A 288,358-nucleotide genomic window follows, 5' to 3' on the forward strand; every position below is an offset into this window, starting at 1 on the left:
ATTGTATCTTTTTTAGGAATAAAAAAAGTGAAGCCCCAGCAGATGACACGGATTCTCGGATGAGACCATTAGCCAGATTCTGGCGTAAGTATTCCTTTAAAGCATCTTTCTACAGAGGGGTAAGTTGGGACATCCGGTTAAATGGCACTGGGGTGTTGGGAAGAAGAGATATGGCACAGTCACATTCGTTCTCCCACTCCAAGGAACTTCGGAGGATCGACGACGTGGAGGCCATCCATTTGCCTCACCCTGCTTGCTGCTTTCCCTCCACTATCTGGGGTAAGCATGATGCATGATCGCACAGGGGTGCGGTAAGTTTTACAAGAACCAAACTATTTTGGTTTTTTGTTAAACTGAAAACTTGCAAAAACGCACGTCGGAGAATTGCATCTCCGAAACAATGCATTTCCTCCCTGCATTTTGACATCCTTGTGCCTGTTCCTTGGCACCCCTCAGCCCTTCTTCATGGTTTCAGGCCTTCCAAAATGGCCTCCTTCTTTTCTCATGTCTTGCTGCCTGGCCTGGCCCGGCTCCCCCTCCCATTGGTGGCCACTCCGCTTGGTAAACCAATCGCGGCAACCGGGAGGCGGGAGCTGGCCCATTCACCTAGGGCCCACATCAAGGCCCCCACATTCATTCTCTCACTCCAAGGAATCTCGGAGGATCAACGACATGGAGGCCATCCACCTGCCTCACCATGCTTGCTGGTTTCCTTCCACTCTCTGGGGTAAGCATGGTGCATTTTGCACGATCGCACAGTGATGCAGTAACTTTTACAAGAACTGAACTATTTTGCTTTTGAAATACTGCCCTCCTTCTTTTCTCATGTATTGCTGCCTGGCCTGGCCTGGCTGCTTCTTCCATTAGCTGCTACTCGGCTTGGTAAGCCAATCGCAGCATCCAGGAAGTGGGAGCCAGCCCATTCACCTAAGGCCCACATCAAAGGCCCTGTCTGCTCCCTGTCCCCTTCAGGTATGCTTCCTGGCCCCCTGTTCGTCTCAAAGTGTCCCCCCCATTCACCTCTGGCCCCCTGTTCGTCTCACAGTGTCCCCCCACTCCCCTCTGGCCCCCCATTTGTCTCATAGTGTCCACCCATACCCCTCTGACCCCCGTTTGTCTCATGGTGCCCCCCCTACCCCCTCTGTCCCCCCGTTTGTCTCACACTGTCTCCCCATCCTCCTATGGCCCCCCTTATTGTCTCACAGTATACCCTCTCCCTCCCTCTTGACCCCTTGCTGTTCCTCTGCCCCCCCCTTCTGCAGGAGTTGTCTTGTCACTTTTTTGTTCACCTCATCCGACTTGTGGCCAATACCAGGACTCTTTCTCATGTACTTAAGGTGTTTCACTCTTTCAACTTTCATGCTGCACTTCCACTGCATCTCATGCTCATGGTGACCCATAATCATGTTATGACCTTCCTCCTCTTGTATCCTGGTGTGCACTTGACTGCTCTCTTGCTACATGATGTGGGTTTTCTTAATCCTGCAACAGTTTTTCTCTCTCCCCTCTTTTTCCCTACTCCTCTCCACCCACTCCTCTGGTCCCCTGTGATGTCCTTATGCTCCACACCTCCCCCTCCCTGGTCCCTTAGTCTTGAGAGGCTTGCCTACCTACATTTGTCCTCATACTGTCCCACCTCTCTCCCCCCTTCTCCCCTCCCTTTATCCTTAACACTTACTCTTTCAGATATGTTGTCTGACCTGTTTGATAGCTGTTTGTTTGTCTCTCCTCCCCCACCTCATTTGTTTCTCTTCTACTCCCTCTCCAGCACTACCTGAATCGTGATCACGGCCTAGTGCGTTAGTCGCTTGATTTGTTCTTCTTCCTCCCCTTGCACACCTACCTCCACATCCCGGCTCCGCTACCGCATGTTAAATTCCTGTACTACCTCAATTGTCGTCAGACATAGTAATGTAGCCACCTGTCTGTCTCATTCTCCTGCCCTCTCCTACTTGTCACTGTCAATAGCTCTTACCCTATCACTTATGTCTCCTGACCTGTTTGATAGCAGTTTGTTCATCTTTCCTCCCCCCTGCACTGAAATGTCTTCAGGCCTAATATGATAGTCGCTTGTTTTGTTCTTCTCCTTCTCCCTTACTACTACCCTCTTACCCGCCAGCCCCCACCACTTGTCATATTCCGGAACAACCTCAATTGTCGTCAGGCATAGTAATGTAGCCGCTTGTCTGTCTCATTCTCCCTCCCACCCCCACTCTTCTCCTCATCTTTGTCTATAGCACTTGCACTATCTGAAACGTCGCCAGGCTGATTATGATAGTTAAATTTCACATTCTGAATGTATCAAGGGCTGTAAGAATGCCACTGTATTTTTCCCTTGTTCCCTCCATGCCTTGAAGCGCTTTGTAATCAATCAATCAATCAATCAATCAATCAATCACAGTCATTCGGTCAATGTGGAGGTAAAGTTTGGACAAGGTCATTCTGAAAGACTGTATCGAAATCTCTGTAATGTCCTGGTATAGTGGTGAGTCGTCTGGGCAGTTTTCTCATGTAAAGATGCAGGTACTGCAACAATGGAGACCGTTTTTTCTCTCTGATACAATTGGACATGCAATGTTCTGAACCTAGGAAGACTGTATGAGCCCTCCAATCAATATAGGGATTATGTGTAGTAAGCTAAGGTATGCCAAGAATGAGAGGAAAATGTCAGCCTGTATTATGCCAAATTATTATTATTATTATTATGTCAAAAACAATGGTCTCAGAATGATGATTTATCCACATGATGATGGGGGAAGTGTTGTGTACAATGGGTCCACTTGCCAACTCTCTGCCATCAACAGTTCACAGATATAGGCATCGATTTGTTAGACAAGGTTATTTGTTTTTTTGTCACCCAATTAGCACCAAAGAAGAGACCTGCTGCTCCAGAATCAATAAGAGCCAGAACCTGGATGTATCGATCTCCATGCAATTGTCAGGACACAGTGAGGACCAATAAAGGGCTTAAATCGATCTTGGTGGAACGTATGGAAGTTAATTCGGGCTGTTTGAGACACGTTGATTGCTCCTGGCTCCGAGTGCCATCTAGGGCCGGGATGTGAAGTTTTCCTTCTTCCTGGGAGGCGCAAGAAGACAATTCCTGAGGAGATGTAATGGAGAACCACAGTACATGCATAAACCCTGTGTACGCCAACAGGTTCTTTCTTCAGGAGTAAGTGGACCCCTGGCAGCACCGATTTGCATGCGTTCTGTGAGCTCATGGACAGGTTCTTGGATCGGAGGGGATAGTAGTATCGGACGGGGATTTGCAGTTCAGGCTATCCTCCTTTTAGCATTGCCCTCCTGCAAGCAAAAGTCGATCTGAACAACTAACTGAATCAAAGCCTCCAATGTAGGAGGCCTTGGAACCCGGGACACTTCATCTTTTAATTCCTCCGAGAGACCATGTCGATAAAGCATCATGCAAGCTTTGTTTGACCATGTAGCTTGATAAGCCAAATGTAAAAAATTATGTAGTATAGGCCCGGATATCCATCACACCCTGGTGGAAATGCAAAAGGTCTTCTTGTACGCTATAGAGATCTGGTCTGTCACAGATTATCTTGAATGCACGTAGAAAGACATCCAGTGAGTTCAACACAGGGTCATCGTTTAGCACCAGATGGGTGGGCCAAGCTAAGATGCTTCCAGATAGATGGGTCATGAAAAAAACGACTTTGGCCCTTTCTGTCTGGAATGAGGCTTGGCGAAAGGTGAAGTGGAGGGTAAAGGCGTCCAAAAACTCTCTGAACCTCTTAGGGTCCCCATTGAACTTGTCCAACATAGGAGCTGTCATCGAAGAACAGGAACCACGTCCCTTAACTGTAAAGCCTGTCTCAAGACAAGATTCACATCTTTCAATGTCTGTACTTCCACTGAAAGGTTCTGTACTGCTGCCATTAATTTCTGTAGTTGAGCGATGTTAGGCTTATTAAGACGGCGTTGTAAGCTTTTAGTCTTTGACTTACCCGACTCTTTGACAGCATATTTTCTGTGATGCAGGTAAGGTCTCTCCTCTCCCAATACCAGGGTTGTCTTGATAGAAAAGACCAGCCTGGCAAAAGGGAAGGAAAAAACCCAAGGAAAAACTTGCACTGGAGTAAAAAAACCTTGGTAGTCCCGAGTAGATGAGTTGTCTAGAGCAAACAGCGGATTGACAATACCAACATGGCCAAAGTCAAAGGGCCCACAAATTAAGGTAAGTGAAAAACAAGGCTGTAGCAGAGAGCAGTTGGCAGGAGCATTGATCAGAAAAGGAAGGAAAAGGAGGCCAAGAGCAGCAATGAAGAGGGTGCTCGATTACAGAGTTCAAGCAAGCAAGGGAACAGGAACGGGAACAAGGAAGGGAGTGGAGCAAACAAATAACAGAAGAGAGAGTTACTGGCAACAAGGAAGTTGCAACGCAATGTGTTGAGTTCCTTTGATTGTCTTGAATGGCCGGGTATGAGTTAGGTCTTCCCTCGTGCGTAATAATGCGTGATGAACATCACGTTTCAGCTTGGATGGCAAGTCTGGTATGTTGGTTGGCAAAAAGTGGAAGGCGCGATGTTGTGGTTGGCAAAAGCATACACTAGAGTGAGTGCCATGTTGTGGTTGGAATATTGAACTCCAACGATTGTAGAGACCAGGAACTGGAGGACGTTCTAACACTAGTGTCCATTCCCAAGCCTTCTTCAGCTGGCACCTCTGACCACACAAATTGCTTGTCCCCCATCATTACTACAATGAAATGTCTATACCTTTTATGACATTTGTAATGAAAACCCTTGGATTGTCTGCAAGACTCAGTGTGTTTCTGTGACACCTATGACACAGAAAAGAATAAGTTGAAAACTAGAAAACTCCAGGAGAAGTGGACCGAGGGATACACAAGGAAGGTTTCAGCTGAAACATTTGACCAAAGGCATGTTTTTGTGGCTGGAGGAGGAACTAGTGGCTGTCATGGATAGGATCAGAATAGAATAGAATTAGCAGAGAAGAAGAGAGACCCTAGCCCAGGTTCTGGAATGTAGCATACCCTCATCTGTGTCTATCCTATCACCAGACTCTCACAGTTCCCAGGGTCCTGGAGAGGGTGACGAATCCTATGATGTCACCCCTTCTCCCTGAGGGGGAGACCCTTTGGATGAGGCCAGGGAGGTGAGCCTTCTACCTGATAGTCCCCCTCGAGTGGTACTCAGTGGTTGGATCTCATGGGCAGGGATACCCCTCTGGGATACAGGGAGGAGGTCATGGGATAACGCAGTATAGTACACCCTCACCCACCTTTTTCCCTCACCTTCTTTTCCTTCCTCTGATCACCTCATGTATTTATGCGATAGCAATAGTAACACTAGTACTGAGACGGAGAAGATTAGGGCCAACTCCAATGAACTATTCCCTCAATATACTGGGACGAGGAAGATCGGGCTTGACTCCACTGAATTGTCACATCAATGTACCGAGATGATGAAGAAGTTCTTCACCAGAAAGATCTCGAAAGACCATCTCATTGAGCAGTCTAGCTTTTGTGGAACCTAAAAAGGGAAGAAGGACTAATAGCATGTTCAGTCGCTTCGCGGAGGCACAGCGAGCAAGGCAACCACTGTGTAGATGGAAGAGCTGAACCTGCAGCTGCTGACCGGGGCATGGCGGAAGGCGAGATGGCATGGCTACCTGCTTCGAAGAGGACCGAGGACCGAAGGCTGGAAGATGCTGATGCTCCCCACTCGGAAGAGTGCAGAGGAGGACGGTACAGCAGGTACATGCAGCCGGGCTCCCAGGAAGTGCTGGAGAGCCACATACGGTAATGCACGAACAGGAAAGAAGGCAGAAGAACTGTTGGAAGATGTGAGGAGGCCAGAGACCGAGTTGAGAGACGGGGAGCCCATACAGAAGGTGCAGGAGCGGCACAGGGAACTCGAGGGCATTCGAGAAGCCAATATGAAGGGGTCTGGGACTTGAGAAAGAGAAACACAGATACAGGGGTCTGGGACCTGGAAAACCAGTGTGAAGGGTTCAAGGATCCGAGAAAGAGAAACCAATGTTAAGGGGTTTGGGACCCAGGAATAAGAAATCATAATAATAGGGTCAAGGTCCCTCTGAAAGAGAGACAGTATTCCTGGCAGGGCAGTATACCAGGGATACTGTGAAGAACCAACCAAGTATACACAGTATACAGTATATAGTATACCGTGCATGAGAGTTCCTTCAACAACCCCTCTTCTTCGTCGCAGTATCTGGTAAGGTTGAATACAGGACTGTCCAAGTGAATCACTGAAGAGGCTCTTCATGGACATTAGAAAGACCAGGGGAAGGGAGAAAATCCCCCTGCTTTGTGGAACTGTGAGAACAAGCCTGAGAACGGACAGGGGAAGGGAAGCATTCCCCCTACTTTGTGTAACTGTGAAAACCAGCCTGAGAAAGGCCAGGGGAAGGAAAACATTCCCCCTACTTCATTGAACTGCCAAATATATACACCTGTACGTGTCCAGAGGAAGGGAGTAATTCTTCTGGACCAAGACAACAGTAAACCACTTTAGCTTGCTTTCAGGTGTAAGGGATAGAAGTAGTATTTTGACACTGGACGGTGGACTCTTTATTTCCAGACATTTTGACATTTTCCTTAGTGTTTTCTTTGAGGCATGGAAAACCCTCTAAGAGTTAGGGAACAATAGGGTTTTCCCTTTACTCTCTTTAAAGAATAAAAGTCTGTGCCCACAACAATGCCACATGTTTGTCGGTCTCCTTCTTCCACACCCTTTGGAAAGCTAATGACAAAGACAGGTAAACAAAGATAGGGGAGGTGCAAGAATAATAGATTACAAAAATGACGGGTTCGAATCCCCTGAAAACTCTGCAATGGAAGTCACAAGAAAAAGGGTCTGGGATGGCTGAAAAACCTGCAACAGACAGCGCGAGAAGAAGGGTTTGGGACATCCAAAAACTTGAGGGAGAGAGTCAGAAGGGTTAAGAAGCCACCAGAGAATTTGAAAAGTGAAATGTGTTGGGAATCACACAAACCCACAACGGTGGGCCAATGGACCCCACTCTCAAGAAAAGGAGAGGGAAAAAACTGTGTATCAGAGTTGTGGGAAACCTGAGCGTGTTCTCACGGATAGACCCTGAGGATCTTTTGTTCAGGTGGCCAGGGCATGGCCATCCCCTTTGGAACCAGACGCTAGGGGTGGACCAGTGTGGGAGGATCACCTGGATATGGCGTCCTTGGGGACTGCGGGAGGGATGCCCTCGGGAGAGACACAGTATTCCCCCCCTTTCTGACACACCCCTACCTAACATCCCCTCCGTCTACAGTGGATATGTTAAACCCAATGTTCCCATAATTACCAGAAAACACTGACTTCCCAACTCACCCCTCCCCTCGTTCTATACAAACACTGAGAAAAAGAATAGAGGGATTGAGAGAATGAAGATCACTGAGAAGACACACACTCAGACACAGAAGACAGACTCTTCCCTTTTTTACAACAGACTGTCCCCTTAACAAGGACAGGCAATGTCACGCCTACCTTGACAATCCGTCTCACTTGAGACCTATTAAGTTCCCCCTCACTATAAAAGGCAGAGCACACAGGCACACTTTGAGTGAGCTGGGGATGCTGGATGGTGCATGGAAGCCAGAGGAAGAGAATATACGAGCTGGAGTTGCCCTGGAAGCCCTCGAGGAAGAAGGGCTGTCTGATTGCTGGGCATGTGAGTACAGGGGAGGCTGCAGTGTGGAAAGGGAACTGTACCTCCAGGAAGCCAAACCAGGGGCAGCTGGGGTTACCTGGCGGTGTTCACACCAGAGATCCTCCCCTGGGCAAAACAGGCAAGCCCAGGCCTTTGAGGAACAGGTGGTGAGACCCTGACCTCAACAGGAATTCCCATAAACTCCTGCAGCTCCCAAAACTGCCAGAGTGCCAAAAAGGGGAGCTAGCAAAGTGGGAACAAAAGCAGAATGAAGGATTCTGGCACTGGAAGTCCAAGGACATTTATTTTGTGAACTTAAAGAGGGGTGCAAGCCTGACTGAGGGAGTCCCATCTGTGAACTGGTACAGGGGTCCGAGCCCAACTGAGGTAGACACATCTGTGAACTTTTGGAGGGGTCCGAGCCCGGCTGAGGGAGACCCGTGTGTGAAATTTAAGGAGGGGGTCAATCCTGATTGAGGGAGACCCCTGGAGAAAACAAGGAAACAGAATTGTGCTTCAAGGATGCCAGCGATGCTCCCGGGTGAACGGCAGAGTTGGGGAGGCATGCCCAAGCCTGTGGTGTTAACCTTGCTGTGGAAGACTGCAGATACAAGAAGGAAGATGCACACAGCCGGTGAGTTGGCAAGCGACCTGAGAGTGTGTGCTAAGAAAGATTGAAGTTTGCAACAATATATTGCAAGTGAAGGCTGCATGTGTGTGGATGAGACGCGAGGAAAGGCAGACCTGCGAATTAAGTTTAAAGCAAGAACAGCTGTAGAATCAGCGATACTGAGTAACAGAGTGGTCTAGCGAAGGGGAGTAGCCCACTCGAAAGTCTCTGTGAAAGACACATTGTTTGCAATGATAAAATTGAATGAACAGTAAAAGTGAAAGTGAACAAAGTTAACTCAGAGAGAAGGAGAAAGGAAAAGCTGAACATTGAATTCTGAGTTGAAGTGGTCCTGCGGTGGTCTGTAAAGAAGCCACGCCCATTTAAAAGCCTTCAACATCCAATAAGTGGTCTGAGCCCGACTGTGGGGGACCTGAAGTGTAAAAGGCTTGGGGAAGAGAGCCCCGCAAGTGTTGTTGAACTGTGAGGTCTGAACCTGACAGAGGGGGATCCACTTGAACTTTGTACTTTGAAAAGCCCAAGCCCGACAGAGGGAGACTTACCTGAACTTTGTGTTTTCGAAATGGTCCGAGCCCGACTGAGGGAGACTGGCATGAACTTTGTGTTTTGAAACGGTCCGGCCCGAACAAGGGAGACCAGTGTGAACTTTTTTTGAACTATATATTGAAGCCAGAAAGAGAGACTTTAGCGTGGAAGGCCAGGTGGGCCTCAATCCATGTTATGAACTGCCTTTCATTTTGAAGAACCTGAGCCAGAGTATGTCATCATGTCTACTGGGGCTGTCTTTGTCCTTGCGGTCCAATATGGGGTGGAAAGCTGACTCAGCCACATTGATTCTTTATAGTGTTGCACATTATTCCTTTTGCATACACATTTTTTTCCCACACACATTTTGTTACACTAGAGTAAGGGCTGGAATTAGGTTTTGTTAGCATAGGCCATCTTGTTTTAACAGACTCCACTAGGACTGTGTTATTTACTTTTTGATGGTTGAGCGTGCACCCAACCTAGACGTAGGGCAGCATAGGCATTCTTCCAACCACTTTTTCCAAGAACATTTTTCCAAACATATCTTTTGTGTCTGTCTTGCTTTTGATATCATGCTTCCCTTACAGAGTCCAAATCCTTAAGAGTGCATCCGGGAGGCGAAGCATGGAAATTGAATTAAGTCTTTATTCCCCCTGATTTATTATTTTGACCCATCCTGTACAGAATCACAAAATAAAATGGCATGTAACCACTAGTATACAGACTTGGTGAATTCTTGATCCATTGTTACTATATGACAGCAATGGATGAAATCCTAAGGGCACCAGATGAGGGTACCTTGTAGGAGAGTCCATGAAGACCAAAACCGAATCCTGACAATGACAGCAGCAGCCAATAAAGACGCAGCGATGGCCAGGAAAAAGGTGGGGACACTAAATCTGTCAGTGACTGTCATCTGCCAAGGAGGCAGATTGCAACCAAAAGGGGGCGACTGGAGGATGAAAAGATAATGATCGTAAGGAGGGATGGGAGGGCCCAGAATGTGAAACAAGCAGATAGTGATCTGTTTGATTGTAAATCTCAGAAACCACACTGAACTTTTACATAGTCTCAAGGCCTCTGTTGGTCCCATGTCCATGACCGGCATCAAATTATTGCATGCTACACAGTCACAATCAAAAGGATAATAAACAGTGGAGACTGGCAAAATTTGGTGGTTTGCAAATGTTTTTCCATCAACCCGGCGCAAGTAAAATGAGGGAGCCTGAAACATGGATAAGTCATCTGTTTACACAATTGATGCTGATTGATCACCATCCACTTGTATAAAAGAAGCACTTGTTACTTACAACAGTTGTGGTAGGTCAGGCATAGCAGACGGACAATACATGTTTTCAGGTTCTCAAGTTCATTAAGTCTGAAGCCCTTTAGTGGCCTCTCACCTCACTGAACTCTTCAACCTGTCCTTCTTCTCTGCTTGCTTTCCTTCTATTTTCAAAACAAAGACAGTAATCCCTCTTCTTCTAAAAAATGAAGGAGTTGACCCAAGCCTACCAGCTGACTTTTGCCCTTTGTGTCTCCTTCCACACTACTATAAAGTTCTCAAAAGTGTTGTGTTCAACCGTCTTCCAAATCCCCATACATGCACAACCTTTGAGACCTAATACAGGCAGGTTTCTGTTTCAGTCACTTCACTGAAACTGCTCTCATGAATGTCTCCAACTTCATCGCCTCTGCTAAGCACTCCAATCTATCCTCTATCCTAATTCTCCCTGACCTATCCACTGCCTCCTCACCTACCCTCTTAACCTGCCTCTCATCTGCCTTCCTACTAACATTATTCTCTTGCCTCTATGCTGCCTCAGTCCCCCACTTTCTCTGCCTCCACTCTAGCACTACATCCATCGTGGTCACATCTTTAACAAAGCGGGCTCTACCACCTACCTGCACGTAAACATTTCTAATGTTGGTTCTCCTTAATCTGTTTATGTTCACCATGTATTGTCCCCGGTAACTGTTCCAATTATTCCCCTCCACAACCAGGTCTGAATGTCACACAAACTCACCGTACTGTAAGAAGCGCAGTGCTTAGCGTGAAATTTGATTTCTTATCTATTGTAAATATTTTTTGATCAAATATTGTTCCTCCCCGTATGTGAATAAAGAAAGAAAAGAAATGAAAGAAAATAAATCAATACATTACTACTACAATTAAGGTAAAGAAAAGGCCTCCACTAACCCCGCTTCTATGATGATGAAAGTTCCCTATCCTATAAAATAACAAAAGAGTGCTTGTCAGTACGTCTTACACATATGAACCTTGTCCTCTGTCCAAACCTATGCTACTCTATGAACTGACTGTGCCACTAATAACAAAAACATTATGTAGATATATGTTCTTTAGTCCCCTTTTTCTTTTGGCTTGTGCTGCTGGTGCGTGACTGCCTCCAAATGTCTCGCTAATTCACCTTGTGGTCTTTCGGCCTTTACATTCTCATACAGTTCAAAACAAGCTCTTTGGATTTCTAAACAAAAGGGGCCTCCTGACCCCCTCAACAAAGTCTTGATTAACTGGGAAAGTCCATTCCTTAAATGCAACACTTGAACTTCTAGATTCTTCACTGTGTTGCAACCTGGTGGCCAGGAATATTCCAAACATAGTTAGAGGAATGTGTCTGTGCTTCTGAAAAGGAAGCACAGAGTATAAGACCTCTTTAGTTTGTGGACAATATGTGTTACTTAAAATTGGTAGTTTTTTTTATATCCTTGTTAGAGCAGGACAACTTCTCAAATGTGACCCAATTAATTCTTGACCATTCATAAATTTATATAAAACAGATATTTATTCATATTAGAAACAAAAATATTAAATTTCAATCTAGCCCAACGCGTTTCGAGTATTGCTTTCACTCTTCATCATGGGCAAAGTATTCTTGAATCTTACAAAAAAATTCTAAAGAAAAAGAAATTAATAATCCAATATTAATGATATATTGATAATTCATTTCAATACATATTGGTTTACATATGTAGTTTAAACATGACTTAATCTACAAGATTCCATGTAAAGAAAAACTTAGGCAACAAAGAGGAAGCAGCATTTCTATTGCTGTTAGAATCCTATTCAGTAAAGGTCGTCTAAAAATGTTATCATCCTCGTGACGCCAGGTGATTATAAAAACCACGGGAAAACACAATCACTATGTAAAAGTAATAAGTACCTTGTTGGCTGAATAACCACCAAATCTCCCTTTTTTTAGTATGAAAAAGTATGCAATACGAATTGTCAAGTGACTTCAACCTGCTATAGTACAGTGATTGGACTAATAACCAAGCTGTAAAAGGGTTGAACAAAGACTACTAGCCCCGTATGTAATGACAGAATGTAGTATACTTACTTAAACATAGGGAACAGAAGAAGTGTTCCCCAAGGAAATGCTCCTAAGTGTGCAAATACCCACCAGTAAGTTTGTTGGCGAAATAGCGGGAATACGTGATCCATGCTAGTGAAAAATAAATATTCAAGATAAGAATCTCAGCTTGGAGAGCATAACAAAAGAATGTAAGTTGTGACTCAAAGATAGTCCACTTACTTGAATGCATTACAATGCACCAGCAGGAAAGATGTGGATGTGGAGTTAAGTAGAGTCTAGGTTACAAATGAAAAAAAAACCTAATCAGAAAGGAAATATAGAGGGGGAATTAGACGTGATCTAAAGATACTAGTTAGTATTCTTATCTTGAATATTTATGTCCTGTTTTGTCCTGTTTTGTGCTGCATTGAGTACATTCTAGCTGGTGAACTATTGTTGTGCAGGTTGCTTTGTTCATGCTCATCAATTCTTTGTTACATAGGCTTTTCATCAATGCATGCTTCAATGAAAGCACTTCTGTCTGTGTTTCTGCTAAAAGCAAAACACACCATTCAGACAAAATCTCTTTCCTTGCATGAATAAGTCAATCACTGCCACCGTTTGCCAGTTTTATGTTGATACCAATTGTTTCCTATTGAAAGGAATTGGAAGTTCATCTAGTTGACATGGATGACATTTCAAAAAATCACGTAGGGTTTTTGATGATGGCCTGATAAACCACTGTCCTTCCTCAACATTTTCAGCTGACTCTACTTCCTCAGCTTGTACTTCAAGGAAACCTTCAAAAGTGGAAGCATCTGTTTCAGTTCTTTCATCACCCTGGGCCTCATTCCGAGTATGGAGGTAGTCATGGCGCTATTTGCGCCATGAATACCTCCCATACCGGGGTATCAGGTAATAATATCGCCAGATATATGGTCGCCGTAAATAATATCGCCGGGAAAATGTTGTGGCGATATTATTTGGGTGACCATATATATGGCGACAGGGGCAAAAACAAAAAATGTAAAAAAATAAATAAATTGGAGGTTGCGGGGGTGTCCCCCCCATGTTCCATGCAATAATGTCGCCACAAAAAACAACAATTTTTCGGCGATATTTTTGTATGGCGATATTTTTGTGGCGACATTATTACATGGAATCCATACCGGTACCGACTCCGCCCTGGTTCAATGGGGACTTCCGGTCTAGTCCGACCTTTGAAGGACCGGTAAGTCCCCATTGAAAAATCCATTCCCCATTCCCATTTGAGCCCTCGTAGGGCTCAATGGGAATGTTGAAGTAGCTACTAACGGTACCTCAAATTGTGGTACCGTTATTAGCTCCGAAGTCCCTTAACAGGTCCCATCCACAACGCCTGTTAAAAAAAGGATGGACCCGCTAAGGGACCTCGGAATAGGGCGCAAAGGGATTACCGGCACTGGTGTTCTTACCGGTGCCGTAATCCCTTTGCGCCCATCTCGGAATGAGGCCCCCTGTCCAGTCCCGCCAACTTCAGTTCCAGTACTGGTGGCAGAACAGCTGCTTTCTGGTGTCAGATCTTCATGAGGATGAACATGTTTTGTTGACATAAACATGTCACTTACTTTTTGATATTGGCTTGACACTTTTTCAAATTTTTTCTTCTTCTTCTCATTTCATTTCTCAGCCCCTCCTTTAAATTGATTTCTCTTCCCGTCGTCATCACCTTTTTTTTATCATTGATGAAATCTACAAATGTAAAAGAACATTTGTTTGGTCAAAAAGCTTCCATCTTTTGGTTACTTATACCAAAATCCAATCAGGTTTGTTGCACCTCATTTATGGGCATGCAGTCTTACAAACAACTGAAAACACAGCCCAATTTGTTTGCAAATGATATGATATGATCGTTTATTTATATAGCGCCTATACACAATGTGTTTCAAAACGCTTCAAGGCAAGGGAGGGAACAAGGGAAAATACAACCACATTCTTACAGGCCATGAACAGTAAGGATGTGAAATTAACTATTGTACTCGGCCTGACGACATTTCAGATAGTGCAAGAGCTAAGACATAGCTAAGGAAGGGAGGGGGAGAGTGGGAAGGAATTGGAAACAGACAGGCGACTACCGTACTACTCCTGACGAAATTTCTGGTAGAACCAGAGAAAAACACAAAAGGTGAGGGAGAGGGGTGCAGAAAGGGAGGGGAGGAACAAAACAAGCTAGGCCTGACGACATTTCAAAATGTTGTACTTAAAGTGGAGGTATTGTGTTTGAAAACTTGGAAAACAAACTGTTGATCGTTCTGCCATGCCAAATGTGTGTTTTGGGGATATAAAAGCATTTTGGTCAGATTCAGCAGAAGTTTCATTGAGAGTAGCAGGTAAGAAAAAACACTCGGACAATGCTGTTGATCAAGGATGACCACAATTGAATTTAAAGAGTATGATCAAACAGTCTGTGTGAGCCAGGCTGGAATAACCTGCATGGGAGGAAGAAGAGAATACTAGTACACAATCCAAGTGTGTCCCAGGGTTACACAAATCATCTCTTGACACCCAGGAATAGTCCATACGGTGTGAGACTAGAGCAGCTATTGCATGTTTCCAATGATGCTAGCCATAAAAAAGGAAACAAATGACAGACTGACATTAAGGGGAAACAAGATAGAAAGGTGTTTCCAGCCGCTATTCTAGCCTGATCATTATTGTTAACGGAAATGATGATGTGTTCAAGCTCAATACAGTGTTTTGCCAATATGGTAACAATCTGAGTTATCCGCTGTTCTATGCACTACTAGTTCTAAGAAACTTCTGAATTGTAGGTGGATATGCTCTCTGGGTATGCTGCTTATTGTAGGTGTGGTCTGGCAGTAGAGTATAATGAATTTTGTAGAGCACCGAAGCCAGAGGTTCAAATCCTGAAGGGGCCCACACAGACATTCAAAGTTGAAACATTTAGTACCGTTAAACTGGAAATTAATAACACCAATTACAAGAAGCACTTTCTAAAAACATTAGGGTGATATATATGTTCTCTGTTGCAGCAAAATATATTGGGCCCCCTCACTAGCATATCTACTTCCATAATCAAAAGTAATGTCATAATTAGAAAACAACAGTAATATTGTCACAGTCTTAATACTCAAGACCATTGCGGAATGTGACATTACAAGAAGTTACAATGAGTACTTATATAGTCACAAAGAGTTCTACCACAAATAAGGACATGTGCAGCCTTAAGCTCTGCCAGTGCAGGAAGGGAAATAAATAGGCCACAGGCCTCCTCTGTCTGCGCCTGAAGGCTCTGGAAACCCCCTTCCCATGAACATCCAACTTGCCCCCTGGCTTGTACAGTTCAGGAAGCATCTCAAGACCATCCTATTCAAGGAATGGTTCCTCCTTTACAGGTAAATCCAGTGACAAATCTAGCAATATCATCACTGACTCTCTGGCGAGAAACTGCTCTTATGTGGCCAGGGAAAGGCAGAAGCTACCTGACTCTGACCCTGGGAGTGGCTATCTGTGGGAGAACCAAGTAGGGGAAGACCAACTATAGAAAGGTAGGAAAACACTGAACCAAAATAACCTTACAGCCATAAGTCCATACGATACCCATGTACATTTACAACATACATGTATGGCCTATTGTGACATAGATATTCATTTCCCAAGTTTTCCCAACCGATCACCCTATTTACCCCCCACCCCCATTTCATTACTGAGACGAGGAAGAGGGATGGAGCAATGAAGATGACCAGAAGCGGCAAGTCAACACCACGTTCTAGTCTTTGGAAAATATGGACCAGTGCTGGGAATTTTAAAACTGCCACAGGTGACAGGGATCTGAGAGAGAGGCAGTGTCAGGTGCTGTTTGCAACTTGTTCTGACTCCAGTCAGGATGCCAGAGACAAGCCAATTGTAAGGAGCAGCACAGAGGCTGACACGAACTGTGTGTGGGGAGAGCGAGCCAAAAGAAGCTTACCGTTTTATGACTGTGAGCAGCTGGAGCCACCCGGAGCGAAGTAAAGCAACGCAGGAGCTGACCGGCTGACGGGACGCATGCCTAGTAGGCGGAGCGGGAGAGAGCAGAAGAAGAGATGCGAGACCCACCAAAGTTGCCCAGTAAGATGAGGCAGAGTGAATGGGTTACCGGAGCGCTGGAAGGCAAATGCTGCATCGCAGTGACAACGCGGGAGAGGCCAATTGAGTATATTAAAGAAACTGACATCGATGAGAACATTGTTAAGAATGGGGCGATGACCCAATATTTCAAAGAAGGGATTAATACATATGGGAAACACTTGCACTCTTTTGATTCTAATATTGCAACGTGGAAAAAGGCCATGCACACTCAAATTAAACTTAACAGGATGCTCAGCCCTCATCATATGTTTGTGCAAATTGAAAAAAGTTATACAAACATTTAAAACGGAGTGAGGGGAACCCGTGCATTACAATATCAAAGTGATGCCGAGTGTATGTTATCTGTCCTTTAAAATAAGGACACACGCTCATTTTGGTATCCAATGAATGATATGGACTGTTCCCAGCCCAAAATTAGAATCTCATCAGTCTCCGAGGACCAGTGGGTTTCCCACTTTGGGAATGTGTTTTCCTATCAGAAAGAAGTGGGTGACACTATTCTTCCACCACTAACATCTGAAAATTGTCATTGGAGTCTGGATGTGGAGAAAGATCTAATCTTGGAAGTTATCTTAAAAACCAGTTCTTCGCAGTTGCCAGGCCCAATAATCTATCAAACATATTATTTAAAGGGGATCCGGCTACCTGGGCATCAATCTTGGCAGCCCTTTTTAAGAACATTGGGGTGAGCTGTACATTTCCCATAACTTGGTCTACTGCCTACATTCTCCTGATTTTTAGAAGAAGCTCACATGCTGATCCTTTGAATTATCAGCCCATAGCGATCCTGGACGCAGATAGCAAAATGTTCTCGTCCATGCTCTTGCTGCACTTGGAGGCTTGGCAGAATACAACTGGCAGACTCCCCCAATGGCAGACACGTTTCCGTAGGCATCACTGCACTTCATTGAACGGGTTTATATTTAAGGCCACACTTTCACTAGAGACACTTTCTTGGTAAACCAATGCTTTAAAAGTCCAATCCCTAACTATAAGAAAAGTCAGTGTAGGAGTGGATTGAAAGACTTACGAAGCAGTAGAACAGCAAATGTTCCTCAGGAAAAGATACTTGGTAGAATTAGAGAAACGAGGGGGACCCTGCAAATGGACTCACTAAAGGACACAAACTGGCAGCTTGGGTCAGAGGTAGAGTGGAGACCAGGGGCACCTCTTCACGCACTCTAACACTCTGGAGCGACTTCTTGGTTCAAGGTAAGAAAAATACCTTTCACCCCACAGTATCTTAGGTTAGAAGAAATTCTCATAGCTAATTGACCTCTGTGCAGCAGCGACAGACCCAGTCTCCTGATTCCTTGGTCTGGTGATGAAAGGAAGGACTCTGAATGGGATGTCTCAGCAGCAGTCTCGAGGGAGGACCGTTGACACAGATTTCTTCATTCCCCTGGGTCAGTGAGTGGTTCTGGCGCCTTTTTCCCAGCACCAACAAAGGACGGCATTCGCCCGGTTGATCTTTTTCGATTCCGGAGTCCTGCACTCTGGTGAGGGGACCTAGATGAGTCAGATCGTGTCTCTGGAGGTTCACCTAGAGCTCAGCTGTCATGAACACTCCCTTCTGGAAGATATGGCATGCATGGAGGCTCCACCATTGATCTTCCCTTCACGTTCATTTTATAACGTGCTTCAGCGGTCCAGTTTTCTCCCTCCACTTGCGTTCTCCCGTTGATTTAAGATGTCTGGCTCCACCTCTTCTTCCCATTGCAACCCTCATCTACTGTGGACAGACGCTGTGCTTCTCTCCTGTTTCTTCTGTGCATTCCTGGTTTACATCACCCCCTCCAACCCTCCTCCCAGCAGGAAGTTTTCTGCTTCCCCCAGTTCTGCCTTGATTCTGCTCTGCTTCTCTTCTCCTAAGTTCAATAGCTGTTACTCTTCAGCTTTTCCATTCCCTGCTGCTATGAGACATTGGCTCAGCTGCCTTCTTTGATTCCTTTGGAGGTGGATTTTTTATGCCTAGCGGCTTTTTCCCCAACACAGGTTGTTTCCTGGAGGAACACTGCTCTACCCAGATTGTTAAGCGTAATCACTGGGCATAGTGGCGACATCCCGGAACAGACCCTTCCTCTTCGAAAATAAATGTTCTCAGAGCACACGAACACCTGCACCTTCACCTTCACCCGGACAATCAGCCCTCCTTGCCTCATCAGACTCCTCAGCTGAGCCAGAAGACTAACTTTCTGAGTGATTGCAATGCCATTCAGAGATGGCTACGGCTGAGCAGGTTCAATAACTGCTAACAGCAGTACAAGGATTATCTTTAGAGGTACAAGGGTTGAAAGCAGGGACACCCGCCATACTGATGTATCCCCTTTGGGACTAGACTTTGAGATCAGCAAAGACTTGGATGGATTTGGCCTCTAAAAGACATTGCATTGCAAATGGGTCGGAGGTCTCCGGGAATTACCGGTCTGCAGCTCTGGAAAGGCACTGCACCTCGGGAGATGGCTCAAATTGTAGTTAATTTCAGGGCTGGTTGGTCCCACCAGCCAAAGGGAAGGAGTTGTCCTCTTCGGAGCTCCTTTGTCGAATGGAAAACAGGGTCAGGACAGCAGTGGCCGTGTCACAGTGATGCAAACGGTCTGGAGGCGTCTCTGTTCTTCTTCAGCTTCGGTTACTTCAGTTTCCAGTGGTTGACTTGCCTTTCACCTCAGGAACCTCACCTTCAATTCAATGTATTCCGTTTCACCACACACTCGCCACACACTCCTCTGCAATCTCTCTCAGTAGCAGTTTTCAGAAAGGGGTCGGGTGGCTGCCCAATCACGGGAGATTGTCAATTTTGCGATTGTTGGCTCCACCCTCACAACAGTTGGTGCGCTGAAGTTTGGGCCTGAGGTTGGCATAGCAGTCTGGGTGTACTGGCGACAGTGAAATCTGACCAGTAGAGGCAATTTTCGGGAGACTGCCCATTTTGTGACTTATTCAAATATAGAAAGTTAGGGCACAAGGTCTGCCTACCAGTCTGGGGTGTACTGGCGATGGTGACATTTGACAAACTCCATCCATTTGCCCTGCACAACGAGGTCCAGCCCTGTGCTATCAGTATAGGCGATTTTAGGAGATTGCAGAATTAGCAATTTTTCAAAAATAGGAAGCTACGACACAATAAAACATACACAAGTCTATAGCAGACCCCCACGTGCATGTCAGCTACAGATCTGTGCAACGATGGGTGGTACCGCTAGTCTCTCATAATTTAACGTTTTAGGAGGGATACAAAGTATCGCTCTATCCTTAAAAACTGTAGTTAATAAGGCTACCCAAACGCAAACCCAAAGAGTTCCCAGCAACACTGCCCATAAGAAGCTGTGTGCTGCAAAAGTTAAACACAGATGCCTTTAAAGAGATATGGAGAAAAGTAGACTCCATAGTAAAGGTAAAACACAGAGAATAGAGTTCTAAAAGTCAGACCAAAGAGAATGAATGAGTGGAAAAAGGCTCCACTCTTTCAGGATAGAATTAAAAAGGTCCAGAAGTCCATCAACAAGTGCTGGCGGTCGCACTAGGAGAGGGGATGATGCATAAAAATGATAAATCTCCCTACCAGGTTGCAGAGCCAAGAATGAGAATCGGACACAAAGCACTGTGGTTGTAAACTTTTATTCAAATCAAGAAGGGGTTGGAAAATGCCTCACTATCCCTAACCAAGGAAGTATTTCCCTACCTCAACAAAAAACAAAGGGGTCTCTCCTTTATGAAGATGTCCAAAGCAAAATATTTCCTGTTTCTGTAATCCTATTCTGGCCCTCACATGCTAAACTAACTCTAAGGTGCAAAGGATATTGACTCTGATTATCAATAGTGTTGAAATCCAACATAACGGTATGATTCAGACCAAAACATTCCAAATGGACAAGGATTATAGCTCTAGGGAATGGCTCCCTTCCCCAGTTTATTTTTTAACAATATGTAAAAGTTAAAACAACGAATGAGCAAGTTCCTTGTAACACAAGGGGGCAACTACCTCCTCTTGGTGTGCTGTAAGGAAGGCATGGTATTAAACGGTAAGACAAACACAAGTGATCACAGTTCAAGGGTGCTGATTGAACTTCAATCGGGTTTGAAAAACGCCTAGCTAATCCTAAATCTAAAGATGGGAGCAAGCTACGACCATCAAATAATAATAACAAAGTCCTAGTGGTGTCTTGTCAAAATAAAAGGGCCTATACTAATAAACCTTTTGCCAATCCTTACTTCTAAATACAAATAGTGTAGGAAACAATGTTATGCAAAAGAAAAGTGTTCAATAAATGACCTGTCAGGATATTCAAGCCACTGGCGTCCCTTCCCTGCGTTTTCAGCACGGGACAATGCGGCACACTCGATCTTAGCACAGCCTCTGGCTTCTCTAGCACAAAGGTGCAGTTCAGAACTTCAACATCATGGCCTTCTTTGCCAAAGTCTCTTTGCCATTCAAAGTCTCTTTTTCAGAGGGCCTGATGCAACACAACAAATATCAAAGTTCCTCTCTTCATAGGATTTCACATGTAAAAAAATTCTTGGGTGATTTTCTGTTCACCCCGGGCCACTCTCTGCTTGGCTCAGACACACTTCAACACAAAGCCTACTCGGGTGATTTTTGCTTCACCCTGGTTCCTCCTCTGCCAGGTGCAGAGCGACTTTAAGACAAAGCTTTCAGTTGATCTCCCTCTGTCGGACTCGAACCAACTTTATCTACTTTGCCACAAACTTTCTTTACTGTATCAACATTGAAGACTTTCGACTGTGTGCAGGATTGTAGGACCACGTTGATTCACAATTCTCTACAACTCTTTCACTTTTCAGTTGGATACCTTACAGAGGCCTTCGTTTGAGCACACATGCGTGCCAGATCACTCTGTCAAAGGTATCGTGTCTTGATTTCAAAGTAAAACAACTCATCAGCAGTTCAACTTAACTTGCGTCTTTTATCACACGTATTTCAAACAATGTTCATTCCAACGCTCACCATACAATGTTGCCGCTTGCAACCTTGGCTTCAACACAGATCGGTCTTGTATCGGTCTCCCCAACTCACTCGCTGTGTTGATTTCACTGATGCTGCTTTGTTCTTGGAGCCAAGTGGCTGGTGATTCTCCGTGCCTTGATTATTGACACGGGACGGCCCTGGGTATCTCCGACACACAATGCAGGACTCTTCAGCCTGTTTTCCTGGTTTTACGCTTTCCAATCTTGAGGGTTCATGAAAGCAATGGTTCATTGTCGAAAAGGTCAATGGAACTTCCCTCCTTGCGATCCCCTTCTGTTTTGCCATCTTTCTACTCTCGTTAAACTGGCATCTTGGAACTGCTGTTTCCTTGCGCGTTTTGCCGCATTTTATCTGTGTGGGGAAGCTTAATGGAAGTCAGGTGTGTGTGATGGTCAGTAATTGCCTGACCTTGCCTGACCATTGTCTTGGCCCATGTCAGGTAAACGGCTCAGGTGTTAGTCTGTTTTATCTCATAGCGGGCTGTCCATGATAAAGTGTTTGTGTTGTAAAGGGGGGTGGCGGAGTAGAGTTCCTAAATATTGTACTTGGTAGGATAGGGTAAAGGTGTTATAGGGAAGGGGATATTGTGTCTCACCATCCAGTGTCCCACTCCCACTCCCTGAAAACCCCTCACCCAGGTGATCCTCCCGCACTGGTCCAGCCCCAGGAACTGGATCCAAAAGCGATGGCCGTGTCCTGGCCACCTGGATGACAGATCCCCGGGGACTAGTGGGTGCGATACCTTCTGGTTTCACACAGTGCTCACAGTTCCAGGGAATGTCTCCCTTCCCCAGATTCCTCCTTATATTCAAGACAACTCAAAATCCCAAAGACATGAATCCTTCTTGGGTTTCTCTTTCCAATATTTGCAATTTGGGTCCGGGTCCCAGCTTCCAGGTCACCTGGTATACTCCCCTGCCAGGTTTTCTCTCCACCTCGAAAACAACCACAATCCCAAGGGCATGGGTCTTCCTTGAGATTCTCTTCCACTGCAGTTTATTACGCACCTTTTGACTTTGCCTGGTGTACGCTGCGGCCAGGTCTTGGATGCAAACTTTCAAACATTTAACTTTCCCTGGTATACTCTCCTGCCAGGGTTTCAACACTTGACTTTGCCATGTTATACTCTCCTGCCAAGAATTCTATGCAATCTTTCAACCACTTGACATGCAGTCTCTCTCAAATGCGTTTCTTTGCCTGGTATACTCTCCAGCCAGGACTTATATGCAGTTATCTTTCCTTTTGCTCACAAAGTGATGTTTGCCCACTGTTGGTTTATCATCACCGTTTTCACAAAGTTTGTTTCAACATTCATAGTTGTATTTGTTGTATTTCCTCTTTTCATGTATGGTCCAAGCAACCTGTTCACAGTATAGTTTAAGACCATGCTAAACCCTTCACAGGTATCATTCAGCGTTTCTCTCGTTACTTTCATGGAGCAGCATGCATGCTTAAGCACCCAGGTAACCCGTCCGTCTTCCCTGGGCTTACCGGGTGCTTTAAATGCTTCTTGCGCCTCTTTGTTTCTTCTGTGTGCGGCTTGTTGGCTCAGCGTGTGTTCCGTCAGCTGCTGTAGCTTTGCTGCATTCGGTTCCACTCTCTGCGGCTCCCGCTGCCTCCCCGACACAGGGAGTGGGCCCTCTGTCACTCAGTTTCTTCTCACGCTGTCTGGGTTTGCTTCGGTTTCACTTCCATGGCGTGCTCTCTCGTAGCGTGTTGTCCGGTCGCTGCAGCATTTCCCAGCATCTGCACTTCTCCCTCACTCTGTCTGTCAGCTGACGTGAATTTAAACTTAACGGCAGAATGGAGCAACTTTCAAAGACTAGACCGCTGAGTTTGCTTATCGGTTCGAGTCATCTTCATTACTCTATTCCTCTTTCTCGTCTCTGATGTGGTCACTGTGTCTTTAGTATAATGTTGAGGAAGTTGGCAATGGATCTCACTGGGAGTAGTCTCTACTGCTCCCTGCCTCTTCCTCCTCTCAGTTATTATCATATCACTCTCTGTCTGATGTTGGGTACTGTATGAAGTAGACCTGGCAAGAGTTTGAGGGAGAGTGTTGCAATATGCCATTAAGGCATAGAAGCACTTATGTACAGGCGTGTTATAAATGCCACATCATATCATATCATGAGAAAGAGAAGGAACATCCCTAAAAATTAAGGGGTGGTATGTGTCTTTATCTAATGATGTCTTGTAATCCCCCTTAGGGTTACCTCCCCCCATGTGGTCCTCCCTCATATAGCTGCCACCAGGGTCAGGATCAGGTAGCAGCTGCCGTACCCTGGCCACAAAGGAAGAGACTATCCCAGGGAAAGGAGTGATGACATCATCAGATTCATCACAGAGGTTAATTGTCATACCGCGTTCCACAGGGGGGATTCCTCCCCATGAGATCCACCCCCAGGGGACTGTTGGGTAGTGGCCTCACCTCCCTGGCCCCATGAGAAGGGGCTCATGCTAAGGGAGAAGGGATGACATCCAAGGATTTATCACACCCCACACAGCTCAACGTACCTACCAAATCTGTTTCCGATTCTAAGACCGATTAACCAGCAAAATAAAATTCCATTTTAAAGATGAGTTTATATTTATTATATCTATTACTTTAACATGCAACAAAGTGTTGGTCTTTGTGTGGATGGTCAAATGTTCTAAATATCATACATAACAGTAAGCTAAATGTTTGTGACGAACAATCTTTATACCCAGGTGTCCAAATTACCCAATTTCTTTTATTATGTGTATTAAAGTGTTGGAAGTACAGTGGTGTGTAGCAAGACATTTTTCAGGCTTGCATTATTTTTCATTCTGGGACTAGGGAAGTTTTCTGTTCAGTTGCCCTCATTACAAGTCAGGCGGTGGACCATGGTGCTATTAGCACCATGGTCCATGCCGGATTCCGCCATGGTGGATGGCGGAATTACCGCCCCATTCCAAGGTGAGTGGGTGGTAATTCCCCATTCACCATTTGCCCTTCCCCATTCCCATTTTTGCCCCATAGGGCATAATGGGGATGGGGAAGGCGCTAATTACGGCAGCGTAAATTACGGTGCCGTAATTAGCACCAAGGTCGCTTAGCGCCTTGGACTTTAGCGCCTGCAAAAAGCAGGCGTTAAAGTGTGAATAAGGCGTTAAGGGTTAACGGCGCTGACGGCGCCATTAAAACCTTAACGCCTGACTTGTAATGAGGGCCAGTATGTGGAAAATAAAGCGACAATGCTTCCCCCATATCACCTGTGTAGACCCTATCCCACTCAACTGGTCTGACCATGCTGGCATTGCATTCGACTACGGCCCACAAAGGTCAGGCTTAATGCCCCCTCACTCAAGCTGCTAATTCAAAACCTTCATGGTCAATGAGCTAGAGTCTCCACCACAGGGAATGCCTTGGGCCTGCTAGAATCAATGAACAGATCTGCTATGAAACTGGTGAACCCGCATGCCCCCTAAAAACAAGCTGCGCTAAGACCAAACCATCTGCCCATTGGTGCATTCCTGAACTCGCTTCCAACAAACACTCAATCAGACCCTTAGAGAAATGAAGTAGCAAAGCACTGTACCAAACACTCCCCCGTCCCAGAGGTACCAGCAACTCAGGAAAAATGTGACTGAATCAACACATTTTTATTGAAAAACAGACCAAATCTGCGAGACCATAGAAACAACCTGCCACAGCATTAGTTCCCCCTGCTAAATGACTATCAGTCAGGGTTCCTCCCCAAGTGTAGCATTGAGACAGACACCATCCAGGTGGTGGATGATCCCCTCCAAATCATGGATAAGGGCGACTCATGCCTCCATGTTGTCCAAGACCTCTTGGTTGCATTCAACACCGCCAACCACTGCATCCTCCTCTGCCTCCTTGCTGACCAGATGGGATTCTCTGGCAGAAATGTTCGAGTTAGCAGAAGAGAAAACAAACCTGCAAGGGCTGGGAGCTGAAATTCTTCATAAACGTAAGCAAAGACAATCCATTTTACGGTCCCCAAACACGTGATCTGAACCTGGGGAACAAGGCCCATTCATCTGAGGCAGACAGGAACTGTTGTTCCCATCAAACTGAAGACAGACGATGCAAAAATGTAACACAGCATGAAGTTGGAGAGTGAAGTGTCCTTGCCCAGTGCCAGCAGAGTAGGAGAAGTGGTAGCGTTAGTGGGAAACAGGCGGTACTCTGAGGCTACTTTCCCAACCCATCATTTTTGCTCACATACTGGTAAATTTCCAAATTGAAAAGGCTCACACTACCCTCCTGGGGGTGGTAGCAGGCGGAGCTATCAGATATGGCCAGGCAAATCAGATTGTCTGTCCCCTATAGGAGGTAAATGTGTCTGTACTGTTCACCCAATCCCATCTCACCTAGAGCCCATGAATGTAACTTTTAGTTGTAATGTCACATCCGCTTAAAACCTCACTACCAGCCTGTAATGAGTTGAGAATGCATTTGGACGCTACAGAAATCTGTGTGCTTATCCCTGCTTTGGATGAATAAAAGTCGTATTTTTTCACATTTCTAGACTCCTCTGTTTCTCAGTGACCATGGATTTCCCTCAAGCCAACCTCTGGTTTTTAATTCCGCTTCAGTCCTGAATTGGTTTACCCTCTCGGGCAGACACCAGGCCATTCATATGAACTTGTTTCATTCTAACCGACTCCAGGTCTCCCAAGGCTCCATCCTCTCGACAATCTTTTTTAACCTTTACATGGAGCCTCTTGGCACTCTCCTCAACGATCCCAATATAGTCATCCACCAATACGCGGATGATACTCAGTTGTACATGAGTGTAAATAGCGTGCAGGACATCACTGATCTCAGCGATTACATGGTCATCATCCAGTCCTGGATGTGGACTGCCTACCTTAAATTAAACCCACCCAAGATTCATTGCTTCTCCTGCTAAACAACAACTTGCCCAACAATGTCTCAATGATATTTTCCTAGAAGGATTTGATCCACAACTCTCTGACTCAGCAAAATCCTTAGACTTCACCACTGACTGTTTTTCCAGAAACACATTATGAATACAGCCCAAACCGCCTGGTTCTGAATCTCCACCCTTTACAAAATCACACCCTCCACCCTGCGACAGGACTTCCGGACCCCAGTACAGGCCCTTCTGGTCTTGCATATCAATGGGGGAGATGCCCTCCTGACGGGGCTCTCAGCTTCTCACTTGGCTCCCCTAAAAGTCATCCACCACGCTGCAGGATGTCCTATTACGGCTGCATGGAAATTTGACCAAATCACCCACATCCTAGGCAAACTACATTAACTTCCTCTCTGGGCCAGGATACTGTTCAAGACTGCATGTATCATCTACAAAGCAGTCACGAGTTTCACACCAGTGTATCTGGTAGTACACGCTCCTCGTGCAGCAAATTGGCCAACCAGCTTGAATCACAACTCGTCCGCAAAGAGAGGACCTGCAAACAATCCTTCTCTTGTCACGCACCCACTCTCTGAAACTCGATCCCGGTGTCAGCTCGGAATGCAACCACAATTCTAAAATTTTGCAGATCTCTCAAACCATGGCTTTTTCAGCAACACCTGACCAAGGACTAAATTCAATGGATGTGCATACCGACACAAAGACCTCAACACACAGTACTGTGCTACTGTTAACAGATGTCAGCCCAAATGCTAATTAACAACACTCTGTACAGCGCTCTGCTACCTTCGAGCTAGTTCTGTGCTTAAAAATGTCAAATCAAAAATCAAAAATATTCTTTTGGTTTAACATGTTTCTATAAGGATTCACATATTGTCAGATTTTATTGCTGTGTGATGTGTGTATTTTGAAAGTAAATTCTATAAGCAAAGATGCTTATAGTCCTTAAAATCCAAAACTTTGATATTTACATCAAGTACAGCTTGCAAGGTATGTGGTCAAGTGACTACATTTCAGAGTGTATTAAAATCCCAGCTTTGCAGCTTAACTAAAGTGTGTGATCCTGGGAAAAGTATTTAATATCACTGTGACAGCTGCAATCATGTAAGACCTTGGCAGTGATTAAGTTTACATTATTTGAGAAAAGGCTTCCTTACAATGGAGCAGATGTATTGATTTCAGGGACAAAACAATGTCCTCTTGTGCTTCTAATTTAGTTGCCCCTTTGGTCGTCACCTAGAACTGTGGCCGTCGCTCAATCCCGAATCACTTAATTTTAAAAGAAGATTTCTAGTCTCACCAGCCAGTTAGTGCACCAGACATTGTAGTATAGTGGGCTGACAGCAGCAGAATTAACATAAGGTTCCTCCCTGTTGCTGCCAGCCACTCAACGTTCCTAGGCCATCCAGACTACTGCCCAACAGGAGAATAATTGTACCTCTTTTCTATGGCCTGTTATGCTATGCCATTGAGTCTTGTAGGGCACACCTTCAGACACTTTCAGGGTTGCTCTGAACTTCAGGATCTGCAAGAGGTGGAATTGGCTGCTAATACAAGAGCAGGGGGGGGCTGCTTTGCTGTAATGTAGATGTGTGCAGATCTGAAACACAATACAGATGTGGTATGTACATTTTAGATATTTTGGGAGTTGCCTGGTACAGTGTTTAATGCACACTTCAGGTTGCTAATGTAAACTGTGTGGTTGTCTGTCATGTTTGTCAGAGTGGTGTTTAAGTAATGTTGAAAGTTGTATAGGTGTATCTCTGTTGGGTTCGTGTGTTGTTTGGGGAAATGTAATGTAGGCAATTGTCTTCAGGCGGCGTACATTCCTTTATGTAACCATGCTGGAACTGTGTGTCAAGATGTGTAGTCGGTTATACATAGAATAATTTTGTTGTGTTTATTGTTAGCATATCTTGCTCAAAAGAGTACCTATAAACAACTGAGGACAATATTTGTTACTTTGGAAACATTCCAGTTGGTAGCATTTGTTTGTTGATATCCATACAAAATATTCTTTCTTAAGCTTGTATCATGCCTTTTCTTGTGAAGATACACTAAGTAATGCTATGTCATGTGGCCCCATGACATGACACAAAGTAGGGGCCCATAGTTTCTAGTTAGTTGCTTCGGGACTCCCTTTTAACTTCCCAATGACAATGCAAAGACATGGCAACTGTAGCACCAATCAGGCTTACAGGGATAATGGTACAATACAGCTGGACATGCACCAGGAACTAGAAACTGACAAAGTTAGCCATTCAGCACATGTCAACCACAGCAATACCATGCTGGGAGGTACCATTACAAATGTTCATTTGGTCTTTAAATATATAATGTTTTCGAGCAAAGTAAGTGGCACAGTGCTAAGGACAAGTATGCTCGTCCTACTTGCCTAGGCTGGCACAGAGCTCAGCATTTAAGGGGTTACATGGAATCATTTGGGGCTAATTAGACATTAGTTCCAACAACATTGATTGGTGGGAACTTGAAGGAGGCCCCACACAATTTAGTTTTCAACACTCACACAAACTCTCAAAAGTTGCTCCTGCCACACGTTTTGGATCTAGCTCTCCCACTCTCCCAATGGTCTGTCATAGAAAGGTCTACATCATTTTAAAATTAAAAATAAAAGAACATTCATCTTTATAAATGATCTGCAAGCATTTTCCCATTTCATCAAAGAATACCTTCCTAGTAATGATTAACAATGTTTGATTTCCCATCATCAATCTTACACCCACAAATCGTTATATAACTTTATTTCATCATGAACAAACTTCCCTTCAATTGCAAAAATTAGAACAACGTGAAAACTAAATACCTAAGTGATTGTTCTTTTTCCAAATGTTTACAAACACGAAAAACCCTTTTATCTATTTGCTTGTCCGCTTTAATTTCTAAAACGTCGTTCGTGGGCAGTATATTATATCGAAAACGCATATCAAAATTAACACCCTGATTAATGCTATATTTGTAATGGAAGTGAAACTACATTTCCCATAATGCACAGTCATTCACGTGGCTTGAAAACTAGTACTTTAACACTATTGTCTTATTAGTGCGGACTCTTTATTGTATTGTGTTTAAAAGCTCCACAGATTACCAGGTTCAAGCCAGGGCCGATTCTCCACCGGGCTGTCGCTCCATGCAGTGCAACTTGCCAAACATTGAATATGTGTAGTCCTATTTACTTGGCTCCTACCGTATAATAAAAAGATTTACAATTTGAGTAAGAATAAAGATTTATAAAATGAATTGGGTAAACAAGACAATTATTTCTAAAGGGGCGTACACATTCATATTTTTCAGTTTGCAAAGGAGATCGAGTTTCTGCCATGGGGAGAGGTCTGTGAATGCCGCACTGATTTAACCCACCTGGCCACAGCGACAGGAGACTAGTCTGATGTTTAGGGCGGGGCGAGGACCACTTCAAAGCTTATAAGAGGCCTAAAGGAAGTTGTGTCGAAATTTCTTCCCGTCTTGACCACAATGCCGTCAAAGCATAGCAAAACAAATGGACGCCGAGATCAGGCTAGCGGCAGTTCCGGGGTGGGCAGCTCGGGCAAATGTAACATTGCACAGGAGCAAAAACGCGACAAGATTGAGTTTTTTATGCGTGATTTTATTCAGCAAGGTGAGCGAACTTACTCGTAGCTGCGCGCGGGGAGCTCACGAACACAGAGGCATCCGAATAGTGTAGAGTTTTGTATTGCAAATGTTCAGGGAAGCTGTGGGTGGGAGGTAGGCGCTTCGTCTCGCGATGTTTGTGGCAGAGGCGTGTGATGCACTTGTTTGGGGGGCGCACTGTTGAGAATGTTGTATTTTGGGGACCGTTTCAATGCCTGTCATTTAGAATGCACGGTTTGTGTGGTGGAGTGTGTAATTAGCTCAAGGCTGGTTTGGGGGCGCTATTGCGATTGATGCAGTGTTTTTGGCCGTCTTAATGGACCTGTTAATGGGGGGGGGGGGAGTGGCGGGGGTACTAGTGGAGCTGTGAAAGTATACTGTGTTATGTAATATATAATGTATGGGATACCAAATATTTGCATGACTTGGTGGAGCGGTGGGCCATTACAAAAGTTCCATACACTATTTCACTATTTGATGTGGATGTTGCAAAGTGGTGTGGCTATGTTGAACCGTCGAAGAGTTCCTGCCATATATCCACGTACTGTCCATTTTAAGTAAGAGTTGGCAGAACCCACTCTAGTACTCTTTATGGTGTTGCATACACTAGCTTGGTTACTTAACTATAAACTTAGACTGCATCGGATGAATGTCCTGTCCTGCTAGCCACCTGGGAATGCAATGGAATGTTGGTGCATGGCGTGGTTGACTGCTAAGGAGAATGTTCAGTGTTTGCCTGTGAGTGTTCTGAATTTGTCAGTTGGAGAGCAAGAAGGCAGGTGGGCGTCCAGGGCTCAAGTCCTAATTAAAAAGGTGGGGGGGGGGGACTCACTAACATACCACACCAATGGCATGTGATGTCAACCGAAATTAGCATATCAAGGTGAAATATGCACATTTCATTCAATTGGCTTTGCAGAACCATACAAATTTCACAGGACGAATGTTTTGACTTTCATAAAATCAACACACAAAAAAACCAAGGGGGGATATCTTTGAACAGTGTTTAGAAAATGTTAAAAAGGTGTGAATGTTTTAAATTCCAAATGCCAATGTTTTCCCTGGAACATGCAGTCCCGAAATGTGACATTTCACCTTTAGTTTTGTGCTGCATTTCGTCAGGTTATGTGGTTAAGTGCCTGGCCTGCGAAGTTCGAGTCCCGAGGTTGTAAAAAAGACGGTCCATGTTTTTCACTTTACACATGGCTCTCAAATACGGAGGGGAGGGGGCCCGTCCACCCTCTGAAAAAGGTGAGGGACTCCGTCCACCCACGTGTACCCTCGACTTGTAACTCGATCAATACACCAACTGTACGTGTATATAATCATAACTGGTCTTTGGAACAAAGTGGCTCGCGGCTGGTGTCTGGGCTACCATTGAGGCCCACCAGGACACAACCGTGACATGCTTCACAAGCCCCCCTCGCCCCATAATGGAACATTCTGGTTGTCCCATTTTTGTTCCTTATTTTTTCTTTGATTACTGCAAGTTCGTCCCCAGAGCTAGGTACACTAGCAACTGATTTGCCGAGGAGTCCTTTTCGAATTCAGTTGACAACCACAGTGGGTCTTGGGAGGTATCTTAAGGACTGGGACTAGGAAGATGGGCCTCGGGGTAATGAAGATTACCAGTACATATTTAAGCCTTTAATTTCCTCTATCGAGCCTTAATTTTGAGGATGAAGCAAGTTAGTGCTTGAATTCACATTTTTTCAGATGCAGCCATGCATGTACATACAGGCCGTGCTATGGCAATTGTTTTGAGAACTTATATCCATGTATTTCAGTCAAGAGACACTGGGCTTATAACTTTGTCATGGGTATTTTTGGAAATAACCAAGATCTGCAGAGGCACTTAAAGTCACTACCTGAAATGTCGAGGCAAGCCGGAGGAAAGCCTGATCTGTCATCGAGGGGCATAACCCGTTTATGCCAAGTAGGTGGGCACAACTAAATATAAATATGAAACTAAATTTCAAAGATACAGTAAAGAATAGATTGCTTAAAGGAGATGCCTGGTATTAAGGATCGTGTGACACAGGGTTCGAAATACACATGAAAAAAAGACTGAAACCAGTTCCCAGTGCTCACAGAATGCTCTTGCAATAAAGCTGCAATATTCGTCAGATTGGTTTTCCATTAGTTGGAAGATTATGAAACCAGTACATGAGTGCTTTTGATAAAATGCCCAAATAGATATGTAATCCTTGTTCTAGAAGGCAAAAAGCATTCTCGGCAGTGTTGGCCCCTAAGCCAACAATGCATTTTGGAAAAAGATTCCATGTACAGGGCTGAGCTCTTTGTGATAACTGCACGTCAATTACAAATATGGTGCACATCATAGCATGCGCAATATATACGACATTCAGATGTTCAATACAAAATATATATATCACAATTTGAGCAATTGGAATTGACAAAGTGAGAAAAGTAAAGAAACATGCACAACATTAATGATTGGTTAAGTTGCATACATGTTGGTAATGGTCTAATGGGAAATGGTCAAAATACCTTAGCTGATGCATCTGTAAACATAATGGGATGGGTTGTGTTTTTTAGAATAAGCAGTTATATTAAAGGGAAAGGCAGGCCCTTACCTGTGCTGCTTTGTTTGTGGTACACAGTTAAGTTTTACAGAGATCCGAATCTGAGGAATTGTCTAATGATAAAACTTGTCTCCTCATTCCAAACGAGCACAGTACGTGAAGTAGTACTCGCCCTATAAGGCTTTTGGGCGGTTCGCAGGAGAGGGGACCTCTCGTGTGGACACCCTTTAAATTTGGAGTGTTGAGTGGAAGACCTGGGGCATTGCCACGTCACGCACAGTGTAGCATGATGGTCATCAGCCCCTTGCTACCAGTACTCTGTGGGAGCAGAGAGGCTGGGATGGTGGCAGTGCCTGATGGAGAAATGATGGAGAAATGGCATGGGGGTGTGTAACATAATAATCTGTCAATGCATTGATGCATTTCATAGTCCAATTAATAACGGCACATGCAAATTTCAAAAAGTAGATTTATTTTTTTTTAGGATTAAACACTACCCTGCATGTGATGCTAAATTAATCAAGTATGTTATATCAGCACATGTGGGGCAATAAACTTGATGGTAAACAGTGCATGTGATAATCGTGTATAAGAGTCTTGTAAAAGGAAAAAAAAGTTGTGAGAAAATAGTTATATGCAGTCAAGCGCACGGTAGATGTACATATATTGTGGCACAAAAGTTGCTCCAGCTCGCATAGTTTAGTAATTGAAAAAATACATAGTGCACAACCGATGCAAAAAAAGTCCATCGCTGAGTTGAGTAGTCTCTGTAGTTGGTGAGCAAATGGTTGAGATGCAATACAATGAATCTCTGAGATGAAGAGTTTCTGTAACTGGGGAGCAAATATATGTAAATCGCCATATGAAGCACATATAGTTGATCTCTTCGTTGATGCCATTGGGTGTCGATGCGCCAAGAAGTTTCTAATGTTTTCGTGTTGGTTATGCTTAGTCACTGTTTCAACAATTTGAAATCGTATCTGAGATGTTATGTTTCATTTCATATCAATGTCTTGCTACTGCCAAATTGGGATTCTGGTTTCTAATGCATGATCGAAGTTCATTCCATCTTAGTTTAGCTGGTCGTTTAGATTGTCCAATGTAATATAGCCCACATGGTCATTTGATGGAGTATATTTTATTAGAAGTGTAGCATGTGGCGTAATCTCGCAATTTGATTTTCTCGCCTTTGCGAGGATGGTTAATTGTGCTGCCTTTGGTGACGAACCCGCAATTGGTGCAGTGAAGGCATGGAAATGTACTGATGTGTCGTGCTCTGGTTCTGTATGGGAAGTCTGGTGATGACTAGTTGGTCCCTGAAGTTTTCTACTTTGATATGCAAACAGAGGTGGTTATTTGGAGAGATGTTCAACCCTGAGGTCGCAGATGAGTGTCTTCCAATTTCTTTTGATGGTAGAATTGATCCCGTTGCTTTGGATAGAGGATTTGGATACATACACTAATGGAGGTGTACTTGATGATTCTTTTATCTGTGAGTAAATCGTTTTTGTCAGCCTTGATGGTGGCTGCCTCAACCTCGTGTTATATCCACGGGCAATACATTTCTTCCCCATTTCGTTAATCTTGCTGGTGTAGTTTTCTGGATTACTCACAATTTGTTTCACTTGCAGCATTTCGCTATATGGCAATTTTTTTATGAGACTTGGTTGGTGGAAGCTAAGTCTATGCATTAAATTGTGATCAGTTTCTTTGCAGTGAATGTTTGTGAACCCATTGTCTTCTGTCTTAATTGCAACATCTAGAAAGTCGTTCACATTTTCTTCTGTTCCTCATATCCCGACGATGTCGTCAATGTACCTTATCCATAGACTGATATTTGTCATACGGCGCGTTTGAGTACATAATCTGTTTCATACTTGTACATAAAGCGATTTGCATATGTGGGGGAGGTAATAGCGCCTATAGATGTTCCTGACACTTGAAGATAATACTGGTCCTTAAATTGGAAGTAAGAATTCTCAGCAAAAAATTGTAACAGCGCCAGGATGAACTTTGTGGGCTCTGATATCCTTCATTCAGTAGCATCCACTCAATGGCTTCCATGCCAAGGTTGCGGTATGGATGTATATAGTCTCTTGACATCCACTTTGAACATGTTGCCAGGATCAAATATTGTGCCATTAAGATTTGTAAGACATGGGTGCTGACTTTAACGTATGTCTTGGTCCTAAAAAAGGTGCTTTTGATGTGGATGTGCTTGCTTCTGTTCCTTTCTACGGGTGTGGGGTTAGTTGAACCTCTGCATGGGTTAGCTGGTCTTCTAGTTTTGGATTCAGTGCTGGATGTGTTACTTGAATTATCTTGTCGTGGTTTTCTTTTGGAGAGGTCCGTATTTGTCCATCCACATGTACACTTCTTAATTCAAATCATACGTGTTGTGCTTGAATTTCCTCACTTTCTTAGCTTATGAGGACATAGAATCATTGACTACCAAATGAGCTGAAACCTTAGGTTTCACCCTTGAAGAGGGCAGATAGTCTTAGGCCTTACAAGCAGTAGCACACTCAATTCAGCCATTTTAACTAATCTAGATCTCTCGATGGATCAAGCGACCTGATCTGTAAGGAGATTGCACGCAATAACCCTTGGCAGATACTACAAAAACCAGCGAATCCCCAGAGGTCTTAGGATAGAACTACGACCCACCTTATGCAAAGTGAGGAAAGAATTTGTCCGTAAATGGGAAGCTATCCTTAATGCTCATTAGACTTGATCTTGCTGATATCCAAGAATTCGAAAAAACATTGAGAATTCACTGAGACCTAATCCTAACAGACATTAATGTGAAAGAGAGCTACAAGATGGAGCCTGAAGCTAAGAAAGTGAGGAAATTCAAGCGTGACACGTATGATTATTTGAATGAAGAAGTCTACACGTGGATGGACAAATACCAGACCTCCCCAAAGAAAACCACGACCAGATAATTCAAATAACACATCCAGCTCTGAATCCAAAACTGGAGAATAGCTAACCCACGCAGAGGTTCAACTAACCCCACGTCCGGAGAAAGAGTAACTGAAGCAAGCGCCTCCACATCAAAAGTACCTTTTTTTAGGACTAAGACAAAAAACAAGGAGGGGAATAGGAAATGAGAATGGATTACCAGGCAACAGAAGAGAACTTAGTAGTTGACCACTCACTGATTCGGGAAAATACACCCTACAAAAAGGTTTGATGTTTGAGACTAAAGTTGAATTATTCCGATATGTCATGAAACACTAAACAATTATTTTCCCCAATGAAAGAGTGCACCATGAGATCTAATGTAGGAGAAGAAGAAACAGAATTGAAAGAATTCAAAAGCAAGAGTACCTTCATGCCACCCATTCATGTGCCATCCGTAGACCTTTTCCACAAACCAGTGTTAAAAGATCTCAAAGCCATCACATTCAAACGCCCACAATATGAGAATCTTAAACCACATGAAGTGACAATTATTAGGAATCTCCAACAAGAACATAATGATTAGATTGGCTCATAAAGGTGGAGCCCTCGTAATAATGAATGAAAGATTACATGGAATGCAGAAGACAACTAAGTGATGCCAGCGTGTACGCAAAATTGGACTGCAATCCCACTGTTGCGATAATGAAAACTTTAGATAAATTACTCCGAAGCGTAAGAGCTAGGTTGGATCAACCACCACACGCGCAAGTTTCTACACACTGAACATCCGAGGATCCCTAATTTTTACATGCTCCCGAATATACATAAACACCCCGCCAGACCACCAGGAAGACCCCATGGTGGCAGGCATGGACAGGATTTTACAGTCTCTAGGCAAATACATCGACTATTTCCTGCAACCCCTGGTGCAAAACCAAAGCAGACACCACACATTTCTTATAACACCTTAATGGCACCATATGTAATCCTGACAACATCCTGTTCAGTGGATATCAAGAGCCTATATACAACAATACCCCACGACCTTGGCATGGAAGCCATTGATTGGATTCTACTCAATGAAGGCATCGGCTGGCATTGTTACAATTCATTTCTGAGAATTCTTACTATGGCATTTATAATCTGCCTATACCCAAGTGTTTCAAGGCGCGACGAGGCAAGGGGGGGAAACGGGGAAGACAGAACGATCCTACTAGGCCGGGTGACATTGAGATCACGCAAGTGCGGGGGGAGAGGTGTCAGTGCAGTACATAGGATGACAGTAAAATAAATGAGTGCGGCCAGCTGGTGGCAAGTGCAAGGGTAAGTGCAGGCATCAGGTGTGAAGTGCTGGTAGGGGCTGTAGGGATACAGAACAGTCCTGTGCAAGGGTTGCTAGGGGGGCAGTGCAGGTGTTCAACTGGTGGGGAGGGGATCTGGGCCCTGAGATCAGAGCGTAGCCAGGTAACCAGTGCAATTACAGATTCAGCCAGGAAATCATCAGCGGAGAGGAGGTGAGAAAGCAGAAGCAAAGAGGAAGGTCTTGAACCGGAGATGGTTCTCAAGTTTCAGAGAGGCAGGGAGGCTGTTCCAGAGGGAGGCACCAGCAGAAGAAAGATCTACCACCAACTCGCTGCTTGGAGAAGCGATTGACCCTAAATGAGTTGGAGGCGGCTGAGCGAAGAGCTCAAGAAGGAAGATATTTAGGAAGAGAGTTGAAGGTATTGAGGTCCCAGGCCCCAGAAGGCCTTGGGGACAATGATTTCAGTCCTGGAGAGATCCGATCCCTGGACTTGAGGCCAAGGACAAGATTTGCAGTTTTGTTTTGGATGAGTTGCAGAGGGCGGAGAGTAGAGGCCGGCAGATTTAGAAAGAGGCTGTTGCAGTAGTCCAGCCTAGAGAGAACCAGAGCTCTGGAGATATTGAGCTTCTGGGGGAAGGAGAGGAACAGAAGAATACCTGAGGTGCAGCTGGTAGTGTGACTTCTTAGAGACATCGGAGATGTGAGGAGAGGAGGAAAGTGTGGAGTCGAAGATGACCCTGAAGGTTTTTAGCCTCACAGTTGGGAACCGAAAGAGGGCCAAGAGAGGCCAGCCTTAGTGACAGGAAAGGAGGGAGCAGGTGTGTGCCGGTAGGAAAGGTGGGAACAGGTGTGCTGATGAGAAGAATCTCAGTCTTGCTGGCATTAAGGCAGAGATCATTGCCGGCACACTACTCCTGGATGGTGGACAGTTGGAGATAAGAGGTGGCGGAAGGGAGCCTAAAAATAAGTCTGTCATCAGCATAGCACTTCCAATTTAAGGACCAATATTATCTCCAGTGTCGGGAACATCTATGGCCCCCACATATGCAAATTTCTTTATAATTTCTCTCATACATTTCGGTCTACCATCACTGATGTCATTGTTTGCATTTGACTTTCTTGGACTCATTGACTCATGGTGCTCACCCCTCTCAATTCTCATGCTGGACTTTGCATCTCGTGCTCAGGGTGGCCCTGAGCCATGTTGTGCCCATCTGCATCTTGAATCCAAGTCTGCATTGCTGTTCTCTTGCAACATTGTGTTATTGACTTCTGCAACTGTTTTTGCCCTCCCCTCCTGCTTCTCCAATCTTTCTCTCCTCCTCCCCCACTTTACTTTTTTCTATGCACCTACTCTATCAGTATTGTCATTGGACCTTGTATGATAGCAACAATGTTTGTCTCCTCCCTTCCCTTCCCACACTATCTGAAATGTTGTCAGGCCTAGTAGGATAGTTACATGTTTTGCTACTCTCCTTCCTTCTCCCTCACCTCTTATAATTCCTCGGCTTTACCAGAAATGGCGTCAGGCCTAGTACGGTAGTCACCAGTCTGTTCCCATTCTTTCCCCCCTCCCCCCTCCCCCTTCCTTATGTGTCTTAGCTCTTGCACTATCTGTAATGTCGCCTTTGGTCATGGCCTGTAAGAATGTCATTGTATTTTCCCTTGCTCCCACCCTTGCCTAAAGTGCTTTGAAACACATTGTGTATAGGCGCTATATAAATTAATAAACTCCTATCATATGGATAAGGTAAATTGAAGACATCTTCAGGCTATGGAGAGGAACAGAAAATGTTAGCGACTTTTTTGCATATCTCAATTCGATTGATCCTCGGATACGTTCACCCATGAAACATCACACGAAGTAATAAACTTCTAGATGTTGCAATTAAGGCAGAAGACAATGGGTTCACTACTAACATTTACGGCAAACAAACTGATGGCAACAATTCAATTTACTGCATAGATGGCTTCCACCAACCAAGTCTTGTTAAAACGTGCCATATAGCCAAATGCAGTGAGTGAAACAAATTGCAAGTAATCCAGAAGACTACACCCGCAAGAGAAATGAAATGGGAAGAAATGTATTGCCAGTGGATAAAAGACACGAGGTTGAGGCAGCCACCATCAAGCGTAACGATTTACTTGCACAGATAAAAATATCAAGTACACCAATTATTGTATGTATCCGAATTCTCCATCCAGAGCAACAGGATCAAATCTATCAAAAGAAATTGACACTTACCTGCCACCTCAGGGTTAAACATCTCTTCAAAGAACCACTTGTTTGCATATCAAAGAAGAACTTGAGAGACCAACTAGTCACCACCAGACCTCCCATACAGAACCAGAGCACGACACATCCAGCACGATTAACCACCCTGTAATGGAGCCTCTGTGAAGTGAACAGAACTGCAGTCGGGGCTGGCTCTGGCAATGCCAAGATACAGGATAAGTGGGGCAACAAAGGGTTAATTTCATCTGTCTAGTGGAGGGAGTAATTGACCGTTGTGTAGCCAATCACCGGCAGGGATTCCAGTGTTTTGACTTCTCTTTGTTGTTCCCGGTTGCTAGGAGACGGAAGGTCAGAAGAGTGAAAGCGACGGTTACGCTTGGGCATACTAAAAAAGCTCCGGATGAAGCGGAACTGAAACGGAAAGAAATATATATGAATATAGAAGAGAGAAAAGTTGCATTGTTTTCCCAAGTTATGTTCCCGCTGTAAGAGCTTGAATTAGCGGTTTCCCGACTGAGTGCCGGGACGTCGGCACAGGTGGAAGTACCGGAGGTCCGTCATGGCCGTGTGAAGGAGAGGCAGAGTTCAGCCATTTACAGCTGTGCCGACGTCGTACCGAGTCTTCCGCATTGTCTGATCGGCGGATTGTCAAAACGGAAGAGGTGAGGGGCGGAGTTTACTCGGGAGTCGCCGAGTCAAAGGGAGAAAACAGCTGAGAGGAGAGGCAGGGTTCCTTCGAAGCCACCGACCTAAGTGAGAGGCTGGAGTGAGGGGCGGAGCTCAAACCTGCGAAGCCGATGCAGGGCTCAGCTGAGCAGAGTGAGAAACGCTTCATAACTGTCGAGGTAAGAAGAATGGTTGCGACGAAGAGCAAGGATCGCTGAAACATTGACTGTATGTACGGTCTGATCAATGATACTCAGGAAGATGATTTAGAGTCCAGAATGCAACCGAAATTGAAAGTCCACGAACGTGTCTGAGAGAGCTGGAGAGAGTGCAAACAAAGGCTGAGAAGGGAAGTACAAATAATTAAAAGGACAAAGCAAGAGTCAAGAGCCAAGTCAAGAATAAACTTAAGGCATACAGAAAGTATTAAACAGCAAACTAAAGACTTATTTGCTTGAAAATAAGAGTTGATTAAAGAGAACGAAGTAAATAGTCAACATAAAGAAAGTTACCAAAGAGAGAGTAAACAAGACTAAGGAGTTTTCGTGCTACCAGAGACTGTAAGGAAACCTTTAAGAACTTGAGAGCGTGGTTTTGAGTGACTTACCTGAAACCTCCAACGGCAATCCCTGATGTAATTTCAAGACATAGACCCCCCTATAAGCAGAGAATTAAAGTTAATAAAAGTTGTTTCTGAAACAGAATAACCCCTACTTTCAGTCTCAGCGTATTACATAGCTTGCAGAGTACCAGTTTACACACCCTTGCTCAGGAGAGAAAATCAGATTGTGATATCACGCCACATGCAACACTTCTAATAGAAACGGTTGGTTGGAGTTTGGAGAACAAGTGGGACCCTGCGCTAACTGGTGGGTGACAGATTTGTTAACTGTAATGACACCTGCAGCCTAACACATGGTCTGTCTAGGAACCAAAACTCAGATTCCCAATGAACGAGTTTAGAGAGGGTTGGTTGGTAAACCTTGTTGAGTAGAGGTGCTGGTGGATGGTTTTAACCAATGGTTATACCCATGGATTAATTGAGTCTTGGTTATTTAAATAATGGAGCAACTCCTAACTAGTTGTCGTGGGTGAAGGCTTTAATGTTTCACAAATAAAACCAAGGACCAAGCATAAGATGCTAGGTGCATGTGAAAGGGGAGCTAACGCATGTTTCGACCGTAGTCTTTGTCCAGGCTGTAATGGGTAATGGGGTGAAGTGACAATGTGGGGGCATATCTGCGCATCATTTGGAGATCATCCATATTGTAAAACTGCATACAGTATTTTAGGTCACGCAGAACACAAGTAGTTGGTGGTGTGTGAAGTGTGGTGATGGTGACGGGGCAAGTTGACGTTTGGAAGCAACAAAATATACATGTACAATATACATTTTACATTTAAACAATCCATGTCAGCGTACCAAGGAGAGAAGAGCGGCGTAGGGCAGAGGGGGGAGAAAGCAAGGTGGACAAGGTTGGTGTAGGGAAGAGCTGAAATGGCTATGCTGCGTTCATGGTTATGGCTGGTGCTTATGTGCAATGGTTGGTGGTCCTGTTGAGGAGTTATAGCATCTGGTGAGTGGATCACAGTTCCTGCTCGGCGGTGGGCTGATTAGCCAATCTGGGGGGTAGAGGGATAAGGAATTGATCTGTACTGGGTAGGAGTTCCTGGGAGGCCAGGTCTAATGAGGTTAGTAAGTGTAGTGAGTTGACAGAACAATGATGTTGGTGAATGGCAGTCAATTGGCCTGGCAGTCTTGCTGGAAGTGCCGGTGGTTGTGCTGGCGGCACATGCATGATGGCTGGGGGATTGGCAGGTTGTGGTTGGGATTGGTGGATCCGGGCTTGACACCTGGGCTGTTATGTTGGCATGCATTCGTGGGGGCGCATGCATGGAATGCCTGTTCTGGAATGTAGAGACCAGTTTTAACAATAGGCTCAATTCCTCATAGATTCAGATCTTCATAGAATTTAGCTGTGGACCGCACACAACGCAGCACAGGTAAGGGCTTCCCAATCCTCTAATGTAACTGTTTATTGTAAAAAAACACATTACCCATACCATTACGTTTACTAATACACAGATTCATCAGTTAAGGTATTTTGACAATTTCCCTTTGGACCATTACCATCATGTACACAATCTACCCAATCCTTAATGTTCACGTTTCTTTTCTCACTTTTTGTTGCTTCCAATTGCCCAAATTGCAGTATATATATTCTGTATTGAACATCTGAATGTCGTTTATATATTGTGCATTTTATCATGTACATGTACACCATATTTGTAATTTACGTGCTGTTTTCACAAAGAGCTCAGCCCTGAAGATCTTTTCCCGAAATGCATTGGCTTATGAGCTTACACAGCCGAGAATGCTTTTTGCCTTCTAGAACAATGATTAAATATCTATTTGGGCAGATTATCAAAAGCACTCATGTACTGATTTCAAAATCTTCCAACTAATGGAAAACAAATCTGATGAATATTGCAGCTTTATTGCAAGAGCTTTTTTTGACCACCTGGCCTACAAAGTGGTTTCATTCCATTTTCTGTTCATAAACAAAGTTGCCATGGCTACAACTTAAACATAGCGCAATAGGGTGAACATAACTGATATATATCTATCAGTGAAAAACTTTGTTAAAGGGATGTTATGGTTTTAAGTAAAACTGAAAAAACCCTAGAAATTCACCAGTTATAGTAAGCTAAGCAACCATCACTCGCGCAACCACCATGCACTGGTAAGACTAATACCCATGACATGACAAATGTCATTCATGACATCACTGATAACATTACATACCTTATTACCCCTTCTTTGTTGTTCACGAACATATCTAGGCCAGGTGGTTTTTCCAGTAACAGCCAGGAAGTAAAAATGCAAAAGATACTATATTTCTATACCTTACGCTTCTTTTATGTACTTGCACTACTTAACTTAGAATTCACTCACATTAGACAACACAAACATAAGGGAATAAGAAGCGTTGAGATAGAGCAATGTCTGTGCATGAACTTAAATAGGCAGGTTATGAACACTTTCTGGTAATGCTGCTGTTTTTTTGCTCATTTTCCTTGTATATACTCATATTTCTATGCATTGTGGTCTTTTTATATTTTGTGTACTACTATCATTATGCAGTAAAGAAGGCATTGTTAGGTACTTGGTGTATGTGTCACAGTGCACAAAATGCAGAAATGAAAGGATTCATCATTTTACTATCCAACATAAGGTATTGAATATTGCAGCTCTGACGCATGCTGCAGAGAGTGCCGACCTTTCTATAAAAGTTCATTCATGTACTGGAAAGACGTCAGTAACACAATGATGTTTATAGCAATCTATCACCTAATGAAACTATTTGGCACATGATAATTCTTCCAATGTTTTTTGAATTTTTTATGCCGATATTATAAAAATCCCTTGTAGAGGCTGCGCATAAAAACTAAATGCATATGTAATGTCATCTTTGTCATGGGTATTCGTTTTAGCAGTGCATGGTGGTGCGAGTTATGGTTGCTTAGCTTACCATAACTGGGGAATTTCTCGGGTTTTTCGGTTTTACTTAAAACCATAACGCCTGTTTACCGTTTTCCACTGGATTTCATATTTTTTGTAGCGCAACCTAACCATAACATCCTCTTAAAGATTTTTTCACTGATTATAGATATCATGAATTTGATAGGTTTTTAGTAGGATTCCCTTAGTTTATATACAAATACGATTGAACCCCCTGTCCTACCTAGTGTTTCTGATGTCCACGGACCGTGCGCATGTCCGCGGACGGACTGTCAACATCAACACTATCCAAAAATTCAGGGGTATCTTACATTGTTGTATCACGGAATAAACACACTGAACATGTTCAAAGAGCAGCATATAAATAAATGACAACTGTATGTGCAAGACACCAACAGTCCAATTGCATATGAACCATAATGGAACAAACCAAAATAAAATAACATGCTTCCAACTGAATTACTTCACTGATGCTTTATACAGAAACTGCACAACAAATAAAACACCTACATAGCAGCAACAGGAAAACTAAAAAAACAAACTGGTAAGTACACTACATTAATTCCTCCATTTCTAAAGTTTCTGTAGTAGGATACACTGAAATTTTCTTGAAATGTCTAGTACTTTGGAATGGCTAGAATACAATTTTCATCGGGACGAAATGAGTGATAATAGTAATACTAATGGTAGACACTACACTTTTCTAAATAAGCCAATTAATGAATATTATTTGTGTACTTGACACATTTTTTAACAGAACATACAGATAATAATACTGAAACAGACACTTTGTAAAATCATCTGCAACGTTTAGAGCAAACAATTGATCAATGAGCAATTTCATTATTTTGAAAAACTTTGTAGAGAACCATATCATGGAAAAAATATCACTGTCCCACATGTACCTGTACCCCTTCTCCATGTCCCAGCCGACCATCCCCAAAAAATCCCCATCACAAAGACTTCAATCCCTTCCTCCCCTAACATCCAACATGTAGAAACCCCTAGTTCCCCTGTATTTGTATCAATTTCTTCTTCCCCTTTCATAATTTCTATATTTTTATATAATATATTATGTATGCTGTTATTATATTCCTCCTTTTTTTTAATGGCTGTTAGGTTGTCCATGGACAGTGCAGGTGTCTGTGATGTCTGCAAACAAAATGGAGGTGTCTGCAGGACACAATCTGTCCGCATGTCCGCTCTTATTCAACATAAGGTGTCTGAAGAACACCCCCCTCCCCCTGTTTGCATTGTTCGCAATCAGAATGAATGTCCGTAGAACACATAGCCTGTCCGCAAAGTTGATTTAATTAGTTCGGGGACCTGAACACTGTCTGTAGAACACCCGCAGGAATGCATATCACACCCTTGGGTCATACAAACATTGCGCCTGTCCGTAACTGTCCGCTGCACGTGTATCGCACTTTTAATTCGGGGACACGAACACTGTCCGTAGAACGCACGCATGTGTACACCCGACCCCGCGCTTTTGTTATCCTACAGACTCCCGTACCATTCGCAAACTTGTCCACGACGTCATCGTGTGACCGCACCCACGCTAATTGTGGGTCCTTGTTCGCGAACACAGTCCGGACACCAAGTGCGTTTTTTTATTTTTAAGCAATCCAAGGTATTTTCCTGTGAAACTTCACCCTTGCACATATCCCAGACCATGTCCCTGGCTATCTGCGTACTTTTTTGAAACTTTTTGAGCCCTCTTTGATGTTCGAAGTGTTCGCGGACAGCCGTGCTGTCCGCGAAGTGCGCACCAGCACCCCTATAAAAGGCCACACCCCAGAGCTGCTCCTCATTCTGCTTGTGGATTTCCAAGACGGAGCATTTACAACAGGACAATTGGTGCAGGTTGCTGTTCTTGGTTCCTAGTTCTTCATACCCTTCCAGATGGAATCCCAAGTTGCTTCTGCTGCTACTGCCTCAGCTTCAGCACCACTACCACCTTCCCAAGGGCCTGGTGAGGCGAACAGGCATGAGGACGCAGAGGATGCGGAGGATGAGGAAGTCCCTACTGCTAGCAGTCACCGTGAATCTTGGATGTGGTGGTTGTTTCCACTCTTGATGGAGTACTGAAAGCTCGTGCAAACAAGGTGCGCTGCACTCAGTGCCAGTTGGTGCCGAGTCGTGGCAAACCAGGTTTGTAAAGCTACGGTACTACCTCAATGAAGTGACACCTAAAGTTGTTCCTCGGTGAGGCTATTCGTAAGGTTGTACCCTGAGATAAACATAGTAGGTTGAGTTCCTCTGCAGCATCCTCCGTTTCTGCGACCACAAGAGGCACTCCTGTGGGGCAGCGCACCCCTCCAACTGCCTTGCAAGCCATACGTGATGCTGTAGTCCCTTAATTTCAGAAGGTCACAGTATTGTATATGTACTGCGACGCAGTACTCTGCAGGGGGGCGACTCTTCGAAGTGCTTTCAAGGCTGCGGTCCCAGAGGATGGACTGCACCTACCTGATTAAGGCCCACCCTACATCTTCCACTCCCCACCTGCCCTTTCTAATCCCTGTGGTTGGTGCCCCTTCCTTACCCTCCCTTACTTTCCTTATGTGTCATGTAAGAAAAAACAAAAAAATACAAAACAAATAAAAGGCTCTTTACAGAGCCGCATTTCACAGTTAAAAAGTGCCAATGAAATGTTGTAGGGCCTGTGCATTTTTAGAAGTCTGCAAACATTTAAAACTTTTGGGGTGCTGCCCTATCAAAACCATTGCACTCTTCTCCAGAAGGAAGTGGTGGTTCTGAAAAGATCCTTTTTGTGGTGTTTTTGTTTCGAAAACTTATTGGTGAACACCTACTGGAAAAAGAATTGCTATAATTCCAAAAAGGGTCGCAATGCATTTTGTATATTTCGCAGAAAAATCTGATTCCCAGCATAAGTAAGATGTACTCCATCTCTGCAAAACATGTGTGTACTACGAAACATAATATTTTCATTGTGAAAAGACATGCCAACATTTCTCAAAGGCACAAACAGCCTTGTTGACATTACGCCCCGCTTTGTCCATTTGTGGACCAAATGAAGATGGCAGCCACATTCGTCTGTGCAATACGAGAAAAAATTACTTTAGTCCTTCTTTCATTGCAAATTGCAAGGAGATTTCAGACACATGTCCTGAACTTTAATGAATAATAATGATAATGTCTGGATGACACTGTCACCAAAGTAACACAAAGAGAAAATCCTGCTACTTCACTCCATGCTAGTGCACATCCACATGAGGGAATCCAAGATGTGCAGCCACTCCACAGCGATCTGCATGCACCACCAACCAATTTATCCACTAGTCACCCAAAATCCAGACAATCTGCCTTCTGAAAGACGCAGCCAAAGCTATCTGCTCTCCTCTCAGAAACCGACTTTCTGCCAAGTCTCTCCTTACACATCACATCCAGTAAACTGACCAATCCCTCTCTGCAGTCTCATTTGCATGCCTCTCAGCCTCAAAATCCCTGTATGTAATACACGCTGTCCGTGTACAACCGCGATGTCCGCAGACAGATCGAAAAATCTGAGTGGGGAATGAAAATTTAAATAGTGTGCCCCACTTCCCCTTTGAGGTTGGCTCTGAGGTGCCTTTTTTTGTTTTGTAAAGTGCTTATAAAAAAAACAGCTTTTGTTTGGTTTTCCACTCATTTTGATGATGTCTTCACATTATCCCCTGTAGAGCACTCCTTATATTTTGAAATAACATATCATTTCCCAATGTAGATAGAAATGCCATCTGATTTTAAAATAGTCACCATTAACAATGTCATTCTTACAAGACAACATTCCATTTCTCAACAAAGCAGACATCCCTCTGTTCACCAAATACATTGCACCATTTGCTGGGGACAGAAAACATTAGAATTGTCCCATAGTGCCCTAAGCAGTATTCAGAAAAAAAACTTTCCCATTTTGGAACAACCTCCATCACTGCCTGAACCAAGTTTTCAAGAGTACTCAACAAAGTAGGAGCACTCGTATCCCAAATGGACACCACCCCAATGCAGTACCCCTACATCTGGACTAAGTTTTACACTCTCCAACCACTCCCTGAATATTGCTACCAGGCACAGTTGACCAGTAAACTTCCACTCCTTCAAAACCAAAACTGCCAGCCTTCTGTTTAAACATAGCATACATCTCTAAACCATATACAAACAAATCTCACCCTCACTTTCTTCACATCTGCCATCTTCACTGCCCACACCCTCTCTTCCTGCAAAGAACTTCAACACCTGATTGGCTAATCCCTACGGTACCCTTTCCATGCTGGATTTGCTGAGAAACCCCAGATGTATTACGCCCTGTCCAGACAGCTGCAGTGTCCGAGCAGCACTTAACACTGGGGCAACCCTTCTACCCTTTCCACTTCACTCTCTGCACCATTCCCTCATTGGCTACTGTTAAGCAGTCACACAACCATCCACAAATCATATCTAACAGCTCTACATAGAACTCCATCACAGTTCAGCAATTTAGATGTACTGTTGATCACTCTGTAACATTCTGCTGTGATTGCAAAGCACCTACAACTACCGTAGCTATCCAAGAGTTCTGCTTGCAGATTCACGCACGCCCACATGTATGAATAGTTTCTGCACAGTACATGTACAGCTCTTGTATAAATGCATATAAACATGGTAACTGCCACTTACCCTTTATAACCTGTAAAAAAAACTTACTTGATCATACCAGATGGGAGAAATTACAGTGTCACTTGCAAAGCTGTCTGCTCTCCAAATTTGTATTTACCCATATTACTAATTGTAATGTGCAAACCGTTATTGTCTTCATTCACCACTGCCACCTATTTATCCACATTTCAAGCATAATAGCATTGCATGCATTATAGTGCATAGTATGTACATACAATTTCCTTTTTATACATTCTGGGCATTTTACGTCTATCATTTGAACTTCCTTTTAGAAATGATTACATCAGACACACCACACGGCTGTCTAACAAAGTGTCATATCATATTACAAGATGGGAGAAATAACGGTATGATTGTAAATGGCAGCAACCATATTCAAATGCATGCAATGAATGGTTTCCTGTTCTGTGTTCTGATATGGGTAAATGAAAACGTGTAAAACACCCTTCAGCAGTTGCACACTTTGTATTGTCATCTGAACACCAGTATAGTAACACAAATATGAGAATAGCCTTCCCAACCTGAAGTAACGGCCCATTGCACAATCACACACTTCGACATACATGCCTACCATCATACTCACATTAATGCACACATACATTGCACACGGTCCCAACCCACACTTTCTTTTTTCTCCAACAGACCCCAAAGAATGCCTACCAAAAAGCAACTCCATAGAAAACAATGCAGTACAACAAATCAAAATGAGCATTCACCTCAGGAGGAATTTATACAGAAAGTTCAAACAAGAGCCAATGCAGTCACTAAGCGAAACAAAAGCAGCTTCCAGTAAAGAAATGTTACCTCTTTCAAAATGTAAAACTAAACAAAGTTATTAAAGATTGCAGCTAACACTAGTGTTAACACTGCACCTATAAATCTCGATGTAGCCACAAGTAAGCATACCAAAACAATTATTTTACAAAAAATGTTCCGCCACAGTCCTTCAGAAATCATGCTAAACCCTTAAAACCTACCACAGAAAACTAATCCTGGAATCTCTCATGGACAGTGCAATCCTTCTCAAAATGAATTTTTTTTATTTTAGTTTTAAACCGAATGAAACTACTAACAAAACTAACTACTAAACTACAAAAAAGACTTCTCAATAAACGGAATATCAACAAAGATAGCTTTGCAAACATCTGTGGAGTACCACCACCAGCACAGAACCATATTTCAATGAAGCATACAAACAAAAGCAAGGAAAACCAATTGGCATACATATAAGTGGACGAGGGTATGAAAAATGTAATACAATTATGGAACAAGAAACACTGCTCACAAAAATATCCCCAGAAAACTTAGTATCAACTCCCCATTCCACTGAAGGAATGTGTCCAGTCTACAAATGGCTGTGCACATCAATGTTTAACATAAGCAAACAATCTTTCACATCTTTACTCCAGTTCCTCAATCAGTATGTGAAAGGCAAAGACAAATTGAAAATAAAACTATTACAAAATATGGACTCCTGTCCAGTGCGAAAATACACAGGACTACAAGGACATTCATAAGCCTGCATTTCTGGACCTATTTGCAAAAGTACCTTCCACCATATCAAAATTATACCAACACACCAACTATAAGAAATCTGGTTCATAAACTGTACTATGCCAAAAGTCCTGATTTAGCACTAGCCAAAAATCTTCTACATGGTACAGCCAAAGAACTACTTGAAGAAATGGAGCATATCCAGAGAAAATATTTTGGAAGTGAAAGCCACCTAAAAAATTCAATAGCTTTAAAAAATCCAATAGCTTTACAACCGACTAGCAACAACTTTACAGATGGCAACCTTCTACTACACGCATACAAATAAATACTAAAGTTTAAAAGCACATCTGCTGAAGTACCAAACCGTGTGTTGCTGCAGGACAGAATAGCACAAACTGTAGACAAAATGTACCAAATAGAAGACGCTAAAGATTCCAAATGGTTCCAATTAGCTCTCTATCTTGTAGCAGAAAACAAATACGAAATTACTGACCACTTAATGCTTGCAGTTACTGCACTGCAAAACTTAACCACCTTCACGTGCTATCACAAATAACTTGGAATTATTCCCACTACCAAAACCCCTGCAGCAACTTAACCTGTATGAGAGCATCATAATTCAAACCCATTTCAAGCAATAATACACCTTCAACCAAAAACAGTAAAACTAGCTCCCTCTGAATTGCTGAAAGGCATTTGTGGCAAAGTAGTTTATTTGCCATTAGATCTCAAAGAAAATGTACACTCTAGGAGTGCAACGTCCAATAGATCAATCTTTGATTATCTTAGTAAATGTTGTACCTACACAAAACAATTTGGCAACAACTTGTGGACTTGCATAAAGTTAGACAAGCCCTGCAATATCTAAAAGACAACAATGACTACTACAAAGAAATATTGAAGAAAACCGAGGGAATCCACCAAAATAATTCAAGACTGGTCAATTTCAACTTCTAGATCCTGCTACAGAATCCAGTATTTTAGAACATTATAAAATTCACCCATTACACTCTAAAGACACCATAGATAATGCACTGGAAACTTACCAAATGCGACATGCCAAAGGATCTCCAATCACCATATGGGAAAAAAGTATAGAAGCACAAGCCTTTCCTCTACCCTTTCCTACTGAAAAAGGAGGAAGGTACGATAAAGACCCACACAAATGACCGCATCAGAATACCACTCTTTACAAATGTATTCTGAAGACCCCAGATTCAGACAAAACGTGGAATACATATTCCACCTTCTCTTTCAAAGTGAACTAGCAACTCTATGCTACTGAGTTGCACACATTAAAATCGGGTACCAATTTTCAAAACGTCAGCTATGCAATTCTTACAAAAAGTGCAAGAAAAAGATGAGGTTTTACAGTCAAGCATTACAAATCTTTTAGCAAACCTGCGTGGTACAAAAGAATACTGGTTCCGACGTCATGCAGATGTACGCTGTATAAGAGAACTTGGCCCACCCACTTGGTTTGTGACATTAAGTTGTGCAGAATATGCATGGGAAGATTTACATGATTTTCTAGGCATAGCAAACAAATATAGATATAAAAACACCAGGAGGGGACTGCTAGGGGGCGCAGCGCAAGATGGCAGCAGGCTAGAGGAGCTCCTGAGTGACATGGGACAGAGCCGCAAAAGAGATGCAGAATGCAGCAGCTAAGCTAGAAATCAAATGAAGATCGAATGAGCCCATAAAATTAGGATCCAGCAGAACTTCATCACATGCAAATTGGTGTAGGACTTGCAAAGAAGCAGAACGGCGAAGGCACTGCACCGCTAAAAGCCTGCCAGATTCCTTGCTTCTCAGTTGACACCAGTGCTACAGAGATGCGCAGCTCCTTTACAGCCGTGAACAGTCTCGGAAAGGCACTACTTACATCCCCACTAACTTGCGGGTGCTGGACAGGGGGATGCACGCAGACGTGCAATGCTACTGACCTGCTGGAGGTTGGGAGCTACCCAGACACTGACTCTGGGGGCCACGGGCAGGAACAGCCGGATAGCACAAAGCAACGGGAGCACCCATGGCGAGCTCCACACACCAGATTTGCAACTCTGGGAGGAGCATCGATCGCCCGCCGAAGCGCCTGTGCCACACAACAGAAGGGAACCACGACAGCTCACCACAAGTAAGAGGGGCTGGTGGGGTGAGACCTGGCACACGGGAGCTGCATCAAACACAAAGCTGCATATAAGGAACAAATATTGGCGGCCCCTGGAGCTGCCTGTCCCCCACCCACCTTCCCTACACCCCTCCACACATCCAGCGGTAATGTGCCACTTCCCGGAGCAGCGCATCCCAGTGAAAGGGAGAACACCTGCTTGATCTACCCCGGTCTGACCCAGAAAAACCCACTGGGGCGAGAGGCTATGGGCAGAAAACCCTGTCAAGGGCCCCCAAACATAAAAAAGGTGAGTCTTGCGCTTGATCACACAGCGGGGCACCCAGCAGAGAGGGGCACACGGAGGCTATGGCTAACTGAAACACAGCATAAGAGGGGGGGGTGCGGCCCCTGCCAGAAGACCGGCGCACACCCCAGCCCCTGGCAAATGCTCAACTCAACCGAAAGGGCACTTCCCAATAAAGCACATGCTGCTGGCCCCAGGTCGGCTCCCCACACGCTGCCCAGGACTCACGGCGGGCAGACACCAACCTCACCCCATAACGAGGCCCAGCAGTCACCTACTGACCTTGCAGGATTTGGCCCGACCACCCTGCTAGGGGGCATACGTACCTCACCCCTGCAGCACCTTCTGGACGCAGGCCACAACCATAGCACAAACCGAAAAGGACCACCCAAAAGCAGCAACAAGCACCAACAGCCCGGTGTGTGGCTGGGACTCTTCCCCATTCAGGTTTACCCCCACTCTTGTAAATACAACCAGCAAGCCTAACAAGTTGGCACCCCTCCATACAGCACAGACCCAAGATGACAAAACTCTTTGCGTGGGGTGGGCCTGTGAGAAGGGCCAGACATGCAGGGTCGAACGGGCATGCAAAGAGGAACCCGGGCCCTGGCGACAGGTGAGCCCCCAGCACCACATACACCCAACCAACCCCGGATGTCAAACCGAAACAGGACAGAGATGGACGTTCAAACACAACTACAGACCATCCTGGCTGAGATGCAAATTATTGGGCAAAGGACGCAAGAAACAAACAATAGTCCTGGACATCAAGCGGGACTTGCAGGAAGCCCAGACCCGCCTAACTTCGCAGGCTGAACGCATCACTGACAACTAGCAGCGGATCAGCGCATTGGAGGACAATTATACAACTACTGGAGAAGACCTTGACGGGGTCATTGGGGAGGTTCAGAGTCTTGGTGACAAAATAGACCAAGAAAATCGCTCCTGCTGGAACAACCCGACTGGTCGGGCTGCCTGGAAACGTGAAGAGGGCGTACCTCGAGTCAGACATGCAAGGCTTCTTACACAATACCCTCAAAATAGAGAACCCCCAAGACCTCACAATCGAGAGGATCCACAGGGTACCTATACCCAAACCTCCACCGGATCAGCGACCTCAGCTCGTGACCATGCATCTGTTCAATTATCAGCATAAAATGCAGATCCTCAAAGCATATAGGGAGGTAGGACCCATCAAAATAGGAACTGCGGACATATGAATCTACAATGACTACTCGCTGGAAGTCTCAAGAAGCTGTAAAGAATTCAGCCCGCTCTTCGAAGCCATGAAGGACTCGGATCACCGCCATTATTTAGAAAAAACCCAACTACTTGGTGTCCAAATTGATAAACAATGGCATAGCTTTGAGGACCCAGAGGCAGCATGGCATTTCCTCCAGCAACTGGAAATAGTAACGGCAGACTTTTACCGACCTCCAACCAAGCCCCTGCGCCCGGACCCCCGATAGCCATCCAACCTGGAAGGGACGCAGACATCCGGGAAATGGCACAAGATCAACAGACGCCCGAGAGGCCGGGGGCCGAAGCGATGAATGCCTAACCTTGCACGACGGACCACACAGAACCCTCGCACTCACGAATAATGCCTGTGGGCCCCAATCTTGGACTTAACTTACTAAGGAAATCTGTATCCTATAGACAAATGCACCCACCGCAGATCCAACATCCTGCTTAAGCAACCATGCACCACGCGCTGCAACAGCCGCCCCCGACAATGATTCACCAACTGCCCCGTTATGCCTCTATGGTAGAAACTAACGGCATCGGGTGGGGCAGAAAGGGGGGTTGGCACACAAGGTAGTGTCACCCCGTTACATGTGCCATCTGTTGGGGCTAGGCCGCAAGTTGGGTCGACCCAATGTTTGAAACTTATGGTTTGATTAAGAGTTAAAGACATGTGGGAGTCATTTTGAGTTGCTAGCTCCCAGGGCAAACCAGCCACGCCCTCCTGCACTGACTCATGATGCCACATGCGGGGGCATGGTCCAAACACAAAACATCGAGACTGCTTGCACGCCCTCACATGAACCATGGCACTCCATTAACCTACTGACACTAAAGATCCAGTGCCTGGGCCATCCTGTCAAGCGCAGGAGAATGCTCAACACCTTGAGGGACCTCCAAGGGGACATAATCTTCCTCCAGGAAACACATCTGGGGCGCATTGAATCCGCACAACTATGGTGGGGCTGGGTAGGCACAGCGATCCACTCCCCATGCCGTGCAAAAAGGGGAGTATCCATACTAGTCAACAAAAGGGTCCCATTCCAGATCAAACAGTTGCAGACAAGGAGGGTCAGTACATTCTCACCCAAGGCCAGTTATACCAACACATCGCCACTCTCCTAAAAGTATGTGCCCACATCAGATAAGCCGCATTTCTTCACAAAGATGTTCGCGAGCTGCGCGCAGTTCTTGGGGAACCTCATGTTCATAGGGGGTTACCTCAACTTAGCACTTGACCCTCACTTGGACCACCTCAGGAACCACCTACCCATCCAAAAAGCAGATCACCCTACAGACACTAATGCATGACCTCCGCCTGGTGGACATCTGGAGAGACGCACACGAGCAAAAACAGGACTTCACGTTCTACTCACACCCTCATGACACCAACTGCAGGCTAGATTACTGGTTGATCCCAGCCAGCGCATGCTACCTAGTGAAAGAATGCATGACCTCCCGAACACCATATCTGATCATGCACCCGTCAGCCCGAAGATCTCTCTCCCAGACACACAGTGCCAGCCTCCCCCGTGGCGGCTTAACCTACGCATGCTTCAATAGCCTGACCTAGTGGACCAATTAGCCCAAGAAACAGAGCGATTCTGGGAATGCAACCTAACCCAAGACTACTTGGCCAATAAATATTCGCATACAAATCGTACATAAGGGGCCAATGCATATCGCGCTGGGAGCACAAACGAGAAACTTGGGGGCAGAAGCTGCCTGTCTAACGGAGGAATTGGGCAAAACCGAGTGAATCCACAAAAACCAGGAATAAACTCCTGAAACCCACACTACACAAACTGTGCACCACAATCACCCACTGTCGACCGACAGGGTCCAAAAATCATGCACCAGCTGGACCCATTCGTACTATGTCGAAAACAATCAACCCCTTTAGGTCAATGGACTTAGCCCGGAAGCAAAGGCAAGCAGCACAAACAAGTCTCAATTCAAGACAAGGAGGGGAAACAAATGCTCGGACGCTCAGATCGATGCCAGATTCAACTACCAAGAATTATACACTGCCTCTGAAACCACCTAGCCCGGGATATTGATGCCTTCTTGGACTAGATCCCCAAAATCCCACCAGACCATGAGCCAACCCTGGGAGCACCAATCACAGCGGCCGAAATATCTAAAGAAATAATGGCACCGTCAGTGGGCAAAGCCGCAGGTCCAGACTGGATCCCCATAGACTTATGTAAGGGATTTATGACCTGGCACCCGACTTGAAGTGTTTAACGAGGCAATTTCCCAAGGCCACCTACCCCAATCGATGCTCACCGCTAATAGTCTTCCACAAGGGGGAGGGACCCTACATTATGCGGCTCCTACAAGCCTATTTCTCTTATAAACGCATACACCAAGATCATTGCAAAATGCCTATCGAAACGCATCAAAAACGGCCTCCTGAATATCATACACAGATCAAACTGGCTTTATTCGGAATAGACACTAAAACGACAATATCAGAAGGCTGCCAATAGTGGGGGCATGGGACCCAGAGCATCTTATACTGGCTGATGCCGAAAAGGCCTTGGACAAGGTACAATGGGGATTCAGGTTTAGAGTCCTACCTCGTTAGAGCTTCCCTCACCTCATCCGACTGGTCAAGCTTCTGTACACTAGCCCCAGAGCCGCTGTAGTAACGAATGGCGTTACCTCATCTTTCGAGCTACAATCGGGCACACCATTGCTTTACTTTGCAAAACAGAGTGGGCCATATACTATTTTTGCAAAGTTTGGTGAGGATTCGTCCAGTGGGAGCAAGTTATAAGCCACACAAAGTGCTCTTACTATGGGTTTAGCAACTTGACCATGACTACATGGCCACTACCGCAGGCCATGTAATGTATATAATCACCTAACACATTTGTACGTTACCAGCCACATACAACACCTAAGGTAACTTGTCAGATGTTACATTGAGCCAATTGTAGCCCAAAAAGCCTGCCTAGACAATGGGGGAAATTAGCCCTGATTGCCAGTATAAAAGGCAAAAAAAACACATTTCTCAGCCATTTGTAGTTTGAGAAGACTGCTGAGATGTATAAAAGTGAAAGATGAAGCTAGAGGGCTTCAACAGTTGATCTGGGGGAATACAAATTAAATTGTCACCATAAAGAGTAGAACCAAACCCTTACCGAACAGGAATGTAGACCCTGAGAAATAAAATCCTATTTCCTACATGCTTCAGAGTGAGGAAGACTGAGGACCTTTTCATCTCACAATGAAAAGGTTTAGAGAAGTGACATGTAGCAGCGGAACAAGGTTGGACTGGAGTTTATGGTATGTACCAGTTCCGTCCGTATCTATTGTGCATGAGGAGGTTTTGGAAAATATAAATTTCTCTGCAAAATACTAGTCAGTAGAATGAGTCGAAGCCTGACCAGTTGTGACCACCTTAAACCCAGCAATGCCAGCACTCCCACACCATAGCACAAAATGTGGGTGCCTCCAACAAATCATGGTTTCGTGCCACACTCTGGGCCGGCCTAGATTAGCATGCTTGCACAATATGCACAAAGGTGCTGTCTAAGGAGTATGCCGCAAACTGTACTAGGAGAAACATATAAATGTGTTTTTAATGCAATATAAAGCACTTTCTGAGACATTGGCTAAAAAGCCAGTGTTTGCAATTGTTTTGTTAAGGTAACACCAATCCAATACATGGAAGTCACCAACAGTGCACAGGAACAGTCGTTCTTTGCTATTAAAAATGCCATGCCACATTGAAAACCTGTCCCACTGGCTGCACAATGTAGGCACATAATATTACAGTAAAGCATGCCAGGCCACATTTGGACATACCTAGACTGGTTGCAACAAAATGTCAGCCGAAGCAATAACCTGTCAAGAGCACAAATTCAAGCCGGGTCTCTGCGACCTCGAACACGGCCAAACTCTTAAGGAACTGGTCAATCCTGTTGGGTCTCTACCTCTCCTGTTCCCTTCCAGGCCCTCTGTATGGCTCTGGCCTCTCACTTCTCCACTAAAATCCAGGACATCCTGTCCTCCATCTCCTCTTCCTCTCCCTCTTCTCCCCCCCCCCCCCCTTGGCCATCTCTACCTCTCCTCCTCCTTTCTCTCTGACAATCCCTGATAAGGTTTCTCGACAAGTTTGATCTATGAAAGTATCATCCAAAGAAGTGCTCCCCCACTCCTCCAAAACCATCAAGGACCATATTGACACCCTCGCTCCAGCCTTGGGCGATTTCTGTCGTCATCACTCTTTCGACACAGGAATGTCCACCCTCTCCCCTTAAGCACTACCTTGTGGACTTGTTCCTCAAGAAGCCATCTGCCGATCCTACCTGCCCGCAAAACTATCGCCCCATCACCCCTTTCCTGGGCAAACTCTTGGAAAAGCTGGCCATCTCCCAGCTTACTCTCCACACTGAATCTGTTTGTCTCAATGACCATCAGTCTGGCTTCAGAGCTGCCAGAGGCATGGAAACTTCTTTCCTGAACACTCGTGAAGATCTGCTCTCTAACCTAGATTCCAGCATTCCTTCTGTCCTAATCCTCTTTCCTCTACTTTTGACAGTCAACCACGCCATCCTGATCAATCGACTACTTGAGAACTTGGGCATCATGGATCAGATCCTGGAGTGGCTGACCATCTTCCTCTTGGACTGCCCCTCCCAGGTCTAACGTGGTCCCTTTCTCTCCACTGCCTGTCTCTACCTGTGGCGTTCCCCCAGTCTCCATCCTCTCACCCTGGTTTTTCAACATCTACTTGGCCCCTTTGGCCCACCTGATCTCTACCTTCTCTAGCTTTGTTATGCTGATACTAGGCTTTCTTTCAGGCTCTTCGACTCTCTCTCGCTCATTCCTGACTGTCTATCCGTGATTCAGGATTGATGCACCTCCAACAATCTGCATTAATGCCAGTAAAACGGAGAACCTTCTCATTGGGACCCCTGCTTTCCCTCACTCTGGCCATCCACCTTGGGCCCTCTTCCTTCGCCTTGCTGCGAGGCAAAACCTTGATGTCCTCAGAGTCCACTTTCTCTCCTCACATCTCAAACGTCGCCAAGAAGTCCCACTACCAGCTGCTCCTCCTCAAAGGGACTCTTCCCTTTCTTACTTTCCCCCAGAAGCTCACTGTCTCCAGAGCTCTTTTTCTCTCTAGGCTGGACTACTGCAACAACCTTCTCAATCTTCCTTGCTTTACTCTAGGCCCTCTACAAGTAATACAGAACGGGACTGCAAGACTTATACTTGGCCTCAAGCCCAGGGAACTTATCTCTCCAGCCCTGCTCTCCACTGGCTCCCGGTGGCTGCAAGGATCAAGTTAAAGACCCTTGGCATTGTCCACAAGGCTTTCTGGGGTCGGGGCCCAATGGTGGTCAGGTTCTGATTACTACTATTGGTCTTTGAAAATACATGAAGAATCCATTGAAGTTTCGCTGGTTCTTCTCTTGTTTTAATGGCTGATAACAAGATTAAAAGAATGCTCTTCCAAAATACCTTCCTTCTCGAGCTTTTCCCCCAGCTACCTCCAACTCTCTAAGGGTTAGGTGCTTCTCCAGCCAGAGAGTGGGGGGGGGGAATGGGCTCCCTGCCCCCCTCAAACTTGAGCGGACCACCTGAAGTACCCAAAGCAGCTCAAAATAGTACTCTTCTCTGCTTTCTCTCATTCCCCTGCGACCTACCTGTCTGCTGTACCGACTGGTTGTTTGGCTACCCTCAGTTTCAGAGTCCAGGCTAGTTCTTGATCAGTCACCCTTGCACTGCCTCCGTGCCTACCACACACATTTGGGCTGTAACGCTACAGTACCTTTTTTCTCCTTGCACTACCCAGATCTGCGCTGCCCTGGCTGCACTTACTCAAAGCGTTACTGCCCTGTTTTCTCTTCCCCCTCCCTTCCCCTTGCATTTCTCATTCTCGCACTTGCACAATCTGAATGACACAAGGCCTAGTAAGATTGTTTGTCTTGGCCTCCCTCTATCTTCCCTCCCTTGTCTTGTTACGCCTAGAAACACTTGTGTACAGGCACATGTTATAAATTACTGGTAGCACATCATTTTAGCACAGATGCCCAGAAAAATATACAATGCTACAGTAAAACTGCCCGACTGGCAGCACTCAAATGCCAGTCTAGCCGTGTAATTACACTTGGCTGGACTGCTTTATCAGAAATGCAAAGTTAAAGTTCACCACTGAAGGAGCAGGAGCTCCCCACAATGTGCCCAGGATGCAGAGGTAGGCCACCAGCATATTACCAGCTGCTGTGTGCCCCTCGTGCATAATTCCACTTCACTTTATCTAAATTCTGGAGTCCGCCGTGGGAAGCTGTCTCTTTTCATTCAGTGTGCCATCCAGATTCGATTCTTGTGCAGGTGCCCATATTCCAGGGAAATCTGCACCCCCACCATTGGAACACACGAGGGGTTCCAATCTCTAAGATGGCTGCTGCCACCAAGGCACCCTGTCCTTTCTTCTGCCTGCTTCCCCACAGCTCGTAGGCGTAAACTGATTGGCCAGGTACCTCGTCTCATACCTGCCACGATTCGCCAGCAGGCGAGAGAGCCGGCCCTCGAGGTAAGGCTCTCGTGAGAAGGCTCTGACTGAGCTGACCGAGCGCTACCAGCGCCAGGCGATGTCCCTATCTTCAAATTGCTGCAACCACGTTTCCAGTGCCCTTCCTGTCCGCCAACCAGCGGTGTCTGTCTACGTGCATTGCCAGGTAATCCTGCAAGCGCCATTAACCTATACTATTAACTTTGTATTACGGCGTTCTTTCTATGCATCCACAGTGCACGACTTTCATCCGTAGCACCTAATGCTTTAAGGCCTCACTGCGTGCGTCCAGCCGAGCAGAAAACACGCCATGCGTGTTGTGCCTCATAACTTGAACTTGAGTCTCTTCGTCCACAATTGCTACCAGCCTTAGCACATAGGTATTGCCTAATTTTGCACCTACTAGCTTGTGCTTTTAGATTGCCTCATACATGACACTCTAGCTTTGCAGCGTTAGGCTCAATCCTATACTCCGTGGCCGTCCTTTGGCTTATTGGTTGCTCTCCGAACCCAGGCGTTGCCTAATCCTGCCATGTACTATAGATGCTGCCACACTGCACCCTGTGCTGCACCTCAGGATCACTAACAGACTACACTTGCCTTGTGTTGTGCCTTATGGTAGCTAATAGACCACATTTGATTTGTGCTGTGGCTATGGTCGCCAATAGACCACATTTGATATGTGCTGTGCCTTACGGTCGTTAATAGACCACATTTGACTTGTGTTGTGCCTTATGGTCGCTAATAGACCACTTTTGATTTGTGTTGTGCTTATGGTCGCCAATAGACCACATTTGACTTGTGTTGTGCCTTATGGTCGTTAATAGACCACTTTTGAATTGTGTTGTGCCTTATGGTCGCTAAAAGACCACTTTTGATTTGCGCTATGTCCTAGCCTCCCACGCTATGCATTATAGTCACCGTTTGATTGCCACATCTATCTTGGCACTGTTGGACCAGGCGTATTTAGGTGCCTCCCATGCTATCTACCCTAGACACTGCCCATTCATGCAACATATATTTATGCCCCTACTAGTGAATGGTGCCTAGACCTTACAGATCTAGCCTCACAGTTACTGACATTTAGTACCTTGACGACCAGTTATCCAGTCCACACACACCAAGTGGCATTACTAGCTAATAGGAATAGCTCTGCACTATGTCTAGCTCACTCAACATTTACCTTCTTATGATTATGGCCATACTGCACGCCTCCCCTAAGAACAGCCACACTGAAGTTCCCCCTTGCAAGCCAGCTTTCGCGCCTCCTCTCCTACTCACCATACCCAAGACACCTAACTACCCTGGCCACATCAGCCCCGTGCACCAGGCCATGCCAGGCCAACTAGTCTACACCTCTCAGCCTACCCCAACTCACGCGAGAAACCTTAAATTACGCGCCAGACTTAATAAACTCTATGAACCTCTTAGAAGATCCCTCCCCACTATAAAATGCACAACGAAAGACCAACACATTAGAATATGCACTGCACTCCCTCAATCCCCCCATCAGTGAATGTAAACATGCTTAAGACAAATACCAACTCATCCAACTCGGCCATAACCAAAATGGACCCTAAAGGACACTCCCTCAAGGGAGCACTCCTTAATGTAAGATCCCTAGCGGCACACGCCATTGACCTAGCTGACTTAATCACAGAAGCCAATCTAGACTTTATTGCTATAACTGAGACCTGGCTACACAATGCGGCAGGCCCATCGCTCATGTTGGCCATTCCTGACGGTTGGACCATATCTAGGCAGGACCGAGAAGGCTCCCGCGGAGGTGGAATCGCCATTATATCCAAAATAAACGCCTAGTCCCTACCACAACTATGCAATCCTGTGAAACTCTCACTGCCAAAATTCCCATAAACACCCAAACTCTCTCAATTCACCTAATTTACAGACCACCGGGTCCACTTGGAACCTTCGAGGAGGACCTGCACAGCCTTCTGTCCAACAATACCAAAACTACTTCCCAATTGCTGATATTAGGGGACTTTAACCTTGGCTTCAATGACCAAGCAGATGCCTATGCTTCTACTATTGCCAATACCCTTCACACCTTGGGACTTACCCAAAAAGTTAGCACCCCCACACATGCAAAGGGTAGAATACTTGACTGGATCGCTGATTCCAACTGTTCAGCCACAGTATCCTCTATTACGCCCCTCTCCTGGACAGACCACTCCTTGGTGTCCTTTAATTTACTAACCACCAAACCACCAAGCCCTGCCCCACAGGAGCTCCACCATGCCCTACAAGAAACAAAAAGAATATTACAGCGGATATTATTCCCCTGATCCTTCCTACCTTAAATGCACTGCCAGACAACCTCGACCCTAGTGCATTGGTCAACGAATTCAACATCATGCGCACCACTATGGACAAAGTCGCCCCTCCTCAAATTGCGAACAAGCAAACCCAAGGCACACTTAAAGAAGTGGTTCACGCCAGAACTTAAGGCCTTGCGACTAAACAATTTCCAGTTGGATTCGCATTTTCTTTTATGTCCAACCGAAGAAAATAAAGCTAACTTAACTAATCTCTCGGCATTATAAAAATGAAATCTGTCTAGCGAAATGTAATTCCTACAATGTTCGCATTGCCAATGCCAACTCAAGTATGAAGGAACTCTTCTCCATCTTGAAAGAACTTGAGTCCCCCATTGCCACACCTGATACCTGCATCAAAGACCAGACCTGGTGCTCAGATATCCAAACAGCCCTAGCAAATAAAATCACCACACTGCAAAACAAAATCCAACTAAAAAAAGATTCCCTAAACCTCACAAACAAGCCGCCACTTAACACCATTAACGACCCAACCAACAAATTCTCCTTCACAATCATCCTAGAGGTAGAGAAAATCATCCTTTCCCTCAAACCGTCGAACTGCAAAGGTGACATCTGCCCAGCACAACTAATAAAAGACGCTGCCAGAGACCTTTCACCGTTCATTTCAAATTGATCAACTCCTCCTTCGCCACAGGTAATATCCCGGCGAACTTAAAACAATCATGGGTGCTCCCACTTCTCAAGGAGCACACTCTTGACCCCCTCATCCCCACTAATTGTCAGCCCATCACTACCGTACCTTTCCTAATGAAGATACTAGACAAGGTTGCCTATACACAAATTCAAAGACACCTTGAATTAAACAATCTACTGGGAGCCAGACAATCTGGTTTCCGTCCACTCCACGGTACTGAAACTGCACTTATTGATCTAAAGACCCAAATAGACGAACTGAGAGATCAAGGTTAAGACCAAGGCACTCCTCCTCTTACTTGATCTCTCAGCTGCTTTCGATCTGGTGGATCACAGGGTCCTCTGCAAACACTTAGACACTGCTGCCCACTTCTCCACGCTGCACACTTCTCCACGCATACCACCAAATGGATTGAATACTTTGACTGAGAGAACAATGAGTCTTCTCCCCCTCGGCAGCAGCCGACCCTCTTCCAATCACGTGCGGCGTCCCTCAAGGCTCCTGTGTTTCACCAACCCTGTACAACATATTCACTAAACCCCTTTTCGATGATCTGGACCTTCTAGGTATCACCTACACTAACTATGCAGATGATACAGATTCTCCTCCCACTTTCTGGGGATCACAGCAAGGACGGAGTTGGTGAATAGGGTGTACTTCATTATTCAGGCATGGATGGCATCACATGGCTTCTGCCTGAATGATAAGACTGAGCTGATCATTCTGGGCACGCAGGCCAATATCAACAAACTAGGCAAGGACTATTCCACTTTTAACATAGATGGCAATTGCATGAAGGTTTCGAGTGAAGTAAAAACACTAGGCTTCTATCTCGCCTCCACTATGTCTTTTGCCAAACAAAACTCCTTAGCTTCCACGACAGCCTATACCTGCAAATTAATAAGAGCAGGTATACCTTTCTTATCTAATGGTTGCATGATCCTAGCGAGAGCCTTAATACTATCACGACTTGATTATTGCAATGCCCTTTACAGCAGCGCCAACAAAACTATCACCAAAAGGCTACAAATCCTACAAAATAACGCCCTAGAGCCGCCTTAGGCATAAACAAAAGGGAACATATCTCCTCCACTAGACAACAATACAAATGGCTCTCCACCGACAATAAAATTCACCTAAAAATGCTCTCCTTGACGCACAAAGCCCTCAACAACGCTGCCCCATTTACCTGATGGACAAAATAAGAAGAAAAATCTCTAGCAGACCTACAAGAACTCCCAACTCCAACTGTCTGGAAATTCCAAGATTTAAACTTGCCAAAATTGGCGGCACAAGCTTCCCTGTGCTAGCCGCTAAATGGTGGAATGCCCTGCCACACAACCTTAGATCAGACCAACCTTTCCCTCACTTTAGAACGAATCTTATCAAACACCTCAATGACAACATGTAAGGTTTGAAAGACTTTAATTTGTGTTATGTTACTTATCTGAATGTACATATGTACTATCAAAGACTTATCACTATTGTACATTTTTAATTATGTAACATTGTAATTTGCTGTAACACTGTAATCTCTATGCAACATTGTAAGTTTCGTATATTCTGTTCACTGTGCCCGGTTACCCTTGGGTCTGGCGCGCAATCCAAATAAATAAATAGTCATAAACGGAGGAATGACTAGACTGGCTGCACCAAAATACCCCTCTAGCCACTAATGCCTGCTTAGCCTGGACTTGGACAACCATTGTGATTTATCACACAATTTCCCCCCACCACATCCTCCAAAATCAGCTCCTTGGCACAGAATTACCTTAATGTCCCTCTTCTTTGTCCCAGAGCTTACATATAAGTCTCCTTGTCCGATAGGTAAGTACTGGGATGAGGATGAGTGGGACTAGGGGTAATGAAGATACAGGTAGCTCAGTCAGGCATTACCTTCATGTACCTCTACCTCATCCCAGAACTTGTGTATGAGGCAGAGTGCCTCATACACACGTACTGCCTCATACACAAGCACAGGGAGGAGGAAGAATAGGGCTAGGAGTAATGTTGATTACCAATAAGTAATCAAGGTATTAAACACAAGTAGTGGTGTAACACCATGGAGTTGACTGCGCTTCAGCACTCCCCACCCCCCTGAACACTCCTGAAATGTTGGCCTATGTTGACTCCACATGGCTGACCTTTGGAGGAGTTGCTGGACAGATCAGGACACGGATGTTCAACTGCACCTCAGTTTTGCTGTTAACAAGGGCCCAGATATTACTAGTGTAAAACAGATTTTTGGTACTTGGTGTGATGCTAATCACGCTCAGCTAAATAGTCCAATGGTTGTCGGGTTCTGATTACTACTATTGGTCCTTGGAAATACAGGAACAAAGTCCATTGATGTTTTGCTGGTTCTTCTCTTGTTTTAATGGCTGTTAACAAGATTAAAAGAACCAGCAAAACGTTCAATGTACTTTGTTCATGTATTCAAGGACAAATGGTAGTAAACAGAACCTGACCACCATTGGACTATTTGGCTGAACGTGATTAAAAGTTCCAAAAATATGCAATTTAGGGTGGGTGGGGGCTTGGCCACCCTGTGACAGCTACGCAGCAAGCCTTCAACAGACTCAAGGGCCTGAGCGCACCAACCCCAGGGTCCAAACCCTTTTCTATATTTTGTAACTAACGTAAATCATTTCACTGTTAGTCCCTGCATTCAAATGCCAAGTCAGCCAATTTAAATTGTGATGTCGGTTTAGTACTTGTGATAAGAGTGTCAGAAAAGGCCAAATTGCCCTCTAACTGGCATTTGTCGAAAAAGACAACACAGAGTAGTTGTGGTATGTTATATGCAAGGCAGATAGTTTATTGCAGTATACTGGGGGAAAAAGCAAGATAAAAGCCAAGCTCTCACTCCAACAGTCTCCAATGTTAGAACAGACAACAGTATATATAGTACAAAGGAGTCTGTGATGCCACGACCCTCGCCCAAAACCCCCTCTGGCAAACCCATTGGCCAGGTGGAGTCAGGACTCGGGCCTCTAGAGCCTGGCATCCTCTTCAAAAGCCCTCATGGGGCCAGTCCTGGCGCCTATGGCGCCAGGCTCATACACCATGAAAAACAATGTGCTTGGGAACTACTTTATTGTATTGTCAGCCAACCTGGAGGCAACCACATAACTTGGTTCCTAAGAACCAAGCTATCTGGTCTAGTGTTTTGGGTGTGGCAGCCTAGGGACTACTTTACCTGGACTATTTTGTTGGGGCTATTTAAACCACACCCGAGCAAGACAACACGCTTTGCGTTATTTTGCAGCTTGCAACGTGACACTCACCGTGTCCAGCTATTACCTCGGAGAAGCAGAACCTGCAAGGAGACAAAAGGAACATCATTAGCAGCAGCATCTTACCTGCAGTCTTTATCTTTAAACACTCACAGCTACTAAGAACATATTCCTCGAATCTGCACACCTCCCGGACAGAACGACCTGAAAGAGGAAGATGGAGGCAACATTAAAGAAAGCAGTAGAGACATTTAGAAATTAAGAACTCCTCAAAAGGCTTACCTGGCTGGTTGCCTCTCGGCTGGCACCACTTCGGACATTCCACTCGCGCTGAAGAACACTGTGACCTACAAGGAAGGAAAACACAGGTTAGCAAAGGCAAGACTTTGCAGCACTGCGCATAGCGCTTACTTACCGCATCATAGCGCTCTTAATGTGCCATCATTTACCAGTGGGGCTCAACCAAGCCAGTTCACTGCGCTGAAGCTCCACATACCTAAGGGAGAAAAAATACATTTTAAACAAAGAAAGGCATGCAGGATAGCAACAAAACTAAAGAACAGCAATAAGACCTACCTGAACAATATCAAACGGGCCGGCGTCAGTGGAGTAACTGGACTGCATTCGCCCATGAAAGACAACGCGCCCCTGCAAAGAAGGCAGGATGGAGAGCATGCCTAATTCTACCACAAGGTGAGGAGAGGGCGCCAGAGGGACTAGCATACAGGGGTGGAGGGAGGATACTTATCCCAGTCGGTCAGTCTTGAACACAGTCCTCATGTATTTTCAGGCAGAACCTTCCCCGCAGACCACATCAGGGCAAAGCTGAGAAGCATACAAGCGAGTAACCCAGCTGGGTGGCGTCCTTGTGGATACCAGATGAGCATAACGAGTGTCAGTTGTGGAAACCTATCGCTCCTGGTAATTGGCTCCCTCTACTAAGCTACATATGAAACCTATGTGTGCACCTAGGGATTGGGCAATCCTTATCCTAAAGCCCACCATGGACCTTCCCCCTAAAAAAGTGCTACCTCCTCATATCTGGAAATTATTGGTAGGCCCTAAATTAGTTCTGCGGTGGAAAGACATGTGCTAATCGGGTACAATGCAGTTACACTATGCATGAACTGGCTGCATGATGACTTATTTATGAGAGTGAGAGACAAGCGTGTCGCCTCATTTTAATTAAATCAAATGGCCCCTGTTTACCTCCCATGCCGCGAGGGCCGAGGCTCAAGGCCTTGTTCGCAATCTGTAATCGCCATACTGCTCTTGACAGATTTATGAATTATCTTCCTGATAAGATTTCATTGCTGCATTTTAGATTTTTCTTCAGCCGCTTCTTGCGTCTTCCCTTCACGCCTAGCCGGGCGCAGAATACATTAATCTGTCTCCTCCTGATTTCCTGGGATGTTATAAACTTGAAACGGTTTGCTGTGTCTTTGCAACTTGATTTAGCGGACAGCTGATTGAACACAATCTTACTCCACCATGTACACTTCCTGTAAAGGCTCGGCCTTGTCATTCCTTTGGCTAGTCCTCATCCAGCTGGCTACAGCTTTTGCCCTGATTTGTTCAAGTGTGCTCACTGAGCTTTTCTTAAAGCAGCAAGCTGAATTCTCTGCTGGTGGAATTTTAACATGTCACATTTGTTTCTTCTGCAGGACATATTTCCTCTATTTGCTGCCTACCGAGAACCTGATGCATGTCTGGTACATCAGTTCTACATGCTGCAACCTCATCCCTAGCTATAGAAATACTGCCCTACTAGTGTCGTGAGTCCTTATCTTGGTACACGCTTTCCTTCCACCTAGTGTATTCTGTTTAAAAGGACACACTAATTGTGCAAACTAATGCCTCCTCTGTCCCTGCTTGTTTGGCAAAACTTACTATTCTTTGTGCCAGCTGCATTTCCATGATTAAGTGCAGGTTAAAATGTGTTCTTGCTGATTTTATAATTCTGTGTTTTCTGGGGAAGGCAGGGGGGCACCTGCTTTCTAGCCAACCATTGCCCCCCTACACTTGCATGCAGGGGAGTGATTGGAGGGGTGGAGAGGTAACAGGAGATGGCTCATTCTCTCAACAGTCCATAAGTGGGTGCTTTCGGACTTGTAACCTTGAAGCTACTCTAGAATAGTCTCATTAAAATGCGTAAAGAAGTTAGATGCCCCACACAAATAGATTTGCCCTTCCCCACCACCCGTGAAGTTGATGCCATTCCCAACATTTGAAGGATTAGCCCCCCAAAATGTAGGTTTAGTGGCGTCCCTGAACACAAGCACACATTCCCCATACACACAGCCATCCATACATTTAAGTCTGCACCCTTTCACCATGCAGGCACACTCTGGCAGCCACCCATACATTTGTGTGACCCTTTCACCATACCCGCACAGGCAGCCACCTACACATTTAAGTGTACACCCTTTCAAAATACACACACGTACGTCATGAGTTGAAGGGAACCCCATTACTTCAAAAAGAAATTTCTTTATGAAGTCCCTCTGACTTCATAAACAAATTATTTCCATTAAGGACTGAACTATAACGGACATTTCTTTATGAATGCAGAGTGAATAAAAAACATTCTCCAAGTAGGGCCCCCTCCCAGGACATGTGCTAGTGGGGGCCCCTGTTCCACAAGTGCACCATAGCCAACCAGACAAAGGGTCTATGGACGTGACCTGAACAGTGTCTGGCAGTACCTGACACAACACATTTCCAAAATGACAGCCCTAATAGTCGATCATTGCTATTTCCATCTGACGGCAAAGTAGGAGAACGTTGGCCAACCGGGTAATGGATGATCCAGGAGTAAATTCACTCTGGACAAGGGACCTATAGACCAGAAATTACACATGTGAACGAGTTTCAGAGATGGCCCTACATGACACGATTTGGAATTCAAGAGTTCTCTATAAAATCAAGAAAGCTACTTTTTCCAAATAGGATGGGAGTTGCTCTACACTAGCTTAGACCTGAAAGGTCTGAGTCCCAAGATGTAAACCTTGGATACATTAATTTTGAAGTAGAAACCATGCCAAAGGTACTGCAAAAAGAAAACTGTAGCAGATGCCCAAATTGTGCAGTGTCCGTATCCTGCCCCAATATATAGTCCAACTGACAATAGTATTTGAAGAGGCTCTGCAGCAGTTTGCTTTTGTGTAGGCATGGGATAGGATTTTATCAGGGACTGCTATAAATGCATCATCAGACCATAACCAACAGCTGGAAAATGGAGTGATTACCTGGGCATCTGATATTGGCACACTGCAATCGAATTCCCGTACACAAGCCAAAACTGTTGGTTTTGTGAATGCCTGTATTTAACATTACTTGAGGGCAAGGAGCATATATAAATGAGACATAAAATGAGCAACCATACAGCAGTTTTGTGTACCGCTGAAGTAAGACATTAGTGAGATGAGCAGGCCTTGTCAATTCTTTGAAATTCTGTAAGACCTGCAGGTCGAGTAACTTGGTTTACTTAACTTGGTTTACTTAACCTAAGAGAAATGTATTCAACCCATGGCAACGGGTTACAAATAATAAAAAATGCTTTCTGTAAAATGGTGCATGTCACAACAAACCCACTTTGTTTTGCACACTGCTGCCTTCCAGACAGAGGCCAGCCACGCACAGGGAAACCTTTATTTAAAATGTACTGCAGACACATTAAATGTTTAGTTTAAAAACATCCCCCGAAAATGGTACTCACCCTTCATGAAATCTACTCCATTATGCGAGTGGGTGAGAAGACTTTGGATGAATGTCTAAACTGTAACACTAAATAGATATGATGAAAAGGCCCCGACTACAGCTCTCTCCTGCAGGTACATAATTATAATGCAATCATAATTGTAGAGCAAAGAGAGGGAGGCTAACTACAGTGTATATGGTAGTGTAGTAGATCTGCTGACTGGATGGAACTATTGATCACTACTTTGTGTAAACATCCAGTTAGCTTTGTGTGTGCCTTTTGTAAGAGGAAAGAAAGTGACTAAGAGTGGAGGCAATGCAGGCAGAGAACTGTGCAAACCAGGTGAAATATTGTAGTTTGTGGCCATCTTAAATTCAGGGTAGCTGGTATAAAGCAAAAGGGTGATGAGATAAAATGTCATGGAGTATGGGATCAGCTCGTGGGTCGAGTACCAGTTGCACAGTTGTACGCAACAATCAGATTACTAGGTTTGCCATCAAAAGCATTTGGCAATGTGTATATTTTCAAACGTGTTAACTGATATGATGCATCTTCCCAACATTTAAATTTAGTTGACACCGTTTTTAGGTTAGTTTACCTAAATCTCAGAGACCATGCAGTGTTTTATAGTAGCAATATTGTAATTATGGATTATGTAGAAACAAACTTTTAAGAATGTAAATGTAGGGCTGTCTTTTAAAAATAATAGTTACACATGCTGGTCTTTGGATAGGATATAGTAAGCTTAATAATAGTATCCCGATTTACTGGGTTTGCAATTATTTGAAAAAGAAACCTTGCCCACACAGGTCTTTGGCACTTTGTGGAGAGAATTAAAGTTGCACTCTCATTATCCCCTGTGAACCTGCAGTGAGCAGAGAATGGATAGTGGCAAGAGCCCTGAGGACAAGAGAAATGCAGGGTGAACTGTGATTTCATTGAACAGGATAACCTAAGTAGCTGACTTTGCTAAATAGAAGTGTCAATTTAAATGGCAAACCTACAGAATTGCATAGCAAATTGCTATGGAACACTGCTTATTTTATGCCTTGTTGTATCATAACATTTTATCATTGCTCACTATCGGGGTGGGAATAATACTTTGCCTCTGTCTTTAATAGAATTATGACTTTCTATTTTATGTCAAGACCATGAGTCTTAGATTATGCTAGTTCAAAGCTCACTTACCACCAACGTTGTCACCTTTCTTTGACTGGTTTGAAAGATAATGTTTGTTGCTTCATTTGACCAGTCTGCCTCCTTCATGATGTCCTCCAGTCGAGCTCCCACATTAAATGCCTTGGATGCCTTGTGGAGTGGTCACCATAGCACGTAACATAAATACCTGATTGGCTCATTACCCATCTCGTCCATCTTGCCAGGGTTGCAGGATCTACTGCCCCGAAGGTCTCCTCCGCACAATGAGCAGTTGATACCGCTGGAGGTCGTATGTCCTTGTCATGTCTTCGTATGTGTGTAACATAGGGCCGGACATAGTTGGCCCGGGAATGAGTCATTTATTGTTCTCAGATTTGTTTTTGTTCTCTTCATTATATAAAACGTTACCCCTGAGGGCGTAAAGGATGTTTAACTTCTAATGCTCACATCCGATACTAGATTGCGTGACAAACATAATGGCATTGTCACTTTTGCCGATGGCTTTTCTGGATATATTACTGTTGCTAAAGCAACCATGTTGTAAACACTGTCTACATCCCACAATTGGTCATATTTCACTTCAGGTCTGATCAGTCTGACACCAACAGGTGTTCCCTGACTGCCATGACTTCTATCTGTGTATGTTGCCAAGCAGGCTGTAGTAATAGCCCTGTATGCTTTGCCCTGCGCTATGAATTTTTCTGTGTGTAATACTTCTGTTCTAGCTGGATGAACGTTTCTCTCCACACACCAGCTATGCCACTTTTTCCATGCTTACCTGGAAGCTTTCTTGGTCCCGGGGGCACAGGACTACTCGATGTGTTCTCGATATGTTCAGCCTCTGGCCTAGACCAGGATCCCATGCGATTGCCCACAAAATGAGGGTGTGACTGCCAGACCTCACCACAGGATGACTGTCCCCCCGCAGGGTCCCAAATTATCACGTTGAATCTCGGAAGGGCAATCTGATTGTCGTACGCCATCTCCAGCAGATATGGGAACCATGCTTGGCCCCTCCATGCCGGTGTTATCAGAATTATTGACACCTGTTGTCTCCTCAGCTGGGCCAGCATTCTCGCTATCGTAGAAAATGGCGGGAATGCATGCTTCAAGAAGAGGCCCCACGTCTTCAGAAATGCATCCATCACCTTTGGCTTGGGATGCGGCCCCAATTGAAAAAATTATCTGTCGGTTCAACCTCGATGCAAATGGGTCTCTGAAATGGACCCCATCTTGCCATAAAGATTTAGAACAATTTCGTCCAGCTTCAAATCGCTATCATCTGAGGAACCTGGAGTTCCAGTCGGCTACTTCGTTTTGGCGCCCGGTAGGTGTTCTGCCATCAGACCTTCTCCTCTGGAGGCATAGGTACCATGTGTTTTGCCAGTTCTGCCAACATCCTGGATTTCATGCTGCCCATCCTGTTTACTGCGGACAAGTTGTCCATCTTGAGGAGAATGCAACATTGAGCTCTCTCCTGTGTCCAGCATTTCACTGCAAACGAGCCCACAGGTAGCTCTAGGCAGTTGATGTGTAGATCTAACCCGTTCTCTGACCATCTTCCTCCTGTCGTAAAATCTCCACATCGGGCTCCCCAGCCCCATCTGCTGGCATCACTCTACTGCCAGGTCCGGATACGAGCCAAATATTGCTGTCCCGTTTCATGCCTCCATGTGATGTAGCCTCCACTCCAGCTCTTCTCTCGCCTCCTGTAATAGGGGCACCTTTTGCTCGTAAGATGAGTCCCTCCTGAGAAGTTGCATCTTTAATCTCTGCAGGGCTCTGTAGTGGTCCTGGGAAGATCTCTTGGATTGAAGACGCCAAGCGTCCCACCATTCTGGCCAGCTCCCTCATTAACGTGTTCCTGATTTCTTTTGTCTTTCACCTTATGTAAATATAGGCCCAGTGTCCGCTATGAACCCCCAGAAACTCCATGGTCTGCTCATGTTGTAAGAGGGTTTTTTCCCAGTTCACCAGGAAACCCAACCGGCGTAGCAGGTCTGTCTACCTGTTTCTTATCTTTGTCTTGACACATTATGCAAATAACATCTAGGTAGATGATCAAGTGTATCCCCTGCTCCCTTAAATACATCACCCCTGGTTTCATCAACTTCGTAAAGCACCATGGGGCTGATGCTAGGCGAAGGGGAAACATGTGAATTACCATATCTGCTCCTTCCATCGGAATCTTTGAAATGTCCTCTGTTCTACTGCAGCTTGCACTGTCTGGTCTATCCTGGCAAGCCAGTCCCCTTGCTGTAATATGTATCTTGGGAGGTGAATTCCCTCCATCTTGAAATGTCTGTAGAGCACAAAGCTCTTCAACTCTTAGATTTATAACCGGTATGTTTGTATTTCCCCCTTACAAGAAACATATTACTTACGAAGCTCTGTCGGATCTGACACTCGCGCTATCGCCTCTAATTCTGTCAGATTTTGTGATTTGTCCGCTGCACAGTCTATCTGAAAACTTTGTACTCTGTTAATAATCCAAGCTTCTGATAAATCGTACCAGTGTTTTACGCATTGCGCTATGTGAGCAGTCTCCCGCACACTGCGTTTGCACTTCTGCCCTCACCTGATTTAGGATGTTGGCGATCTGTCTGTCTTAAGCCCCTTCCTCTTGATGGGGAAGAATGGGTTGGGATTTCGCTAGTCTTGCCTTCAGTGACTTCTGTCACTAAAGGACCCGTTGAATGTATAACTGCTGGCTGAGTGGCACCTTCCTCTGCCAGCCTGTCAACAATTCCCACCTTTTTCAGGGACTCCTGTGCCTTATCGATGGCGGCATACGAATGTGCACTTTGCTCTTATATGAAGGAGTTGCCAAATAGTTCTGCTGCCTCAAATGTGGCAAACTCGCTGAGTTTAGGGTCTGTCTTTACGAGGACTGATCTGTCTCTCCATTGTTAATGCACTGTTGGTGTTGCCTAATGGGCAGATTGCTCTGTGCCCAGCTTGTCAGTGTTGTTGGATCTATAGCCTTGTCCTGATCTTTAGCCTCACCTCATCAGCCATCTGTAGTAGCTTGGTAAGAGGCCTGACAACATCTAGCATCTTGTCCTGGCAGGAAGCCAGGACCTATCCAGACTCTTTATATCCTTTACATATTCGCTCATAAATGTTACAATTTTGTCATCAATCTCCAGAGTCTGAACTATTCCCTCCAGAAGATGGGGCCTCTGGCATTCTGGCCTGTCAGTTCCTGGCCTCCTTCGTTAGTAGTGTCCTGAAACGCTTCTTTAAATTAGGCTATTTTAGCCAGTCGTTTCCAATTCGCAGATCCCGGGTGGATTAGAGCCTCTCTGGCATCTTCCTCTCTGGATTTCTTTTTCTTGGCTGTTCTTTCTTACTCTCCTCATAGGAGGATATCACTTCTACCTACCTCTGAGGAGTGATCTTGCCGATCCTCTGCCAAACTCTCAGATGACTTTTTTTGCCACCTGCTCTCCTTTCTCCTGGATATCACTGCCTTTCTCTTTCACTCTTCTGTGGCATGCCTTTGGAGGGTTAGGGGGGGCTTGTAGAGGTTTGGCACCATGTACCTTGCAGACCCTTTTTCTTCCCCCTTTCTGTCTCCCATGTCCACCTGCTCCTCTGAGGTCTTCATACCTTGCGAGAACTTCAGCCAGTCATCCATAATGGACAATTGATGGGATCTCCCCCCTAGCCCCCCAAACTGGCCCCTAGGGCCTTCTGAATGATCCAGCCCCGTACTGGGATGGACCCCTCTTGTGGCTCACATGAGCGCTATCCTAACTGGAGCTGGACATGCTCTGCATTTTCTCTATGGGAGTTGCACATGCATATGATGACAAATACAGGAGTCTTGGGCCTGTACCCGTCCATATGAGAACACTATTAGTGTGTGCAGTGATCCAGAATATGGCTTACCTTGCCAAACCGTTTTTACCTGGGACTGTGCCAGTCAATTGCTTTTGTGAAATTTATAAATGTTAGCCTGCAGGTGGCGCTGTTATGCTCTGTCGATCGATCTTGAATGAAGCTAAAGGCTTTGTTTTGTTCAGCGCTTTGCTCTTAATGTGTTGCCTGTAACCAGTGTTAGCTGAATATGCTATCAGCTGTTGAAGTTGTATTCATTTAAATATGCAAACTCTAAGCTCTCTCTCCGACTGGTGAGAGCAGTGTCCACAGAACTCTCAGCAGAGTAGAGGTGCAACGGAACTACATCTTGATGGCCCAACATTTGCGCTGCTGAAATCAGTTTAAACACAAATTACTACAATCTCATACCGATAAGCAAATGTATACTTATCTGGCTGCCCGAGCAACAAAGAAAGTGGAATCATTAAAATGGTGGCCCGTGTTTGTGCAGTTGGCCTATTGGTGTAAGGTCACGTGAGTATTTTAAAGACCAATAACAATGAACTACTAAAGACTTGAACTATGTTGGGATTTGTAGCCTTTTTGCTTTGTTTCATTTGATATTGTTTGCTGCTAGAGAAAGTAAAGATAAGAGGCATTATCCGAACCGCCAGGTCTTGACAGAATTGCCGTGGAGATGATCATGGCCCTGGACTGTCGGTGTGTAAACCACTACACGTTTTTGCATCCTTCTCCTGTACTCAAATGCAATAGTTTTGGCTTGTAGGTGATGGTTGAGCGCTACTTACAAGCCCTAAAATAGTTTCCCTGCTCAGATCTGAAATTGTGATCAAACCCCCATCACAAGGCTGTCCCGATTGCGAAATAATTTATCCGGGTGAAGGGTTACAACACGCAAAGTGAAAAAGAAACTAACTTTATCATGGGAACCTTCTCCCTGTAGTCGCCTTAGAAGACGAGCCCAACTGAAATATGCCGGTTGCATGAACTTTGCCATTTGTTTAAAGAAACCAAAACTATCTGGTAAAGCCACAAAGAACTCCACTCCACCAGGGGTGGACTGGCCTATAGGAACTCTGCAGATTTTCCAGTAGGCTTCTGAACCCTGGGCCTCTTTTGTGTTGTGTACCCTTTTATTTCTAAATGTTTGCATAGGAAAATGGTTGGGCTTGCTGAAAAGGTGTAATATGGGGTCACTTTTATTTCAAGGGCCTCTTTTGGTTCCCAGTCCACCGCTGATTTGGGGACGGGGTCAACGGGTAAGTGCCCACAAAAGTAACTTTAGATGCATTTACAAGGGTGTAAACTTTCAAACTTAAATTACATCTGATTGATCTAGTGCTAAGCGATGGATAAGGGACGTGAAATTGTGGAAGTGTGAGAAGAAAGGATGTGCAATGGAGATTTTTGGGCGGCAGAAGTGTTTGGGCCTATGTAATGTCTTATAAAACATATTTACATACGATATCACCCAACCGAAGTTGGTAATCCATGTCAGACTATCAATTTGGGGTGTAAGTGAGGATCCAGGATCTCCTGGGCCCCCGGGTAAGCCTCTACCTGCACTGCCAGCTGCCTTCTCCGTCCGTCCCCCTCCCACTCCAACCACTGACTCGCACAGCCCTTGCTAACCTTCACCTCCATCTCTATCAACTTGTACATCCTTACTCCTGTCATGAGGATCTGCATGAAGCCAGCCTTAAAGCGCAACACCTGGTCTGACTCTGACCTAGCCTCTCTGAAACTCTATTGCAGAGTTGCTGAATAAAATGGCTGGCTTCAAGCAAATCCACTGACTGGCCTGCCGCCTGCTCCAAAGGCAATAGTCTCAGCTCCAAGAGGGCCCATATCCAAGCCTGCATCTCCGAGGCCACCAACAACACAGCTGATCTGTTCAAAATCTGCAAGGAATTCACCAATCCGACTGCAGTTTTACTCCTCCTCTTCCATCCCAGGCTCTCTGCACTGCACTGGCCTCCTACTTCACAACCAAAACGCTGAACATCCTGCCCCTGCTCACCTACTCCCCTCCCTCTTGGACTCCTTGGCCCCCCTCTTCTACTCTCCTAGTTTTCACCCATCGCACCAGATGAGGTTTCTAAACTAGTCCTCTATGAAAGTCTCATCCAAACAGGGGCTACCCTGCTCCTCCAGAACTATCAAAGACAACATTGCCTCCCTTGATCCATCCTTGGCCTTGTTCTGCAATCGCCCTTTTGTCACATGCTCCTTTTGCCACATGCCACCTTGATTGCACCTTGGTGCACAAGGTGCAATCTCACCTTGTGCACCATCTCCTTAAAAAGCCTTCTGCCTGGCCAACTACTGCCCGATCTCCATTACCCCCTTCTTGGACAAGATGTTTATCTCCCAACTGATCTACCACACTGAATCTGTTGACTGTCTCCACGACCACAAGTCTGACTTCAGAGCAGCCAGAGGCATGGAAACTCCTCTCCTTAACACCCGTGAAGACCTGCTCTCTAATCTCCTTCTGTTCTCGCTCTTCCTCTGATCTGGTAAACCATGCCACCCTTCTTAATCGGCTCTGTGATACCATTGTCATCACAGACCTGGTACTGGACTGGTTGACCTCCTTACTATCTGACTGATTTTCCCGGGTTCAACTAGGCCCCTCCCTCTCCTTCACACTCCACCTGCAGTGTCTATCAGGGCTCTATCCTCTTGCTGTGGCTCTTCAACATCTACCTTACCCCTCTGGCCCGATTGATCTCCACCTTTTCTCCTCACTTCCAGTGTTATGCAGACATGCAGCTCTCCTTCAAGCTTCCCTCCACTGCCTATCGTTCTTCCGCTCTCATTCCTGACTGCTATTCAGGCTTGTTGTGCTGCTAACTCGCTGCCTTAATGCCAGAAAGACTGCGATCCTTCTCATTGGGACCCCTGCTCCCGCCTTCCCTCCCACACTGGCTGCCCTACTTTGGTCCCTGCCCCTCACCCTTCTGAGGCTACAAATCTTGGCGTTCTCTTGCCTCACATCGCAGACATTGCCAAGAAGGCCCACTTTCAGAGACATTCTCTTTCCTCGCCTTCCCCCAGAAATACAATGTCTTCATAGCTCTGGTCCTCTCTAGGCTGCACTACTGCAATAGCCTTTTCCTCAATCTACCCTTATCCTCCCTTTCAACAAATCCAGAATAGGACTGCGAGACTTGTCCTTGGCCTCAAGCCCAGGGACCACACCTCTCCAGCTTTAAAATCTCTTAACTGTCTCCCGGTGGCTGAGAGGATCAAGTTCAAGACCCTCTGCAACATCCACAAGGCTTTCTGGGGCCTGGCACCCAGCTACGTCACCTCTTGCCGTAAATACCCCCCCTGCTAGAGCCCTTTGGTCTTCTAGCTCCAACTCTGAAGGTCAGACGCTTTGCCAAGCAGAACGTGGAGTGGTAGATTCCTCTTCAGCAGGAACCTCCCTCTGGAATGGCCTCTCTGCCCCGCTTCGGTATGAGCCAGATCTCCGTAAGTTAAGGAAGCTTATCAAGACCTTCCTTCCCTCACCCCCTCTCCTGCTAATGTCCCCTCGCAGCATTGACCGGCTGCCTGGTTACCTTCTGAGTCCTACAGGGCACCTGGCTCTCCGCACTGTACCACAGCACCCCCCATAACCTGCACTTGCCCTTCTGGGCCCCTCCCAGGTCTATCCTGGCGGGGTGTGCATCCCTACAGTCTGGTCCACCCCCCTCTTTGCACTTTGCATGTGGTCCTCACTCCCTGCATCCCGTGGCACCTGCCCTCCCCCTTAGCAATTGCCTAGCCCCAGGGTCCCCTTTCCTCCTTTTCTACCCCCTGCACTTATGCCTCTCTGACCACATGTGATGAAGCCAATGTGGAAAAGCACGTAGTTAAATCAGGCTCTGTCAATACTAGGCTGAACAGCTTAGTAAAGGGTTAAGACAGCAATTCTCGAAGCAATGATTGACAATATTAATAGCCAATCACAGTTCAGTCCAGGTCCTTTATTCTGACATCTGTTTTCTTTTTCACTTTATGTGGTTGCTAGGAGACTGAAGGAGACGAACTGCAAAGTGGCGGTTATGAGTGGGCTTATTAGATCGTTTTAATGAAGATTTCTGAAGATACAAAAGTAAAGTTGCGCTGTTGCGCCTGTATGAGACATTCCGCTTCAAGTTGAAGAGGACGTCTTATCGTTGTGTAGGCAGACGTTCAGTGTTGTCAGTTTCATCCAATGGAGAGCCGCGTTCGAGGCAATTCCTTCGGAGTTTAATAGATCGTCTTCCCGTTGTGTAAATAGATGATTATTGTGGTCAGTTTCAGCAAGAGGAGAGCCGCGCTCCACTCGATAAACTCTCGTTGAGTGAGAGGGCGTGTTGTACGTGTGAGATGGATTCCTGCGAATCGACCGAGGAAGCGTTGAATCCAATTACTGATCGGCGTCTGAAAGGGAGAGAGCAGCGCTCCGGCGGCTGTGCTGAGCCGCAGTAACAGCTGGGCTGGGAAAGCTACGGAGACGCTGTATGTGCTCAGACATCCAGGAGAGGAAGATTGAATAAGGCAAGGTACGTGGAAGTTCAAGGCCCACTGAAGGGGGCATAAGATCAGAGCATAAAGGGCTTAACTTTTGATGTGAAAGCAAGGAAAATAGACAGTTTGTCACAAGGAGAGTAAAAGAGTGAAGGGTAACGTTTGGAACAGTTACTACGCCCACATTATAGAGAGTGCATGTAGCTGACAAATGTGGTCTTAAATTGGCTACATAAAGAGAATTTGAGAACAATCAACACACAGAGAAAGTCATTAAGGAATGAGAAATACAGAGACTTAACAGTTTGAAGTAAATAAAAAGACGAGTGTATAAAAAACTATAAAAGATAGGATATACAAGAAGAAAGGAAGAAACTAATACATTTGAATAGTTGAGCCAAACTTAGAAGAAAGTAAGACCCTGAGAATTATAGAGACTTATTTGAACAGAAAGAACAGACACTTAACTGAGCCTGCTCCAAGAGTAATACATGAACTGAAATCACAAGAAGTCCGATGCAGAAAACGTATCCTTTTATCTAAGAGAAAAGAAACAAACGTTACAATAAATAAGTTGTTTCTGTAACAAAATACCACCTACTGTCTCAGTGTATTTTATTCATTACCCTACAAGGAAACCTTTACACCGCACTTCCCTCACACCCCAGCATCTCTTCTGCTCCAACCTGCACTCCTCCATCCCTTCTCCCACCCACTCATCCCTTCTCCCCCTGCACTTCTTGTTCCTGCACTTGCATGATCTGAATGACACAAGGCCTGGTAGGACCGTTATTCATCTTCCCTGCCCCACCCCCTTTTTTCTTGTGGTGCCTTGAAACACAATTTGCTGTATAGGCGCCTTACAAATACCCAATAAAATAACGTGCACACAATTTCTGATGCACCTGAAAACCTGTGTGCAAAGAAATCTGCTCTACTGTCCAACTGTGGCTTGCACATTACGTAGGTTATTGCCAAATCTGACTTGACCCTTGGTGTCCTAATACAAATGAGTTGCTTGCATATGATTAAATGGCAAATAGGAGTAAAAGACCCCTCCCAAGTATGCTCAACCCCTTTTCACTGCTGTACATTCAATATGTCTTTATTCCAATCTTGAGAGCTCTGAAAAGGAGCAATGTCAACGTCATTCCCATTTGTTTTTTCTGGAATGTGTAGTCCTGTAATGCTGAAAGCTAAACCACTATCTGAATGCAATGCATACATCTGGAATGTATGGCCTTCTGTGAGGAAAGGGCTCCTGCCCCGCAGGAAAGTAGTCCTAAACCGCTTTCTCTGCCATCACACACGAATGATACCAATCATAAAGGTGAAACGGGCACATTTAAGGGGATGCCTCCTCCGCCTTTTGTGGTAATGTGTACCTAGGGAAGGATTTAAACTGTGATCAAATAGCAACCCAAACAGCCAAGTACAGCAGTCCAAAATAAAAGCAATGCCCAAGGGTTTATAACAATATCAATACTTGTACATCCGAATGTACAAAACCCACCCCACTAAATATGCGAAAGGAAAAATGCAGCACTCTGGGTAATGAAACCAGGATGAAAAAGCATTAAGCAACCTAAAATTTAAAAGGATGTCCTTCAGTAAAAAATGGTGCTAGGTGATCTAACCGGGATTATCCCAAAATAGAAGAGGGGTGGGGGGAGTTGAATAAACAATTAGTGCGCATGGTTGTCCTCGGCATATATTAGATGCCGAGTGGAGGAATTTGAGCTTTTGTATTCAGATTTGTTAAAAAAAAGAATCCAACCAGCCTCCAAGGGCCCAAAGTTGGACCAGGGGCAGGTAGGAGGCAATGGTACATTCTGACTGTTCTTGGTGGTTTAACAATGTAGCTGGCTTTGAGCTGTTGTACAAATGGTTCAGGTGCAGTGACTTTGTTTTGTTCCAAGTGGCGACCAGGTGTTGAGTTGGTCCAAATAAAGTGGTTCAGAGCAGTTTGAAGGTGGCATTTGAGCAATGCTGGTCGGAATGCTCACCAGGATCCGTTGGGAGTTGAGCTGATTTGAGACATGTGGAAGCTGCTCATGGGGGTCAGCAAGTGGCACTCCTGGGGTTTGACTAGAGGACTGTGATGGTTTGAAGCTGTGATCCTTATGTTTCTGTGAGTTTCGACAAAGTAGCAATTTAAGTTTGTGCCAGTTTGGTCATTCAGTAATTGGTGCTAAGCGTTAGCAAGTGACGTTCCAGTAGTTGAGCAGTTTATTTGAGCAGGTGACGGGCTCTGCAAGATGAAATGTTGTCGAACTAGTTCGAAGTTACCAGCACGCTGGTTTGAATCGTTTGGTTACCAAAAGCAACACCAGCAGTCTGCTGCAAAAACTGTTTAAAGGCAGTTTTATTGGTTCTAGTTGGAGACCAACTGGGGTCCGTGCGGTTTTGGCTCTCGGGTGCGGGAGTCCTTATCGAGGGGCCATAAGTTCATGTTTTGTCTCCCAACACCAGAGACTGGCAAACACCTGCAGAAGTTATTCACTTTTGTGAGGTACTCTGTACCAGTGTAGCTGGCAGAGGCAGGGTTTTCTCCAGGAGCAGGTCACTCCCAATGTGCCCTGGGGATGCTCGGTGAGCCTAGCTTGCTTCTGCCTTGTACACCATCTGCAACTCACCAGCAGAGGGCTCTGGAAAAGAACTCACCTAAAAGTGGTGCATGCAAATTATTCCTTCTGCCTGGATGGTCCAAAAGAGAATCAAAGGAGTGGGTAAACCCAAGTCCACCGGTTACGAAACAAAAGCAAGCCTTTTTTTAATCATGGTCTTTAAGGCGGTGTTTTCCGTCTGACATCTATACATGGTGCTCTGTGCTAAAGGAAGCGGAGCTGACGGGAAGCAAAAGGGTACAGAGATACAAGCTGGTGGAACCTTCCCCCAATTGTGCTGAGCTCCTTCCGACTACACTAAGCCTGCCGTCTTCTCAGACCCATATCAAATTCCTTTGGTATGGAACACCATGTTGTTGAACTAGTTTTTTCTATAGGATGTCCCAAGACGAGCCTGCTGAGTCGAAAAAGGTATCGGACCTCACACAAGATCATTGGAGAGGTAGTCTCATAGTGCTGACACGTATGATAAAATCAGATGTGGCTTCTTATATTTATGGAAATTAGCATCGCCATACCCTGAATTTGGGAATGGCTATACATTTAAAGATTAAATTGCCACCCAAATAGTCATTGTTCATTAGTGTTTTTTAAAATATGTGCAGACTAAACTCAGCCTCTGCATTTAAGTGACAGTAGCTGTCTGAAGGGCACCTGTGACATCTGATGCGTTTCTGTGCCACTGGAGAGCAGGCACTACATATTGGGAGACTGATGCAGCAGGGCACATGTCCTACCCTTTGGCATATTAACGGGGATCTGGTTAGCAGGTCGCTCTTTAGTAAATGGAATTACCTGCTTAACTATGATTAATAAACAAAAAAAGCCAGGGTTGGTGCATCCTTGCCAGATGGACATTTCTCACAGCATCTCATACATACCATAGATATAATCTTACATGTTTGAAATGAATAAAGCTGTATGTAACACATAAAGCAACTTTGAGCTCTGGACATTCCACAGAGGACTCTTGCCTCCTAGAGTTTTGAAAATGGGGATATTCGGGAAGACACTTTTAGACTTCCGTTGTAACGTGCTGGAGTGCATACTCGTGCACCAGCGTCCAATTTACAGGAACTGGTCGTTATTAAAAATGGTGTCCATTTGCAAAAGGAGACCAATGTAAACGGCAGAAGTTTTGCTTGGAAGATGTTAAGGGGCATGTCGCTAAGATGGATGCAGGCCCACGTGATGAGAGCACGTGTGCCATGACCTGGGAGGAGGAAGGTGGCAAGGGAAGTTAGTTTCACTTTACTGTTAGGACCGAAATAAAGCAGTCCTTATCTGTCCTGGTGTGTCCTTAATTTCCTGGGGCCAAAGGCCCGTAACAACTGGCGACAAGGCTATTGCCCACGCACCAGGTTCCTCCTCCAGCACTCGAGTGATCCCGCTGCGCTGTGCATATCCAAAGTGGGCCGTGTCCTCAGCTGATGCCTACGCCAGCAATGAAAGCCCCAATCCCAGGCCCTGCCGCCTCCTGCTGAAGCTGTGTCCCCCGGTGGGACGGCGCATTTGAGAAGTGCTCCATCCCCCTCACCGCGCGGCCGTCCGCCAGCAGTTTTTGGGCCTGCATAGAAGGACCACGTGTGCTCACAGGTGGGTAGCCCCCTCCCCCACTGTTCTCGCCGCGGCGCCACAGCTGCTTGCACATGGTCCAGCCCATCACCTCAGCTTGGAGCCAGCCTCCCCGAAACACCCCCAGAGCCTCCAGAGGTTATCCTGCCGCCCCGGCTCCCTTGCCTGGGCCTTAGCTGCACTGTGCAGGATCTCACAGGTGTCCATACCCGTTAACAGCCACCAGGGGCGAGTTGCCCTTCACGAACTGCAGAGAGAAAGTTATTAAAAGTGCCAAATACATGGCCCAGTTGAGGTCATCACCACAGTGGTTCATCCAGAAGCCACCACCCACCTGCAGCTATTTGCAGGGCGTGTTGCCCATTACTGACTTTGAAGAGGTGCAAAGCAAGTGGCACAGGTGACATCACATACCCAGTGGCATATTCGTCACTTGCCACCAAAATGAACTCGCCCCCTGGTCAAGCTGTACAACCCCAGGCGATCCCGGTCCCTCCCATGAGGGCCACAGCCACTGCGTGGTGCATGCTGCCTCTGTTCTTGTTGACCCCGCAAGGTGACAAGGGCCTGTGGTGGGTAGAATGGTTGGAGGACTTTGCAGCTGCGGGGGAAGAAATCTCCCCGAAACTACGCAGCATGTTCCTCAGTATTGCCGGCAATGAAATCCAGACACTAATAGACCATTCCGGCGGCCCAACACCCGGAACTTGCATCCCTACTCACAGCCCTCAATAAGGGACTTGTTATTGAGCCCAATATAGACTAAAAACGGTACATCTTCAATCAGTGTACCCAGAGGATTAAAGGGACAGTGGACAAATTAAAACACGTCTGTGAATTAAAGGAGCCCACTGCCAGTTTCACACCTTCTCGCTGGACGAAGCCATTCGCCTGCGGGTGTTTGAAGGGTGCGTATCAGACGTTCAAACAGCTCAAACCACTCACCATTGATTAGGTCAGTGAAGTGGCCAGGATCTTAGAAAGAGTTGACATACAAGCAACCCAGATGGCAGGTACCACCACGTCCAAACAAGACAAAGGTGAGCTGATTGCGGTGATCCAACCCAGCAACGCAAGAGTGGGGGACAAGGGCGCTGGTGATGGATTTCTGATGACCCCGAGGATGCAGCAGTAGTGCTACTGATGCGGGATGGCATTTCCCCATTCGGGAACATGCGCTGCACTCACCCAGAGGTGTGGTAACTGCGGCAGAGAGGGCCACTTCCAGGCGGTCTGCAGAGAGGGCAGATCCACCCCCCCCCACACCGTGCATCCCATCAGCGTCACAGGACATGCACTGCTATTCAGGGAGCTGGGCTGACCCTCAATATTGACAAGTGCCGATTCAGAAAGACAACGTTTTTCAGACATATCTTCTCCGCTGAAGGAATGACCCCCAACAAAGTCTCCACGATATTTCACCTTCAAGAGCCAGGTCAGTCAGCTGATGTCAGATCATTTCTGGGTATGACAGGCTATTGTGCCAGATATATCCCACACTACGCCACCATCACGGATACGTTAAGGCGTTTGCTACAGAAAGATGTCCCATTTGCAACAGAGTGCCAAATGACATTTGACACCATCAAACAAGCCGAAGCCAGGAAGCTTGCCTATTTCGACCCAGACTGGCAAACGGAAATCGTTGTGGATGCAAGTCCAGTGGGGCTAGGGGCCATACTAGCACAAACTGGATAGACTCCCACCTGAGACACATCGTAGCCTATGCCAGCCGGGCGTTGGCCCCACCAGAGTCGGCCTACTCACAAGCTGAGAAAGTAAGTCTGGCGGACGTGTGGGAATGCGAACACTGCCACAACTTTGTGATAGGGAAAAGGTTCACCCTCATCACGGACCATCAGGCTCTGTCTCTGAGAACCCCAGGACCAAGATGCACCCCAGGATTGAGTGATGGGGCATCAGGCTCCAGGAATACAATTTTGAAATCTTCCATCAACCTGGGGGTGAGAACAACCCTGCTGACTATCTGTCGAGACACCCTACGGGCAAGCCTGTGCCCTGACCTGGTGACCCCAAATACATCCGCTATGTGACAATGCACTTCCCCCGACTTGTCGTCCACGGCAGCGGACCCATCCATGTCCCTGGCGATCAGCCTCACACAGAACGGATGGAAGGACTACCACTGTGCGGTGCTGACACACCCGGGGGCATGCAGAGACGAATTGGAGAAACTAGCCAAGGTGCACGCTGAGCTTGCTGTGAAGGACAAAACAATCCTCCTCAGGGTGCAGGCTCATTATCCCAGCGACCCTTCGGGCCGAAGTCGTCAATCAAGACAGCACATGGGGCATCGGGGTGCGGACAACAGACAGCTCAGGTGTCATGTGTGGTTCCCATTCTTGGATGCCCTGGTGGACTGGTGGTTAAGAAACTGCATAGCGTTCCAATGCACGGCCAGAGTAGACGCACTGATCCCACTCCAACCAACACAGCTCCCAGAGCATACCTGCAAGAAGGTCGCTGTGGACTTCTATGGCCCCCTCGAATCAGGAGAGTATCTTACTGTTCATTGATGAACACTCGTGATTTCCAATCGTAAAGAGGTCAACGTCCACAGCGTTTGCTGAGGTGGCAGCGATTTTCAATGAGGTCATAAGCAAGTGGGGAATCACGGACAATGGTCCACCCTTCAGCGGTTATGAGTTTGCAGCTTTTGCAAGACACAAACGCCACGGTGGCCGCAAGCCAACAGGATGGCAGAGAGGTTCATGGCCTCGATCAGAAGAAAACCCTACAGAGGGCCCGCATTGAAGGAAATGACCCGAACCAAGCACTGTCGACTTTTACGGGACTACCGGACACGCCTCATGAAGCCCCAAACAAGACCCCTGCAGAGTTGATGAATGGCCGTCAAAGGAACCATGGGGACTGCTGTGAACTCCGACAAGGCGATAAGACGGAACAGTTTGTTTAAACATGTTAAAGAAGAGGAAGGAAGACCTCCGCCTAATGATCCAGACCCAACACCTCGGGAGTCAAGGGATAACCTGTGGATTCCCTTTGGGTCCTTGTCTCGACAGCTGTCCGAGTTGGCTGATGACTCAGGCTAGTCCACAGGCTGGCCTCGGTGTTGGGGGAGTTACTGGCGCCCCCCAGCGCTGTCCGCAAGCCCAGACTTCCCCAAGGACTCAGCCGCACACGTCCTTGTGGTTCGTGCTTCCCGGTCGATATGCGCGGCCGGGAAATGCCCCGTTTATTTATACTGCACGCGGCGGCATGCAACGGCACGCTGCCGCGTATGCGCCCCATCATCGGGCAGCGCCACACTCCTCCTTTTTCGGGAGGACAAACAAACATTAAACAACTATACACTGCAAACCAAAACACTAACACTTCACATGTCCCGTTCTGGAAACCCCTTTATTAACATCCACCTGGGTCCCATTACTTCACCGTTCCCATTGTCAGGATGATCAAATACCTGTCCCAGAACGTAATTGCGGAGGTGAGCAGGTTTCCCTCGCCCAGTCCTCTGGGGGTACCTCCTGCTCACCTCCGGCACGGGTGATCGGTTCACAGGCATTCCCCGGACCGGGGACTCTGGCAGACATGGTGATTCTCCTTCATCCTCAGGGACGACCTCCAGGTCCGGATCAGGGGGTGGATCAGTCCTGGGATCCTGCAGCTTCTTAAAGAAACTCACGTTGTGAGTTACCTCAGACCGGCCATCCGATGCAATCACCATGGCTCCCTTGACTGCAACAACGTCCAACGGCTCTGGCTTGTACGGTAGGGAGAGCTTCCCATGGGGATGTCTATTTCGAATGCAAACCTCATCGCCAGGCTCCAGCTGCTGTGGGCGAAGTCCCCTCCGAAGGTTCTCTTGCTCAATCCTTATTTGCCGGTCAGCCTTGACCTGTTGATTGTCAATCACCCCCGGTTCTTTCTCTCCCACCTCAGGTAGTAGCCCCCGAGGACACCGCTTGAACAACGCCTCTGCTGGGGCCACTCCCGTGGATGCATGCTGTGTGGTACGATACACCCTCAAGAACTGAGGGCTCTTTGGAGGGACTGTCCTTGGCCCTGGGCGATCCGAAATGTCTTATTCAAGGTTCTCATTATCCGTTCTGCCTCACCATTTGCTCTTGGCCAGCAAGGCGAGATCTTCCTGTGCACCACCCAGTAGCTCGCCTTCAGTTCGGCTAACTGTTCACTCTGGAACGGCGCCCCGTTGTCCGAGCACACCGTATGTGGGAAACCATGGGCCGCGAACACCTTTTCCACGGCCACCACGACATGCTGAAACGCCACTGACTCTACGAACTCCACCTTGGGGTACCTCGAGTATTAGTCAACCAGTACGAGGAAGTGGGTGCCCATCGTGGTGGATCCAAAGTCTGCATGAACGACCTCCCACGGGTGCGTCCCTCGAGGCATCGCCTCTGACAGGTTCCCGATGCAGGGGTGACGCCACCTGACACCAGACGCAGGCTGCCACGAAATCGTCCACCTTCCGCTCCAATTCTGGGAACCGCACTTTCAGCCTTAAGCGTGCTTTGGTCTTGGCCGCGCCCTGGTGACCACAGTGTGCAAGGGCAATCACCTCCGCCACCTTTGACTGGGGCACCATGATTCGATCTCCCCGGAGTAGGAGGCTGGATGTTGAGAATGACATCTCCTCCCAGACCTTCCAAAACTGCTCCAGTCCAGTTCTGGCCTCCTGGGTGCGCCCCACTAGGCCCTCCAGCACCGACTTCCAGGTTCCCTGCTGCATGGATGGCCTCAGTATCCTGAAACACTCGTCATCTGCTGCAGCTGTCTCGAGTTCCTTTAAGGGCATGGCATTCAGGGTGGCTGCCTCCGCCACCACCCGGACATGCTCTTCGGCCTCCTCCGCACAGGTGTCATAGTCCTCTGCTCCAGGCGCCCCGGGTGTCTAGAGCGATAGTCTGCTGCATTGTTCGCCCCGGCCGATACACCAGGGTGACTCCATATTCCAAAAGGGCGAGCATCCATCTCTCAATTCGTGCTGGCGGCTTGGAGGATGAACCCGCCAGGATGCGAATCAACGTTTTATGATCCGTCGCCACCGTCACTGGGCGTCCAAGAACGTAGAGCCGGAAGTGCCTGCAGCCCCAGAGTACGGCCAGTGCCTCGTGCTCAATCTGCGAGTATCGCTGCTCCGCCTCCGAAAGCACCTTGCTGGCGTATGCCACCGGGCGGACACCCCCATCATGGTCGATCTGTGTCAGCACGGCGCCCAAACCAAATGGACTGGCGTCGACCATGATCTCTGATGGCAACACAAGATCAAAGAAGGCCATGGTGTCTTCAGCTGCCAGGGCGCCCGTGATGTCGTCAAAGGCCGCTTGTTCAAGCGGGCCCCAGTTCCAAATGGTGTCTTTTCTTGTCAGCTCCCTGAGCAGTTCCGACCTGGAGGCAAGGTTCTGGATGAATCGTCCACAGTAGGTAACCATGCCTAGGAAGCTCCTCACATCCGACACGGATTCTGGAGGCTGCGCCTTTCTGATGTCCTGGACCTTCTGATCAGGTGACACCCATCCCCTCCTTAAACACAAAGCCAAAGAATTCTATTGATGGTCGCAGAAATTCACACTTCTCCTTGTGGAGGGTGAGGCCCAGGGACTGCAGTCTCTCAAACGTCTTTGCCAGGCGTCTCAGATGGTCTACCTCCGTTCTGGCAAACACCAAGATGTCATCGCTGATATTCAGGACGCCCTCCAGGTCTGCTAGGGCACCCCTGATGATGTTTTGAAACACCTCTGCCGCCGAGGACACCCCGAAGCTCAGTCTTTTGTAACGGTGCAGACCTCGGTGGGTGGTAAAGCTAGTAATGTACCTCGACTCAGGGTCTACGACGACCTGGTGATAGCCCGCTCGGAGGTCCAACTTCGAGAAGAAGCGAGCGCCTTGTACCTCGGCAATGATGTCATATATCGTCGGGGTGAGGTGTCGTTCTCTTTTGATTGCTTTGTTCGGCAACCTCATGTCCACACAGATCCGGACGGCATCAGGTTTGGGTTTTCGTGCCACCACGATTGGGGATACCCAGGGAGTTGGACCCTCCACCTTCTCTATGATGTCGAGATTGACCAAGTTGTCCAGCTCCTTATCGACATGTTCACGAAGGTGAAACGGTACCCTGCGATGTTTCAGGGCGATGGGCTGCACAGATTCGTCAATGTGCAGCCTTACTGGATCGCCAGCCATCTGTCCAATCCCTTTGAATAGTGCGGCATATTTCTCCAGCAAGTCATTGATGTCCTCTAGATAGACGGAGTATGCAAAGCTGACGATGCCAAGGGCCTCTGCCGCAGCACAACTCAGCAAGGTGTTGTTGCTCACTGGTGTCACATAGAACCGTGCAGTGATTTGGGATCCATCGTGCTCCACCTTCGCCACGAAGACGGCGCCTAATGGGATGGGGTCAACGCCGCCAAACGCGAAGATGCGGGCCTTGAGTGCGACCAATTTGGGAGGCTGGTCCATGGCGTCAGTGTCCACGGGCCATCACGTTTAGACGCCCCCGGGTCTACCAGGACCGGGATTGGAGAATGGTTTACCTCCACCACACATCGTGGCTGTCTCCGGTTCTTTCCTTTCAGGACCTCCACACTTGAGACAAAAAAGATGTTCTCTTCCTCATCTTCGTCAGCCTCCTCTGCCTGAACAGCCTCTTCGCCCTGGTCTACTTGAGCGACGATGGGCGGTCGACCCTGGCGATTGAAGATGGGCCGGGCGGGGCCTCGCGGCACCAGCACAGGCTTCGCCGCCTTGCACACTCTTGAAAAATGGTCTGGTAGCCCACACCGTCCACAAGTCTTTCCGGCCGCAGGGCATTCCGTTGGGTGGGGCAGGTCGTAGCCACACTTCTGGCAAGACTCACCCGCCCTCCCGGCTCTGTCTCGGGGGCCACCGCCAGGTCTTCTGGTGCCCCTGCCACCGCGCCACATCGCACACACCTCGGTTTTGATGGGGCGCGACCCAGCCTCCATTCTCGCTGCTCTCGCCTCGGACACCTCATGGCACCTATCCAGTTCAAGGATGCGTGGGAGTGTGATTCCAGGCTCCCGTCGCCTGAGTGAAGAACACGCGTGTATGAGCATGGTCCTGATCATATCTTCAGCATCACCCCACGCGCAGGCCATCCACAGGCGCCTCAGGCGTCCATAAAAAGTGTCCAGAGTCTCGTCGTCCTTCTGTTTGGCGGATAGCATCACAAAGCGCTCATAGTCTGCGTTGGCTAGAGGTAGAAAATGCGCTTGAAGGGCGGCCTTCGCCTGACCATAGGCCCCATCCCCCGGCGGAAGAGGCTCAAAAATTTCCTGAACTGAGGGCCCTGCTGAATATAACATGGTCGCCAGTCTGGAGCCATCAGTGACTTGAGCGGCTCGGAAGTACATGTCCAGGCGGTCAACCCACCTCTTCCATCTGGGCTCCAAGCTGGAAGGTGGGCCAGATGCATCAAATTCCGGAATGGGCTGCAGGGCTTCCTGTGCACGAGGTTGGGCCATGGCTGGAGGAATTTGCTGGAGTACGGGTACGACCACTGGCTGCACAGGAGGTAGCGGACGTGGAGGACCTGCCTGCCCACCCAGAGGCTGCTGCACCTGCAGTCCTGCTGCTGCTGGTGCACCGTCTTGATCCTCAGTGTCACTCATGAACTCGAGCGCACAGGCACCCCCAGTGTGGAAGATGGGACCCGTAACTCTGACTCAAACACACCACCAGGGAGGAAAAACAGTCACTGCCACACACCTCTGTGACGAAGAGGATGAAGATGGTTCCAGCCTGATGAAGAAGCATTAATTGCACTGCAGCGCACTCCTCTGTGATGAAGGCTCCAGCCCTCGACTGTTCCAAAAATTGAGGCAAGAAGAACAATGGGCTATGCAGGGCCAGCCATGTTAGCCCTCTTCCTTGCTTGCACTCGACATAGGAGACCCAAGAAAATGAAGAAATCAACAACTGGGCACGTGTGTAGGTATAGCTGCCTGCTACCATAGATTCCAAAAATTAGGTCTGGATTCACTTCAGAGCTCAAACCGGAGCCTCGTGAAGTTCCACGGCCTGAAGGACAAAATGGCCGCCAGCCGCGTGGGTGATGCGCTACCCGTGGCCTCAAACGAAGTCGTGATCCGACCTCGTTTCGGTGAGAAAAATTGATCAAAAATGATCACCGCCGGGCCTGGGCATCGTCTTCCCCCACTCGTCGCCACTGTTGGATGGGGGGGGGTTACTGGCGCCCCCCAGCGCTGTCCACAAGCCCAGACTCCCCCAAGGACTCAGCCGCACACGTCCTTGTGGTTCGGGCTTCCCGGTCACTGTACTGCACGTGGCGGCGTGCAACGTCACGCCGCCGCATGCACGCCCCGTCGCCGCATGCGCGCCCCGTCATCGGGCACCGCCACACTCGGCATCCCCCACAACAAACCATCAGGAAGCCACGTCTTGTAGAACAGTGCTGAGAAGGAAGCAAGGACATTTTGTCCGGGGGTGTTAAGGGGCATGTTTCTTTAGGATACAGGCCCACGTGATGAGAGCCCGTGGGCCATGACGTGGGAGGAGGGAGGTGGCAAGCGAAGTTGGTTTCACTTTAGTGTTAGGACCGTAATGAAGACTTCCTTATCTGTCCTGGTGTGCATTATTTCCTCGTAACAGAAGAATTTTCAGCTTTTCCCACGTGTTTCCATAAATGAATGCTACTGACTGCAAACATGTTGCTGTGGGCACAAATGGCATTTGAAGAGTGACTTCATCTTAATGTAGTTTCTTTATATGGCAGATGCAAAAGTTAAAAGCATGCAATGCTTAACACTAGTTCTGGCTTCATACATTTAATAAAACATATTTGACATAAAATACAAGCAATGTGAATCGATACGTTTGGTTTTTTTTTTTAGACCTGCAAGTCAGCATGTTGAAGTCGGATTTCGGATTGGATGTTTACAATTGAAGTTGAACCTTCCGCAAGGATACCCTTTGTTTAGACCCCTACCACTTTTGATGAAGTGCTTCGATTCTACCCCTGCAAACTGTCCACTACTCATCAGTCCGTGCTGGCTTATTCTTCTCGAAAGAACGTCACTCATTTTTCTCCCAAACTGTTTTTTTTATCGTTATACAGCATACCGATAGCCTCTTCTGTCTAACCTGACACCTTCGTCTCTCACTTGTACTCTATCTAACGCCCTTCCACCCCCATCTGATTAATGTGCACCTGTTATTTGACGGTCAACCCATCCGGTCTCCTTATGAAACCATGTAATCAAGGCAGTAAAGCAAGAGGTGAGGTCTGGAAGGGTTAGAATTGATCTCCACCTCTGGCATTGCTCTAGGCAACCCTCCAGACAATCGTTCTTCGCCTTACAGAAAGGGGGAAAACCCATATGCAATATCAGGCTTCATCCCTCCCCCAAGGTGGCAATCCAGTCCGAACTGCCAAGTTACATCCCCCTGCCCAATCCAGGCAGTGGCAACGATTTCCTGCTCCGAACTCTACTCCCCCCATTAACCTCTCTCACCAATGATCTTCTGTCTGCTCCGTGATGCCCCAATACTACCCATCCTCAGCCCTCCACTGACCCAACAACCCAGCTAAATCTAGTCTGGTCTCGCTCACCCCCACCACACCAGTCCTTGAAATGGTGATCTTAACCCCGGTTATCAGTTACTTTGGGGAGAGCCCTGCATGGACTTGTGTACAGAAATAGCAGAGGGGTAGGGCCTGAGGGGCAAGGCGCACCCAAAATCTGTAAATGCCCACTCCGCAGCGCTGTGTGGGCATTTACCAATATTTTTGTCAGTGCCGTGGGTCCAACTACATTAGCACCAGCATTTACTAGACTATCCTGGCTACGCCTCTGAGAAATGGCACTGCACCACTGTGGGAATTGAACTTTACTGTGGCATCCTACCCACAGTGGGGGGGTGGGCGATTGCTCTCAGCCCAACACCCCAAATGTGCTTGATGTTTGCGGCAGTATGCATCATCACTGCTGCTAATCACTTGTATTCTTTTGACGGACAGTCCTTGCCACGTCAGTCCACTAATGACCTGATGCTGTACCCATAATATCAGACGTTCACGTGGTCTTCAGGGTTTATGTCCTGACCCTGGTCCAAACTTCCCTGGTGTGAACCCTGGCAGTTTAAACCACTCCAAGCACTAAAGGGGTTACAGCGTTTGCTCTCTGGAAATGGTGTCTGAACGCTGTCCACTTGTGTGTTATATACGTGTCCATTGTACACCCATGAAGATAAAGGCTCGCCTCTGGCTCACATTACCCACACTTGCAGAGCACCTGCACCTCAGCCGCATTTGCAGACCTGCACACTTGCATGGTTTTAGTTTCCAACTTCTATCTTTTCAGTCCCATCTGCTTCCTCTCCCACGGTACTGTGCACAAGATCACACGCTGCTGGAAATAGTCATGTTTAAGCACCGAGTATGAAAAGTGTGCATTCCGCGGCCTTGCTCTCAAATGGGACGCTCCTGCAATTCGAATATGGCTTTCAACCCATTAGCGGGGGCAGACGTGGATGGGTAATGGCATGCCAGGGCAAGTTAGGCCCGATTGAAGCGAGGGCTGTGGGCCGTTACCAGCTCCACCAAGGAGTAGAACAACCCAGGGTTTATCGGGCATGCAATTTCTTTTTTTTCCATATTTCTTTAAAAATATGATGGCCGCCATAAGGATAAGGGACTATGTTCCTTTTCCTTTTCTATGCCGGTGGCCGGGATTCGGAGCATGGTGACCGGACCTCAAAACTCTGGTCCTGCAGGTATTTTGAAAGTGGAGGGGATTGAGGGTTGGGGGGACGGGTTTGGTTGGTCTTGGGGGTCGAGGGTGGTGGGGAAGAAACTGGGAGAAGCTCCTTGTTGCCTACGCACATAAAATAAAATGGCGCCCCCAGGGAAGAGCTTTGGGTGGCTGCAACAGCAGGCGGAGAATGTATTCTCTGCCCACTGTTCCAGCCACCTGATTGGCTAATGGCCCTTCACCGGGTGCGAACGCTGTAGTCGCAGTGTTCATAGATGGCTGGAATAGGAATTTCTTTCTCTCCAAGTTCTGCGTTCAGGGGAGACCTTTTTTTTGACAGATCCTAGATTTGAGAAGATCTGGCCCAATTCAGCACTTCACTGAAGCACGTCTTTGTCTCTGCTTCATCACACCACTCAACTCTGTTCTAATCCATCACCATTGGAGTTAAATCTTGGAGTTAACATAGACTTGAGTGTGGCAATAAAATCACTTTCCAAGTTCATAACTTTATTTCTACCCTTAAAGGTAACACAATCTGTTCCACTTAACTTCACTCACTAAAGGTAGGTTATGGATGGGTGAGGGGCGAGGGTATTAAGGACAGCGGAAACAAACCTATCAAGTCCGGCAGTGAGCACTAACCCAGTCTGCAAACTCCTGCCCCCCCCCCCTATAAAACAGGACATGGTTAACTCCATCCTTTGGAGAAGCCCACAACTCCAAATCAACATCTGGGGTTATAGGTTATAGTATCGACTTAAAAGGGTCGAGTCAATTCGACCGAAAAAAAGATTATTTTTTTTTTTTTTTGGGGGTCCCCCCAAACCCCTGTTTTTGGTGTAAAAACCTTTTTTAAGCTAAACTAGCGCATTTTTTTCGATCCTTTTGTTTTCGGTCGAATGCACTCTCACCTTTGGCATTCGATCCTTTTGTTTTCGAAACTTTAACTGGACACCATCTGGCACCACCAAGGATCTCCAATTGGAAAGGCCTTATTCTTGTCGGGTTCTCTTCCAAGGAAATTCTCCCTGCTTTGAATTGCATGAAGCCTGAGGCCTTTACCCAGGGAAGCTTTTCTTGAGGAGAGAGGACTGAAACCTGAAGGCCTATGAGAGTTATTTGCACACTATAGGCATCTCTTTTCTTTAGCCATTCCTGACTAGAGTCCAGGAAATTCGGGTTCTGGTCACTCTACTAAATGTTTCTTCCAGGTTGCCAATGTCATGACCTCTGGGACCTCATAGGTCTTAATCTTGTAGTGTGGATACCACTGTACCTACTTTGCCACTGCCCTCTGGTGCCTTCAGTCGAAGATCACCACCAAGGAGCCTGGCTCCAACACCTCTAGCTTGTACAGAAGCAACTTCTAAATGGTTCCCCACTGCCACATGGGCTATCCCCAGGATTCTCAAGATTCTGACACTCCTCTCTGTACATGGTGGATCTTTCTGGAAGCCTATGCAGTATTCCTGGGTGGGCTTCCCTAGTTAGTTTATTCAATCGGTACCCGTCGCCACCTTCTTTCCACCGTTGTCAACTGCACCGAAGAACCCTTTGTAAACTCCATAGAATGCATTCCTACATCGCAGCATTTGACTTCTTTCCAGCATTTTAAAAGAGGAACTGCCATGGCACGTGTTTCATTTTACTCCACCTGGTAATGCCGGACTACTGGCACATCAGGCAGCACAATACTTGGCCACAAGTGAGTGCGTTTAATGTTGAGCGTGCTGTGCTGTTGCTGCCAGGGATGACCTGCTCTGTAGTGGAAGTGTTGGCTAAAACGACTGTTGGCATGTAAAAAAAATAGCCTGTTTCCATTAGAATCTTAACAGCATCCGCTATCTCTACTGAGCTTGCGCTAGCAAATGGTCAGTACACTGATTGGCTGACCCGGTCACACCACAGGATGCTAATGCCTTTTAGTAACTATTATGCCCAGTTGCCATAGGTAGAGATCTACTTTTATAGGCCAAGTGGAGGCAAATTCTGAAGTACTGCCATGATGTGGCTTGGTAGAGCGCCAGATGTTTGCTAGCGCTCATGTGAGGCTGTACATTTCACGCCTTTTCCCAGTGTTACTTTACAGATGTACCCCCATGCCCACTTTTTCTTTTTTTTCTCTTTAAGGGAAAGAGAGGATAGCTGAAATCAAGAGGGAAGAGGAAGTGCTGATCGCATGGGCGGAGAAGATCTGCGCACTTACGATACTGCAGATGCCCATGGCCATGCGAAAGATGACCGTGGGAGACGTCATTGGTATATTCATTCTATTGTCACTTACACAGGACAAGTTTACTTTGACTTTCATGGTTTGCATTTGTCTTCTAGTAAATGAGTTGCCTGGTAGGGAATCTTTGTGCGCGGACTAATCGAGCTTGTGATCCATAAACTTATTTATACTTTACTTGGTTTGCCTTCAGTTTTGAACGCTCCTCCGTGCTCTGGCTGTGTTACTGGTTCCTCCTTATGGTGCCTCTAGTGATGGATGGTTGCCTGACCATCTGGAAGCCTCGAGTGAACTTCCTTTCCAAAAGCAAACTTTTGATTGCAAGTTTCCTAAACATGCACAGTAGCCATTGGGACCAGCTGCACGTGAAAGGGCTAGTTTAAAAATCGTATCTATAGATATTGAAACTTTAAAAAAAATTGTTTTGACAATTTTCCATATGGCAATTAGTCCTCATCAAAATTCTAAATGTCCATGGCCTGTCCTTTCTGGCAATGGACTGCTAGGAGACCTAGAGGCTGCTTCTAATGTGTAGATTTCACAAGGCGTAGAAAACAATCAGGCTATTGTTTAGGTAGTTTTGTTCTAATTGCTTCATTCTTGCCAGCCTCAACTGTTGAAGGGCTGGAATTTGGCTACTTGGGCTCTCGGACATTAGTTTACGACCTGGAAAGATGTAATTTATCTTTAAGTACTCTGGTAATCTACAGGTCCATGTAATATGTTGAACACACAGGTATTGTTGCTATGGTGAAGCCAACCCCCCCACAAAGGCCTACCACTAAGGCCTCTACCTCCTGGCTGGCCCTGTCCGGCCTTGGCACACATATGCAATCTCGCTCCGTCTTACGACCTTTATCCTCAGCAATCTCCACCATCACCACAACAAGGCTGCCTATGAAGCTGCCCGACTCCTGATTAGTTGCTTTCACTGGTGCCAAGCCCTCCCAGCCATGCAGCACCTGGCAAGGCATCAGATGTTACCGCGACATGTCGCCCTCTCCCCAACCCACGATTATTTGCCTATGATGAGGCCACCATGTGTGCAGTGCTTGTTACATGCACATCTGCTGCATGTTATCCCGACACCACCTGTGGCTCCCCTAGCACCCAGTCCGCTCATGCAGTGACTGCCACAAACCAGCTCCTTTTACTATCCGCTCCCTGCCTTACGCAACAACCCACTAGCGTCTCCCCTCTCCCCAGGCGAACGATCCCTCCGTCAACTCCACTGTGACTGCCCAACTGTTATGTGACTGCTTATTGAAAACTTTAACATCCGCATCACTGTCTTGCAAATTGCTCATTGTTACAGCTCCCATTTGCGATAACTGACACTATATTGGCCACCACCCCACCCAATTTCTGCCACCTGTCTGCCCTAGCGATTTTACAGCCAACTCTACTGCACAACTGCCTTGTGAATGTCTACTGAAGACTTTGCTATTGCACAACCGCCCTGCAATTGCTCATTGATGGCATTGCCTTCTGTGAATACTGGCACACTATACTGCCCTCTAGTACCCCATGCCACCTGCCTTGCCCAGCCTGACACTGAATGCAAAACTTGTCATGCCCCTCATCCTATGCCATGCGCAGTGTCACGGAACGCTGTCTGTCAACTCCCTGGCGCATCTCATCAGTTTACACAAACCCCGCCCTCTTCCCCCCCCCCCCCAATCTACTTCTCCATTGTGACCTTAACCTGCCCAGCCCTCCCGCTCACACCGCAAACAAGGATCCTCCACTCCACACTGCTGTTGCTCCCTACCAGTGGGCGCACTTCCATCACCATTGCTATTGCTTTGTCCTTTTCTTTCGTTGAAACCCTACACGCCAGTGCCTGGGCACTGAATGCCTAAAGAGACTCTGATCCAGAACCTACCTGCACCACATCTAGCATTTGGCCCCTTCTACCACATCTCCTGAGCAGCTAGGAATTATAAATACTCCTCCTGTACCAATCCCCACACCACCTCTCCCACGCTGCTGAATGCTCCCCCAGATGCCCCCTTCACCTTGTTCAATTCCGGCTCCCTTTGGTGCTCATGCCATTGACCTACATGATCTACTCCTCAACCTCGACATGCTTGCCATCTCCGAATCCTGGCTCCACAGTGCATTAGGGCTGCTTCTGTCGCTTGCCATCATTCCTGATTACTCAATTTTCAGAGCTAACTGCCCTGGTGCCCCAGGAGGGGGCGTCGCCCTCATTGCCACATCATCCCTCCCCCATTAGAATCTCCTAGACTCCACTACTGTTGGAGAACGAACACTTCTTACACTTTCCATCAACCCCAAACGACCCACACTATCCTGCTCATTTATCAATCTCCCAATTCTACTAGCCAACCTGAGTCCGACACCCCCCCTACTGATTAATCTGCTTTTTAAACCCACCAAAAAAATGTATCATCCTTGATGACCTCCACCTGGGCTTTAATGACCCAAGCAATGGCAAAGCTGCCCGACTCGCCCAATCCTTACATGAGATTAACTTCACTCAACTAGTTGTATTCCCAACTCGCGTGGATGGACGCATGTTGGATTGGATTCTCAACTAATGCTACCATTGATATCTGCTCCATTTCCCCAAATTCCTCATAGAATGCGTCCTCACACGCATATCTCCCTTCTACCACAGGTTGTCTCCTAAATCCTAGTTCGCAACACATGCAAATGTACACATGATTTGCTCAAGCCAACACTCGCCCCCTACTTGCCCACTCTACTGGTCAACAAAAGCACAGATGACCTAGCAACCACTACCATCAATGCCTTCTCTGCACAATGGACCATTGCGCACCTCTTAAATCCAATTCCTAAACCACACAAACCGGCCAACCCCTATTTTCTGACCAGCTTGAAGCTGAACAAAGATCCCTAGAGCACCTCTACAAAAACGCCCCTCTGAAATTGACTCCCTCAATTTTTCTACTGCTACCAAGCTATACAAGAAAGCGGTTTTCGCCCGGAAAGCCAATTTGTACGATACCAGAATCACCAATGCTAGCTCTAATTCTAAAGAATTGCTCTCTATCCTTAAAGAATTAGAAAACCCTGCCCGCTCTAATGTCCATAGAGCGGACAAAGCATGGTGTACCACCATTCAAGATGCCCTCGCCAACAAAACAATTGCCAAAAAGACCCAGCAAGCAACCAACTACTCCACTGGCCATCCTATTATCACCAGAGCACCCCAATCTCATATTCACCACCCCTTTTTCCTTCTCACAAGTTTCTCCAGACTATCCTGGAGACGTCTCCTCAAACCCTCTAATTGTAAGGGTGACTCCTGCCCAGCTCCTCTAGTTAAGCTCTGTGCGACTACTCTTCCCCCATCAATTTGTGAACGCCTCGTTCAAGACCAGTTCTGTCCAGAACAGCGTTAAATCTGCATGCATCTCCCCACTCCTTTAACAAGAAATCCCTTGATCCTGCACTGCCCACTAACTACAGACCTATAACCTCTGCCCCTTTCCTACCAAAAATCCTAGATCGCATCGCCCACTCCCAAGTCCAACCTCTCCTAGAAACCCGCCATCTCTTAGGAGTTAGGCAATCAGGATTTTGACCAAAACACAGCACCGAAACTGCCCTGCTGAACCTTAAAATGCAGCTTGACAAGATCAGATACTCTGGCAATCTTGCTATCCTCCTTCTCGACTTGTCGGTAGCATTTAATTTGATTGACCAACATACCCTCTGCCAACACCTAACCACAGTTTGTTCTCCGCTGAAGCCAAGACCTGGGTTAAACCCTTCCTTGAACGTACCTCTAGAATTTTCATTGGTTATTCTCCTGCAGATCCCATCCCTGTCCCGTTGGGTGTTCACCCAAGGTTCTTGCTTATCGCCCGCATTATACAACCACCTACACAAACCACTATTTGGCAATCTTGACTCTTGATATCTCATATACCAACTTGGCAGAAGACACGCAAATCCTCATCCCTCTCACTGCTACACCAATGACACCATCCTTAATGACTTGCAGTACCATCCAAAACTGGATGGCCAACCATAATCTTACTTATTGTGGGATCCCCGTTCTGCCTTAATAAACTCAAGGCAGCCTACTCTTCCTTCTCCATTGAGGGCACTGTTATCCCAGTTCTCAAACATGTTAAAACCCTGGGTGTCTACTTGGATGCAGAGCTGACTACGACCAAGCACATCAACGCATCAACCTCTTCCACAGCCTACACCACAAACTCCTTTCCCGGAGTAGACCATTACTGTCACCAACTAGCTGTCTAACGTTGGCAAGAGCAATCATTATCCGTAAACTTGACTATTGCAATGTGCTCCTCCTTGGCACCTCAGCAACCAACCTAGCCAAACTGTACAATGGAGAACAGATCAAGGTGATGAGAAACTGGTACATGTGATAATTGCAAACAGTGTGATACCCTTGGGTTTGGGCGTTACACAAATGTTCTAAAAAAAAAAAAAAAGTCAAGTTTTCTGTTGGTCTTTTTCTTCCCAAAAGATGTGACTTTGGCAGTGTGAGCCTCCCCTGTTGCTGCTTGTAACTTTTGTTCCTGATCTTTGCAGGTACATCTGGCGTGGAGGAGGCTGCTGTGGCGTATGTGGTAGGCATCTAGAAGGCCCACCACCGGGCATTGCTAATGGAAGCAATAGTGGGTTCCTAAAGCTATGCATCTATACATCTTGCTTTGGGAGAGGAAGTCTGTTCAAGTGTTGCATTTTTGTAGCTAAGTGTAAATTGCTGCACGTGTTTTAAGAACTAATTTTATTACATCTGTCCTTGTATTTAGTATTTTCTCCCTTCCCTATAGCAATTCAAGCAGGCTATCTTGCAGAGTTTGAAACCTAGGTGCGCGAGGCACATGGATGGTTGAAAATAATTAGGGCAACATAGTGGTCTTGATCGATAGACGCTGTAGAGACCTTGTCAGAAAGTTCTTAAGGGACATTTTCCCTGGGTGTAGACTCCAGGCCCCTTCACTTAACCAGAAAATCTACCAGATTCTACTACAGGATCCTAAACGGAAAGTGTTCCCATGCTCTTGCTTTTTCTCTCCAACACCTGTAGTTGGTTTTAGTGTCAGAGAAGCCTCTGAACTCCATTGGAGATGCATTGCCTGCCACCATTTGTGCAGGGGCCAGGAGTTGCTAAGGTTTCTTTTCAAACTTGGAATATGTTAGCATTGCTCTTTCCTTGGTGCCATCTGACTTCTGGCTGGCAGGATTTATGCACAGCTGTAAAGTTATGGAAGACCCCACTTTATTTACTTGCTCATCAACTGCCTGTTTCAGATAACTCGATCACTTTTCAAAGTGAATTGTTTTTAAACTGAACATTCTACCCTCACTGGGTAGAATGATCAAATCGCAGTAATGCCCCCGTGTGCCATTATTTACTGGCCCTCGTCACAAGGCCATGATTTTCTTGGGAGTAAACTGTTGCTGAGGGCAGTTACCACCCGCTAATGGCCCTCTGAATTGTTTTAATAGCATGCTCAGCTGGTAGTCCGTACCCCAATGTTTCAGATTTTGCTTCCATTGACTATACATCTATTTAGTCTTTAGAAATAACTGTCCGGAGACTGACCCCACCTATCGTTACATGCATGTTCCAGGGGGTGCACATGATTTTTGTCAAGGTGTTTAGATAAGTGCTGGTTTGTGTAAACCTGTTTTTCAGTGGAAAGCCGCATTTCTCGAAGTGTTGAATTAAGGTTATCACAGGGCCTTCACATAACTGGGGCTGCTGATGTGGGAGCCCACTTATGCATGTGGATTGTTCCCTTTTGAGGAAGGGCAACCTGTGTGAGATTGGAGCTCCAATAAGTAAGGATACCCTTCAGGATTGCCAATTGGGGGTTTATAGAACATAGTATGCGAGAACAAGGTTTGTTCTGAGGGCTACTGCGTTTTCATTTGGAATAGGGGTAGATTTCATTTCTTGTGAGGTTTTATAAAAGGTATGTCCCTATTCTTAGTGTTGCTTGGGTGCTGCTCCTCCCCATATAAACCTGCTTTTCTTTGGAAATGATGCATACAAATTGAGAACCACAAAAGGAGGCAACACTACTCCAGCTAGATGGTACTGAAAATGCTGGAGAAGGCTGGAACTGTGGGTGAACAGTTCACGTGTATCCAGCCCAACAAACTGACACGGGATGCCAGTGGACCCTGTGAATCATGGCAACATATTCTAAAATAATTCCTCCCCCCACCCTCGGGTGGTGAAGGACAAGACCTTGAGGTCCTGGAAGAGGTGGATAGAGTACAATTTCACCCAGAAATGCTTCAACTAGAGATCTGTGCTAGTGTATCCAAACGAAGAGGCCAACCCGAGGACTTGGGGGGGAAAAGGGGGAGGATTAAACTGCAAAGGCCTGCATGAAGGATTTCTTGTGATAACAAAGGGGTAAGTTATGCAACGGAGTATAGATGTTGCCCCTTCATTCTACACTGTTGCCTCCTCTCCACCTCTCAGAGCCTGGTTTGACTGGCTGCCTCCAGGAAGGAGTTGGAGCAGGTAAGATTTACCTGCTTTTGCCACCAGATGAAGAAAGATGTAATCCCTTCTTCCCCGGTGCCCACTCAATAGAGGCTAACGGTCAGAAGAATATTGCTTCACCTCATGTCTCATGCCAGATTGACAGAGCTGGACCATAAAAGATGCATGCTAGAATGTGGGTTAGTGCTTGGTTAATTTCTCTGGGCGAAGTTGTGATGGTGATCGTGTGGCACTGGTGGGATAACATGTATTTGAAATGTTTAGCATTCACTGCTTTTTGGATTAGTGTTCTTAATTATTGATTACAAAGTGCCGTTTAGTACATGTGTAAACCATGCAGTGGTCTGGTGCGATTTTGTTGGTTTCTGAGCGGTATTGTTGACCAGATTTTGAAAGAATGGAAATTCATTGGGGTTTCATCCCACACACAGACTCCAGCAACCGTCGTCTTGGGTAATCGATATTACCTATAATTTGGGCAAGTACTTGACCAGTTTCCCATATGCGGATCATGTGGGTGGTTTTATGGTGAGGTTTGCCCAGACTTCTGCCGGAGTAGCTACATACTGTTGAATTCTGACCATTTTAAAATGTCTAAGGTTTACATAGGATTCTTTTTCAAGCCACTGCAGACCCCTGGGCTGCCTTTATTAAAGATGGAGTGGCATTTGGTGCCCAGTGCATGGAAAGATGCCCCGATCCCGTCATGCCAGTAGTAGCCCATTACTAATGGACGTCAACACTACTTCAGAAGCCTGGCAGGTGTTTTTTCTCGCAGAAATGTAGAATGTGCACTAATTAATGATGCAGCTGTTTTTCGTCGCAACACGTGGGGCTGGAAATTGTAGCAGGTCTGTCCCTCGGGAAGCCTTGGAGGCATAGAATAGAATTTAGAGACATTTTGTGGCGTCTGTTACTTTTCAGTGATCTAGAAATCGCAAACTGGGCACTGAAGGTTAAGCATGTCATTCTTTAAGATAATCTGAGGTGATTTTATTGAAATTGAGTGAGTTTGACCGGACATTGCTCAATGCTGGAGGTGTGCAGGGTCAATGCACCGGCTAGGATTATGGGTCGGTGCTTTGTTGCAAAGTCAAACAATTTACTGCACAATGCTTGGCTTTTTGATCAATCCTTGTTGTGGGACGACAAATGTGAGAATGAACAGGATGCCTATATCATTGATCAAGACTATGGTTTCAATGTACTGGGAAAATCTATAGGCATAGGTTTATTGGAGCATTACGGAAGTAGGGTAGGCTTACTAAAAACTGGACCAGTAGTGGAATCTCAAATGTTCTACTTGCAGTAACAGAATGAAAAAGAACACTGGCCTAACTTGCTAAACATGGATTTTTTTGGATGAATTATTTATTGTGATATGGTTTCCATCAAACCTTACACAAAATACAAATTAGAAATATATAAAACTACATACAGCCCTTATGTCACTTGTGTTAAAACTTAAAACAACATTTAAAAAATGATATAATGCAAGAATCTGAAACATTTTTACCCCACATCGACCTCGCCTAGAGCAGATTCAGAATGAAAATGATCAACTTCTTTAAACTGCCTTAAATGGACAACCTGAAAGGGAAGACACTGTTACCAGTGTTGCAATATTTGCAGACAGTCGAGTTACAGAAATGACAATTTGTAGAGGCTCCCAAGACCTTGAAAGAGCTCCAATGTTTCTGTTCTCTTGTATTTAACTGATTTAATCTAAAATGCATATGAAGTGCATGTGCCTTACTGTATGGAAAACGTATCAAATACATTAAAAGTTGTTCCCTCTTAGGCCAACATTGAGCATATTCCCTATACAGATTGTTTTGATTAAATCAATGGTCAACGACCAATCAGTCTCTAAAAAGTTTGAATTTGGCAGCACATGGATGGATGTTTAGTTCTTCCTCTGAAGAACCTATAACGTGCAAAAGAACCTGCATCTTATGTTTGTATAAATTAATAGAATTTGAAGATTCCTGAACCATTTTGCTGAAATCACAATAGAGTTCCCCAGTGGATGGCTGATTCTACCAAATTCATTAACTGTCTCCATGAATCCCAGGCATGTAGTGATGCAAGGCCCAGCTCATGTCGAATTGCATTGGGTAAGGAAAGGGAGAGACCAAACGCCACTTTGCAACCTTGACCCTGAAAGGTATTAAGGCAATCGCCTAGATCGATGACCTGTCGAGTCCAAATTGCAAAACTAGCTTTATCTTCATTTGATAGTACTTTAGAATTTGTAGAATGAAAAATGTACTCTATTAAACATTTCATATGGGAAGAAAGAGGCCGAAGCTTATCTTTCAAAGCAGCTTTCCACATTAAAATGAAGCAGTTAGTGAGGTTATAGCCTAGGTACCTTACAGCCGTTGAACGTTCCACTACTCTGTTTTTCACTTTGAGTTTGAAAATAACCATCTTTGATTTGGCCCCATTGGTATGCAAGTTAAGAGGCATATTGCAGAAAGACTTAATTTGTTTTACAGCCCACACAGGGTCCTGTCAAAGAAAGAGGCTAGCCAATGCAGCCTCAAATGGCCGAGCCTCACCGGTGAGATGTTAGTGGCCTTCCACAATTCATCAATATCACTGTATGAGTGTGGGTGCAAATATACATCCTTTCTTTACCCCGACAAAGGATACAATGGATCTAGAGTGTGCCTTCCTGTGACAATCTGATTTTTAAGGAGGTGTTCTGATGGAGCAACGCCAAAAGCTGTAAAAGTTTAGATGGAACTTCAATAGTTTGGGCCACAAAATTGATCAAATCACACAAGCTGACGACCTGTGCAAAGATGCCATTAAAAATAGGGGAAGATTGATTTGTGTTTCTCTGTATATAGAGGTGGTGAGCCAAACCCGTGGCATTCAAAGATGTTCCCATTCTTTTTCTAAACCCTATTTGAAAACGGGACAACAAAATTGCATAGAAGTCTAGCACCTTTTTTAAAAGGTGCAAAAACCTTACTAGAAGCATCAATTAAGGCAATGTTGCATATAATAGGAGGGATTGGATGGATCAGTTTATCAGGATCGGAATAATCAGTGATTGGGACCAACTAGGTGGAATTTGTTGCGTCTCAAATATAGTCCTGTTGTATTTTGAGAATTAATGACAAAACATGGGAACTTTTTCATAATGAATGCAGTAATGCCATGGGGCCCAGGGGCCCTAGACTATTTTAGTTTGGAAATGGCCCATGCTTGATCTTCCTCCTTGCAAGGACATAAAGCTGAAATCGGAGGACCCTATCACAAATCTAAAATTGTCCTAAATGGTTTCGGCAGCTGATATTGGTACACAGAATAATTGACCGATGCATCTTCTGTAGCCAGGGAATCCATAGTGGGGTGAGGTGCTCCAGTAGTTTTATTTATAATGGCCCAAAATGTACCCACCTTATCACAAAGGAGTTTTAGCATATATTGATTGGCCTTTGTATATAGTTCTATTTTTGTAAAGATTTAACCACGTTCTTATGTATTTGACAAACCGTTTTCGTTGCAATCGCAGACTCTGGTGATTGAAGCCCCTTTTTCTGTAGATGTTTAATGCACTTTTTTTAGCCTTTTTGAAGCAGATATTCTAGCGTCAGAAGCACACGAGCAGGTTTTATGTTGGCTGTAGCCGGGTTCCGGGAAATACGTTTTAAGGATAAAATATAGATCATGTACAATTTTGCTACCCTCTCGCAGGGTGACCACACGATTCCACAGCAAACTGTAAATGTGGAGTTGATGTTTCTGTATCCGGTTGGACAAATTCAAGACTTCTGTTCATTTAATTGTTAGGATTGCTGGGGCGGCATGTTGGTGAATTGAGTGGGGCATGTTCCTCTTTGGGGGGGGGGGGGGGAGGGCCACAGGGGGTCTAATGAGCTGTGGGAGGTGGCCACTGCAAACGTCTATTCACCAATCCAATGAAAAATAACAGGTTATTGATGCTAGCTTTTAAAAAGATCATGTGATTCGGCTAACCTTGACCACAAACTAGCCAACTACAATGTTTGCTGTTTCAATTCACTCTAGGAAAGAAAAGTGAGTATTTTGGAGCATTTTGGGATTTATTTTAGTATTTGCTGCTACACCGACATTTAAGGAAAATGTACTCCATACCCATACATTTCACAATATAGTAACATTTGTACAGGGGGGGCAGGGGATTTTGTGTGGTCACGTTATGCTGTGGTCACTCGATTACAAATTAGCCACTTCAAATGAGTTCCCACTGTATTTTTCCAAAACGCCCTCTGAGCGCAGTATAACCACCCAGTATAACGCCTTATTGCCGAATGCATCTTATACTGCCACGATGAACTACCTATAGGAATTGTGATTTTGTATTTCGTTTATCATTTTAGAAGGTCTACTTTGTAAAAAAAAAGGCATTACAGTAAGGTTTTAATGGCCTTCGTTCTGCACAAAACATTTTCCATGACTGAAGTCTTAAACGGTTTCTTGCTTTTTGTATATTTTTTTTTTCTTGGCCACTTCCTGCTTTGTAGAGGATCCTGTGCACCATCTGAGAGGTCCGGCCTACAAAACTAAGCTCCCTGGGCCTACAACACCCAGGACTCTGCCAGTCTGAAAGCCATCTGGATCATTAACTGGTCCTCAGAGGAACATGCAACACCCTGCCTTCATCCCTCCCGTCTTCCATGGGTGTCCAGCCTGGGTGTTTGCAGCGAAGGGCAGCTCCCCGTTGGGCCTGCTGGGTCTGGAAAGGGCCTCTGGCCAGAACCCGGACTTCACCAAGCCCACCCTAAACCGGACTTCTGCTTCCACACTTGGGGAATCCTTCCACCCATTGACATCCATTCACCACAGAGCGTCTGTCGCATCAGAGGACCAAGGAACATTGATGTTTTGGGTCTTAACTCTCATTTGATTAGCTGTAGCACCATTATAGACCACCCAAGAACCTACACCAACTTTCTCAGCCAGCCATCCTCCCCTTCCCTTTCTGCTCACCCACCTACCCTACTCTTTTGGGCTGCACCCTTTCTTCATTGTCTTCTCTTGCCCATTTCATCTATCCTCCATCGTGCATCTTGATTTTGCCCTATTCTTCCTGTTCATCCTTCACCTTGTTCCCTTCTCTCGTAGCCTTCAGCCTCAACTTGGTGTAACTTCTACATCAGTCTCTGGCCTGCCGATCTTCCTGCTTCCCCTGCACCCCACAAATAAAATGCTGCCAGGATGTCCAGCCTCTTTTATCCCCCCATCGCCAAAACACCTGCTCTACCCACCCAAATGTATCACTTTTATTTGGATTTTGGAATGCACAATTCCTCTGCAACAGTCTTCCTCATCCCTGAGCACTTCGACTCCATCACCCTCCACTTTCTGTTCTTGCTATCGCAGCTATCACAGCAACCTGCAGTTTCCCCTCATGACTCTGCTACACTAGAAACTCAACAATAACTCAGATACCTTCTCCCACACCTGTTGGGAAGGGCATCCGTGTGAGGTTCTTCATAAAGAAGGCCTTCAACACTGCCCCTTCCCTCTGACATCCACTTTTTTTCCTCTTTTGAATATGCCACTATGCAACTACTCCCACTGTTCTGGCTCTCTATCGAGTCTTCTTAACACATTCCCTGATCTGACCCTTCTCCTTTAGTCACTTCCTACCAACATCCCCATTGTCATGTTGTGGGACTTTAACCTGCCCAAGCCCTCCACCTGCCTTAGACTTAAATCCCTCCTATTTGACATCTCACTCTAATACCGCTATAGCCAGACTACCCACTTTGGTGGGAACTCCCTTGACCTTTTGTTTTTCTCTAACTCTCTTCCTCTGGCCACTCGATTGACCCTTCTCCCTCACTCGATTGTTCACTTTAACCTCTGTCCCCTCGCCTTCTACTCCTCCTCTCCACTTCAATGAATAAGAGGAAATTCAGTAAGGACTCTCCTGCCCCTTATTTTGATATGAGGACCTCTCCCCTATTCATGCCGTTTGTATTGATTGTGCTTTGCCTTTCACCATGCACTTATGACTCCATTTGACCAACACTATCCTGCTTGCATATTCACACCTTGCTGGCCTTGGATGACCTCTGAAAATCAGACCCCCAGAGCAAACCGTGCCGTGACCTATGCCCCAACGTCTGCACTTGACTCTGACAAATCCTCCAACTTCACAAACCTAAATTCACCCCTTCACCATCACCCCCACAAACCTTAATCTACCATCCAATCTTTATCTTTGCTCACACCTTCGAAGTCCATATCCATATCTTCCTCCCTTTCTTCTAATGGCTTTGCTCACTGCTTTTCTTTTAAAACGTGACTCGCAGCCCTGCTCTCCCTTCCGAAACTCTCCTGTCCCCCTCTTCCACACTCAACTACTTGTCCCCTACATCTTATCGAATTAACACTATCCTTCGCAGTGCATTCCCATCATATGCTCCTATCTAGCCTTTTGCCCCGACAAATGGTCTAACATTCGGGGGAGCAAAATGGTCCAAAACCTAGCCACAATGCTTGCCCTTGTCTCGGAGCTCTTTAACCTCTCTGCTGGACTCTTCCCTGCCTCCTTCAAATCTGCAATTGTCTTACCCCTACTGAAGGAACTCTGACTTAAATGCCCCAGAAAAACATTGCATCGAGTTTCTCTCCTTCCCCCATTAATCTAGATTGGGTGGTCTTCAACCGGATCACTAAGTACCTTGAGGATCGTGACCTTGGAGATCTGGTTGCCATAGTAAACACTCTGCACTGGTTCAGGCCTCCAACTTTCTCTCATGCTCATGCCTTTGGCAGTTAACCACTCCTCTTTCAGGACCTTGGGTTTCGGTAATCTGCTCTTGCCAGGCTTGCCTCCTACCTGGAAGGTTGATCCTTTATAATCCCTTGGAACTGAGAAACCCTTGACCATCCCATTCCCTGCCAGCGACCCCCAAAGATCACTTATTGGACCTCTGCTCTTCAACCTTGTATAATTTTGTGTAACTAAGCTTTGCATATTCTTGTATCTGCTGCGCACTGTTACCCCCGGGTATGACGCGCATTATAAATAACCAACAAACCTCTGTGCCTCTGCCTAAGACTAATCTCATTCTTTGGCTTTCTCTATCACTTTATCCGTTCCCTACTTCACCCCAGTCATCTTAGAACAGATTACAAAGTCTTACTACAATTAGTCACTTGATGGCTTTCTGCTGCCTCATGCTGAAATCTACAAAAATGGACGTCCTCTTTCCCCAGTTTTCAATGCCATCTCTTCCTCTCCCCTGTCCTAGCTCCTTCCGCCTGACAACATTGCTCCCTCACCCAAGACTTGCAATCTTGGGGTCCTCAGATGGTGACCTACGACTGAAACAATTCATCATTACCGCTGTCTCTGCTGCTCGTATTATCCTCCAACATTTGGAAAAGTCATCCTTTTCTTACTAACCACTCTACATAAACTCTAATCTCCTTGTGCTCAGCAAACTGGATTACTGTTCAGCTCTACTCCTTGGCCTTCCTCCCTCTAGACAAAGTCCTTTGCTACCCACACTCTCTACACCCTACCCAGATCCCCCTACCCCCCGCATGTTTGGCTCTCCATGCACAATCAATCTTTAAAGTTCCTTCTCCTGGTCTACAAAGCTGTCCATGGTCTTGCTCCTCAGTACCTGTCTGAATCTGTTTACCCGCCATCTCGCTCCCTCTTATCCTTCTGTGCACTGAACCTCAGTCCCTTACCCTCCCTGTGCACCTCCACTTTTGCCATTTCTCCCTGCTTGTCACTGGAACCCACTGCCCATAACAAAGGCTGTCCCAAATGTGGATCTTTTCAAAACGCTGCCTACCCTTCACTTGCTAGAGTGGAATCCCCATGATCTTCCTGTCCCACCCTCTCTACCTGATCCCACCACTGCCTCCAGCTTCGGTAGATTTAATTAGTAATTGTTAGTTTGAAACACTTGCACACTTATATACATTGTTGTGTCCCTGCTATGTCGTAATTTCTTTACACCCTCAAACTGGCTCACTGCTATGCAATTGTAGAGGCACCCTGTGTGGGAATGCTTTTGCCATATGAAAAAGTGTTACTGCAAGTCATTTCTGATCGAAATTGTCATCCCTGTTCTTCAAATAAATACAATTTAAGACATACTGCATGACCAGTGTTTTTCCTATTCTAAGCACTTCCTTTTGGGCAGACCAAAACTGTCCATTTGGTTACGTAGTGGTAATCATTCCAACTGGATATAATATCCTGGCCCTCGCCAACTCGCTGCAATTGGTCCTTTTCCCAAGGCCGTATGTCCACTTAATGGTTGGCACACCATGTGTGCTCACATTGGAGGATTTCCTTGGCCTGCTCATCCATTTGCTGGTGGGACAGTGGTGCGCTGAGGAAGGTGTAGCATCACAAATGGTAGCTGAATCCTGACTAGTGGAGCAGTCTGCTTGCCATGTGCATGTTCTACACTTTGGATTGTCTGCATGCAGATGTAATGGGGGCGATCCAACAAATTGCCAGGTGTACCCTTTTTAATCCCATGCTCTTGTTTTCTTCCTAGCATGCCCTTTCCCTTGATGATACGATGGAACCAAAACTGGTGCGAAAGAAAAGTAAAAAGGGTAAGGCATGGGAGTCGAATGGTGATTTTTCTGGGTTTTGCGGGAAACCTGATGGCGTCCTCAAATTTACTTCCCTAGGATCCTTTGGCCAGGTAAGGGCCATTTCCTTTGCATCCAGACCTTGGGGGCAGACCAGCGAGGGAGGTTCACCTGAGTGCAGGGTCCTTGGAGTGGGGAAGAGGGTGCTTAAGGACGAGACATGGTATCCCCCTTTACCAATTGTGATTTACCTTACCGTCCCTCAGCTTTCGTAGAATACTTGTTGTCCCTTGCGAACCTTTCCCCTTGAAATCCGACCAAGTACTGAGAAGAGGAAGACCACACCTAGAGTAATGCAGATTACACATAGAAAACACCACTTTAGTACTTGGATGAAGAGGGGTCCTAACACCTGAACACTACAGAGCTGCAGGGCAGGCATCCCCCAATAATTGGTGCACTAGGCAGGCGGCCAAGGACTCGCACTTCACACCTGTTGATGGGGCCCATGTGTGTGAAAAGGTGGCGCCCACAACAGTCAGCAATTAGAGCAATAGGGAGGCTGCATGGCGAGTCTAGCAGATCCCTTTTTGAGTGGAGGCATCCGTGTTGGGACTGGGATGAGAGCCAGGACGCCAGCAGATCCCAGTAGCCTTGTGGGGCCCAAGTCAAGTGGGCAATATTGTGGTCACAGGTGTGGGAACCTCAGCACAGTGAACTGAAGAGAAAGGAGCAGAAGGCTCAGCACAACCTCAGTGAGACTTGCTGCAGCAGAGTGCCTTTGTGTAGCGAGGGAGCCGTGTCTCCAGGGAGTAGGAGAGTGAGGAAGAAGGGAGCATTGGAAGTAGGCCGTCCCTTTTCTGTGACAGACAGATGCTCTTCCCCCTGACAGCAACAGTCTAAGTGTGTCTGCGGGGCAGATGGCAGCAAGGAAGAATGAATGATGAACGCTGCTACCACTGAGTTTCAAAGTCTGAGAGAAACCCGGTGCACGTGTGAAAGGATCTAATGCAGAGTGGTCGCATGCAGGTGGCACATTTTCAAAAGCCTTTGAACATAGAAAAGAATGAAAAGTGTTTAAGAATCCAGAGGGAGCCAGTGAAAAGTGTGCAAAAACGCAGAATGGGCAATATTGAAAAGGGTGAAAGTTGGAAGCCATAGGGTTAAGAAGATAACCCTGTGACTGAACTTGTGAATAGTTAAATTGCCAAGAGGGCAGGAAGCGTGATGAAGGGAAACCCTGATCTCCTTTTTGAACATCGATTTTATTTTTTTTGTATCGGAATATTTGACACTTGGGCAAGGAAGCCCCTCAGCCTCGGTGGAATATTGTTTCATAACCTGATACTTCAAGAAGGGACACTTGAAAGGGTGAAATCGAGAAAATGTATGGGGGCTAGATTTATGGAGGACACTATTTTAGTTAGGACATCCCTACACAACATTTACATATTAGCAGTGAGGGCAAGCATAAGTTTTGACACTTTTGTTTTGGACTTTCAGACTTAATTCATTGGTTTATTTAGGTAGGGCAATCCCCACCATAGATATAGGGCACAATAGTAGTTGCACCACCCTGACAATTTAACGGTTTTGCAAACTATACTTCAAATGGATTGTGACCTCCCACGTATTGCTCATCTTTAGATATCGTTCCTACCTGCTTTAGCTGCTACGGAAAAATTCTGCAGAGGGTGCTGTGCGTCGATGGGGTTGAAGTCTCTCATGGGCTTCCATCTCAGGGTCGACATGTCGATGTATATCGCGTGCAGCGCCCGATGGCTTCAGTTGTGATAGCTAATGGTATTAGTATATTTGTTTGGTTTTATTTTACCGAATTTGGCTAGTAACATTCAATAGAATAAACCCATCAGTTAGGCTAATACGTGCAGCACATTTGGAGCAGGGATTGCAGGGTGTCCCCACTACCTATGTTTGGCACGTATTAGCCTTTGAGGGTTGCAAGAGTGTCCCTGCTTCCTCAAAATTGGAGGCGGGACTGAAAAAATCTAAAGGACCCTGCGACGTCGGATCTGACCCGTGTTGAAGGGATGGATCTGACGCCGCAGGGCAGAAGTCGACCAGGTGGCGAGATGTAACGGGTAAGTGGGGGTTGGTCAGTAGGGAATTTTTTTCAAAACCTGCAAAGCTGACCGCATGCAACATCATACGGTATGATGTTGCATGCAGTCAGTTTTTTGATCTATTTGTTTTGAACTTTTTTAAACATACCCAAACCTAGTTAACACTTTGCAATACGGTGCGCTTTCTTTTTTTTTCACTAAACTGCAACCATATCGAGATCAGTGACCTCATCAACAGTCCACCCCAAAGACAGGATTCAAAAAGTGTCACAAATGCAGTGCCAAAATGTCACTCACGGAAACTCATTGGGTGTCTGTGGTGCGTTGACTAGGAGCACTAAATCCCCTATGACCCCATCAAGAAACTATCATCCGAGTTGAGAGGAGACTCTCCTTGAAGGAAAAGATCAGTGGTCACGCTCCAGGAGGGAGTCTCTCCATTCCTCATCTTCAAAGGCGAAGAAAAGGTGCGATCGGTCGCCTTTGAGAGATACCTCTCCAGACAAGTATATCCTGTCTGAAATCTTCCACTCCTGCACAATGGGAGGAGTTGAGGCAGAAATGATAAACATTTTCCAGAAGGAGGCCCTGTCCCCCTTGAAGGAAAGCAGCCATGCTCCTGTCGTGCTGCATAAAGCCAACAAGGAAAGGGTTAAGGCCATGTACTTCCTTTTCATGTCTCCCTCCAGAAAAGGGTTCAGTAGAGAATAAAAACCTCACCAAAAAATACAGGCCTCAAAGTAGTGACCCAGACTAAAGTAGTGACCCAGACTACCAGTCCAAGCACACAACACGAGAAAGCCTTGCGGTTCAGGCAGCGATGTCCACATCCAAACCGGCTGCATACCCAACCATCCCACCAGATTGGGGTAAGTGTTTTAATGCATGGGCAGGAAGGTATTTTATGACGGGAGCATGGCTCTTAAATCTGCGAATGCCACTTGGGCCTTAGCAAAATTTACATTCAACCTGTGGAACTGCATAGCTATGGCGGCTGACCATATTCCCGAAGGGGAAGAGATGGCTTCCTGAATATTGTAATAGACGGTGCGGAGGCTGTATGACTCTTTGCAGTCTGGACTCTGGTGATTGCATGAGCAGAGCCATGGTGGCAAGCACAGCAATATGCAGGTTTGTGTGGTTGAAGTTTGGATTTGCACCGACGTGCAGTCCAGGCTCCACAACATGCCCTTTGACAGCACTCGGCTGTTTGGCAGCAAGGCTGACGAAAGCCTAAAGTATCTGCGGACCTTAAAGGTGGCAGACAAATCCCTAGGTGCCGCGATCAGAGCCAAAACCATCTCACCCCAGGGGATCATCTTGGAGGGGATACATCCTTTCGCTTTCACTCAGTTGAGTGAATGGACTGCCTACTCAAAGGGGCCAAAGACTATTCCCTCGTGGTGGATGAGGAGTGGCGTGAAGCCTGCCAAAGCAACGGCTACCTTACCATCGGCCGCCTTCAAACCTCTCTAGACCCTGGTGGGAGGCAGACTCTCTCTCTGCAGCTGTAAGAATGGCAAGGTATTACTTCAAATGCGTGGGTGCTGTCGGCGTTCTGGGAAGGTGGGGTACCAGAGCTAGACTGGGCATGAGAACATCCAGGTGCAATAGTTCAGTCAGTGGCAGGTTGGTGGAGACAAAGGAAAATGTTTCCAATCTTCACTATTCTTTCCAGAGATCAGCAGGTGATGGCTCACAAGATGAAGGCTTGGGCTGTAACCCAGGACAAAATGGTGGCTTGCCACAGTAACATTCCACAATAGAAGGATGTGCACACCGTTCCCAACTGCCTTTCCTCAGTTATGTGAAGACAGTCCTGTTTCAGCGAGCTCCACTGAGGCCTACCTTTGAGAATCATCTAGGATAGGAAAGAAGAAACCGGAAAGTCGGCTGCAGTTACAATTTACTGGTGGGAGCGCAGCGTCTTGAAAGTAATTGGCTCATTTTAAAAATAATTGATTTTTCTTTTTGGTAATTCTAAAGACTGCCTACAGTTGGAGATTATTTCAATATGTAAATGTTTGCTTTGGTAAGAGAAGGAACATTTGTGTTAGGTTTTTAAAGCAGAGCATTGTAAAGGTCTTGAGGGAAGCTATTAAACTAATTGCCTTGAACAGTCTATGCATCGCCACACACACACCCCAGGACCCTCCCTACCCCACCCCCCTACAAATATAGGAACAGTAAAACCGCTCCTGCCCACTTCGACCACTGGTTCTTGAGTTTCATGCCCTTTTTGTAAGGCATTAGGGTAGTTGTAGTTTTTTTAGGATGCACATCGAGGTACATGTAATACTAATTTAATTTTTGAACAGGGAGCCCCGCAATGAAGAGCGCCAGTGTCTCTAATTTTCTTCAGAGTAACCAAGGTTCGCCGTTGGCGGTGCTCATTTCGCGTTCTGCCAGCCTGACCGCCATCTCTACCCGAATCTAGACGATTGGCTGATCAAGGCTTGTTTTCCCTAACGGGCCCTATAACATCTCTACATAACCAGCCACTCTCTCCAGAAACTGGGCTTCTCTCTCAATTTCAAGAAGTCCAACATCATCCCATCTCAGACTCCAGTTCATCGGAGCAGTTCTGGATGCACCCACACGAGGTGAGGCTAATCACATTCTGCAGATGGTCTCCAAATCCCAGAGTGCCCAGTGTCTTCTGGACTTTGACTTTTTGAGGTTGCTGAGCGTCATGGCATCCTGAGTTTTTCTGGTGCCAGAGGCTCGTCTGAGAATTAGATCCCTCCAATGGGCTCTTGGGGCTCGGTCTCAATTATCAGGCAAGATGTCAGACCTTCAGGTTCCGGGCAGTCGTGCAGGATCCTCTGTGGTGGGCCTGCGAGGACCACATTCTGAAGGGAGAAACTTGGCCAGAGAAACCCGTAGTGACAGATGCCTCACTCTCTGGGTGGGGATTCCACGCCAACAAATGAGTCAGCGGACGTTGATCTCCATCGGAGTCCAAACACATCAATCTTTTTATAGCTGAGGCCAATCAGACTAGCGCTGAAGGCTTTTCTGCCCTCTGTAAGGGGAAAGAAATGTCCCAATCATGAGACACCACAGTGGCCATGTTCTACCTCAAACAAGAGGAGGCGTAGTTTCACTACCAGCAATGTAGCTCTGGTTCTTGACAATTCAACATGGAATCGCCTCATCAGTGGTTCACCTAGCTGGGGACGCTCTGAGCAGGCAGAACAGTCTCCCACAAGTTAGAACTAGCTCATGAAGTTCTTCACCCTTTGGGGAACCCCTCAAGTGGATCTATTTGCGATCAGTATCAACCGGAAGTGCTAACTGTTCTGCTCCAGGGAATTTCCCCCCAAAAGGAGCTCTAGGAGGTGCGGTCGTAGTGACTGAGTTTCTACTCCCATACAAGTTTCCTCCAGTCCCCATCATTCCTCATTTGATCAGGAGGTTGAGAAAGTTCAGGAAATCCATCATCCTAATTGTTCTGGATTGGGCCAGGACGAGGCACCCAGACCTTCTGTCCATGTCCATCTGCCATCCAATACATCTTACGCAAAAAGGACCTTCTCTCGATAGAGGGTCAGGTTCTCCATACAGAAGTCAAGACACTCCCTTCACACATGGTTTCTGAGGAGTTGAGATGTAAGGATTGGGACCTCCCGGATTATATGGCAATCTTGCTTGTGGCCAGGAGGCCAGCAACGAAATCCTTGTACCGCTGCTTTTGGAATACATTCTGCAGCTGGTGTAGGGAAAATTATGTTGACCATTTTCAGTGCAGTACACCTATATTTTTGTTGCATTTAGCAAATCTGGTGCTCCAGTTTGGAACTATTAAAGTCTCTTTAGCAGTGCTTTCAATCTTCAAGCACACATCGTACAAGGTATCATATTTTAAGATGCCATTAATTATCCAATTTCTTAAAGGGGCTCACTAACGTGTTCCCTCCTGCACCATTTCAAGTGCCTACTTGGGACCTGAATCTTTCTTATAGTTTCAAATGTGCTCCTTTTGAGCCTCTACATTCGTGTCCTTTGATACTATTAACATTTAAAACCATTCTGTTTGCTTTGATGTCAGCCCGCAGGGTGAGTGAGTTGCAGGTTTTATCTAGTAAACCTCTTCTAAAGGAGATTAAACCACTTTTTTGCCAAAAATCGTATTGTATTTTCACTTATCCCAGAAAATGGTACTACCAACTTTGAATGCGCCCCTCGTCCTGGCAAGGAAGAGGAAAGGCTGCATATGTTCCTAGAAGGGCTCCAGGCTTAAGTTTTAAGGATGGCGAAGATACGTCAACATGACAAACTTTTCATAGGTTACACTGGGCACAAACTGGGACTACAGTTACAAAACAAACTGGATAAATCTTGCCATCACAGAATGCTATATATTGGCCAGGAAAGATCCCCCAGAAGGCCTGAGAGCTCATTACACAAGGGGCATGGCAACACCTTCTGCCCTGTAACGAAGGGTGCCTATTAGGTACATTTATGTGGCAGCCCCATGGTCTACCATTCATACATTTACAAAGTATTACTATCTGGACTCCTGCTTTGGCCAGGAAGGAGGATTTGGGAAGGCTTGTCTTACATACAGTCCATGACAATCCTTAATTGAAAATTCTTACTCCCAAAGCAGTGTTCGGTCTAAGAGGAGGTAGTCTATAAAGATGAGGAATATGTGGGAGGACACATCGATTCGAAGAACCAGTTCCTTACCCCTTGTAATGTTCTTTCGACTGGATGTTCCTCCCACAGTCGTCCTCTCCCCTCCCAGCCTACCCCACCGAGGAATTTCCAGTTTTTATACTTTAAACTCTGTCGGACTCCGTGATGCTGGTGTTTCTGCAATAAGAGGGCATAAAAATAGAATTGAAGCCAACTGGCGCTGAGCGTGCGATGTATACTTGCCGATGACGTCGACCCAGAGATGGAAGCCCTCGGGGACATGGAGTCGCCCTCTGTTGAATTTTGTTTCTGAAGCAGCTAAAGCTGGAAGCAAAGATGGCTAATGATGAATACGTGGGAGGAACATCCAGTGGTACGAACATTATATGATGTGGCATTTATAACGCGCCTATACACAAGTGTTTCGAGGCGCGACGAGGCAAGAGGGGAACATAGGAAGGACGGACAACGATCCTAAGCCAGGTGTCATTCAGATCATGCAAGTGCATGGGAAGGGGGGGGGCAGGGAAAGTGCAGTACATGGCAAGATAACAATAAGTAGCTGCCAGCAAGTGCATGAGTTAGTGCGGACATCAGGTTTCAGGGCTCTGAGGGAGACTGTAGGGATACAGAGACGGTCACCAAATGCAGGGGTTGCCAGGTAGGCATTGCAGGAGTGAAACGCTGGCAGGGAGGACCTAGACTCGAGATTAGAGGGTGTCCAGGTAGCCGGTGCAGTTTCCAGTTGCATTAGGAGGTCAGCAGAGGGAGGAGAAAAAGCAGAAGGAAAGAGGTTTTTGAGGATCTTCCGGAGATGGTTCTTCTCGAGTTTAAGGGAGGCAGGGAGGCTGTTCCAGAGGGAGGCACCAACCGAGGAAAGATCTACCACCAGCTCGTTGCTTGGAGAAGCGACTGACCCTGAGGGAGTTGGCGGCGGATGAGCGAAGTGCTCGAGGGGAGATATTTAGGAAGAGAGTTGAAGGTAGTGAGGGCCCAGAAGGCCTTGTGGATGATGCAGAGGGTTTTTAACATCCTCACAGCCACTGGGAGCCAGTGCAGAGATTTCCGTCCTGGAGAGATACGATCCCTGGGCTTGAGGCCAAGGACAAGTCTTGCAGTCCTGTTCTGGATAAGTTGCAGAGGTCGGAGTGGAGGCAGGCAGATTTAGAAATAGGCTGTTGCAATAGTCCAGCATAGAGAGAACCAGAGATCTGGAAACAGTGAGCTTATGGGGGAAGGAGAGGAAAGGAAGAACACCTCTAAGGAGGTGAAGCTGGTAGTATTCTTAGACGTCGGATGTGAGGAGAGAAGGTGTGTGGAGTCAAAGATGACCCTAAGATTCTTAGCCTTGCAGGTGGGAGCAGGAAGAGGGGCAAGAGGCTGGCCAGAGAGCTGCAGGGAAGGAGGGAGCGGGTGTACCGATGAGGAGCATCTCAGTCTTACTGGCATTAAGGCAGAGGTCATTGGCGGCACACCACTACTGGATAGCAGACAGTCTGAGATGAGGGAGGAGGAGGCTGAGGGTAGCCTGAAAATGAGCTGGGTGTCATCAGCATAGCACTGAAAGTTGGGGCAGAGCGGCAATGCGGTAGGCGAAGGAGTGGCGGGTATTGAACAGCCAGGGAGAGAGGTTAGACCCCTTGGGGACACCAGGGGTAAGTAATTTATTCTTCTGTTGTCTGTCTGTGTCAATCTCTTGATAGCATGCTTATCTGTTTCCAATGGTTATACCTGTTCTACAGCCAACGAGATCTCGGTGGTCCCGGAAACTGAGCGGAAAACCAGAGGAATGAGCGTTATGAAGAACAAGACTATCCAGAAGGTAAGTTATTGTATGAAAACATGCTTTGGAGATGCTGACTTCAAATCTTGAACATATTTAACATCTTATGATCTTATATTAAATTGTGTCCCAAACACCACACTATGGTTTATCTTGGACTTTGTATGCTTTGTAACATTTCATACAAAATAGTTATTTCAAGTTGGTTCTCTGATTAAAGATTAAAACGGTACAGCCCAAGCACAGTTATCAGTTTGCCAGCCCCCTTGTATTCTTACATTCTCATTCGTGCAACTGTCTAATGTCCCTGCAAGGCTTTATAGTGCATACCTCTGGTGCAAATTTCCTATTTGACCCGTCTACATTTAAACTGTGCACTGCATAAAACAAATGCGCATCAGGTTACACCGGTGAACCGATTGACCCATTCTCAATCAGGTCTAAAAACTATTTCCATCCATTGTGTTCTTTAGCACCTGCATTTTCTTAATCCTAAATATCAAAGGCATTCTCTAATAAAGGGATTTGATTTAAGCCCGACTTATTCTAACACAATAAAAATATCCTGAATTTCTTGAGCTATTTTCGATCACTGGTGGAGATGTCTGGCCACCTGTAAACTTGTTCTGGTATGCTTCGCCTGACTCGTAGGGCAGGTATCTACATCTTTAAATAAACCAGTTTTAACCATTAAACTCCATCGACCAATAATTTAACTTGGCATTGCATTGTAAAGCCCCTGAAATGTGCATATATTTGCATGGACCGCTACATCTTGAACATCTGTTCATTCTTCCTGTATTGATTTATGATCCACACTCTAGGGCTTAATGAACCTAGTCCTTTTCTATGTATTCTTTACGTTCCAGGGTTGGTAGATGGCCAGAGGGTGAATGGTGGTGGGTTGTAGTCAGACCTACAGAGTTGCCATGAGCAGCCTCATGGGGGGCACCCCCTCATGAAGTCTGGGTAAATCTAGGCATTGCTGGTAGCATGGTGAATCCCATTTCCATCATATTTGGTAGCATGTGAGTTGGTCTGTAGTATCTGGCTTCCATGCATGTGGTAAAACTGGTGAAATCCTTGGGTTATACCAATTCACGGAGGGTGTGGCATCCCTTAGGTGTAGTAGGAGATTCCACCTGAACTGGTGTCGGCACCATAATAGCCACCTCAAACCCTTTCAGTGTGTCTTTATACTGAAGCCAGCTGATTGCATCTTGAACGGTCCAACTCCTTGGCTGACATTTACATCTGGCCTGTGGTGCTTGTACTCAGCAGAAAATGCCCGCTTTTTGGGGTCTCTAAAGAGGCGCACACTGACCACCGGAGTGTTCCTAGGTCTATTTAAGAATGCAAGTACTTAAGAGGTCAATCACTGACCAACCCTCTGGATATCAATGTCTGTACTAAATTGCCTAACAATTTAGAGTAATGCAGAAACATGTTTAGCAAGGGCCAATGGTTTAGGAGTGTCTTGTATACTGCATAGACGAGTGTTTTTGGTCTGGATTATTAATGTTGCCATTGTGCTTGTTGCCTTTCTGGTTGTCGTTTATAATGTAGTTCCCTTGGCCAAAAACACCACTGCTGACTAAATATCCAGTGTTAATTCTGGAACTGCCTTGTCTCGTGCCTTCTCCCAGACTTCTGCAGCTTGCTAAAAATTACATTCAGATGATTTCCTTCTTTCAGCCTCTTGAACCTTGAGACCACGTTAGAAGTATCTACCTGAAAGGCTCCAGTGCCCCTGCTAAATCAGGCCTCTTCTAGGCACAGAACCATGATTGCTCTGGCTTACATGGTCTACTTGCACCAAGTACTGCACGCTAATACTGATCATGAGTAACTGTGTATTGAAATATATCACCTGTGTTGATGGAATTGCATGATCTGTGGCCTTTTTTGATATGAAGCGTAAAACTTGGGACCTTCAGGGCTGATTCTCTTATTCTGACTTCCATTGACCTCCCATCCCAAATGACCTTGCATCCAATTCTCTGAAGAGCCACAAGTCTTACACCAGCAAGTGTTGGTGGCCGTTTAGAAGCAAGAGCGTGCAAGCTTTTCCCTGTGTCTTCTACCCCATGAAGGCCTCCACTCCAACACATTTTCATGTACCTGCTGTTTGTATGCAAGGGGAAAATGCAAACTTTGTTTTTGTTTTCTTTCAAGGTTTCTAAAACTAAGCTTTTGGCTTCCTCTTTGAATGACAAGCAGACGAACTCTGCAGAAAGGTAAAAGTAACTATGAACAGTCTGTTTTTATTTAGTGCAACCGTGTTTGTATACTTTAATTGGTGAGTAAATCGGTTCAGTGTGTCGTTGGTAGTGTGGATGTCTGGTATTCAACCAAAAGACCATTAAGAAAAGCTGTATGGAGGAGGGGCACATGGTACAGTTCATGTTAGTGGCCACTGGCTGTTTGGCCCAGCGTTGGAAGAACCCACATCTCCAGAGTGGATGGCGAAGGTCAGTGCTATCTGACATGGAATTCCTAACACCTTCTAGATGAACACCGGTCCAACATCGAAGGCTTGTTGGTCCTTGACGTATGGCCGATCACTAAAAATGGAGGGGATGTGATGGGTCTACAGGGGCACGCTGCGAGAGGTTCTTGAAGGGATGTTTTGCAATGGTCTAGATCATCTGGTGATGGTGGAACAGTGGGGTTTAGTTGTGTAACCAGCCTGGAAGCCATGGGACTGTCCCGAGGGATGGGTACTACTCCTTCCAGACATGTTACTACCGAAGTGACCTGTGGACTGCTGCAGGCTGGATCGGAGGGGGAGGGCACTCGCAGGGGGGTTAGTGGGGAGATGAGTTGAGCAGTTTTGTATTACTGAAAATGCTAATAAAGTTCCGTTTGGAAAAGTAATTACTGTGCGTTCGGCTTGTGAAAAGAAATTGATGCCCATAATGGCAGGGTGACCTCCAATTCCCTTGTTCAGCATTATGGGCTCCAGGGGTTTGCTGGGGGTGTTCCCGCTTCCATGCCGTTGGAAGCAGGGGACAAAAAAGGAAAAGGGGCCCTGCAGCGTTGGTGGCAGGGAACTGGAGCTGTAGGGGTACTGGAGTGTAGGTATCACACTGCTGTGTGCTGACGAAAAAGCGAAGTGGGGGCTTGTAGGGGGATCCGGGATGGCGGAAAGTGATCTTTTCGGATTGCAATTTCCCAATGTGCAGTGATCACGTAGATCCGAATGTCTTGGTGCATAAATGGATGGATAGCTCCTAATGGTTTAACTTAATAGAATGGCCGAGTTTGTGCTGGTGTAGTTGGGTTGGCAGGTTTCTAAAGGGTTTGGTGTACATTTTCTTTTTGGCCTGATTAGCAAGTGGTGACCTGAGAAGGTTAAAGCTTGGGTGGCGTGTGGAGTGACGATGATGATGATGATGATGGTGCGGCGGTGTGAGGTTTATTAAAACCTTATTTTAGTTACGGATGGGCTGCCTAACTTTTTTGTTTCGATGTGAATGGCAGGGCTTGACTTGAGACACAGGGAGAAGGCAGTGAAGGGGTAAGAATAAGTGACAGTGGACTGTGAGTGGAGATCCGTACACTGGGAGGAAAAAGCATGGGTTTAGAGGGGGGGGTGAAGAGTGGTAAGCAGTAGGTCTGAAAGGGCACAGGCCAGGGAAGCAGACCGCTGTATGCACAAAGCTGGTGAGGGCTGTACCATGCATGCAACCGACGGGCGTTGTGGGGGGGGGGGGCATCCGTAGAATGGGAGGGGAGTGCAAAAAATGCACTTGATTAAATGCAAGCACGTTTCTTGTTAAAATTCAGCCAACAAACTAGGGTACATCCACCGGCATAACTTCACACCTGCTCATTTTACTACTCGACAAAGAGTAATGCAAAAGCAAACTGCATCCTCCATACAGTTTTATATTTTTAACTGTATGCAGCTGCAGTCACTGCATGGACTGACCTGTCCATGAGGCCAGTTCTGGCAAACCCCACACCCATGGTTAGTTTTCTTTAACTTGATAATGCGGTCAATCCAGCCTCTTACGCCTCTCATACCATCTATCGCTCAAGTTCACTTACTTCTCCTTGGCCTTTCCCACCGTAGGTGTGAAGAGGAACCTTTGGCGGCATAGTCTCGTCCTGCACCGTTTTTCTGGTTTACGTCTCTGCTCTGCATGCAGGTTGCTCTGCCAGTCATTTATCCCGCCTTCAGGGGAATAGGGCTTTTACCTTAATCATCCAGCTTCCGCCTGTTGCTTACCTTCCTACTAAACGTCCACCCCTCAGAATAAATCTTGTCCCTTAGATTTTGCCTAATTGGCCAACTTGCCCCACCTTGCTGCACCCAACTTAAGCCCTTCTCTCCACACCAGGATGATCACTAGATGGCAAGCCTTTCCTTATTGTTAAAAAATCCCAAAACTTAGAAAAGTTGCAAGAAAAAAAATCTACAAACTGTACTAGAAAACCCCAATATACCACACTAACTGCTTCTATGCCCTTAATTCTACAGAATGTTTGAGATCCTAGTTTTACTGCTTAGATGCCCAAATAGACCAGCACTTTACTATGCAAAACCCCACTCTATTAATGGCGGTTTTAGGTGGGTTACTACCATATCTCTTTCCATGCCTACCATTATGAGCAAGGCCCAGGCTGTCTCTATCCTTGACCTGGAATTCTACCTCCACCTTCTCCAAGACAGGTGGCAGGACTTAACTTGGAGCATACCCATGATCTCCTCCCATCTAATCTTTGTAGAGCCAGATGCCACTTGCCTCGGAGATACTTCCTCGATCACTGGCATAATAGGGCCCCACAACCTTAACAGCCACATGCTCAGTGTTGCTGCACATACTAATCCTCATACCCTAGCTTCCTTAGTCTCCCCAAACCCCATTAGCAGAAGGACCATGCGGCCAACGCCAACAATTCCATCCTGCACTCTTCTGCAAAATGTAAAACCACTATACTATAATGGCTGCCATTCAAGGCAAGGTCTGCAACAAAGTCCACTAACTGCTCCCTGGTAATTGGAAGAATCAAGGATCTGGCTGAAAGGTTTACTGATTACCACCACACTTGACCCATTTACGTGGACACATACAAATGTTACCTATCGCACTAGCCCGTGTAGCCCTGATCTTCCTGGCTAGTTTGCCACCCTCCCCTCCAATCTTCAATTAAAGACATGGCTCTGTAACTTGCAAATGCATTATAGACCACAGCTGCCATGATTTGCAGTGGCCCAGGCCAAACCAATTTCTGTGGAGTTGGCCTAATCACTTCAGTAGCTGTGTAGTTTCTCCTAACCAGATACTACTTCTGGGATATCCACCGGTTTTGAATTTTGGCTATTATGTAGAGAAATCAATCAACCTTTGTTCCCCTCCTTGTGCCAGTGCTCCTACTACATGAACATACTATAGATATTTCCAGAAACCTACCTCTTCCGGCGGATGCCCATACAGTCCCCTTGTTGGACATCAACATTCCTGCTCTTCACTGCCTTTCAGAGAGCACCCAGGTGAGAATGAGCAATTGTAAAGCAGATTATATCCTCAGGGATCGGTCTTTGGTTTAGTTCAGGCATTAAACAGCTGCCGGCATACTCCCTATATTCTAACGCTATGTAGACTGGTGACTCTGATTGCATTTTATCTGGACAGTGATATTCCCAGCTTGATACAGTATTCAAGCTGTCCGAAATGAGTCAATGAATAGCTCATGATCAACTTTTGTTTTACTACCCGCTTGTTCCCCTGTCCTAATTACCTACCACCAAAACTGGGCGCCGCTCTGATAGAAAATCTGTGCTTATTTGAGGTGTGAAGGACAGATCTGTCGGTGAATGCCAAGATTAAACTCCACCTCAAAATCATGCTAATACTTAGCAATGACAAAGGTTAACCCGACCAGAGCTTTGCTTACTGAAATTCTAAATACAGTACATTAAAATCAAACTGCCAGGCGGATCCTAGGGGACTACTCCTAAAATTGGATTTGACCAGCACTCTAGGCCCTATACTGGCTGCATTACAAACTTAGTAGCTCAGTCCATTGCTTGACACATCTAATCCTGCACAAACCAGACCCTCAATGGGTCTCACTGAGATTCTCCAACCAGGAATCTGGGGTCTGCACTGCCTGACAGTACCCAAATACAGGTAAGGGGGCAGAACATTTACAGCCACAGGTCCCAAAACTCGAATGAGCTTCCAAAGCCCCTGGACTAAAAAAGATGTCCTTTTCCAGGTGGTCTCCCAGATATCGGATCGGTTCTAGACTTACTCTCTGGGCTGGCAGGTTGGATTTGTACATGGCCAAATCTGGAGCGCCACCAGGTTGTCTAATTTCCCATGCTAAAGCACCAGAGAAGAGTTCCTACTAGAAAATGTTCTTCCTACTAATTAACTATTTAATGAAAGACTACTTTGATCAAATGATTTTATTTATAGAAAAAACATTTTCTTTTTCATTATAACAATTACCTACTTCTCCAAACTCATTCATGTGAAAAAGATGAAAAACACCAAATAAGTGACGCTGACAGACCAACTTGTAGCAAAACAAAGGGGTGATGGCTAGAAGGTTTTGGATAAATCTCTGGTGTTGCTCTGTGCAACAGACCATTGTTCTTTGCCTGCAAAGCCATTAGAAAAGGGGAAAGCCCATATGCTAATCAGCCGTTACCCCACCCCAAAAGGGGGCAGTCTAGCCTGAACTGCTTGGACACAGCCCTCCTGCACGAGACCACCACCAGCATGTGAACTACAGATAAGCCTACTCAATTTTGACGACTAAAGAACCAACTAAAATAAAATCTGCATATTTGAGTGTCGACGCACATAAGGTGCGTTTCGGCAGGAAGAGATGTACCGCCTTAATCAGGACCATTACACCCTGGTATTATAAGATAAAAGCAATACTTGCGTACTAGACTACCACCTAGTTTAAACGGATGCAGACAAAATTAACTACACACAAACCTCAACCAATACTTGCTAACATTCCATAACGCCAGATATTCAGTAAAAGTGACGTTTGAAATTATTTTAAACCATTCCTATTCCTAAACTTCAATCAAATTCTAAGACAATTCAAATACAAAAGGTAAAAAAAGGCACATTAGTATCTGCATCATTATTTTAACCAAATGAAAACCAACGTGAACTTAAACACATACTGCTCATTACGAGTGTCGTACCAGAGTTGCTAGAAGCGCACACTAGCACCATCAATCATTAATGAATGAGGGAGAAGCCTAATTTATATTTTAAATGGTGTCTGGCAATGTAAAATTGACACAAATCAATTGGCTACATTTACTTGCGGCTATTTTAACTGTGAATAGGACCTTAATAGACGTAATCCAAGTTTTTCCCATTTGTTCTGTAGATAAATGCTCGGAGCGGCCACGACATGCGATACAGGAGGCAGAGACCAAATGCCTCATCAGCTGCTAAATGGCAGTAGCTATTGGAGACGTCATTGCACTACTAGAGTGATGCAGCAACGTCACCCTACTGTATAATCCCGTTCAGGCAATCCCACAATATGTGCAACATTGCCCCTCTATTCCCAGTCTGTCCAGCAGACCCCTTTAGTGGCCGGACAAATATGCTGCAATCTGGCGGTCAGGACCAACTTGAAAACACTTTATAGGCCGTCTCCTTCAGTTGTACTACAGATGCTGCTTTTGTTCTCCACCAAATCCCTTCCGATTCCTTGTCAGATTGGGCTCCCCATGTCTCCTTCCCACGCACTAATATGCCCATCACTTCCCACCCATCATATCAAGCAGGAGGCTGTTAATAGTAGAAATTAGCCCTCTAGTGGTATTGGCCTCGGTTACAAACTTTGAGAATAGTAGGAATTCCCATGAATGAACCTCCCTGCATACCTGATGTGACATCTGGGTTATTGTGTATTGGTGTAAACTGCAAAGGGAACGTGGTTGGATTCCCCTGTGTGGTCATTGTATCCATGTCTTAAGCGCTGTCCTTGTATATAAACTGATGTTGGTCCATTACCTTTTGGTTGGCAGAGCACTCTCGGTAAGGGGATAACAGCAACTGCTTTGCGGATTCTCTATGGCACCATTTCTTTATCTGCAACTGCGCTGCAGTATCCACTGATGGCGAATTTGAAAATATCAAACCTACAATACAGAAACTTTTTTTTTAAATGTAAAATGTATATGGGGATGGGGTAAGGAATTCAAACTGGTGGGGAGGGGGTTGTGGTGGGTTTGTAGACCTAGAGAAACGAGGGACTTTGGGGGGGGAGGGTAGGGGCTCACCCCAAATAAAACTGTTTGTTTGGTTCATCAATTTATTTTTCATTCTTTCAGTTTTCATTAACATCACATGTGCTGCCAGATAACCCTGCGCTGCCAGATAATGTGCTATAAAGTCTGGCCCTTGTAATCCCCCTCGCCAGCCTTTAATAGAGATCTTGCAAATCCACCTCTTCGAATGGATTGTCTTCCTATGTATTCCTCATCTTGTGGTGATTATCCTCCCAGCTTGAGATGCTTCAGAATTTTTTGACGGGGGGTGCTGTGCCTTCGAGTTGATGTCCTTAAGGGTCTCTGTTCGACTGCTTCGAATTACAGCGCCCTTTGGTTCTTCACTGAACTTTGTCAGTATTTTCGGAAACAAAGATCTTCTCTGTCTGGTCCATCAATGCCTAAGAAAGGCTTCAAGAAGTGCCAAGACTCTCGATCGAAGAGGTTGAGCACCGACCCCCGCTGCATAAATCTGTGGTCTTTCTTGGCACTGGTCACCATACCTCCGAACTCCTGTCATGCGATCACCGAAAAGATTGAGGGAGTGTAAAGGTAAACTGCCTGTGGGGGGAGGTCTCCTTCAAAGAGTTCAAAAAGAAAACCCAATGAGTTGAGAGATTCCCCTCAATGGAAAGATCTCTATCGAGGTCAATCCCGCCATCTTCATCTAAGAAGGCCAAGAAACAATGTCACTGGTCACCTTTGACTTCTGGTGATTCCTCGGTTGAGGTAATCAAATGTCCAACTTAGTCTGACTGTCCAGCTAAATGGGATACATTTCATAAAGAAATGCATAAATCTTCAAGAATGGGGCCCAACCTAACCGAAGGACAAGCAGACAGCCCATGCCCCTGTCAATCTGCATCAAGACGTTAAAGGGAGGTCTAAGACTAAACCATTATCTTCGAATCTGAGCCATAATCCAGAACTCATTGTGAAAAATCTCGATCCAATGAGATGGTCTAGGCCTTAGACAAGCCAGGAGTCCAGGCAATTTAGGGTTCCTTTGAAAAAAGTCAACCAACTCTGACAGCCTCGGGGACACCATCAGTGTCAGAACATTCGACGCCAGTATTGAAGTAGACTTCGAAGTCGCAACTATTTCTTCAAAGTTGTCGAAGCCAATAGTAACTCTGGCAAGGGTTTGAAAACCTTTTCCTAAGACTTTTTAAAGTCTTGTACCTCAATCTGTGAAGACAATGAGCCTTCAGACGATAACACACCACCATTTGGTTAACAATGTGCCAGATGAGTTTATTTCCGAAGAGCCTAGGTTGAAAGACTTGTATGATAACCTACAATCGGCCAGTGATATAGATACCTCTCCAGAACTGGAATTTGAAAAAACAAGACCCTACTGACCATGCTAACTCCTCATAGGCAGCTAATAAGCAAAGTGGTAGAATGTTTTGGTTGGAGCAGGCCTTCACCACCTTTTAAGCAGGATGACCTGACATATGTTTTGGATCGGGGTCCCCTAAAGAAATCTAATTTTGCCCTTTCACATTTCCCTGCAAAAAAGGGCCAACAAATTGGGAAACACCAGAGACTGCGGCTGCAGTCAGTATAAATGTTGCAAAAAGAATTGTCCATACAGCAGTGACCCAGATTACTTAAAGCACCCAAAACCAGAAAGTTTGATTCAAGCTGCTACATCTACCAAGCACTCAGCACACCCCTCTCGATCGGGATTATAAGTGGATGCCTGGGCGAAAACCATATTTACTGCTTGGTTGGAGTGGTTAAAGTCCGTATTTGCACTGGATGTTCAGTCTAGACTCGTCAATATGCCATTTGATGTTTCGAGGCGGTATGGTAGCAAGGCTAATGAGTTTGGAAAAGCTGCAGACCGCAAGCTGGGGCTAAAGCTTAGTGCAGCCGTTAGACAGTCTCAACACTCCTAACCTGGTTCATCATCTGGGAGAGGGTGGAGGGAGGAAGAGTCCTTTCGATTCTACTCTTTAGTTCGAAGAGGACAAGCCAGTCATAGAGTTCAGATTTCCTCGTGGTGGACGAGGGAGAGGTGCTAAGTAAGCCCAAGCAGCAGCAGTTTTACTGTCAGCTGCTGCTTTAGCCACCTCAAAACCACTCTGAGGCCTTGACTCGCAAGACCCTAGTGGGAGGCAGCCTTTCTCAGCATCTGTAAGAATGGCAGGGCATTACTTCAGATGCTTGGACACTAGAAACCGTAGCCCAAGGTTACTACCTTTTCGAAAAAGACCTCGATCATCCACCGGGGAGCAACTTTCAAAGTTCTGGGTCCGCTCCTTGTGCAGGAAATGTTGACCCTGCTAGAGGAAGGTGCCAGAGGACAGATACCTGTGGTGGAGTGGAACAAGAATTGGTGGTACTCATTTTTTCTAATTCCAGAAAAGGACTGAGACCCATCTTGGACTTCAGAAACTTGAACAAGTTCCTCAAAGGACAGGTGCAAGATGATTACCCTTTCTAAGATCCTTCAGGCTCTCCAACTCCAAGACTGGATGGTGTCATTGGACCTTCAGGATGCTTACTTTCATGTGCCTGTCCATCACAAGTTCAGAAAGTACCTGACGTTTGCGGTTTGTTTTTCTCTATCAGTTTCGAGTTCTGCCATTCGGACTGACCACCGCCCAAGGGTTTTCACCAAGTTAATGGCAGTGGTGGCTGAGAGTCTTGGAGGGAAATGGGGAATTCGTGTCAATTGGCTGATCAGGGCACTTTCACCCGAACAAGCCTGGGAACATCTCAGCATAACCTGCCACTCTGCACAAACTGGCTTTGTCTCTCAATTACAAGAAGTCCCACATAATACCATCTCAAAGACTCCCAATTTATTGGAGCAGTCCTGGATGCTTCCTCTAGGAAAGCCTTGCCACCCATGGTGAGGGCTGAACATATTCTGCAGATGGTCACCAAATTTCAGAGTGCCCATCTTTCGGCCGTTTTTTTGTTTTGTTCTTGCTTGGTCTCATGGCATCCTGCATTTTCCTGGTGCCAGAGGCTCGCCTGAGAATGACGTCCCTCCAATGGGTTCTCAGGACTCTATGATGCCAGTTCTCGGGCAGAATCTCAGACCACCTTCAAGTTGCAGCAGTCGCTCAGGACCTCGTGGTGGGCTTGCAAGAACAACATTCTCAAGGGAGAATCTTTTTGGCAGCCATGGCCGGATATAACAGTAGTGACGGACGCCTCACTAACTGGGTGGGGAGTCAACGAGCTGACAGTAAGCAGTCGTTGGGCTCCAGAGTCCAAACCACACATCAACCTTTTGGAGCTGAGGGCAATCGGTCTAGCGCTGAAGGCCTTTTCTGCCATCTGTATGGGCAAAGAATGTCCTGATAATGACGGACAAGACAGTGGCCATGTACTACCTCAACAAGAGGTGGTGTAGGTTCACTACCACTGTGCAGAGAAACAATACAGCTATGGTGCTTTCTTTATTACATCTGGCAAATCTGGGGCTCTAATCGCTCAGAAGATTCTTATTTTAAAATCCCTGTGTTCATTTTTGAAAGGGTCTTACTAACGTATTCCCTCCAGTTCCCTTCCAAGTCCCTGTATGGGATCTTAACATGGTAAAATTTCTAACATGCATTCCTTTTGATACAATATATTCATGCCCATTAAGACTGTTTGTTTTCAAAGTGGTTTTACTAATAGCAATAACGTCAGCCCGCAGGGTGAGTTGCAGACACTCCTGTTAACCTCCACATACTGTTTTCTATAAAGACAAGGTTGTTCTCAGGGTAAAATATGTTCTATCTAAGGTAGTCTCCGACTACCACTTGTCGCAAAAGACCATTTTGCCAACTTTCTACCCACCTCCTCCTTGAAAGGAGGAGGAAAGTTTACATAGGCTGGCCCCAAAAAGGGCCCTGTTTTTATATATCTAGAATGGAAAAGAATAGTCAAAATGACAAATTATTCGTTGACAAAACACGCCCTAAATTGGGTTTAGCTTTGTCAAAACAGACCCTATCCAGATGGCTCATCCTGGCTATTGAAGAATGTCATGTTACTTTTATATAGTGCTCTATATATCATTGGTATGACCTCAAAGCGCTGGTAGGTTCAACGCCCTCGGGACTGTAGTCCAGGTCAATTGGGAGAGTAAGGTGTCATAGGATGCTTGAGTGCACCAGATGTGTGCAGCTGATGCAATTGTCTGGTAGCTGCATTCTAGCATTAGGTGTGGTGATATCAGTTGAATGTGTGCAGTCTGACGGGTGGATACCAAGACTGGGTTCTGGCTGCCTTAGGCCTGTGTAGGACGCTTATGTCTGCAGCTAGGCCGGTTTGTCATGGGATGTAGCTGCGTTTTATTGGAATCATGAGGTGTTCATGGGGTAATATTCGTATGTGAGCAGCTAGGATGAAATGGATCGAGGGGTGTAGCTGCACTCTAATTGTGTGTTGGTGTAGAGTAAGCATAGTGATATGGAAGGTGAGTGTTTGGGTGCAGTTATGTTCAAGAGTTCGCTATTCTGGATTTGAAGCGTGCGATTGATTAATGGTGACTTAATGAGCATATTCAGTCGCTTCATTGCTCTGGATCTCATTCAGCATTTGTCATCTGGTTGCAGGGCTCATTCACCTCAGATGGTCGTGGTCGGCATTACGGAAAGAGACTAGTGTTTAGAACTTTGCCGAAGGTCATATAGTCCTGGGGGTGTCGACTATGAGAGGGAGTGAGTTCCACAGAGTTGGGGCCAAAGTTGAGAAGGTGGATCCTCCAATCCTGAGAGTTTGTAACCACTAGAAGGGCAGTGCGAGATGGGAGGTATGGTTTTATCTTTTCTTGTAGGTACATTGGGCCGGTCTTCTGCACCTCTCCGTGAATGATGCAAAGGGTCTTGAAGGTGGGATGGGGATGAGCGTTTGAGGAGGCAGGTGTTTGGCATGCAAGGGTGCTTCTCTGATCTTGGGGTTGGAAGAGGGATGATGGTAGAGTGGGTGGGCGTCCGGGTGTAATGATGTATGGGGGGTGGGGTTGTGGTTTGCGATCAGATGGGGGGAAATGGGAGGAGGGGGGACATGAGCGTGGGTCATGCGGGTATATAATGAGCTGGGATCTCGAGCCCAGGGGGATGTCCCAGAGATTGAAGTACTAGTTAAAGTAGATATACAACCTACATTTTGGGCACCAGGGCAGTGGGGGAGGGCCAAAGAGTAACAGTAGGCTGGAAGTCAAGATTCAGTAGCAGCACCTAAAACCTAAGACGGCACTTTCTAGTTGTGAATCGAATCGGCAAGAGCAGTTCTAATTGTGCAGCGAAGGCAAGTGAATCGCAGCGCCATTTCAGGGGGTACTTTCAAGAGGTGAATCAAAGTAGCTTTCTAGATGTGAATCAATTTAACAAGAACAATTCCTAAGTGTGGGCCAGGCAAATAAGTCGCAGTATCCTCACAGCGGGCACCTTAGAGATTGTCTTGTAAAAATTGATTCGAATCTAGAAGTGAGCAGGACAGGCAAATAAGTAACAGTACTCAGTGGGCACCTTCTAGATGTGAATCGAGCTAACCAGCTAACAAGAACAATTTCTATGTGAACGGGACAGGCAAGTACATTTCATTATTCTAATTGTGCAGCGCAGGCAAGTACATCACTGAGCCGTCTCAGAGGACGCTTTCTAGATGTGGATCAATGTAACTTTCTAGTTGGGATTCAAGCTAACTAGAACACTTTAAGTATGCGGCAAAGGTAAATGATCACAGTACTCTCTCGGTGGGTACTCTCAGGATTTTAAGTCTGCAGCGCAGGCAAGTGAATCACAGTACTATCTTACTGGGCACTTGTGAGTCAATGTAGTTTTTTAGGTGTGAGTGATTCTGACAGCAACGATCACAGTGGGTACTTTCTAGATATGGATCAATGTAGCAAGAATAGTTTTTAAGTGTGCGGCACAAAACGCAGTACAATCTCTGGGCACCTTCTAGATGTGAATCCAGCTAACAAGGACAACGTTTAAGTGTGCGGGGTAGGCTATTAAAAACACAGTATTAGTGGGCACATTCTAGAAGTGAATCTAGCTAACAAGAATAATTCTAAGTGAGTGGGACAGGAAAATAAATTACAGTACTGTCTCGGAGGGTAACTTCTAGATTTGAATTATTGTAGCAAGAACATGTGATTCAAGTCAATCGGAACAGCTCCCTAAGGTGCGATGCAGGTTAACATTTACATTGCTATAATTTTGCAAAGTGGTAGGGCTTCCAGGGTAGAGTGATTGCTGTACTACCCACCCCTGCCACTCCTATTTTAGCTGCAGCGGCTTGTTAGCGGCTGGCCACTGGCTTCCCCTGCTGACACCTGCAGGCATGATACAGAGCTGCTTCTGTAGGTGCTACCCTTTGCCTTGGGGCCGGCCTGGCAGGGTCTGTTAAGTGCAGCAATCTGGCCTATCAGGTTAGGTGGGCGAGCTGGGAGGAGAATGGAGAAAGCACACCCAGGAGTGTTATGTGCACCAACACTCACCTGGGAATGCCTGGTGAAGTGGCATTCGCACGGTGGTACCGGCGACTAGGTCAGGCACGGATGGCATAATTGGCCTATCAGGGGACGTGGGCGGGCTGGGAGGAGGGAGGGGAAGGGAGAAAGAACGCAGAAACAGGGTCAGGGGAACCAAGGGAATGTTACAGGTTGGTGGCCAAAGACCCGCCGGGAGGCTTGAGCACATTCCACAAGGGACATGACAACTTCTGGTGCTCCACTCGGACATTTGTGCAGCGCCCACTTGGTCGCCTGTTCACACATTGAAACATTACTGCCTGGATTCAGCTTCCAGTCAAGGACAATTTGGAAAAGCAGTCCTTCATTCAGTCCATGACAGTTAAGACAAAATATATAATTCGTACTCCCACCACCAAATTATTACTGCTTTGGGAGTCTGTAATGAGTGGGAGGACGCAATCCATTTGAACAAGTTACCTACCACTGGTAACTGCCTTTCGACTAGATGTTCCTCCCATGTATTCCTACCACCCCTCCCAGCCTACCCTGCTGCAGAATTTACCCGTCTTTACACTTTCTTGGAGTCTATGGTAAGCCTAGTAATTCCTCCACAGGAGGGGGAAAAACAGAACTGAAGCCAAAGGGTGCTGCATGTGCTTTTTATACTGGTAATGAGGTCAAACGGGGGGGCATTGACTAGAGACGGCACATAGCGCCCTCTGTCAACTTTTTCAGAAGCTTCTGAAGCTGGAAGGATAATTATCATATCATAAAATGAGGAATAGGTGGGTGGAACATCCAGTAGAAAGGTTACATGGGGCAAGTATCTTGTTCTTCCCTTTCCAAATGAATGATGTGGCTGTACTCTGCAGCTCTCATAGCGTCACCCTAGGGATTTTCACTGGAAGGGCTTGAAAAATAGAAGCACAGAAGTATTTTCATTTTGAAGACATTATCTGCCCAAACCAGGAGAAGGTGCCTTTGCTCTATCTCTGCAGGTCTGCCTTTATTTGTTGTATTAGAGTAGGATAATTCCTACTAAAAAAACTTTGCCCTATGTTAGCCGTGAGTCGAACACCTAGGTTTCTGATTATCGTCCCAGGCCCAACCAAATGGCAGGTCTGCCTTAACCCTATTACACACCGTGAGAGGGGGCATTGAAATGATCAAAATCTGAGACTTGTCAAGGTTTGCTTTAAACCCTGATGCCTGTCCATAAGTGCAAGTTCCCCTCGCAGTGCCGGCAGAGAGTGGAGGGGATTGTGCAGCGAAAGAATTAAATATTCTGCAAACAGAAGTATTCCACTATGTCTCTCAATTGTATTTCTGATATGTCTGGGTCCTCACCCTCTGTGCAAACTACTCCATTAACGTGGCAAAGAGGGGTGGCTAGGGACAGCCTTGCCTGGTTCCCCTACCTAGCGTGAACTGGGCAGAAAGAATGCAGTTTGCTCAAATTTGCAATGTAGGTGTATTGTATATGGCCTCTATCGTAATATAGGTTTGAAGGCATTTTGTAAGCATGTTCCCATGCAACATCAACAGTATACATCAACCGTATTCATGTACTTCAGAGTAGGAACATTTTGTAGCCTTGAGGTCCCAATACAAAGGCCTAAAACCCAATTAAGCAGGAGGTGGTTTGACTGCTTACTGAATATTGCTTTGGTGCCATCCCTCTGGTTACCTGTGGTAGATGCAAGGAAATTTAATTGTAGCTATGGATGCCTACATTTGATTGATTTTTTTAGGCTTATACAGGAAGCAACTACTGTTTCAAAGCGCCCACAGGGCGACGGGGGATGATGGACCATGTATTTGCAACAATGTTAAATAATTAAATGCAACGATGGGGGGGGGGTAAAACGAACCTACTCTGTTCAGAATGTGCAAGTGCAGAGGGGTATGGGATGGGTGCTGTGGTGCTCATGGAGAGGAATAGATTAAGTGATGTGGAGGGTGGGCCGTGGCAAGTGTAGAGGAAGACAGCAGCTGGGATGAGATGTAGGAGGTTAGGGCCACGAGGAAGCATAAGGGCCCTGCACACCAATCAAGCTACTGTGTGATTAGCAGGGCAGAGAGTGAGTGAAGGAAGCGGTAAAGAGGAAGGTCTTGAGGCTTTTCCAGAACTTAGCCGGTCCTGCTCAAGACTAGGCGGGAGGGGGATTCTGTTCCAAAGTTGGGAGTGTAAAGACTGGAGGGGGGTGTCTGTACTTCTGCTCTCTATATGGTAGAGGAGAGGCACAGAGGACCCCAGCCAGGATTCTCTATTGGTAACGTAGTCGAGCAATCGAGGCCTAGCTTCTCAGGTGATGCGGGCTGGTTCTTAAGTACAGTGTAGTCCCCAAGCACCCACAAAGGAATGTCCGCACACTATTGGTTAAAACAGTCTTTATATAATATTCAAGGTTATGTACACTATCACAACAACTCACTTTGTGCTCAGAAAATCAACAATGGTAAATATATACAGTTCTACAGTGGTACCACAAATATTATTAGATCCCATTAAAGTGCATCAACTATACTGTCAAAATGTCACACAGACCAATAAAGCGGAAACCAGAGGTAGAGAGAGGAAGGAAAGCAAGATGATTGAACAATTGGCAGAATACTGGTCACTACCGTTAAACACAGCTGTGTGGAGATACCTCCGCTCCCCCCAACCTGGGCAACCTGTAGAATAAAGATACAAGCCCAGTCCATATATTGTTCACACGAGACTTCCCAATAGTTCTGCAACCCCAAAGTACCTGGCGTTGTAGCGTTCCTCGGCAGGGAATAGACGGCCCTTCTTGAGTGTCCCCCATTTAAGGCAGGAGTCACGGGTCATCGAACGTCCGGAGAACAGGGTGAGCTACGACGGTGAAGTGGCAGCTTTGTTCCTAGTGGTGCTCATTGACAAGTGTAAACGTCCTGCAAGGAAGAGGCGTGCGGGCCACCTCGGTGTCGATGGTTCTGGACCACAAAGTTTGAAGAACTGTGGCCTGGCAAGGGTGTCGAGGCGTCGGCGTCTGTGGTCTTTGGGTGGTGGGAAACCCACTGGCGGATGCTCCTCAGCTCAACGGTCAGGCCTTCTCTGGCAGGATACAGCGGCAACGATGCAGATGAGAGCGTCCTTGGATCAAATGAAGTTCTTAGGCAAACGGGAGCACACCGGCTCCAGTCGGTGACGGCGGTTGTAGACCATGGCGGACAACAGTCCGGGCGCTGCTTTGTGATTCCGCGGTGCTCCCCGTCTCGGGTCGGCAGCCTGTCGAAGGTCTGACTACCAGGGAGCTTTGGCAAAGATCTGCTGGTGCACGATGGTCCCTCGTAGCTCGGAAAGAGGGCGCCTTACTAGGTCCTCTCTGGGTCAGTCCTCGGAGGCACAGCAGCTTTTAGATTGTGAAGGAGAGCAACAGCAAATCTTCTCATCCAGCAGGGCTTCAAGGTCAAGCTTAAGTTACTCCAGTTACTTGTCGAACACGATTCCCAGCAGTGAGAGGTCCCCAGATGTACTGTTGATCTCCCATTCATTCTGCTGGGTCATACTCCAGCATCCAATCGGGGCGAAGGGCATTCATGCAGGCAGGCAGCCAATCGGGCACACAGTGCATTCAGGCAATTCACTTTTCTCCAGACGCTCACGAGTTGTGTATTGGGACAAGTACCCAGCCATTCAACACTCCACACTGCATTCATACCGGTTTCAGGCAGGGCTGTCTCAGTCCTTGTGTCAAACACCAGATACTAGACACACACAACACAGAATGCGTATTTGTCACACACTCAATTCACCCAGGTCCCACCCACAGGCGTACCCACAACATACGGTCATTGGGAAGGCTCCAGTCAGTCTGGTCAGCACTTCACAACACCATATATGGAACTTCCACCCAACAGCCGGTCGGGGAAAGGGACAGTGTCAGGGCTTCCCAGGACTTTGGGAAAACAAGGTAACGGGCACTAGAAAGCAAGAGGCCACAGGGGCCATCTTGCTTCCTATCAGGAATCCACTGATTCCAATGGCGGGGCCTGGGTATCCCAAAATGGAGGATACTCAGAGCACCTGTCAAATTCAGCATGGAGCTGCCACCAGCCCATACCCTGCTCTGCGGGCCACACACAGGTGCCCAAAAATGTACACTAGGGGCACAGGGTTGTACCCCCACCCATGGATGCCATAAGAGTATCCCATGGGTCTGTACACCAAACCAAAAGAGCTGCACCGCCAGGAGTCCCACATGAACTCCTGTGTGGAAAACACAACAGAACACATGATAAAAACCAGTAAAGGACAAGGATACGGAGGTCCTGTTCCTCCGATGCATTTCCAGCATCACAGGGAGCCCACTGAGGAAAGCAATCAACCACCTGCCCTCTGTTTAGCAAACTGCTTTGTAAACAAGGAGTTGGTGCCAGAGGAACACAGGTGTCTAGAGGGGGGATATTTAGTCAGTTGCAGATAGTGGTTCCCGGCCCCAGACAGCCTTGTGGATGATGCAGAGGGATTTGAATTTAATACATGCTTTGACTGGTAGCCATTGAAGACTTTGAATGGTAGGAGGGATGAGGTCCCTGGGCTTGGGGCTAAGGACTAGTCTTGCTGCCCTATTCTGGATTAGCTGGAGAGGTTGTAGAGTGGACGAAGATAGTTTGAGGAGGCTATTGCAATAGTCCAGCCTAGAGAGAACCAAGGCCCCGGTAGAATGGAGTCTCTGGGGGAAGGTGAGGAGAGGTAGAATTCCTTTCGGAATGAAAAGCTGAAAGTGGGACTTCTTGGCAATATCCTGGGTATGAGAGGAAGGAGAGGAGTTGAAGATGACGCAGAGGTTTCTGGCTTCTGAGGAGGGAGCAGAGGGAGAGCCCATGAAAGGCTAGAGTGAAGGGAAGTCTGGTGCTGGGGTCTCAATAGGAAGGATCTCTGTTTTGCTGGCATTGAGGCAGAGATCTTTGGAGGTACACCAGGCCTGGATGGCTGCAAGGCAGTCCAGGATGGAGTGTGCAAGGGCGTCTGCAAGAATTTTGAAGAGTTGTCATTAGCATAGCACTGGAAGTTTGGGGAGAAGGAGGACATGAGGTGTGCCAACAGAGTAAGGTAGATGTTGGAGCCAAGGCAAAAGAATGGTGCCTTGGGGGATGCCACAGGTGGAATAGAAAGTGGGGGACAAGGTACCCATTGTGACTTTGGAAGAGCGGTCAGTTACGAAAGAGGTCAACCAGTCCAGTGCCCGGATGGAGTGGTTTACTGAAATGCAGAAGAGGGATCAAGGACGCTGAGGTCAATAGGGGAGTTGGAATCAAGGGATGGCATGGCATTACAACACTGATTAAAACCGTTTATTGCATCTTGCAATATGCAATAAACATTGGAAGGTTTTTTTTAAATAAAGCAGAGTGCCATGCTAACTCAAAATCCATGTTCTCAAAGTAAATTCAGAAAGAATTGTCGGCTCTGCTGGGTGAGGGGGTTATTTTAGGTGGGAACTTTAATTGTGTGCTGCATTGCAAGCTGGATCTTTTGGCGTGCAGGTACATGACGGAGAAAGTAAGGACGTTCATTGCTTCTTGCAAGACTTTGATTTGGTGGTTGCATGGAGAACTTCAAATCTGGACAAAGAATTCTCCTTTTATTCTCCGGTGTAGGATTCATATTCAATGGTAGATTTGATTTTAGTCATGGGTAAACTCGTAAAGTCAGCCATTAAAGAGGCAAATCTTAGATCATGCGCTGGTTGAATTAAGGATTGATTTGGATGTTGGGAAGACTCATTTTAGTTGGTGGCGAATGAAAACTGGGTTTTGGGTGATCAAGAGTTGGTTGCACTGAGGTTCAACTAATCTGTTGGTGGTTTGGGACCGTTTGAAGGCAACGACAGGTGAGCGGATTAGTCGTGCGAGTCATATGCGAAAGGTGAGATTGACTGAGATTGGGCATTTGGAAAGTAAATTTACAGAACTTCAGTAGAGATATGCCTTAACTGGTGATCGGAGGGTACAGTTGGAAATGGATATGGTGACAATCTCTGATGGTGGAGATTACTTGGATGGAAAGTCTTTCAAAAGCAAAAATATTGGGAAAGCAGTAATCTGAGAGGCATGCTCTTGGCCAATAAACTGAGTTATGACCAAGAACCCTTAAAGGTGTGGAATACTAGCAGGGAATGTTGGTAATGAAGAATGCTGATATCGGACAGTGTTTTGCTCCTTTTACGAAACTCTGTATAGGGAGGATAACTTTAAATTGGAATTGGATTTTCTGCAGTTAATATCCCCATGTTAGCCCCAGACAGTAAACTCTCTTTAGAGGTTGAAATCATAGAAGCAAAAGTTGCGGTGGCTATCTCTCAGCTTACGGCTGGTAAGTCTTTGGAGTTGGATGGCTTGCCCGGAGAGTTTTATAAAGTGTTTAAGGCTCAGTCGACCCCTTATTTGTACGAGTTGTAAAATTTCACAATGCAGAATGGGGAGTTATGCCCCACTATGCGCAAGGTACTTAAGTTAACCCCAAGACATGTGACGAACACACAATGTGTGAATAATTGTCTGATATCATTGCTTAATGTTCATCTTAAACGGGTTATGAAAATTCTGATGTACAGGCTACAAAAGTGTATGGGAGAAGTCCTACATCGAATTGTCTGGTTTTATTTGACCAATTTGGATATGATCACATCAGAACAGATATTTTGGGGAAGCCACCTCAGTGCCTGCTATAGTGATTTTGGATGGTGAAACAGCTTTTCATAGCAGGATTTCTTTGGAATGTACAGTGAAAGAAATGGGTTTTAGAGAGGCATATTTTAGGGCAATATGTTGCTCACACTGGAGCAGTGGCCAAGGTTTGGTTGAATGGAGTTCTTTCCAAAGAAATTGTTCTAACAAGGGGAGCAGGACAGGAGTGCCCACTGTCTGTTTTTATTTTTTTTTTAGCCTCTTGCAGCTCGCGTCGGACAGAATGGAATACGAGGTATATGATAAACAATGAAATCAAGATCTTGTCCCGGGAGGATAGCTCAGCGGCAACGTGCGCGCCTTGGAAGGAAGACGACACGAAGCAACACTGATTTGATCCCCGGGTCTGCACTTAGAAACCTCTGGGTGTTTAAGCGCGTTATAAATACACAACTAAGACAAAAAAAAACTCTTACGCATCCAAAAAACAAACCATTCCTGTAACAGCGCCTCGATGCCTGTGGGTTGTGTGAGCGCTTTAAAAATATAAAATAAATAAAAAAATAAATACATTTTCCTGTTCTTATAAAGTTGATATTCTCGAATACTGTGGTGGCAGTTTTTTGTTTCGGGGGGTTTTCAATAAAGTTGGGTGTTTGTCTGGGCATTAAATAAACTGGGACACAACCGATGTTTGTTCCGACTGTCTCCATAATGTAGTCCGAGTAATTTAGAATCTTTTGGATTGTAAGTGGTCAGACAAACACGTGTAATACTTCACAATTTATATTCTGCAGAACCTAAATAAGATTGCAGACTTTAATGTGGACACACTGGTTGTATTTAGAGGGATGTGGGGAAATGGGAGACTCTTTAATTGAGTATTTGGTCCAAAGGAAATGCAATTTAGATGTTTGTTCCTAAAGTACTATGTATTATGCAATCACTTCACTGAAATTTACAACGAAAAATGTATGAAAGATTGATGCTTTTCAGGGGTTCTTATGGGTAGTGTAAAGTGTACCAAGATTCCTTGATTTTATGTTGGTGCACAATGTCAAATAAGGTGGGTTTGTCTATCCAGATCTTAAACTATCACAAGGGGTTTCTACTAAAGAAATTGGCTTATTTCATGTTGGGAGGGTGCGCAGCCCCAGGCTGGATGGATATAGAGCAGGAGATGGTGGTACCTTATTCCTTGGACAATCTGTTCTTTAGAGAAGAAACGGTCTGCAATTGCCCTCTTTTGAAGCCACTCGAATAGCGCGTGTTTCTTGGTTTGTAGACAATGTGCAGAACTGGTGCTTGAACTACAAGGCTTTGTTGTGGCACAATCCAGTGTTAGAAATTGAAAATGGGTCTTTGAACTGGCAGAGCTGGATCGTTATGGGGGTGTTGAAGATTGGTGATATGCGGATTGAGAAGTTAGTTTTGTTGCATTGCATCCCTGATATAACTTGGGGAAGACGTGAGCTGTATCGGTATATTGTGCAGAAGAGATTACTATTGCATAGGTTGAAGCAGTTACACTTCCCACTTTGAAGACAGATAAGTTATGCAATATTTTTGACATGAGGCCAGCATGTCCTGAACGCTGGGATGACTTGTGGCAAGAATGGGAAATGGAGTTGAAATGCAATATTATGACTGATCACTGTGAATTTGTTGAGTGGGTTTTAGGGCAAAATTGGATTTGAATCTGATTCAGAAGATACTAGGGCATTTATATTGGTCAGGTTATTGAATAATTTGTTGGGGTTGTGGCAATGGGAATGGAACTTTATTGCATGCCTTGTGGGATTGTTAGAGAGTGCGAACCTTTAGGAACCATGTTTTAGTCAGGTTGGATTTAATGAGTCTTTCCCTCGGCTGCCATTACAATCTATTTAGTCGTATCCACTACAGCAGAACTTTGTATCATAGAAATTATTGGGAGATGGGACTGACTTCTTATTGGGCAGGATACTGGTCCTGATGCTATACTTACAATGGGGTTACAATTGAAAATATTTAGCTCACTCTGGACTGATGGGAATGCCATAAACTATTGGTCTCGAGTTTGGATGGTTCTGGAAAGCAAGCAGCAAACACTGCACATGGATTGAGGTCCATGGGGCTGATTTGAACTCTGCTGCAGACTATTTTCTGGGATTGAGATTTGCAGGCAGGCTAGCCTGTGGAAGGGGCAGTGAAGTGTTGGGCCAGAGTGGAGATGTAGTTCTGTCTGTCAACAAGTTGCAGCGGTTCTGGTTACAGGAAAGTGCAACAGCTTGTAATTCAAGTAGTAAGGCTTTTTGGAGATGCAGCAGTTATTGTGTTATAGTCTGCTTGTCCTGTACTGGTGCGTCTTCATGCCTGGTCGGTGCAGAGTCCAGCAGCAAGTTTTCACTGAATGCAGATTGTAACATAACTGTGCTCACCAGATTAAGGAATGGAGCGCTGGCTGGTCCGTTAACTCTGGTCACTTGAAAAGTCACCTATACAGACACTGCAAACCCTTGTCATGTGATCGGTCTTAGTAAAATGCCTTTGTTGGCTTCTTTATTGGTAATCCTCACTCATGCAGATAACACACATTTTGGTACGAACAACCAAGAGGATGCAGAATACATGTCTGTGTAACGCCAACCAATGGATTGCACAACCCTTGTCTTTGCCTTCCGTTTGTAGCATTTATATGATCTGATATCTTAGGAAATGCACTACTAAAGAAAATGATGGCCTTAAATCTGTCTCATGGATGCACTGTTAAAATTGGCCTAAAGCATTGACAAAGCCAACAGTTTTGGCATTGCGTGACCCAGAACCCTTTCTACATCCTCTTGTTTTGCACCGGCTGACTGTCTTCCTGGGCTCTTATCTCCCCACACCCCCAGTCTCCGAAGCTTTCCCTCTTTTGAATACCACCTTTCCTCCTTTTCTAATCCCCTTTCTTATGTATCGGCCTCCTGGTCTAGCCACTGATTTGAACATATTGATCTAATCTATCTTCGCCTCTTTTTCTCCTTGGACTTCTCCCCTCTAATTCATCGTACTCCTTGTTTTCATTCAATGATTACTTCCTTCTCCCCCTCTCACCAGTCTTGCTCCTGCCTTGATCCAAACTTCTCTACTTAATTTCATGTCCCTTAAATGCTTCTGATCATCTTTCTTTTTCTGTTTCTCCTCTTGATCCACTTGTTACTTATTCGTCCATCTTAACTCGTATTCTGACTCTGTATCTTTTCTTCCTTCTTTGCATTCTTCCCTTTCATCAATCCCCATTTTCTCTTCCTTTTCTCCTATACAGTTACCATCAATTCACTCTTCTCTGCCCTGCCATCTGTACTTGAACCAGTCTCTCCTCTTTGCCCCTTTTTTTTTCTTGTAAAGCTCCTCTGCCCTGGCTTTCTTCGGACTTTATTTTCATCCACTGACCTCTACGTAAAGCCGAGTAGCAGTGGTAAAAGTCCCGATGTGTGATCTTGGTGCACTCTCAGCTTTACTTGCTTCTTTGGATTCTGCCTTTCTTGCAGCAAAAAAATTACTTCTCAAATGTTTCCCTATGCGATCACCCTCAGTGATTTTATTAACTTCTAGTATCTTGTCCTCCAAACCACCTGATCCATCTGCCTTCTCATCTTTCTTCCTCTGACTTTGCCTACTATTTAACATCTAAAGTGGCAAATCTTTGCTCAGCCTTCACTCTGTTACTCCCCTCTTCCCTCCTTGTCGTAGTCTATTTCCACACGTATTGCTCGTTTTCTCCTGGTTGATTCTGACACTTCTGCTCTTATTGCCAATGCTCCTCCTACTGCTTCTCCTTATGATCCTCTTCGTTCTTATCTCTCAGGTGTATCATCTTCTTCTCTTATTATTCCTTTGCAAACACCAGTGTTCTGGCTGCTTTGAAGCATGCACTTATTCTTCCTATTGTGAAAACAATCTACTCTTGACCCATCTATTCCTGCCAATTTTCAGCCGATCTCGATTCTGTCATTACTTTCTGAAATCCTTGAGCAGGCCGCTTACGCTCGGGTAACTAGTTTTCTAAATAGTCACTCTTTTTCCACTTCAATCTGGCTTTGGTCCCTTACTCCAGAGACTGCCCTCTTACATGTCTCTTCTCTCTGCTAGTCACTCTAAGCTTTCTTCTAGTCTCATACATTTTTCTGCGACATTCGATACGGTTGATCACTCTTCATGTATCTTCTCTCTACTTTGGGTATTTCTGGGTCTGTTATGGTTCTGTTCCCATTTTAACAGTCCTAATATAACTTGGGCTGGGCACTCCTATCCCTCATTGCCACTTATATATGTCATCCCTCAAGTCTCTGTACATGGTCCTCGCCTCTTTTCTCTTTATACTGCCCCTCTCTACTCTTATTTCTTCATTCAATCTTTCCTTTCATCTGTATGCAGATGGCAGACCTTTATTCCTTTTTTTTTGAAAATCAATTTTATTAAGTTTCCTTGGTGCATAACGAGGTTACATTCTTGCATTGCATTTATTAATGTGAGTTAACATAAAGAGAAAACCAGACGAAACACACCCCATGCCCCCCCCCCTCCCTCTCCCTCCCCCCACCCCCCTTCAGTTCGCGCTTACATAGCCTTGATAAACACTTGCACAACGGGCTCTCTTAATGATGGAGGCGTCAATACAATATGCGTGTGGCACGCCAAAGTCATATGGGCCAAACGAGTTCAGTTCTCAGCCGGGTCCTTGGCCCATGGTCCCACATCCGTGGGGAGGAGGGGAATCCCTCAGCTCAGTCTTCAGGACCTAGACCACTCGGCCGTACTTATCAAAGAAGGGGAGCCAAATTTCCTCGATACTGGACTTAGACTCATCGAGCAGGTGTGTGAGGAACTCCATGTCGTAGATGGCCCTTACTTTGGTCACCCAGGTTTTTTCCCCTGGCATTCTCGGGTGTTTCCATTTCTGCGCTAGACAGCATCTAGCTGCTACCAGCATCACCTGGAGCATGTGATCATGAGTGTTACCCCGGTCCTCTTCGTTACTAATCCCGAAGAGGAAGAGCCACGGGCAGGATACTCGTTCTATCCCATCTACCCCTTTGATCCAGGTCCGCACCTTGTCCCAGTATTTCTGGACCACTGGGCATCCCCACCACATGTGGATATAGTCACCTCTCTCTGTCCTACATTTCCAACAGTGTGGGTCATATCCTGGACGCATTTTGGCTATTCTTTGCGGGGGGTAGTGCCATCTATGTAATATCTTGAGGGCCTGATGGCGATATTGGAGGGAGGATGTGGATCGATTGGCCCGTCTACACATCTCTGTCCATCTCTCGTCATCAATTTCCTCGCCCAGGTCCCTACCCCATTGTATGCGTGCTGGTGGCGGGTCTCGGGGGATGGAGAACAGAAAGAGCTTGTATAGGCGGGAGATTATCCCCTTGGAGCCCCTTGCGGTCAGAAGGAGTTTTTCAAAGTCTGTGAGTTCCCTCCTGAGGGTATCACCCCAAGATGGTTCCGTGAGGGCACCCTTAAGCTGAAGATATCGGAACGGGGAAAGCGTGCCTATTCCCAGGGCTTCCTCAAGGTCCTTCAAGGGGAGGAAGGAGCCCCCCACCCACAACTGGCCGGTCCTACCAAGGCCCGCCTCGAACCATGTCTGGTAGGCTGCTGGTTCCGCTATTTTGGCCAGGAAAGGAGGGGCCCAGATGCAGCTCAAGGGGGAGGGCCATGTCGTGAGCCATCTATAGTAACCTCCCTCTCTCCACAGGGACCACAGTACTCTTAGAATCGGGTGGTTCAAGACTGATCTGGGGATCGTTCTCCTTGGGACCCAGAGCCATTCCTCTAGTGTGACGGGCGCCAGGGGCCTATTGTCCATGGCTACCCACTGTTTTTTCGGTCCCGGTGAGAAGTGATCGACCAGGATCCTCAACTGGGAAGCCCTATAATACGTCTCGAGATCAGGGTAGCCCACCCCTCCATCTTCCTTGGTCCTAGTCAGAACCTCGTATGAAATCCTGTGTTTTTTGCCCTGCCAGAGGAATCTAAGGAGGATGCGTTTTGTCTCGTCAAAAAAGGCCTTGGGGACTTGGACCGGGAGCATTTGAAAGAGAAACAGAAATTTTGGGAGGATAACCATTTTTATAAGGTTAAGGCGTGCCATCCATGAGAGACCCGTTCCCGCCCACCTTTCTATGTCTCTCCTGATTGCTGACCAGAGGGGGGGGAAGTTGGCCCCATACAGGTCCTCAAGGTTACGTGTGATTTGGACTCCCAAGTAACGGAACCCCTCATCGCTCCGCTTGAAGGGGAGACCCTCCACAAAGGTCACCTCCGTGTCTGGCAGGTTCCCACCCATGAATGCGACCGATTTGTCCAAATTAACCTTATACCCCGATAGTTCTCCATATCTTGCGAGGCCCTGCAGAACCCGAGGGATTGTTTGGGACGGTCTGGTGACATAGAGCAGGGCGTCATCCGCAAAGAGGCAGATCTTGCAGTGCATATCCCCCATCTGTACACCACTGATGTCCGCATCATTGCGGATCGAGATTGCCCACGGTTCCATCACCAATGCGTAGATTAACGGAGACAGGGGGCATCCCTGCCTCGTGCCACGTTCAAGGGGGAATTCCCTAGACTCAATCCCGTTAGCCACCACTCTGGCCGAGGGGGAGGAGTAGAGCGCGGATATCCATCCCAACCACCTTGGACCCATCCCCACTGACAAGAGAACCTCCCTCATGAAAGCCCAGCTGACCCTGTCAAAGGCCTTCTCCGCGTCAAGAGCCAGTAGGAGAGCGCCTTCATTCCTGGCCTCGGTCGTGGCCAATACATGGAGGGTCTTCCTTAAATTATCGGAACCCTGTCTATTGAGGACGAATCCCGCCTGATCAGGATGTATCAGGCGTGGGAGGGAGTTTTCCAATCTGGAGGCCAGGATCCTAGCAAAGATCTTGGCATCTAAGTTGAGAAGTGAAATGGGTCTGTAAGACCCACAAGCTGCCCGGTCTTTACCAGGTTTAGGTATGACGGTGATGAGGGCCTGTAGGAAAGTCGGGGGGATCGTGTCGTTGCCTCTAATTTGGTTGAACAATTTGGTCAGGGGCTTCACTAAGGTGGACTGGGTCTGTTTATAGAAATCCGCTGTGTAGCCGTCAAGGCCAGGAGCCTTTCCGGCCTTCAGTCTCTTGATGGCTCCCTCCACCTCCTCTTCTGAAATTTCCCCCTCGAGGGCCTCCAAGTCCTGGTCGGTCAGTTTGGGGAGGGGGTGTTCTGCCAGGTAGGAGGCAATGTCCTCCCGAGATTCGCCCGCTTGCCTAGAATAGAGTTTGCTGTAGTACTCAGCAAAGCATTCCGTCACTTCATGCCGGTTCCCATGAACCCTGCCCTCTTCGTCGGTCAACCGGGTAATCCCTCTCTCCACTCTACACCCCCTCGACCTCTGAGCCAGCAGAGTGCCTACCCTGTCGCCCTGTTCGTAGTATCTCTGTTTGGTATATCGCATCCTCTTAACCACCTCCCCTATGAGAACCGTATGGAGCTCCTGTCTTTTGCCCTGCATCTCGTCCAATAGTGCCCTCCGGTCCACTCCCGGGACTCCCAGTCTGGCCCGCAAGATCTGCAGCTCCCCTCGGAGTCTGCTCTCGATCAGGCCCCTCTCTCTTTTACGCCTCGAGCCCTCCGCTATGAGGAGGCCTCTGAAGGTGGCCTTCCCCGCTTCCCATACCATGGACATGTCCGTCTCCCCCGTGTCATTTGTCTCGAAGTAGGCCAGCATTTCCTGCTTCATGAACTCACGGAATACTGGATCCCTAAGGAGCGTGTCGTTGCACCGCCATCGAGCCGATCTCGGGGCGATGGGCAGGGACCAGTTAGCTATAAGTAGTTCATGGTCCGACCACGTTATGGTCTCGACTTTTGGTTGGGTCATCGCCCCATCTCCCTCCTCTGAGGCCAACAGAAGGTCGATTCTGGTGTAGGTGCAGTGCGGGGGAGAAAAGAATGTGTAACCACCCTGGGCCGGGTACGCCTTGCGCCAAACATCTACCCAGTAGTGATCCTTCAAGAGGTTCTGCAAGGCCAGGTTATCCCTCGTGATCCCCTTGGGTACCCCACCTCTGGCGGACCACCAGTCCAGTTGGGGGTCGGCTATGAGATTAAAATCACCCCCGAGAATCATGGCCCCCTCGGCCCATTCATCCATGACACCAAAGATCCGTGTGAGGAACTCCACCTGGCCCGTGTTGGGCGCGTATACGGTGGCGAGAGTAACTCGCTGCCCCTCGCAAAGCCCCTTGACACCCAGAAATCGACCCCCAAACCCCCTCTTGGTTTCCACCCCCGTTAGTTGGAGAGCCCTTCCCAGGAGAATGCCCACCCCCTCCTTCTTCGAGGTCGGGTGTGAAGCCCAATAGTTGCTACCGATGTCTTTCCCCTTGATTCTGGATTCCCTCCCGCGCTTATAATGTGTTTCCTGTAGAAATAGGACCGTCAGGTGTTGTTTTCGGAACATGTTGCCCGTGAGGGATCTTTTATTTTGAGAGTTTAGACCCTTGACATTTAACGTGCCCACCTTCCCTTCAATCGTTGTCATCATACCGTGTGCGTATTCTGAACCCCTCGTGGTGATTGAATTTTAGTGCCCCTTGCCAAGCGTATTCTTGCGGTCTGAACTGAATTTCCCCCTGAGTCCCCCAAACTACCCCGTTATCCCCCCCATCCCCTCCCCCCTTGCAACTGACCCCCCTCCCCGTGTCTTCCCTCCCCCCTCCCCACCCTTGTACCTTGAGGCGTCCGTCCACTCTCCCCAACATGTGTTGGGGCCGGTCAACGAACCACCAAGGACTCCAACCCCAGCCCCGGGGTTTTCGTGTGTCTGGAGAGTCCCAGATCGCAAGTCCGATTCAGGTCGGCCCCTGCAGGCCTTCGGTGCACTTAACCGAGACAAAAACCAGAGACCCCGCCCGGGCCCTCAACCCACAACCAGAAACCCAAACGCGGGGCAACACAAATAAACAGTTAACTTTTTAACATAATGGTCTGCCGACCCAAGGTCCGGTGGGCCAAACGCGACACCGCCGCGGTGTCCGTTCAAGGCAGTTCGTGGGCCCGGGGCCTCCTGCGTCCGTACCCTGAATCGTCTCTCACCTCATGATTTTCTCTCCTTCCAATCGAACGTCATTTTCATGAGTCAGTGTGATTTTCCGGGTTCATCGACGGGTGTCTGGTTTTCCGAAACTTTCGGGCCCCCTTGACCTTAGATTTCCCACTGTGATTTCCTGGGCCGTCGGGACCCCTAGGGGGGTCCCGTGGTCCTCCCTCCTGGGCGCCCGAATGGCCCGCCTGGTCGTTCACCAGATCGTCCGTGGCTCTTCGTATGTCCTCCTCCGACACCAGGTGGTGTTTCTCACCTAGCCACTCAAACTCCAAATAGAAGGGGTGACCCCACCGATATCGGACTCCTTTTCCCTGCAACCATCTTGTGAGTGTGCCGCATTTCCTCCTCATTGACAGGGTTAGGGCCGAGAGGTCTTGGAAGATGGATACCTTTGAATCACCGTACTGTATGGTGCCAAGATGTCTCGCCTTTTCCAGGATTCTGATCTTGTCCCTGTAGTAGTGCAGCCGAACCAGAACCGAGCGTGGGCCTCTGCCTCCCCCCCCCGCTCGGTGCACCCTGTCGAAGTTGGTCGCCCCCACGTCTTCCGTTCCCAGGGCGATCCTCACGATATCGTGCACTTTGCCTTCAAGTCCTTGTACGGATTCGCCCTCAGATTCCATCAGGCCAAAGATTCGAAGGTTGTTCCTCCTCTCCCTATTTTCCATGTCGTCAACCTTGAACCGAAGCTCTTCCTCGCGCCTTTCCATGACTCGGAGTCTCATGTCCATTTGGGTTTCGAGGAGTGTCGCCGAAAGTTGGTTATTCTCGACGCCCTCCACGCGGTCTTCTAGGGTGGCGACCTTGGTGGTGAGGTCGGCCAGTTTGGCCCCCATGTCTGTCCTCATACCTCGTATCTCCTCCAGAATCGTTTGGATGTTGTTCTGGATAGCCCCCAGATCCGGGGGTGGGACGGTGGGGCTACCGGCGGCCATGGTCCTTTCTTTGGGAACAAACTGATATTTCAGCAAGTTCTCTCTCCAGTTCATGAGGGGTTCGTGTCGGCCAGTTTACGACGGACGCCGCCTTTCTCCGGGTCAGGCCGGGCCTCGGGCACCAGAGGCGCCGGGCGTGCGTTCCCTGTGTGGGTGGACGGTTTTCTTCAAGTCGGAGGATGCCCAGGGGAGGAAGCGCCGCGGGCTCACCCTCTCGGGCCTATTCGTGGGCGGCGCGGCTCGTGCTGTCTCCTGCGCCACTCCGCGCCAGGTCGTGGGGGAGGGGCAGCCGATATCGCCTTGGTCCGTGTAACTCCGCACAGGAGCGTCGGATCGGAACCAAAGTTGGACCCAGGTGGGGGCCACAGGCTTCCACGTCTTTTGGGGGGGGTCGCGTAGTATATGGGACCCTCGTTTCGCCGATAAATCGTGATTCACCCGGGGCTGGGTGCGGAGCTCGACGTTCAGGCGTCCATCCTGCCCGCGCCCCCTGGTGGCCTCCCTTTATTCCTTTTAAGTCCCTTATTCTGCTTTGCACTCCTGTGTCTTTCTGCTGTTCTAAACTGGATGACTTCTCCACCTCAATCCTTCGACTGAGGTTTGTTTTTTCCTTGCTTTAACAATTCCTGCTACTTTTCCGCCGCCTCGCCTTTCCTCCTTCTCTGCCTTTTTTCCTCATCTGCGCATAACTTGGGCATTATGATTTATCCTTTGCTTTGCTTTTCACTCCACATCTCTGCTATTGCTGTTATGCACTATTCAACATCCATCATGCTTGCCCTGATTTTTATTTTCATGCTACTAAAGTTCTTCTCTTCTCCCTGGTCTTTGCCTGCATTGTTTGTTGCTAATCTCTCCTGCTTGGTTTCCCTGCCTCACATCTTCGCCCCCCTTAGTTCTGTTATAACTCTTGGGTTCCATCTTGTTCTCCTATTGCATCTTCCTTAAACTCCATTTCGTTGCTTCCTTTCGATTCACGTCTCATTTTTTCTTTCAATTGTCTTTAAATTTACCCATGGTCTGGCTCCTCCATATCTTTCCTCATTGCTCTCGTCTCGCTCACAGAATGTATTTCTTCTTACTGTGTCTAAACTCCTCCGCTCCCCCATGTCCCTTTCCATTTCCGTTCCTTTGCACTTCTTCACTCTGCTACACCTCTTCGTAATTTTCTATTAAATCTGAAAGCTCATCTAATATCCTGAACTTAATTCTGTTTGCCTTGCCCCTCTTCTGTTTAAACTCGTGTTGCATTAGAATGCGATTGTATTGCTTTTCTGTGCTTTTGGGGAAAAGCGCTTAGTAAATTTAATAAAATGAGAAATGAAATCTAGATATTAGCAATGCCTAGCGAATTCCTATCATATGCCCAGGTAATTGCATCATGTCCCACTTGCTGCCATTTTATGGACTTGTAGCACTGTTATGGCAGTTCGTGGTAATTTGTAATGTCTATGCCTGGTATTCCATGCTTAAAAGCCAAAACTATTGGCTTCCCCATTGCTTATTTTAAGCAGGACTTCAGGGCAAGGAACAAATATAAAGTGGCCGAAGGCATACTTGGCTAAGATGTTTTTATTGCACTAGTAATGCGTTTCCTGCTGCGTTAGGCCATCAACTCACAGCAAACTGCTTAGAATTTGCTCTGGCAGGCAAAGTTTGATAGTTCTGGATAGAGCTAGCACAGTGATCCTAGGAGGGATGTTTTGGAAGGGATGGGGATGCTAGTGGGTGTGAATGGCTTTGTGCAGTCAATGGGTGGGCAAATGAACAACCCCCCACAAGCTCACTCATAAAATGTCTATCTTGGCTGTACTACATTGCAATAGGTTTGACTTACAGGTGGTGCGTACATGCCACCTAATTGCCAAAATTAACAACAAATTGGTTTATCTGCAAACGAATACTCTTGAGCATTGCTTCCTCTTCATTCCTTAAGGTGCAAGATGCAAGTTTGACTCATGCTGATCTCCCATTGTTCCTCTGTACTAATCACTACTCAGTCTTTGGATTTCAACTCTTGCTGTGTTGGATCACATATTAGTCTCCTTTAACTTGCGGCTCTCCAACCTTGTGCCTGGTCTCATTACAATCTTAATGCTGTATATTGGCAGGTGGATTGTGCCTCACGATGGGTCGTGAATTTCAGTCTTGTGTTTATTGATGACTTTCAATACTAGTTTGTTCTTAAACAAGACTTATTTGCCTGGATTGAATTGCCAGATTGGTTTTCAGTGTTTAATCGTAATTTTTGTTAACCTCTGGCTGTAAATATTTCTTGCACAAATGGGCGTCTGCTCTTGATAAAATAGTTTACCACGTTAGCAGATTTGGCTCTTGACATGTTCTGAAATTTACCTCGTGCCTTTTAACTCACGCCCCGGACTGCACCTGTTCCAGCCCCTAGAAGGGGTGCTTGATGCTTGTATAAAGATCAATTATTCCTTCTACGTATCTATAGTTAAATTTATGTCCAGCTTTCCTAGTTTCACTTTTAGGTTCAGGTTATTCCAAGGGGCTGGCTGGGTTTTTCTAGGAAGCGGAGATATGGGGGAATGTTAACAAAAGATGAAACCCCTTGCCATAACCAGTGAAGGCTTAATAACTTACCTCGGATCCCCACGTCCTGATCTGAACTTCCGAAACAGGTGGTGGTTCTCAGGGATATAGTACATTAGTCTTTATTTGAGGGAGGGTCTCATGATGAAAAAGGTTTCATAAGAAAAAATTACCAGGAAGTGATCTGACCAAATCGTAGGAAAAGAGCTAACCAAATCGCAAACTGCTTTTTGAAGAATCGACTTCTGCTTTTTGAATAATTTACTTGGTAAGTCTATTATGCTATCTAAGGCCTCCCTTAATGTGGGAGGGGCCAGTAAAGACCTAGAGTCCCCAGGCCCATCCTCAAAGGAATAAATATGCCCAGGTCCTGGGTGGCACCCTTGCAGAAAAAGATCTCCAGTTAGGTGGCATACTAGATGGACAGAGCACCAACTGCATGCTGGTGAACCTGGATAGGAATTGCATCCCAAGGTCTGTAGCACAATAGCCATCCTGAGCCAATGATTGTTTTGAGAGAAACTCTTGGTCCCAGGTGCATGAGGAGAGTAGGCACTGGAAAAGCAGGTGAATGGTCCTTCTAGGTAACTGCTTCCTTTTAACAGGAAGTTCAGTGGAGGAGACTAGCATACTTGATGATGTGATCAAAGGGATTCAGTCATCACTTGCCCTTACTTGGTGAATAACTAGGTAGACCTAAAGATTAATGATCTTTGGTGCTGATGTAAGATCTTTGAACTGCACCATTGCCTTGCCACAAATGAGTCAACCAGTCTCCATTCTTGTTTGGACCATAGTGACAATGGCCCTCATTACGACCCTGGCGGAAATCAACTGACATGACCGCCATAGCGTAAATAGCGTTTCCGCCACTGCACGATGGAGGAAAGTGCGGCTAATTCTGACCCATCGGGCACGAGCATTACGCCATGGCGGAAGTGCAAAGTCCGCGATGGCGGAAATGACCCCAAAACGCCCCTTACCGCCGTCGTACGTCGCCCTAGGTGCAATTCCGCCACCCATCTTACCGGTCACCGTAATGAGCGGTCAGCGCAAAATACGGTCACCGTAAATATACGGAAACGGAAGTAAAAACATGGGGCCGGAACGGGAAACAGCACGCCGTACACCTATAAAACCAGAATCCCAACACAACCATTAAAATCCGACCCTGAGACACATCCCAACCCGTTAGCCACCCCAGTTAAAAAAATAAATATGGGAAAAGTTGCTAAAAAAGCGTGCGACCGCAAGCGGCAGGTCCACTTCTCCCACGAGGAACTCACCGTGCTCACAGAGACCCTCCAGGAGAACGCTGCCGTCGTCTTCTCCACGCAAATGACCAGGACGGCACTTGCGAACAAGAAGGCCATATGGGCGCTGGTGGCACAGCAGGTAAGTGCGGTGGGGACCGCACCCCGCAACCCACAGCAATGCAGAAAGCGATGGGACGACCTACGGATACGCGTCCGGAGCATACTCTCTGCCAACCGGAACATTGCCACAGCTACCGGGGGAGGATCGGAATCACCCATCAAGTTGACCCCCTGGGAAGAAATCTGTGCCTCCACCATCGGAATGGAGAGCATAGAGGGAGTCGGAGGGATGGAGAAAGGAGTGCAGACATCAGAAGAATCAGGTAGGTGGCCCAAATAAAACTATGGCAAATCCCCAATTACCAACCATGTGAAGTACCATGTGTCCCCATAGTGCAATAGAAACACATGTTCAGGAGAACGACCACATACAATGCCATGACAGCGCCCCTTAAAAGTCAGATCAAACAACTAAATATTCAAAAAACCAAAAAACACACCCTACATGTGCAGCATGCACACCCTAACTGCAGACTGCAAAATAACTGCATCCCCAATGCACACAAAAATGAGACCACCTCCAAGGCCCTGACCCAAATCACCCCCAGGTACCACCCCAATGCATGTGATACAATTGCCATTACAATCACCACAGACCCATGAATAACGCTCGCCCTCCTTTACTCCACCACAGGGTCCGATTCCAACGACGAGCTTCAGGACACCCCTACCAGCACACCTGCAAAGAGGGCCAAGACCAACGGCCAAAGACCCTCCACCTCAGCTGCACGGATCAAGGCACGGCAGCTGCACAAATCGAGTGGCAGCACACTGGAGGGGACATCAACAGGCACCCCAGCAGCCAGCATGTCCACAACAGCAGCACCACAGGTCCCCCCAATGGATGCCACAGAAGGCACTGCTTCTGGTGGCAGCAGCACCATAGGTGAAACTGCTTTCATGCCAGCATGCTCCGACACACAAAACGGTGCTGTAGATGTAGGATGCATCCATGACCTGTCCCAATCCCCCTGTATGTTTCATCCCGTACAACATGAGGACACCACGCAGGGGCACCCACAAGACGACGACTGGCCAACCCCAACAAGGCCTGTTGCAAGGCAACATGAGGCGTCCAGCCCCTCTGTGACACCACCGCAAATGGGCATGGCCCAGCAGAGGCAACAGTCCCTCGAGCAGATGATAGTGCAACAGCAGCAAATGGCCACGCTCCTCAAGGAGCATGCTGATGAATGTGGGGGTTCTAAGGCAGCCATTGAAACATCTACTGAGACACTTAGGGCAGAAATCGAGCGAAGTACAGAGACACTAAGGGCACAAATGGAGAGAAGTACCGAGAGCCTGAGGGGTGAACTGCATGCGACGTCCAAAGACGTATGTGGTGAACTTGCCGCTGTGCGCCGTGTGCTCACTGAGCTCTCACAAACCCTTGGGGACATGCATGGATGTGAGCAGGCAGAGACATCATCCGTTGCAAGTTCCGTCCAGGGCAGCCCCCAACGTAGATCTGGGAGGACCCGGCGCTCCACAGGCAGGGGTGCCCCTGATACCCGGAGAGGGGGCTTGCAATAGCGTCTGCCCACTGACTATGAGCGTCATTGGACACTGGTGTTCGGGGGGGACGTAGGAGGGTGGAGGGGGTGTGTTGGGCTTCTTTGGGTGGCGGGTCGATTGGGTGTGTAATGTCTTCTCACATCTGCAATACAAATCTTCATATTCATCCTATGAGATGTGTGGACATTGATCTCTGTGTACGAGGCCTATCCTGGCGTACAGTCCATATTGTGCATGTCCCAGACACACACAGTGCCACAAGTCCCGTGTCCATGTAACAGCCACCAGGCGTGAGTGCTAGAAGCATGCATCTATGAGATTCTGCCGTAATTCACGGGCCTCCTGTGCCTCCCGGACCCCTTGAGGTGCTGCCACATCCCCACCCTCATCATGACCATCTTCAGGTGCTAGCAGTTCTGCGTCGGGGGGCATGGCCACATTCCTACGTACGCACATGTTGTGTAGCATGACACATGCCATGACCATCTTTGCCACCCTCTCATGGCGGTACAGGAGTGCCCCGCCAGACCTGAGGCAGCGGAAACGAGCCTTCAGTAGGCCGAATGCCTGTTCTATGACCACACGGGTACGTGAGTGGGCATGGTTGTAGTCCTCCTCATGCTGGTCCTGTGGGTTCCGGATTGGTGTAAGGAGCCATTTCTTCAGTGGATACCCGCAATCACCTGTATGTGGACAAGAAAGGATGTTTGTGGAATGTCATTGCTACGTACGCACCCCCCCCCCTTCCTGCCAGGTCATTCACGCATCACCTACCCCACATACTCGTGCATTAAATGAGACTCACCGAGTAGCCAGGATCGGCGCCCTGCGTGTCGCTCCATGTAGCGTGGTATTATAGAGTTCCGCAAGACCATAGAATCATGTGTTGATCCCGGAAATCGGGCAGAACAATGTGTAAAGATCCTGTTGGAGTCACACACCATTTGCACATTGATAGAATGATATTGTTTCCGGTTGCAGTACTGGGCCTCCATGGCATGTGGGACAACCAATTCCACATGGGTGCAGTCGATGGCACCAATGCAACCCGGTATGCCGCCAAGTGCATGGAATCCCACTTTTGTGTTTGTTAGCTCCTGCTCCGAGCGTGGTAAAGTGATGTAGTCGTCTGAGTGCTTCAGGAGGGCATCAAGCACTTGGAATAGTGTCCGTGAGAATAGTGGCTGTGAAATGCCATGCAACTGTCCGACTGTGTGCTGGTAGGTGCCTGTGGCCAGGAAGTGGAGTACAGACACCACCTTCAGTAGGGGTGGGATGGCGGTTGGGCTATCTATCATGCTGACAAGGTCAGCGTGTGTCATGTCGACAATGGCGGTTATGGTGTCCCGGTCCAAACGGTAGAGGGTGTGGATCTGCTCAGCTGTGAGGTTGAACGGATTAGCTCGGAGGCGTGGGATTGCGGGCTGCCTGCGTGGTGGTAGTGGCTGTGCTGGTGGGGCTTGCTGGCCATGCCTTGCCCTCCTCCTCCTCCTGCGTCTCCTCTGTGCGGCCGGTTGTTGCAGTCGTTGGCGTTCGTCTTCCTCTTGAAGTTGGAGTACTTGCAGTGCAATCAAGTCCCCCAGGCCCAACATCGCTAGTCCTGCCGGTAGCATTCTGGAGTGGGTGTGGTTGTGGGAGGGGTTTGGGTATGCAATTTATGTGTTTTCAGGCTGTATAGCCTTCACCTGTGGCGATTCATTCCACCTGTGTCAGCTGCAATGCCTTTCGTGCGAGCACGTCCCGCACACAACGCTGCAATTCGACGCATGGCATCTTGCATTTGCAATCATGTTCTTAATCCCGATGGCTGTGGAATATTGGTTTATATGTTAATTCTGCTATGGTCCCATTGTTGCACATACTATATTTGCATTCGCGAGCAGACTTGTGAAGGGTCAGTGGAATGTAGTGCTCGATCAACGGTGGACCCTCATGCAGCACTGTACCGACGTCCTCCGACGGCGGGGAGTCCCATCAGTGATTGAGGCCAGTTACCATTTTCACACACAGCCGCACTGCATACATGTATTTGAATACAAGCGTTCACAGATGCCTTTTCAACGTGATGTTGCAAATGAGGAATTCGAAGGACAGCGCTTTCGGTTTTCAACTAGCGGCGTGGAGACGCCCACAGGTCTGACTGGAAATGTAACGTTCTATTGTTGAATGTCCTTGGGACAGGGCCCATGACGGGAATGCAATGATTGATATGGTCTGAATGGGATGCGCCATGGCGTAGTGGACGATAAGGCAGGACGTTCCCAAATACATGTGACTTCACTACACAAGGAATCCGGGCAGGAGCACAGTGGATTTTGAAGGCTGCATTACGCACACTCTATGGAAATTTTGAATGTTATGTGAGTGAATATTCAGGCGTTTTCATTACGGGATGAGGGAATGATGAATGGATGCATGGAAAGATGATTTAATTGGGAGTCTGCCATGTACATGCCTATTTGGAATCTGTCCCCTTCCCCTGCGCTATGTGATGCAAGCCTGCCATAGTGGGACCATCGTCTGTCTGCTCTTGTTGAACCCTCCCTGTCTCGACGCGCCTTCAATCACTTGTGTCTGTGCACGTTGATGATCCCATCTGATGGATCCTGTTCTGACAGGCGCATGCACACAGACACTCGTTTGAAATAGTGTATTCACCTCGATTTGTGTCGTTATGATTCGCAAGTGATTTTTGGGTGCAATTGATCCTTATGAGTGGGCTAGCATGCATATGGTTGTAGGTTTGGTGTGTTGAATGAAGTGAGTAATGCATATGGAGTTCGGATGCCCATACTATCATTTTTTTCATTTGGGTGACAGGTATCTCCTCCCCTTCTGCCGCTGCCATCTGTACGCCACTCCTGCAGATGGCTTCTACAGTCGACACCTGCAGCTTCGAGTTAATCAGTGGAGCACCATTACGATCTTATGGGACGATCGCCAATGGCCCACATGCCCTTACGCAGTACTAGTGGCTAGGTGCAGCATACCTAGCTTCCAGCTGGACTAGTGCCTACTTCATGGGACGGCCCTGCGGTCATAGGCGCTTCCATGTTGCCTTTTTGGACGTTGATGTAGCCCCTGTGTGCCATGAAGGTACAGGGCGTCACACATGGGGAAGCTGGTCATTTATTGCGGATGCAGCCCACAGTAATGCTGATCATTTGTGATTTTATGTTCTAATGGCTGTATGGGCTTGGTGATTTTGATGTGCATTAAATTTATATTCAGATATTTACCGTGTAGCGTTATTCTTTGCTAGTAATGTGGCATATTCCGATTTGTGGCGCGATGAATTGTGAGGTGTTCTGCATTGGGTTCCGGCTTCTGGGTACAGTTGTGTGGTACGTCCTTATGCTGATGGTTGGTTTGACTACTGGCATGTGTACAGGGCTGGTGCAGTCTCCCTCAGGTTACTGCTTTGGATGTTGATTTGCACTGGTGGCAAGCGATGGGGGACTGTAGTTGTTTTGTGTCATGGAATTTTCTGTTCGTTTTGGTGTACTTGCACCTTCAGATGCCTGTGCTGCATCAGTACGGCAATGGTGTGTTGCCAATTGTGGATGGCCACTCACAGGGCACTTGGGGCCCCTGCATGCATTTGTTCGTTGGCATGCATGGGTGACTTGTACATTTCGCTGGTTGCATGGTGTGACTGCATTGCGCCTACGAGGAGTTGTGCAATGTGGCCAGGGAGTGGAGTACAGGCACTCAGTACGGCCATTACGGTTGGTTCGCGATGCCGTAGTTCTCGCCATGGCGGAATGGTACTTTCCGCCATGCTTGATGGCGTTAGGTGAATGTCCGCTGGGGTCAGCATTCGCGTACCGTTGCGCCATGGCGGATATTGCGGTTTTGCAGGGCGTGCGTGCGCGTACTTGGTGCAGTTAGCGTTGGCGTTCGCTACGGTGTCGCTAATGGCATCGTACTTTACGGTGACGGGTCATGATCGCAACGGGCGGTATTCGATGGCGGTATTACATTTCCGCCATCGTTTTTCGTATTCCGCCAGGGTCGTAATGAGGGCCAATGTCTGTTCACTGGTCTGGCCGCTAACCTTGGAGCCTGTGGGTTGGGCAACATGGCTGGGAATGGACTCGCACTGTACTGGTTTGAGATTAGCCTGGATAGCTTCCCGGTAATCTCTGCTTCCCTGGCCAGACTTGATAATCCTGCACACTGGGTAGGATGCCTTGTGAGGTTGAGTGTTCAGTGAGGAGCCAGGAAGGAGATGCGGACACAGCCATTTCATGATTTTGCCCATGAAGGAGGGGGGGGAAATACTTAGTTACTACGGAGGTATATACCCCCACCCGGACTAAAAGCAAAACCTAAGCATCTGTCTGTCCAGATGTTCAAAGCAAAATGTCCTTTGGACAAAGTACTATTCTGGCCCTCACATTCTAAAAATCAACTTGAAAGTGAAAAGGGTAATGTCTTTGGCCTTAAAGTGTGTAATTGTTTTAAAAAACGAAGGAAATGTGTAACTCCAAAAGTTCAAGAAGGATGAAGTTCCCAGTTCCAGAGGGTGGTTCCCTTCCCTGGATTGCTCTTCACTCTGCTTCATAGTTTTAAGGATGTCGATTCTTTTGTTCAGTAACACAACTGGTATACGAAACAACTTGGATTTTAGTCTGATTCTTGATAGGACCCTGATGTACTCTCCTGCCAGGTTTCTTCTCCTCGTTCATATTACATTCAGTCCTGATGTATCCTCCTCACCTCATGTGATAAACTTTAAACACGGTTTAAAGGGATGGTCCCCTGGGAGCACCTGAGACCCAAAGTGATAGCCACAGCAGGCAGAAACACACGCGGTTGTGTTGGAAAACGCTGCGGTTTTAAAACCGCAGCGTTTTCCAACACTAACGTATTTGTTTGCGGTCGCTTCAAAAGCGACCGCAAACATAAATACGTTTTTAAAGCTGCGGTTTTATTTCTAAGTTTTCCGGGCTCCTCCAGCCTGGAAAACCTAGAAAAAAACCGCAGCTAGTGCTTATTTTTTGTAAAAAAAATAAATGGCACTTACCGAGATTCAGCTGCACCTTTCCTACTCTGGTCTCCGGTCTGCGTCCCGGCACTAATGAAGGGAAAGCCACCCAGCGGTAGACTTTGTTTACTACAGCTGGCTGGCTTTTCCTTCATTAGTGCCGCGAAAGCAAAAGCCAGCACAGGAGGGCCTCCATTTCACAAAATGGCTGCGCCCCTGTGCTTGCTTTTTTCGAATTTTGAGCTTGAATAGCTCAAAATTTTACATAGGAAGTTTTAAAACGGAGGATGCTAGTATATTTTTTTTTTTTATGTGGCCGATCTATTTTTTAAATAAAAATTTTTACTAGACCATCCTTTTAACTTGACCGTGCCTGGTACAATACAGTACCAGGTATTTATTTATATGAGCAGACTTGCAACCTGTATCTGCTTGGTATAATATCCTGCTAGAGATTTTCTGATGTAAATACTCTTGCATCTTGAATCTGCCTGGTATACTGCCCTGCCAGGGGTTTGCTCATATCACATTGTACACGATTGTAAACTACTGTCTCGTACATTTGGCCCATTCTGCCTCTTTAGGAAATATGGAATCTCTCGTTCTTTCTGATAGGATTTGTTTACTATTTGCCTTAAATGGTACTGCTGAAATGCCCAGGGGTCCCTGCTTCCCTTGGGTGTACTTATCGGCTCTGTAACATGCATTGGGCTTTCCACGGCAGGCCTGCAGCAGATCTTCGGCGTCCCGTTTTCTCTCTCCGGGTTCGCTGCCTTTGCTCCAGTACTTCTGTGCCCCTCTCGGCTCCCACTAGCTTGCTTTGGGTTCCTCTGCTCAAGCATCATGGAGGCTGCCGTTGGGTACCTGCATGCCAGCAAGCCTTCCTTCCTGTTCTGGTGTCCTTGCAACGTACTGTCCCACGCAGTCTGCTCTTGGCTGCTTCCGTGAGCCTGTTGGCGCCACAGACCTTGCAGCACCCGAGCGGTCCCTCGGTCAGAACCGAGGACAGGACCTCTCAAGGCAGCATCTCCCTCTCAGCTGCAGCGATGGCAGTTTTAAACTTCCCCCTTTCAGCTGCAGTTCCCCAGTGAGAGAGCCTTCAACTTCTCTCAGACACTGCTGGTGTCCAGGGGTCACCCCCTTTTGGGGGCCATAGCAGTTCCCAGTATTCTCCCCCCACTCCGCCTGCAGTCCCCAGTTCTCCACAAGGTGTAGGGTGCAAGGGTTCCCCCTCTTTCTCTGGAACTGCAGTTCAAGACCCCTTATGCAACAAGCAAATCCTGCAGCCAGGTCCTCCAGGGAGGGCCTTTCTTTGGGTCTTTCCTTGCTTTTTATACTGGCTCTGGCCAATAGTATTTTGGCAAAGACTAGACTGCTGTATGTTTGTACATGTAATTCTCATTCCTCCAGTCTCCCCATCACAGCATAGATGTAGAACTCCATTGTGAGTCATTGTGATATTGGTCACAGTACTGGGAAAATCTTCATTTAGGTTACTCGTATTCTTCCTCATCCCAGTAATTTTTAGGCGAATGGTAGGATAAGTACACACCATGAGTGCATTAGGGAAGGGATTATCCCTAGGGTTATAGGAAGGGGGTCTAGGATCTCATAATTCATGGTGATACTGCAGCTGACCTGATGTCTTGCTATCCCCCTGACGGTAGTCTCCCCTCATGTGATCCTCCCTCAAACAGCCACCCCAGCTTTGGGATCAGGTAGCGGCTGCCATCCCCTGGCCAGATGAGATCACCCCTGGGAAAGGTGATGACCCCAGGTTCATCAGTTACCTATGATTTGCCAACGTAGCTTGGTGATTTAATGTTTTTTATGACAAACAAAATGAACATTGACTCTCCACCACTCCTTTTGATGTCTCAAAGTGGCTTTATTTCCAAGGTGCCTTTTTTATAAATCTGCTAAAAATAAGAAGGGTGTCAACATGTGAGAGAAGGTTCAAGTAAACTGGGCATCTGGTTTAGTATTGGCCAACATTGTCCTGAAACGAGACCCATCGTCTTGAGGGAACTCTGATCTTTTTTTAATGCATATCCGCAGCAGAGGTGTCGGAGAAAACTGGATGCATTGCTCCACCATTCCGTCTGTGGCTACACAATGAAACCACCATTCCCCTCCACAAGGTTTAGCCTGTGCAGAATGTATAGTGAAATCTGGGGATGTGTATGCTTCTGAAGGCTTCGCTTCCATGGGTTGGTTTGGTAAGTGGATCTGACATGGCTCTATGAAGGGGAGCAATTGTGAGAGTTAGGAGCTCTCAACTCTTCAAGGCCTTTTATTTTGCAATTGGCCTTTTATTTATCATGGAAATAAAACCGACCTTTCTTTATTAAAATCCATTTTAATGGTGTCCAGACCAATACAGTATGAAGTCAAAACTAATGTATTGGTCACACTTGCTTAGGTCATTGCAATATATAGCAGCAACTAATCTTACGGCTTGGGTAGCTGAGGGGAGGAGTATGGTCTAACCGTTCATTCCGTGATGTTGGGATGCACACATGCTAAAAGTTTCAGGCTGAGAACCTATTCGCCCGTACCATTGTGTGACTGGGTTGAGTTATGCACGGCAGAAGGCGCACAAATGACTTGCAGTTTTGATTTGATAGCCACATATAGTAGCACAGAAAGAGCAACAAATATATTAAAGTTGCTGAGGTTATAAATGGGGCAGTGTATAGACCCAGTGTTCACTAGTTGTATACCAAGTTATGTGGTTTAGTGATATGCGAGGAAAGGGGTGCAGCAGGTGAAAATGGAGTAGGAAACCTACTGTGGTAGTAGCGAAGTCAGTATTCACATGGTAGGAGTGCCTCCATATTGGATTTTGTTACACAATAGAACGCAGGCCTTGATGTGGAGCTTGGGCTCGGTTTAGTTCGGTCCCAAGAAAAATCTATTTTCTGTCCAAGAGAAGCTGAGGTCCTAGGCACCCGGGGTGCGCAGATAAAGGTTAATTGTATGTAGATGCAGTGCCTGAACATGGTGGGAGCAGACTGTTGGTTGTGGGGGGAGCAGGTAGGGATGTGCCCTTTGATGGAGACATTTGTGAGAATAGGTCATGAAGTTTTATGATGCAAAGAGGACAGGCAAAGGGTTATTGTACTACTGCTCCCACCCGAGGAGCGGTCATTCCATTTGAATGGCATGTAGAGGCACAACCAAAGCAAATACATTCCTGAAGTGCCCCAGTCAAATCATTACTTGGCACTTGGGGTTTAAAGGAAATAGGGAGCAGTGTCTGGAAAGTTCTGTGATTTGGGATAGGAGGAGCCGAGGTGATGCCAATAAATTTAGTACAAGGTCAGGGGTGCATCTTATGTGCGCCACAGCGTCTGGTATAATGAGAAGGCCTATTGTTTTACAAAGCAGTTGGCCTCAACCGTTTACTTTGGTCGCGTCTGGTTCGGAGGGTTGCACGTCACGTGAATCGCAATTTCTTAGTGTCAATATCCTCATTAACCAATCCCCTTCCTGCATTTAATAGTGGTGATGTAGTGTGCCATATGTCTAGGGGAATGGGTTTAGATACTGTGTGGCCAATTCGTCCCGGGACTGTAGGGGGGGGGTTGAGAGTATTAGCATGGTATGTGTGGTAGCCAATGAGGGTGGTGGGATGACATTGTAACCTATGTATGCAGATTTGTGGTTTTCCGCTTTATATAATCTTCTTGGGGCGTGGAGAACTCCGCATCAGTTCGGTTCTACAGGACCATCTGACCTTTTTGCATGTAATGAAACTTGTTTTCCCTTGCAAAACGGAGCAATGATCATTTGGGCTGCTCGATTATTTTTGTTTTGGGTTTTGTTACTGGTTTCTGTACAATAATCACAATGTTCCGCAACCCCTTGCCATCTGCACGAGTTTAATTTTGTTAACGAAATTGAACACCTTTTCCCTCCTTTGGCCGATTTTATTGGCTTGGATTTGAAAACATAGGCAATATGGGGGTGACGATGTTTAATTCACAAACTACGCAGTCTCCTAAAGGTCTGCAGCCTGTAGTGCTCCATATTTTGCCAACTCTCTTGTACATGTGGAAACTGATGTGCTCTGAGTAGCAATGAGCCTCCTGCACAGTAATGCAGCGCTATAATTGACATCCAACACTGTTCTTTTCACCAAATACTGTTGTGGGAACTACAGATTTCGCATAATTTCAGTGATGTCACGGTCAGCTTTTCACATGGTTTATTTCAGTTTTCCAAGATTACCATGCGTCACAGCTAGTCGGAATTGTAATACTAGCTTGTCATATCTAGACAGGAGTGTGAAGGTGGCATGCGTCACTTCGAAATAGCAATGCCACTAACCAACCAATCCCCTAAACCATCTCCCCCTATGCATACACCTCACACGCTACACACACGCCCCCAAAGCACTACAAACGGCACGCACTTCACTACATCACAAAGACATAAACCTAACACACACACAGCCTCACACAACAACACATGACAGCTACCAAAGGAAAGCACACCTAAGCTCAGCTAATGGTCTTAACTGAATTGAGGCTGCCAACAGCACATCATGGCTCTCTTGCACTTTTTCCCGGCTCAGCCTTACTAACCCATCCCACCCTTTTTCCTTTTCAGATCTGCCAGAGGGCCACTCTGGTGGGGAGTGCACGCTACAAATATCGTATACTATTAAATGGGCCTAGATTGAAACTGCACTGGCTTCAAGGTTTCGCCTGAGCAGTGCATGGTGATGTATGAAGAAGTTTTAAAAGCTAACCTTGGCTCCTGAGGTTTCACTTGCATTTTGGATTGACAATTGGATTTAATCTAAGCCTCCAAACAAGGCATGGTTTAGAGATGGGGTTGAACACCGCCTCCAATAACTCTTTAGCATTGTATCTATTGGTTAAGATTAGGTTGGATGTCCTGCATATAACGTTTCTCTGGATAGTATGTGCTCATAAAACATCTCGTCATAGCCGCAGACGTTCTAGTAAAGACGAACAGGAAAGAGTTGACTGACTGCACTGGGAGTGGGGGACCATGCACGTTGTGCCTTCAAGCAGGGTCCGACGGGGCCATAAAACTGTCTCGGGCACAAATAAGTGGCCCACCGTTGCAAATGGCTATTTGGTCCTTTTGTGACAGTTTGAATATTACCCAAGGGGGAGCTTTTTTGATAAATGTGATATTGTGCATTTTAAAGCATATTTATTCAGCAACACTGGTCAAAACTATTAACCACATAATTAACTCCTCAAACTGGCCCACATTGGCCAAAAAAGTGGTCCACTTGGAACAAAATACCATGCCCACACCAGCATTTTCGGTTCGGCCATGGGCCTATTGCCCTATAGGCTAGATCGAGCCTGCATTCAAGGCAGTGCAGTCTTTTGCAGGGGAGCAGCTTAGTCTGGTGTAAATGCACCATTCTGCCATAAGAGCAGTCACCCCGAACGCCTTTTTACATGAAGCCAGTTGGGGCCCGTGTGTTAATGGCTGGAGGTTGGAGCTTGAGCACGGTGACGTCACCCTGAGCTGAAAACTGCATTTGTACTAGGTGGTGGAGATGGTGTCTGTAGTACATATCGATTTGCCCTGTGCCATGCAATATGTACTGGGCAACTGGGAGATGACGGACACATTTACTAGTAAAACACATTTTAGCTACATTTATTTTAGTGATTTCCTGCACCTTACATTTGGACTGTGTAAATGCAGTGCATAGTTCTAAAGAAAATGCATACCACAGATGTAAAACTGTACAGTAGCATTCCAGCAGCGTAAACCCTGGCCGCCATATTTGGCATGAGTGCAGCAGGCTCCCCTGCCACCATGGTTGCTACAGAACAGTGAGCATCGGAACACCTTTGTGTGTGTAGTGCCACCCACATTACATACTCCTCGAATCGCGCCTTTGATCACGACAAGCATATGAAAGTGAGGGGCTCCCGCCCCCATTGAATGCCAAGAAGCAACCCAGTGGTGAAGTGATGGTGTCTTGAAAGGCTTTGTCTCGCTAGTGGAGGAGCTGCGTTGGGGACCAGTGTCTTGAAAGGCTTTGTCTCGCTAGTAGAGGAGCTGCGTTGGGGACCAGTGTCTTGAAAGGCTTTGTCTGGCTAGTAGAGGAGCTGCGTTGGGGACCAGTGTCTTGAAAGGCTTTGTCTGGCTAGTAGAGGAGCTGCGTTGGGGACCAGTGTCTTGAAAGGCTTTGTCTGGCTAGTGGAGGAGCTGTGTTGGGGACCAGTGTCTTGAAAGGCTTTGTCTGGCTAGTGGAGGAGCTGCGTTGGGGACCAGTGTCTTGAAAGGCTTTGTCTGGCTAGTAGAGGAGCTGCGTTGGGGACCAGTGTCTTGAAAGGCTGTCTGGCTAGTAGAGGAGCTGCGTTGGGGACCAGTATCTTGAAAGGCTTTGTCTGGCTAGTAGAAGAGCTGCTTTGGGGACCAGTGTCTTGAAAGGCTGTCTGGCTAGTAGAGGAGCTGCGTTGGGGATCAGTGTCTTGAAAGGCTTTGTCTCGCTAGTAGAGGAGCTGCGTTGGGGACCAGTATCTTGAAAGGCTTTGTCTGGCTAGTAGAGGAGCTGCTTTGGGGACCAGTGTCTTGAAAGGCTTTGTCTGGCTAGTAGAGGAGCTGCGTTGGGGACCAGTGTCTTGAAAGGCTTTGTCTGGCTAGTAGAGGAGCTGCTTTGGGGACCAGTGTCTTGAAAGGCTTTGTCTGGCTAGTAGAGGAGCTGCGTTGGGGACCAGTGTCTTGAAAGGCTTTGTCTGGCTAGTAGAGGAGCTGCTTTGGGGACCAGTGTCTTGAAAGGCTTTGTCTGGCTAGTAGAGGAGCTGCGTTGGGGATCAGTGTCTTGAAAGGCTTTGTCTGGCTAGTAGAGGAGCTGCTTTGGGGACCAGTGTCTTGAAAGGCTTTGTCTGGCTAGTAGAGGAGCTGCGTTGGGGATCAGTGTCTTGAAAGGCTTTGTCTCGCTAGTAGAAGAGCTGCTTTGGGGACCAGTGTCTTGAAAGGCTGTCTGGCTAGTAGAGATGTGTTGGGGACCAAATGAGTGTCAATCTGTGGCTGTTTCAAAATTAAAGTGTACAAATGTTGCTGACACGTGTTTTTTTTAAATGGAATAAAAATTAATGTTGGAATAATGCCTTGTTCGATATTAAAGCTAAATCGACTTTGTCTCGGAGCGAAATACCTGTTTTGGGATCTTTGAGGCTGCAGTAAACTTGTGTGATCAAAGGACATTAAACTTACTTTCCAAAGGAGAAACATTTGTGACCCTTTATGGCAGAGAACGCATTGGAGGGCATTTCAGTATGGGGCGAAAAGCCCAAAGCTGGAGCATATTTTCAGTAGCTGCCTGATTTGGATACTGGCCCCACAGTGATTCAAACCAAGCTGGTGGAGCATTAGTTAATTGTGGATGACAGTAGAAAAACCAGGGTAGCCCTTTGCAGTGGCCCCTTGCTTGGCTAGTGCTGCACATTTTATTAGTCTTACCCTCATCTTTGATTGCAAACCTGACGGGCAGCAGTGAAATCTGTGGGTAGATATTTGCTGGAGAATGTCTGGTAGGTTTAGAGAAAATGAGATTTGCAGTGACCCTTGAAGATCATGTGGGGGCAGGAGGGGATATTTCAAGGCATCGCAATTGGCTTTTAGCATTTAATTGGGCACATTCTGGGGAACATTCAAGGGGCCAAGCTAGGTCAATGGGCTCACTTCAACTCCACAGCATTGCGTTTGCGTTTGATGCACAGGAGTACTGTAGTTGTGTAACCAGTTACTTGCAATGCTATGGAAAGGCATAAATGGGTGGCGCTGTCGCTATGCACCATAATTTGGATGGAAACTGTAGCATTATTGATGTGAACATTGGGGGTATTGAAGGGAACATGACGCACATTTTGCGGCCATGTGATGGAGAATGGGTGGATATTTTATGGAAATTTGGAAAATGAGCAGAATTTGAAGCAAATGGGGAGATCGGTGGCATGTAATGTTGAGCTGTCTTCCATACAGTCGGCTTATTCTAGTAAATGGAGTACTGCATGTCGGATGTGCCTCTGGAGTGACGCAGGACATTCTGTGGCACAGTTCTAAGGTGTAGTGTCATCTCTTCATTAAGTCCTGCATGGAGACCCTGTCCCCTTTCTATCGTTGTAGAGTGGGTTGCAACCCACGTGTTCGCGATTGATAATTAAAGAGGTTACATGTCAAGATATCGTCTCCATGCTTCATTGAGCCCTGTTGCATTACTGGCATATTTATAGTTGTTGATGCATGTTACAACTCATCAGTTAATGGCGACTAGGTAATTACTTGAACGAGCAGATTCATTTTCAAAACCAGCGCCTTTCCTGTTAAGACGAAAGTAAAACCTCCACCTGCTCTGAACTGCCGCGCGGACCCGAATACACCCACACCCTGCTCTGGCCCACGGCGCATTGCCACATCGCTCTCCACTTAAGACTGAGACCGCTGTGCGGGAGAAAGATAATTACACCGCCACGGAGGAAATTTTAAAGCAAATGTAAATTTAAAGGCCTACGTGCCCGACGCGTACAACATGTGTAAATGCCTGCCGGCACTGCAACAGAGGGAACCTAACAGCTCAGCATACAACAGCACTTTCAAATGCCCTGCATCAGTTTCAAGGGACAAAACGGTTGTCAAGCAGCAAGAGCCCCACCAAGCTGCACACGCTGCCACCAGCTATTCATACTGCTGCAAGAACCCAGCCCAGGAAACACGTGCTGGAAAAGGCCTCTCCACCTCCATGCTGTCATCCAGCCCACAGCAGCAGTGAGCCTCAATCAAGGACTGCACGCTACTGTTCCAAAGGGGAGCAATTAAAAGCCTTGTGCCCCAGTCATCATGTCTGACATTGAAGTGAGTAGCAGCTCACAAAGCCCGGTCTAACTCCACTAAATCTTACCCACAGGGAAGAGGCTGGAAATGACTCATTACAAGCCATGCAGCATTTCAACACATGACACTAGTAGTTTGGCACCAAGATGGGCCAGGTGGCTAAAAGAATTACACATATATATATTGATGCAACAGGCGTTGGATAGGAACGCCATAACAGAGGGGTATTGGGACCGGTGGTGATGGACATTGTATTTGAGATGCCTGGAAAAAACCAGAGATACCTTCCAAGGCAAAATTGATTCACTAAATAATTATTTTGCACCACTGGAAAAACATGGACTATGAACGTGTTCCACACGTCAATGCAAGAAAAGGGAGAAAACATGGACAATTTTGTGATGAGGTTGTGGAAAAGGGCCAAGTACTGTGATTTCTAATGCTACTCCACAGAAGAGGCTCTAAATTCACAGGCCATTGCAGGGTGCGAATCACCTGAATTCTTCAAAAAAGCTGCTACAAAAAAGTAGAACTCTGGACGAAATCCTCCAACTTGCGAGACGGGACACTGCCTTAGCTCTACAAACTGAATCACTAATCAAATTTTAAAATTACCCAATCTGCATCACCACCGACTCTATGCCCCATACACACGACTGAATGCAGCTTAGACCAAAAGTGTTACAGATACAGATATACTTTTCCACATGCCGGGCCCATGCCCGGCAGTAGGACACCATTGCAACAAGTTTGGAGGTGAAAACCATTTCTCATCAGTATGCAAGAACATTAAATTCTTACGACTGAATAGAGCAGACACACCAGGAGGCGGGAAAGTCCTCGACTGAACACATGGCAATCTCCCACAACCAGCAGAGACAGCTCTCACAGCAGAACACGTGAATCAGTGCGCAAAGACTGGTGGCGTGCCGACAGTAAGGAAGACTGAGAAATACAGACGCAAGCACCAAGACAGAAGATTAGATACCTGGACGCATCCCCGTGACGGACTTGAGTCAAAGGCCTCTTCATCGAGCGCAGTCTGCAAGAGAGGATATGTACATGTAATAGGGAACAGCGCAGCCACCAAATACAGCCCAACCCTGCTACTGCAGATAGACAGAGCTGTGAATTCTTTATAGACATCGGGGCACAGTAAATATCATAAATCAAGAAACGTAAGTCTCTCGCCAAGAAGAGCTGCGCAAGGCACACTGTCGTATAACCATACGGCACAAACCAACCTCAACTGCATGGGAATGTTCACAGCCACATGCCAATACAAAGACAAGAGCCTAAAAGTCAAAATCTGTGATAAGAGAAGTGCCAGGGCGAAGCATCCTCAGTTTTTGCTGAGCTATTCAAATGGGACTAATAAGTCCTGTACCAGATCATGTCTGCATACACACCAGCCCGAAGGAAATGATGAAGAAAATGTTCCCTTCATTGTTCAAAGGCCTCTGGGAAACTTAAGGAAAGCAAATAAAACTACACAAACACCCAGGTGCAACCGATTGCTCAACACTACAGAGGCATTCCCCTCAACATCCAAAGGCATGTGGAAGACTAGATTCAGTCCTTATTAGACCAAGGCCTTATCAAGCCAGCAGAGGGATTGACACTTTGGGTGTCCCCCATAGTACCTGTGCCAAAGAACACCAGCATCCGCATTTGTGTAGATATGAGAGCCCCCAACGTGGGCATAGAACGACACTTGGCACCCCAAATAACTTACATGATGCACTTGCTGCACGGGGTGAAAGTATACTTGAAACTTGACTTAAACAAAGGATACCATCAGCTAGAGCTTCATCCATCATCCAGATACATAACCACCTTCTCCACACACCTGGGGCTTTTCAGATACAAGCGCCTCGGCTTTGGGGTGTCAGCCTCAGAGATGTTCCAAAATGAATTTAAAGTCATCAAGCATATCTGTTTAAATTATAGCAATGACATTTTAATATTTGGGGCCACACAAGAGGCATATGACCCACTGAGGAGAGTCTGCATGGCGCTAGAAGAGGTCAATTTGACACTAGATGCTGTCAAGAATGAGATCAGCAAATTTACAAGTTTTTCGGGCACATAGTCTCAGACAACAGATTACAACCAGACCCAGACAAGGTGCAAGCACTAGTGGAAGCCCCCACACCTACATCAATGTCCGATGTAATATCTTTTCTAGGGATGGCAAGCTACTGCACCAGAAATATTCAGGACTCCGCCTCAGTCAGCACGCCCTTCTGACTTCTCGCAAGAAAGGGACAAGAATTCTCCTGGTCCAGCGAGTGTGATGAGGCTTTTCAAGGAATCAAAAAATGAATTGCATCCGCCTCATGCATGACGTATTATGACCCGGAACTTAACACAGAAGTGAGTCGATGCCAGACCTGTAGGCCTGGGAGCAATCCTAGCTCCAAAAAAAAAACAGGAGTGCCACCCAACTTGCCAAGACTCATTGTAGCATTTGCAAGCTGCAGCCTCTCCACAAGTGAATGTGCGTACTCGCAACTGGAAAAAGAGCCTTGCAGTGGTATGGGCATGGGAACACTACCATCTGTTCCTGTATGGGACCCTGTCCCCTTTCTACTGTTGTAAAGTGGGTTGCAACCAACATGTTAAGGTAGGCGGAGCACCCGCCTTTGCGCCAGTTTGCACCTGATAGTTTACATGTCAAGCTATAGTCTGTGCTTCATTGCGCCCCGTCATATTACGTCCATATTTATAATCGATATTGATGCATGTTACAACTCAACATAAGGCATCTGCCATTAATTGAGGTAGTGCATTCTAACCCATTATGCCAGTCTGATCCAATATAGACCACACTTTCTGGGACTTGTAGCCCTGTTGGCCATAGTATCTGGCCATAGACTGGGTAGCCTCATGGCAGCACCTGTAATTTGTAATGAAAAATGTGTTCTGTGAGCTGTAGTCTCCTGGAGGGGCATGTACTTTGTAGGGTCTTTTCACAGTATTTGGTGAAATAAAGTGTTCGGATGTCGGCCTACTTATAAACCGAGTGGACAAATGCACCTGTATCCCTGTTTGAAGTGGCGCGGGTAAGGTATTCTCTATCAATGGACTGAAGCGGCGAGCATCTGGTGGCATATACCCCAGTTATTTGAGGCATCTTGCTGGACGATTTATGCATTTGTCATGTTTTGGTAGACTCATTACACGCATCAAAGGAGGCATTGAGGCGCGCAGAGCCTTTTGGGCGAAGTAGTGTATCTGTATGCAGTCAAGTACATGCTAGGATATTTCCACTCTGCCTTGTGTGATTTGGGGCATTCTATGTGAACCTGTACGTAGGGAGACGGAGTGAAAGCCAGTGGTGGTGGTCAGTCAGGCATGGAATCCTTTGGATCGGTAAAATGTGGGGGTATGCATGTGTCTGGCATGTTTACAGGTTGTATTGCAGGACAAATTGTAACGCGTATAGTTCTGTATTGCTTGTGTACGTGTGAAGAGCAAGCATTGTGGAATGTGTCATGACTTGCCATGCTGTAGGTGTATGATCCGGTGAGGCTGTGCTGCACTGCATGGACACTGCACTGGCCAATTTTACTTTCTGAAATGGGGCAAAATAAAATGGAGAGCTGATACCCACCAAACCACACGTAGCTTGGTCCTCCTATCCACCCTCATTGCTCTACTCATGGTGTGAGTAGCACCAGCAGAGCAGTGTCGCAGGGAGGATCTCGATCACTGCTTGAGCTGAATTGCAGCCTTAAGGTAAAATGCATGTGATATTGGGTACAAAGATTATAAACTTATCTTTTTTAGAATAAAAATATATTTTTACTATCCTGGAATGCCCCCTTTTTGTGAATGGGGAGAAAAATTATTTTACTGAACTTTTGGAAAAATAGGGAACACAATACTCCCTCAAAATGTGGCCTGTCCTGCCTTCAAGGCTGAATTTTGCACATTAGCTGCCCCTGAGTTTGATGGCTACACAATCATAGAACAGTACTAGGAGAAATATTTACACAGGAGAGAAAAGGCAACCCTCTCGTTTTCTTAAACACATACAGGCTGTCCCTACTCGGAACACCCCGCCCCTATTCGCAAGTGTCTCTCCCTAGGAGCCCGTTGGTGTGCCGCCTATCTAAAAGGGATAGCGCGAAAACTCTCCCTAATCAACAAGTATACACATATACCTAAAAAAGAGTTAAAGGTCAGACACAAGTCTATGGATGCTGTATAAAGACAGTATACATTAGATTATGTCTCTTCCGTATGTGACGGGGTGAGCACTGCTGCCTGGAATTTCTGTCGGTTTAATCACCAAATTGAGCAGTTGTCCTGTCGTAACGGAACTTGTTCTGATCTTGTTTTAACAACGAACCCTCTGAAGAGGGAAAACAAAGGACCTAGAGGCAACAAGCCTGTCTAGTCCTAGAAGTGGTTTATAACGTGTACATATTTCTGCTAGTACCGCTCTGTTAACACGTTGCCCTAACGATAGGAATGCAATGAGGACCACACTGGCCTATTCTTAAGCGCTAGGTGTTTTTGTATACCTACATAGCACACAAGGCTGGTCCTGTGTACCGGCTGGCTGCAGGTGAGCATTTTTAGCCGCACCAGGACATCTTATAATTCACCCATCATATGGCAGCACCGCACTGAGGCTGCACTCTGCTTATGGTGGCTGCACGAGTGTGGTCTGGTACCTGTGGATATCCGCGTCATTAAATGCATTTAGACCTATTGGTTTTGGCACCGTTCGCACAGATTGTCCATTGACACTGACTTTCTTGGTTCTATGCTAGGTCTGCTTATAAAACACCAGCTTTGAAAACCGGCAAGAAAGTTACAAAATCAAATACAATTGGAGTAACACCACAGTGTTCCAAAAGGTAATGCATGTTTTATATTCATTTTTGATAATTCTGCTTCTACTTAATCTACTTTTTTTGTTTCTGCTTTAAGAATCATTTGCACTAAAGTGAGTGCATGTTTGCTAGGTGGTGCCAATTCACTGTTCACTAAAGTAAAAGCATGGATTCCTGTTAACCCTGTGGTTTTTAACACCCCCGACCAGTGTTCTATTTCTCCAGATGTTTGTGAGGCCTGGCACAAACGACCACAGGAAGTTTGGGTGACCTATAAACCAAAAAGGTTTAACTTTTCTCGCTCCTTTGGCCAAATGGTGTAAAGATCTAGGAAAGGAATAGTGCTGTGGTGGTACTTCTCCCAAGGGTCCAGCATCAGGTTAACTGGGCACTCTGTTAGGCTGGTAAATTCATGAGACACTGAGCAGAAATGAAGTGGGTTGAGTTACCCCATTAATTTACCCACCCCAAAGGTGGGTAGGGGTATGAAGACTCCAGTTTTTTCGAATGTTTTTATTAGCTATCACTATTAAAGTATTAGTGAACTTTGACATCATGCATGGCAAATTTGAACTAAACCAAACTTCCCATTCTACCACCTTCACCCCCCACCCTCCAACTACAACCGTTGCCTTAAAGTCTTGTCCAATTTCCGTTTCCACGGGTAAATTATCTGCCCACACCATAGTCCCTTAGCCGTAACCTAGATTGAAGGCTGCTTGCTCTCTGCGTCTATTCTGACTGAGTGTAAACAACATTTGGGTAAGCTCATTCCGCAATGTCTAATCCATGCTTGCTTCTTGAAGGCCCCAGTAGACTGCCCTATAACAGACCACAGTTTCTGCCAGGGACCACCTTTGTAAGTCCTTCCACATTAAGACCAGCTTCCGCCTTGCTTTACACTGCAATTCTACGCTTTGCTAACACGTAAAGAATGTCTTTCTTGGCCATATGCGTTGCCCACTGTCTGCATGGGGATACCTCAACAAGCATGCCACCGGGGATCCCACATCAAGGGTTAACCCACCTTGTGTTGCCCTGTTTGAAATTTCACCCCCAGTACTGACTGGACCAAAACATGTCCAACATCCCTGCACTTTCCTTCCAACATCTAGGGCAATACTGCCTGTCTGCGCCTTTGAACTGGGAAAACTTGTGGGGTGTAAGATACTCAGTGGGTTACTAGCTGTATAGGTTTGTCTCGCATTTCTAGATAATTTTTTGGAGTACAACAGTGCTTTTGCGAATTCTGTGTCTGAAAAGGGTCTCCCATGGTCTTCCCATTTAGCTTGAGTGCCCAAGTCAGAGGAACCTGAGGTGACCAGGAGCAGTTTGTACATTCTAGACACTGTCCTCCTTCTGTCATGTCCTTTGTTTCTAACCCTGTCCCCTTCTAGTCCTTCCCTCAGTTTGGGCCACCTTTGCACCACAGCGTGTGCCAAAGTGACATGCATCAAAAATTATACATTATGAATGCTGTAGTGCTCAGCGAGTTAAAATCCATAATTTTCCCTCTGTAATAGATCACCAATCGCGATGACTGCTGTTTTCCCAATGTCTACGAATCCACAATACTCTATGTAAATCACTGGCTAGTGTTGCAGTCACAGGACTCTGTGGGGGGGTGGGGTGGGATCAGTTATCACTAATATCCTGCAGGCACTATGCCACAACTGCATACCAAGCAATAAGATACATGGCCCATCGGATTTGCGAACCATGTATCCACAATTTTTCTAATGTCTAATAGCCGGCTGCAAGAGCGCAGTGTCTAATGTCCATCTGCTGTTATGGTGCGTCAAACTCTTCTGCTGCTTCTGCACTTTGGCACAACAGTTTAATCAGAGATGGCTTCTTCCAGGTCAAGCTTTCGGGCTGTTTTCAAGTATAAACTGTGGTAATATATCCTGAAGGTGTCATTGATTGCACTGTGTGCTCAGCGATGCCCTGTTCGTCTAGAATGGAGCAAATCATTTCTCATTCATCTGTGCTGCGACAGAGCCAGGCCACAAGTCTGCTAGGCTTATCGCCCTGCTCATGTAACTTTTCAGTGTACGTGGCATAGTTAAATTTGCCTAATAGTTCCCAACCAGCTATTCATTTCGAATGGATGGGGTCCTCCCACATATTACTCCGCTTTAGATATATTCATATTCAGCTTTAGCTGCTTCAGAAATGTTTTCCAGCAGGGGGTGCTGCACGTCGATCGACTCAATGTCCCTTGAGGGCCTCCGTCTCTGTCGACGTCATCACTGGTGCATATGCGGCGCGCAGCGACCGTTTGGTTCAGTTCTGTATTTCTGCAAGAGCTATTGCTTCGGAAGATCGGCGCACTTCGGTTCCTTCGAGAAACCTATTGAATTTTGCAAAATGGCATCTTCGTCTCCATCATTGACTCCAAGAGCTGGATTTAAAAAATGCCACAACTGCAGTGCAAACATGTCCATTACGGGCCCCCATTGGGTGTCTGGTGTTTGGGATATGATCATAAGACATCAGAGTGTGGATCCTGCCTTTCGTTGACAGTGAAGTCCTGAAAGAACGTAAAGGGCAAATTAGCTGTAGGTAGGTCCCATAAATCCCCTGCAACTGTCGAAAAAGCAATCCTCCGTGTTGAGGGTCGACTCTCCTAATCAGAAGAAGAAAACATGCTCATTCCAGGAGTGGATCTCACCACTCAGTCTTTACAACGAATGAAGAAAAGGCGTCACAGGTCGCCTTCTTAGAGTTCCTCCCCTGAATGGGTAACCTGCCCAATGAAATCGGCTTATCCGGTTCAATAGGATAGAATCCATCCAAAAATGCTCCAAGGCTTCGCAAATGCAGCCCCGGCCCCCCTCTAAGCAGTAGAGTAGGCAACATGCCCGTGTTCAGGGAAAACCAGACCAAGAAAGGGCAAAGGATAAACCCTGTGTGCCATCGAGCCTGGGTGTCCATGAAAAAACTCCTCCACTCCGAAGGTTGTCGAGAGCCAATGCTTGCGAAGGCAAAAACTTGACATCGACATCTAAGGAGTGGACGCCCTTGCCAGAAAAATCTTCAATGCCAGTGTTGTCGAAGCCCTCGACATTGGCGCCGAAAACTTCAACGCCGTCATCGACCAAAGTGACAAAGGTGTCGAAAGATGTTGTGAAAACTAGGGAATCCTTAGCGCCACTTCCAAGAAAAGATAATTCTCCAATATATGAAGAGCATGCACCATCAGAGGATGAACAGCCTTTTGGATTGGAACACCAGGGGTTCCAGAGGCTCTGATATCAGTCAAGGAAGGACATGTATGAGACACTGCAAACTGTAAGTGGGATAGATGCATCCCCTGAGCTTGAATTTGGGAGGCCAGATTCCTCGGGACACGCAGATGGGTCATATAGACAGTTAATAGTCATTGAATATTTAGGATGGAGCAGCCTGTGCCACCTTACGAGCAGGCTGACCTGTTGATATTTTGGACAAGGGACCTCAAGAGTACCATATTCTACCTTTTCATGTCGCCTTCAAGGCGGGTCAGTGCCAATTGGGAAACATCAGAGTTAATTCTGGCAGTGAATAAAAGATTGTCTAGTAAATACAGGACCTCTAGTAGTGATCCAGTTTCTTTCTAAACATCCCACTCCAGAAAGCCTTGTGGTACAGGCTGCCACTTCTACTTCAGAACAGACTCCCTACATGACAATTCCATTAGAATGGGATGACCAACGCTATGAGGCCATGGCAAAGAAAGTATTTTCTGCTCGGCGTACGGCCTTTAAATCTGCAAATGCCACATGTGCACTAGCAAAGCTTTCGTTTACTCTATGGGAATGTATAGCGATGGAGACTGTTCATGTCCCTGAAGGGGAAGAAGGGGACGTTTTTAAAAACTTTGTTTAAGATGGGAAGGAAGCTATGTGTGAGTCTCTTCAAACTGATCTCAACTCTGCAGACAGTATCAGCAGAGTAATGATGGCTAGCACAGTAATACTAATTTTCTTCAGATGTGTAATCCAGGCTGCTTAACATGCCCTTTGATATGGCACACTTATTTGGCAGGAAGGCTGACGAGAGCTTAGAGCAGCTACAGACCTCAAAGCACCAGCCAAATCCCTTGGTGCTGCAATCTGCCAACCACAAATTTGCCCCAGTGGAACAGCTTGGAGGGTTAATTTTTCATTTTTTTTCTTCCTCTGCTGGAAGAGCAAGAGGACTAGTGAGTTGGCGGTCAGAGAAGATTCTGCCGTGGTGGACAGGGGACAGGTGCCAAGACCACCCAGGCAACGGCTGCTTTACCCTCAGCTGCTGCATCAGCAGCCTCAAAACCTCTGAGGCCTTAGAGTGCAAACCCCCAGTGGGAGGCACTCTCTGCATCTGTAAGAATGGCGGATATTACTTCAGATGCATGGGCACTGGAAACAGTAGCCCAGGGTTACTGCCTTCCCTTTCTAAAAAGGCCACGGGATCATCCACCAGGGAACAACTTTCAAAATTCCATTTTCACTCCTTGTACAGGAAATTTTGACCTTGCTTGAGGTGCTATAGAATCCGTACCTGTAGCAGAGATGAACAAGGGTCGGTACTTTCCTTATTTCCTAGTCCCCAAGAAGGAAGGAGGATTGAGACTCATCTTGGACTTGAGACATTAAGTTCCTCAGGAAGGACAAGCTTTAGATGGTTACCATTTCTTAGATCCTTCAGGCCCTCCAGCTCCAGGATTGGATGGTGTAATTGTACCTTCAGGCTGCTTACTTTCATGTGCCTATCCATCACAAGCACAAATTACCAGATGTTCGCTGTTGGCAATTTTAATTTTGGGTTCTGAGTTCTGCCTTTTGGGCTGACTTCTGCTGCGGGGGTATTCACCAAATTGTTGGCGGTGGTGGCAGCGTATCTCAAGAGCGGGCCCTATTGACATCTACCGCTACCTGGACGATTGGCTGATCAGGGCTCGGTCTAATCAACAGGCCCTGGAACATCTCAGCGTAACCTGCTATTCTATGCACAGACTGGACCCCTCCCTCAATTTAAATAAGTCCCACATGATACCATATCAAAGGCTCCAATTCATCGGGCCATTCCTGGATGCATCCTTGGGGCGGGGGGGCAGGTATGGGGAGTGCAGCCTCAACACCCGAGGTGAGGGCTCAAAACATTCTGCAGATGGTCACCAAATTCCAGAGTGCTTGGTGTCTCCCCGCCTTTTGGCTTTTTGGGGTTACTCGACCTCGTGGCATCCTGTATTTTCCTGGTGCCGGAGGCTCACCTGAGAATGAGATCTCTCCAATGGGCTCTCAGGACTCGGTGGCCCCAATTGTCTGGCAGGATGTCAGACCTTGAGGTTCTGAGCAGTCACACAGGATCTTCTGTGGGAAGATCCATTGTGTGAGAAGCAATGCAACTCTGGTTCTGGGTAATTCAAGGAGTCTCCCTATCTGCAGTTGAACTAGCTGGAGAGAAAATGCCAGCAGATGCTCCGAGCAGGCAGAGCAGTCCCCCACGAGTTGGAACTAGCTCTGGAAGTCCTTCAAGAGGTCTTCACCCTTTGGGGAACACCTTGTGGATCCGTTCATGACCAGTGTCAAACGGAAGTGCAAACTATTTTGCTCTATAGAATTTCCCCCCAAGATAGCTCTAGGAGACGTGTTGATAGTGGACTTTGAGTTTCCACTTACATGCACGTTTCCTCCAGTCCCTGTCATTCCTCAAGTGATCAGGAGGTTGAGAAAGTTTGGGAAATCCATGCTCCAATTGCTTCAGGTGCTGTCCATTCTCAAGCGCTCCTCTGAATAGGTATCTTTCTTCAAAATGCTGCTAGTGATACCATTACTGAAGGGATTGATAAATGTTTTCCCTCAATCCCTTTTCAGGTTCCAGTTTGGGACCTCAATCTAGTTCTAACATTTCTTGTGTACTCCCTATGAACCTATTCATTCCTGTCCTTTAAGGTTGTTGACCTTCAAAACCATCCTTTTAGTTGCAACATCAACCCATAGGGTGAGCAAACTTTAAGCTTTGTCTTGCAAACCTCCTTATACAATTTTCTTTAAGGGTTATTAAGGTTAAACCTACATCTTTGCAAAAAATTGTTTGATTTTCATTTAACTCAGAAAATTACTCTACAGTCTTTTTATCCTCCTCATCCTGGAAAGAGATTGCATAGGCTTGACCCAAGATGTGCACTTAGTATTTATATTTCCAGGATGTCTAGGTTGAGACAGGATGGTAAACGTTTAGTTGGTTATACAGGCCAGAGGTTTGGGATGGCAGTGACAAAACAAAACTTGTTTAGGTGGATGTCTGAGTGTTATGAAATAGCTCTAGAGGATCCCCCTGAGGGTCTCTGGTCTCATTCGACCAGGGGCATGGCTACATACTCTGCTTTAGAGATGTCCCAATTCAGGATATTTGCTTGGCGGCCACATGGTCCTCCATTCATACCTTTACCAAGCATTACTGTTTGGACTCTTCCTCAGATCGGGAAGGAGGATTTGGGATTCTGTTCACATAAATCAATAAGGAACTCCAAAAGTCTTACTCCCTTCTCCAAAACCAACACACCAACACTGTTTTGGCACTCTATCAAAAGATGAGGAATAGATGGGAGGTTGCAATCCATTTGAAGAATAAGTTACTTACCTGTGGTAACGTTCTTTCAATTGGATGTACCTCCCAATTAGTCCTCATTGCTCCTCCAAACCTACCCCACAGTAGAATTTTTCCATGTTACAATTTACGTTCTTGCCGAGCAGTACCCTGTCTTACGCGTGATCAGCCAGGATCCGGGCCTTATAGACTGCCTCAGTGAATTTGTCAGCGTGTTCTGTTCCTGTAAGCATATAGTCTAATCGAGTGTACTGCATGTGGGGCCGAATAGTGCGAGTAACCTTGGGCACTCTATGTATGATTCGCCAGATGTCAGCCAACTGCAAGGACCCCAAAAGTGCATTTAGCACCTGGGCGGGCTGGATTTTTGGAACTTATTATCAGACCTGTACAGAGTGGGGTCGAGGGTGCAATTAAAGTTGCCCCCCACAACCAGATGCAACCCCTATAGGGACAGTCAGAAAGTAATGAATAGAAAAAGGTAATGGTGGTGTGGTTAGGGGCGTAGTGTTAAGGCATGTCTGTGTTCTATGAAACCGTGCACATGTGCCCTTCTCCACTCATCCATTTTGGTTTTCAGCACTCTAAAAGGCACCAACGGTGCTACCCACATCAGGACCCCTTTAGCATATGCTGAATATGTAGAGCCCAAGGTGAAGCCGCCCAACTTCCTGGCTAACATATTTTGCTGTTCTATTGTCGGGTGCGCCTCTTGCAATATCACAATCCCAATCTTGTGACTTCGTAAATATGTTAGCACTATGTTCCTCTAAATAAATCTGTTGCCTTGTACATTCCATGAAACCACCCTTAAGCTGCTTGCCATATTATGTGAGGTCAGAGATGTCTTGTGCCATGGGGAAGGCAGGTCTGGGCAATGGTCCCACACTCCCAATTGTAGAACCCAAGCGCGCTTCCCATTTGGTGGGGATGATACCATGTCTTATCAAAGCGATCAATGACTCCTGTGCGCAACTTGGACATTTGTTACATAAGGCAAAACAAACCCATAAACACCCCAACTCCAACCCAGTAATGTGCAGACTGCTTGGGCACATCCACCCATCGTGTTAAACTTGCACACAGCAACCCGTGCAAGGTTACATGCAGCCGTTGGATACAGTTAAACTAGTATATCTTCAGTGGTGTGACACAAGGTTCTGCCCATGTCCACACTCCTGTGTCAGAAGGATTTACTGTTAGCTATGTTGACTAGTGTTATCATATTTCAGGGGCAACTGTGCATTTCCTGTACCCGGTTCTGGCGGGTGCGATTTGAACAAATCTGCATCTTTGTCATCAATGACCTGTCCTTGGTCGGATCATTCCTCCTTCGGGCCATTTTGATCCTGACTGTCCATGCATGTGCGTCCTCTGGAGTATCAAAGAGGGACCTGCCGTTTTGTAGCACTTTCAGTCTCGCAGGGTAGACAAGCATATATTGGCATATATTTCAGTCCGGCACTCCTGAGCCTTTCTTTCGTTGGTCGAAATTGAGCTCTGCTTCTCTGGACCTGAAGCGTGTAGTCTGCGTAGATCCCTAATTTAGGAACTGCTTTGTGTATATCCCCTCCATGCCTAGGGAACACTCTACCGGAATCATGAACTGGAAAGACAGATGAAGATCAATGATGGGTTACCGGGGTGAACCAGGTGGAGATTTCTTGTTTAAGGATCAGGGTGCTCGCTGCACTGTGAAACGCTGCACGAGGACCCCAGGGCCCACTTCATGCAAAACCATGTTTTTCATGAACATCGTAGGGGCTGTGCCTTCTGCCCCCTCGGGTAAGCCAAGAATATGCACATTGTTTTTTCTGGCCCTGCCCTTTGTATCCTCTGCTCTATTTTCCAGGACCCTCACCTTTTTGTTTTAGTTCCTTGACCACGGACTGCACGGTATGGATAGCTGTTGGGTTGTCTTGCGCTTCGATTGTCCCAGTTCTATCGGCCAAGGCGTGTACTTCCTGCCGAAGCAAACCTATGTCTATTATGACGTTGTCGATTTTGGATTCCAAGCTGCAGGGCCGCAATGGCAGACAGAACCTGCTGTTGGCTTCCTTTCTGTTGTGCTGGCAGGTTGGTTTTCTGTGCTTCCTTGTGTCCAGTCTGATGCATTGACCTACGGTCTGCGCCACAGGTATAGGCCTCCATTGTGGTCGGTTTGGCTTTGACCTGTCCAGACCTGCCTGCCATTTGTACCGGATTGTCCCAGTATATTCCTTACAAATGATGCCACCAACAAACACACAATGGTTACTCTCAATGGGTACACAGGGCCACTGCAATCTAGTAATAACTACGTGTCTCAGCTCTGCCAGTCCCAGTGTCCCCAATTTACACCATACACAACTTTATTTCAAGTTGGTGCCTGTCACTTTGAAGGCTGTGTCGCCAATTCCCACTAGCCACAGGATGCCTAAACTTCTCTCAGCCTTCACAATCAAAAGGGGCCTGGTCTTGTTTGCCTGCCCTCTGCTTCTTGCACCTCCCATACATGGGGATAAGTCCAGTGCTCCCTCAGTAGCCCAACGGGCTGCGTGAGTCCAATCTGGCCACGGTGACACCTTTTATGGGTAATGCCTCTGCAGGCTACGGTGCAGGCATTTGAAATACAGGGGGGGGGGCATAGTGTAACTGGGCCTCCTGTCCTTGGCAATGCTGGTTGCTGGTGCAGCGCTTCCAGCCCATTGCCACCACCTCTAGCAGGCTCCCTTCTGAAATCTGCTCCCAGATGGCACTTGTCGGGCGTCCTTCACTTCTAATGTGCACGTTACCCGCAGGTGGCCGTATGATGCCCCGCACCTGCAAGGTGCCAGAGGGTAGGGTGCAGCTAGAGAACAGCGAGGCTAGGCAGCCATTGCGGTGCCGCAGCCACCATTTTGTCTTCGATCTCGGATCTGAGTGTAATTCAAGCACTGAACAGGGCTTTGAATATGGACAGTATTTAGGTGGGTCAAGCAACAGCCAGTATGCTGCATGTCCTCACAGCATGTCTGCCGGCCAAGCTCCCCTTTAGGAATGTTAATCTCATCACTTTAATCGGGCTCTTTATGATGGAATTGAAATGGAATTTGGACCAGGACGCAAGTCCAAACTTCTTAATCTATAGAAGTTCAAATATTTGACCAAATAAGGGGAAAAAGAAAAATCAAAATCCAGGCTCTGATTTTAGAATCTGACTTTGCAGTGCAACCTGTAGTTTGCCACGCTAATGTCCTTCATGGTACCATTTTGCATTGGAAAAACGGGTTCCCTTCCTTAACTTGCCTATTTAACTTTCATGAAGTTGTGAAATCCTCTACAAACTAGACAACCCCTATGTAGTATTGATGTCACCCTTGCAGAAACAGGACTAGATTGTATGACCAATGCTTATGCTGTCCTGGAGTCCAATCAAAGAATAGAATACATTCCTTGTTTCACAGTGAAACCCCTACCTCATTTAGGGGTGCAACACTTTAAGGCAGCCACCCTAATTCATAGCTGCTATCTCTAGTTATTTGTGTAGACATCTGGACTAGTTGGCATGTGGTGGTCACTAGATGTGATGCAGAATGTTTGCACTTTCATGATTATCAAGATTGCACTTCTAACTCCAGTCCTAGACCTGCATGGTGAGAATCTGCCATCTTCAATGCCGGTAATGCGGGTACTGCACTTGAGAGTCCTACGGTTTAATTCTAATCTCATGTCATTTGCTGGAAGCACTTCACAGCTGCCTACTTGTAGGCCTTGCAAAATCTGCAATTGTCTAGTCAAGTACCTTTACCTGTTTGCTAGTCTTTCAGGTTTATTGTACATTTTGCAGGCACATCTTTGGATCACTTTATGCCGAACAGGATGTGGAAAGCTATAGCCTAAGAACAGGACATTTTGGATTGCACTTCTAACTTCCTTTGTTCTCCCATTATTGTACTGTTGCGATGGTCATTACAAGGGTTTTAATCTAGAGCTCGTGAACATTTGCACAAGTGGCCTTATAGAGGGTTTATTATCCTACCCAATAAGTCGAATTCTTGTCTTGGCTTCCCACCAGGTTCTTGCTAAGCTTGTTCTTCGGTGCTAGTAATTTAGCAGTCTCCTACCATTGGATATTCTGTGCAAGAGCCCCTTCCTTTCAATTTCCATTTCCTGTTGCCTTACCTTATTCCCACTTCCTGTAGAGCCATTTCTATGTATGGCATTCCATTGCTACCTCTGTGCTGTCTTGAAGGACTGAACACTGCTAAAACGAGATTGCTGAATGTCCACAGAGATTTTGGAGCCCACCTTTCTGGTTCTAATTGGTTTTCTTTTTCATGGACCTTTCCCTTTAATTTGTGCCTCTCCAGTTTACTGCATTTAGGTGTCATGTTCTGATCAACGTGTCCTGCTGTCTTTCTTGTGATGGTCTAGGTGGTCAACCTGATGTCTGCTTGCACTGTAGCATTTAATGGCTATTTTTCCTGGCACTGAGGCAGCAGACCCTATTCCCGTCTCCCATCAGGGTACCACAAGGCTCATGCTAGTCACCCACGCTTTATACCATGTACACTAAACCCCTTTTTGACCACCTCGACAGCTGGGAAATTCCCTACAACAACTTTGCTGATGACAGCAAAGTCCCAGTGAAACTCACTGGAGACCAAACTGACTACATTAACCAAGTCTACAGCATCATCCAAGCCTGGCTGGCAGACCACCAGCTCTGCTTGAATGATAAAATGGAGCTCCTCATTGAAGGCTCTCTGCATCGGCTCAAACACGTGGGCCCGGCCTTCGCATTCTTTACTATTGATGGCAACATTACCGTTGTTTCTAGTCATGTGAAAACTGAGTGTATAACTAGATTCCGAGCTTTCCATGCAAAAACTTGTCCAGGCCCTTGCCTCCTGAGCAGCATGCTCCACCAACCTCAACCTCGATAGGAAGTTTTTGTCCTTGGACAACTTCCTCACACTAGTCAGAGCCATCATTGGAAGCAAACTGGATTATTGCAACACCATGCTGTATAGCACTGGCACCTCTACCAAAAACATAACCCAACTTCACTAAATAATGCCCTTTAGGCTGCGTCGGGCTTCAAGAGGACAGACCACATTTCCCAAGGAAGACAAGTCTCACTGGCTGCCCATCAAAGCCCACATTGAGTTTAAAATACTATCCATTACTCACCAATGCATACACAACACTGCAACTACCTTCTTAAACCAACGCATAACTAAAAGCGCCAAAACCACGCCACACTGCCTGCGCTCGCCCACAACCATGGCCTTGGCCATGCCTAGATAAACTAGAAAGAGTTGGTGGAGCTAGGTTTCCTGTTGCAGCCCCCATACTCTGGAATGCCCTTCCTCCCTGCATCCAAGATGTACCATCTTACCCTGTTAGAAACAAAATAAACTGTACTTACCTACCATGCTATGACTGTGCTGTATCGCTTGCTGTTAAAACAAATGAAATAAATAGACTTTAGGATGACTTCAAATGTTACTGGCTCCTAGTTATTCTTATTTCTGTTGAATGATGCATGCAATAGTGCATGGAAATCTCTTGTTAATGTGTGAAGTCACTGGAATCGTTTCTGTTGCTTCAGCTTTCAACGAACTCAGCCTCCCAGAAGCCGGTGCCTTTCCTCTGGGGGTGAACCATTGTTTATGGATGGGGGCCTTCCATTTGTGAACATCCCACTGAATGATAAGCAGGTATGGCCCCCTCGTCAAAGTGTGACTGAAGCTTTTAGCCATTGCTTGCGTTGCTGTCTATTGCTAGGATGAAAAGTCTTGCTGGCTGTGATTTTAAAGCATTTTTCTGTAATTTCTGAACCTTTGCCCTTGCCTCGTGATAAGTCTTGAAGGGGTTTACTCTTATGCTGCGATGAGTAAACAGTGGGAGTATCCGGTTTGGTCTATTGTGGAAGTATACTTGCACAATCTTCCCTTCTCGGGGTTAGTTGGACTAGGTTTGAGTGCTGGGGGATATAAGGTGGAGACCTCTGGAATGACCTTGCATTGGCAAGCCGTCAACATTTTTCACCTCCTTTTCATGTGGTACTGACTCAATCTGTCTGGGTGGGCCATGTCGTCATTTTCGGCAAGTCTTCCATTTTGTGGATGGAATAATAGAATGCTGTTACCCAATTCTATTCTCCCCAGTAGCGGAAATAGGTATGTGGGGGTAGCAAAGGCTTCATCCGCTGTCTCTAAACATGTACCACTACCTGTCTCAACATGTTTGAGGAAAAAGTGAGTGGTGGAAGTTTCCTTTATATTGTTGGCATGGGTCCGAAGCAGGCTATAAGATGTACTCAGTAGCTTAAGCTCCCAAACAGTTCAGGAAGTACCGAGAAAGACTACTCAAGCAACATCTTTGTCTAACAAAATTACTCAAAATACTATGCACCCACCCCATCAAGGTAAAAACTGCGATTTTCATTTTGCCTCAATTCTGTATCAATGTAGCATAGACTTAATGTGACATATTCCGCCTTGAGGGCCCAAGGTAAGGTTTTGGGGTGTTGGTACCTATAATCCATCAGCAAAAGCACTTTTCCCAACCCCACTACCAGAGTCTGCTCAAAGGCTCAAGTCCAGTAGTTCTTGGTGCTTTCTACAGATGTTGGATGTTACGAGGTGGAGCCCTGACTCCACTGGTGCACATTGGCGTGTATCAAATGTGAGGGTTACACTGTGATAAGGAATTAGAATGGTAATTAGTCGACATAGCTAGACAGTCTTGACAGGGTGTCTATCATACGTTAAGCAGCTCAATGTGGCAAGTGGCTTGATGATGATGGGGACAATAGCTTGGCAAGTGTAACAATAGTTTAAAGCACAAAGTATTCATGGTTGGAAGGCAGGTTGATTCTCAAAACACTTTGTTCCACTTGATAGATCAACAAAAAGATGGATCAATTTTGCTCTTCAGACGCAAGATTGTCTGGTGTACAAACTCTGCAGTAGTCTCCCTCTAGGTGCCCTGACGCTGCTTCTGGGGATGGAACAGGGGACCACTGGAATGAACTACTGCATTAGTGTGGCTAGAGCAGTCTCATTCACATTTTAATGCTGAGCCCCCCCTTGAGTAAAACTCGTGTTGCTTGCCCCCGCCCCACCTCCGATGCCATTCCTGCTTGTATTTTCTATTAAAAGCAGTCACTGTACTCTGTTTTGGAAGGGCTTTGCGCCACCTGTGAACATTCCTCAGGGTGCCCTTTGGGATTAGAGGTGGGACAGCCCCACGGTTTGAAGACCACTTAGTAGAGTATCCTCAGTGAATCGCTATTGCCTCATGCATTTACACTCGTCTCTGCCATTCCCCTGGATGACATGCCATTCCATGGTTTCCGGTTGGATTTCTTTTTAATGGCATAGGGTCAAACCATATTGGAAGTCAGTTGAGGCCACACTAGGTGGAGTTGGATCATACAACCATGCCACTAACCCACTGAAGGTAAAAATATGCAGCCAGTGTTGGCCTTCTATATGAAGGTCCACTTGGTTCCCTAGGCGGCTGGGCTACTATTCAATCTGGACTCTTGCCTTTGGGGGGGTGGGGAGGGTAGACCAATGTTGATTATCGAGGGTTAACAAAGGGTTATCGAGAGTTTCCCATCAATTATATTTTGATCATGTTTTTTGTACTAAGGGTAGCACTTGGTTATTACACCATGCAGACTCAAAGGGGTCATAGACTGCAACCTGCCTAGCTGCCTTGTCTAAGGCAGGGCTGTACCACCAGTCATTTGTGGCAAGGGGATTGGCAGGGGGTTTTGCTTCTGCAGACCTCATTAAGGGTTCAAACAAGTTTGCTTCTTGGGGTCAGCCCTCTGTCTTCAAGTGCAATTAATTCTGGGCTCTTCAATGGTCTACTAGCCCACACCGTGAAGCCCACTTTCAATTACTTTCACGCATGTCTTTCTGGCTAGGGCTGAGCTTCATAAATCCTACAAATCGGTCATTTACGCTAAACCCTCAATGAGGGGTTATGGAACTCCTATATACGGACTTGACCTGTCCACTCACTGCCAATTCCTTCATTCAGTTTCCATAACCTGTAATATCCCTACTATTTCAAGGTCTGTCACTTCTGAAAAAGTTATGGAACCAGAATACACTGGTGGACTGTATTGGAATGGGACTTTGAGAATGGAAGAACTAGCTATGACTAACACTATGCATGAATCATCCTTCAGCCACCCTCCATCCACCTCTCCTTTTTAAGACCATTTACTTTTTAATCTAAGATATATTTATGGTAATCAGCAATGCTTAAGCTTTCAAAATGCATCTTAAAATTGATCTTTTAAAGACTAGAGTATGAATTCGGTGAGTGGGATGCCTCAAAGAGCACTTCTTAGACAAATAATGGGGAGATCAACACCGGGGGCCACCCTAAACCCCATGGATAGTGCGAGAACAGCCATATTGGATGCCTTCCATTCTTTATAGCACACTATCTCTACACTAATTTTGATGGTATGCATTGGTATGATCTCCTGGTGCTGCAGTGATTCTGTAGGAAAAAGGCAGTTGGTTGGCTGGGGGTGGGGCGGCTTGATAGACATTGTGTTTTTGTTGGTGTTTGTAGAACCAGAAGGAACTGTGTCTAGTGTGGGTTAGGTTGCTAGGTGTTTTTAGGATGTGTGCACTGGGACTATTGTGTCCAGATCGCTAGCGTCCAGTGAATTGGGTGTTTGTGGTAGGTAGTTGCGTGGTGCATGTTTGTTGTGCTTCCCTGGAGACTAGGCTGATCCGAAGGTGTGGTGTAAGTTGGATGTATGCTGGAGAGGAATTGGAAGCAGGTTAGTAGTTGGTGAATTTGGTTTTTTGGTCCCTTTTGGTGTCTTTGGAAATGTCCATTGTGTGCTGGTCATTTTGAGTTGAACAGCCAGGTTTTCTGTCATTTTCTGGGGATGAGATGGTCTTTTGCTGTCCTTATTTCCTTTAGCATTGATTGAGTTCCATAGATTGGTGATTAGGTGTGAGCATGCAGTTCCTGAGTTTCCTTTTTTTCACATTTTCTATTTGGAGGTAGTCGCTGGATATTCTCTTCTTGGTTCATGGTGGTTGATTTTGGTCTGTAGGAATTCGGCTCCTTGTCCATGTAGTAATTTTCTAGGCAATACAGTGTGCTTTGAACTTGGTTTTGTCTTTATTGGTAGGCAGTGCAGGCCTCTTACTGGTGTGATATGGTCTCTTCTGTTTAGTACCAGGAGTATCCTTGCTGCAGTGATTTGGCTGTGCTGTCACTTTTGGTGAGGCGGTCTGGCATTCCAAGGTAAAGGCTGTTTGCATTGTCGATTCGTGATAACACTAGTAATATGATTGAGAGGGTTCAGTGTGGGAAGGAGAGATGGGATAGCATCCCTCTGATTAATCTCAGGAAGTAGAAGCATTTCTTTGTAATAGCCTTGACTTGTAGTTCTAATGAGTCCCTCTATTAGTATTCCCTGGCTCTTTACCACAATTGATGCCTCTGGTTGGGTTCACATGCCAGACGGCCAGTTCAGTTGTCTGTGGTGACCACTGCGGGTGATTAATTTGAGGTTGTGGGTTGTTGTCCAGCTGTATGTCTGTGAGGCATTTGTTGGTGTTGCTCGGGTCTCGATCTATGGCTATCTTGACTTTCAGTTGTGTGGTGCGTAGTTGCAGGCAGTCTGTGGTTCCAACTGATTTTCATCAAGAGGGACATGTAGAGGTTGAGGGGGGAGAACCTTGATTCACTCAGCAGGTGATGTTTGGTACTTGATGTAAAGGGCGGTTGGTAGGTGCTTTCAGTCAGATTTGTGAGTAAAGATTTTAGCCATTTTAATGTGGAGTCCTTTGACCCTGTATTCCTCTAGTCTTTAAATTAGCTTTCTGTGATGCTGATGGCTGTAGTAGTACAAGTGCAAATTGGGTATTGGCATTTATTTTTAAGTCCTCCCATATTGTTTGGCGTGCCGATTCTGAAAGAGACTTGTTATTGGTATAGTAACCAGTTTGTTTCCACGTAGTTAAGTAGAATATTGTATTCATAGTTCTCCAATATTTTCGCCAGGTATGGCTGGTTCGATATCTGTCTGAAGTTGCTGGGGTCTTCTGTGCTTTCCTTAACATTTTTAATCCGAGGTTTGATATACGCTGATTTGAATGATTTTGGCACTGTTCCTGTTTTCAATGATGGGTTTATCATAAGTCAGAAGTGGAATGCTGGAGTGTTTGATAATGTCTTTGTAGATGTTTGGGGGAGGAAAGGGTCGCTAGGGGATTCTACTCAGTTGGTTTAATTATTTCTGAGAAGGCGATCCATTGGTTTGAATCTGGTGAGTCTTGCTATGGTTGATGGGTCGCCTGTTAGTGGTTCTGTGGTTGTCTTTAAGGTTGTGCGCCTTGCTTATTGCATAGTGCTTGTGATGGGGGTGATGTCTTAGTTGTAGGATGTGGGGTTTTTAATGTCTTTATTTTTCTGGAAAGTTCTTTTGTGGACTGGTCGCCGATTGGATCCTTTTGGTGTGCTTTTTTTAAAATATTTTTTTGTTGCTCTGAGGACTGCTGATTTGTATATTCTGAGTAGTCTTTGGTATTTTGTCCGGTTGATTATAATAGTTGCTCCATATTTTTTCCATTTTGTGGTTGTTTTTTTGAGTTGTCTCGGCTCTTCCATGAACATCTTGCTGAAATCTTTTTTGCTGTGGCCTTAAAGCATTCTGTGGGTGCTAGATGGTACACAGCATCATTCTGCAGTGTCTGGGATCAGTCTGTTCAGTTGATCGATGTTCGGTTAGAATGATTCCAGTAGTTCTGTTAGGGATTTCTGGTCAAGATCTTTCCAGTTTCATTTCCTAGTGATGTGTAATATTGTTTCCGGCCAGTAAGCGGGTTTGAAGTTTGACTGAGAAAGTATCTGGTAGTGCTCGCCCCCCATCATTGGTATTGGTGAGGCCGTTCCAGAGTCCTTATTTGCAGAACATTGCTTCCAAGGTGTCTGGTGTTATGGGTGGATACGTTGACTTTTCTTTTAGGGATGTGAATCCAGGAGGGGGCATAGCGAATTAGGTGTGGTTTCATTTTCGCTTTCAAACAAGAGGTTTACTTTCCGAGGACGAGTAGATTGTCATGGTAGGCAGAAAGGTTGGCTATTGGTGAGTTGTGCTGCATAGTTCAGGTTGTAGGATGGAGGCCTGTATATTGGGAGTAACACTATGTTGGCTTGGTCATTCAGTTTTATCTTGAGCGATTTGCAGTCTTCCATATCGGTTGAGGGGAGTGGGATGTCGCTGATGCGCTCTTTGGGTGAGATTGTGATTCTGCCTCCTTCGGTTTTCTCTGTTGGCATGTATTTGAAATTGTCAGGTATGGCTTTGTGTGTAGTTGTCCGATAGCATATTTTTGGGAGGAATAGTGCGTTTGTGCCTCCCTCTTAGGTCCTTTATTTATGTTTTGTGTTTAACCATGGATCTTGTGTTGAGTAGGCTGCAGTGTACTTTGTCAATTTTCTTGTTATTGTGCTTGCGTCCCGACTGGTGTGGTGTTTGTCAATTTCCATTACTAGGATTCTCTTGGGAGGGGTTGTTGTCTCTTCAAAGTCTGATTAGGGTGACGGTGGGGCTGCTTATATTTGTTTTGTGCTGGTTGGTTGAGTGTGTGCTTTGTTCCAGTCTTTGGTGATCTAGGGCGTATGAATTGTTTGGATACAAGTTTGCTTCAGATTCTGATGCTTATTAGGTGGGAGTTTCTGCAATGTTATAAGAGCGGTTGTGATTTGCCTTTTGGCGTATTTGGCTTGCTGTCCATGCTGGGTCCAAGTTTATTTGGGTTCCTGCTTGTGTGTTGGTTGCCAGTTGTCTGATATCCGTTGAGTTGGAATCATGGGTGGAGAGGTAGCAGGTGAAGTTTTCTGTGCTTGTTCTTTACCTGGTCTGAATCTTTATTCCTTTTAGTGGTGTCCCCACAAAGTTCTTGCGAGTGTGAATTCTGGTAGGTGTGTTCTATACTGTTGGGTTATGGTTTCCCTCCTGTTTATATTTTTTCCTTTCTTGCTGCTTTGTCTTTCTTGTATCTGGGCATGTCTGGTTTACATTGTGGTGTTGGGTCGAGTTTGTGTTGTAGATTTCTTGGGGGCAGGTGTCCTCTGGGATTGGGCCTTTTTGGTTACAGGTTGGGTTTCCTTTCTCTTTAACTTTGTGATGTTTTCCAAAAGTGTGCCCTCTTAGTTTATTTCCTGATTACCAGTGGGGTATTCCTGTATCCTTGGGTTGGATATTTGTGTCAATCTGTGGTTTTGTTGTAGTAAAAGGGTCAGGTGCAGTGTTACAAAATCCTTCGTGTGGTGCCCTTATGTTTTGTTTATGGGGGGCTAGAGGCTGCGTCATCCTTTGGTTTGATCTTCTCTTGTATGGATTTGCAGTTCTGATGAAGTGTATTTGATTGGGTTAACAGTTGCAAATACCTCCCTGTGACTCCTTTCGGTTTACTTTGTGGGGTCCTATCTGGCTCTCTTCTTGTGGTTTCTGAAGTTTTGTTGTGGCTGGTTCGGAGATGGTAGCCTTCCTGTGATTATTGTAGTTGTGTTTATGTTGGTTTTGTGATGGTGCCTAATCTTCTTGTGGTCTGTGGTATTCTGTTCTTTCTTTGTGGGCTCTCATATGGATGCCTCTTCCATGGGTTCTCCTGGGTTTGCACTTGTGGTGGGTTTCACCATGGCGGCAGCCTTCCTGTGTTGATGTGAGGAAATATAGTCCCTTGTTGGCCCTGTGTCCCTCTTTCTCCTTATGTGGCCTTGTGGTGTTGGTTGTGTCTGGTCCCCAGAAGCTTTGGTCTTTCTGTGGTGTCCCTCTTATTGATGGTTTCTAGGTACTACCAATCTTGTGAGCTCTGTGGGAGTAAAGGTATTTAAATGTGGTATAAGCCGCCGCTACTGGATTCCTTGCTACTTACCTTGACCACATGAAGGTTGGTGAGAGGCCAGCGTGGGTTTAGCAGTGGCTGTACTTTATTGGTTCCATTGGCTGCACCTTAAGCTGGATACCAGCCGTTAGTCTGGGTACTGTGGCGGCTGATGCGTGATTCTACGTGATGGGTGGCCAAAATCACAGCACAGTTGAACACAAGCGCTGCCTGGGTGCATCAGTGCCCCTAGTTTCAGATTGTAGTGGGTAACCACTCCCCAATAGGGATTTAGTATGAGCAGTACTTGCAATTCACCAGGATGCGGTGTGCGAGCAGTGCCTACAATTATTCCAGATGCAACTATGAGCAGGGTCTACAATTCGCCCAGGCTCACAATAGAGGCAGCGCCAATTATGCACCTAGGCTTGACTATAAGCAATACCTACTGACTAATCTAGGCAATTATTAGATTAGACTGAGCCTGGTAAGTGTCACTGTAGCAAATGGGATCAAGTGAAGATGAGAATGATGAAAGGCAAACGGATGGGCACTCTTGCACACAGAGCTAACAAAATTAAAGATTTAGTGCGGCAAATGCACTCAAGGCTCCAATGTACTCATGTGAGCAGTGTCTAGTTCCAAAACATTAAGCTGTGCCGGAAAGTGTTTCGTTTCCAAGATGGAAGGGAGCCTGGGTGTTATGGGCTAAGTTGGAGTTGACAGGTTTGGAGGTCTTCAAGTGTATGTGGTGCTTGGTCTGTCTTGAGTACAGAATCACTGGTGTATAGGACGGGTATCCTACTATACTATGACTACAGGGAAGGTTGGCTTATCCTGGAAGAGGGGTTGGTTCCAACAAATCTGCAGTAATGATGGCGAGTGTACCCAAGATTCTAGCCTCAAGCACCTAAGAGGCTGCGTTGGATACAGCTACTAAGGGAACACGGTAGGCAAAATACAGTGGCAGCTGTCAACTTCTAACAGTGATACAATAGTACGTAATGCGATTAGCTAAGTGGAGGGTTTTGCTGGTGAAAGTTAACTGCCCGTGCCATCCTGTTTGTCGCTGTAGGTAGCTCCGTCAGGCACCCATCCATGGGTAAACTGGGAATGGGAGCAGCCCAGGAATGGAGCTGCCCTTTGCCATGTGGTGCTTATGGGGGGCTTGAGCTATTATTTAGAAGTTTGACCATGTTGTTGGCATTTAGCCTCCACTAATTCTTTGTACTTTTGCGCTAGGCCTAACTTTTGCGTAAATTGCATGTTTAACAGATGCATTGGTTGGGCTTGTGGCTGATCTGAGGGATTTTGTAACGAGTTTTAATGCAACTTCTTTCTTGAATTGAAGATGCTTTGAAATGGATGCAATGTCCCAATGTGGGTTTGGTATGGCTTGTGCTATTGGATCAGCTGACGTATTGCATGAAACACTTGTGTATAGGAGCGTTATAAATGCCATGTCAGTTGGCTCTGTCCATTAGGAAATGGGTGGCTCTGGTTCAATGAGGACCATTGCCTAGGGAAATATTTAAGAGCTGCCTCGTGGAACCATGCACACCTCAGGCTCCCCAATTTTCTTGGAGAACCTGTTAAGAGAACTTCATATGTGCACTGAGGTTTATACAAGCTAGTATCCTCACTGGAGCCTCTTGTGTTTTCTAGAGTCTTTGCTTTGTTGGAGATGACCTGGAGAAAGTTGATGCATCATTGCTGGATAATGAAGCAGTCCTGAAGATTGAAAAACTAATGGTAACTATATAAAGGATTGATTTTGAAACTTCTGTAGTTAGGATTTTAAAATATGAACTTTACAACTGCAAAACTGTGTGCTAGTCCAGCTGACCCAGGTTGGGGAGGACACAATATGAGGACTTTCATTCCCTTTGGGTTAGTGTTTTATGGTCCAAAGATGGCTCTTTGGCTAGTAACCAGATGTGGTAAACTGACTTTCTGGAGGGATTATCCTGAAATCTATTTTACAATTAAATGTCTTTGTAAACTTGTTTATATGGTGCTTGCTACAAAAGTGTTGCCTTTACATAGTGCGTACACAGTGCTATTACCCAAGTTGATAATCTTACCTTTACCAGTCTAGTCGGGATCGAAGACTTGGTTGCACTTGCCATGATTTTAACCTGTGAGTGACCTGCAGATAAATGGAGGTCTTGGCGAACACTAGAACCATTAATGGAGGATAATACCAGATGAGCCGCCTGAAAGGTTACCAATGTCCTCGGAATCCAGCTGGCACCTAAACATTGGGTTTGGGGTTGTGGTAGTGGTTATGTGTTTTGATCGCCTAGAGGGCACATCTGAACTGAATGATTATGACCTGCATGCAGCAAAGTGTATTCTTGGCTGCCCAAAGCCCGACAGGCAGACCTCTCTTCTGCTATTCTTGCCTCCATAAACCCTTTAGAAGTATGCGCGAGCTTTCCCATCTTTCAGGTGCCTTTTGCACAGGCCACTCCCACAAATCCAGTGACCCGTTGCTTTAGTTTCTTCTCGGTGGCTTTCCTGCCTGATTGTACCTCTTTCTGTACTCCCTTTGACACACTGCAGTACGTATATGTTCTCTATTAAAGGGCCATATCAGGAAAGCTGCCCAGCCTTGTGCGTTGCCCCATGATCTGCTTTAGCTAAAGTGTCCACAGCCGCAAGAGTAGAGAATGTAATGGGATACTTGGTCCTCTCACGCCGCAAGATGTCCGTATGTAGAGCGCAAGTGATTATTTGCCTTACACGTCAGCTTACGTTTCCAAGAGCAATTTAAGGGAATTGTCTGAGCAACTGCTGCCAAGTAAAATGGCTAGTAACCTTTTCAGCTTGCGTCGAACATCTCTTTGGCTCAACCGTATTTCTCTGTACGTATCTTGGGGTGCGGACCCTTGTTGCCTTGTACAGTGGACATTTGTGAACTTGGTTGACTGGCTTTCAGAATACTACTCTTCCCTCCAAACCTCAAGCTGTCGTTTTCTAACATGTTTTCTTTTTGTTCCCCTTAGAATCAACTGTCCGTGTTATGCAAGAAGGCCTCCATAAATTATCAGCGTTGATATTTGCTGTTCGTTATTTTTTAATTTTAAAAGGCTAAATGTACATTATAAAATTGTTGAAGCACTGCAAAGTGCAGTTTATATTTAAATAAAGATTTATATTTCTATAACACCTTTCTAAACTGTCATTTTTGTGCACAAGAATATCAGTGATTGATTTCGCTTGACTGTGGACCACAGATGTCTTCCAGGACAACTAATTTACATAGAATTTAATTATTATTGTAATTGAACTCATACCTAGCTTCGGGAAGCAATGGAACACTTTACAATTCTAGTAGGAGGAACAAGGTAAGGGGCAGTGGAACAAGATTGGGGATCTAGTGTGAAGAGTAATTTTCAGCAATGTACCTACAAGTAACCAGGGGAGGAAACCATAGGCATCAGATCACTCAGTCTCTGGTATGGTCGGCAGTGTATGGTGTATGGTGTATGTGTTTGGGAGGAGCCATTCTGTAAAGAGTTTGTTTCGGAAATGTAGAAGCAGGGGGGGGGGGTTAAGTCGTACGTTGATGGGGAGGAGATGCCCGGGTCTTGGTGTAGACCGAGAAGGCTGGTCTCTTGTGTTTGCCTTCCTGCACTGGCAGTGTTATTCTGCACAGGTCCTGTGCTATGACTAATACCTAGGCATGTGCTGCAGGCTTGTGGAGATGTCCACCCATGACCTCACTCATAGGTTTCATTGGCAGAAGGAGAGGAGCCACCTGAAGAGGGAGCCTTAGCAGTAATGGCATTGCTGGTAGAAGGCTTCCCAGGAAAAGGGAATTGATGCCCTGCAACTTTGAGCTTGAAGGCTGGTGGTAGCTAACCTGGTTTTTGACAAGTTACAGACTCCATAAACTCACTTGATCAGATCTTTGATGGAACCCCCAGCATTTCGTTGAGCCCATATAGGATGAGAGCCGGTAAAGGTAGAAACAAGTTTATTTCCATACATCTGTGCAGAAACTGGTAGGTAAAGCGGCAGGGGATCCCAGTCCCAAGATTGTATCCCCGGAGCACTGAAGCCTTGTGTTGGGGTTTCACAAAATGAGCCCCATCCAGAAGTCTCCTTCATTTACAAAACTTTCTAACTGCACATACTCTGGCCATGGTGGGCATGGCTTCAGAGCGCTTAACGAACTGTGCAATTCCTCATGCGTACACACGTGGTATGCACCACCCCTTTCTATGGGTCTATATCCCATCATGCTAGCTGGCTCAGTAACTCTCTGCCCATGTGCTTACAGTTCAAAGGTTGCTTAACCTGCATTTGTGAATTATTCAGCTGTAACCGTGCAGTGTTGGGGAGTAACTGGGCTAAGCCTGATGCAAAAGACTCGCTGCTTTATGGTTTGTGTGTGGCAACCAATGTTATGCAGTAGATCCAGTATGTGTGTGTATATATCTAAGATGGCTGTACTTAGTACGTTGTAAAGTAGCGGTCTAGATGAACTGGAAGTGAAATGACCGTTATGTTGGAGCGGATCTCCTATTTAGGAAAATGCTCACTTGTATAGTCTGGCTGCTCCATTTGAACACATCTGGTGAGATATGTAGCATTTACAAAGTGTTTACTGTTGGGTATTGGCTTTAAATGTGAGGGTTTTCTAGAATGTCGCTTGCTTGCTTGCTTGGATTGAATGGTCATTTGTTTCAAAGGCCGAATTTCAAATTATTTTTTAGTTATGTAAAACATTTCCTATTTGCACTTTTGGTTTTAGGTTGAGTGGATTTTGGAATTATTGCATTGTGCAGAACGAATTTTCTTTTTAAAGAAAAGCCTTTTTCAGTTAGAAATGTCCTCCATAATCTTATCACATGAGTTAATAGATGGAGACACTATTTTTCAAGGCGCAATATAACCCATTGATGAACTCGAATTCTGTATACGTTTTGATGAGTGTATAGAACGCCTGGTTGATTTGTTAGGCGATTTATATTTGATAGTTTAGAAGATGGGGTTCATACACTCATTTTCTGTTTGATTCTAGGAAGTATAGAAGGTTCTCTACTCCTGAAGGGTTGATTCTGAAACGGGTAGCGTTGAACAGTGACACTGATCCTCGACTTCAATTACTGTGTGTTATGACAATAAGGTGCTTGCTCTGGCAGCAAACCTAACACACGACGCTCCTTTTGCCATCTCTGCGACATTTGTACCAGAATGCTGAGAACAGTGTTCTGGCTTTCAAAGCCAGCAAGGGTCTACTTTCTCGCCCTTCCATGTACTTACCTTTTATCTTACCCTTTCTTGGAGACGCAGCAGAAATGCTGAATATGAAAGCCTTGCTAGCCTTGACCAGATCAGCACCACTGCCTCTGAAGGTGAAGTACTCCCTTGAGTAAGCTGCTGGTGTACTTCAGAACTACTGCTCGCTGGGTGTGTGCTTGGGAGTTGGGGGGACACCTTGGAATGTTTCTTGGGCAGCTTGCACTGCTAGTGATCACTTGTATCTTTATAGCGTACAGTTACTCTGTAGTTCTTCAATAATAGCTTGTTGATATAATGTAGTCCTACGAGTTTGCAACGTCGCTCCTCCCCAACCCCACTCGTTCTTTTGTCTGTGCTTCAGCCTGGATTCCCCAATTCTTTAGACCCTTCTGTGAACTAATTTACATTTCCCACTCCGTGGTTTCATACTGTTGCATTTTTAGCTTCCAAAACGCAGGTTAAGTGACCGTTGGATCCAATGTCCCCTCCACCCGGGAATTTCCCTTGATGGTCCACCTTTTGTCATAATTAATTTCTATAGATCTCCAAAGGTCTCCGTTCAGTCGTACGTAAATATGACCTATGCTGCTGTTCTGCTATCCATGGGCTTGGGCTCTTTTGATGGGATTATTTTTTTTTAACCCATATTTATTTGTTCCTGGTGTAGTCCTCTCTTGTTCTTTAAATTACCATTACACTTCTCCACTGGTACCAGATATTTGAGTGACGCCCTAGGCTAGAATGTATATTTTTTTCCCACTCTGGCTTCTGCCCTAAGTATCTTTCCCCCGAATGATTCCACCCTCAAAATCCAACTCTGCAATTTCAGTTGGCCCACTATATTTTTTAATCTAATCCAAAATAGATATATTTTTTTAATAAGCCTTTAATTTAAAATCCCCAGGTGCCCCACTATTATCATTATAGTCATGAAACTGTTGGCTTTCGTGCAGCCTGAGAATAAACACCCACCTTCACCGGCAGCCCTTCTCTGAAACACCTTTCAGAGGTTTCAGTTGGTCTCTTGCCGGTCATTTGTGAGCATAGGGGGTTCAAAGGCAAGTGGCCTGTTACTGTCACAGCTGAGCATAGTACGATTCAGGTGTGAAGACACTGAAATATTGAACCCGAAGCCCTTCAGCCAATAAACCAAAGGGGATGTGAGGCAGCGCATGTTTTCAACATGACAATTCTGAGAAGCCTTCCAGCCCCTAGTCCAAATGCTGTGCCTACCGAAAACTTGGTGCCAATGCGATGACCGTGATCTTGCCAGGGCAAGATAAGATTCCTGCCATTTGTTGCTGGGTTTGACTTTGTAGCCACTGCCATCCTCCAGTGACTTCAGTAAGAAATGCAATTTCTTGTGCACCAATTCGGCTGTGTATGCAATGTAAACTGCTGAGCAGAAAAGGCAAAGCTGACCAAAAGGTGGAGGTCTGCACTAAAGGAATCCCTCAGGGGGGCACCTGAGTGGCATGTCACCTGCTGAAACTCGTACAGCAAATCAAAGAACGTAGCATTGGCTCTACTTGGGCAGTTGTTGACTGGATTGGGCCTGCTTTTTCATCGGTGATTTGGTATGGATTACTTATCACTTGATGTAACGCCAGTGAGGTTACATGACTTGTAGTCCAGTCAATGATGGAGCTGCCAAGGCTCATAAATCCTAATTTCCGACTTGTCTGGTCTCCTGCGAGATTCTCACCCCATTGCTGCTTCTTTGGATGACTGGGAAGAGGTGGAGAAAGGTTTTCCTCTTCCATTCTCTTGCTTGTCTTCATAGGTATCCCCTAACTCATCAATCTAGTCAAGGTTTTTGAGGGCCTGATGTTTAGCCGTATCCTTGACACCTTGTCTCATTTTGTTTTCGGGATCCTTTTTCCTTTCAACCTTACCTCCAAAAGGCATCAATGGTTGAACCCCAAAGACTTGGGTGCACATGCTGCTTTTCAAGTTGTATGCCATTTGTGTGATGCCTTGGAGTCCCACTGCTTGGGTGTAGGAAGGAAAGCCTCCATTGGACACCGGGGCCTTCAGCCCTGCTGTTGCGACAGCCGACTAAGGGCTTGGTGAAATCATTCAACGGAGACAGTCAATGACTCCACTCTTAGTATAAGGCTGTACCACCTGAGTATATGGTAGCGTACACCGCACAGCCAGGCTCATTTTAGGAGGGAGAAAGGGCTGTAGAATCAGTATAAAGAAATTGTAATACACACATGGACAAGCTATCAGCAATTTAAGGATCAGTAAAACCTAGACACTTATTCTGGACAGGCTAACGGCAGGTCTGGGGAAGCAAGATCCAATTGGGGACACCCAGACATGTATATCCTAACAGGAATAGTACAGTGGAAGAGACCGCATTACTTTTGGGAAAAGGGGCACCCGATTCACAGGTGAATACATTAACTGATCTACTTTGTTAGAATGGCAAGACAGTTTTTAAGAAAAGTAAGACTTTATACTTTTCATAATGGCAGAACATTCCCAAGGTAAGTAAAATAACCCTACATATACTTTTATGAGTGACGGAACACTTCCACAAATTCGTACTTACCTTGAAACTGATCACTCAAGAGCTACAGTTACCAACTAACTCTTTTAGAAGTAAGTATACTTTTCAACGCTTGTTCTCTTCAAGGCATACCCCTCAAAATATCCAGCCCTTCCCAATTCAGTTCTCTGAGGCAGAAGAGGGACCTTGGTGATCTAGGAGCCAGCTGTAGGCAGAGCGAGAGCTCTGTTGCAGGCAAAGTTCCTCAGAGAGACTGTTCAAACAAGTATTCTACTTTCAAAATTAGTTGAGGGTCCAGAGACATCCGAGAAGACATCCTAGAAGGATTCTACAGGGTCCCTGTGTGAACTGGATGAGAATACTCCCAATCACAAGAGATGCCTCAAAGCTAAACTGGAATCACAAGCGACCTAAGCTAAGTAATACCCAAGCCAACACAGTACCTCGACACAGGCATTTGTAGCAGGAGGACTTCAGGATCTGCAGCAAAAATCCAAGGCACTGAATGCCTTGTCGCGAAGACGGGCACTGAATGCCTTGTCGCGAAGACGGAAGACTGGACCCTGGATGGGGGAAGGCTCCAGACAAGAGCGTCTTTGCGGCTGGATGTGGTTCTGTGTTTCTGGCGCCCTTTTCAAGAGCCAGAAGACTGAATATCGCTCATCGGATTCTTGTCATTTGCAAGGTCCAGCACTCTGGTGAGGGGACTTTTTGGACTTGATTGACATCTCTGGCAGTCCAGCAGGATGCCCACAATGTTTGAGCAAGATTTGGAATTCTGATGACTTGCAGCGCACAATGGCTTGAGGTCCCAGGCTATTGGATTATTGCAACTCCGTAGGGTCACTGTACCACATGGGATGGGTCAAAATGCAGGTCCTTTTGAGTCTAGTGCGTCCCATCAGGCTGTCGGTGGTCATTTTCTGAGTCCCCAGTTCGATTGGAAGGAAGGGTAACAGCAGGCTCTCCAGTCTTTGGCAATCAACTCAGCCACGTTTTCTTCATCCACTTCGGTCTTGGTTCCAGTGGTCGACTACCCCTTCAGCTTCCAGGATCAGACTTTTATCCAGGAACCCAGACAGTCAAACAGCCATGCAACCTTCAAACTTGGGGGTGGTAGCATTCCTTTCAGGACAACCTGACTCCTAGTTTGAACTGTATTCTCAGAGTCTGGCTAGAAGACAAAAGGCTGCAGAGTTTTCGACTACACACGCTTCCTGCCTTCACAGAAATTCTGGAGCCTGGCCGGATAATCCACAGGATTCCCACCGAACACCCAATTGACACAAGATTTTCTTATCCTGGGGGTCAGGGGCAGGAACACTACAATGTCGCAAAAGACTGGGGGTGAGGGGCATTTTGGTAAAATGAGTACCCATGGGTGCCTTTACTGGGGCTGTGTAAACAGCCTGTGGTAAAGATGCACTGAGTAAATAAAAAGGTTCACTGCCATAAGCCATTAAAGGTAAGTTTGTCCTTGTAACATAAATGTTATATTTAGAATTAGAAGGGGATCCCCAGTATCTCCCCTGCACTCCACATAAGGTGGGGGTGTGCTGGTCACACCTAATAAAATAATACAAAGATCCTTTCTACCCTTGAGCTCTAGTCCTAACAAGGGTAGCCGGAGAAAGTTAACAGTGGAGCCCCAAGGGCAACCCAGCAACAATAGGCAGTATGTGCCAAAATGTTGTCAGAGGATAACATTAAAAAGCCACTATGGAGAGACTTAACAATGAAACCCATAAAGAGTAACATTCTGTGAGTCTGGAAAAAGGTTCCCACCCAGTGAGGTAAAAAAAAGAATCCACCAGTAAATCAAAGTTCTGGGATCAGGAAGATTTATCATTATGAAAATCTTACCCAACAGTGCCCCAATGTCACCTTTGGGAGCAGGCTTAGCCCTTTTAGTGAATTGCTAACCTGGAGCTCCAGAATGCCGTTGAGGCTGTGTGAAAACAATGGACCTTAACTTCGTCCGATGTTAAAGGAGAAACAATTTGTTTTTTTTCTCACTTTAAAGACTTTCCACCACCTTTCTAAGGTTTGTATCTGTTGAAAAACACATTCCAGGCCTGGAATTGAGTGGGAAACGGCTGGCTAATGGGTAAAGTTAAATATCTGTGATGATCTCACATGTTGGGTAAAGCTGTGCTGCCCTGCTGTAAAGGCATAGCACATAACATTTTGACAGAATAACAAACCATACATTCACTCAGACAAAAGCAGAACAACGTGGAAGATGGCTCCATTGTGAGGGGAACTAGAGGCCTCTTATTGGCATAGTATTTAAATGATAAATTCTGATCAAGTATGCAAACAACTTTTTAATAGTAATGAGGGCGAGAGGCTCATTTTTCAGAGCAGGAACGGTCTGGATATCTGAACTGCAGTCGGGGGCAAATGAGGAAACCCCAGGATTGAAACCAGAGTATAGTGTGAGAAAAGGGAGTTGTAGATGTGTTCAGAGCAAAACCGATCAAACGAGCAAGAGGGGTGATGGTGACTTTAGGTAAGTCTGCCGACAGACCTATGCTTTCTATGAAACCTGGTGGTGGTCTCCTTTGGGGTACATTGACCAGCCCAGCAGAACTCCCCTACCTCGGCAAACTGCATCTCAGCAGTCGCCAGCAGAATGGCCGCACTGGCACTGTTGAGCAGTATCGCCTTGCATTAAAACTGTGTTTTAAAGTCTCCAAAATGATGGATGCGCCGTCTTACCATCTACACATGGGGCAAAATAAACACAGAACACCCCGAGAATTGCTGTCAGTAGTTTCTTCAATTGCACCAAAGAAAAGAATTCAAAGGCAGCACTGCTATGCTGCCAGCTCAAAACATTTTCACTGAGAGAGAAAATATTCTTCCTTTTTAAAATGACTGCACCCTGATACTTTTTCATCTGTTCAAACGTACACCGTTCTGATTCAGTGAGACCCAGCTAGGTCCCTCCATATTCAGGTTGTACTCCAGAAAAAAGGGGGACATTTCTCATTGAATGACAGGCTGTCAGGCAAGATATGTGAAATAACAAAGTACTTCACTTTAAGCTGTATGCTAAATGCTTTCCTGTTTCAAACAAAATGACAGATAAACCCTTCATAAGACACAGGTGTGACTTTGTTAGCAGCACCTCACCTCCACTCAAACTGAGGAGCTTCAAAGACAGATCTATGGCACACAGGGCTAATGCCTGACAGTTGGCTGTGGGTTGAAAAAAATGCCCTTATTTGGAAGACCATGCTTCCTATTTGGGGCAAAAGACTGTTCTGAATTAATGAACTTTAGGACTTGTATTTCTGCAACCGGGAAACACAGGAATGCAAGAGTTTAACAGTTTAAGTGTAATTTGTGTGGCATTAAAACAAGATTTTGTGGCTTTCCCTTGCATGTTTGGGACACAAACGGCAGACAAATGTAATTCATGTTATAAATGGTATAACTTTGAAATTTAATGCAAACATGCTCTGTGATAATAGGTACACATGTATAACATTTTAGGTTAAATATTTCCCACAAAAATAGCAAGATTATTAGGAGGGCGAAATGACAAAGTACAGACTTGGGAGTTGGAAAGCCATCATAAAACTGATGTCATGTCGTTGAAGCCCAACCGGTTGACAGGAAGGTGGTAACAGTAAACCCCGACCAATCCAGTTGTTGGTGGCATGTCAAGCCAAAGGCCTGCCCACATGGTAAATCCTTGATGTCACCCGCCTTATACAGGGGGTGACTTGGAGAGAGAAAGGACTCTCTTCTGAATTTTCCTGCTCATCCAGAGAGTCCATCCTCGCTCTGCATGATTCCAGATTCCACTGCCAGGCCAGGCCAGAGCATAGCTGACCCTGGCCAGGCAGGAACATTGATCCAAAAAAGAAAATCCCAATAACTCTGGGATAAAGGTGAAGGGTGGCTGATTTCTCATTGGGATATCCAGTGCTGCCTGCTTGCCCTGCCACCTGCTATATCCAGCTGAGGTGCTGCTGTGCCGTGACCAGACCTTTGCCCAGCTGTTTTCTTCTGGGAGCTTGCCGCTCTGACCAGTGACCAGATATTGCCTTGCTGTCCAGAAACCTGGTGTGCTGTCAAAATAACCCATTCAAGTGCTTGTGAGTAGTCCCCTCCCCAACAACCACCCACTGCATCCTTTGCTCTGTTACCTTGTATGGGGTCCAATCCCATAGAAATCCCCTAACTGCCTTAGCTGAAATCCTTAAAATTGTTAGTTCTCTATGCATCCTGTCCCTGATCTCCAAGAGTTAGTGCCATTCTTCCACTTGTTTCTGTCTTGTGTAAGTCCTTGTTACTATTTTGATTAAACAAATTTAATTCCCACATAAAGAGCCACACGGCACAAAGGGGTTACCTTGCAAAGTAACCTGTGTGGCAGGCGTCCTCTTTTGTAGCCACTAAAAGATAGTTCTACTTGTCCTTTCCAAACCGATTTTCTCTGTCCACTGCTTTTATTTTTGAAACCGAATTTTCTTTCCCATTGAGAATCTCACCCTGTCATTAATTTGGTCACTCTTTCACTTGCATATTATCCCTGTGATGTGCATCTGTCATTCAGCATAAAAACTGCATTCCGATTCGGTCTTTCTCACCCGTTTTTCAAACCGTTTTGACACTTAAACCCGTGTAAATTAGCAAATGCAATTTCTATGCGTGTGATTTGGCTGCACTGCGTTCTCCTTTCAAAGTAGATTTTTGAACTGTATGCCCTTTGTTGGTGCCTTGCCTTGTCGTTGCTAGTTTTCCTACATCCCTGATACTGTGAACTCCTATTTACCTCATTCATTCAACCGCACATTTAAATTAAATATTTAGTAATTCAGACTGCTATTTTATGCAATTGCAAAGGTTTCAAAATCAGATTTTGCCTCCCACTTCGTGGGGAAGGTCGGATTTTAATTGTTTGCTGCCTAGTATACCTGACTCCTTGGTGCTCCTTTCTATCCACTCAAAATTCGATTAATAGGGGTTTGAGGGAGCGTTGTATGGGAAATCTTAACGCTGGGGTTATCTACCCAAACAGTAAAATTGCTCCCATTCATTTGTGCTTTTGATATGTTATAGTAGGTCAAACTAAGTATATTTCATCAATCTACCTTGTAATTATCACCCTATTGGTGATTGCTGCCAACATTAAATGTATGTGATTTTCTTTGAATTTAAAATATTGTATTACCACCCACCGGCCTGGTTCATGGTCCATTCTGACCTGTGACCCTGGGTATTTTTAAAAGGGTTGAGACCGGTTGGGTGCCAGCTCAATCCGAATTCTAGGAAATTAAGTAGTGTTTTATTTGTGCGCTGCATCCTCCTGGTCTGGTGTGTGACACCCGATTAGAATCCTTAACACCCTCACAGGTGACATGCCGTGATCACTCATAAATGACGCTTACTCCAATATCTATGCTCATGAGAATGACCGGCCTTTATGAAGTAATCTCTTGTGACGACTTCCCAGCACGTGCCCATCACATGATTTCTCCGAGATTGGGACGTACACCCACAGCCTGACCCTGTATCATCACTTCCTGAAAACACAACGGCAACACCACTTCATAACCGTAACTTCTTGTTTGCTTCTGGCATACGTTCCTTGCTCCAGTAAATCCTCCCAAAGTCCTGGAATTGGTGGGGGATATTCTCCGTCTGCTAGGTAGGGTATCTGTTCTCTTGGGATCGGATTTCCTCAGCCTTGGTCACTCCTCTCGTTCTTGCACTTGGAGCCAATGGAGGAGAGTTGTTATTGAGGCCCCCTTCTCTTGAGGTCCCTTCACCCCATCTTGTTCTCCTTAGTTGATCATCCTGAACCCCCTGTGTTGCCCTGCAGATCGGATTCTGCTCACTCTGATGTAGTTGCTCTTTGTTGTTAGCCTTCGGCGTGCAACTGAAGTGTGGTATATTTTTAGTTACTAGCCAGTAACCATCACGGGCCTTTCATTGTGATCGCAGGCTGTGGCTTTATCTCAAATGCCATGCCCCGTTTGTGACAGGGATATCTTTTGCATAATACTTGGTCCCCTCTGCATTTCAGCATTTGCCCCTCTCCTTTTCTTTGTGTACTTGACTCTTCCTGTTTCCGGCTTACTTTCAGTACATCTATTGTGAACACAGATCACAAGCCACGTGACGGGATGAATTTGCGGCCTGGTAGGGCTTCTGCTCATGCAATGTATGCAGACTGAGGCAATTGTATTCCCTCAAAAGCGCATAATGCATTTGAACGTTGTTCACCGTATGCCAAAGCTATTTGAACACTTTTAGGGTTTGTATTAGCTGCCCCACAACGCCTTTGGCAAGAGGCCCTGCTGGTGAGGTGCTCCTGTGCTCAACCTGCACTACCCAGCAAACCTCTGGGATTCCATAGGGAAATGGTGGCCCACGCTGTCTGAACTAATCGCCTCAGGGAGACTAAGGGGGTGTGCGCCCATGGATATGATAACCTCTGGTAAATGGGAGAACTCGTCTTGGACAACTGGAAAGTGGTCTGTGTACTGAGCCATGGTCAAGACTCCCCACTGTGGTTTGCGGCTTTAATTATCTTTATCCAGCTTTCACTCTCTCCCCCCCCCTTTCGCCCTTCCTGCCCCTACTCTTGTGGAAATTCCGCGTAGCAGTATTAGTCAAAACATTTTTGGGCCTGAAGGGCAGCTTTTTTTTTTGTGCTGGGTCAGGTGCTGACCATAGTTTACGAGGCCCTTTCTTCGTATTTCCTAGAACATTGCATTTAACACAAACATTTTTAACATGTGTCCGTCGATAACTTGTTATGCATGTTCTGTCTTTTTAAAGAAGAAAAAGCTTTTTTGGATATGCTTTTATGAATCGTTCATATTGAACTAAATTGCAGTAAGGATGCTTTATATTCCTTTTGTTTTGTACTGACTTATGCTACTGTGTGATGGGCTTTCTGTGCAAAACTGGGGAGTGATGGCGTGTGATAGATGTGGTGTTGAAGCACGTTTGCATGCGATCTGGGACGGTTTTGAGGACTCGGTCACCTTTTGCTACATCCTTTGTGTCTAACTTCCTTGCTGATGGATCGGAGCTTAAATCCTTATCCCGTCTGGCAAGTGTCGTTCAGTTTATTTTAAACTGCCCCTGCATGGCTCGTCACCCGAGTGCTTTGTTTGCCGTGGAATTAATTTGGAAAGGGGTGTCAGCTGCTCGGGTATGCCCGGCGGCTTTTCCACCTCATGGAAAATTTAGCTCCAGAAATGGCAGCAAACGTGAGGCAAATTTGGATCCCAGCGAGAGGTTTCCTGCCCTGTAATCGAGCAGGCACACAATACTATGAAGCGAGGGGCTGGAGGTGCCCCACGAATCGCCACAAGCAACCCTCTTGCGGCTGGGAGGAGGTCCCCCCAGGTTCTGCAGGTGAGGGAAGATGCTGGGCTGACCAGGCTCACTTCCCCCCCACCTATGTTTGCTGAGTCTACACTGGTCCTCGGACAGGGACCCTCACATGCTGGTTCATACTTCAAGTGCAGGACAAGGATACAACAGCTGGCAGAGGGTAAGTGGGTGTCATGGTTGCTTTCTTTAAATGGTTGCCCACAGAAATGTGCTCCTCGCTGTAGGATGCTTCCAGAAGCCAGGGGGACCTCGGCTGCTCGATTTACCACTGAGCAGTGATGGCTGTGATGATTTATATTCCATACTGCAAACTGATTTTTTGTTAAAATGTGTGATTCAGTGAAGTTCATGTTTACACACGTTCAAAATAATGCATATAATGCCAAAATAAGCATTTTAAAAATCATTGTGCGACTTACGTTTTCCAGTCTTAACAAATGTATACAATGTATCAAGCAACACAGATGGGTAGTCTGTGTTATGGGAGAGTTGCAACACTTTGACATGGGCAAATGAGCACTCCTTGCCAAAGCTAATGTGTTATGGCAGTTACATTTAATGTGGAGCCTCAACCTCCTCCATAATGCAATCATTCCCGACGCCTAATTGCCATCTATGAATGTGCAGCTGCTGCAGTCATATATTCGACACTCTTTAAGCAGATGTTTTTTGTATATTTATTCCATGTTTGGGTCCATTTATTTCAGTTTGATTAACCCTTTAAGTGCCATGGGTTCCCCCAATGCCAAGGACTTTTTTTGGTGATTTTGGTATGTCACCATTCAATGCTTTGTAACCTTTTTTGTTACCTGAGATATCTCGGCGAAATTTGGCCCCTTTTCCCCCCCCACATGTAGGCGGTTGTAACGCCACTCAGGAATCCTAGGTTGCTGTAGGGGGTGAGAGAAAATTACCAAAAAGGGCGAAAAAAAATGTTCTTCATAAAATGCCAATAAAATGATGTACAAAGAAGCCTGTGTTTTTTTTTTCCTGGTAAGAGCCAGGAGCAAATGGTTTACTGTGCTGACTTCCCCAATTTCATAGCTCTCAAGAACAGGTTGAGTGGAAATGAAAAAATGTATTTTGATGTGGTTATTGACCGTTTTGTGAGAGGTAAGCTATTTTGTTCATTTTTGCCAAATGGACATGCATGCATGGAATGGAAGAAAAGGGTAGGAAAGCCGAATTGGAGAATGGAAAGGCATACATTTCTGAAAAGTAGACAATCCCAAGTTTAGGAAGGGGTGATTTGCGCAGGTCGGGCAACGAGGTAGGGGAAAATGCCATAGTTTGGGGAAAAAAGCATGGTTGGCTTAGTACGGCAATGGCTTCTATGAATTTTGAGAAACTATGCTCTGCTACACTTCCCCCCCCCCGACTCTTGCAGTTAGGAAAGCACACATTTTTGTAGTGTTTCACAAAACAAGCAATACCACAAGCCAAACACTGAGCCATGGTACACAGGAGTTTTATGCTTACGGCCTGAACAGATGTACTTAGCATGTCTAAATCAGGAAAACAAATGTGGTGAGGAACGGCAAGCATACATTTTTTTTTTGAAAGAGCACAGGCAGACCTTTTCAAGGGTAGGTGACTTGTGCAAGTTGCAAAAGTGTTTGGTGCCTAAAGCAGCGACTAAATGTAGGGCACATTTGGGAAATGAAAGGGTTGTGTGACAAAGGGCACCAGCAAATGGGTTGACATGTTATGAAAACCACACAAACACAAGTGCCATACCTTTCTGTGTTCACTCAGGTGTCCTGATGAAAACAGTACCTCGCATGTGTGGGTGCACCTACCTGGGGTGCAATAGGAAAAGGGTAACCCACTGGTACTGCAAGGCAGAGGTCTGCCTTGTGGAAATTGCCCCAGTTTTTATTAGCCACAATCCCAGACAAACACCAATGTTCTGCTGGCATGGGGGGGCGATTTGTGGCCTGCCCCTGCAATTGTGTCCCAGCCCACCAAGATATCTCCCCAGATGGCCCATTCCCACACCACCAACAATCCAGCCCCAGTCTCACTGAACCTCAACCCCCAGTGAAAACCCATTTGCCCCTTCCTACGGGCAGATATCTGCACCCTGGGAGGGCTGCATGAGGTGCCCCCCCCACTGGGGTGGGGGTAGAAGCCCACCCTAAAATGTTGGGCAGGCCCCCCAATGGATGGGGAAGTAGGGTTTGGGCACCCTGGGGGCAGATTGGCACTCCAGGGGGAGGGCATTCCAACAAGGGGCAATATTGGGGTCCCCCATCCAGTGGGGGAAGCCCATAGTGGTTTAACACCCCAGCCCAAACTGCCCAATACAATGAGCACAAATGCTGGCCCTATAACCACCAAACCCAATATGGGGGGGGGTCTTGAGACCAGTCAACTCGGGCACTTACCCACAAACCTGGAGCTCCTGGAGTATACATTCACTGCCAGTAGAGCAAGGATATACACCCGGATGGTAAGCAAAGGGGTAGCTTATGTTGAACCTAGACCTGTTCCTCAGGAAATGAACTGGGGGGGTCGAAACAGCAGCGTGAGTGCAGGAAAGAACTTGGTGACACCGAAGGGTTTAACAAATGGGGCTTGATTTTTCTCCACAGGGTACCCAAAGCAGAAACTGCCCTACCAGAATCCTTGGGTTCGCTGATTAACAGGTGTATCCACTGGTTTAGAACGGTGTGAGGAGTGTATCCCTAATAGAGGAAGACATCGTAGACTGTATATGACTATATCACCGGAGGGGGGGGGGGCACATCTCGGATACTATATGAATTTAATTGAGGGATATAGAGTGGCTAGTGGTATTTTGGGAATCAAAGGGGTGCCGTCCACATGCTGGTAGCATAGTCATCAGTGCTGTGCCCTACTAGAACGATGGCCATCCCTCGGAAACCACACCACACTATCCGCGGCCCTCTGGACCTAACACAATCCCATTGGGGATAAGAGCCAGGAGTACAGGCTATGAATGAGGGCCAATTTGCCGGAACTGAGGCACGGTGTGTGGATCGTAATCGAGGTCCTGGGGCTGCAGATATTGTTTAAATACCCACAGGAAATTCAGTTTGCAATCTAGAGAACGGTAATTGTATATTTGTTGTACTTTGCTGACCTCATGGCTGAATAAAGTTTATTGATAATCAGTGATTCTTTCTACATAAAGTGTTTGAGAAATTGATATGCTCCCTTTTGTGTCTCAAAAGGATTATTGTACCCAGGATATTTTTTCACGTCCTACGGCACAGCACTCCACCACAAAGTAACCTCTGTGGACCCTTCCTCCCAGCTCAAACATCTTGACAAACCACGCAGGTAATTATTCCACTACAGACCCTTCTATGAACATCTCATGCAATTGCCAAATCTGCAACCTCTGCACGCCACCGATGCACACTTCTATGTTCAACTGTCCAACATACAAGTGACTGAAGCTAGTTCTGCACACAGGTATACTGTGAGACAGATGTTACACTGCTACACCAGCCACCGAATATATATATATATCGCTGCACTAAATGTTACACTCCAACACAAATGCAACTTTACGCACCCAGATAAAGATGCTCCTGCAAACACCTACATTCACCCCTCTAAATCTTAAACACACCCCCACCCACCACCTGTTTGCCCCCTACTCTCAACCTTTGGTCAGTCCCCCACTTCATTGATCTTGAAAACAAACTCTCGCGCATCTCTTCCACATGTGGCTCTAAATTTTTCTTTGGGGAACACCCAGAGACGGAATCACAACTTAATTTCAAATTCAGTTCAAACGAATTTCAAATTCTCCTGAACGGGTTTTTAAATTTCTATTAGTTACTGCACATTCATATTTGTAATGGATATTAGTTCTGTGTCTTGCAGTCATTTCGCCAACACCTGAACGCTGGTCTATTCTATCACGATTCTCATTCTGAGCAACGTTTTTTTTTATCAATGCAAATGGTGAGAAGTGCCCACAAAAGGGTGAGGGTTTTATGAATGATGGCATAACACATTTAAAATGGCAGGCACACCTCTTGCTCATTAAAGGCGAGGATTAGAGGTTTACCAGAGGTGTAACCATATATTGGTGGAAGGGATTGGCATTACAATGAGCAATATTGTGCCAGCAATGACACTTTGAAGTTTCAGGTGGCATAGAAGGCAGTAGTATATCTTTTGATGTACGTCAATTATTAATCTTTAAGAATCCCGGAACATACAAAATGCCTAAAACCCTTAGCGGATGGGCCACTCAAGACAATGTACAGCAGTGTGGCTTTCACTGTCAGTTGATTATGTTGGCCTCAAAAATATACATTTTTGAGGCTATGTTATTCACATGGGTTTAGATTGTATACTCATTGGGTTAGATTGCGAGACCAGACTACAAGAAAATGTGTCGAAAAATGCCTTGGTTAAGGATGATGTATCCCAAGGAAAGCATGATTTAAAAAAAATAATAAACCGATGGCTGCCCTGCGAATGCCCCTGGTAGGGACACGGATGCACTGCATGCCAGAAGATGCTGTCTTGGTGGTTCTGCATTGCAAACTAAACTCAGTAAAACTGTGCCACAGCACCAACTCCGTTCCAGTTCATGCGGCCCGCTGTCTGTTCTTAGGTCCAAAAGAGCCAGAGGCTTAGGGCGCTCCATACTGCTGGCGCTATGCTTGGAAGCTTGCTACCTAAAATGTATGAAACTTTCTATCTTTACTGTTAGATTGACCACACCTGACTGATGGCAGCTAGCTTCTTCAGACATCTGCTCCCTGACCCGTCTTCCTATGTCCTTGTGTATGTGCAGTGCCCTGATGCCTGCGGGCTACTGGCGCTTAATACATCAATCGTTCCACAGCTAAAACTGGGGTATTTTTGTTAAAAGGGTGTGATTTGAGAGCTAACGCGATCGGTTATGTCTTTGTATCAATGGTGAGTTCAGGAAGCGGAGAATCCAGTACTTCTTTTTCTACCCACCGACTTGCCTCTCGAGAAACTTCACTTTCAATCCCACAGCAAAACCTGCAGAGAAAGGCTTGGGCAGTTGAGGCAGAAAGTTCTAAGAACTGCAGCATCCTTACCTTCCGGCCTGCCAATCTAAAAGCCCCAGTATGCAAGCCAACGGTGATAACTGTGGAAAAGTGCCGGGGCAGTTGATGCAGTTAGGTGGAGCCTTCCTCCTGCTCTTCTAAAATACACAATATCGCGATTCGGAGCAGCCTCTCAGTTGCAGCTATGAGACAGCTCATTAGTTTTAAGCAAATCATTTATAGTGAACTTGACTGTATATGAAAGTCAATGGGCTGATGTGGCTACTTGCTGGATTTATTCCTTGCCTGTGCATCCGTTCCTCCGGCATAGCCATTTACCCCTGTTATTTGCTTTAACAGCCTGGTCTACAACTTAAAGCATCCTTAATTGCAGCGTTTTATCTGCCTTAATTTGAAATGGCCAATAGAAAGACCACTAGTCAACATGGTGAAAGATGATAAAGGGCTGCGTGACCAGGAACTTGATTGAAGCCCATCTAAAAAGGTTAACGAGCTGGAAGGGGGAATTATGCAGGCTGAAGGTCACACTTGAGGTGGCCACCAAAATGAGGGGACAGCTATTTTATAACACATTTGCTTACCATTCCTAATTCTTCCCCCCGCCCCCTTTACAGACATTGCTGGTGCTGTCGTCAAAGATCTGAGTTTGACAAAGCAATGGAAGCATGGAGGGCTCCCCTTGCCCTCAGTCGAATCTGTGAGAACCTGGGCATCATGGATCAAGCCTTGGAGTAGTTGATCTCCTTTCGTTTGGACCGGCCCTCCCAGGTCCAACTTGAATACTTTCTCTCCACCAACTCCATTTCCACATGTGGTGTCCCCCAGGGCACAACCCTCTCTCCCTGGCTCTTTAATGTCTACTTGGCCCATCTGATCTCTACTTTCTCCTCTAACGTTCATTGTTATGTAGATGACACCCTGTTCTCTTTCAGGCTCCCCTTAGCTGCCTCTTCTCTCTTGCTCATTCCGGACTGTCTTTCTGCTATTCAGGGTTGGTGCACTGCCAATGATCTCTGCCTTAATGCCAGTAAGATGGATCCTTCTCAATGGGTCCCCTGCTCCCGCGTTCCCCCTCTGACTCTGGCCAACTTCCTTGTGCCCTCTTCCTGTGCCTTCATGTGAGGCAAAAAACCTTGGTGTCATCTTGGACTCCACTCTCTCCTTGCATCTCTGACCTTGCTAAGAAGTCCCACTACCAGCGCAACTCCTCAGAGGTACTCTTCCTTTTCTCACTTTCCCCCACAAGCCCACTGTCTTCAGAGCCATGGTCCTCTCTAGGCTGGACTACTGCAATAGCCTCTTTCTCAATTTGCTTTCCTCTTTTCTCTGCCCCCCTGCAAGAAATACAGAACCGGATTGTGAGACTTATTGGCCTCAAGCACAGGGACCGTATCACTCCAGCACTGAAATCTCTCCACTGGCTCCCTGTGGCTGCAAGGAACAAGTTCAAGACACTTGGCATCGTTCACAAGGCTTGCTGGGGCCGGCACTACATCCAAAATAACTTCCTTCGAGCCCTTTGCTCAACTACCTCCAACTCTGAGGGTTGGATGCTTTGCAAGGCAGAGAGTTTGGGGTAGATCTCTCTTCTGCAGGCGCCTCCCTCTGGAATGGCCTCCTCTCAAACTTGAGCCAGACCACCTGAAGTTCTGGAAGCAGTTAAGACCTTCCTAGTCTCCTCTCCCTACCCTGATGACCTACCTGTCTGTCACACGGACTCGTCGTCTAGCTACCATCAGCGCATAATGGGTAGGCTCTTCCATGATCAGTCTCCCCTGCCCTGCCTCTAGGCCAACACGCACTTAGGGGCTGCAACTGTTACCTCTACAGTCTCCTTGCACCTACCCAGAGCCGTGTTGCCCTGATCGCACTTTCCCCTCCCTCTCCCTGGCACTTCCCCCCCTCTCACTCCACCTTGGCACTGTCGCACTTGCACGATCTGAATGTCATAAGGCTTAGTAAGATCGTTGTATTGTTCTCCCTCCGTCTTCCCTCCCTTGTCACACCTAAAAAAACACTTGTGTGCAGGCACGTTATAAATGACTCATACCACACCTTTCCAAGGGACATAAATGAGCATGCCTCCAGTACTGTGCAGGCAGCACCATCAGTTCTTCAAAGGCTTGTTCTATGACAATGGGTATCCTTGTGTGTTCAATTGTAGCGTTGGTCTCTGGGGTCTGTGGATTTAATTATTTGCATTTTTAAAGCGCTCACACAGCCCGTGGGCATCGAGGCGCTGTTACAGAATATTTTTTGTTTTTGTTGTCATAGTTGCATATTTATAACTTGCTTAAATACCCAGAGGTTTCTAAGCGCGGACCCGGGGATCGAACCTGTGTTGTTTCCTGTCGTCTTGCTTCCAAGGCGAGCATGTTGCCACTGAGCTATCCTCCCGTAGACAATGTCTGCATGGATAGGCGGCATCACCTGTGGGTTAATTGGGAGACAGATTTGTATGGTTGTGTTTTTGTGGCATGCTCATTGACAGTAGTTCTGCTTTGCTTGTGTTGTAACAGTTACCTATCAGCCATGTGTTCCTGTAGGTCATGCTATGCATCATCCGTGGCACACTATTGTTCTGCATTGCCATTAAGTCATGTGTGGTTCCTAGGAATTTCACACATATGTGAGCGACTATCCTGTTTGCATCACGCAGCCTGGACGTTGATGCTATGGAAACCTTTTCTATTCACATGCATGCTTTCATGTGCCCTGGGCAAGATGTGTCCCATCCATTACACATACCCATGTTGGGCAGGACAGCCACAATGTAAAATTGGGTCTTCATGGTGTTGATTGTGGGGACATCTGTTGGGAATTCGATGTACTCCATCAAGCCTACGATGATGGCGTCCAGCAACTGTATGAATGCGGCTGTGGGATGCCAGCTACACATCCCACAGAGGTCTGGAAAGATCCACTCGCACAGACGTACAATACACTCCTCACCTTCCGAATTGGAGGAATGGATATGACCGTGTTGATCTGTGCCTCTAGGTCCGGAACAATACATTGGACAAGTGCTTGATGGTCCTTTGGTCGAGTCTGTATATGCTGAGTTTGTGCTCTGCTAACATCACCTGGAAACCTGCCCGGTGAAAATAAATGCCTGCTCTTCGGTACCATCTGATGTGCCCTGTAGGGTGCACAATATTGGCTGTCAATTTCGATTTACTAATGTGCATTACACACTTCATGTACACCCCATTTCTTCCATTTACCGGGTAGAATGCCATGCTGGCCGGGCAGTTATTTGCATAGCGCATGCATGGTTGTATTATTGTTTACATGTTCTACCGGTTGCATGTATGTTTCCATGGCCTTTCTAGCATACGGTCCCTCACATATGTATTCATTTCCCTTGCTGCACTCCTACATGTTGTGGTGATGCGTTGTCATCTGGTTCGGCTCAAACTTCAGAAGCCTGCTCTGTCCTTGTCACGCCACCCGTCCTGGGGTCTTCTTACCCGCTACGGCGCTCCCTGTCCTGGAGGCTGTATCCTCGTTTTCAGGGTCCGGGGGTGTCCTGGGTCCCGGGCGCTTCCGGGTCTCCTACGCGCACTACTTTGCGCATGCGCGGGCGCCCGCTCTCCGCGCATGCGCAGTGCGCAGGATGCTCGATTCTGGAGGGTATGCGGCTCAAGCCTCGTTGTGGGGTGTCCGATGCCTGGGAGACGGCACGGCTTGCGTTGCAAGCCTCCCAGGTGCTGGCGGGCCTATTTAAGGAGCCCTGATCCTTTTCCAAACCGCGTCTCAACGCGGTTTGTTCGGATCGTGTCTTTGCTGCCTTGCGTTGTATCCCCGTTGCCTGTTGCCTTCCACCTTCCCTTGTTCTGCCTGGGGGACCCCTGCCTTCCTCCTTCCCTTGTTCTGCCTGGGGGACCCCTGCCTTCCACCTTCCCTTGTTCTACCTGGGGGACCCCCTGTCTTCCACCATCTCCTGTCCCTCTCCTTCTCCCTCCTTCCTTCCTGCCCCAGAGGTTCCGCTCGCCCTCCTTGGTTCTGGTCCCAGCTCAGTCCTTCCTGTTTTCTATTCGCTCTGAGTCTACCCCCACATGTTCCGTGCTCCTCTCCTTACCAGCCTGCTCTTCTTACTTCCTTGTCTTCGTCCCTGGAGGGACCGTCCTGCTTCCAGTCCCCGGACCTGCCTTCCGTCGGAATCCCACTAAGGACCCCGGACTATCTACTCAGAGGCTCCCCCTGCCAGTGCTTGCACTGTCCTGACGCCACTCATTCAGGGGTGAGCCAACCCGTGGCGTTGGGAGCCGGCTCACCTCCAATCCGGTTCCATTTGGGCTGGTGTTGGGCTGGTTCCCTGCACCATCAGTCACGTCTATCCGGATCATCTGACAGCCTGGCCTCATCACCAAGGAACCCAACCGGACGAACAGGTACGCAGCGTTCTCGTGACGCTATTTACAACAGTCCTGCGCTATCCTTCCTGCTCTGGCTTGCCATCCTCTCCGTGTCTGCAGGCGGGTGGCCCACTAAAGCTGGACCTGCCCCTGCAATCGCCATTCTGCTCTGGTGCATATGCAGGACTTGCTCCATTTCTTTTATGCCATTTTTGCCACATGCGTTGTGGAGTCCATTTCCGACAGTATTCAGGTCGATTTATGTGGTGCAATCACTACCCCTTATTGAGGGATGCACGTATGGCGGCGGCGTTACTGTCTGACGGCACCAATGGCAGATTGACGTTTGTTACGTCGGCGCACATTACGCCAGTTTCACCGTAATCACGACCAGCGGAAACTTGGCGATTTTGCTACCACCAATAATGACAGTTTTCCTGTAGATATGTGGTGGAAAAGCAGTTTCTGCCACCCCCCCTAAATTAGCGCCTTGGTTTCTTATAACAAGATGCAATTGTTACTTTATTTTAAAGGATGTGCGTAAATCACCTGTTTCACCCGCAATCAGCCACTGAGGGATGGAGCTGCAACTCCAAATATGTTGAGACTATGGGGAGCAGCAGTGGGTGAGGGATGCAGTGGGCAGCGAGTTGTCCCTGAAAGTGGCAAAAAATACCCAGAAAATGTTGCCTGTAAATTAAGTTCATAGTCATTTTAAGGCTTTTCCACTGGGGTATGTACAAGACTTGCAACCGGAGGATTTCAGAATCTTGGAAAAATTGATTTTGAACTGGTAATGATACTTTCTAAAATTCGTAGTTTTAGAGTCTCCAAGTATGAGGGGAGTCCTACATTGCACACTATTACAATATCACCTGTATGCCAGTCATTGTGAGAGACTGGGGACCTGTGGTGGCCCGGAGGAGCCATCCACTTTGTGATACAACGTCCACTGGAGGCGGTACATGACGGATCCTCCAAAGCTCCCCTGGTATTCTGTGGGCAGTTCTAGCTGCTCACTTGAAAGAATACTTCATGCGTTATCACAGGAAAAATGTGCCTCTTGGTAATGGAAGGGGAGGGTCCAGCATTCTGCCCATTTGTAGTCCCTTGTACGTGGGGATGAAACCAGAAAAGAAAAGTCTCAGAAAAGGTTTTGCGGTCATCTGTTACCAGCAAGTGATTTGGGCATACAGTTTGATTCCATTGTGGTTCAATTCGTCTAGCAGAACTCAGAAGACAGCATGGGCTGATTCCAATTGGCAAAACACAATCCCCACAATATAACCAGTGCAAATAAATATCAGACCGGTTGAGGGGGTTGGTGGAAGAAATTAGGCAACATCCATCTACAAATAAAATGTTTAAGGAAGAAACGGACCCACCAACCAGAGCCCTTATTGAAAAGCCCTCTTAAAGCATACCTTTGATGTTAAGTGTGTTAGATTGTTCCAGATATAGTTGTCTTGCAGTAGGTGGAACAGAAGAGTCATGACCTGCATTGGTCAAACATTTAGTTGGCTAAATAAACCAACTAGCGTGCAAGGCGCAAAGTTGGAGTAGGCTGAGTCCCAAACTTTAGAACCTGCCAGGTTGAAGAGAAAAGCTTGATCTAAGAGCCTGGGCTCAAAGGCTGCAAGTAGCCAAGCATAACAGGATTCAGATGGTATCCAGCTTGGGGCAGTAGGTTGAACACTGGTGGCAGCTGCAAAGCTACCAACTAACTCAAGAATTTGGGGCATCCAGGTGGGGAGTAGGGTTTCCTCACAAACGTGCAGAAGTAGGGTGAGAATTCCTGTCAAGAACACAAAGTAACCCCTACTGCAAGAGCGGATGCTATAGGTCTTGCCCCGGGGAAGCAAGTAAAGGAAACCCTAGAGCAAGAGTGGTATGAATCTGGTCTTCTCATAGTAGTTTTCCAGGAAAAGACAAAGGCAGAAACAGAATCCAAAGTAAAAGACAAAGGCAATGGCTAAGATACAGGCATAGGTAAAGCAGTATGCTGGGGCACACAAACAACAACAACATTGAGAGTGATATGAAGGGCATTGTCTTGGGTGCAATCACCCGAAGCTTGAGACGTTGGAATACAGAATGGCCTCAGGTCCTCCTAGAATAGATCTTCAGTTGGTTTAGATAAATTCCCTATCCAGGCACCTTTAGAAGCTTCCATACTTGTATCATTTCGGCTTTTCACATACTTCCCAAAGTAGTGTTTAGTTTGTTTCACCCTACACTAACCCTAGACCTCATGAAAATGGAATACAAGTCACAGGGAATTTCAAATCGGGCATATCAGACTATTCCAAAACATGTTTGAACAAGAAGGGGAAACACCCGCCTCACCCCATGATGAACCCCCTGTTCTTAGTCTCAGCAGCACAGTGTAGACCCCCTTTGGTTTTGAGAGATTCTTTAGGCACAATTACATGGTTCAAAGTTCGCCCGTGCAGTTTATATTGGTCTCGTTGTCCTTACCATCCGAACTCCATGTTATCATGCTTCCAAATAAACATAATAATGCATCAGTTTCCTAGTGTATGAGTGTTCGGCTTCTCCCTCCTCATGAAAACATAAGGTAGATAACGGGTATATATCTACAGATTCCAGTTACTGCCATTGTTGCTAGGAAACAAGACCTACATTGGCAGATACCTCACCTGCAAACAGTACATGGCAAGGAAGACACAAAATGCTTGGTGCAAACTTTCTCTGCAGCCCTCCTAAGGGCAGAGGAGCAGAGGAGCACATGTTTGGACAAAACTTTCATGGATAGAACTTGTCTAGAAACCTTGTCTGGTGTTGTCAGGGAGAAAGCAGAGAAAGGAGAAAGGGAGGCGGCCGGAAGGGGCCCAGGCGAGGTAGGAGAGGAAGAGGAGTGCGAGGACAGGATGTCTCAAGTTTTAGTGGTGAAGTGAGAAGCCAGAGCTGTACAGAGAGCCAGCGAGGGAACAGGAGAGGTGGATACTGCAGCAGGATTGGCCAGCTTCTTGCAAATTTTAGAGTTCAGCCTTGTTGGAGGCCACAGAGACACAGGCTTGGATGTGGACTCTCTTCTTGGACAGGACAGAGTCTTGATTGCCTTGGAGCAGGCGGCAGGTCACTTTGTTTGAGGATGTGCTCAAAGCCCTCCACTTCCTGTAGGCCACCATGCACTTCACTTGCGTTTCAGGGTGGCAAGGTCGGAGTTGTACCAAGAGTTGCCCTTGGAGGTAGGCTTCAGGCGGATTCTCATGACTGGGGCAAGGATGTCCAGAGTGTTGGAGATGGAAAGATGCAGGTTCAAGAGGGCTGTGTCAGTGAGTCAGCCGCAGGAGTAGGGGGAGCAGAGAAAGTAGTGGCAAAGGCATCCACTGATGCACACTTCATGGGCCGAATGACCGAGAAGGTAGGTGGCATTGCTGGGGTGGGCTTTGTCTGAGGGACAGAGTTCCAGATGGGAGGAAAGCAGAAAGTGGTCAGTCCAAGAGCAAGGAGTGGTGAGCGGGTTAGAGAGGGGGATGTCTGTGGAGATGAAAACATCCAAGGTGTGTGTGGCAGAGGGTGGACTGGAGAGCGAGTGAGTGTAGCAGAGGTTGCGGAAGAGCCCAGAGGAGAGATTAGAAGCATCCAGGTGGATGTTGAGATCTTTGAGAAGTTGAGCGGTAGAGGCACGAAGGAGAGGTCGGCCCACTCTGAGAGGAATAGGGCAAACTGGCCTGGAGGCCTGCAGGTGGTGGGCACAGTTGGAGAGGCCTAGAGAGCTATGGAGCCTGCAGACCAGGCATTCAAATGAGGAGTAGGAATAACAGAATCAGGGATCCACTCCAGAAAGATCGGAGCTACTCCACCCCTGGGTCGGTTGGTTCTGGGCTCAGAGAGGATCTTGTAGCCATCAAGGAGGAGCGTGAACAAGCTGGGTTTGAACCGTGTCTCGGTGAGAACTGAGACATCCAGATCAAATTCTTCGAGGAGGTGGAAGATGTCAGAGGAGTGTTTCACAGCAGAGCAAGAGTTGAGAGTGGCAACGTGGAGCAAGTTGCCACATTTGAAAGACGTCTGGGGTGGTGTACAGGCTTGAGGTACAACCAGCCAAACTGGTAAAGGGACCCAAGAGTCGGCAGAGGTGCTAGCAAGTGGTGGTATAGGTGCCAGAGAGGAAGAGGCAGGTGCCAGAGAAAGGAGGTGGCGGAGGAGCAGCCAGAGGAGTAGCAGGACACGGAAGGAAGTTAAGATGGAGACGCCTATCAAAAAGAAGATTGGGCCAAGATGGTGCCATTCAGGTAGACGTTAATGATGGTCTTGGAGTGGAAGAAGGTCAGAAAGACCTCCCACCGTGTACCACCATTAATGGGACAGGAGTAGATGGCAGAGACCATGTGAGGGGTCCATAGGTCTGGTGAGGGAGCGACAAAGAGAATGTTGGTGAGAGTCTGCCTGGTAGATGCACTGGTGAAGGTGTCTGTGTAGGTGTCTAAGTGTCGGCGATAGCGAGGCCTGGGTTGGAGACCAGGATGTCCCTCTTGAACCTCTTCCTTCCAGATCTAGGGATAGGATAGGAGTTAGAGAAGATCAGGGAAACTGAAAGCAACATGGGGATCGTAGGAGGAAAGTAGGAGGAGGGGGTAGAGAGAAGGAGAGACCACAGCAGAGTGCCGCACAATGCAGGATGCACAGAAGGGGAGTGCGAGGGTCAGAGTCCAGGGAACACGCACGTGGAATAGACCGGTGAGACTCAACAGTACAATTAAACCCCACTCACAGCAGGGACATGGCGTTGAGACACTGTAACAATACCCAGTTACCACAGCAAAGTGGAATCAGTTTTCCTAAAAAAAGGGGAAAGAAATTCAACGTTTTTAACAGAAGCAATGCAAGACACCCAGATTCAACTTTCCTAAAATGGGGAGAAAAGGCCACATTTTTAAACACACGAGCGATGCAATGACAGTGAATATCCTAGGGAGAAGTTCAGGAAGGCTAAGCAACAGATTACTGAGATGCTTGTGTGTGGTTAGGTAGACGGCAATCACTGAGAAGGGGATGGTGGGTCAGTTTAGAGGGGTGCTGTGAGTGCTGCAGCCCCTGACCCCTTACCTGATTGGTTGCAGTCGGTTGCCAGCTGCAGGCCCCTTGCTTCCCTGGCAGACACCATCTGGAGCTGCTTCAGGCGCCTCCCTTTGCCTTGGGGCCCTTCGCCGCAGGTGTTGCCCTGTAGGCCAGAAAAAGTAGGGACCAGTAGCCAATTGGGGGAGGGACAACAGGAGGGAAACGCACAGGAACAACAACGAAGGAAGGCACATACAAAGGAGTCACGGCAAATTGAAGACAATGAAATTTGCCCAGCAAGATGTTTGGATGTCCTTGCTTCTGCGCCCACGGTGTAGAAATGGTGCAGCAATGGTACGAGCGCAGGACTAGGTCCTCACTCAAGGCGCAGATTACATCAGCCAATGGGGATTGGGGGTGGGACAACAGGAGGGAAACGCACGGAAACTCACAGGAACCGCACCAACGATGTGCAGCATCATCCTGGTGTGCTGCATCTTGCACAGCATTGCAATGCATGTGGGTGCACCATTGCCAGTCAATGCAGACAGTGAGGAGGAAGCAGATGACAGAAGAGACCCAACGGAGGAGGGTTCACTGACACACTGATGAATACACAGCCATGAGACAGACACTGATACAGGATTACTTCTAGAGGTATGAATAGTGGGATAGAAAGCAGCACACACCTGGGACTTGTCCACTCTACAAACAACCACATTCATCAATAACTGCATTGGGCAATATGGCGTAGCACTCATGCATGCAGGGTTGCACTACCACCAATCGTGCACCACTCAACCATTGCGATCTCATCACAAGGTGCCCACCCAGTAGATAATGATGTGTGCACAAATGCATTTCATGCGCACTTTGGTTGCCACATGGGACAATCTGAATTACATAGGACAAGTACACAAGGTATCGCAAGTTACCTTTTCTACTTGCATGTTCCCCTACAGGAGTGTTATCTTTGCACACCCCGTATGGTATAGCGAAGTCAATGGCACCCAAAACACGTTGCTTCACATGGCACATCCGGGCCTTGTGTGAATCTGGCCCAACTGGGGTTAGGGGTCTAAGCAGCAGACTTGTTGCTTCACGTGCCACATCCTGGCCTTGTGGGAATCTGGCACAACTGTGGCTATGGGTTGAAGCAGCACACATTTTCACTCATGTGTGTAAAGTCCAGCTTTATGAATAATGCAGTGGTGTGTTCACGTCCTGCATATTTTCTTTGCAGGTTGTTACTGGCCCTCTTGAATACCCTCTGACGGTGGAGTGGGAGTGGAGCGTGTGCAAGGTGGGCTTGCTTCCTGGGACGTCATGCTGGACACGTGGACGACTGTGCCTGCTGCAGCTGTAGAAGGGCCTGTTGCTGTTATTTGTCCTGTCTGTCAAGCAGTTATCAGATGTTCCTGTATCCTTTTGGTGGCCTCCATACAGCGAACCATATTGAGGTGCATGCCATGCTGCAGGATACCAGCAGCTGACGCAGCACGTGTGAATCCCCTATTTGAAGCTGCTCGTTCGGCATTGTTTTGCCCCAGCCTCCTCCATTTTGTGGACTGTACTCTCTCCACTCTTGCCTTTTCTTGTAGGCCCATGATGGACGATGTGTACGTTTTGATGGATCCCTTAAGCGATCCATATATCCAGGGGCGTTGCTAGGGGGGGCTAAGGGGGCTATAGCCCCTGATCTTTTGGTTGTAGCCCCGGATAGAATCTCAGGAGCTACAGCCAAAAGACTAGCTAGCCCCCAGTCCCAAAAGTTCTGACATAAGCATAGCCCCGGGTCTTTTCCAGACCTAGCAACACACCTGCATATATCTCATTCTGTTGCGTGAGGAGCTGGTTCCAGCTGTTGCAAGATCCTCTCTTGGATGTGCTGCTGGTTTTTAGCTGCATCAGACTGCCACCTGGCCATGAGGACTAGGTCACTTTGGCCTGTAACCAACAGGGCTGTCTACACCACGATTTGGGGATTCGTGATCAGTGGGTGTGCTGTGGGCTAGACATCTGAGACTGAGTGATGCACAAATATTCAGCCTGGTCGTCTGAGTATACTTGCTTACCTCAAGGGCAGATCTTCATCCTCTCCTGCATGGGCGCCTGGGCCACCAGTTCAGCAGGTGGCACTTCCTCCTACTCAACTGCTCCCACCTGTTACATGGGCTGTGCAAGGTTGGTTGGGTCTGATTGGGTTGGCTGGGTGGTACCAGTACTGCTACCACGATCCACTGTGGCTACTGGGTCTGCACTGCTGTCCCTGGCATGTGTGTTGCCAGAGGTGCTGACTATGTGCCTTGATGATGACGTATATTGGTTCTTGCAGGCCTTCTCTGCTATTTGGCATGTGCAGCTTCATGTCCACTGGAATGCTGTGATATGGTGCTTGCATGGGGCAAAGCATGGATACATTTATCATCGTGTGCTCAGGCGGTATGTTTGTATCTGTCTGTTGTGTAGTTCCAAGTGTTATGGGTGTTGCAGGAAGGTGAGAGGTTTTGCACTTGGCATGGGCAACTGTTGGATGACATGTGTACATGTTGCACTTGTATGTTTACATGTTTCTTGATGTGCATATGTACGTGCATGTTTTTGTGTTGTAATGCAGGGTTAGTTGGTCTCCACTCATCTGTGTTATGTCTCTCTAGGCCTGTCACACATTCCACCTCACTCCGTGGGAGCACCTTCTGCCCCCAGGCCGTCCATGATCTTGTCTCGGGTCCCCCCTCACCAGTGCTGTCCTTGGCTTCCTGTGCCATAGAATCTGTTTGCACATGGCACGCTTGAGGTCATTCAACCTCATATATAATTCTTCCTCCGCTCGTGACACAGTGGACACAGCGTTGACTGCACTGACCAGTCCCATCCACATGTTCCTCTTCTCACTGCCACTTGAGATGTGCATCTCCGCACCTACTGTCATCAGGTTGTCCACCAGCACATGCAATTCTGTGTCGGGGAAACACGAGGTCCTTGCACCTGCCATTTCTGATGTCTGGATGCGCTCTTTCAACCTCTTCTCCTGCAGGGACATTGCTGGAGACATGTAGCATTCGTTGTGGCATTGTTGCTTCCGATGGCGGTCTGACAGCTACTGGAAAGGGTTTGACATTCCTACTGCTGGCAGTCTGACCACCACCGGAAATGGTTTAATGTCACTTCCGCCTGTGGCAACTTCCAACGGTGGTGGGAGACTTATGCCATTCGTATCGGTGTGTCTGCCGTTGGACATGGATCTGCCGTAGTTTACGCTAATGCCATAATACAGCGGTGTACTGTCAATCCACATCGGCTGACCTTTGACGGTTTTTACACCACACTCCAAATGAGCTCACAAATGTTTGAGTGATACTTAGAACACATCATCACCCTCGTTATCAATTTCCTCCGATTCCGGACGCAAATCAAACCAATCCACAGGAAACAGTACCTGGGGAGTGGCTTTAACAGTTACAGGTTCAGTCGGTGAAGAGACGCAGCAAAAGACTGCATGCCTGCGGAGTCTCAAAGACACTAGCTCAGCATCTCTGATCCCTCTGCTGTGCTGTTAAAGGAGCCAGGATATATTTATCCCCTTGGAAGAAAGCCAGGCGCCCAAGATTTGAAAGCAGGTGATGTGTGTTTAGAATTGCACTGGTAAATTGCTGCACAAAGCCCAGACTAAAACCCTGTTGAAACCTGGCAGATTATGGCTTGCAGCATTCCATTCACTATTGTTAGTTGTATGTTGCAAGTCGTGATGCTCTTAATTCGTCAGGTTTCTCCCCTTTCTTTTTTCGAAGAAGTCTAGCTAGTTGTACATTATTTCTTAGCTGTCCAGTATCATTTTAATTAAGCCACAAAATGGGCAAACTGAAGGCTGCCCTCTACCTAGTGGATACAATGGGAGAAGTAGATGGAAGGACTTGAAACAGCTGTTAAAATGTCTCCGTGATTCCGTAGGGACAATATTCTTATATAGAATCCAGAGAGGAGTTCTGCGCTTTAGAAAACCAGGTATTGTTGGGGAGTGTTTAATTTAGTTAAAACTATAAATGTCACAGGGTACCATTGGTGTGTACCTTTTTTGGGTTACATTTATCCACCTCGGCCCTTCTTTCAGGAGCCTGTGGGGGTTACAAGATGCCCGTTGAATCCCTTATAAGTAACCATTAATAGAGCTCCCTTTACCTTTTCTGATAGACCCACGTTCTTCCATGTGCAAATCGGTTCAATTGATTCCATACTTGGTGAAGTAAATATCGAGGGAAGGCTACTCGTTTGCTTTATTGTAATGAATGACCCACTGCTCTCCTGCGTCCAAATGTTGCAGGTCGTGTTGGTTTCGAGTGGATCCTGACTCACAGCAGTGCTTCAGCTTCGACACTTCACCTGTCCAGTTTTACAAGATGTCCCAGTTTATTAAGAACTAAGCCCTGATATCCCATAAAATCTCCACAGTCCCTTCAGCAGGCTCTACTGGCAATGTATTCTCTGGGAATATTGCCAGGCTGGATTGGTCCTTTATGCAACAATTCAATGGTATGCTGTTTCAAGAGTTAAGGGTTAAGTAAGGATCATTGTATGGACAGTTGGGTGGTCTGCTCCCCATTATTCTAGTACTGCTAGTTAAGGAAATAGACTGGATCACGTGACATACTACATTTGAGCAACACATTGCCAGAGACCTAGTAAATGCCTGAAACTGCACAATGCGTCCTCTTCCAGCAAGATCCTGGCTGATCTTAATTGCTTATTTACATTTTTATGTTGAAATTCAATTTTCGGGTTTTAAGTAGCAGCATAAATGTTAACCACAACAATACCTTGTAAGTTGTCATGATTTACAATTCAACACGTTTCCACCCCTGAAGTTAATCTTCAGGAGCCAGTCAAAATACTGTAAAAAATCAGTCAAACTTCATTCTAAGTACTGAAAAACATATGCTACTGATTACAAATGCACCCTGAAAGAAAAACAGTAAATTTACGATCTCACTAACCCGTATCTCGAACCATGAGGAGTATGTTGCAAACGTTCTCTTTGCTCATGGAAGCCTCTTGCTAAACCTTCTCAACGTGCCAAGGGGACTCTAAACTTCTCCCATCTCCTCTACGGTAATGAAAAACTGGCCACTGCACTTGCCAGCATGCCTAGAGTTCACTACTGTTCCCAACTCTTCAAAATACAATATAAAAGCAAAACTAGAAACTATTCAAGCTTTTGAAAAACAATAGTGTTTCTTACGTTTGAATATAAAATAAATGATAAACAATTATGAAGCCTATAAAAGAAGTAATCACATCAACCAGCTAAATGGTAGTAACCGATACAAAAATAAAATTGAAAGTCTTTTCTGGATGTCCAATATCGTTCGACACTAGTAGAAGTGTGTATAACCAGACACTATGGGGCTCATTGTCCAAGTCCCCGCAGCATAAACAAAGGCCCACAAGATGGGCATAAAGGTGTTACTCTCCTTGGTGCTTTTTGAAGGCAGAGGCGCGTGGGGGGCGGCTTTTGCCTCCCCCTCCGAAAACCCCTTGGTTTTACGTCAGCGTGGCATTTTTAAGCTGGTGTAAAACCGATGGAGCCCCATTAAATCTACCTGCGTTTTACCCCAGCAAAAAGCAGGCACATTCCATAGGAATTCATTGTAAACACTGCCTGGCACACGTGAATGGCACACAGTGTTTACACATTTTGCACTTTCCAAAATGCAGAGTGCAAAAGGGAAGCGAAAAGGCACTTCCACTAACCTTCTACGCCTCCCTTTTGCACTCCACAGTGAACATGACAAACTGCCTGCAGAGGAACTGTTTGCAAACGCAGCTGGCCCCTCTGCACAATGTCCACATTTTGTTTTTTAATGAGCTCTTAAATTATGCAATTCATGTTCTTGATCCCATTAGGGCACTGCAGAGAGTATGGGTTACTTGAAATCCAGTGTAACATTTTACTTTTTAGCTGCAAGACTGAATAGCAGAGCGGGATCGCCTTCGTAGCTCCCTGTGGGTTTTGCATGAGCCTGAGGAACTGTCTGTCAGACTCCGAAGCTGCAGCTCATATGGGGTAAATACGTGAGGGGTGGATAACTGTGTGAGAGTAGACCGGCTCTGCATGTTCGTTTTCTTCTGTATAATATGTTGCTTGCAAAGATATCACATGTCAATCAAGTCCAGTGAAATATACAAATGGACAGCCCCACGGGTTTCTCAAGCTGCCGTTTAGACCGGGCGTGAGGCTGCTGCTGTTTTTTGGAAGATGTAGGAATCCTCATGATCGTAGTGCTACAGGGCAGCAGATTGGTATGGCATAACGCAGCTTGGAATATGAACAATAAGGTGGGAATCCCCTTCTTCGTGGGCATCTGGGGATAAACCTGTCAGAAACAAACCAGAAGGATGTACTGGGGAAGGAGACCAGGGAGTTGAGCGGGCTTTAGGGGTGCGAGGGGGCAGCATGAAGATTTAATAGCCGCCCTTGATACCATTGCAAACATGTTTGATCCACTTATATTGCAATTGCTTGAAGACTGGCGTGAGGACATGCCGGCATCTGGAAGCAGCAATCACAATAGACGAGTGTGGTGCATACAGGCCAAGGATCGGCTAAGAGATAGTGTAAGAAGTAAAACATCTTTAGTTTATTAAATTGGCCTTTTTAAAAACCTGTTTTTACAGATTTTGGCAGTTTATCAAAGCAGGATATTCTGACCTACCCAGTAAAAATGCTGATTACCTAGTGCTGGTACATCTGGAAGGACAAGGCTATCGTCCCAGAAAAATCCTAAAGTGTAACAACACTTGTACCTCTTCTGGTCTCCCTCCATTTGGTGGAGCTGCCAAACCTTCACAGAAGCCTATTGTTTTCCCCCTTGTACTCACGGATCAACCTTTACAGCTACTACCCTGCTCTAATGATAGTCGTCCTGGGCAAGACCCCTATAGACCTTTGGCTTCCCTTGACAGATTTGGCAAGGTACTGTATGGAAAATAACTCAGGATAATCATCGCTTATCTGAAAATGTTTCTTTTCCTCATTTAAAACTCATTAGGCTGCTATATTGTAGTGGGTCCAGGATACACTGGTAAGGTGACCACAAGACGCTCGAGCAAGTAAGTATAAAAGTAGAAGAGCTTTATCTGTGTCACAGGCTATATAGTTGGAAGAAGGGAGAGAGGGCAAGTAAATATATCCCTCTAGCTGTCATTCCCATCCTGAAGAACTGACATTCTTGGAACCCTCTGGGAACTCGGGGTTCCACTACTGCTGTAATTCCATAGCTTGCATTGCTATATGCAATGCAAGTACCACACTACCGTCAGCAAGAGAGAGCTTGCTCTTTGCAGGTACGGATTGGAAGGAACCCTGTCACACGTGAAGAGCACATCCTGCTGGAAGCTCAGTTCCAGCAGTGGCCATCTTTTAGGAGTGAGTGGTGCAGTCTCGGTAGGGGAGAGCTTTGTAAATCATGCTTTTAATAACCGGTTTTGTTTCTCTGCTGCTTGGTAAATTGATGTGTTTGACTGCTCTTATGCTGCATTGCATTGTGCATGTCTTATTGTCTATGGCTTTGTTCGTATGGTCAAGCTACGTACAACTAAATTCCCATTACATACTGCCCGCCATTGGGCAAGTAAGTTCTGCTGTACTTTCTTTGTGCTGATAAACGTACGTGTACGGGCCATCTAAAGCCCCCCACCCCCATGTCAGCCCATGCTCGTGACCATAGTTAATCAGTCTTACTGGATTGGTGGCTGCCCTGCCCTAGAAGAAGATGCTGCTTTAGAATACTGCGTTGCTTGACCCTGGGGTTTGCCAGCAGCATTGCTTCACCTTCTGCGGTGGTGGTTTTGGGCTTTGCCAGTAGCTCTGCAATTTGGGGTGTGAACGTTTCTCTTCTGTGGAATTGGGGTATATAAATGAACCTGGAGTGTCTGAACGCAGCATTTGACAACATGGAGAAACTAGAGCAGTCCGATCCATATGCTTCTCCCTCCAGGGTTCCTCGCTCAGTAAAGCGTCTGACTCTGACATATGCACATCTTTTGTGGCTCAGTGGCTGGCTGTTTGTCCACTTATATGGACCCAACCTCAGTACAGGCCAATTGTAGATCTAGAGCACACCAGAAATGGACTTTCCTCTCGCCGCCTCACTAGAGGATGCCTGCTTATGCTGATCTCAATGGGCAGAGCAATAGACAGGGTAGGATCTAAGCGGACAGGGAAAACCCAGCAGTGCTGAGTGGGCATTTACAGATGACACTGCAGCCTGAGCAGTAGTTGTCGCTCTTAAGCTCATCCATCACAATTGTTGTGGGGCAATCTCCAGGCCCCACTATCACCTGTGAGCCACCTCCCCCTATAGACATGCACACGGACACGTCTGTATAGTTCGGGGTCCCCTGTTTCACTACCGTGGCTGGGAACGCCCCGTTTATTTATACGCACGCGACAGAGTGCAACATCACTCCGCCGCGTGCTCAACCCTTAAAGGGCCGGCACCACAACAATGATGGTGCTGTAGGTGGTATAACCGCTTGCATTAATTCTACTGATCTGCAGTTAAATCCCATACGGCTTCCATATTGTATGCAACTGAAATCCATAATGGGGCAGTCAATTGCCATTACCACTGTCGAGCACTTCTAATATCACTCCACTGCTAACAAGGCCTGAAGTGTTATAAACTGGGATCATATTTTACATTTTTTATTTTCAAGAAATGTATAAACGAAATATCAATGTGATGTATTGTGGGGCTTTCAGGAACCATAAACACTAAATATTGTGTACATTGTGCTTTGGGATGGCGCAAAGTATTTACTGCAGGAATAAGTGCTGAGTGGTCCCATGGCCAGATTACGCAGTGCACTGTTTTTTATTATCGAGTTTTTCTTCTTGCTCCCTTTTCTTGCCATGACCGCAGAAGCGTGTCCATTTGGGTGTCACTGGATTGCATACGTTTGGAAGTGGCACCGGGCCTGATTACCGTTTTCAATGGGGCTTTCCCAAATCAATCAGGCCCACTGTTTGAAATGTGGAGCAAAAGGGTGGGGGCGTCTGACAAAAGAACGGGTAGAAAAGGAGAGCTACTGCAAAGCTTTAGGATGAAAATTTCACCCATTGGCGGCAGAGGTGGTCAATTGTTTCCCACTTCCGGTATAACACTAACGAAATGTGTTGTTTTGTTTGAGACCACAATAGACGGCCAAGGAAGTAGAACACCTAATATTAATTGTAGAGTAATGTTAAGAGATGTCACTGTCACCCTCCTTCACACGTGTTCATGTGTCTGCAGGGCTTAAAGTGGGTGCCTTGTATCCGCACCCCAGGAAGCTTGTCAGGGGGATAGAGATACAAGCCAGGGATCCCAGATAAGCGAGTGGCGTGGCTGGAATGCCGGCCAAGGAGTCCGATAAGACGACATTCCTCCATTATCCGCGGCCGCCATTCTAACAAGCCCAGTCCAAGCTGGCGCTCTTAATTCAGTGAAGGGCTTTGCGCTGGCCGGGCGAGCTGCCACGGGGAGAACATGGGGACTTTGTATCAGGAATCGGCACTTCACAGGTCCATTCGCCTCAGCACGCGAGGGTTCTGCGTCTCCGATTACATCAAGAGATTCGCGGTGAGCCGAGCTTCTCCTTATTTTCACCGTTTCACTTCCTGTGCTGGGTTGTGGCGCAATTATTCAACAGTGCATTAGGGGGCACGTGCTCATACACTAATGCAAATGAGGAAGCAGAGGGCGTATTTTTTTTGTATGTGTTAGTTTTAGAAATGCACATTTCAGAGGGGCTTGGCTGAACTTCAGCACACAAGTTGTGCCCCCCCTCCCCCTTGCATACATTCGTTTGTATGCGCTTCCGACGTTAATTTATTACTGGCTCCCAGCACCTACAGGGTAACGGGCCCTTTGATTTGGGATGAGATGTAAGTTCTAGAAAAAAGCATAGAAAGGTTAGCCATGATCTTGTCGTGCAGTGGAGTAACTTTGCAACAAATGTGGGTGCGGGGGTGGGGTGGGCATCAGAGCCCCCTGCCAAATGAGGGGGACAAAATGGTGTGCCATGAAAGTTGGAGGCGGGGGGAGGTGCACAAACACCCTTGTCCTCCCCCCTAAAATGACGTCCATGTTGACATACAATGTGCTTTCCCTGGCACTAATACGGGCGAAGAGAAATGTGTTTGTTTTCTGTGCATGTTGAAACGCATGCTGTTTTTGAACGGAAGTGCTTTACAATACAAATAGTTTTAGCACAAGTGTAATGGGTTGAGACAGCCCTGCAGATAATTGAATCCGTGCCCTGCAGGCTGAATGCAGATGTCTTAGAAAAGCGCCTGACTGGCTGTGTTATTTCAATGACGCTTGATTCCCTTGGGGGTCAGACTGTCAATAGCACAGTGCATGCAGTCTGTTTAACCATTTTGAAAACGATGGGGTGGTAACATGTGCCAACATTTGAGAAAATCCCAAGACCAAGATTTAGGAGGAGTCGAGAGTGTTCTCACTCCCAAAAAGGAAATTTCCATGGGTTAAATCAGAAAAGCACTTCGTATAAAGCTATTCAACTAATTTTTGATTTTGATGTCTTTTGGTGTCACAGCCACCAAAATATTGCCAACGCCATTGCTACAGAGGAGAGAGAGATTAAAAGCGGGCCAGAAAGCCAATTTTGTGGTTGGCATGACAACTGGAAAGTCTGTGGGTTAATCTGCCAATGCACTAAATGTTATTTGTTTCCTTAATCCAATGTAATCCAATAATGGCTTGTTTAATTTATTTTCTCCCAATCAGGAGTACTGTCCCATATCACGTGTGTGTGTCCATTTCAAATCTCGGGCCGCATACTGATCTTTCTTTTCAGCGTCAGAGGGAGATTAGCTATATTTGGGCTACTTTCCTAGCTTGTTGGGCTACAGGTAGGTTTCCCTTTCTGGGTACTGTTACATTACACGTAAAGGTGCAGTGCCAATGGCAACATACAGAGGTCCGAAGAAATCTAAGCTGTATGTTGTCCATGTTACTGCACTTCTCCAAAAAATATTGCCATACAGAAATCGTAGATTTCAGGTGTCGGTTGTACTGCACCTCGCCAAAAAATGCTTGTAATGCAACAATACGTTTTTTTGGAGATGCAGTCCCACTGACAACAGAGGACCTCCTAAGAAGTCTGAGGCGACCTCTGTATGCTGTCAGTTGTACTGCACCTCTCCAAGAAAATAATACTTGCAGTGTAATGCTCCGATCCAAGGGTTTTCATATCTGCCTTATGTTATTGTTGGACAAACACTTGTGCTTAGTGTGCTGCGTACGTCGTTCAAGCATTTCTTTCTCTGTTGGCAGGATATAAATGAAAAATTGCATAGCAAGGTCATGAATGACATGGATATGAATTGTGCATTCGCCTGATCTGGATCAAAACATGATTTCTGCGCATTTCAAAGCACATTCCGTTTCTGAATTTGGGAAGGACTTTTAAATGGCTAGAAATGCCTTCCTTTTGCTTTCTGCAATTGCATAAAACGTGGAATAAAGGGTATCGAAACGTGTTCATCTATGACTTGAAGAAATGTCAGATTTGATATGATATGACATTTGTAAAGCGCCTATTTTCAAGTGTTTCAAGGCGCGACGAGGCAAGGAAGGGGGAACAGAGGGAGGACACAGACCAGGAACTTACTAGGCCAAGTGAAATTTAAGTTGCGCAAATGCAGGGGAGGGGGAGGGGAAAGTGCCTGGGTAAATGGAAGGGGGCAGTGCTGTACATGGGATCAAAACAATAACAAGAAGTGTGGCCAGCAGGTGGCAGGTGCAAGGGTAAGTGCAAACAGCAGGTGTCCAAAAGTGCAGGTAAGGGGACTAGAGGGTTACAGATACAGACCCAAGTGCAAGGGTTGCCGGGAAGCAGTGCGGATGTGCAACTGGGAAGGTATTTCTTTTGAGGACATCTTCACTGGGATGAAAATGAGCCCATTGAGAGCAAAACTAGAGTATAAGACAACTATGACCAGGCTGCAATTATACATACAACCAACAGATGTGCTCCCCACTTATGCTGTTGCTCCTTTCCCCCGTGTGTTGCCCCTTCTCCCCTTTTCCCTGTCCCTCCTCCTGCCTCGACTATAGCAGGTCACATTATTTTAACAAGAGTCTCTGCTGCTTCCTTGAACGATTTACGTTTTTTCCGAGCGAGGCCACAGTGTCTGCTCCCAAGGCATGGTGACGCTCTTAAGACAAATACCACCTCACCCCCCAGCAGCCCATCAGATGCTGCAGGCCCCATAATTACCGCTAATCACTCTTCTTGCTTCAGCCTAGCTTTTAAAGCAGCAGGCTCATTTAAGAGACCATTGCTTTGGGCAAGGCGTTTCAGTATTCAGAAATGCTAAAGGTCATTTTATTGTAAAAGCACACACAAAGCACCAATTAGCTGCCTAAATGTACACCCTCCTCCAGTTCACTTAAAATATATTTCACAGAGCAGTTTTAAACTAACTATATTTTCAGATGTTCATATTGAACTCACCAAAATAGTTTATTTTTAGTAGTATGCAATATTTTCATCACACCAAATTTAAAGCTTGTATTTGTCAAACATTGAAAAACAAACTGGTAAGTAACCTTTCCTCACAATAGTCTAAGTCTTGAAAGTACATTTTCAAATCTTAAAGGCCATGTTGTGCCTTCTGCTGAATTGCATGCTGGTATTTGTAGTCTCGAAACCAAAAAGAGGAGAATAATGCTATAATTGATAAATGTTTGCCTAACATTATTCTATAAGGATTTATATATTTGTGTGAATATCTTTCTATGGCTTGTGAGCTTTTTAAGTCATATTTATAAAAACAGTATTGTTCTTCAAAGCCAAACATGGAGGTAAGAGCAAACGATGAGCAGGCAAGCAAGTCATTGTATATGACCAGAGGTTGCAATCCTGTAGATGTTATTCTCCCATATGGTGGCCATGTCTTGTTTTTTAGGGCACAAGTAGAGGATACATGTGGGTTGGCACACTTTTTCCAGAGGGTGGCCGCTACCTCGCTTGGCTATTTTTGAGTCCGGCAAACTTGCTCAAGTGTTCGGCTACAAAGATTTCTCCCAGGTTGACCAAGTGCAGATGCTTACCCACAAGATCACATAAAAGTGTCATCAAAACACGTCTCTTACTGGGAATTTGTTTCCCTGGGAATATTTCACTATAGATGGTTAAAAAGTGGGCACCTTTTTGCACTTTGCCAGCATAGTTATTGGAAAATCTCCCCTCTCAGGTCATTTTCTGGTGTTGATTAATGTTTTTTAAATGCCAAAGCTCTTTTGTCTGGTGCACTTTCTTCTAAGGGGAAAGGTCAATTGAATCAAACTTGTGTATTTCACTTTAAGATATGTGCACTTACTGTGCGTATATTTATAGGTGCCAGATTTGGATTTTTGCTATGGGGCCAGAAGTACCCCCACCTAGTGATGCAAGGGAACAGTATCCATCCCATAGGCAAAACACCACATTTTACCGCAGCAATGGGAAAAAAAAGCCATATGATTTCCAGGAAGGTATAAATAGAACATCTCAGCAACAGTCCCTAACCTGCTCAGTTGCAACATTCTGTTAAGGAATCCCCTGCTTCCCCTTTCAGTTCCTGCACCCCGCCAAATAGTTAGTGGCCTGCTTACCCCCTCTAATAAAGGCTGAGGGGGTATTTTGATGAGGCCCCCTTCTCATTTTGTGTGCTGCTACACATTAAAGCCTCACGCCCAGTGGCGTAACACAAAATGTGGGGGCCCCCCTGCGAGCCATGCTGAGGGGGCCCCCCAACTCGGCAACAAATCACGGGTTGCGCCACACTCTGGGCCGGCCTAGACTGTCACGCTTGCACAATACGCATGAACGTGCTGCTGAAGGGGTATGCCGCACACTGCACTAGGAAAAATATATAAATATGTGTTTTAATGCAATATACAGCACACTTTCTGAGATAAATTGGCTATAAAGCCAGAGTGTTTGCAATTGTTTTGTAGGGTAACACAATCCAATACATGCAAGTCACCAACAGTGCACAGGAACATTAATGCTTCCAACTGGCTGCACAATGTAGACCAGTGTAAACACGTAATAACATTGTAGTACAGAATGCCAGGCCACATTTAGACATACCTAGACTGTTTTCAGCAAAATGCCAGTCAAAGCAATAACACTCATCAAGAAGAGAGCACACAATAAAGCATGTGTCTCCATGGCCTCGAACAACACGGCCAAACTCTTTAAAATCTGCAAGGAACTGGTCAATCCTGTTGTGGTCTATACCTCTTCTGTTCCCTCCCATGCCCTCTGTACAGCTCTGGCCTCTCATTTCTCTGCTAAATCTCAGGACATCCTGTCCTCTATGTCCTCTTCCTCTCTCGGCCCATTTTGGCCATCTCTTCTCTCCTCCTTCTTTTCCTCTTTCTCTCTGACAACACCCGAGTAGGTTTCTAGACAAGTCCGATCTATGAAAGTGTCGTCCAAACAGGTGCTCCGCTGCTCCTCCAGAACCATCAAAGCACATATTGACACCCTCGCTCCAGCCTTGGCCGATTTCTGTAATCACTCTTTCGCCACTGCAATGTTCCCCTCTCCCTTTGAGCACTCCCTTGTGCACCCACTCCTCAAGAAGCAGTCTGCTGATCCTACCTGCTGGAAAACTATCGCTCAATCTCCACCTTTCCTGAGCAAACTCTTGGAAAAGCTTGCCATCTCCCAGCTTACTCTCCACACTGAATCTGTTGGTTGTCTCCATGACCATCAGTCTGGCTTCAGAGCTGCCAGAGGCATGGAAACTGCTCTCCTAAATACCTGTGCTGCTCTCTAACCTTGATTCCAGCATTCCTTCTATTCTCATCCTTCATCTTTCCTCTGCTTTCGACAGGGTCAACATCGCCATCCTGATCAATCGACTCTGTGAGAACCTGGGCATCACAGATCAGACCCTAGAGTGACTGACCTACTTCCACTTGGACCGCCACTCCGCTCCCAGGTCGATCGTGGTCCCATTCTCTCCGCCACCTCTCTCTACCTGTGGCATTCCCCAGGGCTCTATCTTCTCACGCTGGTTTTTCAACCTCTACTTGGCCACTTTGGCCTCCCTGATCTCTACCTTATCCTCTAACTTTCAGTGTTGTGCGGATGACTCAGCTTTCCTTCAGGCTCCCCTCATCCTCCTCTCTTGCTCATTCCTGACTGTCTATCCACGATTCAGGATTGGTGCACCTCCAACAATCTCTGCCTTAATGCCAGTAAGACAGAGATCCTTTTCATTGGGACCCTTGCCACTGTGTTTCCTCTCTCACTATAGCAGACCACCTTGGGCCCTCTTCCTTTGCCTTCCTGCGAGGCAAAAAACCTTGGTGTCATCTTCAGCGCCACACTCTCTTTCTCTTCTAACATCTCGGACATCACCAAGAAGTCCCACTACCAGCTGCTCCTCCTCAAAGGGACTCTTCCCTTTCTCACTCTCCACCAGAAGCTCACTGTCTCTAAGCTGGAATACTGCAACAGCCACTTTCTCAATCTGTCTTCCTCTAGTCTCCTTCATCTGCAAATAATCCAGAACAGGACTGCAAGACTTAGCCTTGGCCTCAAGCCCTGGGATTGTATTTCTCCAGCCCTGAAATCTCTCCACTGGCTGCAAGGATCAAGTTCAAGAACCTTTGCATTGCCCACAAGGCTTTCTGGGGCCAGTGCCAACACTAAATCCAATGCTCTCTTCCAAAATACCTTCTTTCTCTAACCCTTCACTCAGCTACCTCCAACTCTCTAAGGCTTAGACATTTCTCCAGGCAGAGAGTGGGGGTAGACCTGTCTCCGGTGCTGGTGCCTCCAACTGGAATGGCCTCGCTGCCCCTCTCAAACTTGAGGCGGACAACCTGAAGTTTCGGAAGCAGCTAAAAGCTTTCCTCTTCTCTGCTGCTTTTGCTCTCTCTCCCCCCCTGCTGACCTACCTGACCTACATGTCTGCTGTACTGACTGGCTGCTTGGCTACCCTCAGAGTCTCTCTGAGTCCAGGCTCTTTCTTGATTGGTCACCCTTGCACTGCCTCCGGGCCTACCATGCACTTAGGGGCTGTAACTGTAACCCTGCAGTCCATTGTTCTCCTTGCACAACCAATAGCTGCTCTGCCCTGGCTGCACTTACTGAGAGCATTGCTGCCCTGTTTTCCCCTCCCCTCTCACTTGCACTTCCCTGCTCCCTTTTCCCTTGCACTTCTCGTTCTCACAATGACACAAGGCCTAGTGAGATCGTTTGTCTTGTCCTCCCTCTATCATCCCTCCCTTGTGTACACTTGTGTACAGGCGCATTATAAATGACTTGAATCACATCATATCATTTTATCACAGATGCCCAGAAAAATATACAGTGCCGCAGTAAGAAATGGCTAGACTGGCAGCACCCAAATGCCAATCTAGCCAGGTAATTAAAGTTAGCAGGACTACTTTATCAGAAATGTGCAGTTAAAAGAAAGTCATACCAAACTGAGGAATGACTAGACTGGCTAAATCAAAATGCCTCTCTAGCCACTAATACCACATATCATGCCTGCTTAGCCTGGACATGGACAACCATTATGATTTATCACACAATCCTGCCCCCCCCCCACACATCCACTCTCCCTCCCACCCACCACCCCAACCTCCACAATCAGCTCCTTGGCCCAGAATTACCTCTGCGTCCCTCTTCCTTGTCCCAGTGCTTTCGTATGAGGCTCCTTGCCTCATAGGTAAGTACTGGGATGAGGAACAGTGGGACTAGGAGTGATGAAGATTACAGGTAGCTAAATCAGGCATTACCTCCATGTACCTCTACCTCTTCCCAGTACTTTTGTATGAGGCAGAGTGCCTCAAACACACGTACTGCCTCGTATATAAGTACTGGGACGAGGAAGAATAGGGCTAGGAGTAAGCAAGGCATTAAACACAAGTAGTAGCGCAACACCATTCAGTTGACTGGGCTTCAGCACTACCCCCCCTGACGTTTTGGGCTATATTGACTCAACTTGGCTAACCTTTAGAGCAGTTGCCAGACCGAACAGGACACAGATTTTAAACGGCACCTGGTTTTTGCTGTTAACAAGAACCCAGCAATTACCAACGTAAAGCATTTCACTGTTAGTACCTGCACTCAAATTCCACATTGTTTAGGCGATTGAAATCGTGATGTGGGTTTAGTACTTGCATGCCAGGGGAGTGATTGGAAGGGTAGAGAGGGAACAGGAGACTTATAGGAGAGAGTTAACTGCTTGTAACATTGAATCTGCACTAGAATAGTCTCATTAAAATGCGTAAATAATTTGGATGCGCCCACACAAATAAGTTTCCCCCTCCCCACCGCATGTGAAGTTAGCGCCTCTCCCAACATTTGAAGGGTTAGCCCCCCCGAAATGAAGGTTTTCTTGTGCCCCTGTACACAAGCACACACACCATTCACCTTATACACACCCAGTCATCCACACATTTAAGTGTGCACCCTTTCACCATACACTCACACAGGTAGCCACCTATACATTTATGTGTGCACCCTTTCACCATGCAGGCACACCCCCACAGCCACCCATACATTTAAGTGTGCACCCTTTCACCATACACACACAGGCAGCCGGCTATACATTTGAGTGTGCACCCTTTCACCATAGACTCATACACGCACACCTTATGGAGTTGAGGGGGGGCCCTATTACTTAAAAAAGAAATTGGGGCTCATTATGGGTCCAGCGGTAACCGTGCCGGTGCTACCGGCGGGTTGCCGCCAGACCCATAAAAAATTACTATGGCCTGACTTCCCGGTGCCACCGTGCTATTTCAAGTCCGGCGGCTGGGAAATCAGGTGCCGGTAATTTCGTTAAACCCCAGACTCCACGGGAATGGGGACACAGAAGCACCTGCACCATTGTTAACGGTGCCGGTGCTTCCGTGACAGGTCTGCCTACCGTGGCTGCTGTGCCTGGCAGGGTCAGACCTGTCGGGCACGGCAGCCCCACCAGGCAGACCTGTAATATGCCGGTCCGGAAACAACAGTGCCTGTAAGCTTACCAGCACCGTTGTTTCCGGACCGGCATGGTCCGAATGAGCCCCATTGTTTCTTTTTTAAGTCACTATAACTTCATTAAGAAATTATTTCAGTTAAGGACCGAACCATAATCAAAATAATTTCTTTATGATAGCTGAGTGGCTTCAAAAACAAACAATTTCTTTTTGAAGGCATAGGGTTCCCCACCCCCTCCCACCCCATGACATGGAGGCCTCCAGCCTAGGGTCTTCCATGTCATGGGGTACGGGGGCCCTCAGACTTCAAAAAGAAAGTTTCTTTTTGTAGTCACTCTGCCTTCATAAAGAAATTATTTCTGTTACAGAAATGTTCTTTATGAATGCAGAGTGAATTTCAAAAGAAACTTTTCTTTTTTTAGAATTTTTTTTTTTTTTTTTTTTTTACTGGGGCCCCCTCCCAGCCATGTGCTGGTGGGGCCCCCCCGCACCGCGGGGGCTGCGGGGGCCCCTGTTACGCCAGTGCTCACGCCTAAATACATGTTAACAGTGACAAATCATACACTGGACGTCACATTGTATTTGTCTCCTGCCTTTCTAATGGCAACGTGTTTTTAATGTAACTGGCCATGATATTTTGTATATTAAAGATTCATTCTGTGAAATCATTTTCTGTAATATCACGGGTCACCATTTATGCAAATAAGGGGGCCCGCACATCTTATGCTGCACAGTGCCCAGCAAGTCCTAGGGTCGGCCCTCCCCCACATCGTCCATTTCCCTGGGCCCTTTGCTGAAGCCTTTCTCCTCCCTGCCCCTCATTCTCTGTAGATGGACAGGCAGCAGCAGAGATAGGACCAAGTGAAAGGACTCGCAGAGCTAGCTAGAGTCCCCAGAGGGAGATGGGATTCACAGAGAACAATAAAGAGCGCACCGCCTGGAAGATGCCAGGCAGCAAGGAAACAGGGTGTACTAAGAAAAAGTGCACAGAGACCGGGTATTAACAGAGAAACCTGCAGAGAAGCTGATGGAAGCATAACATTCCGGCAGGGGTGTTGCTAGGTCTGGAAAATATCCGGGGCTATGCTAATTTTGGGACTGTCAGGACTGGGGGCTAGCTAGCCTTTTTGGTTGTAACCCCTGAGCTTCTATCCAGGGCAACAACCAAAAGACCTGGGGCTATAGCCCCCTCAGCCGCCCCCCCCCCCCGCACCGCCTAGCAACACCTCTGCATTCCGGAGAGGCGGCCACAGAGGTAGATGGAAATGATGGGTGCAGGGAGGGAGAGAGCAATATGGAGAAAGGGACTGATGCTGCCTACAGAGCGCGGGCATAGGGCCTCGGAGAATATAGAGATGATGCAGAGAGATGTGCAACCAGAGAGACATAGAACGCACAGGGAGAAGATAGAGATACAGGGGCTCAGAGACCGCACAAAGCTGAGACAGGAACGCGCAGAAAGGTGGGCAACACGTTGAAGGATGCTTTCTGAGAAGGAAAGGCGAAGAGTGAAAGAGTGCCAGAACGAAAGGGGCAAAGGGAGAGATGAAGGCAGATGTGTAGAGAGTGAGGGGATAGGCTGAACACGAAGATTGGGCAACAGAATCACAGTGCAGTTTCCCTTTTGAATTGTGTGCCTCCTCACACAACTAGCGCAGCACTTTCATGTGAAAGTGGGCGCTTTTTGCCAATGACATTGGAGACCTATCCTATGCGGCATCAGTGAGAGTCTGGACTTGCCCTTATGCGTTAGCAGTGCCGTTGAAGCAGTGCGACTGTGCTATGCCATTTCAGAACGCAATAGGTAAGGGAGTGCCTTTATTTTCACGGAAACAACCAACCTGAGTATCCCCATCTGAACATATGAAGCAAATTCAGCATCCTTCTTTTATACTTTTCTAGATACAGTAATGAACCAGGAGTAGTTTATGACATCAGCGCCATTTTTGTTCTCACCACCTTGTGCATGTAACAGTTTTAAGGGAGACAATGGTCTCTGTTATGACCGGCTCTTGGTCATAGCGTTCACTCCAAGTGTCATCATAGTTATTAGGAGATAAAGAGGAAAGGGACTGGAGCAGGGACAGGAACAGGGACAGGAGCCCACTGGCTCCCACCACCCAGGCTCACATCATCTAACTGCCTGGGTAGAACCCATTCAACTCTAAACATTCTAGTCTCACACTCCAGACTCACAGCCTACATTCTGATGGTGACATCAATCCTGACTCAGCACACAAGCAAGTATAAGAGCCAACCCTAACACCTCCTTTCCTACAACAAACAAACACACCACAAACACACATGGAGGAAGCAACTCCTCCTCTTGCATAAAGAACAACACACTCTTTCAAACAGCAAAACACACCGCACTCTCAGCAGAGTTCTGCTAACCCCAGAGATTGAACAAACAGGCGTAACTAACATCCTACAACAGTCCCAGCCGCCACAACTAACAGTCCTAACCAATCAAAACATCACAAATCACCTTCCCTTCCCCCCTGCCACAAAGGAACCTCAAACTGCCACTTTCGAGCACCAACGGCCCACCTCAACAAACAAACCACAACACTACCAAGACCAACCAAACACAAAGCTCCTTCCGTTCCTCTCTGCCACAAAGGGACCTCGAACTGCCACTTCCGAGCACTAACTCCCAAAACCGGGAATAACCAGGTACTGTCGTAACTGCGCAAGATACTTACTAACAACCCAGCAATCTACCCGGGTCACCAAGAAACCACAGTCACAACTCATGTCGTTGTCAAATCCAATCCAAAATTCAAGCAACACAGACACACCTAATCACCAGTCACTCACCTCATCATACCAATAAAGAAACGCAACCAGCTGTCACTAAACGACCACCACCAGCATAACGCTACAAATGTTGGCCAGACAAATGAGCCTTTCAAAACCAAATAAACACCCCAAAGTGAACACAGCTGCAGATGAAACGTTGCCAGGCTTCTGAAATTAATCAAGAGCGGACTCAAGAACAATTCCAAAAGTCACCTAAAGTTAAAAGAAAACACTAAATACAATGTCACTTGCATCTTCACAATTCCAAGAAATCCCTGACCTTAACAACTCCAAGGTCACCAAAAACATCAAAGCTTCACACAGCTTCAAGTAAACTCTGCAGAGCTACACACCATCAAAAACAACATAGAAGCTTCACACAGCTTCAGGCAATAGTCCCCTGCTAGATGCCTCTAGACTGCTCCGCAGTGCCACAACCCAAAACAACATAAAAGCTTCACGTGAACTCCTCAGAGCCACCAATCATCACAACAACACAGCTTCGCAAAGCTTATGGTATTAGTCTCCTATTAGATACCTCTGGACCCCTCAGAGTCACTAACCAATTCATCAAAGCTCCAAAAAGCTTCTATACTAGCCTACCACTAGTAACATCACTGACCCCGCAGGGCCTCAAAACACCAAACACCTCCAACTCCGCAGAGTCCCCTGACCAGCCCTGGTCATGTACATCAATTAAAACACATTCCAAAAAGCCCCAAACGATTTCCAACACTAAAACATTCACATACTACTCCAACACACACATGAAATACAGGATGCTCAAAATACAGACAACCCCCACATACAATGTTAACTGCTAAGGAGCGCTGCAGTCACTCTAGCAGTCATCATGGGTTGCACATCCATACACGCACAAACAAAACATCACGCCTACAATGCCTCAAAAATGGTTATAGTAAGCATTGCAATGACATATCAATAATCACATTATAAATTGCAGATCTCATTTCCTAAAAGTCCATGTTGCCAAAGCATGGGCAACTCTAAATGCTGAAATGCCTCAAAGATTGTGGTAACCATTAATGAACAACATCACTCTTATTGTGCTTTAAGATCACAGATCTCACACCACACACACAAGCAAACCATAGTGTTAGGATGATCAGAATGTTGAAACATAGTACATCCAAGTCACATTTTCTAAAAGTCCATGTCACCATTAAACAGGCAACCTAATATGCTAAAATGCCTCAAAGCGTTATACTAAGCATAATAGGATCAACACTCTTTGATTGTCCACCTCAATCAACCTCATATGTGCCACTCACACACAACCCCTGTCCGAACACAAATGTGGAAACCGACTTTAAATGAGACCTAAACGTCCATGTTGCCAACTGGGGCCAACTCTAAAACCAACCTGCAATGCCTCAAAATGGTTACATCTAAAATAAAATGCATTTCCTATTCTAAGTGCAACATCATTCTCACTAATACTTCTCATGTTAATTCACTATTAATGCACGACAGTACTCTTCAGTCACAACTTGTCACATCGTTGCTCAATCCATTATGACATTTTACTTTTAAATGAAACTCCAAAATGTCTTCTGCAAGTTAAACTAATCATCCACAAAAACTACTATCATACCCAAACCCAAACAGTAACAGCTTTCTCATTTCGTGGTCCCCACTTCAGACCAAATCAGCATAGCGTCTATACTCATTAAAACCTTTAGCCTTCCACGTGCATAAAAAGGCACAATTACGCTTACTTGGCATGAAAATTACACTTCCCCTTTTTAAATAATACTGGCATAGTCACTCAGGAAATGGTGGCACACTTGGGCAGCCTCATGCAACCCTGCCAATGTCTCCTCATGTACCAGGGGGCCTGGTCCTGGCAGACTCCAACACGCCATCCTTGCCCCAGGCTCCATGGGGTAGGGTGCTTCTGACACCCCTGGGTGGCCACCTCCAACAGCCCTGGGGGCTGACTAAAGCAGCACTGGGTGGCTGACTCAAACAGACCTGGGTGCTTTCCATTTCTCCAGACTCTTGGACAGCCTCTAATGACTCCTTGCCTCAAACAGGGCACTCTCCCTTCTTCCCAGGGGTCTCCTCTGATAGGCTGTCCCTTCCAGCCCTGGGTGCTTTCCATTTCTCCAGGCTCTTGGACAGCCTCTAATGACTCCTGGCCTCAAACAGGGCACTCTCCCTTCTTCCCAGGGGTCTCCTCTGACAGGCTGTCCCTTCCAGCCCTGGGTGGTGGGCACTGACCAGTCCATGGGGAGCAGTGGGCTCTCCCTCACTTCCAACAGTCACTTTTTATCCCCTTGCCTGCACCCCCCGCAGCAGAGTCTTTCCTCCTCTCTCACATGACATCACACAGGTACCTGCTTCCTTTTGCTTCACTTGCTGTCCACATCAAGGTCCTCCTTCACCATACCCTGGACCATCCTCGTCGCCAATTATGACCGGCTCTTGGTCATAGGGTTCACTCCAAGGGACACTAGGGATACACAGGCCAGGTACGCATAGTGGTTACTTTATTAGACGCAAGTGACATTGTATTTAGTGTTTTCTTTTAACTTTTAGGTGACTTTTGGAATTGTTCTTGAGTCCGCTCTTGATAAATTTCAGAAGCCTGGCAATGTTTCATCTGCAGCTGTGTTCACTTTGGGGTGTTTATTTGGTTTTGAAGGGCTCATTTGTCTGGCCAACATTTGTAGCGTTATGCTGGTGGTGGTTGTTTAGTGACAGCTGGTTGCGTTTCTTTATTGGTATGATGAGGTGAGTGACTGGTGATTAGGTGTGTCTGTGTTGCTTGAATTTTGGATTGGATTTGACAATGACATGAGTTGTGACTGTGGTTTCTTGGTGACCCGGGTAGATTGTTGGGTTGTTAGTAAGTATCTTGCGCAGTTACGACAGTACCTGGTTTTTCCCGGGTCACCAAGAAACCACAGTCACAACTCATGTCGTTGTCAAATCCAATCCAAAATTGTTATGACCGGCTCTTGGTCATAGGGTTCACTCCAAGTGTCATCATAGTTATTAGGAGATAAAGAGGAAAGGGACAGGAGCAGGAGCAGGGACAGGGACAGGGACAGGAGCCCACTGGCTCCCACCACCCAGGCTCACATCATCTAACTGCCTGGGTAGAACCCATTCAACTCTAAACATTCTAGTCTCACACTCCAGACTCACAGCCTACATTCTGATGGTGACATCAATCCTGACTCAGCACACAAGCAAGTATAAGAGCCAACCCTAACAGTCTCTCCCTTACACATCTTCCCTTCGCTGAGTCACGTACATCCTCTCTCGCATACACGCTTCTACTGGCCATGTGATATATTCTCTCTGCACTTCGTATCTGCTTTGCTTTATGATCTCTGTCCTGTGTACTAACAATGTTTTTGGAGCCTTGCTGCTTCTTGTGTCAAAAACATGCTGCCGCTTTCCAGGGCTACCATCATTACCTATGAAACATAGCCCCTCATATGACACTCTGTTCCACAATCCCCCTGTGAAGGGGACAGCAGGGTACCGAAACGGGAGACCACTGCTACAAGGAATCTCACCACCCCCTTATGCGAATAGCTCTGCAGTGAGCTAACGTGCTGAGAGGAGGGAGGATCCCCCCTAGGAAGCTGGAAATACCTGAGTGGGAGGCCCAGTCCCTGTCAGGACAGATGCCTACACACGACCGGGACGCACTAGGAACCAGCCAACACACTGGTGGACCACCGGGCAACACTTCAAACTCTGCAAAGCAGGGCTTGCCTTCACGCCACATCGAGTCTGAGTAAGAGACCCTCTCCCTTTGGCTATCTTCACCCATGCATCATTGAAGGTGAGGAGGGCTACCTAAAGGCAGAAAGCAACAGCGGCCAATCAAACACAGAAGGTGGGAGATAAAAAGGGATGTAGAAGCCTGATGGGAGTTGTTGATTGTCGTTGCACCCAGAAGGACGAGAAGCCGAGACAGCCAAATACGTCTGGACTTACTGAGGGGGGTCTCCATGCGGGAGCAGAGCCAGAAGGAAACAAGACTTGAGAAGCGACCTGGAACCAGTAGGACACAACTGGTTATGCACATGAAGATTATGCCTTTCATGCCTATCCTGGAAGCACCATAAATAAAGTTCCTCCGAGTGCCACCAGGAGGTCTGATGTGGTCTTTGTCAACCCCACCCCCTCAACAAGTGGTGTCCGAAGTGGAATGCTGATTAATGCCATGGAGAATCTCATAAAATGTACAGAAGGTTAGCAACAACCACAGCAAGCCTTCCAGCTCCAGACACAACAACCACAGGCAGACCGCCAGGCCTTCCAACAAGCAATACAAATGCAACCAGTACAACATTGTGTGCCCTCTCCCCCACCCCCCGGTGGTGGCTAGTGATTTACCCTAGGTACCGGTAATATTCTTGCAAAAATAAACCCCCAGAGAGGACCCCTTCCACTTTTTTGTGAACTTTAAGAGTTGTCCGCTATGCCCTATTGCCTCAAGAGAGGTGGGGGCAATGCATAGCACCCCTCATGAACGGCGAGGTGCCTGCCATGCAGCAAATGCCACATATGGAAATGACAGTCCTCGAAAGACTAGGTCCTGATGAAGAAACCTATAGGGTCTGGGTCAAAAAGACATAACTGGCACCCAGTGGAGGCGCACTGACTGGTCTTCTTTATTTTGAAGGACCTGGCGAGTTGATGGTTACAAACACCTGCCACCTCAACCAATGACATGGCTAACTGCATTGTCCTGGAGCAGTTTATAGAAGCCTTCCCCATGCCTACCCAATGATGGGAAAAAACACCCAATCAACCCAGTTTGGCCGTGGCAGTGTACATTGCATCAGCATATCATTAAACGGGCATGGGAAGAGTAGTAACGTTCTTAACCAGTACACAACTGGGAAGCTCTACTCCTATGTCGACACTGGAAACAGAACTCTGAAGAGCCCCTCTTGCCCTGAAAAAATGATGGAAACAGCCTTAAACTCCGCCCGCAGGCACGGCGCAGTCGGGTCTGCTCCGGACACCCTCATAGAGTCCGACATCCTTCGTACTAAAAGTGTGGTGATTGGGCCTACATTGCGCATGCATCATGACCAAGACCTGAACCAATGGACAAAGGCCTTTATGATAGCATGCCAGCAGTTTAGGCAGGCTGGATGGCTGGAGCGGAAGGAATGTCACCAGACCCATTTACCTGTGACACAGAAGTCAATGGCAGATGTACAAGGGCAATGATGTATTCCGGCAGTTTGAAAACCGCGATACATATGAAAATGGTAGGGGAGGAACTGCTTATAAAAGCTGCAGTGTTGACCACACTACAAGAGGCCCTAGTCCTGGGCTCAGGCACAGTGAAGCTGAAAACTATACTAAGGAAGATGGAAGACAAATGGCTGGAGGAGGCCTCCTTTTTAGGAACAGACATACCCTGAAACCTGGTAAGGGAAAAAAACACCCAGAATGAAAAACGCCATCAGCAACAAGGCTGGTGGGAGAGGGCTATACTCCCAGTAATTCTAGATTGGAATATAAATGAACAAGGGGACAGTTTCATGATGGCCTAAGAAGTAGACCCTACCCACCAGAACACCTGGCCAAAAAGTCAGCCAGACAAGGGCGTGGACCTGGATTTCTTTTTCAAAATCAAATGGGCTATAGTATAGAGTCCTCATCGAGCCAGATCAAGAATCCCGTACAACAACTCTTGGTACCCAGGAAAGTACAGCAAGTCCGCCCTCAATGCCACACATAACCGAGCAGGTGGGGGCCATCAGGGAACAGAGAAAACAACCCAGAACATACGATTGTACTGGTCCAGACTCTGTGGAGGTCTCCAAATTCGGTTGGCAAGAGCGAATGTGCCGAAAGTCCTTCTCCAACCCATGCCACTCTTAAAATAACTGTTTCAATACATCAGAATGAACGTTGTTGGCCCAGTAGATGGTTCCTAGTGACTGTTTCAACAAAGTTTCAAATGCCAAAAGTTCTGACGCAGAAGTGTCAAAAAAAAAGTTTGGAATTTTTCTTTTTTTGGGGGGGGGGGGCCCAAAACCCTGTTTTTTTTCTTTTTAAACACTTAAGTATACTAAATTAAAATAAACCCTTTAATATTAAATAAATAAATTTGAGACACTTTTGTGTCGGAACCTTTGAGATTCGAAACTAATGTTTCGAAACTTTGACTGGACACCCATTAGATCCCTCCAGTAAGGGACATGAGTATATCCTGGTGATGATGGATGATGCCACAAGATCCCCTTTACGGGGATGAGTGCACAACATGTCAATGATGCCTTTTTATACCATTTTATTGCCAGGGCCGGCATACCCTCAGAAATTGTCACAGGCCAGGGGACGAACTTTACATTGTCGGTACGAAAGCATGTATGATACACACTACACCCCAAACCCCTAAAGACTGCCATGTTTCACCTCAGACAGATGGACCCGTAGAGAGATATAATCAGCTCACCAAACTGATGCTGCAGAAGACAATGGCACCAGAGGACTGGAACTGGGATCACCTCCTCCCCTGGATGCTAATGACACTATGCAACATACCTCAATCCTCTAGGTTCTTTGTTCCATTGAAGTTGCAAACAGCCCAGATGGTGACGATAAAGAAATATGCCCACTTGGTAACAGGACAACTGGAGAAACTACAAGAAGTGGCTCAGACCCACCTCCAACAGGCACAACAAATACAAGAAAAATATTACAAAAAAGGGGCCCATCTGCAAACATTTAAACCCAATTACAAGGTTATTGTATTGATACCCACCACAGATAAGATACTATCCTTTTGGAGGGATCCTTATGTGGTACAACGTGTCTTGGGGCCTGTCACCTTTAAAATACACCAAGATGATAGATGGACTAAAATACATACCTATGATGTAAACCTACTAAAGAAAGGGGAGGAACCCTCCCGAACTATAGCAATGATCAGTATAGAGACACCTGAGGTGCCGTAGATGCACCCCAAGACCAAGGAAGCCTGTATCATAACGCTCCACACCAACCCTGAACTGACTCAAACAGAGACTCAAACTGAATATCACCCAGCTATACGGTTCATGTTCTCTAAAACCTCTATCCTTGAGGTAGAGAAAGTTATCCTCTCTCTCAAGCCGTCAAATTGTCAGAGCGATTCCTGCCCTGCCCAGCTTATAAAAGATGCTGCTAGGGATCTTTCCCCATTTATTGCTAAACTTGTCAACTCCTCATTCACGTCGGGCACGGTACCCACCAATCTAAAACAATCCTGGGTTCTACCACTGCTCAAAAAGCAAACGCTAGACCCTCTTATACCCACGAACTACCGTCCCATTGCGACAGTCCCCTTCCTGCTTACAATTTTGGATAAGATTGCCTATAATCAAATCCAAAGTTTTCTGGAACAACACAAACTCTTAGGAGAGCGCCAATCAGTATTCCGCCCCCAACACGGCACAGAGACTGCCCTCATTGACCTAAAGGCACAAATAGATGAACTAAGAGATAAAGGAAAAATGGCGCTCCTTTTGCTGTTGGACCTATCGGCAGCATTTGACCTCGTGGACCATGGGGTACTTTGTAGCCATTTAGACTCGGCCGCACATTTCTCCAGAGAGGCCATAACTTGGATTGAATCTTTTCTTAGCCACAGGACTATGAGGGTGTTCTCCCCATCGGCATCGGCGGACCCAATCCCCATCCGGTGCAGAGTTCCTCAGGGCTCATGCATCTGCCCGACTCTTTACAACATATTTGCCAAGCCCCTTTTTGATGATCTGGACCATCTCGGTATCACCTACACTAACTATGCAGATGATACCCAGATTCTCCTCCCACCTTCCGGGGATTACAATAAGGATTTGGCCTTGGTAAATAGGGTGTATATCATCGTCCAGGCATGGATGGCAACCCACGGTCTATGCCTGAACGATGATAAAACGGAGTTGATCATCCTAGGGACACATTCTAACCTTAAAAAACTTAGCCAGGACTATACCTCATTTGAAATTGATGGGAACATCATCAAGGTATCTAAAGATGTGAAGACACTTGGCTTCTATCTGGATGCCACCCTTTCTTTCGATAAACAGGTGAAGTCATTGGCTTCAGCCACCGCCTATACATGTAAGCTCATTAGAGCAGGCAAGCACTTTCTCTCTGACAACAACTGCCTTATCCTAGCGAGAGCACTAATCCTCTTGAGGCTCGACTATTGTAATGCCCTCTACATTGGAGCAAATAAATCCATCACCCACCAAATCCAAATCCTACAAAACAACGCCCTACGAGCCGCCCTTGGTGTCTCTAAAAGATCACATATTTCAAAGATCAGGCGCCAAAACAACTGGGTGTCCACCTAAAATAAAATCCACTTAAAAGTAGCGTCCCTGGTTCACAAAGCCCTGAACAATGCCGCACCAAGCTATCTCTGTAACAAACTTTCTAAAAGAGGGCACACGCGCCCTGCCAGAACTTCAAATGCCAATTGCCTCATCATTCCAAGATTCAGACTTACCAAGGCGGGGGCAGCAGCTTCCAGGTTCAAGCTGCCCAATTATGGCACTCACTGCCAAACCCTCTATGGGAGGAGCAGCCCTTTCTGAAATTCAGAAGCAATTACATTAATCTGCTGAGATCTGCCAATGATTAACCCTGTGGCGTCCACTTATCCTCACTCAACCCTAACATACACACATCATGATCCTGTTCCCCTTTAATCTTATGGACCTTCTCACTTTGCCCATCTGGCCGCTGAGCTAACGTCCATCTAGTGCCTGTATATATACTATCATTATTGTACTTTGTATTCATTTTGCATGTACTTTGTGTTTATATTGCTATCGCCACCTACATGCGATTTATTGTATTTTGTATTTTTACTGTGTATGCATCCCATGACCCTACCCTGTAACTCAAGCTTCACATTTTCTGTACTGCTGTGCCCGGCTACCCTCGGGTCTGGTGCGCATTATAAATGAATAAAATAAACAAACAAATAAACAAACAAACCCACCCTCCTAAAGAAATACCAAACCACCTTTGCAACCCTACCAGGCCTCGCGACTGAAGCACAACATACTATAACCAATTTATGCAGTTCGACTGTGGCCCTATAGGATTCCCGAGGCATGACTCAAAGCTATACGTGTAGAAATACAAAATATGTTAGAATCAGAGGTGATCGAAACCTCAGCTAGTCAATGGTGATCGTCAGTCGTGTTTGTGCCAAAACCTGATTGCAGCATCCTATTCTGCATGGACTTCTGCTGTCTCAATAGTATATCCAAATTCGATGCCTACCCGATGTACAGGATCGAAGGACTACTAGACTGCCTGGGAAAAGCACGGCACATTACCACAATAGATTAAACAAAAGTATATTGGCCAGTCCCTCTGAGGCCAGAGGATAAAGTGAAGACTGTGTTCACCACCCCCAATGATTATATCAGTTAAAGGCCCTACCCTTTGGTCTATATGGCACCCCTGAAACATTCCAGCATTGTATGAATAAAATCTTGGTAGGCCACCATCAATATGCAGGACCATATTTGGATATCATTGTACACAATATCTCCGGGTATGAACACCTCACCCTCCTAGATCAGTTAATCCTTGACTTGTCTAAGGCAGGTCTATGAATCCACCCTAAAAATACAGATTGCGGCTTCCCACACCAAGTACCTGGGTTACCTGGTAGGGAGCGGGGTGCTGTGACCGTAACAGGACAAGTTGGATGTGATCAGCGGTATCATTTTCCTAGAAACACAGACACAAATACAGGCCTTCCTTGGCTTTGTGGGATCTACCAAAGGTTTATTCCCCACTTCGCTACCCTGGCCACCCCCTTCACGGATCTACCCAAAAAACCTTCATTAGTGGCCTAGATACAGAGATTTGATGTGGCCACTCATGCTTCGATCTCCCTAAAAGATGCCTTCAATGCAGACTCCGTGTTGCAGTGACCAGACTTCTCAGCTCCATTTGTCCTGCACATGGACATGTCGGGTTCCGGTCTCTGAGGTGCCCTTTTCCAGAATAAAAGTTTCAAGGAACGCTCCACCCTCTTCATCAGATTTAAAATACATATGAAACAAGGTATTCCACCATTGAAAAACGTCTGGTGGTAAAATGGGGCATTGAATCTCTCTGCTAGTGCCTATTGGGCCACAACTCCCCCCTGGCTTGACTGACCATGCACCCGTGGTTTGGATGGCACATAAAGAATCCAACCCTCAGATACTACCCTTGTTTGTGGCCCCCAAAAGTTTTTCTCCTCTTGACCTCATCCACCTCTCAGACTGCCTCTCAACTCGAGTGAATTTTCTATCCAAATGTTTGACCCAGCCTGAATGTCGGGGCTTGGTGAAGGGGGTCTGTGAAAGTGACAGCAGGGTGCTAACATGGGATACAACCGCTACAGAGCTTCTCCTGCTCCATCATGGGAATAGGTCTGCAATGCGCAAACAAGACAAGAGGAGGAGAGTCCCCCTACAAGCGTGGAATACCCAATCAGCGGGAGGTGTAGTCCCGGTACGGCCAGCCGCCTACACCCAACTGGGACCCACAAGGAACCAGTCGACACACGGGTGGAGCACCGGGTAACACTTAACACTGAGACAAACAGGGCCTCAAGCCACATGATGAGTCCAAGTAAGAGACCCTCACCCTTTGGCTACATCCACCCTAGCATCATAGGAGTGGAGGGACACCTAGAAGGAGAAATCACCAGAAGTCAATTTGAAGAGAGGATGTTGGAGATACAAAGGGAGGCAGTGGCTTGAAGAGATTTGTTGATTGTTGTTGTGGCCAGAAGGAAGAGAAGCAGAGACAGCTGAATATGTCTGGGCTTACTGAAGTGGGCCAGCATAGCAGAGCAGTGCCAGATGGGTGCGAAGAGACCTTGAATTAGTGGAACTGCTGGTTACAAAGATGCCTATCTTGGAAGCACCATAAATGTTCCCTCAAGGTCTGGTGTGGTCCTTGGTGAGCAACCACCCCCACCCCACCTGACACCTCCCTTTCATGCTTTCAACATAATCATCTTAATAAACATTTTACGTTCTTTATTTTTTTACTTTTTAGAAAGAGTCGTCCTTCTGTCCCTCGCTGGGCCATTACTGACTGGCCTTTATTTGTCGGAAACCTACCTAAACACATTTTGCGTTTACATCTTAAACCATAATGTTCATCCATTGATGTATTTCATCTTCAATATTAGGGTAGTTATTTTAATGATCATGGAATATTTTCATTTGAATATATTTAGGCGGTCTAGCATGAGTATGGATATGCACTGAATTGTGTTTATGGAAGCACTTGTGACAACAGTACAACACTACAGAGACTGTTGAGGTTGATCCATGGCTTTAGCTGCAAAGCAGTGGATATCACCTGGTGTATATAGGTTGGCAGTTTTGTACACGGTTTGGAATGCATGTTTCTCGTTGTCATATGTGGGTGTGTCAGATGTGAATCGTTCTGAAATCTATCATATTTGTGATACAAACTCAACCAATTTTGGAAATGCTGGGGTACAATGGCTGTCCATTTAAATGGGATGCCTTAGCTTATACTCGCCTGTCTAAATTTCTTAGCTCGCCAATGAATTGTGTGTTCATTGAATTGAATGTTCAGTGCAAAATGTTTGCTTAATATAGCAGAGCTAGAACATTCACATATTGAAATATAGACATAAGATTTTAAATTCAATTCTTTGACCCACCCAAGCCAGTGTAGGGTCATTTGATAACTTGACAAAGGTTAACTTCGAAATCTTAAAAATCAGCCTAATGGCTGCATTTTGAGCTGCCTGCAGTCATTGTAGCTGGTATTTGGGGATGCGTATTAAGGTGACGTTAGCATAATCTAGTTTGGAGTTACCAGAGCGCTGTCAAAACATGCGAAAAATACAGGGCAATGTTCCAGGCAGGAATTCCATCCAACATATTTCTAGTGGGTTTAAGATTTTGGAGGAGCTTAATTATAGTATCTAGAGTAGTGTCCGAAAATTCAAAGCGGGGAGCAACAGATAAAGTTTCTGACATTTTGTATTTATTTTGGTCGTTTTCTGAGCAATGTCTTCTTGAATCGCCTCTATCTTTTGTTTTAAAAAAGATTTTAAAATCATTAATCAGGGTATATGAGGGAGCTAGATTTGAGGATGAACTCCAAGGATTTAGAAAATTATTTATTGTGAGAAAAAGTTCATGAGGTCTATTTAGAGCGTACTCAATATTTTTCTATAGGAAGGTAGTTTTAGCCAAAATTGTTTTCGTAAGTCTTCAGGGCAACCATAGCTAATGTTTTATGTTGACTGCCTCTGATTTTCTGTTTGTCTAAATTTCTGTTGTTGTTTCTTAAGATCAGAGATAACCCAAGAATTGGTCATTCTAGGATGTTTAAATTTTAGTGGAGCTGTATTGTTGCACATTTCTTCCATTTCCTAAAACAAAATGCAAATAAACTCCTCATTGTATAGCATCTAACCCAATCGTTATGGCTGAAGTAAGTTTATCCCCAGTGATGGTATCCGTATCTTTTCTGGATCCATATCAAAATCATGTGCCAGATATTTCTTTTTTGGATTGTTTACAATTTGACGATTTCTTTTGTAGTGCATCATTGTTCCATGTGCCATAGCTTTAATAGATTTGCCTGCACATTTATCTCTGAAAATGTAATCTCAACCAATAGTAAGCAACAATGATGCACACAACTCTAACCATCAGTAGGAGGTGGGACATCATAAGGTGTTTCTCTTCTTACAGTGTAAATCATGGGTCCAAGTGGTATTCTTTGGCACCTCACTGTAGTATTTGTTGTTCGCAGAACCTTGTAGGAACCTTTGCAGCATGTTTTTAGTGCAGTCTTCCACAGATGTACTTTTATGTTTATTGAATGTCCAAGCTACAGTGAGTGGCATGCCTGTTCTGGATCCCTCCGTAGTGCTTTCTAGACCTGTGAATGGATAAATATGAAGCACCTCATTGATCGTTTCAATATTTGCTAGTAAGTCATCAGCTAGGCAACTGTTCATTTGTGTTAAAGCTAGCAGAGGCTGTCAAGGAAGACACATTAACAACCTGCAAGTATTTTGTTTCATATGGAGCATCCTTATAAGAGCTAATCGGAGCACATCTGGCCATTTCAGATTTGATTCTCTAAATTTATTTGCCAGTTTGTTTTCCAAAATCCTATTCTGTCATTCTACTGCCCCTCTTAATTGTGGGTGATGTGAGCAGTGGAGATTGGCCTGAATCTGTAACACTGTACAACATTCTTAACAATTTGTCCTGTACACTGTATAACTCTGTCGCTATTCACACTCAAAGGCATTCAAAATATTGGATCGGGCTATGTTATAAGCATTTTCACCACAGTCCTTGTATCTAGCTTCTAGGGATAAGCTTCTGCCCATCCTGAAAAAAGTCTGCCAGACCTAGTACATAATTAAAGCCAAAAAATGTTGGCATGTGAATGGAATTAATCAGAATATTTTAAAAAGGTCCTGACAGAGTGACTCATGGTCCAGTCTCTGTTCTAACTGCTTTTGCATCATTATTTTGCTGGCAAATAATACATTTGATGTATTTATTGAACATGTGTTTGGAACATTATGTACTTTTCATGTTTTAATCGCCATACAATTTCTTTTGTATAACCCTATCCAAACACCTAAACATTTACAATTTCAAATGTGTTTAATCATTATAAACCAATCCTTAAAATCTATTAATATCTACCTAAAATCTCTCCTAAAACATTTATAATTTCTATATTCATTTGCACAAAATTACCTTCTTGAATTCCATCCCACAAAAAATCAGTAATATCATATGTGTTACTCACACATGTACTACAACCATAGCTCTAATAGCCCTGGACATTTCAGAATTATGTGATGTAAAGATTCCACTCTGCTATTCGACGGACAGAATCTACAAAGTTAGCCTTTGACAGGGAGTCCAATTTTTATACCTATAATTTGTTGTTTGGCACAGGTTCAAGCAAAATCTTAGACAAGGAAATATCATTACATGTTTTAATGTACTACCATATCTTGAACCCTCCTGGACATTATCTGCAAATAATGTATAAGATTTTACCAGTTATGGCAATCTCTCCCAATCGTAATACCATAATTTACCTTTTACTTTCTATTATTTATTAGCATTTCATTCTGGATGTTTAGGTCCTGCAGAGTTTTATTGCACAAATCAATTAATTCTGCAAGGGATCCCATCACAGGAGTTGACTGCATACCTAATAGATCCTTAAATAATGTGATTTGCGGAGGATTGATTATTTTAGAGTAGACCTAGTCTCCCAGGAATTACAGCTGGTAAGGATAGCAATTCGAACTCATTATGAATTATGGTTATCGGGAAACATTAAGGGCTCATTACAAGTTTGTCAGTGCGCTATAAAAGTGGCAGTTATTTAATTCCCGACACTTTTCCTGCACCGTCAAATTGTATTGCTTGGCAGATTTACAGCCAGCGGAATTAGAGTACAGTAAATCTGCCGATTCTTTAAGGAAAAGTGGCAGATTTCCCTCCAGCTTGTTTCTGGAGTTAAGTCCTCCACTCTGTCTGCAAAAGTTGGAAGATTTACTATGCAGTAATTCTCCCAGCGGTAAATCTGCCAAAAATACCAATGGAGTCCTATGGATTCCAAAAATGGGGAATTGCTGTCATGACCCTTTCCCCTGGCCCTCACTGGCAAGTCAGCCTTCCAGTTAGGGCCAGGTCAAAGGACTTAAAACCTCATCCAAGAATCTCTTGGAGTCAGTCCTGGCGCCTTTGGTGCCAGGCTCATAACCACCATGAAGACCAACATTAGAATGGAACTATTTACTTGGGACTATTTAACTTGGGGGTTCAGCCAACATGGAGGCACACATTCAGTTACAAGGAACTGAGCTATGCGGTCTAGTCTTTTGGGTGTGGCAGGCCTGGGACTACTTTACCTGGACTACTTTGGGTGTGGCAGGCCTGGGACTATTTTACCTGGACTACTTTACCTGAGACTATTTAAACCACACCCAAATAGCAGAACATGCTTTGCGTTATTCTGCTGTGGGCAGCGTAACGCTCACAGTGTCCAGTTCTTTGATGGCAGTTTACCTGAAAGCAAGGACCTGCAGAGAGAGAAAGAACACTACGAAATGTACCTGGAACAGTATCCTGTCTTCAATCCATCGCCGACTTCAGTTCCACTCACCTGAAGGTACAAACTCCATCATCCGGTACCGCATACATCCTGGAATGCCATAAGCTGGAAAGAGGAGAAACAAGGACAGCATTAGTAAGCGTTTACTCACGTTTCCTCCCGAATTAAGAAAGCCACACAATTCTTACCTGGGTAGTCATCTCCTGGTCAGTATCATTGCTGGAACATTACGGCGCTCGGCGAGGAACATCGCAACCTGCAAGGAGAGAAAAGAAACAGGTTAGCAATATAAAAGGCGAAACAGCGCAGCGCATTGTGCATTACTCACCGGACAGCATCGTGCACACCACGCTTTCGCCTACCGGCCCATGCACATCTTCAAACTGCATGACAACACCAAAATACCTTTCCATACCTAAAAGGAAAGAAGCAGGACATTATTATTTGAACTAAGAGGAACATAAGAACTGCATATAAAGACTGTAAAGCAGCAAACCTACGGAGTCACAGCAGGCCTGGATTCCCACAGGAGGGGGGCTTGCACCAGTGAAGTAACTTGGTCACTGCTCTCCCTCTGCATCTACGCACCCCTGCTATGAGGAGCAGAACGGAGAATCCACCTTTTACAATATTAAGACCCATCTTTAACCAGAGGCCTTACCAAGGGACCTGCAGAGGGTTCGAGAGTGCAAACCATCCAACCAGGGCTGGGTGGCGTCCCTGTGGATACCAGGTGAGCGTAACATTACCACCACCTACAAACTTGTCAGACACAAGTGGGGTTAACAGTAACTGAGTTTGGCTGATTTAACAGCGGAATACTGCCAAACTCGTAATGAGGCCATTGTGGGATGGCTATGACTGACCTCCAAAGAGAGACCTTCAATTTACTAACAGTGGATTCGGTGTTGTTTGGTTTAAATTCAAACCCCCATATCAAACCCGAATCTGCTTCTTATTTATAAAAATGTAAGACCGGGATTAAAGAGAATCCACCATGCCGCTTTTTAATTATGTTCAGCTGGGCTACATATGGAGCAAGTTTAGCTCTTCATCTGTAGGTGAGAGCCCCTTAATTTAGTCTTGTAATAAGGAAGACTAGATATATTGGTTCACTACATTGACCATAATTCCTAGAGACTGCAACTGCATTTATATTGGTTTCACCTGAATTGAATGGCAACTCAGCCTCCCTGATGAGTATTGAAGATACAAAAGCGCTTGGAGGAGTACAACAGTGCAAGAAGGGAATTAACCCTGTGAACTATTGGGCAGCAAATTGGGATTTAACCCTGTGAATTTTTGGGATACTTGGAGGAGCACAACAGTGAAAAAAAGGGAATCAACTGTGTGAACTATTGGGCAGTAATTGGGATTTAACCCTGTGAATATTCTGGACACTTTGGGATTCAACCCTGTGATTGTTATTGGACACTTGTTCAGGTAATATATTGGCCAGGAATTGGAGTGCGCGCCTCGCCCCTGCTTTTTTGAATAGATATATTGGTTCTTTTACTACCAAAATGGGTTCATCCCCAGTATAGCATCTCAGGGGCCTTTCTATCTTTGATCTTGAAAAATATGATATGCCCTTTTTGTTTGCTATTTATTTTGAGGCCATATAATTTTGTGTAATTCATTAACCTGTTAAGACTTTGCTGTAAACCAAATGGGGCAAAGTAAAAAATCCTAATATCATTTCAAAGGCCAGCCAGTGGATTGTCTTTCTCAATCTTGTTGGGAAGGCTCTGACCCCTGCTAGTGTTTCTCCAAAAGCTGAAAGATCTAAATTAAAGGGTCTCGGGGCCAGCATACAACCCTGCCAGTGACCTCTCCCCTTGGAATCATGTCTATAAGGTCCCCCATAGAATGAATTCTTACTTGGATTCTTGTGGTAGAATGGTGCATCTTTGATTATGTTATCCTCCCTGTGGGCATTTTCCATGCACTTAATTTCTTCCAGAGAGTAAGACGATTTATTGTATCATATGCTGCAGATAAGTCAATACTAGAAAACTATCTTTATACCAGACTTAATTGCCATGACCTGGAGTAATGTCATTATTAGGCCATTTGCTGAAGTTCCCTGTTGTTGCCTAAAACCTATTTGATATTTGAAAGCAGATTGATTTTAGACCATTTTTCGAATTTCTTTTAGGAGGAATGTAGAATAAACCTTAAAACAAACATCTAATAAGGCAATCTGGCTGTAGTTGCTCTGCTCTATCGTTCATTTTTTTTAATATTGGGACTAAATGTGCTTTATGCCATGACTAGGTATGATTCACTGATCCTATATTGCAACAGTCAGGATTTCAGCCCATAAATTGGGATTTCTTTTAAGAGCAGTTGTAGACACCCCGTCGTGGCCCATGACACAAGGATTCTTTAGTCATTTTATTTGGAACACAATGTCCTCCTTTGATAACCCTAAACTCCCTTCTGGGTCAGACCCACACTCCAACTGAGAAGGTGGTTCCTCTGGGATGGCAAAAACCTCATACACATATTTTTCCACACCACAGAGACAAGAGGATTTAATTGACCATTTTACATATGTCCTACTATCGAAGTTTGTCCAGTGTTAAAATAAGGCTGTGTTTTTTCTGTTTCAATATTTTCAGCATTTGCTGACTATCCCTTATTAATCTTTTTATAATGCTGAAGACAGTTTTTAGAAAGGACTTCGTTACGACTTTTTCTTACACTTTCTTTTCGATCAACTTCCCCTGCCCAGATTTCACTTTTTTATTGCTCTTCTTCACTTTTTTTCTTTTTCACTAAGTTATCAAACACAAGCTTATGCCCATGCCCCGAGTCTTCTTAATAGTGTATTTCCCCGAGGGTTAACAATTATATTAGGTTATATCTCTAACACAGGGGTTATTTATATTCAAGAGTAGTACCTTGTGATCACTTGAGTCAATTTCCATCCCTCTACATTTTATAAATAACTGCCTAGATAGATATATATATAATCTATTGTAGAGCTGGAATTATCTCTAAACCATGTTGCTGATGGAGGAATATCCCCTGGGATATTCCCATTTACTCTGTTTATCCCAGTAATCCATTGCTTTGTTCCACATATCCCCTTGTAATTTCAATTTTTGTCCATTTTAATAAAGGGGTTGTTCTGTTACATTTGGAACTTGATGATGTTTTAGCATTTGGAGCTACTTGATCATCTAAACATAAACAGTTTGTCTCCCATTACAATACCTTGATTGGTGGGGTCCTTCTCAAACCATGAGAACAGTATATTATTTAAGTTATCCAAGAACTGGGCTTCTTTTACCGCAACTATGTTTCTGTAAACATTTGTTAGCATGCAGTCTACCATAGTGTTTATGGCCAATAACAGACATAGGGCCTCATTACGACCCAGGCGGTAAGTTACCGCCTGGGTCGTACCTTTACCACCATGGCGTAAACTACGTTTACGCCATGGTGGTTGGTGGACTTACCGCCCCATTCCGAGGTCGGCGGGGCGGTAAGTCCCCAATCCCCATTTACCCTTCCCCATTCCCATTTTTGCCCCATAGGGTATAATGGGAGTGGGGAAGGCGTTAATTACGCCGCCGTAAATTACGGTGGCGTAATTAACAACATGGTCCCTTAGCGCCATGGATTTTAACACCTGCTAAAAGCAGGTGTTAAATCCGCCATGGCGCTAAGGGACCTCGGAATCAGGCGGTAAGGGTCGGCGCTGTTTACGCTGCCGTAAACCCCTTACCGCCTGAGTCGTAATGAGGCCCATAGTCAATAGACCCTCAAATGTGTCCTCTCATAGACTATATCCATCCAAACCATTATTAACAGGAACAAGGAGTCCATCAAAAGGGCGTGCCTTTAAGACCTTTTTAGGTTTTTGAGAAAGGTAGAGAAACTGTCAATCCATGTATTTTCTAATAGCCAGGTCTCTTGAATACATGATGAATGGAAATTTGCTAGTTCGATGAAGAAGAAGCCAACTACTTAATAGTGTTACATCCTCTAGAATTCCAAGATCACAATAATTGATTAAAAACAAAAGATTCATTTGGTTCCGGTTTGAGTTAGTTGATTGTGATAAAGTGCCCAATATTCAAGACTATGGCCCTCATTACAACTCCGGCGTTAAGGGTTAACGCCACCGTTAACCCTTAACGCCTGATTCTGATTTTAACGCCTGCTTTTAGCAGGCGTTAAAATCCATGGCGCTAACCCGCCATGGTGCTAATTACGCCGCCGTAATTTACGGCGGCGTAATTGGCGCCTTCCCCACTCCCATTATGCCCTATGGGGCAAAAATGGGAATGGGGAAGGGAAAATGGGAAATGGGGATTTACCGCCCCACTCACCTTGGAATGGGGCGGTAAATCTGCCATCCACCATGGTGTAAACATAGTTTACACTATGGTGGTAAAGTTGGTGCACTTAGCACCAAGGTTGTAATGACCTCCTATGTATCCACACACTTTACTTAATTTGCAACAATTTATGTTAGTCCGTTGTTCTTGCACTGAATGTGATTAATCAGATGTTGACCGCAATTGGTGCTTGACTGCTTTAATGGTTGAAACTCTTCATCATTTTTGATTTTCGGCCCTCTTGCAAGTTCTTTCAACATACATATAGGGCCTCATTACACGGAATGCGGTAAGGGTTTACCGGTACCGGTAAGGGCACCGGTACCGGTAAACCCTTACCGCCTTACTACGAGGTCCCTTTGTGGGACCTGACCTCAATGGCTGGTTTTACCAGCCGTTAAGGAACGGCCCGCAAAGGGACGTTGGTGCTAATTACGGTACCGCAATTTGCAGTACCATAATTAGCTCCTTCCCCATTCCCATTGAGCCCTATGGCGGCAAAAATGGGAATGGGGAAGTGCCTTGGTGAATGGGGAATTACGGCCCCCACTCACCTTGGAGTAGGGCAGTAATTCTGCCATCCACCAAGGTGGACACAGTAAAATACCGGCGGCAACCATGGTGCTAATAGCGCCATGGTTAACGCATACCGTGTAATGAGGCCCATAGTAACAAAAACACAGCATAGTCTATTTTCATCAATGATACAACCTCCTCCTGAATTAGCTTAAATACCAGTTTGCAGAGTATATACAATGCTACTTGATTGGTATTTAAAGTATTTAAAAAATTCCAGCTGGGGAATGGTCGCTGAAGTTATTACTCTCAATTGGGGGATTTCTGAAAATAATGGCAATAGCTTTGAAGGATTCAGTGGCTGAATTATGGGAATAGAGACTCTATTCCTAATTTTTAGGAGTCATTCCATGGCATTTGAGGTGACAATAATCGAGTAGATTGCATTCCTTGAAGGTTCTCCCTTAAAACGTCCTCCTTTTGGGCATCGTTTCATCCAGTAACAATTGTTCATCCTATAAGCTAGAAGACGGTTCAAATTGTGATCTCTGCACATTAGAGGGGGACCTTAGTTGAACCTTTAGGCCTTTCTTTTTGCTAGACTCTTAGATTGTATGGGTTAATTGTTTCCTCTGCAGGGAGTGTGAATCTTGCCATGGCCAAAGTTCAGATCCTTACCATCATTTACAAAGGGGCCTCTGAGAAAATGTGTTCAAACTCAGTATTTGTTGCGTCTTTATTTTTTTTCTTCTTTTGCTGCTTTTAAGAATGACTGTACCATTTTATTCTTGTTATTACTTGGTGGTATAATTTCTACTAAAACCTTTTGATTCTCCAGAGAAGGTCCTTAATCCAACTCATCCTCACCAACTTGATTTTCAAATAGTTCAGCCACACATATCACAGATAGAACTGGAGTTACCCCCTGGATTTTGTTATTATTTAGGTCATCTTGTTTATTTCCTACCCCAAAGTGTGCATTTTCCTTCTTTGGTGAGATGGTAACTGAGGAATCAATTGGGAGACTTTCAATTTTTTGAAAAATGAGTTCTAATCTCGTGGAATAGGACATTGCTTACAGTACTGTTGTGCTGCAGAAGGCAAATCTGGGGCATACACATTCTGTGTACAGCACCAGCCACCCCCCCCCCCCTGCCTAAGTGTGCTACTCCAGGGTGCTTGAACACAAACAGGGCACTATAATACCTTTGGTGCAATCAGGCAGACATCAGGGGAGAGCCATGGGTAATAAGGATGTGAAAGGCATGCTTCAATATGCCATGACCGTTTTTCAGTTTCTGGAGGAGAGTCTTCTATTTTAGCAAGGCCATGCTGGGATGTCAGGCAAGGATGCTATATTTGAGCAGTTTGAAGAAACGCATGTACAACCTGAGAGCCATAAAGGAAGCCTTGTTAGCCACTGTGTGAAATAAGGCATTTCCTTTCATAAAGTTATCATGATTAGGCTTGCAGGTAGTGCACGTAACATTGGCAATCATTTTGGGCAAAATTAGATGAGGGTGACTATTTTGTATGATTGATCCCCCAAAGGTCAGTAATCCCCCACCACTTCCACAATTGACAGCAATCCTTAACAAGACAACATTCCACGGGATTGAAAAGGACAACCAGTACATTTTTCTGAAAATTGTGCAAACAATGCAGGACAAAGTGCTTAAGCGGGTTAGTACTACAGTGCCAAGTGTGCAATACAGTACATAATTGAAACACTGATATTCATTCTATTATATCACAGTGGTGCCTAACCTCACTCCCAGTTTCTTACTCTAAACGGGTCAACCAATCCTTTACTTAATTTGAGAATATCACCACTATTTTGAGATGTGATTTCAATGCAAGAAATGTATTATCAGAATTGCCTCAATGATGGTCCATCAATTCTCAATTTTGCTTCTGCTAGGGTACCACATATCTTTGATTTTTAGATTTGTTTCATACAAAATTCGATGTTGCGATCTTTTCAGCTTCTAGCCATTATGGTGCATATTGGAGCATCCTTCCAATACCCACGGGCCCACTAGTGTCTACCATTCAGTAAACATCGAGGCAATTACAGTTCGCAATTTGTAAGGAAGAAGTGGAAAGGTGCTATATATTCAGTTTGAGCAACAAAGCTGTGATTTTGTAGGACGCTGTTGAGTGGCGAGCCAAGATGGTGGACTGCTCTTAAGCTCTGTGTAGAGTCGGCTTAAGCTTGCTACTTTCTCCGGTCTGCAACTGTTTATATTAATTTTACAGAAATATTTGGGGTGATAAGCTTGAGCGTCACCTGATCACACAGTGGGCTACATCCGTGCCTGGAGGCTTGAGATAGCAAGACCCTGCACCGGAGGCCTCACACGCCATACTGGCTTGGTGCTGCCTCAGAGTTGCAGAGGGGCGAGGGGAGGGGTCGCCCTTCCAGGGCTCAGCGCTGCACGGTTTGGACCCAGCGAGTGAATCTGTGCTGCGGTGTGCCGCGCACTGGGCACCCACTGTTGGTGCATAGGATCTGTGGTGAGACCCGGTGCGGAGTGACTATTGGCCTGATCAGGGGAGGGGTGTGGTGTGTCCTCCCGCTTCAGCAGAGACTTGTGGTGTGGAGGGGCAAGCTCATCTGCTGCTTGGTAGGAGTGGCGCGTGGAGGAGCTCAGGTAGCGGTGTAGCTGGCAGTGATCAGCTTGGCTGCAATCTTCATCAGCGGATTGACGTCGGGGCAGTTATTAGTGCGCTCTGAGCCGATGTGGCAGTCCCCTCCTGAGTTGACTCAGGTCGGCTTATGGACCAGGCTGAGCAGTGACTTAAGTGGGCGTGGGCAGATAGGAGCAACTTTTCTACATGGCCTGACTGGATTGCCCGCCCATGGTGAGCTGCAGAGGTGAGGCATACTACTGAGGGGGGGGCTTGGCTTTCTGGTGCTGGGCCCCCCACTAAGTGAGCAGGCTGCACTGTGATTTACATGTTAAAGGATTGTACTCAGACACTGTCAGAGGGGCCCGGAGAAGGGGCAAGGTCTGCTTTATGAACTGTGTTGGTGAACTGGCATCTTCTGTGTCACCTGGGATTAGGCTTTTGCCTTCGCCATCTATGTCACCGCTTGCACCTACAGAGACCTGCCTTGTGATGGTGCAACCTGAGTACTGGAGTGACACTCCGTTGGTCCTACTTTGGTGCAGCCAGGGTCATACATTTGCTGATACTTACTGTGCTTAGTGGCCGTGATGACCAAGAGCTCTGGTGTCAAGGATGCCTTGAAACCCCTGGAGCCCACTCCTAGCAGGTGCCCCTATTGACCTCCACTGCATGCTGGAGATGATGCAGCAGGGTTTCGCTTCAATAGATGTCAAGTTGGACGGCATTACTGCCAATGTTTCATCCATATGGGCTCAGCTTGAAAAGGAGACGCAGCGAATAATAAGACACCGAAGGCCGTATAAGCACCAGGGACGTGAGGCTAGTTAAGGCGAAATACGTGGGACTGGAGTCGGGATCCCGCAGAAATAATGTCTGCATCATTGGTATACTAGAGGACGCGCTCTGGAACAATATGGAAACAGCGGTGGAGAATTTGCTGTGTGAGCTGCTGGATAATCCGGGCTGGTCATCACATTTCATGCTAGAGCGCACTCATAGAGCGTTTGCAGTGAAACCCAAGGGGATTGCCTTCGTCCGATCATAACATGCATAATGACTTACCGTGATAGAGAATTAATATTGCGTACTGCATGGGATAAAAAGGAGCTTAGGCTAGGCTCCTTAATGTACACATTCATCCGGACTACATGGTAGTGGTGCAGCATACTTTTCTGGGTGTGAAGAAGCTTCTCAGGGAAAAGAATACGCAATACGTTATGCTATTCCCGGACCCTCTCAAGATTCAGCATAACGGATCCTACTTTACAGTACCAAAGGTGGCGGTGTCTTTCATTGAGGTGCAGATCCCGCTGCCTGCGCCATGGCCCGGTGGCTCCCCTTAGAATCAATGTTGATATTCGTTGTGGTCAGCTGACCACATGTGTTGATAGTATCACATAATGTTGAGGGCCATACGCATCCTAGCTTCCCAGGCCCCGGGATGCTCCTCCAATGGCACACATTGTATGGAAACGATTGTCCCCTATGTAGGTGCAATTGGTTGGTTTTGTGTTGGGTTGGGGAGGGGGAACTACACTGCCACTGATTGGGTGGCTCTGAGGGCTGGAAGGGTGCTTGTTCCTATGCTAGGAAGGATATGAGAAATGGCACTTGATTGTGGCTTGCAGTGGATGGGAGCCGGCGGATTGCACGCAAATGGTTTGTCTTGTGAGGGGTTGGGTGAGAGAGGAGTTCTGCACGGTCAATGTTGGGGTGGCTATGAGGGTGGGTCTGGGGCGGGGGTATGGAATCTCAAGGGTTGGGCTGTTGGTAAAATGCACTTGGTGAGAATTGTTGGTGGAATGTCTGTGGTAACCCATTCGGGCGCTGCTAGCTGTGTGCCTAATCTATCTACACTTCTGGCACAGACTAGTGGGATGAATTTAATTGCAAATTTCCTCAGCTGGAACGTTTGTGGCCTGGGGAACCAAATTAAAGCTTGCAGTATAACTGCCTATGCCAATAGGAAAGATGCCAAGATTTTGTTCCTGCAAGAAACACACGTGTGACAGGCAGGCAGTGTGCTTTGCACAGCGGTGGGGTGTGCAGCAACTTTTTACATCCTATTCGTCAAAAGCCAGAGGGGTCCTCATTCTGGTTCATCGCTCATTACACTGCATGGAATACTGTGTGGGCGGGAGGTCCTGTCAGTGAATATATTCAGACCAATATAGATAAGCCAGACTTTTTTGATGAGATCTTTCGGCAACTGTGTTAAATACCTTATGACCTCGATAATTTGCGGTGGGGACTTTTATGCACGTCACTCGACCCCTCCTCTGACTAGCCTAGGCTGCTTACTAGGGTGGCGCTGACGATCCATCTGAATGTGTCAATATTGGACATGCTTGATGCATGGCGCTCGCTATACCGTATGAAAAGGGAGTATTTGTTCTACTCATCTGTCCACAATGCACATTCCCGAATTGATACTTTGTTGTTATCGGGCTCATTACTCTGTGAAGTGGAAGGCTGTTCGATACTCCACGGTCCCTTTCGGAGCACTCTCCCATCCAGTTGGCTATGCAACTGTCCCCAGTGGGCGGGGTGTGTGCACCATGGTGTTTCAAACCAGCGTTCTTGCGGGATACAGCCTTTTCTTTGAGCCTGTGTGAGCATGTATCCTCTTATTTTGACAATGTGGTATCGGTCACCTCGGTGACTACACACTGGCAGGCTTTCAAAGCATATATACGTGGGATAGCTATGTCTACTGAATTCGGGGTTCTGAAAAGCATTAAGGGTGAACTGGACAAACATGAATCCAAGCTGTCTCTATTGCAGCAGAAAAATATGCAGAATCCCTCTTATGAGTTGCGTCAAGATATTAAGGCTGAATTAGATGCGTTTAGAGAAGCAGCCGATAGGGATTTGGGATACCTGGACAGACCAGTGACTGCAAGGCAGTATGGTGAGGCAGATAGACCCGGATGGCTGCTAGCTCGTGCTATTAGGATCGAAACAAGGAACACAGATCTCATGTCAGAAGGCCGGATGGGTCGGTGGCGCACACGGATGAGGACATCTATGATATGTTCTACAATTCTACTCTGGCTTATATCAGCCAAAGGTTACAGCTACTGCTTGTGAGAGAGAGAAATATTTGGGTGGGATTCCAATGACCCTACTGTCCAGAAAAGCTAGCGAAGCACTAGAGGTACCGATAACAGTAGAAGAGATTGTCACTGCTATTGTGGACTTTCTGGATAGGTATTGTGCTGCATTTTATAAGGAATTTAGAGACCTGCTCGTCTCCTATATGCTGCAGGTTTGGGAGGAGGTGCTCCTGAAAAGGGTACTGTTGGAAACCATATGTGAGGCTATTATGTGTTCAAACATAGCTTTTTTCGGCGTAAAAGCACCAATACAACATAATAAGAGTTCAACATTTGTGATAAACCACATGACTTGTTACAAATATAAAAAAACATTATCTAACAATGATAAATACAGAAATATTGTATGTCCCAGGAAAACATTTCATCCACAGTTCACAAACCTTGACCTTCTTTTCCAGGCCCTATGCAAGTATTTAGAAATAAAATTTACTGCATTCAAATCTATAGTACTCTTGTAATAGGCTAATGCAGCGTCAAGCTGGCTTATACCTTCTGCCGAAATAGTGTCACCAAACAGCATTTTCTCAGGCCCAAATAACCGGGACAAAAAAATAAAAAATGACAGATCGATTCCTCTAGGTTACCACATAATTTGCATTGGGGATTTGTTAAATTTGACTATTATGCTGTAAAAACAGCCATCCTCTGGGTATTACTAGGGCACGTGCATAGGCTGGTGTCACACAGTCTAAGTAGGGCTCGAAGCCCTCCACCTGCTTTACTTGCAAGTGCACCACTCCCGTAGACAGCATTCTGCATGCCCGTTTCATATTCCCAGTAGATGCAATGTTACATGTAATTTTAACCATTTTCTGGGAATTTGTTTTATTATACTGCTGCTCAAGTCAGATAAGGCGGCAGATAAGTGTGGATCGTACAGGCCATTATCACTTATAAATACTGATGCCAAAATTTACGCTAAAGTCCTCACATCCATATTATTCCCTCTGATGATCCACATGGGGCACCCGGATCAATGTGGCTTCATACCGGGGTGCTCCACAGCATTTAATACAAGGAGATTTTACAATGTACTGCCAGGTGTTCCATCCAACTTGCAGGCAGTGGCGGCCTCTCTCGATATGCAGAAAGCATTTGCTACGGTCTTGTGGCCATTTATCTTCCAGTCACTGTCTAATTATGACTTCGGGACCCACTTTGTTGGGTGGGTTAAGCTATTGTATATGCAACCGCTTATCCTTATACGGGTAAATGGGAGATTGTCCCCGGTACTGTGGCTGGGGGGTGGAACCAGGCAAGGGTGCCCCTTCCGCCCTTACTCTTTGCACTTATCATTGAGTCACTAGCGGATCAGATTTGTGACAGACACGGGGCGTGAGTATCTGACTAGGTGGGAGACCCGAAATGATATCTCTGTATGCCAATGACACCCTTTTGTATATAAGGAATCCTGAGGTACATCTGTCTGGGGTGCTGGGGTGGTCTTGGTTTTTGGCAAATATTCTGGTTTCCACCTCAACAACAAGTCAGAGATATTCCCCATGACTGAAACCACTCAGGCATTTGCAGACACGTTGGGACTCACATGGGTCACACATAGCTTTCAATATGTGGGAATATGGGTTGCCAGATCATCCTCACAGACATTTGATTTGTATTATAAGTCCTATCTTTCTGTGTTACAAGTCAAACTCCTGAAATGGGGATAGCTCCTGCTGTCACTGGCAGGGAGACTGTCCCTGATAAAGATGGTTGTTTTACCTAATGTATTATATTTGTTTCACAATATTCCTCTATGGCCCGGCATGCTTTCCTTGCTGAACTCAATGGGTCATGTTCCTCCTTCCTTTGCTGGCGGACCCGTTCATTTCAAGTGGGAGCATCTGGCACGACCCTATGAGGTGGGGGCGTAGGCGGCTCCTGATTTTGAGTTATATTATCTGTCAGCACAGAGTCACTTTGTAATGCTATGGGTTGATGAGCACACTAATGCACCACACGTCAGGCTGGAACAGTTACAAGCAGGTCCCTCACCCTTACTGTTGTTATTGGTGGGTAATGAGTGTCTTTCCTTACATCCATTTGACCCGGTGGGTGTGACCAGGGAGGCTTGGGGTAAGTTGAATAAACGGCTTGATATTGTTGCTCCATATGATAAGCGTCTCCCCCTTTGGGGTATGTCCGAATTGGCGCCCACCACTGGCAGGCGGTGGAGTTGGTCTGGAGCAAGGCCCACATAACCACAATTGTGGATCTTTATGGGGGGGGGGTGCACATTTGTTGCCTGGGATGATATTAACGTAAACATTGGGAAAACTCTGTTGCAGCTGTTCAACTATTTTCACCTACGAGCGGCTATCGCTGCACAGTGGCTGGTATACCAGGCGGAACCCACTTCGCTTGTATGTCTGGCAAATGTTCTGTCAAGCATGACATCCAGGAAGAGTATATCTATGCTGTATAAATTGACTCAAACAGTGGATGCCAGAGTGAGATCTAACATTAGGGAGGGTGGTGCACCGATCTGTGTACAGTATTCACAGACTTGCCATGGAAAACACTTGTAATTTGATAAAAGGCGTATCACTTCATTCAAAATATCACCTTATACAGTTTAAGGTCCTCAATACACTGTATGTCACCTCGGCCAGACTCAACAGGTTTCAGCCTGAGATGGTTAAGGAGTGACCCAGATGTTGTTGTACACAGGCCACTCTGGTACGTACACATGTTATGGGGCTGCCCCAAGTGGAACGATTATTGGTCCAAGATATGTCTGGTGCTGGAGGAAATACTGGATAGACAGCTGCATCTTAGGGCATGGGATTGCCTGTTGGGACATACTGGGAAAATGCCAATTGTCCAGTGAAGATTTCTGGATCTGGGTCTCCTTTTGGCAAAAAGGGCCATTTTGTTGAGATGGACTTGGAAGGAGTCGCCAAAGATGGTAAACTGACTGAATGACGTAATATGGGCCCATAACAAAGAACGGTATGTCTCACTAGTACCTAGTAGTTGCCGACCAAAGGACAAATGGCAAGACTTTCATGCATATTTGGCAAAAGATGCAATTCCTTGATCTCTAAATTACAGCTTACTGTGTTTGATTATGTTGATGTTGCCTCAGACTGTATTGTCACTGTAGTTCTGATAATTGTGTTGTTTGTTCACCAAGGGCTTAATAAATACATCTTTTTTTTTTTTTTTTTTATAACATGTTTTTATTGAGGTCTCGACAATTGCAGCAGCGCCCAGCAAACACAATATATAGTAGTATGCATAACAATATTGTTGTTAAATACATAAATAACAGTAGTAATTTAAACAGTTGTTTCGATATCAGAAAGCATGTCACAGAGGTATGTCCTGAATGGGCCCCAAATGTCTTTTGGCCTGCTCATGCTCGGTTGGGACAGCACGAATTGTTCCTCGCATTCATTGATGTAGGTTAGTTCACGTAAGAACACGTCCATGGTGGGAGCAGCCGGGCTCTTCCACAACTTCAATATGCATCTTTTAGCTATAACACACGACACATTGAACAATCTTCTACGCTTCTCGGAGCATTTACCTATATCACCAAATAAGTATTTTTGTGGGGTCAGGTGCGGGGGAATCTGTGTGACTTCATTTAGCATTTCCGCTACTTTCTCCCAGAAACGCATCACAACTGGACACTCCCAGTACATATGATAAGACCCCGCTGCCGGGGACCCACATTTGGGACATTTGCCTGGGTCATCTGGTGTGAATGTAGCTATCCTGGCGGGTGTGTAATGCAGTCTGTTGAGGATTTTAAATTGTATTTGTCGAAGCCCGGCATTGAGGGAGACTCGCTTTGTTAGTGCACAGTATCTCGCCCACTTTTCTTCTGGTATTGGCATTTTCATGTCCACTTCCCATTTCTCCCTCACCTGGCTTACCACTGCAGAGTGAGTCTGCATTGCCTTGTAAAGTCTGGAGATTCCCAGCCCACCCCGCACTGTAACCAACTGCACACACGGGTGGGAAGGGGGTTCGTCTGGGAATGACGGCCAGCGACTGTGATATGCTGATCTCATTCGATAGTACTGCAATGTCTTGAGCTGCCCACCTCCCACGCCCCTGGTGAACACCTCCAGGGTCACGAATTTCCCCTCTAGGTACATATCGCCTATTTTCATCTCCCTGCCGGGGTCCCAGGTTTCCTGTATATCGGTATCGAACGTGGGGGGGAGGCCAGGGTATTTCCACAGGGGCACCTCAGGGTTATATGGAGTCTCTATTTTCAGCCTTTTATATATCGCTCCCCAGGCTTTTACTGTGCAACTCACAGGGTCGAACTCGCAAGAGTCTTTATGTCTTGTGTTGAAGATCACTGATCCAATGTTAGTGGGCTCGGTAGTGTATTCCTCTATTTGCGCGTGAGGGGAGTTGTCACAATCATCGTACCAGTACTTTGCAAATTGTGCTTGTGACACAGTATAATAGAGCTCAAAGTCTGGTGCGGCCATTCCCCCCTTCTCGTAGGGTTCTGTCATCTTTTCCCAGCTGATTCTGGCTGTCTTCCCGTCCCACAGAAAGGACACCACCATAGAACGAAGTCTAGAGAAGAACTCTCTCCCTGGCCATATGGGGATGTTTACAAATAGGTATAACAATTTCGGCAGTACGATCATTTTAAGAATGGCAATTCTACCGTGTAGTGAAATTGGGAGACGCCTCCATATCTGTAATTTAACATTAAGTGTGTGTAGCGCCTGATCGTGATTGTCGATGTATAGTGTTTGTTTGTTACAGGAGACCAGTACCCCGAGGTATCTGATGTGGTGTGCAGACCATTTAAGGCCACAAATATGAGCCGGGCATCTTGTGGAGGGGGTGAGCGGGAACACCTCTGACTTGGAGTTGTTGACCTTGTATCCAGAATATTCTGTAAATTCGTTAATATCTGTCATGATGGGAACAATGTTTTTGTCGGGTTCGCGAACATAGAGTAGCGTATCGTCCGCATATAATGATATTATTTGGGTGGCTCCCTTCAGTGTTATGCCTCTATTATCGTGTCTCAATCGTATCGCCGACGCCATGGGCTCGATTGTTAAGGCAAAAAGTATAGGGGAGAAGGGGCACCCTTGTCTGGTACCCCTGCCTAGTTCAAACAATTGGGACATAGTTCTGTTTGTGTGTACTTTCGCACATGGAGCTGTGTAAAGCAGTTTAACACACCGAATGAAAAATGGGCCAATCCCAAATGCCTCCAACACCGAGAACAGATATTCCCAGGAAACCGAGTCAAACGCTTTCTCAGCGTCCAGGGATATCGCCACCGCTTGTTTGTTCGGGTTGATCTGTGACATTATGCCAAATAGCCTACGCAAATTGAGGGCGGTGGACCGTTGGGGAATGAACCCGCTTTGATCGGCATGTACTAGTGCTGGCGTGATGGGTAGCATACGGTTTGCCAGCACTTTCGCGAAGATTTTGGCGTCCACGTTTATTAGGGACAGGGGCCTGTAGGATGACATGTCTTGAGGCGGGCGGCGGGGCTTGGGCAACACCGTTATTATGGCCTCACGCATTGTTTGTGGTAAGGATTGTTTACCCAGAGCCTCCCCCCACACCTCCAGCAGAACTGGGACCAGTTCTTCCCGGAATTCTTTGTAAAATTCCACTCCCAGGCCATCCGAGCCCGGTGCCTTACCAGACGTGAGCCCCTTGATCGCTTCAGTGAGCTCCTCTGCCGTGACTGGTTGCTCCAGTATGAGCCTGTTTTCTTCTGTGAGTTTAGGGAGATCCAAGGCGGCCAAATAGGCTTTGATCTCATCAGGGGATTTCCTATCTTGGTTCGCGTACAGTGCTTTATAGAACTGTACAAATTCATCATTTATTCCCTGTTCACTTGTTACCATCACGTCTTGCGCCGTGAGTATAGACGCAATCGGGGCCACTTTGTTTTCCTGCTTGACCAGATTGGCCAGCATTTTCCCAGCCTTGTTCCCCTCCCCGTATCTCCGGGCTCTGGAAGGGGCTGCTATATAGTGAACCTCCCTCATTGCCAATTTATCGAATTCCCTAAGAGATTTATGTATTTCAGAGAGGGTATCTCCACCATGTGTTCGGCTATATGTCTCCTCCAATACGGTTAGTTCCCTTTCCACCCTTTCCAGGTCTCGGCGTACCTCTTTCAGTAGGCCCGTTGTTTTGGATATTAGGACCCCTCTTGCCCACACCTTGAATGTTTCCCAGACTGAGGAGATATGGTCCACAGACCCAATGTTGTCTGTGAAGAAGTCGGCAATGTCTGTGTGCAGGCTTTCTACTACGTTTGGATCTTTTAATATACCGGTAGGCATTCTCCACCTCCTGGCCGGCTTAGGGGCACCCCTGATAATAATTTCCATGGTCACTGGGGAATGATCAGACAGTGTACGGGGAAGGATTTCGCAGCTCTGTAAGGCGTGTGAAGTGCCTGAGGGGATAAACCAATAGTCGATGCGTGACTCACTGTCATGCACAGAGGAATAGAACGTGTAACGCTTGCTTGTTGGATACAGCACCCTCCAGGCGTCCAGCAGGGACAGCTGCTGCATTATCTGTTTCAGAGCTAGCGACGTCCTAGATGGTGGTCTAGGTGTCTTGGCTGACCTGTCCAGGGCCTGGTCCAGCACAGCGTTGAAGTCACCTCCCCATATTATGTTTGTTGCCTCATGCTTAGCAAGGATTTCAAATATATGCAAGTAAAAGTCTGGGTCCTCAAGATTAGGGCCATAGGTATTTACCAGGGTTATCTGTTCGCCAGCAATTTCCCCCCAGACCAGTACATATCTACCCATCGAGTCCAACAGGTGGCCTTTTTCAATGAACCCCAGTGATTTATGAATCAGAATGCTTACCCCCCTGGATTGTGAGGAGTAGTTCGTGGAGAACCGCTGCTTACCCCATTTCGCCAGTATTTGATCATTAACCGTGCTCTGCGCATGCGTTTCCTGTAGCATTAAAATTTGGGGCCCGTGCCTACTGACATAATTGCCTACTTTTCTGGTTTTCATTGGATTGTTTAGGCCTCGGACATTCCATGTCATTAGTTTAACCTTTAACCCATCACCCATTATCTGTGCGTGTGGTTTGTGTTAAGTTTCGACAACCGTTAATGCACATGTATTCAGGACTGGAGCGATGCCAGCACTTGTGAGACCGTTTTCCAACCAAACCACAACCTTCAACTGCCCACATTTCCCTCCCAAACTGAAACTCGTCTGGGCGGTGATCACAACAAAAGAACTTACCCTTTGGCCCTATCCCTCCCACCACCCACATCATCTGCCCCAACTTGACGATGAGCCCAAGTAACTGATTGGAACAATCCTGAGGGTGCATCGTCGCAAAGCAATGCTCAGCCGTCTGGCCGCCCATGCGGGAGGCTCTACGGCCCGATTACGTCGGATTTCGGTTCAGTTTAGCTGTGCTGACATTGTAGTGAAAAGAGAAACAAACTGCAACTGGTAGGGGGGAGTCTCATCCATCCACCGGATCGCCTCTACCCTCACCCGGGCAGGGTCTTGCATTCGGGTCTCTTGCGCGGTCTCTTGGGGGCAGTGGGATGGAGGCCTCGACGTATGCCAGTGCCTCTACGGGGTTTTCAAAAAAGTGGGCTCTACCGCCATGTTGAATTCTCATTTTTGCAGGGAATATTAAGGCATAGGGTGTGTTGCGGAGTCGTAGTTGCTTTTTGACCATCTCGTAGGACCTGCGTTGTGCCTGTACATTTGCAGAAAAGTCCGGATATATATGTATTCTGTTGTCTTCATAGTGTAGTGTCCCCTTTTCCCTTGCTGATCGAAGGATCGCATCTCTGTCCCTGTAGTTGAGTAGACGCGCAATGATGGTTCGGGGTGGGGCGCCCGGCTTGGGGGTTGGTGCCAGGGTGCGGTGGGCCCTTTCAACAAGGAAGTGGCCGGACAGGGAATCCTCCCCTAGTACAGATTTCAATAGCTCCTCCACCCTTCTCTCCATGGAGCCCTTGCCAAACGACTCTGCCACTCCAACAATACGGATGTTGTTTCTGCGGGATCTAGATTCGAGATCCTCGCACTTATTCTGCGTCTTGCGGAGTTCTGTCTGGAGTAAGGCTATGTCACGACCATGTTGTGTGAGCACGTCTTCATTTACACCTATCCTGTTTTCTGCCTCCGAGATGCGTGCGCTTTCCTTCTCCATTCGCGCTTTTAAGGAGCCGATCGTCGCCACAATGTCGTCTAATTTCACATTGACCGCCAGGAACCCGTTCTGTACAATTGTAGCCAAGCGGTCCAAGGGGTCCGAGTTTTGAGCATCAGACGCTTGTGTTGCCCCTCCTGGCGTCTCCTGTTGTTGGGAGTTTGTGTAGGAATCCATTGGGCCGGTCTTTCTCACCCCCGTAGTTTTTTTCTCAGTGCGGCCCATTGGGTGGCGTTGCAACTTCTAGGGTGAATTGTGCTCTCCCACGTCTGTATGCTGCCGGCCACCAATGACCACCAGCAGCGGTTCTGTTGCGATGTAGGTTGGGGGGTGGGCACCGGGATATACAATCTCGTCCCCGGGGTGCTGCGGTGGGCCTCCGCGGTCCCCGTATAAAGCAAAGCCTCGGCCTTGAGTATGTCGGGAGTGCAAGAGGTTGGCGTTCAGCCGTTGCCTTGTCTTTACATCGAGGGGATCCAGGTGAACTTCTGGCCTGCAGCTCAACCGGGATGTAATGTAGTGCCCCCACCGTCCACACCGCAGTCCCCGTGTAGGGGCGGATGAGTGTTGGAATTAAGCGGCCTGGCGGGCCTCACTGTTCAAGGTGTATCGCAGCGTGTATGGGAGCACGGGGCTGTCCCTTCGCACGGGTAATCTGTGCGTTTGGCGTCCAGGCAGATTTTGCTGCCGTCCGTAGCACGTACCCCCACAAGACCACAACGGCGGGGAGTGTATGCTCCCGGGGGGGTCCCGTGAATAGGATGTTTATTCCTGGCGCCTGTGTCGTTCGCCCCCGCTCCCGTGGCACGGATGTTCCCTGTGGGGGGGCGCTGGCCCCCTGTCCGTCCACCTCCCCGGTCTGCCCACTTACTTCACCAGCTACGTCCTAGCTAGGCTTTGCCGCGGGCGGGACCGGAATCAGGGGGCTGGTGTCGTCGTCGCAGCGTTTCCTCGCCCGGTCTATCCTGTGGCCTGAAGTCCGGAGCGAGGGGGTCTGCTCTCCCACCGCCGATCGGTCCAGCAGGAGGATGAGTGGTGCGTCGCCGTCCTCAGGCAGCGTCCGTGTTCAGGCAGGTTGCTCCTCCCCCACAAGGCCGCTCAGCCGTTTCAAGCCCGGGGCTCGAGTGCGAATCGCCCGGAGCCCACCAGTGGCCAGGCCGCCGCTCTGCAGGCGCTGCCGATACAATCGATGATTGCTCCGCCGTCTCGAGATCCACTCACACAGCCTTTGCAGGATGTCTTCCAAAGGCATTCCCCAGCAATATTCTGCAGTAGCGCGTCGGCCAACGCTAACCTGGAAGGATTTATTAATAAAAAGGATTACGTTCGAGCCGGAGCTCTTCACCTAGGCGGCCATCTTAGCCGTGCGCAACAGCGCCCCCCTATATAAATACATCTTTAAAAGAGAAAAAGCGATGACTTTGTGAGGTACTGCAACATTTAGTGGAGAACATAAAACTAAACATTCTGACCATTGTACCGCCAGTGCAGTGGCTGCTACAGACCAGATAATCCCACATCAATGGGATTTAATGCAGCAATATAATATGGTAACAGTTGGTGTTTATATTGTTTTTTTTTAGTGAAAAACCATCTCAGTCATCACACAAGAGTGTAAATGATTTCTTGTAACAAAGCAGTCCTGATACTATAGCACTGGCTTGGGCTTGTTTAATGCTCGCGAATTCCTTTTTCGACTCTGGGATACCATGACAATTGTTCAGGAGTAACTGTATATGTGAGACTCTGTAATGGTTTGCCGTGGACAGCTTAACATAATATCCATTCTTCACAATATCCAGCCATACGCAAGAATTATTGCTTTTGAGTGATAGTGGTTGGTCTAGGCATTTGTACAATTGCACCAACACAGGTATCTGTCAAATGATCGGTTTTTGCAGAAATACTATGACCTAAACAGTGTATTATTTCCTGACCTAACTGTATTTTATAGTTATTTTTAGGTTTGTTTTGCTTTGGTGCTTTGATCTTTCATAGTGCTGCTTAATAGTTGCTCCCGTTGTCTATTAGCTGTCATTCCAAAGACTTCAGTGGATTAGTTTCCTTAATAACAGGAGCTTCCTTGCTAATTTAATTGGGCATTCCAACAAGGTCTAGATAGTGAGCAAAAGAATACTTTCAGAGGGATTTGGGAAACATTGGGAAGTTCAGGGAATGTCTTGGCAGACGCTGGATCAAATTATATGGAGTGGCATGGGATAGTTTCCTCCTATTGTCTGTGACAGATTGGTGTGTACCTGTAGACCACTGTCAATGTGCTATGTTAATAAAAATGACTTTGAAAAAAGAAATGTAATAAATTACCTGTTAGGCAGATCTGAGTACACCTGATCAGATGAAGGGAGTTTTACTGCATTCTGGCAAACCAGCAGGGTACGTATGGCTTTATCATTCTTTGCAGCCTCCAGAAAAGCACATCTTGAAGAATTGGATTCATACAGTTAACCAATGGAGCACAGAGGCAACACCTATAGCAAACGCTCATAAGAACCTAACGCTTCTTGTGCATGCTCGTTTCTGTCTACAGATCCCTGTGCCATCTGCTGAATATTGTTGTTTCAATTACTCGGCTTTTAAGAACCATGCTATATGTCCTGTTAAAACTGAGATTTACAGAGCTCTTGATAAAGGCTGTGCATATTCAGAAACCCTGGCCAGGCTGTGCTTTCAAAGCCCAGCTCAAATTAGGTCTCAAAGCTCATATTCACTCAGCTCTTTCTAAAGACTTCTATACTCGCGCAACTCAGTCTAAAACCTCATGCTCACTTAGCTCTGTCTCAAGATCAGACACGCTAATCTCTGTATAAATTCAAACTGGCACAGTACTCAGTAATGTAAGTCAATTAACTGCTTAAACCCCAGCCATTTGTTCCTCCGGCCACCCATACCTACATGGCAAGAGGTGCCTCAGGGATGTCATGGTGTTAAGGCTGGAGTTGGGGTACATGGTGGATCCTCTGTATACCACCTCTAAGGCCTGTCCCATGGAGCTGGTGGTGGCACCCAGCCCCCACAGACTCCCCAGCTCCAACACCCGGCCTCCAACATGGGACCTCATCACTATCACAGTGCATGGAGCTGTCAAGTCCTTCTTTCATAGCTGATGGTCTCAGCCACATTGCACCCAACAGTTGTGTCTCTCTTGGCAACTGCCAGGAAAATGGAAATCAACAATCTCTTGTATCTGCTGAGGTCCAGGTTCTAAGGAAAGCCTGCCTGGGCTACATCCCCAGCAGTTGTGCAACTGTTTTGCCATTGTCTCCATTATGTTCTTCCAATACCTCTGTAATTTAGGGCTTACAGAAGAAACCTATACTCTACGCATTGAAGGCTGGGTGGTATTGGAGCCGTGTTGACTTTATTTATGAATTTTATATAGTACACTCTATATAACATTCTGAGCTTTATTGTATCTAATACACTTGCAATCTTTATTGGACATAGAACCCAAGTCAGTTGCCCACCTTTCACAGAGTTCATCTAGTGGTTGGGTTGCAAAGCTTAAGAACTTGGAACTTGTCATACCTAAATTGCTAGTTATCCAGTCAATGGGGACCTCTCTCCTATGAAGGAAAAATGTGAAGCCAAAGTGAGAGAGCAATTGCCAAAAGGAGAATGCACATGTGTCTTGAGTAATGTAAAACGATGCAATAGAGGGAAGTGGGTCTAATGCTCAACCACAACCTACTCATTTATTTTTCTCATTTCTTTGCTCAATTTTTAACCACCACCATGTATCTGGTGGGTGTTGGAAGAGGTAGTGTGGAGGGAGCATGGGGCCTCCCCCCCCCCATTCTCGGGTAAATGAATTTGAGCAAGAAAAGTGAGGAAATCAAATTCAAGGATTTCTTTGTGACCAATAGACATGCACCCGCCCTAGCCACCCGAATATCTTCTTAATGCAGGAGAAAATTCTTTTTTAACCCCTTTTGGTCACCAGTCAATGTATTCAATGCAGGGATAACATGATACAATCCGTGATGATGCTGTGGCTTTGCAGGTGCAAGACTGCAAAACATGTTCTAGCCCTGCAGAAGGGCGAAGAGGTTCTGGACCGAGGTCGCAAACAGAATAAACCTCACCTGGGAGCAGATCTGCAGCTTTAAAACTAGTGGTTTTATTTATTTATAGTGTTTTTCTAATGTGCCTATACACAATGTGTTTCAAGGCGCAACAAGGCAAGAGGGGGGAGCAGCGATGACAAAACAAAAATGGTCCTACAAGGCCTTGTGACATTCGAATTGTGCAAGTGCAGTAATGAGAAGTGCAAAAAAGGGTGCGGGGAGAAGGGCCGGAGGGTTAAGCGAGTGCCAGGGGAGGCATGGTGGACAAAGCCCAGGGAAAAAGAGTGCAGGGGCAGAAGGTCCACATGCTAAGTGCGAGGAATGGGCTAGAAGGGCTCAGGTGGTGCAGGCCCAGTCAAGCTAGTGAAGGGGGAGGGAGCCCAGAAGGGCAAGTGCAGGATGGGGTAGGGGAGTTAGAGGATACCAAGTGCAGGGGTAGACTGGTCGGGGAGGGCCTTGTGCCCTGTAAGAATCTGAAGGAACCAGGCAGTCAATCAAGAGGCAGAGGGGGAATATTAACAGGGGAGGGGGAGAGGGAAGGAGGAAGAGTAAAGGAGGGTCATGAGAAGCTTCTAGAACTTAGAGACCCACTCCAAGTCTGAGATGGGCAGGGAGGCCATTCCAGGGGGAGGCACCTGTGGAGGAGAGAGATCTACTCCCATTCTCTACTTGATGAAATGTCTGATCTGCAAAGAGTTGGAGCTAGAAGACCAAAGGTCTCTAGCAGAGAGGTATTTAGGGAAAGAGCTTTGCATGTAGTGGGGTCCCAGGCCCCAGAAATCCTTGTGAATGCTGCAGTGGGTTTTGAACTTGATCCTCGCAGCAACCCAGAGCCAGTGGAGAGATTTTAGGGCTGGAAAAGATGCGGTCCCTGGACTTGAAGCCAAGGATAAGTCTTGCAGTCCTATTCTGGATTAGTTGAAGGGGGCAGAGGGAGGAGTTGGGTAGATATTGGAAGATGCTGTTGCAGTAATCCAGCCTGGAGAGGACCAGAGCTCTGGAGACATTGAGTTTCTGGGGGAAGGTGTGGAAGGCAGAATGCCTCTGAGGGGGTGCAGCTGAAAGTGCGGTCCCTTGGATGTCCCGAAACTCAAGATCCCTCTTCTGATTGTATTTTATAATTGAAAAAACACGATTATCAATGGACGAAGTCTATCAAACAATAAAATAAATGTATTACAGTTTTAGCACCACAGCTTGCTAACGCATGCTTCGAGCATCTGGCTTTTCATTAGTGCATTATTTATGGTTGTGTTAGTAACAAACAATGACAACGCACAGCCCACAAGGCACCATAAGTGGTGTAAATGAGAAACAATAAAATCATAATGAACTGACATAGTATAGAAAATTCGAATTAATCAAACAGTAAAGGAAAACCCCCATTTAATCAGGCAAGAAACAACAAAAAATGTAGTTAATGTTAACGTAAGCCAGTCGTTCATTTTCAAATTCAAGACCCATAATTAAAGGTAAACTAAATAGTTGAGCACAGAGGGTGTATTGTACGTTTGTGCAGCCCTTTGAGATGCATGGCCTGGGTTAAATGGTGCAATGGATTCACATTTTCAGAGCACAGAATTCATAGATTGATTTTTTTATATTGCCATTTTATGAACATTAATTTCTGTAATGGCTGTCAGTTGAATATTTGGCAAATGGAAGAATTAATATAGGGTGTGTTATCATGACTCCAGAGGAGTGACCATAATATATAAACTCTATTGGTGGTTATTTTTTACAAAATTAGGGTTCAAATCATCTTAACCCAAGTTTAAACAGGATTGTGTGTCGAATAGCCCGAATCTTGTAAATATTTATAAAAGGTGGTTCCAGGAAGTTGTGATTTAAGAGCAAAATAGCAAAGGGGCAAAGAAAATGGACCAATATGTGAAATTCGCTTAGGTTCTCAAACTCTGTCATCAAGGTTTGAGAAGATTGCAGGTAGTTTTTCATTAATCCAAACCTGCACGTATGTATGTAATAAGTAAATATGGAGGACCCTTTGCATTGCGCCCCACGCCTTCATAAAGGCCAAGGTGCCTTTTAGTCATGCTTGTGTCTAAAATGTTTGGTCTCCAATTTTTTCATCATCCTTTATTTCTGTCGGTCAACAGAGTGGGTTCTTTGAACAAGCAAATTAGACCCTTGGTGTGATGTATCTGGCAGTAGAATTGTCGATCAGAATGCCAGGATGGTGAAGCACCCGCTTAGTTGCTTCCTCTGAAGTTACTCTAACTCTCTTCAGGGGCCTCTTGTAGCCCTAGATAAAGGACGATACCATACAATTGATTTTATGCAGATATGTTGCAATTGCAAATGGACAGGAATCATCTGAACCACATATAAAAATGCAGAGAGACTAACCGATATGAACAGATGTACCTTCCCTGTAATAGAAATAGGGGCTAGGGACCACCTAAGAAATAATTGCCTAACCTCGTACACCTCTCTTTCTATATTCATTGTCCATTTTCTGAGCTGTCATACTCTTATTGTCCCCAGATAAGTAATGTTTGTCCATGATAATTCCTCGGTACTCAGCACGCTCATAACCATGCTTTTAGGGTCTCCTCATCAGTATTGTGGTAATGGCAAAATATGCAGCACATGTTTTCCTGCTCCACAATATTACGGGTTTTGAAACCTATATGCGATTAATCTGTTGGCTTTTGTGTGGAGGTAATTACCTGCATACAAAACCATTCATGGAAGAGCTATTAATCCTGGAGTTTTACCGCAGGCAGTAATACTGCATTTTGTTAATGGAGTTCAATGGGACTCCAAAACGTTGAATAACTTGTCCGCATAACACTAAATCATCTGGCCCCTTCCCTTTACCGCAAGGATTTTTTGCAGGTTAATTTGGACCGTGGAGACTATTAAATAGTGTTTCATGTACAATGTTATATTGGCGAAAGTAGCCAATAATGTTAGTCTGCTAGTTGTGATATATAAGTGACGTCTGTAAGGAAGGCATGGTATCAAACAGTGAAGACAAACACAATTGATCACAGTTCAAGTGTGTTTATTGAACTTCAATGTGTTGGTTGAACGCCTGTCTAAACCTAAATCTATGGATGCGAGCAAGCTACTACCATCAAATGATAATATAGTCCTAGTGTAGTTGTCAAGTTGTCAAAGCAAAAGGGTCTATGCTAATAAACCTATTGCCAATCGTTACTTCTAAATACAAACGGTGTGGGACGACAATGTATGCAAAAAGAAGTGTTCAATAAATGATATGTCAGGATAGTTGAGCATTTGGCTTCCCTTGCCCACGTTTTCAGCACGGGACAAGGTGGCACACTCGAGCTTCGCACCCATATGGCTTCTCTGAAACGAGGATATAGTGCAAAGCATAGGTATCGGGGCCTTCTGTGTCAAATTCTCTTTCCAAATAAAAGATTATTGTAGAGGGCCTGATGTAGCAAAACAAGCACCAACGTTCCTTTCTTGTCAGGATTTTCACATTCGCAATTGGTCTCCGTCGTTCGGGCTCAGATCTTTCATTTCACATTCGCAATTGGTCACCCTCGTTCAGGCTCAGACCTCTTTGTATCACAATGTTCACAATGGGTCTCCTTCGTATGTGCTCGGATCTCCTTATATCAAGAATCGAAGACTTTCGACTGTGCGTAGGATTTTTGCTTTTTGCAACTGGTGGCGCCTAACCTGTCCCAAGCCGCTATAAAAAGATAACATACTCTGAGGCAGCCACCCCTACAGCTCCTACTCAGGGAATAACTACAGACGGGCTCTCGTTCAACACAGTAACTGAGGTCGCCACCCTACGCTCAGCATGCCACCTCTGGCTTCACTGCAAAGGCTTGCGCAGGCCTGACCTGAGCCAGTACCAAGCCTACCAGAGCAGACTTATATCCATCACAGCAACGCACGGCTTACATGAGGGGAGCTAAACTCACTGCATTCTAAAATTGCACAGTCCAGCTTCAGTAGAGAAAATACAAATAAGAACGACAACATAGGAACAAATACCGAAAAGCATGTAGACTGTTGGCTCAGTTATAAATCCATGCCAACATTATTCAATCTAAGGCTTGTAGTGTGCTGGTGGGCCTGATGGCAAGCATGTGATTTGCTCCAACAGAAATATCATACACTGGAGTCATGCAACATTGTGGATGCTGGCTCCTATTAATGTTTAACCCTGATGTTGTGGTTGTTTCAGTGACTGTGTTTGCTGGTTTTCTGTGATTCTCTAGTACTTCTGCTAGTTCCCCTAAGTTTCTAAATCAGGGTGATCATGAAATGTTCGGTGGCATCCAGTGCCCACAGTACTGGAAGAGGCATACCAGCCTGCCCTGTCAACTGTGAGAGTTTCAGGGATCCTGTCTACCACAAAAGGGACGATGATAGTGGCCAAACACATTAGCCGCAACCAGTGCTTATTTTGTAAAAAGAATAAGTGCCAGGGCCCAAATATTTTCTAGCACTCCTATGACACTGCGGGCGGGTAGTTCACCACCAGTGCTGCCACCGCCCATAGCGGCTCCCAAAATATTTGGGGTTACACTACAGCTCGCGCCCGCTTATTGTGGTTGATGTATGCATGATCACCACTTCATAATTAAAGTGAGTCTGAGACAATAAGTGCCGGGGCACAAAAATAAGTGCCAGGGCCAAGCCCTGGAACGCCCTCCACCAATTAAGTACTGACCGTAACGCTAGACACTACAAGGTAATTAAAAAAGAGGCAGGGATGGAAGAGACCAACTCCACTGGTCCCACTGAGACCTAGGAGCATGATTACGCAGAAGGATGGCGCAAGACCTATGGAAGAACGCACGGCCAAGAGCATCCTCTCCTGACGTGGCTCCTGATTATAGGCCATAGCTTATCAGGGCTGACAAGTGGATGCCTGCCAAGTTCCAGGACTTTGTGTCATAGGTATAAAGTCGAGCCTGCAGCCCATGACCAAGTTTGTGGTTGTTTCATTTTGGGGATTGATTAGATATTGTGGGACAATATGAAGTGCCTGGGTTCCATTACCTGGTCTCGGCATACCCACCACACATGAACGCATACACATGATGATGCAGGAGGCATCATCACTCTCTTTTAATAAATTAGGCCCCGCACGCATGGGCGCGCTCAGTTTAGCACTCCTCTGTCTTTTGGTCTCATCATTCCAGTGGCACAGTTATTAATCCTGGAGGCACATGCCACTTGGTGGAAGAGGAGTACCCTCATGCATAGACACACCAGATTTGATGAACACTTTCAGTGAATTTATTTTCTGGATTCGTGTCATTCGCTGGTACTCCTGCTACTGCCCGTTGGTCTCTAGGCAAGAGTGAACATGAGATCGGTGTGGGCATCCTGTGCCCGCAGGGTTTGGAGAGGGATGGAATGTGGCACAGGACATCCACCGTTGATGGAGCTCACATCCTGCACATATGGGAAACTATTTCTGTCCACTCTCCATCTTCACCTCGCTAATCGCAAACTCAAGTGTCTTCTCTGTGCTGGTAAA

General features: G+C 46.3%; 1 protein-coding gene across 2 annotated transcripts; it reads left to right on the forward strand.

Moving 5' to 3' along the window:
* Positions 1–29,610: 29,610 nt before the first annotated feature.
* On the forward strand, positions 29,611–197,649 carry LOC138454753 (borealin-2-like). 2 transcript variants are annotated; one of them, XM_069607064.1, is made up of 10 exons: positions 29,611–29,794; positions 95,845–95,973; positions 100,502–100,539; positions 110,972–111,032; positions 119,479–119,558; positions 121,695–121,756; positions 174,994–175,080; positions 187,208–187,316; positions 196,146–196,232; positions 197,489–197,649. In XM_069607064.1, exons 1-10 carry the CDS (start codon positions 29,650–29,652, stop codon positions 197,537–197,539), a joined length of 849 nt encoding a protein of 282 aa, XP_069463165.1. In that variant the 5' UTR covers positions 29,611–29,649; the 3' UTR covers positions 197,540–197,649. The 2 variants fall into 2 exon arrangements, with proteins under 2 accessions (XP_069463165.1, XP_069463166.1); XM_069607065.1 differs by lacking the exon at positions 29,611–29,794 and adding an exon at positions 78,267–78,796.
* Positions 197,650–288,358: the final 90,709 nt, after the last annotated feature.

The sequence above is a fragment of the Ambystoma mexicanum genome, chromosome 1p, assembly GCF_040938575.1.
Source record: "Ambystoma mexicanum isolate Mex_15411 chromosome 1p, UKY_AmexF1_1, whole genome shotgun sequence".
Lineage (NCBI taxonomy): Eukaryota > Metazoa > Chordata > Amphibia > Caudata > Ambystomatidae > Ambystoma > Ambystoma mexicanum.

Bases quoted from the DNA above. Each gene is read 5' to 3' on its own strand.
- LOC138454753 (XM_069607064.1), top strand. From the start codon at position 29,650: ATGCCGTCAAAGCATAGCAAAACAAATGGACGCCGAGATCAGGCTAGC. The intron at 111,033-119,478 runs GTAAGGCATGGG...CCTGTTCTACAG, and splicing joins GCGAAAGAAAAGTAAAAAGG to CCAACGAGATCTCGGTGGTC. The intron at 121,757-174,993 runs GTAAAAGTAACT...GTTCTATGCTAG, and splicing joins CAGACGAACTCTGCAGAAAG to GTCTGCTTATAAAACACCAG.